At 41.4% G+C, this 230655-nt stretch overlaps 2 protein-coding genes across 4 annotated transcripts; both read left to right on the forward strand.

The window, feature by feature from the left end:
* The first annotated feature begins 203 nt into the window (after positions 1–203).
* RPGR (retinitis pigmentosa GTPase regulator) lies at positions 204–69215 on the forward strand. 3 transcript variants are annotated; one of them, XM_022565597.2, is made up of 18 exons: positions 204–467; positions 2236–2361; positions 3016–3108; positions 4559–4621; positions 7076–7234; positions 8192–8341; positions 11661–11819; positions 14171–14326; positions 19092–19216; positions 21634–21819; positions 22804–22975; positions 30930–31027; positions 31411–31476; positions 33896–34843; positions 44848–44991; positions 47030–47087; positions 48584–48660; positions 61987–69215. In XM_022565597.2, exons 1-18 carry the CDS (start codon positions 440–442, stop codon positions 62194–62196), a joined length of 3018 nt encoding a protein of 1005 aa, XP_022421305.2. In that variant the 5' UTR covers positions 204–439; the 3' UTR covers positions 62197–69215. The 3 variants fall into 3 exon arrangements, with proteins under 3 accessions (XP_022421305.2, XP_089760762.1, XP_089760763.1); XM_089904636.1 differs by having other exon boundaries at positions 306–467; positions 44848–45012; XM_089904637.1 differs by lacking the exon at positions 33896–34843 and having other exon boundaries at positions 306–467; positions 44848–45012.
* Positions 69216–95119: 25904 nt separating this feature from the next.
* SRPX (sushi repeat containing protein X-linked) lies at positions 95120–195113 on the forward strand. The gene is made up of 10 exons (XM_022565608.2): positions 95120–95339; positions 139367–139426; positions 145571–145762; positions 147704–147880; positions 159151–159277; positions 162680–162801; positions 163516–163695; positions 165043–165176; positions 182333–182454; positions 194557–195113. Exons 1-10 carry the CDS (start codon positions 95249–95251, stop codon positions 194738–194740), a joined length of 1389 nt encoding a protein of 462 aa, XP_022421316.1. The 5' UTR covers positions 95120–95248; the 3' UTR covers positions 194741–195113.
* Positions 195114–230655: the final 35542 nt, after the last annotated feature.

The raw sequence follows: 230655 nt of genomic DNA on the forward strand, positions 1-230655 counted from the left end.
GCGTACGCTCCGGGGACATTACCGCGCGGCGTGACTGCCCCTCCTCTCCGGGCCACCAGAGGGCGCGCGGCCTCTACCGCAACCGCCCCCTGCGTCTGCGTCTGCGTCTGCGTCTGCGTCTGCGTCTGCGTCTGCGTCTGCGTCTGCGTCTGCGTCTGCGCCTGCGCCTGCGCTGCGCCGGCTGGCCGCCTCCCCGCCCCCCGCTCCCCTCCCGCAGGCGCCCGCTCCGCCTCGCTGTGGAACGCTCCGCCTCCGTTGCCCCTAGCGGCTGTCTGTTGACTTCCGGGAACGCGGGAGTCGTCGATGCTCAGAGGGTCGCTCTGGGGGTCCAGGGGGATTCCAGGGTTCGCTTCGGGGCTGAGGCGCTGCCTTAGGCCCCACCGAATCTCCCCCAACCCCTTCCCGGCCCAGGCGCAGGCTCCCCTTAGCGTCTTTCGGCATGGGGGAACCCGAGGAGGTGGTGCCCGGTGAGTGACACCCGCGGCGGTGGCGGCGGCCGGGAGGGAACGCCGGCGGGCGGGCGGGCGGCCAGGCCCCGCCTCCGGGCCGGCCCCGTCGGGGGACAGGCCCGGGCCGCGGCGGCCTGACTTTGGTCGGAGCTCTGGCCGCGCCCCCGTGGGCGACTGAGGGGAGAGGAAAGAAGGGGAGGGACGGAAGGGCGGACTACGGGGAAGGGGGTGCTGGTCTTTCGTCTTCTAATTCTTTTAAAATAAGTTTGCGATGAGTTTCTCGAAGGCGGGGGAAGTTTTTACCTCCCTATGAGCTTCCCAGAGTACTTCCTTCGAGGTCCTCAGAACCCGGTTGTGTATTGAACGCAGTAAAGAGTGAGTGACCAGGGGGAGTGGGGTAAAAGAGGATAGGGAAAACGACTTGGAGAAAGGAGGGAGCCGTTAGCGAGTTTTTTTTTAAGACTTTTCCTCTGAGCTCCAGAAATAACCTTTGGCATTGTGGCCCGGTACCGCGTACGTATTGTGTAACAGAAATAGAAGTTTCACGAAACAGTACTTGCTGTAGATGCGCTCAGATCTTTTCTATAATACATTCTCTTAAAAATGGTCACTGTGACCCACTAAGTTGATTTTCTGACCTACCAATGGGTCACGACCAACAGTTTGAAAAAACACTGGATTAGAGCAGAATCATGTATTCACTGAAATATGTATTGCGTTTCTGCCATGCTCTTGGGCTCAAACATGGTTAAATTCCTGCCTCAAATCACAGCTTAGTGAGAGATTCAAGAAACTAAACAAAATGACAGTATCGTTTGACAGTAGTTGCCAGGGGGCCAGAGCAGAGCCACCAAACCCTGGCTTGGGGTGAAGGTAACGAGGAAGGCTTCCTGGGAACCCAGAGCAGGACAAAACAGTTAAAATTATTCATTCTATAAAAACTCAGAGCCTGTTCGAGAACCTGGCCTCCTAAATGTCAGTTATCAGTTTGAACTGACACACCTCACAATTGTTCTCAGAAGGTTTTCCACAGTGGCTAGTCTCTTGAGCATTAATATTTATTATTAATAATTGTGTTTGCTATGTTTTTCTTTCTGGTACCCATTTAGTTTCTTTATGTGTGATCATCCTCCTTGAGATTTCCTCAAAAGCTGGGTCTGGCCTCCTATTTGGAGGTGTGTGTGTGTGTGTGTGTGTGTGTGTGTGTGTGTGTGTTTACATAGTTACTGGGATCTGGTAGGAGTTTTTGGTCTCTCTCCAAAATGGTACTGGACTAAAATAGTTTGTGAATACTCCTCCCATCAGGTAGCATTTAATGACTTAATTTAAGAATGTAAAAATCTCAGCATCCTGCGTCCTCACGATGTTAATGATGCAACTCAATACTGTCCTGTTTCTGTGTGTGGAGAAAAGCCCTCACTCAAGGGCTAGACCATGAGGTGTTTACCAGCGTGAGTGGGGCATTGAGTGTATCAGCTCATTCCAGGGAGTAGATGGTCCACCTCGTGACAGCAGGACTCTTAGTCATTATGACAGTATATTTCTTACTTTACACCAGTAAATGAATAATACATAATTAATTTATTAGATTTCGTAAATAAAACTAGAATGAAGTCTGAGGAATAAAACTGAGTTAAGATGAAAGAAGGAGGGCATAGACAGTGCTGGAGCAGAAGCCAAGCTGTTGGGAGACAAGGGATCTGTATAGATAAATTACTGGAAGAATATTTTAGTTAACAGGCAACATAATAAAAGTTGTGAAATCCAAACTCTCGTATATTTGCAGATTCGGGTGCTGTGTTTACGTTTGGGAAAACTAAATTTGCTGAAAATAATCCCAGCAAATTCTGGTTTAAAAACGATATGCCTATATATCTTTCATGTGGAGATGAACATACTGCTATTATTACAGGTTAGTGTTAAAATCTTAAATGAAGATAGTAATACTTAGAGAATCCTAAGTATTACAGATGTGCTGTGTTTGAAACATGTTGAAGATATACAGAAAGTGGAGGGTTTTTTTACTTTGCCAGATAATTCTTGACAAATTGATTTATCAAGAGTGACTTCTAAGTTCCCTTAGTATATTTAAGTGTGATTTTCTATACATATTACTTTCTTAGAATAAATCTATTTGAATTTATCAATATAATCAAAAAATTATTACTGTATAATCTTAGAAACTTTTTTTTTTTTGTAGTATGCGGGCCTCTCACTGTTGTGGCCTCTCCCGTTGCGGAGCACAGGCTCCGGACGCGCAGGCTCAGAGGCCATGGCTCACGGGCCCAGCCGCTCTGCGGCATGTGGGATCTTCCCGGACCAGGGCACGAACCCGTGTCCCCTGCATTCGCAGGCGGACTCCCAACCACTGGGCCACCAGGGAAGCCCTTAGAAACTCTTTACACCTAACAGAATATGGCTATAGGTAGATGGGCAAGGGAGCCTGTTTCAACACAGAAAAGCAATGACAGTGTTTAAGTACAGCATTTTTATTGCTTTGTGATGACTTCTTCTCACATTATGTTGCAACCGCTTCGATTTATTATTTCTTTTTCCTTCCCACCAGGAAATAATAAGCTTTTCATGTTTGGCAGTAACAACTGGGGTCAGTTAGGATTAGGATCAAAATCGACTGTTAACAAGCCAACGTGTGTCAAAGGTTTGGGGTCTTTTCTTCTTTATCACTTTAAATACTTAAAGTGTATAAAGTACTTTTATATTGATTGTATAATTCTTTAATATATTATAAATAATAAAGTCTTTAGTTCTTTATTTTCTGAGATTTACTTGAATATTATTGGCATTTAACTTTATTTTTCATGTGATATTCAGAACTAGTTTTATATGTTAGGGTCTAAAAATCATATTGATTTTAAACCCAGAGACCACAAAGGAAGTAATGATTCTACAGTATTGCACTTGAACATCCTTTTTTTTTTTTTGGCCTGTTTGTAAACCAACTTAAATATTACTGTTACTGTATATACAGAGAACAAACAATATGATATGTTAGGATTTCGAGCTCTGTCTCATTTGTTCGAGTTGTGGACATTATGGTTCTGTTGGTTTTATAAAACACACTTTACCCCGCTGTGTATAGTTAGCAGCTGTGCTGAAGAAAATATTAGAACTAGGAGTTGATTAGTACTAGTGTTCTTACAAGAACAACAGGACAAAATATTTCAAATCAGGATTGTCCCAGAAAATATGAGACATATTACATCTTTACAAAGCTTTCTCGCCATTATGTGCAAAAGCTTCTGTTTGGTTATAGCCTATGAACATCAGCTATACTTGAATGGTGATGGAGATTCCTTGGGATATGACAAGAGCAGGATTCTTTATCTTTGTAGCCAGATTTTTAATTTCAGCTCAAAATTTCAGTGTAATTTATCATATGCATGCTATTTATAGATATTGCTGTGGAACTGTTGAAGTATTCCACTCGGTCAAAAAGTATTTACTGAGCACAGTCTACTAAACCCTTGGGTTTATTTACAGTGCCTATGATCCTTACTCTCAAATATCTAATCAAGCTAACAGGATTGTCTAGACTATGAGATCCTTGAGACCAGGGACTCTGTCTTAGTGATCTTTGTAGCCCCTGTGCTAAGAGCTTAGGAGATGTTCTGTAAAAGTTTTTAATATGTAAATGAATGAATGAAGAACTTTAACATAGGTGTATGCCTATGAATATTGGACTTAGTGTTTTGTTGCGGCAGGTAGAAAGTAAGCTTGATGATGGTGATGGCAGATTAGGGACTAGATCAGGTTGGTGAAGAGGCAACAAAACAATGCAGTGGATCTCAGCACATGTTAATTACTTGTGGAGTTTTAAATAATATATAGATGCCTAGGCTTTACCTCAAGCCTACTGACTCAGATTCTCCAGGGGTGGGGCTGAGCTATTTGTATTTTTTTCAAAGCACCATTGGTTACTATGATGCACAAGTCCTTGCAAAAACTTTTGATTTATTAGTTATGAACATTGACTTTGGAGTCAGACAAGCCTGGGTTTAAATCTGTGCTACCACTTGGTTATCATTTGACCTGGATTATTTGTCATTTCCATAATCATAAAATATCTTGTCATATTTTTATATTTTTAGCTTTAAAGCTGGAAAAAATGAAATTTGCTGCCTGTGGAAGGAACCACACCCTAGTTTCAACAGGTATAGTATTCAATCTGTATGACTTCCTGCCCAATTTGAGGACTGAGGTCTCACTCCTGTAACATTTGTGACTTTGTAAAATTAATAGAAATGGTAACTTGGCAACAGTAAGATTAGGATTTTTAAAAAATGTAAATGGTTAGTACACTTGTTTGCCTATGAAAATATGCAGATAAATGTTAAGTGACTGAAGAAAAAGCTTGTTCTCTTGGATTATGTCAAGGGACAGCATCTCCTTACCTGTGTGCACACCTCAGGGGCCGCTTGCTCCTGATCTTGCTCTTCCCTCTTCTTTTCTGAGGGTGAGTGGAAGCCCTCCCCAAAAGACTATTGATATGAGTTAGCACAATTCCAATCAAAATCCAAACAGGGTGTGTGTGTGTGTGTGTAGAAATTCACAAGGTGGTTCTAAAGTTTATATGGAAAAGCAAAGGACCTAGAATAGCCAAAAGAATTTTGAAAAGACCAAAATTGGAGGACTAGCACTACCTGATTTCAAGACCTACTGTAAAGCTACAGCGATCAAGACAGTGTGCTAGCAGTGAAAAGACAGACAGAGATGAATGGAACAGAATAGAATCCAGAAATAGACCCACATGTTTATGCCCAAGTAATATTTGACAAAGGTGCCAAGGCAGTTCAGTGGAGAAAAGGTAGTCTTCAGCAATCCTGCTGGAACAATTAGACATCCAGGCCCTGACCACCGAGCAGTCTTTCCTACTTCCTTTCCCACAAACACAGCTTCTTCTGTCTTCAGGCTGTTCTCACTGCTTCGGCCCCTGCCTCGCCTCTCTGCCCTCACTCATACTTTTCCTTTGCTGAAATGTCTTTTCTCTTTCTCTTACTTAGATTCTTGTCTCTTAAGATCCAGTATAAGTCTTACTTCATCCATGGACTCAGATTCTTGTCTCTTAAGATCCAGTATAAGTCTTACTTCATCCATGGAGCTTTTTGTGACTATTCAACTTTTTCCTTATGTCATTCTCTGAACCGCTTCAGCATACCACCAACTCTGGTTTGTTCCATATGTGTTAAATTGTGTGGTTCAATTCCATGTGGCCTTGTAGTATCTTCCATTTGAAACCTAGTCTTATTTCCTCAATTAGGTTTCATTTTTTCTAAAATAATATCTAGTTTTAAATTTTTACTGATTCAGAATGATTTTGTCCTAAGTTTCCCCTGTAATTTAGTGAGGCTTTAATTCCATGTGCATTTTTATGACAGATATAACTAATTTTAATAAGTATATCTTTTTTAAAATAAATTTATTTATTTATTTTTGGCTGGTTGGGTCTTTGTTGATGCGCGTGGGCTTCCTCTAGTTGCGGCAAGCGGGGGCTACTCTTTGTTGCGGTGCGCGGGCTTCTCATTGCGGTGGCTTCTCTTGTTGCGGAGCATGGGCTCTAGGCATGTGGGCTTCAGTAGTTGTGGCACACAGCCTCAGTAATTGTGGCTCTCGGACTCAGCAGTTGTGGCTCGCGGGCTCAGTGTTGTGACACACAGGCTTAGTTGCTCCATAGCATGTGGGATCTTCCTGGACCAGGGCTCGAACCCCTGTCCCCTGCATTGGCAGGCAGATTCTTAACCACTGCACCACCAGGGAAGTCCCAATAAGTATATCTTTATGTGTCATTACTTTAGAGCTTACTGGCAATGTTTATTATCTAGGAATGATATATTTCTTAATGTGATTAAGAAAATTGTTAACATTTATATAGTTCTTACCATGTGCCAAGTGCCATTCTAAGAATTTTATAAATGTTAACTCATTTAATCTTCATAACACCTCTATGGAGTAGGCACTATTATTATCCCATTTTACAGATGAGGAAAATGAGACACTGAGAGGTTAAGCATAGCTTGCCCAAGGTTACACAACTGATAAGTGGCAAGCCAGAATTTGCACCCAGGAAGTCTGATTCTGGTGTCCTCTCTCCTAGACACAATGCTATACTGGCTTTCTATTTAGCTAGAAAATTAAAATAATTACACAACATAGAATTTTCACGTTTCTAATTATATTCTTCTTGTATTTGCCTCATTTTACTTATTTGTTATCTATTATGTCTTAGCTTTAATGGGTATGGAAGGTAAAATTAATGAACCACATCTCTTAAAATAGTTTGATTTGGATTATAATCTAATTTGGAAATTACTTTCCTCTTTTTCACTCTGAGTTAATAGTTCTGCATTAGCAAGAAAATGCATTCCACACATTCTGTGCATTTCAGTTGCTACTTAAACTCTAGAACGATTTATAAAATCTCACAAAAATGTGGAGCCTTGCTTGTTTTGCTGTATTTTTGACGCCTAAATGAAGTTGTTCACCAAATTGTAGGATAATGCCAGCTTTCAGCTTTCTTCACTGGTAATAGAGGAACTGTCTGATATACACTGGTCTGCCTCATAAAGATGGTGACTATGGTATACTGATGTTTTCTTTTCTGTGTGCAGAAGGAGGCAAAGTATACGCCGCTGGAGGAAATACTGAAGGACAGCTGGGACTTGGTGATACTGAAGAGAGAAACACTTTTCATCTAATTAGTTTTTTTACATCCCAGCATAAGATTAAACAACTCTCTGCTGGGTCTAACACTTCAGCTGCGCTGACTGGTAAGACTTTTTTCCACTTCAAACTGGGACACATCCCTTTTTTTTAGACCAGAATATACCAAGTCAGTAAACTGAAGACAGCAATGCTGTTTAGTTTTCTTTCATTGACCATGTGTTTTCAGAAGACATTTAAAATAGAACTTAAAATCATGACATATACTACAACTTTATGCTTACAGACGTTTAGAAGGTAATTGTTAAATAAATTCGAAGCTGTGCTATCCATCTGTTCCTTTAGATATTCTTAAACATTATCTTCATTGTGTGTTCTGAAAGTTATATTTCAGCTTTAATGAAGTTGCTGTCAGAAACATCCTAGAAATCTGTTGGATATATGTTATTAAAATACAGTTTGTAGGGCTTCCCTGGTGGCGCAGTGGTTGAGAGTCCGCCTGCCGATGCAGGGCACATGGGTTTGTGCCCCGGTCCGGGAAGATCCCACGTGCCGCGGAGCGGCTGGGCCCGTGAGCCATGGCCGCTGAGCCTGCGCGTCTGGAGCCTGTGCTCTGCAACGGGAGAGGCCACAACAGTGAGAGGCCTGCATACCGCAAAAAAAAAAAAAAAAAAAAAAAAATAGTTTGTAATGGTCATTGCATCTCTCTGCCCTCCCTATCAAAAGCCCATACGAGAAATTTCTTTAAAATTTGGAGCCGAGATAAACGTGTCTCACTGAAGAAGCTGCTGGTGTGCTGCTTCATTCCAGTCCGGAGAGCTGTGTAACGTGCAGTGTTAGAGAAAGCCTGCGCGCAGCAATGAAGACCAAACGCAGCCAAAAAAAAATTGTTTTTTAAAGAAATTGTAATAAGTAGCTACCTGGTATAAATATCTTAGTAGTACTTTTCTTTCAAGATACATAATTTTTCTAAATTAAAAAATAAATGCTCTGTTGGAAGTATAATAACTTGCCATCCCTGCTACCTCTTAAAACCTTTTTTCCTCTTTGTGTTTTCTTTATAGAGGATGGAGAGCTTTTCATGTGGGGTGACAATTCTGAGGGGCAAATTGGTTTACAAAATATAACTAGTATATGTGTCCCTCATCAAGTGACCATTGGAAAACCTATCTCCTGGATCTCTTGTGGATATTACCATTCAGCTTTTGTAACAAGTAAGACAGAACAGTTTGGATTTCTCATGTTATCTCCCATTTCTAAGTTATTACTAAATAATAAAATGTCATAACATTCTACATTTCTATAGAAATATTGTCATGGTACTACATGTAATGAAATAATTTTGGTCTGTTTTAGGTCACAGTATTTCTTCATTTCAGTAATGAGTATAATTTCAAACTATCTGACGTGTTAACTTTTTTTTAATATCGTTGGTACTATTTTAGTTATTTCTTTAATTAATTTTTTATTTTTGTCTGTGTTGGGTCTTCGTTGATGCACACGGGCTTTCTTTAGTTGTGGTGAGCAGGGGCTACTCTTTGATGTGGTGTGCAGGCTTCTCATTGCAGTGGCTTCTCTTGTTGCGGAGCACGGGCTCTAGGGACGCGGGCTTTGGTAGCTGCGGCACGTGCGCTCAGTAGTTGCGGCTCATGGGCTCAAGAGCGCAGGCTCAGTAGTTGTGGTGCACGGGCTTAGTTGCTCCGCGGTATGTGGGATCTTCCCAGACCAGGGCTCGAACCCGTGTCCCCTGCACTGGCAGGCGGATTCTTAACCACTGTGCAACCAGGGAAGTCCCTTAACTTTTTTTTTAATGAATGTTAGGTCTATTAGGAAAACAAAATTTATGCATAAGAAACCCTTCTAAATTTTGGCTCTCAAACTTCTTAGACTCTTTGGCATTAAAAACAAGACCTGTGAGCCTTTTTTCTCTGGATCCACTTGGCTCTGTACTTTGACCTACTCTATTCTTGTCCTGATAATTCGTTCTTATTGTTTCAGTACATGAGTCATAGATTTTCATTGTAGGAATAGGGATGAAGATTAGATGAAAAAGGAAGGGAGTTCAGTATGGGATATGCTTTCCTTTGTTGGGACTTTTCTCAGGATCCCCCGTTTCTCCTTTTCCTGGGCTCACTGGCAACCTTCTCTATCTTAGTTAAAATATTTTAAATGTTGGACTCTAACTATTATAGCCTACATCTACACTGGTAGTAATACCAGAAGTATGATCATGGTTTTCCATCTTATTTATGGTTTTTCTAACAGTAAAAACACCCAGCAGAAATAGTTCTATGGACTCTCTTAGATATCTCTCTAAATATTTGTTTTATACATTTACTTCCTGTTCTGTGCACCTCAGATTCAGGTTTAGAAAGTGCTTATTGACCTATCCCAGTGCCCCCCAGGTTTACCAATGAATTGGTAGCAACTTGGTACCAAGAAAAGGCAAACTCTGACTTGGCTGGGTTTGTTCACTACTGGGTCAGTTTGTGTCTTGAAGAAACAATATTTATTCAATCAATAAATATTGTTGAATGAGGAGGTGAGTGAATGAATGATAAATTGACTGTGTCCTTGGGACAATACCACATACCAACTTATTTGCAACTCCTAGGGTTGGTATAGTCTGTACTCACTTTGTTTATGAAACAAAAAGCAGGGAAAAAAATACCCGTGCAAGAACAAATAATCAAAAGCATTGTCTTATATTTGGGCCTTAATAAAACTCCCAGAATCAATTTTTATTTACTACTGCTTTAGCCAGTAGGGAAACAAGTGGAATTATTTGTTTTAACCAATAGGCATTACATTGAACTTTTTTGTTTTGTTTTCTGTTTTTATGCCTTTTTTAAAAAGCAGCTTTATTGATGTATAGGTCACCTACCATACAATTCACCCATTTAAGGTGTGAGGAGCAGCAGGAATTTATAGACAGTAGTAGAAAGAGACTTATCTGGACTTAGTAACTCCTTTCGTATGAGAGGCAAGAAGCATGGGAAAAGGGGGAGCGTGCTGACTTACTGAGCACTTCTGTGCCAGTGTTTGCCGAATACTTCAGAGAAAACTGTGGTTCAGAAAGCTTCATTTTTTGTACAGATCAATCTAAAAAATGAGTATAGCTGTGTTTGCAGTATTTGACCAAGTTTTAAGTGGCACATACCATGTGCGTTAGATGTCATACAACTTCCCTAAGTTCTGATTTGCTAGAAGGGCTCTCAAGCTTCAGTAGCTGGTTATACTCGTGGCTTAGATTTATTACAGCAAAGGATACCGAGCAAAAGCAGCAGGAAAGATCTGTATCCTCCAGAGAGGTCCAGTATGCGCTTCCTCGTCCTTCCTATTACAAGGCCGCACAGGACATGTTTTCTCTTTGGCAGTGAACTACAGGGATGTGTGTGTAATGTCTCTGCTCAGGGAAGCCTACTCTATTCTCAGGGTCTGAGGCTTTTGTGTGGGTGGCTGGTGTCGTGTAGGCACATCCTGCTAGCAACTAGTCATGGCAACTGCAACTCGGGTCCCTCAACAGTGAAACCAGGTGCACATCATCAGTGTTGAAGTTTGTGCAAAGCAAGCCTCTCTTAGCTTCTTGCTAAGCTGGCATAATTCATTTCTCCAGGTGTACATAACAAAAACATCAATCACCAACATAAAGAACACTCCCAAGGGCCACATTCCCAGGGGTTGGTCAACAGTCAGTCAGTCATGCTTCTCTTGGAGACATGCAAATAATATGAGGTGCTGTGTTACCTCTTTCCTCATATCAGTGGTGATGCGTTCTGTGTCATAATCTTTGGATTAGATTATGTATTTACAACAGTTTTTAAATTCCTGTTTTATAGAACTCAGTTCAGTTCATAGAAATGAATAAAAAAAGTTCCTGCTTTCAAGAAGCTCATAGTATAGCGTGGGACGTGTGATAACAGAAGAAAATAAATAGTATTGGTATGGACAAGGCAGTGATTAAATGTCATGAGTTCCTTAATAAGAGAATCTTTCTGGAAAAAGTGCCATCTAACTGAGTAAAATCTGCTATCTTTAGTCTCACCATATTTACTTCACACATAAATGGGTTTTCTACAATAAGTTTCATTAAAAGCAATTATTTATTCACCAAGTATTCATTAAATGTTTAATGTACTAGACACACTGCTAAGTTCTTGCAATACCATAGTGAGCAAGACAAAATCCATGTCCTTATGGGGGTTTAATGTCAAGTCATTTTGCTTTATTGAAAGTAGGTAGAAGTAAGATCATCTTTTCTATGTATTGTGAAACAGGTAAAATAATTTTCTAGTTGTTACTAGTAGTGCTGGTCGTGAATTCTTCAGGAAGATTTTGGATTAGAATAATCAAGGGGAAGGGAAAATCTACCTTTATTTCCTTACCATTCAGTAAAAATATCTCAAGAAAGGTCAAATTTATTAAGTTGAGATTTTCTACATTTTTTTTATCAAACGTGAGAACATGTACCAAAAATACTGGTATTTGTTCATGTCTATGTCATCATCGATCACTGTCCTTTTCCTTCAATAGCGGAGGGAGAACTGTACACCTTTGGAGAACCTGAGTATGGGAAGTTAGGTCTTCCCGAAAAGCTGCTGATCAATCACAGAGTGCCCCAGCTGGTGCCTGGAATTCCTCAGAAGGTGATCCAAGTAGCTTGTGGTGGAGGGCACACAGTTGCGCTCACAGGTAAGTGTGCAGCTCCGTTCCCTGCTTTCTTTGGTAGCTAATGAAAAAAGCTTTTTTTACATTCATTTATTTTTATTGTGGTAGGAACACTTAACATCTGATCCGTCCTCTTAACAGATTTTTAAGTTTACAATACAGTATTGTTATCTATAGGCACAATGTTGTATGGCAGGTCTCTAGAACTTTTACCTTTGCATAGCTGAAACCTTATACCCATTCATTAGCAGCTCCCCTCTCCCCCTACCCCAGCCCCTGGCAACCACCATTCAAGTCTCTGCTTCGATGAATTTGACTGTTTTAGATACTTCATGTAAGTTGGCTTTGCATCTTTTTCCATTAAGAACCCCACCTTTTGTTCCTATAGTTAATAAACATTTCTGGCCTGTGGAAGAAATTTTTAAGTAGAAAAAAATGAATCTTGTTGAATTATTTTTGCTAGCATAATTGACATTTTCATGATCTTAACACGTTTAATGGCAGCAAATAACGTTTTTTAGCTCATTTTCAAGAACAAATTGTTTTCCTCATATATATGTATTCCATATTTATTTAAAATTGACATTTTTTCTGAAATACCTTATTTTGGAGAAGCTCCCTGCTAATACTGTTTTCTACTTGTCATTGATAATCCTTTTTGATATTCACAATGTCTAACTTGGTGATTTCTTTGTGATTTTTATGTTCTGTTATAGTAATTCATTGAAGTGTTAAGATTTTAAATTACAGATAATAAAAAAAGTTAGAACTTGAATAGTAATGTCACTTTTGGCTTCTGAACTTTGTATTTGGTATGACATGTGACTTCTCAGGATTCTAGTCAGGATAATTAAAATAGACTTACTACTTGTTAATATGCTTACTAAATTGATGCTCTCAAATTTGTTTAGCATTAGATTTATTTTAGATGAGTAGTATAGAGGTAATGCAGTTAGGTAGTGAATGGTTATGATATATTTTGGTCAAAAAGAAATATACAGTTTCTGAAGTCACCACTTAATCTTCAGTAACCCAAAGCTAGAAGTGTTCTAGACAAATTTTAAGTAATACCCAGTTCCCAGATGATAATGCTTAAATGTTGCAAGGTGATTAAGCAATATTTTATCTTTAGATCTTCCTCTCTTACATCACTTTTCCTTGACTTCCTATTCTAGTCCCAGTCATGTGTATAAAGCTATGGTTTCCCAGAATTACAATTTCCAGATGGAATCTTTTCAAAGTGAGAAATAATTTTTTTCCAGGCCTCAACTCTAAATTTGGAAATAATTCTGAGGTTTAAGTTTTTTTTAAACTTCTTCTGATAAAGTGAATTTTCATATAATTTCTAAAAGACTTATGTTAGGAATTAAACTTCAAAATTAATCTTTATAAATTATCTGAAAATTTATTCTATAGGCAGAAATGCAACTTATTCTTCATGTGTTATGTTATATGCTAAGGCAGGGGCCAGGGAGAGTCGTGTGTCTAAAGGACGCTTTCATCACCACTCGTTTATCCTATTTTTGTGCTTTTCTATTTCTCAAGACTATGTGAGCCAATATTTACTGTTATTGGAGTTCCTTTGGAATCACTTCAAAAATATTAATATAATATAGTATGGATAAACAACAAGGTCCTACTGTATAGCACAGGGAACTATATTCAGTATCCTGTGACAAACCATAATGGAAAAGAATATGACAAAGAATGTATATATATGTATAACTGAGTCACTTTGCTATACAGAGGAAAATAACACAACATTGTCAATCAACTATACTTCAATAAAATTAAAAATTTTAATATAGAGGAAAGGCTTTTCCCCTCCTTTGATTATTATTGCATTTCCTAGTAAATGAGCTTTACCTGTGAATAAATCTAGCATGTCTGATGTAAGTTTTCATTCTCATGCTAATTCTCCTCTGAAATTGTTTTCTAAAATAGGTTATTCCATTAAATTACTGTTAATAAGTAAGGACGTTTTCTGTGGGAAACACTATTCGTTTAGTTAGGGCAGTGAAAGGAATTGGCTTAATGACAATTGATGCTTTTTAACAAACTGAGTGGTAATTATAGGGACTTTTTAGGTAGTAGTTCACGACTTTTGTGTCTTTAGCAATTCCTTTTATGGTTATATGTAAAAGATAAATTCAGGCCCATGCCATTATTGTTACAATTGTGTACCTTGTCATTTTTCCCTTCCTTTATCACTGAGGAATGTATATGTAAGTATTAGGTATTCTTATATGAGTATTTCTTTGAGAGGCCCTTAATCCTCATTATAAAAGGTGGAATAGCACTGTTTTTCTAGATATAATGGTGACAGTGCCTGTACCTCTGAAATCCTTTTCTTGTGTTTGCCCCTCCCCTTTCAGAGAAGGCCGTGTACACCTTTGGGCTGGGACAGTTTGGTCAACTGGGTCTTGGCACTTTTATTTTTGAAACTTCAGAACCCAAAGCCGTTGAGAATATTAAGGATAAGAAAATAAGTTATGTTTGCTGTGGAGAAAACCACACAGCTTTGATAACAGGTACAGATCAGAATTTCTGTTAATATACTTATGGAACTGGGTATATTTTATTACAAAATAAACACTATATGGAATGAATGTATCTAACTTAAGCAAAGGAAATAATAACTGAGAAAATGGAATTCTTTGTTTAATATGCCAACGTGTAAAGTTGTAAACTCCTTTTTCATATTTTAGTTTAATTTAAAATCAGTGTAAATGATCCAAAGGTTTAGAGCCTCAAAATGTGTCAATGCTCTCAGAGGTAAGACCATAGCATTATACTGTGGCAGAAGTATAAAAAGTAAAAAGCTGGAATCTTTTTGAAATTGTATCAATTTGAAGGCTCTGAACTCTGCTCAGGCCAAGGGAAAAGTCTCGTAAGAAAGAACTTATTTTAAAATATTCTCCCTCTTCAGTCTGACAGCTACATTCAGGCTGAGTAAATTCTTATGATGCTTCTGCCACTGGGAGGCGTTTTCAGGAGTAACACTTTCATACTTTCTCCACAGTGGTAGACAGAAAGGTACCCCAAAGACTATTAATTAAATGAATACCTGGGTCCTCTAGCTCTTCTGCTCTGTAGTTTCCCCTTTATCCGGGGAGATGGTGCTATGGGTCTACTTCTCAACCTCAGAAACTAGGTGCTGCCAATGTAGGACTCAATAGAGGTACTTCCCTAAAATGACTAACTCACCTATAGATAATTAATACGGAGCTGGAGGAATCAGGCTCCCTGACTTCAGACTATACTACAAAGCTACAGTAATCAAGACAGTATAGTACTGACACAAAAATAGAAATATAGATCAATGGGACAGTATAGAAAGCCCAGAGATAAACCCACGCACACGTGGTCACCTTTTCTTTGATAAAGGAGGCAAGAATATACAGTGGAGAAAAGACAGCCTCTTCAATAAGTGGTGCTGGGAAAACTGGACAGGTACATGTAAAAGTATGAAATTAGAACACTCCCTAACACCACACACAAAAATAAACTCAAAATGGATTAAAGACCTAAATGTAAGGCCAGAAACTATCAAACTCTTAGAGGAAAACATAGGCAGAACACTCTATGACATAAATCACAGCAAGATCCTTTTTGACCCACCTCCTAGAGAAATGGAAATAAAAACAAAAATAAACAAATGGGACCTAATGAAACTTAAAAGCTTTTGCACAGCAAAGGAAACCATAAACTAGAGCAAAAGACAACCCTCAGAATGGGAGAAAATATTTGCAAATGAAGCAACTGACAAAGGATTAATCTTCAAAATTTACAAGCAGCTCATGCAGCTCAATAACTAAAAAACAAACAACCCAATCCAAAAATCGGCAGACGACCTAAATAGACATTTCTCCAAAGAAGATATCCAGATTGCCAACAAACACATGAAAGAATGCTCAACATCATTAATCATTAGAGAAATGCAAATCAAAACTACAATGAGATACTGTCTCACGCCAGTCAGAATGGCCATCAGCAAAAAATCTAGAAACAATAAATGCTGGAGAGGGTGTGGAGAAAAGGGAACCCTCTTGCACTGTTGGTGGGAATGTAAATTGATGCAGCCACTATGGAGAACAGTATGAAGTTTCCTTAAAAATCTAATAGAATTACCGTACGACCCAGCAATCCCACTACTGGGCATATACCCTGAGAAAACCATAATTCAAAAAGAGTCATGTACCAGAATGTTCATTGCAGCTGTATTTACAATAGCCAGGACATGGAAGCAACCTAAGTGTCCATCAACAGATGAATGGATAAAGATGATGTGGCACATATATACAGTGGAATATTACTCAGCCATAAAAAGAAACGAAATTGAGTTATTTGTAGTGAGGTGGATGGACCTAGAGTGTGTCATACAGAGTGAAATAAGTCAGAAAGAGAAAAACAAATACCGTATGCTAACACATATATATGGAATCTAAGGGGAAAAAAAAGGTCATGAAGAACCTAGGGGTAAGATGGGAATAAAGACACAGACCTACTAGAGAATGGACTTGAGGATATGGGGAGAGGGAAGGGTAAGCTGTGACAAAGTGAGAGAGTGGCATGGACATATATACACTACCAAACGTAAAATAGGTAGCTAGTGGGAAGCAGCCACATAGCACAGGGAGATCAGCTCGGTGGTTTGTGACCCCTTAGAGGGGTGGGATTGGGAGGGTGGGAGGGAGGGAGACACAAGAGGGAAGAGATATGGGAACATATGTATATGTATAACTGATTCACTTTGTTATAAAGCAGAAACTAACACACCATTGTAAAGCAATTATACTCCAATAAAGATGTTAAAAAAGAAATGAGCGTAAAGCTTCACAAATACATCAATAAATTAAAACTATTGACACATTAAATGAAAATATGTAATTTGAGAAGACTAAAAATTAAGTGAAATATATTTCATTTGAATTACAAAAAATATATATTCTCCATAATTTTAATTACTTTGGAATAAAAGGCTCTGTAATTTCTCTATTTGTAGCTCATCATTTCTATCTAAAAAGTAAAGCATTAAAAAGTCATAAATCATATAGTATTTTGAAACAATCCAGATACTGGTATTTCTGCATTTTCCCCTTCTTTTGCAAGTTTATGCTACGATGAACCTCATCTAATGGTATATGCTTAGGGGAACTAGCACTCAGCAAATACAAGGTATTACCAAGTACTGTCCCTTCTTCCCCAAAGAACTTTGCAGAGAGAACTATCTGCCCATTTTCAAGTATCAGTGTCCTTATTAATGTTGCATGAAATTGAACTATATAGAATGTAAAGAATTACTGTTCATTCACAATCCCAGAAGAGTTGTTGATATGTATGCCTTACTGCAAGTCTTAAGCTCAGTTTCTCTGTCTTTACTGCCATTTTCCATCAACTCTAAATTGTCACTGATCGTAAATATACACTGTTTATGGATCATTTAACATACAATTAGGTTATTTGGTTAAACTTTCATAATACCTTTCCTCCTGATGAAAGAAGTTATAGCACAAATAATTGAACATTATTTGACTTTTTTGCTCATGAATCCTCCCCAGGGACAGGTGTTATGAATTTTTTCTTTGTCCAGGACTAATGAGAGATATGTAGTGAGTTTTCTGTAAGTTCTTGCCAGTTCCCCATTATAGCCAGTGGCTCGTGTTTTAAAAAGCTCTCTGAGGTTGGAAGTGTGATCAGGCAGCTTGATCAGAGTTTATTTTTTCTGGCTAAAGATAATCAGGTTTAAAAAAAAAAAACCTTAACATTTTGAATAAGAATATCAGGGTCAAAAAAGGGAGGAAGAAAGCAAAAAGATGATAAGGAGTATATATAAAGAAGGGAAATAAATACCTAATAGTAAGAATTATAACAATCTAAATTTAGAATCTAAACGCTGGTTATTGCTTATTTATAGGGAATCTATTTGTTTTTAATAATTTTTGAACTTTCCACTTTAGTGAATTTTGTTATTATTTCTAATTATTTTTTCAGGCAGTTCTCGTGGCTTTTCTTACTATACAATTACTTTGCCATCTTAAAGTACAAGTCCCCAGATATGATCTTGTCATTTCCCAGCTTAAAACCATTCATTTAGCTTATTATTGTTCTTAATATAGAGTTCAAAAATGCTTAATATGAGCTAATAAGATCCTCTTTCGTGTGATTCCTTCTTCCCTCTTCAGGATCATCTCATACCACTCTCACCTTTGTGCTCCAGACACATTGGTTGCCTTTTGGCTTCTTGACTGGGCTGTGTTTTCTCTTGATTCACAGCCTTTGTATGTACTGCTGGCCTCTGCCTGGAAGATTCTTTGCTCCCTTCTTCTTGTAACTAAACCCTAATCCTTTCAGCTTCAGTTTAAAAGCCTTTCCTAATCTCCAGACTGGAGGGAGAGCCCCTCCTCTGCACCTATACTGGCACCCTTTCCTTTCTTTCTGCTTCCATGGCACTTGCCTCACTTGAGATGGAGAGTATGAAAGAAAGGCTTGAGGAGTGAATGTACAGAATACCTGCTATGGCAGTGGGCAAAAGGATTAACTGGAGAGAAGGGACAAAATTACTCATCATCATCTTGGCCCAGCTATATAGGGGACCCCAGTATTGATATAGGGACCAGCAGCTTGGTTGGTTTATGGCATTTCCTTCGGCAGCTTTCCACAACCCTGAGGCAGAAGTAAAAGAGACAGTTGGATTGATCGAAACTAGTGGTGATTTTGTCTCCACAGGGGACACATGGCAATGTCTGGAGATGTTTTTGATTGTCACAACTGCAGAGGCAGGGTATTCTATGGGCATTTAGTAGGTAGAAGCCAAGGATGCTGCTAAACATCCCATAATGCACAGGACAGACCCATACAACCAAGAATTATCTGGCCTCAAATTTCTGTAGTGCCGAGGTTGAAAAACCCTGACCTAATCAATGACCTGAGGAAAAAAGAAAATAGATTGTATTCGGATGTAGGAGGTCAGAATACAAAAATCTCCTTCTTGAGATGATGGTGTGTATCACAAGATCTTATGCTGGGTTGCTGCTGCTCCACACAGCACCTCACACACCTGGGTCTCAACTTCACAAGCCACCAAGAGCTTAGTGATTTATTCTCGGGGTATCTATTGCCTCATGTTATGTGTGGACAACAGAAACCATAGAGAGTGTGGAAACATCAGTGGAGCAGAGTAAATTTAATGCAGAATATGAGGGGAAAATTGCAATGTAAGTTAATGTATTTGTCTATTTACAAATAGATCCATGAAAGTAACACTTTTATAATTCTCTCTTTTTTTCATTTTAGATTTAGGCCTTATGTATACTTTTGGAGACAGTCGACATGGAAAATTAGGACTTGGACTGGAGAGTTTTGCCAACCTGTTCGTTCCTACTTTGTGTTCTAATTTTTTGAAGTTTATAGTACAGTTGGTAAGGACATCACATTTCCCTGTTTACATGTTCATATTCCTATATTTGAGTCTTTCAGTATTTCATAGAAAATAAGTACTTTTCTGTTTATATGAAATATCATAGCTATATCTAGTAAATATACTTGTGTCCTAAAGGCCAAATGTCAGACATCATGGCACTCTGAAAATCTGCCCGTTTTCTAATGTTCCTCCTCTGACATCTTCCTTTCTGCCCTAATCTTGACTCTTCTACTTCATTTTCATATGTCTCTTGAGAGCCAGGACTGTGCCATGCCTGGAAGCTTTGTGTTTCCTGTAGCTCCCAGCAGAGTGCCTCACTCACAGTGGTCATCTGTAAATATTTGCTGGATTAGATATCACTAGGACTCTCAAATCCTGCACAAGAAAAATATCTGATAATAAATGAAGGGTTTTGAAATTATATTTAATTGGTTAAGTGTTATTTGGATAAGGTGTTGTTTCAGTGATATCTCCATCAGGCACTGTATCTCTGTTGTTTCTAACACTTTTGCCAATTAAGAACTATAGACTTGAAAATTTTGTTTACTCAGTGATGATAATATTACTTGGAATTTGTTCTCCAAAGGCTCAGAGCCTCGTACTGTGGAACACTTGCATTCCTTGATTTGACACCTGTTTAATGAATGCCTGCTTGGTACAAGATACTGGACTGAGGATGAGGAATACAGAGCATGCAGTGATGAACACAGTGACCAGATTTTCATTGACTAAGCTTATCATCTTATGGGGAAGATGGTTTTCTGTTTTGTTTTGTTTTGTTTTTTGTTTTTTGCGGTACGCGGGCCTCTCACTGTTGTGGCCTCTCCCGTTGCGGAGCACAGGCTCCAGACGCGCAGGCTCAGCGGCCATGGCTCACGGGCCCAGGCGCTCCGCGGCATGTGGGATCTTCCCGGACCGGGGCACGAACCCGTGTCCCCTGCATCGGCAGGCGGACTCAACCACTGCACCACCAGGGAAGCCCGGGAAGATGGTTTTTAAAAGGTGCTATACAGAAAACATATCAATTTTAACTTTGAACATACGAAGGGAAAGGTTCAGAGTATGCTCTTCTATGTCATGTAGAACACTATGAAGACACCAGAAGTCTGTGTATTGCAAACACAATGTTTTTTAAAGCATTTTATTGAAAATTAGTTATTTCTCAAAATCGTTTGGATGCTCATTTCCTTTTTCATTGTTCTATCATTGTGCATGCTTGCGTTTTGCTCTCAGGACTTTTAAGCATTAAACTTAAAAAATCTTCATGTATAAAGACATAATTATCCCAAGAGACTGATTTATTCTTGGGTCCCTTCTTTCCAAGTAGAACTTGTCTGAGTAATTTTTTCAAGTTGTTAGTGTTGCTCCAAGATTAAAATAGCATTTTCTAACTTGTAAAGAGAAATATAATGTGCCAAATAGGTTTTTTTCTCTATACTGTATATTCAGTTGAAAGTAAAATGGTATGTTAAACTTGTTCTAGTTTTCAATAATAGTGTTTAAAGAATATATATTGTAAGGGCTTCCCTGGTGGTGCAGTGGTTAAGAATCTGCCTGCCAATGCAGGGGACACAGGTTCGAGCCCTGGTCCAGGAAGATCCCACATGCTGTGGAGCAGCTAAGCCCATACGCCACAACTACTGAGACTGCGCTCTAGAGCCCATGAGCCACAACTACTAAGCCTGCGTGCCAAAACTACTGAAGCCTGTGCACCTAGAGCCCGTGCTCGACAACAAGAGAAGCCACCACAATGGGAAGACCACACACTGCAATGAAGAATAGCCCCCGCTCGCCGCAACTAGAGAAAGCCTGTGTGCAACAATGAAGACCCAATGCAGCCAAAAATAAATAAATAAAATAAATTTTTTTAAAAAAGAATATATTGTAATTCGTGTGTGTGTGTGTGTTTGTGTGTGTGTGTGTGTGTGTGTGTGTGTGGAGAGAGAGAGAGATTTCAGTCAGTCAGTCTAGGAAGTCTACCGCTAAGTTAATGTTTTGTAGCTGAAAACTGTTAAAAACCCATTTGTGGGGCTTCCCTGGTGGTGCTGTGGTTGAGAATCAGCCTGCCAATGCAGGGGACATGGGTTCGAGCCCTGGTCCGGGAAGATCCCACATGCCACGGAGCAGCTAAGCCCGTGCGCCATGACTACTGAGCCTGCGCTCTAGAGCCCACGTGACACAACTACTGAAGCCCGCGCGCCTAGAGCCAGTGCTCTGCAACAAGAGAAGCCACCGCAATGAGAAGCCTGTGCACCGCAACAAAGAGTAGCCCCCGCTCGCCACAACTAGAGAGAAGCCGGCACACAGCAACGAAGACCCAACGCAGCCAAAAATAAAAATAAATTAAAAAACAAAACAAACCCATTTGTGTTTGAAGCCAGTGTCAATTAATTTATCTGTGAATTTATGCTGCAGGTTGCTTGCGGTGGATGTCACATGCTAGTTTTTGCCACTCCACGACTTGATGTGGCAGAAGACGTTGAGTTAGATGAAATAAATGATTGTTGCTTACCTTCAGCTACATCTCTGCCCATCAGTGATCTGACTTCAGGAAACGTACTGCAGAGATCTTTATCAGCACGTGTGCGGCGAAGAGAGAGGGTACAGTTGTGGCCTATTCTATATAATAATGTTGTCTAGCACTGTAAAGAAAACAAATTTTTTTTCTTTTTAAACCAAAGAAGGGTCTTCTTAGGTAAATTTACTAAATAAAATGATTAGAATTGAGGGCTTACAAACTTTTAAAGCAAACTCAGAATTAAACTGGTAAATATACAAACTAGAAAATTGAAATGATCATGGATAACCTTTGCTTGTAGACAGTGGTACTTACCGCTATCTTATCACCTCAGATAGAATGCTAAGTTGTTTTCTCAACCATCTGTGGATTGACTTCTACTTTGCTTTTATCTTGTAAAGCTAATACCTCATGAGCAATGAAAGGTTATATATATATTATAACTAATGAAAGGTAGAAAACAAAGAAATAAGGGCTTTATTTGAGAGAGGGAATGTTCTTTCTCAATTAAATTTAGAGATTCTCATTCTGTGCTTTAAAATTATTCAATGAAAAAAAAATAAAATAAAATAAAATTATTCAATGACACTTACATTTAAAAAAAATAAAATGCCAAATGATTTTTAGAGACATTCCTTTTTTAAAAAAAATGCTTTAAGTTCCAAAATGTATTCCTTTAGTGGTAAAAAAAAAAAGTTAAGTTTCATTTTCCTTATGAAAAAGTATATATGGAAAAATTGAGAAATATCCCATAAGTATTTTGTAGTTGTTGTTGGTTTGTGTCTCCTGAGTAACTTTTTTTTTCCGGGAAGGCAGAGCAAACACACACTTTTCCCCATCTTGTGAAAAACAGACTTCCAAATTGACAATTTAGAGCAACTTAGATACAGAGGCAACAAAACAAAACATTTTTGAGCCCTTGGGGATTATTAAAAAGTGAATGTTGTAGGACGTTGGCCAACTTTGAAGTCTCTCTCTTCAATATTTTTAGCAACCTCAGGGTGGTTTATATCAATATTAAGTATATAACATTATCTAACAGTTTATTTAACCTGTTTGTTTTAAAGGAGAAATCCCCAGACTGTATTCAAACGACAGGAACACTACCTCCAATTGCAGGGACTCTCGTACCACCTGTTTGTTTTTCGCCTCATTCAGTTCCTTTCTGTATGTCTACAACTAATCTGCTAGAGAAAAGGATGCCTGATAAAGAGGGCCCTATGCTGCCAATGGAACCAGGTAACAGTTGATGCTCTGCCTTCTCTCAGAAGAAATGTACCATTTACTCCATTGTTTTCATGTTCATCTTAAGCTGTTTTCTCTAACTAAATTGCTTTCTTCCTAGTTAGAGACTGACATCTCTCATGTGAACTCAAATCCAAGAATACTCTTACTAATAGAAAGCATCTTTGGTGACCTTAAAAATCCCATGTAATGACAGCAGCATATTTTTATAAAGCAGTGTATAACATGCATATCACCTTCTCTTACAATATCTTCTTTAAACCCAGAAGCAACTCCATGAAATAGGTGGGAGTTATATTCTTCATTTTTGTATATGAGAAAAGCAAGGCTTGAAGAGATTGAGTGACTCAGGTCACTCAGTTTTATAAGTGAACAGGATTTGAATGCAGGTCTTGTAGACCTATGTGAAGTTCTGCCCTTAGGCAATATAGCATTGTGGTTAAGAGCATGGGATGTAGAGTCAAATTGATCTGGGATCCGATGCCAGCTTTCACATTTATTAACTATGTGACTGGCTTTGGGAAAGTTACTTAATTTCTCTACACCTCAGTTTCCATATCTTTGAAATAACTTTAATAATACCTACTTTAGAGAGTTCATGACAGTTAAATGAGATAAGGCATATAAAATACTTAGCATTGAGCCTAGCACCCCCAGAAACCTCTTCATAAATATAGGCATAGTTATTATTAACCCCACTGCCTACTAGATACAGATTTCATGTTTTAAATTGTAATTCCAGCTCTTTAGCCATTATACACCTCTTCTAAATAGTTTTGTTTACAGACATTTGTGTATCTTAGGAGTGTGTTTATGTTACTACAGGGCATGTACTCAGATGATAGGGGCAGAACAAGAAACTAGGGTAGGAAATCAGAGTAAGCAGTAGGTTTGGAATTAAGAAGAAAATCTGGGCATCTGGATTAAGAACTGTGGCACAGATAATTTTAGTATCTTTGGGCTCAGGAACCTAGATAAAAGGTTGAGGTAACAAAGGATCAGGAACTCAGTCAAGAATTGTGGGCCATGGGAATGGAATGTTGTCTACATCTAAGACCTTGATAATGAGCTGGGTTTCCTACATCTCACCCACAAATTCTGTATGTTTCCTTTGGAGATAGGAATCACTGGTGCTCTTCATCCCTGTACATGGGAAAAGTAGATTCTGGCAACAGTGTGTGCAAGGAAAAGAGAAGTTTATGGTTTGGGACAAGTTGTTTCCCACTTCAAGAGATTTGAATGTGAAGATAGAACTTTGTAGCTAGAGCAAAAGGAAAAGCCATCCCATATCTTTTTGTGACTGTTTGCTAAAACCAACTTAATAAAAATATTTTGAAAGTTGTATCCAACATATAATGTGACTTTTTATAAATTATTTGCAGGCTTCAGTATTTCTCATGGAGTGAAGGAGGTCAGGTAAGACATGACTGAGGAAGTGACATTTAAGCTAAAACATAAAGGATAAAAAGTAGCCACACAAAGAGAGATGTGTATATTACAGGCAAAGAAAATAATGTAGGTAAAGGTTTGGAAGCAGTTTATAGGAAAAGGAAAGAAGATCACTGGGCTCAGAGTGAGGGAAAAGGCAGGACAAGATGATGTTGGAAAAAGAGACAGCAGAAAAATATCCATGGGTTTATAGGCCATGAGAGGCCTATTTGATTTGAGTGTTTCTCTTAAGTGTAATAGAAAGTCATTAAAGGGTTTTAACTAGTGGAGTGATGTGCTCCAGTGCCATTTATATTTTAAGATGATCACTTTTGCCGGTGTGTGGATGTAGGGGTGCCAGACTAGAGGTAGGAAGAATACTTAAGAGCCTTTTGCAAGAGATGATGGTGTTTGCAGATTTGAAATACATTTTAGTCATAGAAACAACTGAACTTGCTCGTTAATGGGTCACACATAGATGTGTAGGCAGGAGGATGGTCGACCGCTTTGAGAAAAAAAATTAAAAATTGAGCTTGAGATACCTGTGAGACATCCAAGCAGAAATATCAAGCAGGCAGTTGAAAATGAAAGAATAACATTCAGAAGATAGGTGTGGACTAGAGACAGAAATTTGAAAAACGTCAACATAGAGATGGTATTGATAATCCATGGAAGTTGGTGAAATCACCTATTAGAGAGTAGAGTAGCAAGAAAAGAGGGCCCAGGATTTAGCCCTGAGAATGTCTAACACTTAGAGGGGAGGAGAGGAAGAGCCCACAAAACCACCTTCCCCAGCCTCATCAGCCAGTAGGGTAGGAGGAGGGACATGAGGAGGGAGTAGGGTCATGAATTCAAAGTACCGCTCAAAGGTCAAGGAAAAGGAGTTCAAAGAAGCATCCATGGATTAAGCATCATGGAGATTTTTGGTGATCCTGACAAGAGCAGTTCCAGGGAAAGATCAGGACAGAAGGCAGCGTGTTAAAAGTTGAGGCATGAAGGGGAAATGAGGACGTGAAGAGGAGATAGAGTGTGTAGATAGTTCTTTTGCCTATTTTGGTCCTGAAGAGGAGCAGAGAAATGGGCTGGCAGGAGAGGGAGATGTGGAGTCAATGGGAAATACTAGAGCATGCTTGTGTGCTAATGCAGGGGTCCCCAAACCCTGGGCCACGGACTGATTCAGGTCTGCAGCCTGTTAGGAACCAGGCCTCACAGCACAGCAGGAGGTGAGCGGCAGACGGCGGGCAAGCAAACAAGCTAGCAAAGCTTCATCTGCTGCTCCGCATCCCTCGCATTACCACCTGAACCATCCCCCCACCCCCGGCCCGTGGAAAACCTGTCTTCCACAAAACCGGTCCCTGGTGCCAGAAAGGTTGAGGACCTTGGGGACCGCTGTGCCTAATGGACATGAGCCAGTAGTCCCAGAGAGATTGGTAGCACACGAGAGAGAGGATATGACCAAAGGTGCAAAGCTCTTGAGAAGACAGGAGGGGCTGGCATACAGAGCAGTCTTTGTTAAGAGGAAAGACACATCCTACATTTTAACAGGAAAATGTAGGTGAATTTGTACATTTGTTGGTGAGAAGATAAAGCAGATCACCTCTGACGACTTCTATTTTCTCAGTCAAGTATAAGGCCAAGACCATGAGCTTAAATGATATACTATCTATTTTCCAAACCTCCTTTTTCTGCCATCTCCAATCTCTCCTGCTTAGTACTTTTCTATTTTAATCTCCTTCAGGTGCACTTTAGTTCCCATCTGCTCCAGTGTCTTCAGAGGATACCTAATATTTTTTTTAAATAAATGTAAATTTCCCCATGTAACTCCCACCTGCTTTTCTAGCTTCATCTCTCAGCAGCCTTTTTCTTATAACCTTCATTTAGGTCTTGAGTCTGCAGGCTGTGGCCCATGGGTCAAATCTGGCCAGCAACCGGTTTTTTGGGTTTTTTTTAATGTCTTTACTGGAGTATAATTGCTTTACATTGTTTTGTTAGTTTCTGCTATATAACAAAGTGAATCAGCTCTACGTATACTAATATCCCCATATCCCCTCCCTCTTACATCTCCCTCCCACCCTCCCTATCCAACTCCTCTAGGTGGTCACAGAGCACCGAGCTGATCTCCGTATGCTATGCGGCTGCTTCCCACTAGCTATCTATTTTACATCTGGTAGTGTATATATGTCTGTGCCACTCTCTCACTTCGTCCCAGCTAACCCTTCCCCATCCCCGTGTCCTCAAGTCCATTTTCTACGTCTGCATCTTTATTCCTGTCCTGCCCCTAGGTTCTTCAGAAACTTTTTTTTTTTAGATTCCATATATATGTATTAGCATACGATATTTGTTTTTCTCTTTCTGACTTACTTCACTCTGTATGACAGCCTCTAGGTCCATCCACCTCACTACAAATAACTCAATTTCGTTTCTTTATATGACTGAGTAACATTCCATTGTATATATGTGCCACGTCTTCTTTATCCATTCATCTGTCGATGGACACTTAGGTTGTTTCCATGTCCTGGCTATTGTAAATACAGCTGCAATGAGCATTGTGGTACATGACTCTGAATTATGGTTTTCTCAGGGTATATGCCCAGTAGTGGGATTGCTGGGTCGTATGGTAATTCTATTTTTAGTTTTTTAAGGAACCTCCATACTGTTTTCCATAGTGGCTGTATCAGTTTACATTCCCACCAACAGTGCGAGAGGGTTCCCTTTTCTCCACACCCTCTGCAGCATTTATTGTTTGTAGAACATTTGATAATGGCCATTCTGACAGGTGTGAGGTGATACCTCATTGTAGTTTTGATTTGCATTTCTCTAATGATTAATGATGTTGAGCATCCTTTCATGTGTTAGTTGGCAATCTGGGTATCTTCTTTGGAGAAATGTCTATTTAGGTCTTCTGCCCATTTTTGGATTGGGTTGTTTCTTGTTTTGTTATCGAGCTGCATGAGCTGCTTGTAAATTTTGAAGATTAATCCTTTGTCAGTTGCTTCATTTGCAAATATTTTCTCCCATTCTGAGGGTTGTCTTTTGCTCTAGTTTATGGTTTCCTTTGCTGTGCAAAAGCTTTTAGGTTTCATTAGGTCCCATTTGTTTATTTTTGTTTTTATTTCCATTTCTCTAGGAGGTGGGTCAAAAAGGATCTTGCTGTGATGTATCTCATAGAGTGTTGTGCCTATGTTTTCCTCTGAGAGTTTGATAGTGTCTGGCCTTACATTTAGGTCTTTAATTCATTTTGAGTTTATTTTTGTGTATGGTGTTAGGGAGTGTTCTAATTTCATTCTTTTACATGTAGCTGTCCAGTTTTCCCAGCACCACTTACTGAAGAGGCTGTCTTTTCTCCATTGTATATTCTTGCCTCCTTTATTAAAGATAAGGTGACCATATGTGCGTGGGTTTATCTCTGGGCTTTCTATCCTGTTCCATTGATCTATATTTCTGTTTTTGTGCCAGTACCGTACTGTCTTGATTACTGTAGCTTTGTAGTATAGTCTGAAGTCCGGGAGCCTGATTCCTCCAGCTCCGTTTTTCTTTCTCAAGATCCCTTTGGCTCTTTGGGGTCTTTTATGTTTCCATACAAATTGTGAAATTTTTTGTTCTAGTTCTGTGAAAAATGCCAGTGGTAGTTTGATAGGGATTGCATTGAATCTGTAGATTGCTTTGGGTAGTATAGTCATTTTCACAATGTTGATTCTTCCCATCCAAGAACATGGTATATCTCTCCATCTGTTGGTATCATCTTTAATTTCTTTCATCAGTGCCTTATAATTTTCTGCATATAGGTCTTTGGTCTCCCTAGGTAGGTTTATTCCTAGGTATTTTATTCTTTTTGTTGCAGTGGTAAATGGGAGTGTTTCCTTAATTTCTCTTTCAGATTGTTCATCATTAGTGTATAGGAATGCAAGAGATTTCTATGCATTAATTTTGTGTCCTGCTACTTTATGAAATTCTTTGATTAGCTCTAGTAGTTTTCTGGTAGCATCTTTGGGATTTCCTATGTATAGTGTCATGTCATCTGCAGACAGTGACAGCTTTACTTCATCTTTTCTGATTTGGATTCCTTTTATTTCTTTTTCTTCTCTGATTGCTGTGGCTAAAACTTACACAACTATGTTGTGTAATAGTGGTGAGAGTGGACCACCTTGTCTTGTTCCTGATCTTAGAGGAAATGCTTTCAGTTTTTCACCATTGAGAATGAGGTTGGCTGTGGGTTTGTCATATATGGCCTTTATTATGTTGAGGTAAGTTCCCTCTGTGCCTACTTTCTGGAGAGTTTTTATCATAAATGGGTGTTGAATTTTGTCAAAAGCTTTTCCTGCATCTACTGAGATGATCATATGGTTTTTCTCCTTCAATTTGTTAATATGGTGTATCACATTGATTGATTGCAAGAATCCTTGCAATCCTGGGATAAATCCCACTTGATCATGGTGTTTGATCCTTTTAATGTGCTGTTGGATTCTGTGTGCTAGTATTTTGTTGAGCATTTTTTTATCTATGTTTTATCAGTGATATTGGCCTGAAGTTTTCTTTTTTTGTGACATCTTTGTCTGGTTTTGGTATCAGAGTGATGGTGGCCTCGTAGAAGGAGTTTGGGAGTGTTCCTCCCTCTGCTATATTTTGGAAGAGTTTGAGAAGGATAGGTGTTAGCTCTTCTCTAAATGTTTGATAGAATTCACCTGTGAAGCCATCTGGTCCTGGGCTTTTGTTTGTTGGAAGATTTTTAATCACAGTTTCAATTTCAGTGCTTGTCATTGGTCTGTTTATATTTTCTATTTCTTCCTGGTTCAGTCTTGGAAGGTTGTGCTTTTCTAAGAATTTGTCCATTTCTTCCAGGTTGTCAGCCACCGGTTTTTATAAAGTTTATTAGAAGCCAGTCACGCCCATTAATTTATGTATTGTCTGTGGCTACTTTCACATTTCAGTGGCAGAGTTTGCATAATCAGGACAGAGACTGTATGGCCTCAAAGCCTATAACGTTTAACATGTGGCCTTTGACCGAAAAAGGTTGCTGACCCCTGATTTTAATCAAACTGAGCTCTTCGCAGTCAGACTGAGTGGAAAGGCTGTGAAGTCAAGGCAGACTTGAGATTGACACTTGACACCAGAAGAGTCACTGAACCTTAATTTATTCATTTGTGAAATGGGGATATAACACTTAGCTCTCTTATTGTCATGACATTAACCTGACATGTATAAAAGCATATGTTCCAAGTACACGGTAAGCCTTCAACACAAGCCATTCCACAGCTTCTTTTAGCACTAGGCTTATTTTCTTCCCCATCCACCTCCATCTCTGCCTCTCAGAATTCTACTTATCCATCACTCCCTGTAACTCCTTAGTGAAACATTTCCTGATTCCCAACATTTGGATGTGATTTCTCATTCCCCTATGTAATATGTTTTGTATTCCCTTCTAGACTATAAGTTCATTAAGATTTAGTAGTTACTTAAGTTGGTATCTCCTACATAATACCTCACATGGAATAAAGACAGACTATTTGTTCATTTGAATTGAATGAATTTACAAGGGAGAGATCACTGTGGACTGGCATTTTTAGTGAAGACTTCATTAAGGAGCTCCTCTCAAATAAGTATATGTGTGCTACATGGGGGTATGGTAATTGAGAAAAATGTAAGGTCAAATAAAGCTTGTAACTTTTAATTATCTGCTTTATGATGTAATAACCTTGCAGTTTTCTATAAAAGTTTCCAGGTCCTTGTGCTAGTTTTCTGTTGCTACATAAGAAATGATCCTAAAACTTAGGTTAAAACAACAAACATTTACTATCTCACACATTTTCTCAGGGTCGAGAATCCAGGAACAGTCTAGCTGAGTGGTTCTGGCTCAGGGTATTTCATGTAGTTGTAGTCACATTGTCAGATGGGGCTGCAGTCACCTGAAGGCTTGACTGAGTCTGGAGGATCCTCTTTCAAGCTCACTCACGTGGCCATCGGCAGGAGGCTCACTCCCTCAGCACGTGGGCTTCTCCCTGGGGATGCTCACGACATGGCTTCCAAGAAAGTGTGTGTGTGCGCGCGCGTGAGAGGGAGAGTGAGAGAGGGAGAGAGAACTGAGACTTAAGCCACAATAGCATCACAATTATATCTGCTTTTTTTATTGGCCATACAGACCAACCTGGTAAAATGTGGAAGGGAACTCCACAGAGGTATGCATAGCAGAGGATGTGGGTTGTTGGGGATCTTTTTGGGGTCTGGCCATCACAGTGCTTGATACCTGGGTAGTATTTACCCCAAAAGAATAATGTTTGCCTGTTCACATGAATGAAGCAATTGTTATCTCATCAGTGTCAGAGTTTTTAAATTTTCAAAAAGATTTTAAAACCTGTTATCACTGTGAATGAATTCTGTTCAGTTCCCTTAATATGAGGTTTAAGGACCTTTAGTAAAATTATAACTGTACTTTTATATTACAGAATAATTTCTGTTTATTGTCTAGTTGTCTTTCACTTTTCTGTTGAAATCTTGTTTTCTCTTCTCTCTTTTAATCATTCAGATTATTTTCAACGTAAAATAACCAAAGGGAAAGAGACAGACAATTTTTCAGCAGAGGATTCAGAAAGCCTTGGAGAAACTACTGATGTCTTAAATATGGTAATGGTTTTCCTATTTATGTGATATAGATATAAGTTCCTCATGTATTTGTATGTGTATGTCTGTGTATATGTATGTCTACTTCCTAAGCTGTTATATACATAGAAAAGCTTTTGTTTTTGTTTTGGTTTCATTCATTATTTTAAAATCAGCTTTATTGAGTTATAGGTTACATACAGTAAAATTCATTTCAACTCTCACATTATTAGTATGCAACTGAGAGTTGATTATATGACTATATGAACTGTTTTGTGTTAATTTCATTTATATATTTTTAAAAATCAATATATAATATATAAAAATATATAATCATATGTATAAATATATAATCATATATCTAGTCTTTATTCTTTTTAGAACATATTTTTTAAAATTTATTTCAGACACATATGATGAGCCTGAATTCCAATGAAAAATCTTTAAAATTATCACCAGTTCAAAAACAAAAGGTATAATATAGAGAGTTATTTTCACTATGATGGGTAAGAATACTTTAAATTATTTATATTTTTCTTGAAAGGTTTCTGGAAAGAACACAAGAAAGGTAAGCATTCACTTACTTTAGGATTTAAAAGACAGGGATACAATATATAGAGCCTCAATTTGGGCTTGTTCTGTTGGTGTGTATTTTCTGTGATGCAACAAGAGTGGCAGAATGTCACTGCCGAAATTTGCTCTTTGGAGTCACTAACAAGTGACGATAGCCATACTTTGTTACCGTCAAGGCAAAAGATTTTTATCACAGTTCTTAAGTATTGGAAGAGGCTACTGTCTATGAGTGCCTCTCACACTTTGGTTGAGTATGACTTTGGGTGAGTTACCTTGCTGACCTTACAGGATGATATTAACATCTTTTCTAGTTCTAAAATTTTGTGGGTTTAGTTGAGATATTTGGTAATTGCTTTTACAATGTTTGGAATAGGCATTAATTTATCAAGGAATTGGTAGCATAAAAACAAGATTAAACATTTGGAAATTAGTCAGAAACTATGCGTGGGTGATAAAGAGAGACCTTTAATGAATAACAAATGAATAGCAAGAGGAAGGAATATTCTGGTTTTCACAACCCTGGAGAGATAAAGGCCTGTCCTGAAGTCATTTGCTTTTCCTGGCTTTAGGGACCAGTGATGTGAAAGGATGAAGGGTTGAAGATTAGAAAAGTAAATTAGAGAAATGTAAATTGAAGGACGAAGGCTGCAGAAAACATTTAATTTCTATTTCTAGTGCCTTTGCCACATTGTTAAAATAAAAATCCTTAAAATCAAAGTCACTGAAATCCAAGAGAATCTTGCTAAATTATAAAAATTTAGTGCCAATCCTCATTAGTCCTATCTATATTTTACTGAGAGCCATGGTGAATAACAGCATTCTTTTTGAATATGGGAGAGCTTTTCTCCTAACACAGTTATGGAAGCTCAGTGACTGACTGATCTATTGACTTGACTATACTTCCAAGCAGACATCTTTTGTATGTCTTTCCTTCCTCTTAGACTCTGGGCTCTGCCTCTTCTGTGCTGCTTTATTGTGCTAGGCACATACATTTAGAAGTTATTTCTGGCAGCTGGGCCTGTCTCTCTTAGGGCTCTTGAAAGAATCATGACTTTTTAAAGAAGACACCTAGAACAAACAGAAAAGGAAAGCACTTTCTTTTAAACTGACATGTATTTTATACTTCACATAGTCCTTTTAAGTGGAGGCCCTACCAAGCCTAGGTATTTTTAGTGAATAAAAAAAGATTTATTATAGTATTTTTTATATATTAATTTTTAACTTGTGCTGTTTTAATAATTTACTTAGCGAAAAATGACCTCTTCCTAGGCCTAGCACTCGTCACAATTTATAAAACTTGATTTAGTGATGTTTTACTATCTAGAGACCCAAATTCATTGACTATTTCAATACATTAGCTTGTAGAATTTAGGTCAGCAATTTGATTTTTGCCTTATTTTGTCCAGCAGGAAATTAATTTCATATTCTTAATGTATCATCAAAATCTCAATGTTTCATTATATGTTTTTTATAAAAGTTTATAAAGTTTTTATAAAATCTTATATTTTACCTTAAGTATTTTTTTCTCATAGTGTTTTTTATGTATGCAAATTATTATAATTAAAGAATATAGTAGATAAAAGGAAGAGGGTCAAAAATTTGAGAACTCAAAGGATTTTGTTTAGAAAAGAAAAATATTAATTATTATCTAGTGTATTGATAAAAACATTTCATTTGTAGTTGTTATTGTTTTTTGGGGGTTTTTTTGTATTTTGGCCGCGGCATGTGGGATCGAACCTGGGCCTCTGCAGTGAAAGCGCCAAATCCTAACCACTAGGCCACCAAGGAACTTTCTCATTTATAGTTTTCATTTTAGATTTTTTTCTTCTAGAAATAAGTATTCATTATTTCAAATTTTTTAAAATTTCATATTTTCTTTAATTTTGAGAATTTCATGGAATCAAAAGACCAATCAAAATTTGACAAAACGATAGGGAAGGTAGAAAACCATACATTTTTTAGCAACATTTTGCAAAATCAGTCTGGAAATATATTTAAGAATTGATTCAGATTAAGAAAAGGGGCAGAGAATAAATATTGATGGTACTGTGCATAATGGCAAAGTTAAGGCAGGTGGTAAATTTGAAAGTTAAACACAGATATATGTTACTAAATCAAAATTAGATGTTCCACAGACTTAGAGAGTGGCATAAATTATCCCCCCAAAGAACCCAAAATCTGAGCAAAATGTCTGATAAAACTGGGCATTTTTATTCTAGTGAAATTTATAATAATGTAGAATCTTGGCAGTATTTTATAATAGATAAGTTACCTTTGTCAACTAATAGTAGTATGACGATTACTTGAAAAAATTTACAGAAACAAGAAACAATTGAGAAACTGAAGCAGCATACAGCTCATACTGAAAATGGCGGTAGTAATGAATATGAAAGTGAAGAGATGTCCAAAAAGATGAAAGAAGGGAAAGCATATAAACAACTTTTAGCAAAAGGAATGTACATGATGCAAGCAGCTGTGACTATGGAAGCATTTTCAGATGAGGACGTACGTAACAACTCAGGCCAGCAAAGGCCTCAGGCCAACACCAGTGCAGAGAGTTTGCAAAAAGGGATATTTAGACATGAAAATAAGCGTGGTGTCTATCCACTTAAGAGTAAGGAAATAGAAAAGGAAAGTGATGAAGGACAAAGTCAGAAGGATTCAGAAGTGGAAAAAATAGTCTCTGAGAAGGAAACTGGCCTGGTGAAAATGACAGGTCTGAATGATATAAGAAAAAGTGAAGAGAATAGAAAAAATATTGATACATTCCTTGACGACTTACCAAATAGAGACATGAATATTGAGGATGAAGAAAATAAAAACTTTGTTAAGGAAAGTAAAAGTAACAAGCGAGATATGATCTTTGACAGTGAAAGAGAATCTATGGAGGAGCCAGACAGTTACTTGGAAGGTGATAGTGAAAGTCAGCAGGGTACAGCTGATGGATTCAAGCAGCCTGAGTCAATAGAATTTAGCAGTGGAGAGAAAGAGGATGAAGTGGAAACTGACCAAAACTTGCGGTATAGCAGAAAATTTATTGAACAAGGACATGAGGAAGAGATCGAACACAGAATGTCCAGATACATGGCAAAATATGGTTTTAAGGGTGACCACATATCAGACACCCCAGAGGAGCAGGAAGGAGAAGATGATTCAGAAGGAAGTGGAATAGAGGAGCAAGAGATAGAGATAAATGAGGAGGTGCCTGGAGAAAAAGAGGAAGAGGAAGCAAAGTTCCTGTCAGATGACCTTACAGACAGAGCAGAGGTGAGTGAAGGCGAGGGAAAGCCAGGGGGAGAGGCAGAGCACGTGCCTGAAGGTGGAGGCGAGGGAATCGGGAAAGAGGGTAATTCAGGAGTGGAACAGAGGAGTGGAACAGGAAGTGAGGAGGGGGAGGAGGAGAAAGACAAGGGAGGAGGAGAAATGGAGAGCCTGAGTAAGGGAGAGGAAGACCTGAAAGAGGAGGAGGAATGGGAGCAAAAGGAGAGGGAACAGGGCCATCAGGAGGAAAGAAACAAAGGGCTGGAGGAAGGGGAAGGGAGCGAGCAAGCAGGGGGGGAAGGAGAGGAGGAGGAAGGCAAGGAGGAAGAGGGGGGAGAAGACAGAGAAGGAGAGGAGAAGAGAGAAGGGAAAGAGGAAGAAGAGAAAGGAGAGGGGGAGGAAGTAGAAGAAGGGGAGGGGCAGGAAAGAGAAGAGGAAGGGCAGGAAGAAGAGGGGGGAGAGGAGGAGGGAGAGGGAGGAGAGGAGGAGGTAGATGAGCAGGAGGGAGAAGGGGGAGCGGAGGAGGGAGGAGAAGAAGGAGAGGAGGAGGAAGGAGATGGGGACGGAGAGGGGGAAAGAGAGGGGGAGGAGGAAGGAGGAGAGGGAGAAGGAGAGGAGGAGGAGGGAGAGGGAGAAAGAGAAGAAGGAGAGGAGGAGGAAGGAGATGGGGACGGAGAGGGGGAGGAGGAAGGAGGAGAGGGAGAAGGAGAGGAGGAGGAGGGAGAGGGAGAAAGAGAAGAAGGGGAGGAGGAGGAAGGGGAGGGGGAGGGGCAGGAAGCAGACAGGGAGGGAGAAGAGGAGGGGGAAGAAGGAGGAGAAGAGGAAGAAGAAGAGGGGGAGGAGGAAGGAGGAGAGGAGGAGGGAGAGGGGGAAGGAGAAGGGGAGGAGGAGGAAGGAGAGGAGGAGGGGGAGGGAGAAGAGGAGGGGGAAGAAGGAGGAGGAGAGGAAGAAGGAGAGGGGGAAGGAGAGGGGGAGGGGGGGGGGAGGGGGAGGAGGAGGAGGGGGAGGGGCAGGAAGCAGAGGGGGAGGGAGAAGAGGAGGGGGAAGAAGGAGGAGAAGAGGAAGAAGGAGAGGGGGAGGAGGGGGAAGGAGAGGAAGAGGGAGAGGGGGAAGTCAAGGAAAGGGAAAAGAAGGAGGGGGCAGCGAGGGAGAGGAAAGAGGAAGAAAACAGCAAGAAAGAAGGGGAGAAGGAAGAAGAGGAGGATGATGAGGAAGAGGAGGGAAAGTACCAGGAGAGAGGCAATGAGGAAAGTGGAAGGCAGGGAAGACAGGGTGGAGGAAGAGAATCCAGAAAAGGGAGCAAGATGAGAGGATCTGTGAAATATGACAAAGATAAAACATATCCAAAAAAGTTTATTACTAACAGGGAAGGAAAGGGGAAAGAGCATGAAGTACAGAGGTTCAAAATGCCAGTGCAGTCAAAACAACTCTCAGAAAATGGGCCACCAGGTTCCAAAACATTTTGGAATAATGTATTACCACATTATTTGGAATTGAAGTAACAAACTTTAAATTGGACCTGATTATGTCCAGCCAAACAACTTGAACACATTATGAAGAATAGGCACTCATTCTGTTATATTGATTTTATGTCATGGTTACCTTACCTGTGGTACAGTAGAAACTGATAAAGATAACTTGAGGCACTGGTAAATTTTGGTTTCTCTTAAACTAATATTTTGGTGTATTTTCCCCTGAATTATAAATATATAAGTAGAAAATATCAAAAGATCATAGTATATAATTAATATTATTATTCCTCATTAAAGACAGTTTTAGGAAACGAGTATATTGTAAAAGTATTTTGTGTATACAAGTAAGTCCCTTTAAATATGGCACAGATCTTTAAGGGTTATAAAAACGTCTAATTTCTTATAACTATGGTAGCATAGTTTTTTCAGCCTGTGATTACAGTTTCCCTACCGTATAGAATAATTTTATAAGAATGGGTGGTATTCTAAAGCTAAAATGAGGAATTCACATTTTTTAAAAAAATAGTGCTGTCTTTTTACCTTTTATGTGTCCTTTTTGCAGCAATCTACAAAGTGACAGCTGGGTTCAGAGCTTAGACTCTAATGTCTCTTTTAGTTACTGTTTGGTAAATGACAGAATATCTAATGAAATGGGGATGAACGTATATTGTAAAAGTGTGAAAAACTTTAAGTATTTATTGCCAAGCAAAGCTACTCTTTGGGCTTCAGTTTCCTTATCTGTAAAATAGAATGGATTAGATGATATGATAACTGTAGCCCCTTGTAACTCTTAGGTTCTTTCATTCTAACGTGTTTGTTATTTGCATAAGAAAATTTTTTAAGGAAAAAAATTATACTTTACAATTAATCTAGTTTTCCATGAAATGTTCTTTACTCTTAAAAAATTATGACACCTTTAATGTCTTTTGTCTTCCGTAATTCTGTGCTTCTAAACTCCTATCATTTTGAGCTTTCACTGTACTGTCAGACCTTCATTCCCAGTACTGCCATTCCCAGTGTCTATTACTTACCTTCAATGTATTCTTCATTCACTCTTTTGTAATTCTTTGTTTGCTGTTTGTCAGAATGTTTCAAGTAAAATAAAAATTAAATGTATACAGTCAGTAGTTGTCTGTGAAAAGAGAAACTAATATTAGATATTGAATTTTAGAGAGGCTAGATTTCCACTAGAGTAATTCCATTGTATGTAGTGCAGCTAGTTTGTTTCATTATTGTTTATTCATAGCTTTCCTTCCCCAGTCCTTTCTATATCTTAGACATGAGGAATTTCTTATACTTACTTTTATCAAGGAGGATTGTGATGGTAAACATCCTATGAATTTTGTGTAGTTGAATTCTTTGCACATTTGATTTTTCATGAGTGAGAAAGAATATGAGGAAAAAGACTAGGATAGGAAGTGAAGAAATTCCTAGGAGTAGTTATAAATTTTGTCTTAGCTGCAAGGCTCTCTGGTAGCTTCCACTGACTAACCAAATATACGGATTTGGCATTGCAGTGTTCTAGCAAATTCTACCACATTCATTAGTGTTAGTAGAATTGAATTAATACTTTGATTAAAATGTATGTGCTGTGTTGTTAAATCTGGTGCAAAACGTGGTTATCTTAGAAGTAGACTTAAGATTAAATAAGATGGATGACAGAAGTGGAGTTCATAAAGGAAAAACCTCCAAGGAGGTGAGAAACTCTTAAACTCAAGTTAAAGGTATGGGCATTCATCTTCCACTGAAGAGATCATTAGCCAGCAATACTGAAATGATGTTCTTAAAATATGTGCATCTCAGAATTTGAACCAGTCTAGATAACCAATTGTAAACAGCATTTCGTACCCATTTCTTCACATTTCCCTGGCCCCCAAAAATCTTTGTGCTCTTTTAGAAGCAGTAATTCATGCATGCCTGGTACTCTGGTCAAAAGAGCACCGGCCTAGTCATTTTCAGACCTGAATTAATAGTTGGTTAAGTAGATTGGAATAACTAGTTCCTCCTTTATTGTCCCCATCTGCTGGTTGATCATGCTTTTACTGTAGTTTATCAGTCATCATTTTTGAGGCAAGTGTGAGTTGTGTATGTAGAATCCATTGAATTACAGTTTCAAATGAGGACTCTGGCAGAAAAATAAGGTAAGCTACAAAGAAGTACCGCAGAAACATCTGCTGCTGCTGACCAGCAGCACTCCAGGTGAGTGCAATTGAAATGTTTTCTATTATTTCACTATAGAAATAAATTTTCTGTATACATGTAGATTAAAAATAAAATGCTACCTCGGAGAAGGGTGCTGTAATTCCTTCCTTCATTCTTTCCATTGTGAAAGTTAAATGTGATATTATATGCCCAGTACCTGACACATAACTTACGGTTGGTACATATTATTCAGTCAACAAATATGTACCAAGCACCAAAAAGAGAACAGAAGCTACCCCGAATCAGGTGGATCTCAAGCAGTGAGGGCTGCAGGAGCACAACTTCCTGTGCTCCTCTGACCTATGAGGGATGTTAGGTAGGTATAGATTTCGTGAAAGAACACCAGGTAAAAAGAGTTCCTATGACTCTGCCTTAACTGTTGCTTAACAGTGCCCTTATATTTCTTGATACCCCCATGTTATTAGCCAAGACTGCCCAAAGATAAAAGTATGATTTGGAAACAAATCTATGGCTTTCCTCCATTAAATCCCTTAGTTAATAAGAAGAAAGTGCTTTTTATAAGATATGGCTCCTGATCTCAAGGAACTCTTGGCTGTTTCTACAGGCTGACCAGAAAATTTACCAGCACGGTAGAGTGCTTCAGGGGTGGCACTTCAGCTGCCACTGGGAAAAACAAGGAAAGGGCTTCCGGGAGTGCTGGTGAAACTTGAACTGAGTCATGAAAAGTAAAACCTATCCAGGCAAAGAGGGGGCAGGGTGATGAGAGCCAGGCTGACGGAAGCCAGGAGAGTGTTTCCGTGTGACTGCAGCCTAGAGTATCCTTTGACCTGGATAGAGGGGCACAAGAGCTTCCGTGTTTGTAAAAGATGTTAAAAAAGAGTAAGATGATCACACTTGGGCTTTTGTAGCGTCATTCTGGCAGCAATATGGAGGGTGGATTAGAAGGGAACAGGACCAGGGTCAGTCAGAAGGCAGTTACAGTAGACCAGGCAGAGACTGAAGAGGGGCTGGACTAGGACAGTGGGATGGAGAGTTGCAGACCTGTATTAGTGAGAGAGATTTGTGGATAGAATTGGAGAGCTTAGTAAGGATATGGAGCTTGGAGGGAGGTAAAGTCCAAGCTTTTCTTATTTCTGGCTTGGAAAATTGGGAAGAAAGGGTGCCATTCACGGAGACTGAGAACTGAGGAGTAGGGGCAGATTGAGGAGACTGCTTGGGGGCTTGTTGATCCAGGAGATGTTCAGCAGGCAGATACACATCTGGGTTTGGAGCTCAGGGAAGATGCTGAGTATCAGCAGCTTATAAATGTAGTTAAAACTGTGGATTTGAATGAGAGGCAACATTCGTATTGTGAAAAGAGAACTGAAGAGAATTCAGGGAAACATCAGTAGGTAAGGGGAGGTTGAAAAAGGGAAGCCTGAGAAGGAGGAAGGGTAAGAACACTTTCTAAGAAACAGAGGGGCCCCCAAAACCAAGGAAGAAGGAGCAGTGGAGGGCTGCAGAGAGGATCTGGGGCAGGGCCCACGTTGACATCAAAGAGTGAACTCCAGGAAGTCCACTTTTCAGAGACATAGAATCAGAACTAGATTTTGAGAAATAAATATCAAAGAGCTCTACTGGCATATTTCTTAATTTAGGAAGGGAGATGTATGTTCCAGAGACTTTGCTGCTCTGGGGGGAAAAATTCTAAATTTTTATTTGCTGTTATTATGTACAATGGTTACATAAGAATAGGGTATTGCTGAAGTGAGCTTATCAACAAAAAAGAGGAGTATGCAATGCTTTAAATATCAGTGGGTGGGGTGGGGTGGTGAGGAAACAACTCTGAGGGCAGCCATTATGGTCTGCAAATTATTTGGGCAGAGTTGGTTCAGAGCATGGGCTCTGTAGTCCAGTAGGGCTGAGTTCCAAACCCAGCCCTTCACTGATTAACTGAGTGGACACCTGGAACGTTGTTTTTTTTTTAACCTTTCTGAGTCTTATATCCCTCTTTTAGTAAAGGGGGGGGGGTCTTTTGATATTTACATTAGTTAACACATAGAACATGTTAGGGGTACTCAGCAAATGCTAACCTGCATCACTCTAATTATCCTCTCTGATCATACCAAGTCAGGTACAGTGCTCCCCTCATGAATCTCCAAGTCACTGGATGATGTGCATGAGTTTAACTTAGTTTCATGTGCCTGTAAACCTTACTTTCGTTTAAATACAGCGTAGCAACCCCCCAAAAATTAGCTTATGGAGGTAGATCCATGGAAATGAAGTGGATAATGATAACCCTTAAATATGGGGTAGAGTGAAACTATCATTACACACCACACATGGGTCAAATACTGCCCCTCAACATTTGAACCACGACGAAAGGCTGATGGTACTCACATGGTTAGCCTGAATTTAGATATTAGTGCTGTCACCGGACCACAGATTTCCCTCTGTATCCTAATGTTTTTATCACATAGTTAAAAAATAATTCACACATAAAGTGTAATCATGGATCATGCATTTGTTTAAGATAAAGAGGAAGATAAATCATCTAAGGAAAAGGAGGGGGAAAATAATAGAGTAAAACTGAAAACAAGAATAAAACTGTGAACCAGCAAGATGTTCTGTACCCTGAGCACTACATTCATTTTTGCAGGCCACTTATCAGAGTCAAACTGTAATATATTTGGTGATAAAAATACAGGATTAGGAATGAAGTAAGGGACTGGCACACAGAAAGAAGGGAAAGTTTAGAGATTATAAAGTAGTGTCATTAAGAAGTGAAGAATTGGAAGTCACAACTGGCAGCCCATGGGTGCAGTCTGGCCTGCAGACTTATTTTGTTTGGTATACATAGTGATTTTTTAAACATTTGAATGAGATGCCAACATTGAAATACCAGGAGATTTTACATTGAAAAAATATTTTTCCGGGCTTCTCTTGGAAAACGTGAGGGCCTAGGAATACCTTGCCCTGTGGCAACACTGGCCTGTAGCCCAGCTGAGGCCACCCCCCACTTCCCTGCCATCCAGGGGCTGCTCCTGACAGGCGTCCGCCTTCTTCCCTCGCTTGCTCTAGCTACCGGGCACCTGGCAGAGAATAAAGGGATGTGTATGAGAAGGTAGAGCAAAGAAGTGTACATTTTAAGTGAACTATTTTCTATTGATAAGATCTGGGACGTGGCAAAAAGCATCCAAGCTTCTTGTTTTTTGACAGTCCTCAGTGCATACTTGGTATTCTATCTTTTTATAGAATGGCCTTTATAAAATCACTTATATTTATATACAAGTACTTATTGTTTGCTCATATTATTTTCTCTGTAAACAATCTTTTTCATCTTGATACAAACCCTCCTAGGTAGGTGTTGCTCTAATGTCATTTTTCCATTTTACAGATAGACTGAAATACATTAAGTAGGTACCTTGCTCAGGCCAAGAGTAGTAGAGCAAGGCTTTGGAAAACAGTGTTTAGGTCTTTGTATTTAGTGCCCTTCCCACTCTCCACTCCTGCCTCAGTGATGTCTAGTGTAGTTAAAACTTGAACTTACATGTTAGCTCTTCTTGTCCTAAAAACACATATCTTGAGATTTTAAAATATACACTTTCCACCCGATGACTTAGATATGAAGTTTTATGCTCTATTTAACTTGTTTGGAAAACATTTTCTACCCAGTGTGACATTGAGGCATGTCATGAATCCAGAATTGTAGCACAAAATTTTACACTTTATAGTCAACTTGAAAAAAAATTCTTTTGACGTTAATACATAGACAAGTATATATCTCATACATGTATAGCTCAATGTATTTTCCACAAACTGAACACACCCGTATAGTCAACATCCAGATCAAGGAAAAGCACAGTTCAGCTCCCTAGAAGCTCCCCTTCAACCCCCTGCCAGCCATTTCCCATCCGCCACCCCCTCCAGGGTGACCACTAGGCAGACTTCTGATAGCAGCCTCTAGTTTTTAAAGCATACAATGTAATTGTTTCTTAAGCAAACTGAAACCTCATGGGAACATTTGGTTTCTTGGTATTTCCCATAAGAAATGTAAAAAGTGTTGCCCTGGGCCAGACCAAAGACTGCAGCTCCCCATGCTGTGTCTGACCAATGAAATAAGGGTCCTTTGGTGGAAGCCAGGCCCATTCACTTCTTCGCTGGGGTCCTAACACCAGATGCACTTCCACTGACCACTCCAGATTACCTCTTTACATTATATGTGGTTCTGGTGACAAGAATGTATTTAAACTTTATCCTTTCTTTTTATAAAATGACAGTATTCTGCCAGTCTCTCCTAAATTATTTCAGTTTGAAGGTAAGTGCTGTATGTGACTTAAAGTAGTTGTCCAGATATATGTAGATTAATTTTAAATGTGCTTAATTAAGTGCAAAGTGTCATGATTGATGATGTGATTTCTACTGCAGATGCCATTTTCTAAGAGCTTTCTCAAACTTTAGAAAGTGATATAGTTTATTGTTGATATAGATTTACATGAAGTTAATGAGTAAAATTGTAGTTCATTATAAAAGAGATGTTTTGCTTATTTCTAAAATAAGCTAGAACTCCATGTTTCTTTTTATAATAGCATGATATCCTATGGTTACATTAATACCTTAGTAAACTAGCACAACTGGAATTGACCCAGGTCCTAGATTTGCCAAACTGTCCAAGTAATGAGGACTTTGATAGAATACAGCTCACTGACCCTCCCTCTGGGAGATAAGTGGGCAGAGTCTGAAATTCTCTGTCTCGGGAGCTTTGTTCTTTCTAGTTGGCCTTCATATATGTACATTTATGAATACATCTGTTTATCAGGCCTAAGTCTTAAATCTAGTAATCTTGCTTCCCATTCCCTTCCAAAGTAAAATGATCTCTGATCATTTTAGCTACCCATAACGTGCATTTGGCTAGCCATGATATGTCACTTAGAGGGGAAATCATGCAGAAGAAAAAGAAAGCTTTAGAAGTTCTTGGTAAATGGTAGCTACCTTGTTGTTAACCCTACCCAACCTAAACATGTAGCACATCCTTTAATGTAACTCTCTACCCTGGTACCCTGTTCCCTTCTCCCACATTCCCCTCCTGAGTGCACTGCCTCATGACCTTGATTAACCTAAGTTAAGCCCTCCCAGAGTAACTTCTGAAACTCTTTCTTAAATCTCAAGGCTTCACTTGCAGATTGCTTGTCCTCAGTGGGAATGCTATTAGGCCATACCCTTAGTGCTGTTGGCCTGAGGATGCCACTTACATGTTTTACTAAGGTGTGAAATACAAACACGTTCTCTCCCTAGCCTGAACTCTCACAATTTGTATTTTTGCCAGAAAAAAAGGTGAGTTAATTATTAGAGACATTCTTTTCAAACCACCCAGTAAAGATTTTGTTGGGTGTCAGGCTTATCCTTAGCCAAATAGCCACTAGGAAGGTGACCATGAGAAGCTAGTTACAGTGTTGAAGGGATATAAAGGGCATATATGGTCTCAGGCAAATATGGTTACGGTGAACTTTGTAAAAACATTCTTCAAGGGAGTGAATGGCACAGATTGCTTACTGTGTCACCTATTTTAGGGGTCATTATGCCTTTAGTGAAGTACATAAATGAAAAGCATAGGAAAAAATATCCAATAAAGAGTCCAGTCTCTTAATGACAATAAATAAGCAGTTTTCCACCCAAAATATGAAATGGCAAAAAAAAAAATCTCAGTATAGAATAAAGGGTAAAACTAGTATTTTCTGCCTTAATAAGCATTACATGATTTATTACCAGCCTATCAAATCCATAGACAGGCCGTTTTGTAATTTGGATTAGCTTGATAGGAGCCAGATGGACTAAGTTCTCCCTCTGGTTTTCCATCTGCTTTAAATAACCAAGAGCAAACAATTTAAAGTGCCTATGTCCCTTTATCCTTTTCCCAGAATGTAAGTAATTATAGTTACCTCTCTCTTGTGAATATTGGTGAATTGTACTTCTGAAGTGATTTTAAATCCTTATGTTTTTGGAAAATGAACGTAATATATACATATGATTATGTTATAATGCTACAGTAGATAGAAAGCTTTTTAACTTCTCTAATATTTAAAAGCATTCTTTTGAGACAGCCCAGAAAGCATTTTGTTTTTCCATTTTAACCTTACCATAGGTGGTAAAAAGAACTTTGGGAACCCTAGTCATTGGAAATGTTAAAATAGAGTAACATGCATGAAATCCTTGGTAATATAGTAACTTGATATGCAGCATGGATTATTCAGTATTTTATTTCTTTGACTTTAATATTTGAATTCATAGTCTATATGTTCTTTGAGATGGTATAAATTGTTTACGACAGCAATATCAAATCTCTGTTTTTTAAAGAAGAAAATTTTAACTCTTCCCTGATCATCAATTTTGTCACAGGATCACGAATTTTCAGAAGATGATGAGCCAGAAGACGTGCATGAGGAAATTAAGGAATATCTAGAGGGCGAGAAGAAAGCTACAGGAGAAAATAAAAGTGTTCCTGCAGACGACCACAGTGAAACCGACAACTCAGTTAAAAAGGTATTGACAGCCATTGAAAAGGTATGATGATAAGTGCTTAAATCCCAAGACCCTGCCCAAGAGAAAGCATATGGGTCCCCTGGTCTCTGCAGAGGGCAGATTCCAGCTTCCTTGGAGAACAGAAATATTTCCATGAATAACTTTGTTCATGTGCTATAGGACAAGCTTTGACAAATTTATGAATCAGACACCCTTTTTTCTCTAGCATTCTTTCCAGATTTCTTGGTAGCATTCTGTTCTTCAAATGAATGGAAATCGATTGATATGGGCCAGTTTAGTACACTCTTGAGAAATTAATGAAGAAGTTCAGCCCCAGGTCCTTGAAATGATAAAATTACAACGTTAGCAGCCCAGTACTAGTGGCAGAAATGAGATGTGTATGTGCACACATACGTGTGTATATTTACATCTACATGGACAAATAAAAGTTGTTCACAGCAGTGTTTGAGGTTGTGATCAGTTCTGCAGAGATGTGGTATAGAAGAAAGTATTCATAGGAGGAATGGGAGGAGGCCTCACTGAGGAAGAGAAAGTCATCCTGAAAGTGGAGCTAGGGATGCCAAAAACATCTCTTCCATTTGGCAGATAGAAGAGTGACCCTGCTAGGAGACGGTAGGTTTGAAATCATTCGTTTGCTAGCACTACTCTGGATTCATTTCAGAGGTATGGAATTCAGAAACCCAAACTGAATGATACTGTATTGATTCATTTTCATTTCATTTTTTGGACCTCTTGCAAAGAGCTCTGAGTTAATCCTGCCTTCTCATTGATGAAACACTATCATCACTGGTCTGTGCGAGGTGCTTCTCTCTTTATTTAAATTGATTCCCTTTGAGCCTCATTCCCCTTTTCCCTAACATAGCCAACCATTGAAACATGCTCGTCCTTTTATTTGAATGTGTAATTGTAAAACATGTGTTGTTGTTTTGTGTGTATTTTTTTTCAATTTACAAAATGGTATTGTGCTAAAGAGGTCATTCTCTTCCTTGCTTCCTTCTTTTTCCAAGACTCCTTCCTCTCACTGAGGAAAAAATATGTTCTAGCAGTTATTGTTTTCTTTCGGAGGGAGGGAACAATGGAACTTCCCTGGTGGTGCAGTGGTTAAGACTCCACGCTCCCAACGCAGGGGGCCCGGGTCCGATCCCTGGTCAGGGAACTAGATCCAACATGCAAGCCGCAACTAAGGAGCCCACATGCCGCAACTAAGGAGCCTGCCTACCACAACTAAGACCCAGCACAACCAAATAACTAAATATTAAATGTTAAAAAAAAAGAGGGAGGGAAAGATTCTGTTTTATAAAGAACATTTATGAGTTCCAGTTATGGTGGTCCCTGAAATTCTTTAGCATAGGATTCATTAAACTCCAATTTGACATTATAAAATGTTGAGCTAATTCCTATACCAATTAATGTTCCTGAATCTTCTTTGAGTAGAATTCTTAAATATACAATTCTTGTTAATTATACGATGTTTTTTTTAAGGGAACTTTATTTATTTATTTATATATTTTTAAATTTATGGCTGAACTGGGTCTTCGTTGCTGCACAGGCTTTCTTTAGTTGTGGCGAGCGGAGGCTACTCTTCATTGTGGTGCGTGGGTTTCTCATTGCAGTGGATCCTCTTGTTGCGGAGCATAGGCCCTAGGCACATGGGCTTCAGTAGTTGTGGCACGAGGGCTCAGTAGCTGTGGCTCGTGGGCTCTAGAGTGCAGGCTCAATAGTTGTGGCGCACAGGCTTAGTTGCTCCGCGGCATGTGGGATCCTCCCAGACCAGGGCTCAAACCCGTGTACCCTGCATTGGCAGGTGGATTCTTAACCACTGCGCCACCAGGGAAGCCCTAATCATGCAATTTTAAGCTAGGAAAGACATTAGCAATCACCCAGCATCTAAGGCAGGAGTCCTGCAAAGGGAAGTAATTGTCACATGTTTATGTTGTTAGCTAGAGACTGACTCTAGAACCCTGCTTAAAACCAAGACTAGGTTTTCTAGCTCAGCACAAATCTGTTTTTTATTATATTGTTTCTTTATTGTTTATAGGACACAAAAGCCAACCGAGAGGAACGGGCCATTCGTGAATACAGTGAAAATCCAAAAGGTGTGAGCACATTTGACTTCAAAAGCATACTTTTAAAAAGGCTAGATACAGGGCTTCCCTGGTGGCGCAGTGGTTGGGAATCCGCCTGCCGATGCAAGGGACGCGGGTTCATGCCCCGGTCCGCGAGGATCCCACATGCCGCGGAGAGGCTGGGCCCGTGAGCCATGGCCGCTGAGCCTGCGTGTCCGGAGCCTGTGCTCTGCAACGGGAGAGGCCACAACAGTGAGAGGCCCGCGTACTGCTAAAAAAAAAAAAAAGGCTAGATATATAGATTACTACGTTCATATGTACATACAGATATTTATGCATATATGTGCTTTAACTAAAGAATTATGACTTACACGTATGTATTCTGTTTTACACTTTTTATTGTCACATGACCCTCATAATAAGCTATGAAATATGTGACACAGGCTTATGTGTTCTCATTGATCACCACCACAGCTTCTTCATGGCTGCTCATGTGTCAGTGTTAAGTGGTTTAGAACAGCCTTTTTACTACTTTTTTTTTTTCAATCAGTATTATTAAATAGGGCTTTTGTCCCAGACCTTGATATATATGCCTGGTGAGCACTGCCAGACCCCATCGCTGATGTCCAGGCTGGTCTAGAGCCACAGCAGGCCATCCAGTTATTTCCCCCCTGATCCGAGACCTGAGTCTTTGATCTTACCACAGGCGTTTCAGAGGAGTCCTTTCCCAAACCTTGCTGTTGGTGTCAGAGAACAGGTGCCACAGAACAGAGGAGACCATGACTGCCCTTGGGACCTACAGTTTCTACACCCAAATCATTGGTGCTTTTGCTATATGACCCCTATATTATGTTTCCACACCATCACATCACAGTGGGCCTTTTGCTGCGATGTCATTACAAATAACTGTCTGTGGTAGTGGATATCTGATCAGAACTTAAGCAGAAGAAGGAATAGTTCCCTTAATACATTTTTCCTTCTAACTTCTGCAAAAAGAGTAGTAAGTTTTAGAATATTTTAAGCAAAATGTTAAAATATTTGTCATCTCTAAGTATTCTTAGCATATAACCTAAAGTGTTAAAAAGAAATTAAATGTAAGATTTAAGTTGTTGATAATATAAAATTAGAAGAATGCATATGCTTCATGAGTCTACTTTAAAGATCATTATTCAACTATATAACATGTGGATTAATTTGAAATACCAAAAAAATGACATGCCCGTTTCAGTACAAATAATTTCACTACAATGAGGCTAATTTTTTTTAAAGGTAATTTATATTTTACAGAAGTCTTCCCTAACATTTACTGTTACGTTTGCTATACTTAGTACTGGTCATCTAAACATTTACAACATTGGTCAGGTCATTCCGAGATTTTTGCCTTAATTTTTCAGGAAATATGTAGTTGTCCACTACCCTTTAGTATTACCCCATAATTCATGGTTGATAGAGTTTCACTGAAAGCCTCAGGACTTTTCTTTTTCTCATTAGTTAGAAAAAATGTTTCTAAATATATCCTATCATAGGAAATATGCATGATCGTGCAAAGAGCAATTCTTCAGAAATCCTGGAAGATAGTAAATCAACAAAAAAATCAAAGAAGGTAAGTGAAATGAATTTTTCATTTTAGTGTTAAGGCTAAAGTATTGAATTGCTTCTACTACTTTTTATATAGTGATCCACATAATTTAACTCCCTTAATATGAGTTTTGATGACTCAAGCACATGTGACGAATTTCAGGTGATGTTTCACATTTTTAACGTGCATATTTACTTATTGGATTTTAGATTATGATTCAGATTGCTCTGCAAAAAAAAAAATAGCATGTTCCTTTCAATCATCCCACGCATACTGATTCATCATACAATAAAAGATGTAAAAGAACTCTACTGCTTAAATTATAAGAGTATAGTATCCTGAGAGTCTAGAAGAGAGTAAGGCAAAGCCAAGAAATAGGATGAATGAAAAAATAAAGGTGACTGTGCTTAGAAAACATCACAACATGCTACTCCAGTCTCTCCTAGTACCTGTTTTGGAGTTGTTACAAATCTGATGGATACATTTTTTCTTCTTGGAAGTAAATTACTCTTTCCACTTGCAGAAAAACTTTATTTAATCTTGAGAACACATTTCCAGGTAGAAGTGTTAGGAGGTAACATGGAAGACAAGAAAAATGAAAAGCCTTGTTAATTCTTATTCAACCTAGGTGTCAGCTTAAATGTCATTACCACACAGAGGCCTTTTGTAACCAGCAGCACTTATATAAATTATTATGTCCCATTATTATTCTCTCACAGAGCACCCTTTTCTCATACTTCTTAGTATTTGTCACAGTTTGCAATTACATAGTCATTTGTATATTCATTTACTTTATGTCTGTATCTCCCCACTGGCCTTCAGCTCCTTGGGGACATAAACTATTTTCTGTTTCACTTTCTAGTGTATCCTTAGCACTTATCACAGTTCCTGGTAAATGGTAGATGCTCAGTAAATATTTTTGGTTGACAATGAATTGTAAAATGTGAGGGGGTAAGAAAGAGGAAAGGATGAAGGTAAAACCAGGAGCCGCCCTTAGGGTAGTAAACAGCCTGTCTTTTGCCATCTTTGTAGGTATATGCCACTCTGAAATTCCTTTCAGAATTACTTCAGAAATTTCAGAGGTTATTTTAGCCCAAATCTCCATATTGTTATCTTTTACTAAAAATTACTTCATGACCATTTTTATCTTTATAAAATTATAAGTTTGGATTACCGTACCCAAAAGATGTCTGTGACCTGGCTCAAAGGACACTTAGAATTATTATCCTCCTTAGAATTATAACATGCGTCGCTAGAACATTTCATCAAGGTTTAAGAACTTTTTAGATTCTCCATCTAGTAGAACAGAACATTTAACAGATATTCCACCAGTATACTTCATAGTGTTCCTGTGAAAACTTTTTTCAGTTATAAAGAGCTCAGGGAAAGAGTCTGGAAAAGAAAATCAAATCTGAGGGAGAAGGATAAAAAGTAAAGGAGTCAGGAGACCTAAGAACCTAAGGGGAGGAAAAATGAAATGAAGCAGCAGAAAAAAATATTTGAAACACACCTCTGACCAAATGAAAATGCATATTGTAGAATACGTGGTCGAGTTTAGGGAACTTTTCAGGCTCTCCCGTCTTCAGCATTGTCCATAGTTGGTAGGATTTGGATACGCAGGACAGGAGAGGCCGGAGCCAGGGAAGGCATGCTGTGTGGCAGGCACCTACTGTAGCATCAGGGAGCCCCACCAGTCCATGGGACAAAGGTGAGGCCGGAGCCAGGGAAGGCATGCTGTGTGGCAGGCACCTACTGTAGCATCAGGGAGCCCCACCAGTCCATGGGACAAAGGTGAGGCCAGGCCAGGATACAGAGTGCCAGGCTGACAAATTCAGTCTTAAACTTTGATTCTGCTTAAATTCTCATTTATACCTAATGGAAAAATATAATTCAGTAAGTATGCATTTCCTTGGATAAAGAAAAGAAAAAGTATTGAAAATTATATTTTAAAAAGTCAAGCAGTAATAAATGTATTTCCTACTTAAAGAATAGTCTGTTATTCTATATTTTTTAAAAAGGAAATAGATGATTTAGATGAGATTTTTTTCAATCATTCCCACATTATATATTTTAATCTACAATGTCTCTAACCTATTTATACCATCTAAGCCAAACAAATCAAACTGTTTTTAAAACTTGGAAAATAAATGATGCATTGACTCATATCAAGATAAGCATGTGTTTGAAATTTTACATCCCTTCCCTTAATTAGACAGCCACTCTGAAGGTAATTTAAAAAAAAAAAAAAGAAAGAAGTACACTCTTGGTCTCTACAAGACAGAATTCACCATTGAATTTTGTTTTGATGACTTTAAATGTTTCAGATAGCCAGGTTAGGACCCATAATTTTAATTGGTGGCAGAGATCTTTTGATTGTTATATTTGGAAATCACCAAATATTGCTTTTCCAAACTGTAGCAAATTTGAATCCACAGTTAGCTGCTAAGAAAAATGTGTTATTGGCCTAATTTCCACCTAAGTAAGCTACTGAAAAAAGCAGTAAGCTTTTTAGCTATTAATAATAATTTCTTCCCATAATGGAATTAGTTTATTCATGTGTTTATTTAGCATATATTTACTGGGTGCCTCTTATGTGCCAGGCACAAGGCTAAAGGCTGCAGATAGAGAGGTTAAAAATCCAGTGCCACCCCTCAGAAACTAGCTAGAATATGGCAGATTCCTGGATAGTTCCCCATGCCAGTTCACAGTCAATAGATTTCTTATTCATTGTCACTACCATAAATATAAGAGGCTGAGATGAGAATTTCTCCACCAAAAATTATGCCTGTGGATTCTTGCCTTTCCTGATGGCTTCCTTTTCTCTGATGCTAAGCTTTATTCACCATGGCAGCACAATTCAGCACGTTTGCCCCAAGTACACAGTTAGCTTTACTCTATTGTGAGGGAATTCTGAGGTCAATTATACATATGGTATCCTGTTGCTGTCAGTTTTTTCAGGCTTAATACCTGAGACTATCACTTTCGGACCCACCCAATAATTACTCCCCTGCTTTTTAAAAATAGCTTTATTTAGGTATAATTGACCTATAATGAACTACACATATTTGAAGTATATAATCTGATTAGTTTTGACATACATATACAGCTGTGAAAGCATAATCACAATCAAGAGAGTGAACAGTGCCATTATCAGCAGAAGGTTCTTTGTGCCTCTCTGTGATCCCTGTCTACACCCCACATCCCCCTGCTGTACTCAGCAAATAACTGATACTGTTTTGAGATTCATCCATGCATGTATCAATAGTTCATTCCTTTATATTGCTGAGTCGTATTCTATTTTGAGTTAATTTCTTATATGGTAAAGGTATGGATTGAGGTTCTTTTTTTCGCATATGGACATCCCATTGTTCTAGCACCATTTTTTGAAAAAAATTTTTTTAAATCCTGTCCTCTACTGAATTGCCTTCATACCTTTGTCAGAAAGCAATTGAGTTTTTATGTGTGAGCCTATTTCTGGACTCTGTATTCTGTTCCTTTGATCTGTTTATCTTGTGCCAGTACCACACTGTCTTGACTACTGTAGCTTTGATATAAGTCTTGAAATCAGGAACTGTTAGTCCTCCAACTTTGCTCCTTTTCACACTTGTTTTGGCTATTCTAGACTCTTTGCACTTCCATGTGAATTTTTATAATCCGTTTGTCAATTAGTGAAAAAAATGCCTGCTGGGATTTTGATTTGGCATTGTTTTTGAATCTACAGATAAACTTGGGAAGAATTAACATTTTAACAATATTAAGTCTCCTAATTCATGAACATGACATTTCTCTTCATTTATTGATATCTTCTCAAATTTCCTTTAGCAACATTTTGTTGAATGTTTCTTAACATGGAAGTTGAGATCACTGATTTGAGACCTTTCTTATTTCTGTTATAGGCTTTTTGTGTTATAAATTTCCCCTGAAGTACTTGATATGTTGTGTTTTCATTTTCATTCAGTTCAGAATACTTTCTAATTTCCCCTTTGATTTCTTCTTTGACTCATGGGTTATTTAATTTCAATGTTGCTGGAGATTTTTCCAGTGATCTTTATGTTATTACTTTCTAATTTAATTACATTGTAATTGGAGAACATACTTAGTCTGAACTGATTCCTTTTAAATTTATTGAGACACATTTTATGGCCCAGAATCAAGTTTATCTTGGTAAATGTTCATTTGAGAAGAAGGTTGAGAAGAATACTGTGGTTGGGTGGAGTGTTCTATCAGTGACAATTAGGTCAAGTTGGTTGATAGTGTTATTCAAGTCTTCTCCATCCTTCCTGATTTTCTGTCTACGTGTTCTATTATTGAAAGAGAGGTATTAAAATCCCTGACTATAAATTGTGGATTTGTCTAATTTCCCTTGTACTTCTATTAATTTTTGCTTTATGTATCTTAAAGCTATTATTTGGTTCTGTAATGTTTAGAATTGTTACCTGCTCTAATTAATTGACTCCTTCATCATTATGAAATGACCTTCTTTATACCCAATGATAGTCTTTGCTCTAAAATCTACTTGATCTGATATTATATAGCCACTTTAGCTTTCTTTGGATTAGAGTTATCATCTTTTAACATACTTTTACTTTTAACCCATTTGTGATTTTACATTTGAAGTACATTTGATTTAGGCAGCATGCAGATGGATCTTGCTTCTTTTTTTTCCTAACATCTTTACTGGAGTATAATTGCTTTACAATGGTGTGTTTCTGCTGTATAACAAAGTGAGTCAGCTATACATAAACATATATCCCCATATCTCCTCCCTCTTGCGTCTGCCTCCAACCATCCCTATCCCATCCCTCTAGGTGGACACAAAGCACCGAGCTGATCTCCCTGTGCTATGTGGCTGCTTACCACTAGCTATCTATTTTATATTTGGTAGTGTATATGTGTCCATGCCACTCTCTCACTTCGTCCCAGCTTACCCTTCTCCCTCCCCATGTACTCAAGTCTATTCTCTACGTCTGTGTCCATCGACCTCATGACAAATAACTCAATTTCATATCTTTTTATGGTTGAGTAATACTCCATTGTATACATGTGCCACATCTTCTTTATCCCTTCATCTGTTGATGGACACTTAGGTTGCTTCCATGTCCTGGCTATTGTAAATACAGCTGTGATAAACACTGTGGTGCCTGACTCTTTTTAAATTATGGTTTTCTCAAGGTATATGCCCAGTAGTGGGATTGCTGGGTCATATGGTAATTCTATTCTTAGTTTTTTAAGGAACCTCCATACTGTTCTCCATAGTGGCTGTGTGAATTTACATTCCCACCAACAGTGCAAGAGGGTTCCCTTTCCTCCACACCCTCTCCAGCATTTATTGTCTGTAGATTTTTTGATGATGGCCATACTGACTGGTGTGAGGTGATACCTCATTGTAGTTTTGATTTGCATTTCTCTAATGATTAGTGATGTTCAGCATCCTTTCATGTGTTTGTTGGCAATCTGGATATCTTCTTTGGAGAAATGTCTATTTAGGTCTACTGCCCATTTTTGGATTAGGTTGTTTGTTCTTTTGATATTGAGCTGCGTGAGCTGCCTGTATATTTTGGAGATTAATTCTTTGTCAGTTCCTTCATTTGCAAATATTTTCTCCCATTCTGAGGGTTGTCTTTTCATCTTGTTTATGGCTTCCTTTGCTGTGCAAAAGCTTTTAAGTTTCATTAGGTCCCATTTCTTTATTTTTTTTTATTTCCATTTCTCTAGGAGGTGGGTCAAAAAGGACCTTGCTGTGATGTACGTCATAGAGTGTTCTGCCTATGTATTCCTCTAAGAATTTGATAGTGTCTGGCCTTACATTTAGGTCTTTAATCCACTTTGAGTTTATTTTTGTGTATAATGCTAGGGAGTGTTCTAATTTCATTCTTTTACATGTAGCTGTCCAGTTTTCCCAGCACCACTTACTGAAGAGGCTGTCTTTTCTCCATTGTATATTCTTGCCTCCTTTATCAAAGATAAGGTGACCATACGTGTGTGGGTATATCTCTGGGCTTTCTATCCTGTTCCATTGATCTATATTTCTGTTTTTGTGCCAGTACCATACTGTCTTGATGGCTGTAGCTTTGTAGTGTAGTCTGAAGTCAGGGTGCCTGATTCTTCCAGCTCCGTTTTTCTTTCTCAAGATTGCTTTGGCTATTCGGGGTCTTTTGTGTCCATTCAAATTGTGAAATATTTTTTGTTCTACTTCTGTGAAAATAGCTATTGGTAGTTTGATAGGGATTGCATTGAATCTGTAGATTGCTTTGGGTAGTATAGTCATTTTCACAATGTTGATTCTTCCCATCCAAGAATATGGTATATCTCTCCATCTGTTTGTATCATCTTTAGTTTCTTTCATCAGTGTCTTATAGTTTTCTGCATATAGGTCTTTTGTCTCCCTAGGTAGGTTTATTCCTAGGTATTTTATTCTTTTTGTTGCAACGGTAAATGGGAGTGTTTCCTTAATTTCTCTTTCAGATAGTTCATCATTAGTGTATAGGAATGCAAGAGATTTCTGTGCATTAATTTTGTATCCTGCTACTTTACCAAATTCATTGATTAGCTCTAGCAGTTTTCTGGTAGCATCTTTGGGATTCTCTATGTATAGTATCATGTCGTCTGCAAACAGTGACAGCTTTACTTCTTCTTTTCCGTTTTGGATTCCTTTTATTTATTTTTCTTCTCTGACTGCTGTGGCTAAAACTTCGAAAACTATGTTGAATAATAGTGGTGACAGTGGGCAACCTTGTCTTTTTCCTGATCTTAGAGGAAATGGTTTCAGTTTTTCACCATTGAGAACGATGTTGGCTGTGGGTTTGTCATATATGGCCTTTATTATGTTGAGGTAAGTTCCCTCTATGCCTACTTTCTGGAGGGTTTTTATCATAAATGGGTATTGAATTTTGTCAAAAGCTTTTCCTGCATCTGTTGAGATGATCACATGGTTTTTCTCCTTCAGTTTGTTAATATGGTATATCACATTGATTGATTTGCATATATTGAAGAATCCTTGCATTCCTGGGATAAACCCCACTTGATCATGGTGTATGATCCTTTTAATGTACTATTGGATTCTGTTTGCTAGTATTTTGTTGAGGATTTTTGCATTTATGTTCATCAGTGATGTTGGCCTGTAGTTTTCTTTTTTTGTGACATCTTTGTCTGGTTTGTTATCAGGGTGATGGTGGCCTCATAGAATGAGTTTGGGAGTGTTCCTCCCTCTGCTATATTTTGGAAGAGTTTGAGAAGGGTAGGTGTTAGCTCTTCTCTAAATGTTTGATAGAATTCGCCCGTGAAGCCATCTGGTCCTGGGCTTTTGTTTGTTGGAAGATTTTTAATCACAGTCTCAATTTCAGTGCTTGTGATTGGTATGTTTATGCTTTCTATTTCTTCCTGGTTCAGTCTCAGAAGGTTTTGCTTTTCTAAGAATTTGTCCATTTCTTCCAGGTTGTCCATTTGATTGGCATATAGTTGCTTGTAGTAATCTCTCATGATCCTTTGTATTTCTGCAGTGTCAGTTGTTATTCCTCATTTTTCGTTTCTAATTCTGCTGATTTGAGTCTTCTCCCTTTTTTTTCCTGTTGAGTCTGGCTAATGGTTTATCAATTTTGTTTATCTTCTCCAAGAACCAGCTTTTAGTTTTATTGCTCTTAGCTATTGTTTCCTTCATTTATTTTTGATCTGATCTTTATGATTTCTTTCCTTCTGCTACCTTTGGGGTTTTTTTGTTCTTCCTTCTCTAATTGCTTTAGATGTAAGGTTACATTGTTCATTTGAGATGTTTCTTGTTTCTTGAGATAGGATTGTATTGCTATAAACTTCCCTCTTAGAACTCCTTTTGCTGCATCCCATAGGTTTTGGGTCGTCATGTTTTCATTGTAATTTGTTTCTAGGTATTTTTTGATTTCATCTTTGATTTCTTCAGTGATCTCTTGGTTATTTAGTAGTGTATTGTTTATCCTCCATGTGTTTGTATTTTTGACAGATTTTTTCCTGTAATTGATATCTAGTCTCATAGTGTTGTGGTCGGAAAAGATACTTGATACAATTTCAATTTTTTAAAATTTACCAGTGCATGATTTGTGACCCAAGTTATGATCTATCCTGGAGAATGTTCCATGAGCACTTGAGAAGAAAGTGTATTCTGTTGTTTTTGGATGGAATGTCCTATAAATTTCAATTAAGTCCATCTTGTTTAATGTATCATTTAAAGCTTGTGTTTCTTTCTTTATTTTCATTTTGGATGATCTGTCCATTGGTAAAAGTAGGTTTTTAAAGTCCCCTACTAGGATTGTGTTACTGTCAATTTCCCCTTTTATGGCTGTTAACATTTGCCTTATGTATTGAGGTGCTCCTATGTTGGGTACATAAATATTTACAATTGTTATATCTTCTTCTTGGATTGATCCCTTGATCATTATGTAGTGTCCGTCTTTGTCTCTTTGTAGTGTCCGTCTTTGTCTCTTTATTTACTATAATAAAACATATAGTCTTTATTTTAAAGTCTGTTTTGTCTGATATGAGAATTGCTACTCCAGCTTTCTTTTGATTTCCATTTGCATGGAATATCTTTTTCCATCCCCTCACTTTCAGTCTGTATGTGTCTCTAGGTCTGAAGTGGGTCTCTTGTAGACAGCATATATACAGGTCTTGTTTTTGTATCCATTCAGCCAGTCTGTGTCTTTTGTTTCTAGCATTTAAGCCATTTACATTTAAGGTAGTTATCGATAGGTGTGTTCCTATTACCATTTTCTTAATTATTTGGGGTTTGTTATGGTAGGTGTTTTCTTTCTCTTGTGTTTCCTGCCTAGAGAAGTTCCTTTAGCATTTGTTGTAAAGCTGGTTTGGTGTAAAGCTGAATTCTCTTAGCTTTTGCTTGTCTGTAAAGATTTTAATATCTCCACTGAATCTGAATGAGATCCTTGCTGGGTAGAGTAATCTTGGTTTTAGGGTTTTCTCTTTCATCACTTTAACTATGTCCTGCCCTGCCTTCTGGCTTGCAGAGTTTCTGCTGAAAGATCAGCTGTTAACCTTATGGGGATTCCCTTGTATGTTATTTGTTGCTTTTCCCTTGCTGCTTTTAATATTTTCTCTTTGTATTTAATTTTTGATAGTTTGATTAATATGTGTCTTGGCGTGTTTCTCCTTGGATTTATCCTGTATGGGACTCTGCACTTCCTGGACTTGATTGACTATGTCCTTTCCCATATTAGGGAAGTTTTCAACTATAATCTCTTCAAATATTTTCTCAGTCCCTTTCGTTTTCTCTTCTTCTTCTGGGACCCCTATAATTCAAATGTTGGTGTGTTTAATTTTGTCCCAGAGGTCTCTGAGACTGTCTTCAATTCTTTTCATTCTTTTTTCTTTATTCTGCTCTGCGGTAGTTATTTCCACTGTTTTATCTTCCAGGTCACCTATCCATTCTTCTGCCTCAGTTACGTGCTATTGATTCCTTCTAGAGAATTTTTAATTGCATTTATTGTGTTGTTCGTCATTGTTTGTTTGCTCTTTAGTTCTTCTACGTCCTCGTTAAACGTTTCTTGTATTTTCTCTATTTCCAAGATTTTGGATCATCTTTTACTATCATTGCTCTGAATTCTTTTTCAGGTAGACTGCCTATTTCCTCTTCATTTGTTTGGTCTGTTGGGTTTTTACCTTGCTCCTTCATCAGCTGTGTATTTCTCTGCCTTCTCATTTTGCTTAACTTACTGTGTTTGGGGTCTCCTTTTCACAGGCTGCAGGTTCGTAGTTCCCATTGTTTTTGGTGTGTGCCCCCATTGGGGGAGGTTGGTTCAGTGGGTTTTGTAGGCTTCCTGGTGGAGGGGACTGGTGCCTGTGTTCTGGTGAATGAAGCTGGATCTTGTCTTTCTGGTGTGCAGGACCGCATCTTTTGGTGTGTTTTGGGGTGTCTGTGTACTTATGATTTTAGGCAGCCTCTCTGCTAATGGGTGGGGTTGTGTTCCTGTCTTGCTAGTTGTTTGGCACAGGGTGTCCAGCACTGTAGCTTACTGGTCACTGAGTGGAGCTGGGTGTTCGCGTTGAGATGTAGATATCTGAGAGAGCTTTCACCATTTGCTGGAGCACCAGGGTCTTGCTTTTTTATCTAATCTGAAAACCTCTGCCTATTTATTTATTTATTTATTTATGGCTGCATTGGTTCTTCGTTGCTGCGCACAGGCTTTCTCTAGTTGCGACGAGCAGGGGCTACTCTTTGTTGTGGTGCCCGGGCTTCTCATTGCATTGGCTTCTCTTGTTGCGGAGCACAGGTTCTAGGCATGTGGGCTTCAATAGTATTGGCACGTGGACTCAGTAGTTGTGGCTCACAGGCTCTAGAGTGCAGGCTCAGTAGTTGTGGCACACAGGCTTAGTTGCTCCGCGGCATGTGGGATCTTCCCGGACCAGGGCTCGCACCCGTGTCCCCTGCATTGGCAGGTGGATTCTTAACCACTGCGCCACCAGGGAAGGCCCTGCCTTTTTCATTGGAGCATTTGGACCAGTTATATTTAATCTAATTATTGATATCATTAGGTTTAAGTCTATTATCTTACCACTGGTAGCATTCTTCTTTGTTCCTAAAAAAATGCTACTTTATTTTATCGAATATTATCATAGCTATACTAGTTTTCCTATGGTTAGCATTTTCCTAATATATCTTTTTTCATTCTTATACTTCTACTTGTACTTTAGATGTGTCTCTTGTAAATGGCCTATAAGGTGGATTCTGACTTTATACTTTTTAACATGTACCTAAAATCTAAAGCTAATCAATGTTCCTTTTTCCCAAATATTACCAGGATCTTAGAAGAGTTTTCTCTCCTATCACTCGTTTTTTTCCCATTTTACGTTATTTTATCGAGTATTGTATTAATTTTTTTAACCTCATCAATCAAATATCATTATTTGTTATACCACTTTCTTTATTCACCATTCCTTTTCACATCTCAGATGTCCCTTCTAGAGTGTTTTTTATTCTTCCTGAAGAAATCCTTTGGAAGTTACTGCCATAAATTTCGTTCTGAAGTTAACTTTTGCAGTTGCTACTCACTGGAAAATTAATGGTGGTATGGCTGGTTGACAGTTATTTTCTTTTAGTATCTGCTCCCATTGTGGCTCTTAAGAAATTTGCTTTAGTATAATTGCTGGTAACTTCACATATAATCTGTCATTTCTGTCTGGCTGCTTTTTACATTGTTTGTTTGTCTTTGATGTGCTTCATTTCACTATGAGATGCCTAGATGTGAGGTTTTTTTATTTTAACTTTCTTCCAATTCATTATGACTCTTGAATCTGAGAATTCACGTCATTCATCATTTTAAGAAAATTCTCATCCATTATATATTTGAATATTTCCTCTCTCCTCTTTGGAGCTCAAATATAATAAAACTTTTTATTCTGTTATCTGTGTCTTTTAATTTTTACTTTTATATTTTCTGTATCTAAGTGATATTTGGGGAAATTTCAGAGCTTGTCTGTTTCATAGTATCTTTTCATCTGAGACTAATCTGCTATTTAACCTCCTTATTGAGTTTTAATTTCAGTTATGTTTTTCACATTTTGAAGTGAAATTCTATTTTGATTCTTTTTCAAATCAATCTGATCTTTTACCTTGTTTTGTTTACCTAGTACCCTGTTTTTTACTATAGTACTTTAAATAATTTAAGCAAACTTATTTTATATTCTGTATTTAGTTATTCCAATGTCAGACATCCTCCAGAGTCTAAATCTGTTTGTTGCTTTGGCTGGCTTGCTAGTGGTGTCTTGTTTCCTTCTGTGTTTTGAAATTTGGATTGTAAATTCATGTTCAACCAGGACTTTTTGTGGAAATCCTTTAAAGCTTAGATTACTGTAAGTCCATCCATAGAGAATTTATATAAAATTCTGTTAGCTTCCCTGGGTGTTACCATTTCGGGACAGCTTTTAGTCAATGTCTCAGTTAAGGGTTTTCCACCAGTACCATACATGTGAACCCCAAACTCACATTAGGAAAACATCATTAGGCTGAGAGAGACATGTTATTTTGTTCTCTTCCATTGTTTGTAGGTAGACTTATATTAAAGGCCTAGTTCTCAGAGGGTCCCCACTTTACATAGGAGTCTCAGTTCCATTTCTCCATATTTTGTGAGATCAAATCTGTTAAAATCCAAGAGTTGAAGTTATGAGATCAATAAAAGCCGTTTCAGTACTCAACTCACCCCTGAGGCTTCCTGCTCCCTCTTTTTTTGTCCCACAGGGATTTCCCTTCATTTTATGTGAGCTTACCTACACATTATAAAATTATATTTTGTATACTTCTAAAGCATTTCTTGGCATTTTGTAGTGGCAGAATTTTTCAAGATGTGTATATTCCTACACAATAGCAGGAACAGGAGTTCTCCCATTTTAGTTCATGACTCTTTATCTAGGCTAACTTTTTGGGTTACAACTTTTCATTCTAGTTCCTCCATCCTTTAAGGCTAAAGGCAAGCTATTATTATTCGCACCACTTTAATTTCTGAAGGAGCCAGATCTTCAGCTGTTCTTTGGTTTCGGCATCTTGTCAAAACCATTACTTGGGTTGTCATTCTTTAGGAATCCTGTTTTCTCTCTGGCTAAATCCTCAAAGGGCTTAAATCATTTGGAATTTTTCAGTTATCATCTTCCTTGATGTCTCCTGCATGTGCCTTGTTGGCCACTCTCTTCTTGATATTTTCCTCCCCTGACTTCTGAGTTGCCTTTTTTTCCTGATTTTGTTCCTACAAAACTCAGTCCCCAGTGCTGGCTCCTCTTCCTCTGCCTACCTTTCACACTTGGCTTTTCCTCAGTCTCTTTTCTTCTGTGTTCTCTTCTGCCCACCTGGAATCCCTGGGTTATGGGGTCTACTTTCGTCTCTTCAGCTGTTATCTGCATTCTGCCTGTCCGCAGCCCTGGCCTCCCCTGAGCAGCAGGTCTGTATATCCAACTGCCTACTCAGACCCCTGGGGCTCCCACCCCCATCATTTGGCAGCACTAACACTTTGCCAGAAGTTCTGATCTACAGGAATGGGGAGGTATGTCCTCTAGAAGATGCTGGTTTTCATCTTTTTCTCTTATAACAAAACAAAGTGAAATACTAAATTTGTTCTTTGAAGAAAAATGTTAACATATTACCAAAGCACTGATAGTGTTGAAGGGTAAACCCTGAAAGGTCTTGTTTTAGGGAAGAATCATGATTGCAATTGGTAAAAGAAAAAAGGCTGGTGGGTGCTAAGACTGTACCATTGTGGTGCCTCATAAAGATGTGATGAAATAATGTTAAGACTTGTTGAAAATTATACCCCCTAAATACTGTTAAGTGACTGTTTCGCTTACTGAAATGAATTCTCTGCGTGTGTGTTTTTTTTCTAGATTTTCCTCTTTAAAAGGATGTCATTGACGAGCCAGAAAAGTAGAAAGCAGAATAATAATGAGCCACTCCCAGAGATAAAATCAATAGGAGATAAAATAGCTTTTAAAAAGAATAAGAAAGATGCCAACAAGAACCACATGGGGCAAAATCATCAGGATACCTCACCCCCAAATATGGAGAGAAGGTCAAAATCTTGCATAATACTGTGAATATATGTTTATGTTTTCATGGTCACCATGCCCATTGTAATTTATACTTGAAAAACATTTGAGCTCTGACGGAAAGTTTCTAATAACAAACTTTTAAAGATATAACTTAAGAACGTGTTTTATTTGGTTTGAATAGTATGACCAGTTTTGATATTTATTTAAATGCTGATATTTTTGACAAGCAATTTCAGAATATGTGTATCTCAGACTCTCCTTCAAGCGTTGTGGCCTTAACTGTTCAGTGTTGCAATATAAAATATATTTTTATATGTGAAACTTAAGATATTTCATAGTTTTTACTAAATTTTACCTCTTTATAATTTCATAAGGAAATATTTGCAATCTCATGACACTAACAGTTTTTAATGTATTTGCAATGTTCAAAAACTGAGTCAAAATTGTTTTTAATGAACATATTTTAATAAACTATAACTGGTCGGTTCCACTGTTTAAATGGGTGAATATGAATAAAATTTGGAGGTACTTGGAGTTATCAGTTGACAAAACAGGGGCAAAAAAAATCTAATTTTAAAATATTGAAAGATGCAAAATGCATTTCCCTTTGAGTAAAGAAAGTATCAGGGCAACTGTATAAACAGGACATCTTTGTGGAGAAACTGTGTTGAAATTTCTTTGCTTCCCGCTCCTCTCTTTAGGGAGGTGATTTGACATGAAAACATTGCAGATTATCTGCACTGTTTGACCATGCCACAGATCACCAGTCTAGGAGAACCGGACACAGCCAGACTGGCTCATTGCAGCTGTCTCTAGCACTGACAGTGGTAACTAAGGTTGGCTGTGTCACACAGTGCTCTGCCACAAGGGGTAGGAAGGGTAAAGCTGCTAAGTCTGCTCTAATAGAAACATTGCTTTCCTATGCTCACAGATGCTACTTATTTAATTGATCAAACTACCTTCATTTTTCCCATTCTAACTTCTGACTAAAACATTTGCTTATTCAATCACAGTGACCATTGCCCCATTTAAACAAAACAAGACAAAAATACTCCATCTTTGTGTTTCACATACAAGGGCTGTAAGGATGTTAGTCTAGAATAGATGTGATTTTGAAATCTTACAAAATAGTCTCCTATATTACATTTAGTGGAATTCTAATTTTATTCAAGGTAAGTTTAATAAAAAATTTTGCTATTGCCACTATAGTACTAGTACAGTATTGTAAAAATACTTTGCCAAAATATAAACTATAGAAGCCAAGTGGAAGTGAAACTCACAGTAATACTAAGACATGCCAGTTGTGATAGGCAGGATCCTAAAATGGCCCCCAAGGTTCCTGCCTGCTGGTATACTTGCCTTGAATAATCCCTTCCCCTTGAGAGTAGGGGAGACCAGTGAATATGATGAGCTATCACTCCATTGCTTATGTTATATTATGTGGAAAAGATGAAATATTTTGCAGATATAATTAAGATTCCTAATGAGTTAACTTTAAGCAAAAGAGAGATAATCCTAGGTGGGCCTGACCTAATCAGGCGAGCCCTTTCAAAAAAGATCTAGATGTCAGAGTTGGAAGAATTCAGAGCAATTCAAAGCAGTAGAGATGCTCTCCTGTTGGCCTTGAAGAAGCAAACTGCCATATTATGGAGAGGGCCATGTGCCAGGGTGAGAAGCCTCTAGGGTCTGAAGGCTTCTACTCTACAACTGCAAGGCACTGAATTCTGCCAACAACCAGTGAGCTTGGAAGAGGAACCCAGTCCTCAGATTAGACCATAGACCTGGCTGACACCCTGATTGCAGCTTTGTGAGGCCCTGAGCAAAGGACCTAGTTAAGTAGTACCCAGGCTCCTGACCCATGAAAACTATGAGATAATAACTATATGTTGTTCTAATCCACTAACTTTATGGTAATTTGTTATGCAGCAGTAGAAACTAACATCAGTTTTATTCTGGGAAAGGGCCTCTCTCAAATCAGAAAATTGGAGTCTTCATCTCAGGAATGAGGGGATATTTTATTAAATTTAACAAAAACTACATTTAAACCAGGGATCGCATAACTGAAGTATTTTCAGAGGCTAAACAGATAAGTGTAATGGAGCTGCTGCCAATCTGTTCTCCCTGGTAATTGCTGTTTCTCAATACTGGGCCCAGTGTTGCCAGACCCTCAGCCATTTTAAGAGTCTCATGCTCTACCGACTGAGCTAGCCGGGCGGCTTCCCCTCAGCCATTTTAAAAAGAAGGTGGAAATGCGGGTTTTTATATAGACAACTCATTCGTGTACATGTCCATGTGTGCATGCATGTACATAAACAGGGAGAGCCAAACCATAGCTGCAGGCCCAATTTGCCCACAAAGGGCAAATTGTGACCTCTGTTTTAAACAAAATACATTATTTTGGCAAGAGAAGTTTGTTTACAAGGAAAACATGTTGAAATAATTAATTAGGCCCTGGATTTATCTCAATTGTAATCTTCCCTAGTTTGGCCTCAGATTTTAAGCAGGAAATCAGAGTTAAAGAATTAATTAGAAAAGTGATGATTCTACTAAGAAGGTAATTTTTTTATTGCATACAAATGCATACTAAGCCTTCTTGGGAGTGTGGAGAGTTGGGGGAGGATGATCGAGTGTAACTGTATTGAATACAATAAAGTAACGTGTTTCTGCTGGAAGAAGCTACATTGACGTTAAGAGACAACAGACAAACAGGCTTAATAGCAGTCCCTCCAACAATTGTGACGGATGACTACTTTGGCATAATGTTAATACACAGTCCTAATCACTGAAACGTCAGGAAATGTTATCCTAACCCTAAAATTATTTACAAAAACTACAGCAGGAAATTTTATCTGACCAGGCCAAGCTGCATTCCCAACTAGTTCCATTTGCTTTCATTTTCATCTGGTATGTATAATATGTGTATTATGATAAATGAGATATCTTAAAGGTAAGGTTAGCAGTGGACTAGAGAGCTATATCTAACTTTAAATGACATTAATATGTTTTTATTTTAAGAAAAATCTTATCTGATTCGTGGTTAACATCTATCCCAAGATGAAAAAAAATTTTTTTTATATTCTAGAAAAGCTTTTGAAGTTTCTCAGAAGTAATCTTTACAAATACTTTGTTTAGAATTTGTCTAAATAGTAGCACAGTACTTCTAAAAGTTACAGAATTTTCCCTATGAGTGTGTTTATTACAACAGAAGTTTTCTATTATAATATCTCAGTCTATTAATTGCTTAAAATCATTAAAGTTCTGTACATAGGAATATTTGATTTTATATTTTTAGGTAACTTATAATTTCCAACTTAGCATCAGATTTATAGTAACTCCTTAATTGGTATAATTATGTAATTTACTGCAGAGAGTAATTAAGAATTACAAAAATTATATAAAAGTGTAAACTAATTTGGGAAAACTTTTTAATTAAATTGAAACTTTCGTTTTTGAATTGAATGCTGATTTACATAGTGTGTTAGTTTCAGGTTTACAGCAAACTGATTCAGATATGTGTGTGTGTGTGTGTGTGTATTTTAGATTATTTTCCATTAAAGGTTATTACAAGACATTGAATATAGTTCTCTGTGCTTATAGTAAATCCTCGTTGCTTATCTATTTTATGTATAGTAGTTTGTATCTCTTAATCCCATACTCCTAACTTATCCCTCCCCTTCTCTCTTTCCCCTTAGGTAACTAAGTTTGTTTTCTAGGTCTTTGAGTCTGTTTCTCTTTTGTATATAGGTTCATTTGTATTATTTTTTTAGATTCCACATATAAGTGATATATAGTATTTGTCTTTCTCTGTCTGACTTACTTCACTTAGTATGATGTTCTTTAGGTTACTCCATGTTGCTGCAATGCCATTTTTTCATTCTTTTTTATGGCTGAGTAATATTTCATGTGTGTGTGTGTATAAGAAGATATATATATCTTCTTAAACCAGTCATCTGTTCATGGACACTTGGCTTGTTTCCATGTCTTGGCTATTGTAAATAGTGGTGCTATGAACATTGGGATGCATGTATCTTTTCAAATTAGAGTTTTCATCTTTTCTGGATATGTGTCCAGGAATGGGATTGCTGGATCATATGGTAGTTCTGTTTTAACTTTTTAAGGAACCTCCATACTGTTCTCCATAGTGGCTGCACCAATTTATATTCCCACCAACAGTGCAAGTGGGTTCCCTTTTCTCTACAACCTCTCTGCATTTATTTGTAGACTTTTTGTGTGTGATATACTTTTTTTTAATTGAAGTATAGTTGATTTACAATGTTGTGTTAATTTCTTCTGTACAGCAGAGTGATTCAGTTATATATATGTTCTTTTTATGTTCTTTTCCATTATGGTTTATCTCAGGATATTGAATATAATTCCCTGTGCTATACAGTAGGACCTTGTTGTTATTTGTAGACTTTCTGATGATAGCCACTCTGACTGGTGCAAGCTGATACCTCATTGTAGTTTTGATTTGCATTTCTCTCATAATTAGTGATGTTGAGCAGCTTTTCATATGCCTGTTGGCCATATATATGTCTTCTTTGGAGAAATGTCTATTTAGGTCTCCTGCCCATTTCTTTATTGGGTTTGGGTTTTTTTGATACTGAATTGTATGAGCTGTTTGTATATTTTGGATATTAACCTCTTGTCGGTTGCATCGTTTGCAAATATTTTCTTCCATTCCATAGGTTGTCTTTTCGTTTTGTTGATGGTTTCCTTTGCTGTGCAAAAGCTTTTAAGTTTTATTAGGTCCCATTTGCTTATTTTTGCTTTTATTTCTTTTGCCTTGGGAGAGTGATCTAAGAAAATACTGCTATGATTTATGTCCTAGAATGTTTTGCCTATGTTGTCTTCTAGGAGTTTTATGGTGTCATGTCTTATATTTAGGTCTTTAAACCATTTTGAGTTAATGTTTTAATACGGTGTGATGGAGTGTTCTAATTTCATTGATTTACATGTAGCTGTCCAGCTTTCCCAATACCACTTGTTGAAGGGACTGTCTTTTCTCCATTCTTTATTCTTGTCTCCTTTGTGATACATTAATTGGCCATAGGTGCGTGGGTTTATTTCTGGGCTATCTATTCTGTTCCATTGATCTCTGTCTGTTTTTGTGCCAATACCACGTGTTTTGATTGCTGTAGCTTTGTAGTATTGTCTGAAGTCTGGAAGGGTTATGCCTCCAGTTTTGTTCTTTTTCCTCAGGATTGCTTTGGCAATTCTGGGTCTTTTGTGGTTCCATATAAATTTTAGGATTATTTGTTCTAGTTCTGTCAAAAATGTCATGGGTATTTTGACAGAGATTGCATTAAATCTGTGTAGACTGCTTTGGGTAGTATGGCCATTTTAGCAATATTAATTATTCCAGTCCAAGAGCATGGGATATTTTTCCATTTCTCTGAATCATCTTCAATTTCCTTTATCAGAGTTTTGTAACTTTCAGCATATAGGTCTTTTACCTCCTTGATTAAGTTTATTTCTAGGTATTTTTTTGATGCAGTTTTAAAGAGGATTGTTGTTTTTTTTAACTTTCTTTTTCTAGTATTTAATTGTTAGTGTAAAGAAATGCAACAGATTTTTGTATATTAATCTTAGATTCTGCTACCTTGCTGAATTCATTTATTAGTTCTGATAGTTTTTGTTTGTTTGTTTTGGCCATGCCACATGTCTTGCAGCATCTTAGTTCCAACCAGGGATTGAACCTGGACCACTGCAGTGAAAGCACCAAGTCCTAACCACTTGACCACCAGGGAATTCCCTAGTTCTAATAGTTTTTGTGTGGAGTCTTTATGGTTCTCTATATAGAGTATCATGTCATCTGCAAATAGTGATAGTTTTACTTTTCCCTTCCAACTTGGATACCTCTTATTTCTTTTACTTGTCTGATATCTATGGCTAGAACTTCCAATACTATGTTGAATAGAAGTAGTGAGAGTGGGCATCTTTGTCTTATTCCTGAATTTAGTAGGAAGGCTTTCAGCTTTTCACTGTTGAGTATTATGTTGGCTGTGGGTTTGTTGTAAATGCCTTTTATTATACTGAGATATGTTCCTTCTACCACTTTGGTGAGAGTTTTTATCATGAATGGACGTTGAATTTTATCAAATGCTTTTTCTGTGTCTATTGAGATGATCATGTGGTTCTTTTCTTTTGTTAATGTAGTGTATCACATTGATTGATTTGCATATGTTGAACCATCCTTGCGACCTTGAAATGAATCCAACTTGGTCATGGTGTATGATCCTTTTAATGTATTGTTGGATTTGGTTTGCTAATATTTTGTTTAGTATTTTTGCATCTGTATTCATCAAAGGGATTGGCCTGTGATTTTCTTTTTTTGTAGTATCTTTGTCTGGTTTTGGAATCAAGGTGATGGTGGCTTCATAGAATGAATTTGGGAGTGTTCCTTCCTCTTTGATCTTTTGGAATAGTTTGAGAAGCATAGGTATAAGTTCTTCTCTGTATGTTTGGTGGAATTCCCCAGTGTAGCCATCTGGTCCTGGACTTTTGTTTGCAGAAAGTTTTTTATTACAAATTCTATTTCACTTCTAGTGATCAGTCTGTTCAAATCATCTATTTCTTCTTGACTCAGTTTTGGCAGAAACTTGTTCATTTCTTCTAGATTGTTCAATTTGTTGGCATATAACTGTTCATAGTATTCTCTTATGATTCTTTTTATTTCTGCGGTATTGGTTGTTGTTTCTTCTCTTTTTCATTTTTTACTTTATTTGGGTCCTCTCTCTTTTCTTGGTGAGCCTGGCTAGAAGTTTGTCGGTTTTGTTTATCTTTTCAAAGAAAAAAACAGCTCTCGGTTTTATTGATCTTTTCTATTGTTTCTATATCTCTCTTTTATTTATTTCCTCTGATCTGTATTATTTCCTTCCTTCTGCTGACCTTGGGTGATTGCAGTGGGTTGGGGTAGGAGGAGAGTGTGACTATGAAGTGATAGTAGGAGGCAGTGTTTTTGGAGTGATGGAACTGTTCTGTATCTTGATTTTGGTGGTATTGCCTAAAACTATACATTGTAAAAACTGTACACCCAATAAAGGTCAGTTTTATTACATTAATTTTTACAATACCATTGAATATACTTTTTAAAAAACCCAATTCAGTCAAATAAATTATATGGACCTAAGACAATGAGACTTGAAAATCTAACTTTTGATCTAAAGGTAAAATTTGGGTTATCTTAAGAGTAGTAGTTCTTAGCCAAGGGTATATGTAAAACACAGGGAAATTTTTCAAACGTAACTGCCTATGACCTACCTGGTTCTGATTCACTAGGTCAAGGCTAGGGCTGGTCATATCTTTTAAAATAGCTTCCAAGGTAATTGTGATATAACATCAAGTGGAGAATAATTTATTTGAACTGACAAATTACTACAAAACTTCAGAATGTTGTCTCTCACAAGCAAACTACTATAATAATTAGAAGAAATTTCCACATTGTTTTCTCTGAAAGATACTAGTTGTATTAGTCTAGGTAGTTTAACTTCTGTAACAAAGACTCTCCGAATCTGAGTTAACTGAGTATTTATTTCTTGGACATGTCAAAATACACCAGTGGTATCTACGTACCACTTGTGTGACCTTCCTCCACACAGTAATTCAGGAATCTTGTCTCTTATCATTTGGTGGCTTTAGTATTCCCTTGGAGTCTTGCCATCCTCCAGGCCTGGAAGTTGTATATATCACTTATGCCCACATTCCACTGGCATTCAATGGCATGGGCCCAACTTACTGTAAGGAAAATTGAAAAATGTAGGCTAATTGTAAGCCTAGGAAAACAAGGGCTCAACACAATTGAATATACTTACTCTGTGTGCCAATGGAGGGCATATCCATGTACTTTCACAATTAAGAATGAAGGAGTATGGAATACTTTATACCTTTTTTAAAACTCATTTTAAGACATTGCCAACAGCACAAAAAGCCAAGTTTCCAAAGCATAGTTGTGTGTTACTAAGAATACTGGAAAATATATAAAAGTTTAATTTGGGCTTTGGAGGCCTCCCACCCTATTCTTGCTTTTGATCACGAGGACCTGCTGACATCACCCCTGATTGTTTCCCTTGTACCCTAGTGAATGGTCTTGTCCTCTAGGTTTTGTTTATCACCTCTGTTCTTCTCCAGAGTATTCAGTGAAGATCCACACAGGCGTGTTTCCTCCCTTCCTACTTCCCACGCAGATAGTCATATAGACTTGAGAAAAATTCACTCATTACACATTCATTATTACAGCATATAAAAATATTATCCATAGCCACAACATGTGTACCGTATGTCTTAGCACATATTATAAATTGGTTGTGGTCAGTGGGATGAGCATCACAGAGGTACTCCAAGAAGAATGCACATATGGAATATAACCTTATCCCATTCTTCATTCTCCACTTAAGTGCTAGAAAAGTGATTCTTTGACTTGTATGGTAGTGATGGCAGCAGCATTTGTACATGTGGGAAGAGGTAGAAAAAGGAGAAACAGAAAAATAGAAAGTGTCAGTGATCTACTGATACAGGAATTTATCCCCTATTTTCGTAGAAGGGCCTAAACATCAAACAAATGAAATAATCAATACATTTTGTCTGTTTCCTATGTTTGTAACAGACTGCATTTGCATTGATTTAAAAGCAAGTTTTGTTTCCAAGAAGAGATGGCTTACAAGGGATTTTATGCCTCCTCTTTCCTGAAAAGTTGAATAGAGTAACATATTGGATAGTATTTTGGCCATCTTTCACAGTCACTAATAAAGGGATTACTCCAGCCACAAAGGCATCAAAGTAAGTACTTTCAGGGGTCAGAAGAGAAGGTACTCCAAAAGACCACACCTCTGTCTTCAGCATGAGGTCAGTGTCAGAACTCCATTGTAGGGTTATGACTTCTTAGTAGCAGGATTGTTTTATTTAGAAAACCAGCAAATTCTTTACTTCCATCAAGAATTGAAATATAAGACACAGGGCTCAGACAGTGTGTGGGTGAAGCAATAAGAAAAGGAGTAAGAAGTATGTGTAAACTGATAAAATCAATGTCAATTAGGCAATGGGTGTTTAGTTTCCAAGCCTGTATGTCACTTGTTCCCTAAAATTCCCAATCCTGTAGATTTTGAATCCTCAAAAGGAGGCCTAGAAGCACACTTTCCTCAGGATTGGTATCTAATACTAAGGGGAATGATCATAAGAGAGAAAATTGAGAAGTTGGAAGAAATGTGACATTTCATAAACCATAAGAGACAGTAAAAAGAGGCCTTGAAGGGATTGAAGTAGCCAAGGTTGAAAGAGAAATGGAAACCCAAATAACAGAGAGAAACATGGACCCTCCCTCTGAACTATTTGGATTTAAGCATAGCTGAAGAAGCTGAAGGAATTTGGTTTTGTAATACAAGCACAGTACATTTTCCTTTGAGCAACTACCTGCCATGTTCAAGTTTCTGAAAATAATGTAAATGATTTTATCAATGATAAAATAGCCTACCAAAACCCTTTAAATCTTGGGGCAAAAATCTGACCTCCCAAAAACCACTGCCAGAAAATTTCTTCGTATATTTGTGTAAGGCTCATTGGAAGTTGGCAAATTGTTTTCATATTTCAACAATTTGTTACTAACCACCTCAAAAGTTTCCAGAGAAAAAAGGAAGTAGAAACGTAAGCACCATTGGAAAATAATTTTCTCTGCCTTTTAGAAATTGTCTATGTTTTAGTAGGAAAAGACTAATAATTTATCCTCTCTAACTACCAAAAGATAGAACTTAAAGAAATTGACTAAACTGATATTTTAAACAGCTTTGTTAAATTTTTCATTTCAGTTATTGTACTTTTCAACTCTAGAATTTTCATTTGGTCCTTTTTTATGATTTTTATTTCTCTATTGAGATTCTCTATTGACTCATTATTAGCACATTTTCTTTTAATTCATTAAACATAATTTCCTTTAATTACTTGAACAAATTTATAACACCTACCTTGAAGATATTCTCGGCTAAATGCAATATCTGGGTCCACTCACAGTCAGTTTCTATTGACCACATTTTTCCTGAGTCTGGGGTACACTTTTCAGTTTCTTTGTATGTCCAGTACTTTTTGGTTTAAAAGTGGACATTTTAGATAATATTTTATATAATATATTCTAATAATTCAAGATTGTTTTATTTTTCTGGAATTTTTTTAGAATTTTATTTATTTTTTTATATAGCAGGTTCTTACTAGTTATCCATTTTATACATATTAGTATATGTGTGCCAATCCCAGTCTTCCAGTTCTGGAAGTTTTTTGTATAGTTGTTTTATTTGTTTGATGTTTAGTTACTTGTCTGAACTTAAACTGCAGAATCTGTCTTCACCCACCTCCAACCCCCATCATCCCACCTCATTCCCCAGTATCCAGTTGCTGATGTCTCTGTTCAGATTTTTAATTAGTTTTGCATTTTAGCCCAACTTCCTAAAGGTTGCCTCTGTGTCTGAATAGCTCAGTTGGTTAGCCAGTTAATTTGGCTGAAGTTGTATTCAAACAGTTGTGCTCATAAGGCTTCCACCCTCTGCTGATTGAACTGTACATAGTTAAGGAATGCATTCAAACTTGCAGCCAGTTCTTATGTTTCCCTTGGCTTTCACTTTTCCCCAGGATCTTTTGGGTCTCCCTCATGTTTTTAGTTTAGCAGTCCATGAGGTTGGTATGGACTTATCTCAGCACTTCTCTGGTTCAGTGGTTTCAGGATCTCCCCATTAAATATTTGGCTATAATCAACCTCAACCTAGGACCTCAGCCTTGGACTAGCAAAGCTGGGAGGGTTTCCCCCTTCTGTTACAAACCAAATCCATCACTTCTGTCTGGCAAATCTGTGGGTTTTCATCCTCTCCCCTTTATCCCTCACAGGCGTTACCCCCCCCCCAAATATCCTACACATCTAATTCACATTGGCACCTGCTTTCCAGAGGACCTAAACTGACACAATGGGTGGCATAGTGAAATGGGCCATCAACCTTGCAGTTTTCATTGAGGAGGTGTTTAAACTAGAATTGGATGATCCAGAACCATCCTCATTCATAAAACTGAGACTGCTCTGGAGCAAACAACCGGTCTCTCTCCAGGTCTGCTAGCTGAAATCAAAGATATCACTCAATGCTTGAAGGAACCCAGGGGTTAAATTCCTCCTGTATAAAGGAATGAGGCAATCATATAGGAGAGGATTCAACGGCCATTGGAATTTAGTCAGTTGTCACCAACCTGAGGTGAGAAAGCTAGATTAAGAGCTGAAGGAGGATCCACTGGGGGTACCATCCTGGCAAAGACCTGAGCCAGGAAGTAAATAACCTTCTAAGGTTTCCTAACTATATCAATATTTGCATTCAAGTACTAGTAATAGAGACCTGAATATAGTAGCTAAAAACACAACAGTTTATTCTCTTGCATAGAACAAGTTCACAGGTAGACAGTCTTCAATTGTTATGACAACTCCACAAAATCATCAGGGATCCAGAATCATCTTAACTTTTGCTCAGCCATTCTCACCATGTGGCTTCTTCTGTCCTTAAGGTCACCCATGTCCCAAGGTAGATGCTGGAATTCCAGCCATTACATATGTAGTCTAGGAAAGAGAATGGAAGAAAAGCAACCCCAACTGAGTTAGCTCCTTTAAACAACTCTTCCCAAAGTTGCTTACACCACTTCCGCTAAATCCCATTGGCTAAAACTTGATCATATTTCCACGACAAGGGGTTCAGAGGCAGAACATGTAGCTCTTTATTCTGGGAAGCAATGTGCCCAGCTAAAAATCAGGCTTCTGTTATTAAACAAGTCTTTGCCACAGTGATCCCTCAGTTTAAAAAAATCCACAATTGATCTAGGTTCAGTTGAACAGTGTGGACAGAAAGAGACAGGAACTTGGGGAAATATTTTTCCTTACGGGCTCCACTAGAGACAAGAGGACAGAGTCAACCCCTTTCGTGAACCGTGGCACGGAATCATCCATAACCACCAGGTACTAGAGGAGAGCCCTGCTCACTACCCTGGAAAAACCCCAGACATGAGATTCATTAGGATGCAAGTCCATGGTATTTTATATAGCATTAAAGACTTCTTTGGGCTAACAGAAATTGGAAAGGCTCAGCCATATCTAGGTTACAAAAAGGAGAAGGCTTTATATAAACTTTCTTAACCAGTATGGTCTTGCATAATCATGGCTCCCCAGGCCTTCCTCCCAAAAGGTACTGACTGTTTTAAAATAGTACAATAAAATCAACCAAATTGGCTGTGAAAATCTACTAAATATAAACTCTGGTAACAGCCTCACACACACACACACACACACACACACACGTACACACATTCTAGTGAAAATCATCCCAGGTCCAGAACTGAGTCTGGTAAACTCAGTTGTACTTGATTGTTACTTTGACTTTACCTGAGAAGTCTTCACTGAACACACAGGGAAGATTTTAGAAGAGTTTTTTTTTTTTAAAGTAGACAGTTTTTGCCTTCTCTCTGATTATTCATGGAATGAATATATCATTTTCCTATGTCATAACTCCTCTGTTGATGAGATATATAAATATATAGAAGTGATAATAATTCATGTTAATGAGGTATATAATATAACAGACACTTTCTTGAATGGGAAGCATTCAGCAAGAGAGAACTGCAGAGTTGGTTTTCTCCATTCTGGACACCAGAACCTTGCCTTCAGCCATCAGGCAGACACTCCCATTCCAAGTATCTACCTTCCATAACACATGGAGGAAGCATTTCATTGAGAACTTCATGAAGACAATGAGAATCATAAATGTATATATTTCATTACAAAGTTAAAGCATGATTATATACAGTAATTATAATAATAACATTTAATAAGCATTTATACACCACACACTGTTCTAAGTGCTTTCTCTTTATTAAGTCATTTAATCTTCACAACAAGCGTATGAGAAGAGTTATTATCCCAATTTTCAAATGTAGAAGTGAGTCACAGAGAAGATAATGAACTTGCATCAGAACACACAGCTTGGGCTTCCCTAGCGGCTCAGTGGTTAGGAATCCGACTGCCAATGCAGGGGACACGGGTTCGAGCCCTGGTCCGGGAAGATCCCACATGCCGTGGAGCAACGAAGCCCGTGTGCCACAACTACTGAGCCCTTGTGCCACAACTACTGAAGCCCATGTGCCTAGAGCCCGTGCTCTGCAACAAGAGAAGCCACCACAATGAGAAGCCCGTGCACCGCAACAAAGAGTAGCCCCCCTCGCCACAACTAGGGAAAGCCCGCACACAGCAATGAAGACCCAACGCAGCCAAAAATAAATAAATAAAATAATAAAATTTTTTTAAATAATAAAAATAAAAGAGATGATATTTTTAAAAAAAAACCACACAGCTTGTAAATGGATTTCTAACTTTACAAAACCCGTGTTCTTAATCACGACACTTTAAATTGTGTATAGTAATTATTTCACCTCCACATTAATTTCCTTTTTTTCTCTCTGAAGAAATGAATATCCTTAGCCAGCTGTAGCTAATAAAATGCTCTTCATTTTGATCCTGTCTTGTTTTACTTTGTTGTGTTACTCAAGTTCTGTTGATAAGTCCTCTTCTCGGTGTCACGTTGCCATATCCGCTGGGGTCTGTGCAGGCTACGTTTATTGGCTTTGTACTGTGTCAGCTTAGCTAACCCCGGAACTGTGTTTCTCAGAATTGCCTTCCTTGTGTGGTTCTGATTTCTGGTTGGCCACAAGAGATTGTAGAAGGTAAAGATTCAGTAGTAATTATTCTCTGAAAGTCAGTGAAAGGTACCAGGCAATACTGCAGAGTGCACACGTTGCCACTGGTATGCTGGCTTACCTTGTTAGCACCGGATAGCAGCTGGGCCCGCAGGTTCTTCAGCTCCTGCCTGACCTTCAACTTCAAGTTCTGGGCCACTTGCATATGCAGCTGCATAACAAAAGATGCCAATTTCTGCAGGTCACCCACATCACTGAAGCTGGAGATGGTAACGACAGATGGTTTCCACTTTGTGAGTTCCAGTTTGTCCTTGCTCTCTCCCACTTCACATTCAGCTTTTCTTGCTGACAGCTAGCCCTGCTACTTGCAGTGACTTCAGGCTCATCACCATAAGCAGAGACAAGTTTTTCATACAGTTCCTCACCAATTCCCACAATTGCCTAAGGTCTAATCCTTATGATAAATTTCAAATTCCATGTGGCTTACAGTGGTTCTGCTTCCCTAATTGAACCCTGATGGACAAACCAATTTATCCTATGATGATGAACTAACTTCAAAGCCAATGACTTAACAAAGGTTTATTCTGAGCTCAGGTTACAAATCCAGTGTGAATCAACAAAGTGGGTTAGCCAACACTTGGTACATACGGTAAGCTGTTTCAACTGTAGCCGTTCTAAAAGGTATATAGTGTTCTCATTATGGTTTTAATTTGAGTTTCCCTAATGATGTTGAGCATCTTTTCTGTGCTTATTTGCCATCCATATATCTACTTTGGATTATCTTTTCCAAATTGGTGAGGTTGTTTATTTTCTTATTATGGAGTTTTGAGAGTTCTTTATGGGTATGTGATTTGCAAATATTTTCTCTCCATCTGTGGCTTGCCTTTTAATTTTCCTAACACTACCTTTTAAAAAGCAGATGTTTTTAATTTTGAAGAAGTCCATTTAACATTATTTTTTTATGGATTGTGCTTTTGATGTCATATCTAAGAAATCTTTGCCTACCCCAAGGTCACTAAGATTTTCTCCTATGTTTTCTTCTAGATATTTTACAGTTTTGTTTTACATTCAGGACTGTTATCCTTTTTGAATTAATGTTTGTCTTTAGTGTGAGGTATGGATCAAAGTTTTTTATTTATTGAGATATGAATGTGTAATTGTTAACAGCACTAAAGGAAAAGACTATCCTTTCTGTGCTGCATTGCTTTTGCACCTTTATCGGAAATCAATTGTCCTTATATGTGTGGACCTATTTCTGGACTTTCTATTCTGTTTCATTGATCTATTTGTCTACCTTTATGCCAACACCACTGTCTTCATTAATGTAGCTTTTTAATAAATCTTCAAGTCAAGGAGTGTTATTCCTCCAAATTTTTCTTTTCTTCTAGGCCCTTTCATTTTTATATTCATTTTAAAATCAGTCTGTTAATTTCTGTTTAAGAAGCCTACTGAGATTGTGATTTGAATTGAACTGAGTTTAATGTATAGGACAGTTTGGGGAGAATTGACATTTTAACAATATTGAGTCTTCTGATCCATGAACTTTAATTTCACTTAATATTGTTTTGGGTATTCAGATCTTACAAGCTTTTGTCAGATTTATACCTAAATATTTCATATTTTAATGCTATTACAAATGGTACTATATTTAAATTTCAACTTCCAATTGTTTATATAATTTACAGTATAGGGAACTCACTTATCAGTTCTAATTGTTTTTTTGAAGATTCCGATGGATTTTCTACATAGACAATCATTTCATCTTTGAATAGACGGTTTTACTTTTTCTTCCCAATCTGAATACCTTTGTTTTCTTTTTCTTGCCTGATTGCACTGGCTAGAACTTCCAGTACAATAATGAATAGGAGTGGCAAGAGTGGACGTCATGATCTTAAGGGAAAAACATTCAGTCATTCACCATAAAGTGTGATATCAGCTGCAGTTCTTTTGTAAATGAATGCTCTTTATTGGGTTGAAGAAGTTTCCTTCTAGTTTCAGTTTGCTGAAAATTTTTACCAGGAATGGATGTTGAATTTTGTCAAATACTTTTTCTGCATGTATTGAGATTATCATCTAGTTTTTTTATGGTCTGTTAATGTGGTGAAACATATTGATTGAATTTTGAATGTTAAAACATTTGTATTCTTATGCTAAACTCTTTTCATGATGCATTATACTTTTTATGTTATATATTGTTTGATTCAATTCGCTAAAGAATTTTTACATCTGTGTTCATGAGGGAAATTGATCTGTAGTTTTTTTGGTGTTTTTTGGTAATATCTTTGGTTTTGCTATCAGTGTAATGTTGGCCTCATAGAATGAGTTGGGACGTATTCCTCCTCTTCAATTTTCTCTAAGAGTTTATGAGAATTGGTATTATTTCTTCCTTAAATGTAGGTAGAGTTCACCAGTGAAGTCAACAGGGCCTGGAATTTTCTTTGTAGGGAGGTTTTTGACTACACATATTGACTCTTAAATGCTAAAGCCTAGGAATGATGCATCACACTTACAGCCAGAACCAGCGGCATGGTTCTGCCTAAGTGCAAGAAGGCTGGGAAATGTAGGGGAGCACATGAATATTTAGTGGTCAGTGAATATCTGTGCCATAGGGTCTTTGGAAATGTTATAGAAAATTAAGTCTACTTTGAGTAATTGTTCAAAGTTTACTTTAAGGTTGTGAGATGTAGCAACTATATTACTAGGCAGGTTTGTCCCCTTCAACACTGCAAAAAAAAAACACATTGCTTTTATCATACGACTCTGGAAATAAGATCACATTCTCTGTGCTGTGGCTCTGTTCTCTTCAGTGGAAATTCAGTTTTCTGCTCCTATGGCTTCTGGTCCACATTGGTGAGGAGAGGATTTTATCCAAGTTAGGCTTTGGCAGGAAAAATAATTTCTAGATTGGATCCAAGATGAAAATGGTTCCTTGGCCTTATGGAAACACAAATACCATGACTCGTCCTGTCTTACACTATAAATATTCCAGTGTCTGCAGAAGCTTCTCTTGGCTGCCGAACTGTTTAAATATTTCATGTGCACCAATATTTAGGATACAAAACCCCACAAAAGCTTGAATTTTATTAAAACTTTCATATTCTTAACACTAGTTTCTTTGGTGTGTCAGATAAATATATTTGATCATAAATTAAGAATTTATTGGAAGTTATATCACGCAGGGCACATGTCAAGATGCTGCAACAGAGAACTACTATTCAGTGGTTTATTCAGGGTATACGTTTCTCTCTCAGATCACAGTCCAGAAATGTGCAGTCCAAGGCTAGTAAAGCTGCTCTACCATCGTCAATATAGGGCTTCCATTTGTTTCATGGTTCAAGATAGCTTGGGTCCAGTTCGCATCATCTCCCAGCCAAGATTAAAGGGAAAGGCTCAGGAGAGCACGTGAACCTTCCATTGTAGGGGAACAAGTTGAAATAGCATACGTTACTCCTGCTTCGCTCCAATGACCAGTACTTAGCCTCGTGACCACACCAAATTGCAAACAAGGATGAAATGTCATCCTGAGCTGGGAATCCAAGTGCCTAGGTAAAGCTTGGGAATTCTGGGGGGTTTTTTCAGCTTTTTTTTTTAATTGAAGTATAGTCAATTTACAGTGTTTTATTAATTTCTGCTGTATATATATATATATATATATATATATCCATTCTTTTTTTAAAATATTCTTTTCCATTATGGTTGATCACAGGATATTGAATATAATTCCTTGTGCTATACAGTAGGACCTTGTTATGGGAGTTCTGTTGTTAAAGGGAGAGACTGGATATTGGTGGGAAGTGAGTAAGCTTTCAGGAGTGCACAATATGGGCCGGAAGGCAGAAGAAAACAATTTGGAAACAAGCAAAAGGACGCCAGCTTTGAGTGGGGGCAGGGTGCACAGGAAACAGGCACTATAGGAACAGTCAGGGCCCTGCTATTGGGTTAAAGAAAAAAAAAACTCCAACCGTTTTGTCATTTTTCTGTCACTTGTTCTAGATTCAAGGTCCAAATGACCAAGAAAAGATACATACCTTACTCTGTATTGGGGAAATAAGGAAGAATCAGATGAACGTGACCTCCTGAAACTCCATGGGTTTCCACAATTGGAGGGGGAGCTATTTGGATTTCTCATAGTACCAAATTTTTTATAATAGGGAGTGGTAGGTCCCCAGAAAGAAATTGGGGTACCATTTGGAAAGGGTGTTGGGCTATCACAAAATGCATATCTACCATATTAATCACTTTAAATATTTGCCCGAATATTGGTACCATCTAATTTATTTGACCATCCCCAAAACAAAGTTGTGATAACTATAAAAAAAGAAGTCACCATCATATCCCATATGCTGCCAGGACCTCGGTTTTACTGGTGCTTTCTTTGTCATGTTTCTTCTACCTATCCCTTCTTTCCCATTCTTTCTGTGTTTTTCCAAACCTTATTATCTGTTGCCTGAACCTGCCACTCCTTGGCTAGGCTGCTTGGGATGCAAGTAAGAGAAAACCCTAACTCAGCTGTTACAAACAGTAAGGACATGTCTTACCACTGATATCAAGCAGTCCAGAAATCCAGGTAGGCTACAGGTACCAGAGGTCTGGTCTCTGGTCCTGTTTCTCTTGTAGTTTTCTTCATTTCCAACCCTTCTCCGTGTGTGTTTGCTCCAGTCTCAAGCTGGTTGTGAAATGGGTGATGCATTCGAGGCATCACATCCATACATAACATGAGTAGAAAAGAGGGACTTCTCTTGTCTGTATAATTGTTTTAGGAGTAGAGTGGATGCTGTGATGTACTGCCTATATCCCTCTTCAGGCTTTTTTTTTTTGGCCGCACCGCGCTACATGTGGGATCTTAGTTCCCCGAGCAGGGATCGAACCCATGCCCCCTGCAGTGGAAACACAGAGTCTTAACCACTGGATCGCCAGGGAATTCCCCCTCTTCAGGCTTAAAGGGACTTATTTTCCCAGCTGCTGAGGGTGTTTCCTTCAGAGAACCTGCAGCTGTCAGCCCGTTTGGAAATGCTCTTTGCTGACTATAACTGTCTTCCCGAGTTCATGTTCCGTTCCTGGGAGCAGCCCATATCCAATGACTGTTTGTCACAAACATATAAGGGCCCAGCCTCCTCAATCCGACTCAGAACAACTCTGCAAGACCATCTTCAAAGTTCCTTGTTGGGTTGACTGAGACCTTCACTGTGGTTACATCATAGCCCAACTTCTCCCTCTGCCACATCTTGCTGCCTTCTCTTTCATCTCACAGGTGTTGATCCCAGGTATACCTCATGACCCTTCTGTATGTTCATTGCCATCTCAGAGTCTGCTTTTTAGGGAATTTGATCTGCAACAAGAAGTGAATAAATCTTTCTCAGGTATCCCCTCAAATCTCACTGTGCTGCTGTGTCTTCCGCACTCCCTTAAAACAGATTCCCGGTAGGGAGAACAGGACTGTCATGATTGGCTTAAACCAAATAGGATTTGCCTCTCGAGCAGGGGAAGGGATCAAACTCCCCTAATTCTTGTGGAGCGTGGATGAGAAATGAACAAAGCTGGGGCTCTACCAGCAGTGAAGATGCAAAGGGTGGATGTTGGGTTGGCAGCCAACAGTGTCTGAGGCATCTACTTCTGCCTCTAGATTTTCCTTCTTACTCATGGTGCCCTCTGCCATAGTCCTCTTCCTCAGAGACTGCTTTATTTCTCTCACTTTCATGCTTTTAAAAAACCCTAAATGTGTATCTACAGATCATATTATAGATACTTTCAATCTTTTCATTTTATTTTTTCTTGCTTCAACCTACCCAGAGAAACAACACATGCCCATCAGCCACAGGGGCTTGTTACTTACTGTTTTACTACAGAAGGGATTCTGGAAAAGAAGGAAAGGAAAAGAAGGGCAACCCTGGCAGGGTGGTGCAAATCAGGCTCTCCAGAAGCAGGTGCTTTTGACAACCCTAAGAGGCCATATTGCATATTCCTTGAGAATCACTTACCTGTAGGTTCTAGAATCAAGTGCGTAGCTTTTAGCTGCCCTTCAAGAACCTGCATAACTTGGCTTCAGTTTTCCTTTCCAGCTGCCTCTCCCACTGGCTCCCTACATCAGCCGTCCCCAACTTTTTTGGCACCAGAGACCAGTTTCATGGAAGACAATTTTTCCACAGACCAGGGGTGGGGGGGATGGTTTGGGGATGATTCAAGTGCATTACACTCATTGTGCACTTTATTTCTATTATTATTACACTGTAATATATACTGAAATAATTATACGACTCACCATAATGCACAATCAGTGGGAGCCCTGAGCTTGTTTTTACTTGTCACTCACTGATAGGGTTTTCTTTCTTTCTTTCTTTCTTTTTTTTTTTGCGGTACGCGGGCCCCTCACTGTTGTGGCCTCTCCCGTTGCGGAGCACAGGACACAGTCATTTCATTCACAGGACGTATCATTTCATTTTTTTAAATTAAATTCCACATACGAGTGATATCATATGATATTGCTGACTTCACTTAGTATGATAAACTCTAGGTCCATCCATGTTGCTGCAAATGGCATTATTTCATTCTTTTTTATGGCTGAGTAATATTCCATTGTATATATGTACCACATCTTCTTTATCCATTCTTTGGTCGATGGACACTTAGGTTGCTTCCATGTCCTGGCTACTGTAAATAGAGCTGCAATGAACACTGGGGTGCAAGTATCTTTTCGAATTATAGTTTTCTCCAGATATTTGCCCAGGAGTGGGATTGCTGGGTCGTATGGTAGCTCTGTTTTTAGTTTTTTAAAGAACCTTCATACTGTTCTCCATAGTGGTTGTACCAATTTACATTCCCACCAACAATATAGGAGGGTTCCCTTTTCTCTGCACCTGTCCAGCATTTATTATTTGCAGACTTTTTGATGATGGCCATTCTGACTGGTGTGACATGATATCTCATTGTGATTTGCATTTCTTTGATAATTAGTGATGTTGAGCATCTTTTCATGTGCTTTTTGGCCATCTATATGTCTTCTTTGGAGAAATGTCTTTTAATTTTCTATTAATTTAAAAGAAAACACTTTTAATAAATGAATGACTTCCTATTGTTTGTACAAGGTTTAATACCTTTCCCACATGAGAGCTTAAATGAACGATTCAATACATCTAATTGTGTAATCTCTTAATGCTTATTTGAGGCGACATTTCTCACTATAGAATTAATTGCTCAAAGTATGATGAATGATGATTCAACACCCATTCATCAAATATTTGACTATGTGCAAAGGCACTTTAGAAATACCAAGAGTTAACACCACGGGGTTTCTGCACTGCAGTTGCTCATACATGAAATGCTTCAAGAATTTACCAGAGACTATTGGCATTCAAGGATTCCACATTCTTTATTTTTGTGAGAAATTACTGAGGCATTTATTTGAATCTCAAAAGTTCTGATGCTCTGCTGGTAAGTAATGGGTCTTGACTCTCCAGCATCAAGATCTTGATAGAATTTTGTTTTCTATCTGGTAATGTTCTTGAAGTGATTGAACCTCTGTGTCTCTGTGGCAGTAAATTAGTGTGTGGTCACATCTAGGAATCACTCGACTCTACTGAAATGTGATCAGAAATAAAGCTAGGAATGCATGTAGAAATATGTGCCTTTGACATTTTAGTGGTTTAGAAAGCCTTTGTGAATTCTGAGTGTCTGCTGAGTGACCCTATGGGTGGTGTGGTCAATGAGAGGTCACAGTAGACTGGAGGGGTCAGGAAAGCCGTTATAGAGGTGAGGCTTAAGGTAGATTTTGAAGAAGAGAGATCAATGTAACCAGAAACACAGAAGTGGGCCTGTGCATTGCAACAAGCCAGGAGCAGAACGGTCATGTAGGACAGGGGTCCCCAACCCCCAGGCCATGGACTGGTAGTGATCCGTGGCCTGTTAGGAACTGGGCTGCACAGTAGGAGGTGAGCAGCGGGCAAGTGAGCGAAGCTTCACCTGTATTTACAGCCGCTCCCCATGGCTCGCATTACCACCTGAGCTCCGCCTCCTGTCAGATCAGTGGCGGCATTAGATTCTCACAGGGGCGTGAACCCTACTGGGAATTGTGCACGCAAGGGATCTAGGTTGCGTGCTCCTTATGAGACTCTGATGCCTGATGATCTCAGGTGGAGCTGAGGCAGTGATGCCAGTGCTGTGGGGAGCGACTGCAAACACAGATTATCATTAGCAGAGAGGTTTGACTGCACAGAGACCATAATATATCAATTGCTTGCAGACTCATATCAAAACCCTATCAGTGGGCTTCCCTGGTGGCGCAGTGGTTGAGAGTCCGCCTGCCGATGCAGGGGACACGGGTTCGTGCCCCGGTCCGGGAAGATCCCGCATGCAGCGGAGCAGCTAGGCCCGTGAGCCATGGCCGCTGAGCCTGCGTGTCCAGAGCCTGTGCTCCGCAACGGGAGAGGCCGCAACAGTGAGAGGCCCGCATACCGCAAAAAAAAAAAAAAAAGATAAGATCTGAAAATAAGGAGATGTTACCTAGAATAAGCAGTAGAAAAAATAAGCAGAAGAAAGAGTATGTGCAAAGACCCTGAGACAGAAAGGAACACAGCACAGACTGAAAGAAAATCAGAGTGACGGCAGTACTAAGAGTGAGGTAAGGGTCTTGAGAGTTGAGGCTGGATGAGCATAGACAGGGTCCAGATGAAACAGCTTTGTATGTTACACTCAGAATCTTGCTCTCTCGTGTACATGTACCGGTAATCCAGCAAAGGGTTTTAAGCCTGTGAGTGATGGTTTGGTCTGACTGCAGCAAATGGAGAGGATATTGAGGTTGCAGGAGATACAGGAGTGGATGCAAGGGACCACTTAGGAAGTCATTGATAGGGGTCCAGTTGAGAAGTGATGGGATGGAGCATGGGCCAAGTGGGTGGCAATGAAGACAGAGCAACATGGCTGGATTCAAGCATCATAAGGAAGAAAATACAGGACTTAGGGATGGGTTGGCTGGAGGGGAAGGAAGGAGTCAAGGACGAATAGTGGTGTCAGTCACAGACACAAAGAATGCTGGAGAACAACGAGATTTGCAGGTTAGAGGTTCTGAATCTATTCAGTATGTGTGGAGTTGGAGGTGCATTAGAACAATGAAAAGAAGTTATATAGTAAGGTCAGGCACCCATAGGAGAGTCTAAAGGTACATATTTGTGAGTTCTTAATGTTTAGCTGGTAAAGCTCTGAGTGTGGATGAGATCACCTAGGGATTGAGTATAGAGATTCCATGCAATTCAACATTTAATGGTTGCCCCGAGACTGGTGGGTGGCCAGAAACACTAAGAAGCATCCAGAGATGCTGGAGGTATGATAGTGTGGAATCCTGGAAGCTAAAGATGGTTCAAGTTACTTGAAGCGATGAGTGGCCATTAGTATTGAATGCTTCTGAGAAGTGTATAGAAATGAGGACTAAAACATATCCATTGATGCAAACAACATGCAGGTCATGACAGCAAGAGTTATTTCAGAGGACCAATGTGCGCAGACCCAGATTGGAGTAGGTTGATGGAAGCAGAGAGTTCAGGCAACTTTCTTGAATGGGGAAAGAAAGAGTTGGAGGAAACTATATAATATGACCATCATGCAATAGCATCCATTTGAGAATAAGATATACCAACATTGCGTTTCATTGTACCAGATCATACATCCTCCTTTTAAAAAGAACGGAGCAGAGCTTCCCTGGTGGCGCAGTGGTTGGGAGTCCGCCTGCCGATGCAGGGGACACGGGTTCGTGCCCCGGTCCGGGAGGATCCCATGTGCCGTGGAGCGGCTGGGCCCTTGAGCCATGGCCGCTGAGCCTGTGCTCCGCAACGGGAGGGGCCAAGGCAGTGAGAGGCCCGTGGACCGCAAAAAGAAAAAAAAAGAACGGACCATGAGGCAAGTGGGGAAAGTACCTATATCTTATATGTTCCAGACAAACAGAAATTGGATCCACTCTGGCAGAGGGAGAGAAGGACCAGAGCAATGCAGGAAGGCTTCAAGCAGCCACTTGAAAAATATTACTGTAGAATCCCAATGCTGATAGCTCAGAATCTTTATTTGGTTTGGGTGTGTTAAACTCTTGTGGACCTTTGTGCAACTCTTGTAACTTTTCCTTGCGGCAACTTTTCTTTGGCTATTTACCAGGGTCAGAGAAAGGCTGATCCTTGAAAGGCAGATGGAACAAAAAAGTCCAACAGGATTTGACTAAATGAAGCCTTTGATTAGTTATCACTAACAGCACGATGCAACCCACGAAGGACTATTAACTCATTGTTTCTAAACTTGACTTGTTTTTGTACTTGGCTGGAGCCCTCATACCTCTGGCCAACAGCAGGGTTTCTGCATGTGCTCCAGCCTCCCTGAAGACCTCACAATGAGCCAGAAACTCTCGAGATCCAAGAAAGGTCTTTAGGAACAGGAGAAAGGGCATGGGTACAGCCAAAGGGAGAGGCAGCCTACACTGTGCACACACATACAGGGGATGTGTGTTAGCTGTTCCTCTTGCAGCTGGAAGCCCTTCTTTAGCCTCCGGGACTAATTTTCCAGCCCCAATCCTTGCTGTGATGCTGACGTCTGGGTTGATTACAAGAGAGTAAATGAAAGCTTTTCCTCTCCTCCAACACATCCTTCTGTGACTTGAAACATGTGACAAGGCTGTTACCTCCAGCAGATGCTTTCTGGATGAATCAGCATTCTAAAAGGCAGAGGCCCCGGGGATGTGCCAACATCAACAGAATCAGCAAGGATTAAGGGGAGAGTGGGGAGATGGTATGATGGATGCAACCTTCTGCAGGGGGTCAGTTGCACAATCTCCAAAGTTGGCAGCCCTAGAATCTTGTTCGGAATAAAGGGTGAAAGGGCCCGAACTATCTCCACAGGGCCTTGAGCAGACCCCACTGGGCCAAGGACTGGGGTCTTCTTTGGGCAATCAATATCATCACAGTTGGATGCAGGTACGTATCTGGGGATAGTCTTTTGGCAAAAACATCCCAGTCTCACACGAGTTACACTCCTTTTCAAATGCATAGCCTCTGGAATACCAATCGATTGTTTCCTGTTGCCACATTAAAGTATTCCTGCTTCAGAAGTGCTCTGGCCCGCTCCTCTGCTCCTCTCTTAGGCTGCCACAAACAGAGTTATGACCCAAGGTGAGGGCTTTGAAGTTATGAGACTCAGTCCTAACAGGATTGAGATTTAACTACAGGATCTAACTGATGTTTCCTTACTGGGTTCCATTTTCTGTCAGCCTCTAGAACTGGGTCATGTTCCCTTGTACAAGTTCTATCCTTCCTTTCTACAAGTTTTATCTGGCAAAAAAAAAAAAAAAGGCCTTTTCCCCCTTGGGACTCAGATGTCCCTTGTCAAGATATGGAAGCTGATGTTTGCTATGTCTTCCTTCACTCTTCCCTGTTTGACTTGTATTCTCCAAGCCTCTTTTTCCTTTTCTTCCTTTTTCTCCAGTGTCCTCAAGGATCTCATCCACTGCAGTGACTTCCGCTTTCACCTCCATGCAGGCGTTTCAAATCTATACCCCTCTCCTTCTCTCTCCTACTGAATTTCAAATTATCTTAGCACTAGACAGTCCCCACGTTGTTGGTTCCCCCCATACTGCAATCTTCACATGTTCTAAACTAAACTTATTTTCACCCCACACTCGCTCCTCACCTGTATCAGTCTGAGTTCAACCAGAGAAGCAGATATAAATTGCGTAAGTCCAATATGAATTTGTTACAGGGAATCGCTCTTCTGCGGTTGTGGGCGCTTACTAAGCAGTCTCTCTATGTCTGTTGTCTCTGAGTCTAATGCTGGAGCTTGAAGTTCATGGAGCAGGCAGTAGGGAAGGAGGATGTAACGTGGAGTGGGGGAGATCAAAGGTAGGTTAGAACCAACAAGCACAAGCTAGAGCCCCATGAGGAAGAACTGGAACTCATGTTCTTATTGCCTCTGACCTTGGCCGTGAGCATCTCCAGCGGGGGCTCTTCATCACACAGCAAAACACATACACCTGGCCTCGGAGTTGAAGAAGCCGAAGGAGGATCAGGGGAGGGTGGAGCAGTTGCAAGCCCAGCTGCTGCTTCACACCAACGAGGTAAGTCAGCAAATCGGCAACATGTGTGAGCTACAAAATGGCCACTGCTTCTCTTCCAGCCTCCAAATCTCCCGAGAATCTCCCCTAACTGGAAACAAGAGAGTGAATTCTGGGAAATGTAGCTCAGCCTAACCACGTTGACGCATCACGAAGCCATTAAAATCCACCCCTAGTCAACTTGGCATCCATACAAATCTCCTTAAAGTATACTTAATATCTGAATCAAGACAATGCCAAAGCTCTCCTTCTGCCTAGTGTTATACAACTATTCCACATACAACCAAAAAATGCTAACCCTTTCCCCAGAAGAGAATACAAAGGTCCTTTTATTGTCCTTGGTGATGTTCATTCTTTTCCTTTGATATCTTTGAGATATAAAACATTATTAATATATGTCACATTAGATGATAAGGAGATGAGAAAAGAAAGAAAACATCTAGTTAATATATATATACAAACATATCTGTATTAAAATTAGGAAGAAATATAACTATTGCAGTCTGTCTCTGCAAGGGCCAAATGGTCACATCTGATATTTATAACTACCTTCCCATAGTCTACCATTTTGTATTCGTTTTTGCTGTCAACAAGCACCTCAGCTGCTGGTCGTGGTTCTTTGTTTGGTGAAGTGTCGCAAACTTTCATTCTTGAGGGTTCTGGGATATTAGCAGCCCTGCCTGAATTGGGTTGTCGTAATTTTCTGTTGACGTCTATCATAGGACATGGGAGTATTAAGAGGGACTCTTAAGGATTTCCTGCTTTCCAGAAAAGCAGGAAATGGGGGTACCCATTGTGTGGCAGTAGCAACACAATTTCTTCCTGATAATCACCTCTCAGGATTCATCACCCTAGTCAGACAGGAACCCCCTTCTCTGCCTGTTCATTCAGTGGCACAAGGCACCCAGAGTGTCTGGGCAGCAATCCTAACTCCCATTTCAGTAGAATCATTGTTGGGTGCCTTGGTGGAAGCATTCCTCTCTTTGGAACTCAGACCTCTAGACAAGCAGAGCCTATGTATCACAGGGATGGGAAATAACATTTTGCTAATAAATCACTAGAGGTAATAGCGAACGGTGCCGCTCCCATTTCCACGGCTATGCTCAGGGATCTATGAATATTGGCTATGGGATCAACAGCATCATGTATTGGATGGCAACTCAAAGCATATACAGCATCCAGGACCACCTTGCCCAGCCCTGCAAGGTGTTGCCACTTAGCTGTGCATTAACCCTGTCTTCAAAAGGCCTCTCCACTTCAATCAAGCTGCTTCAAGATGATAGGGAACGTGGTAAGACCAGTGAATTCCATGAGTCTGAGCCCATTGCCTCACTTCATTTGCTGTGAAGTGAGTTCCTTGATTGGAAGCAGTGCTGTGTGAAATACCACGATGGTGGGTAAGGTATTCCATAAGACCACAGATGACAATTTGGGCAGAAGCATGTGGACAGAGAAGGAAAATCCATATCCAATATGTCTATTCAAGTAACCAGGTAGACTACTCATAATCCTGCCTACTGGGAGGATTCCCCCTCACTGCTGTTCTTTAGGGCTGTGAGAGAGTAGGGTGGTAGTGCTGCCACACTCCACTTTAAGGCAGTACCTACATGCCAGGCAGAACTATCTGAGGTTTTTCTTCCTCGGTCAACAGGCCATTGGGAACGCTCCATCAGGCCAGAGATGGGGGCTGGAACACAGAAGGTAATGTAGCAGAAGTAGGGGCCATAAGTATATGGGCCACTTCCTAATGCAACTTATGCCTTCCAGGCCTGCACGAGCCTGATTACATATGTATCACTTCCATTTGATGGTGGAGTGCTGCTATGAATACCCAGCTGTATGGCTTGGCTAGTTGGACAACACTAGTTCAAGATGAGTGGCTCAGGCTACATGGTAACTTGGTGGTCCACAGTTAAGCATTTCATCTCTAGGAAGGCCCAGTAACAAAAAGCCAAAAGTTGATTCTGAAAAGGGTCGTAGTTATCCACCAAGGATGGCAGGGATTTGCTGCAAAGTTTTAAGGCTCGGATCTTGCTTCACCTAGAGGGGCTTGCCAAAGACTTCAAACTGCGCACCAGTAGATCTCCTGGGTCACATGGCCCAAGTGACAGAGCAGCTTACAAAGTGGCCCAGACATATGACAGGGTCTTCTCTTGTTCTGAGCCCCACTCAAAACTAGCATTTCTTAGGTCACATTCATACAATGTCTAACCAAAGAGGAAAATAAGAGGAATTCTTTCAACCGGGCTTTGTTTTAAAAGCCTCTGAGCGAACCTGCTGTATTTAAAAAAAAAAAAATTGTCGCTGAGCGAGCCCCTGATTGGCCAGCCTGAGACCTGTACTTACCCCTCTAATTACAGTGGCCTGGGGCTCAAGTTCTACTGACTCAGCCTGATTGATGGAACCACACCTATGACGGAGATTTGGAGTATCTGTGGTCGGCAGATCCCTCCAAAACCATATGAGCAGTTCCTCAAATGATGTTTTTCTGGAAATTCGTCACCAAGCCCTTCTCAGAGGTGAGATAAGGCTCTGGTGAAGTCGAGTAACCCTTTTCTCTGGAGAAGTCTCTGAGCATTTTTCAGGAGGATTCCTCTTCCCCTCTCCCTGCCAGAGCAGGAGGGGGCTTTCTTGGACCTTCACCATGAAAACCTGGTAGGGTTCTTGGAGTTAAAGCCTACAGCAGTGTGGGAGTCTCTGCTATGACTTCAGCCCCCAGGAGTTTCTCACTCTCCCTATTAGTCCGCACTCAGTCCTCAGCAATCTTTCTAAATTGCCATTTCAGTGTTCCTACCAATGCATGGCTCCCGCACGTCTTCTGCTCCAGGCAAGCAGATCTCAGCTGTGGCTGTCTGGATATGCCTGTCTTTCCAGATAGTGATGGGTGGTGATTTGCCCTGAAAACAACTCAGTTCCTTGTTGAGTCTGAGAAAAGTCATGGATTTTTCTGTTTGCCCAGCTTTATCTTGTTGTCAGGACAGGAATGATCACTTCCAAGCCTGGCCACTGAAACTGAAAGGCATTAATTTCATTTTTGAATCTCTGCATTCTTACATTTCTCAATTCTCTGTATGACCCCCTATTGCTACTTTATAAAAGCATTCTTCTTGAATCTTTTACTGAATACACCAAAGAGATATTTTCTAAAACTGCTTTCCCTTTTCTGTAGCTGATCATTTTCACAAACAAGGTGTTTTTCCTTTGAATCTTTAGAGTCAAAGCATTCCCTTTCCCTTAATGCTGCAGAATTTTTTCATCCCTTAGAGCTTGTGTTGTTTCATTCTGAATATTTATTCTAGAAAGGGAAGAAATCTCTTTAAGCCAGGGGATTGTAAACAGATACCATTCTTGGACTGCCATTAGCTTTTTTTCATCTTGATCTTGAGCACTCTTACCTTAACCCTCTCGGATCTAGATTTTTAACAGATACCAGAGCAAAAGTACCAGCCCAATTCACCCTACCCTTCTGGCATTCATTTAGCATGATTCCAGTAGACTGAGATCAGATCTCCTTGTCCTTTGAGTCTTGAGTTCTCGGAAACCTGGAGAGTTTAGTGTGGTCTGTAGTTTGTATAAGTACAGGATGGAAAAGACTAAATCCAATCTAACTGTGCTCCTCAAAGTGCAGTCCCTAGACCCGTGCTCCTCTCTTATTCCCATTTTATTTTTCTAATGAGTCATGTTTATTGATTTTAGAAAAGCCTTGATCAAAAATGGATTGGGAATTTTAAAAAAATTTATTTTATTGAAGTATAGCTGATTTACAACTTTCAGTTGTACAGCAAAGTGATTCAGTTATACATATATATAATATATATATATATATATATATATATACATTCTTTTTCATATTCTTTTCCATCATGGTTTATCACTGGATATTGAATATAGTTCCCTGTGCTATACAGTAGGACCTTGTTGTTTATCCATCCTATATATAATAGTTTGCATCTGCTAATCCCAGGCTCGGACTGGGAAATTTTGAAAAACAGTCCTTCGCCACAGATAGCTTGAGAAGCACTGTCTTAGGTCGCATCACTCCTGAGTGTCTCCTCAACTTTTATTCTACTGCCAACCATTTCCCAAGGTACAGTGAGCCACCAATGTTCCCCTTAAACTTCCGGTCCTTTACTCTGGAGGGATGTGGGAAGAGAAGAACTGGTTTGCGAGGGTGGGGGGATGAAGAGGTGTGGGAAGATGGTAGAGGCACATGGAGGGAAGGGCCTTGACTGACGTGCTCAGGAAATCTCTCGCCTGCAGTAGGTAGGGGGCTGCCAGGTTCTCCTTCAATGGCTTCTCGGAGTCTACAAGTTCAAGGAAGAAAGTGGAGGGGCGGGGAATCCTGGGACTCCTTTTCCTTCCTTCTCCACTGTGGGTCATTCTGCTCTGAGTCAGGGGCAAAGGCTGTGCTGTTTAATCCAGCCTCCTCCACACTGTACACGGTGGAAAGACACATGCCCCCCACACACCCGTGCCAGACCTTGAGGGCTGTGTTCCCTTCTCACCTTCGGCGCTTTGCCCAGCGCTTGGAATGCTTCAGAGGACAGAACAGGCACTGTCAGCAGCGCCCTGAGGTGCCTGGGAAGTCTGTCGTAGCCTGTAGGCAACTAAGTATGGTAGGTACTACTGAGAAGCCACGTTTCCCATACTCTGCATCTGTGTGGTTGGATTTTGAGATCTAATGTAGGGCATCATATTTATCCTTATTACCTTTTAATGTTCAGAGTCAATACAGCATTCCTGCCTATAGAGATGCTTGGAACCTATTTCTTGCCTATCTTTGTGTCTCATGCCAACAGCATCTTTTCCCAATTCATTAGTAGTTAGGACCAGCAGGACAGGAAGAGATCAGAGCTCTGTGGCCCTCCCTGAGTGGCTTCTCTTCCTGTTTCCATCCGCTCATTACCCCATCTTCTGGGTTCAGTTGTTTGGTAGATTACGAATCTGCTTAACCATCCTATTGTCTACCAAGATATTGTGGGATGGATGGATAATCTCTTCTAAGCTTCCCTCTGCCCTCATCCCTTCTACCAGAGAGGCCTGGTAATAATAATTATTATAATAAATAAAAATAATAGTTATTATAACTATTATTATAATTATTATTATAAATCTGATTGGAATTTGCTCTAAAGTAGCAAAGAAAGCAACTCCTAACATCGAATGTGGTGTTGCTTGTAATTCAGCCAGATTCAGGGGCTAGGAGAGAGCCAGGTGTTCCTTGTCAGCCCAATAATAGAATGTGTGCCGCGTTTTGTGAGCAAAGCTTGCTTCAGAGGTGATATAGGAAAGGAAGGCCACTGGACAGACCAACCCGGACCTAGAATTTGGGGTGCGCATTAACTTTTACTCATGGGCCTACAGCAGTGGTCCTCGACTGGGGCCAATTTTTCTGCCAGAGGACATCCGGCAACTTCTGGAGACATGTTTTGGTTGTTACAACTGAGTAAAACGAGGGCTTGCTACTTGCTCTCTGGGGCATAGAGGCCAGGAATGCAGCTAAACATCCTTCAGCACACAGAGCAGCCACCCTCCCCAACCACGAATCCAGCCCCAAATGTCAACAGTGCCTGGGTTGAGGAACACTGGCCTAGAATTTATCCCGTCGTAAAACCTGCACCACTGAGCATGGGGGCACAACACTAATCCATCTGTTCAAACGCCAGGCCACATCCCTAAAGATTCTAGTTTCATTGGTCTGGGGTCGAGTCCAGATAGGGTATTTCTCTAAGGCTCCCCCAGGTTACTCTTGTGTGTGCACAGGATTGAGAACCACTCCCTGGAGAGTCTGGTGTGATGGAGGCCACAGAAGAGCCTGACCTCCCTCATTGTCCTGTGATTAGAGGGTTTTTGAGGGGTTGTTGGATCCTTGAAGAGGTAGCAGTAATGGAGAAACCCGCAGGAGATGGAGAGAAGCTCCCCAGGCACTGGAGGGGATAAGATGGAAGTTCAAGGCAGAGGTTTTTGTGAGAATTGGGGAAAGAGCACACCATCTAGATTTTTAAAAAAATCGAAAACCTCTGGATGGATGTTCCCAGGGCCCTTAGCCTAGCTAACAGACCAGACTGCTGAGGCGAGGAGAAAGCTGCCCTTCCACAACGAACATGGCCTCTGCCAAGGCACAGGCTTCTTGTGACCCCAGAGGCAGCTGGATTTTGGCACCCACTTGCCCCTTCCTCCGGGGCCATCGTGCAGTGCCCATTCTACACGACCAAATGCAGCAGCTCTAGTTGGAATCTGCCTTAGCTAAGATCTCCTTCGGTCAGGAAAGGGGCGAGGTCCTGCCTTAGGGGTTTACCAAAAAAAAAAAAAAAAAAAAATTGAGAAAGCCTCGAAGAAGAAACCTGATCCGTCCTGCAGGCACCTAGAAACCCTATCCTGACGCCAGGCCACAGGGTGGAGGCTCCAGGCTGATCGTGATGTCCTAGGAGTGATTGCGAACAATCCAGGAAATGGGGAAATCTGGTTGCAGTAAACTACAACAGCTGGATTCCCGAGGCTGTGGGTGAGACGGGGAACTTTCTGGGCCTTGTGCTCGCCCATCAGCCGACCCTGGAAAGAGTACTTCAAGCCCCATCCCAAACTGCAGTGCAGCCGGCACGAACTCTTGATTCATTCCCTTGCAAAAGAGAAACCAAAAAGCCGTAGCAAGGACGTTGGCGCCGGCAGAGCCACACACCTAAGTTCAAATCCCCGCTCTGCCCGTAACCATGAACCTGGGCAAGTTTCTAAGCGTCGTTCCTTCTTGGATAGGATGGGCATAACGACGCCGAACTTGGGGCGTGGTCCGAAGGGTCAAACCCGCGAACTTGGAGATAATAACCTGCCGCGGTGGGCCATTCTTGGACCCCCTCGGTTATCCCTTCTCTTTCCGTGTGACTCACGTAGCTTTCTGCACAGATGACCTTGTGGTAGGGGCCCCGGATCTGGGAGGTGTTTGGGCCACCAGTGTGTGTATTCGTGGTGAAAGGGCGCGCAATTGGGGAACAGAAAGATATTTTAGGATAATCTGGTTTGCTAGGGCACGCCCCTGGCGCGCTCAGGCCCCCAGAGCGGGTGCGGGACTGTCAGCCCCGCTTCCAGAAGAAGAGCTGGCACAAAAGGAGGGGGGTGGGTCGGAGCCCCAGCCGCGCCAGCGCTCCGGGGAGGCGGAGGAAGGAGGGCAGGCCCCGGACGGGCGGGAGGGAGGGAGACAGGCGAGAGGAGGAGTTTTCCGGCTTGGCCTCCGCGAGCCGCGCGCAGCCCCTCGGTCGGGCTGGTCTCCTCCCGCCCCCGGGAAGCGCGCCGCGCAGCCGAGCCGAGCGCAGCGCCGGGCGCGCCATGGGGAGCCCCGCACTCCGGCCCGCGCTCCTGCCGCTGCTGCCGCTGCTGCCGCTGCTGCTTCGAGTCCCGCCGAGCCGCGGCTTCCCAGGTAGGGTCGGCGGGCCAGCCTCCCCAGCTGGGCGCCGGGACCCTCGGCTCGGTCCGGAGGGTGGTGCGGGGGCGCCCTTTGTTTGCGCGGACTTCGTCTTTCGCCGCCCGGGGGAGCGGGGGACGCGGAGCGGGGCTCGCGTCCGGGCACCAGGAGGGGAGAGCCGACTGTCATCCCGTCGCCGGGCGCCGTGAGCTGGAGGACCCTCTGCGCCTGGGGTTCCAGGGGGACCAGTCAAACCCCCGTTGGCGCTGGAGGCGACCAGGAGAAGTTTGGCCGCGGGTTACTTTCTCACCCCGCCGGAGTTTTGCCTCTCACACAGTTGCCTGCGGCCAGGGACCAGGTGGCTGGCAGCTCATCCTGGAAGGAGCCCCTACCCCCTCCCACTCGAGGCCCCAGGCCACCCCTTGGGGCTGCAGGGCACGAGCCACAGTAAAAGACTCTCGTGGAAGGCCCGGGCGGAGCCTCTCCCGCATCCCCCAACCCCCCCTGCTGGGGATTCCGAGAAAGTCTGCACCTCCGGGAGAGAGGTGCCAGCTGAGAGCGGTGACATGTGGCAGGCGCTTGGTTAGCCCCAGGGAAAGAGGACTACACACGCGGGCTCTGCTAGACAGGGGGTGTGGCTTCTTGTTGCTGGGGGGCGTGGTCTGTAGCATCTAAGGGGACCCTGGTACTTATTAGGACTCTTCTGGTGTGGACAAAACCTTCTTTGGAGATGCCCTTTAAAAAGCTCCAGCTGACTCCCTCATCCGAGAGTCTTAAGATAGCAAAGAGCTTCGGGGGAGCTGGGGAACATGGATGCACCCCTGTCGCCCCGGAGAGGAAATCCATGGACACATTTTAGTGTAGTGTTAATGGGAAAGTGGGTGACGTGGCGGGCAAATATCTGGCTTTACTTTCAACACTCTGGGTGGTTTAAGTCTGGGGTCTGAGAAACGAACCTACCGAGTTCTGGGTGAAGGATGGAGGGGGGAGGGTTCCCAGATAGCATGCTTGGGAGATGTAGGGATGGCTGCTGGAAATTCCTTGCACATCCCCTTATGAATGAATGACTCAAACGTGTAAAGTGATACACAGGAACATTTGCGTTTTGAACCGTTGTAAGTGTTAAGCTTTTTGGTAGGAACTGATTCAGGGCAAAGTGGAAAGGAGACTTTATCCTCTGTGCCAGGCAAGTGCCAGCCCCCTGTTTCCCGGGCAGGTTAGTGCCCCCACCCCCCAAGCAGGAGTCGGGTTAATATGAAGGTAGAGGGGAGGGGGAAGCCAGTACTGGACAGGGTGCAGGGGGAGAAGTTGAGAAGCTAGAAGCAGCCTTTCCTGCTGAACTGGGAGGCGTCTCTAAGCCACCTGTACATCTGTCTGGCAGAGCCTTCCTCAGTCAAGGGGCCTCTTCTCTCTTTCCATTTGACCTTCCTCCCCTCCCTCACCCTGCCCTCTGCTCTCGTTCCCTCAGCTTCTACCCTTATACAGCATAGCTTGCTGCCAGGACCCAGCCACCCACAGAATCGTGGGTTTCCAGCTTGGGCGCTCACTACTTTTGGGAACTGGCCCTGGCTGGCCCAGCTCCCTCTGGCACCAGCCTGCAGGCTTTCCCCAAGTTGGCACATCCCAATGGGGTCTTTCAGGAAATGTGCTCTGCTGGGGCTGTTGATTCCAACGGAGGATATTTCAGTCCAAGCCAGAGGTTTCGGAAGGCTGGGGAGGGGAGACTCTCTAGGCCTGTGGGTCCTGAGGCGAATCATGTCAGCTGAGTTCACCCAAAGTGCTGGGTGACAGAGAGATTTTGAAGATCATTTCAGAGGCAGTCTCTCAGCAAGTGGACATTGTGTCTCTGGTAAGAGGCCTGGAAGCAGGAACCTCTGAAAGAGGGAGATGGGAATCTAGGGCCCCATCGGCATCTCCCCTCCCCCACTTATATAAACATCTGAGATTTAATAGCAAATCTGTCAGAGAGAGAGAGTAAATCATTCCCATTCCCACTTCTAGAAGGTCTCTGGAGTTCTTCCATCTTTGAATCTGATGCAGCTTTTCTGGCTCTCTGATTTATTCTTTGCGGCCTAGCAAAGACGCAGTGTCTATAAAAAGCCACATGAAATGTATGGAAAATTCATAGCAAAGTTGTCTGTGTTGGATTGCGTTTGTATGCCTATAAGATAGTATTCTTACTCTGTTCTTTGGTTTTGCTTTTATTGAGGTATAATTGACATATAACACATTAGTTTCCCGTGTATAACATAGTGATTCGATATTTGTATGCACTGCACAATGGTGACCACAATAAGTCTAGTTACTATCGATCACTGTACATAGTTACAAAATTCTTTTTTCTTGGGATGACTTTTAAGATCTACTCTCAATACAGTATTATTAACGATAGTTACTATGCTGTACATTACATCCCATGACTTATTTATTTTAAAGCTGGAAGTTTGTACATTTTGATCCCCTTCACCCATTTCGCCCACTCCCCACTCCGCCTCCCCTCTGGCAACCACCAGTCTGTTCTCTGTATCTTTGAGCTTAGGTTTTGCTTGTTTGTTTCATTTTTTAGGTTCCACAATATATTAAGTGAGATCATACGGTATTTGTCTTTCTCTGACTTATTTCACTTAGCATAATGCCCTCTAGGTGCATCCATGTTGTCACAAATGGCAACGTTCCATTCTTTTTTTTATGGCTGGATAATATTCCGTTGTATGTGTATACCACATCTTCTTTATCCATTCATCGGTTCATGGACACTTAGACTGTTTCCATAACTGGGCTCTCGTGAATAATGTTGCAATAAACATGGGGATGCAGATACCTCTTTGAGATCCTGTTTTCATTTCTTTTGGATAAATACCTAGAGGAGGGATTGATGGATCATATGGTAGCTGTATTTTTAGTTTTTTGAGGAACCTCCATACTGTTTTCCATAGTGGCTGCACCAATTTACATTCCCACCGACAGTGCACAAGGGTTGCCTTTTTTCCGCATTCTTGCCAACACTTGCTGTTTCTTGTCTTTCGGATAATAGCCATTCTGACAGGTGTGAGGCGCTGTCTCATTGTGGTTTTGCTTTGCATTTCCGTTTTGTTATGTTCTTAAATGAACTCTTTTTATTTATTTATTTATTTTTGGCTGCCTTGGGTCTTCGTTGCTGCGCGAGGGCTTTCTCTAGTTGCGGCGAGCGGGGGCTACTCTTCGTTGCGGTGTGCGGATTTCTCATTGCAGTGGCTTCTCTTGTTGTGGAGCACAGGCTCTAGGCGTGCAGGCTTCAGTACTTGTGGCACGTGGGCTCAGTAGTTGTGGCTCGCGGGCTGTAGAGTGCAGGCTCAGTAGTTGTGGCACACGGGCTTAGTTGCTCCGCGGCATGTAGGATCTTCCCGGACCAGGACTTGAACCTGTGTCCCCTGCATTGGCAGGCGGATTCTTAACCACTGCACCACCAGGGAAGCCCTGAACTCTTGAAGCCTCATTTACATCTGAGATTTTGGAGGTTCACTGCACCTCCTTCTGCAAGCAAGGCTGAAGATGGAGAATGAACGCCATGACCAACTAAGAAAGGCTCCATGAACCTGATGCCTGGAGAAAACTGGTAAAGTAGTGTGGTTTCACCAGCCAGGAAAACCGAGTGGGGCTGGCTAAAAGCCAAACCAGAGCACACCAGCCAAAGCAGTCTTTTAAAATGCCACATTTGGAGATAAGTGTTAGGAACTGAACACCTGGCTCAGGATACACAATTAAAGTTACATTAGGAGCAGGTTAGGCTAGACATTTGTATTTGGGTTTAAAACATGTAATCAGCTGACAAAATTCCTCTGCATTAAAAAGGAAAGTGCTGCGGAGAGCAGGGCATTTTCAGCTGGCATTTTCTTATTGATAGCGCTTTCATACAGTATCCTGCTGTTACTGTTTCTCATTTCCCAGATTTGTGAGCTGAAAGAGACACCAGAAACCATCGCTAAAGCACCGTCTTCAGACCTTCCTCACACCATAATTGAAATATTGCCCTTTGCTTTTCGGTGATTTCTATGACATTCTCACTTTTAGTCTCTCTTATAGCAACTCATTCTACTTTTTATGGCCAGATACTGCTCTTTTAAGTACAGTTTTACTTCAGTACTGGTTTCTTTAAACATTTTATTTCTAATTTTTAAAATTGAGGCAACGTTAGTACTGTTTTGATCGCATTGCTCTCCTACGGAAAAACATAGAGCAGGACTTACCTGGTGGTGCGGTGGTTAAGAATCCGCCTGCCAATGCAGGGGACACGGGGTTCGAGCCCCGGTCCGGGAAGATCCCACATGCCGCGGAGCAACTAAGCCCGTGCACCACAACTACTGAGCCTGCGCTCTAGAACCCACGAGCCACAACTACTGAGCCTGCGTGCCGCAACTACTGAAGCCCGCGCGCCTAGAGCCTGTGCTCCGCAACAAGAGTAGCCACGGCAATGAGAAGCCCGCACACCACAACGAAGAGTAGCCCCCGCTCGCCGCAACTAGAGAAAGCCCGTGCGCAGCAACGAAGACCCAACACAGCCAAAAATAAAATAAATAAATATAAATTTATTAAAAAAAAACAGGCCAGCTGCCCACAGCCTAATTTTCCAGTCCTTCTCTCCTGGCTTCCTAAAATCTGGCTAAAGTAGACTACCTGTTTTTATAGACCTGGAGTCCCATTTTCCCTCTTTTTGCTGATTACTGCTTTCTGCACCTGGAATGCTTCCCCGCAGCCACATGTGTGTCTAAATTCTGCCCATTGTCCAGCGACACCCCCCAGTTCGATGAAACTTTTACTTGATCCTTTGATTGGGAAGCTTCTGCCTTCCTTTAAACACCCACGGTGTTTCATATCTCTCTTGTGATATTTATCATACATGCCATACCTTACAATGAGCTATGCATTCCTTTACACTTGTAGATCCTGAGCTCATGAAGGAAGGGCACTGCTCTGTCTTACCGCTCTGTATTTCCCACGGTGCCTAGCCAAGACCCTGGAGCCAAGTGGATATTTGTACTTATCGAGTTAATAGTTCCCTGCAACTCGGGTGACAGACCATTGGCCAGAGGAGCTGAGAGAAACACGCATGCAGGTAAACAGGGCTTGTGCCACCATGAACCTACATACACAGGGACGATGCCTTGCTGGCTGTAGAGGTTTGCTTTTAAATCCGTGAACACCTTCCCTTTGAGCAATAACCTTCTCCGCTGGGGGTTGTAAGATGAGAGACACTGCAGCCACAAGCCGGAGTTTGCATTTATTATTTTTGTTGGCCGCTTTGCTAGAGCCCCTTCCAAAGGGGTTGAATGGTTTCCTTAGTCAACGCAAATATGTGTGCTACATCAATTCCCCTTTCAGAGAATGCAACTCAAATGGGTAATTGAAAGTGAAGATTGAGTTTCACGAGAAGAAGGTTGACTTGCCAGGTTGTAACGTAGTCTGAAATTCTAGCAGCCAAATTATGATCAATACCCAGGTTAAGGATTCATTTCCAAATAGCAGTGTGAATAATCGCCTTGCCTGGGTTCCAGTTCATAGGGAATTTCTCAAGCCAGCCCTTCAGTTCTTTTTTTTTTTTTTTAACTTTTATCGGAGTATGGTTGATTTACAATGTTGTATTAGTCCTCAGTTCTTGCTTGTGTGATTTCTTGACTGTCGGCTTTTATTGGCCATTGTTTATGGCGTCTTTTAAGCCTGGATCTTTCTCTTGGATATATGAATTCTGCCTTCTCTCTTGGAACCTTGGCTCTATCCAGAGACTTTCTTTTTAAAGTGGACATGGAAGGATGGAGTGCATGGGATACTAGGATGAAAAAGGTGGGGAATTCCTTCTGTCAATAGCTTTCTGTCTTGTGGGGAAATAGACACCAGGTTATCCATGGGGGTAAATATTATAACACAGATGGGTCGACAAGCCCTGTGAAGCACAGAGAGGAGCCACGCAGGAACCCTGGGCCCGGAGATTGCAGAGTGATGTTGAGCGATGCTGATGCCAGTGGTAGTGACAACTACAGGCCCAAGGAAGGTTAATGCAGGGTGTCTCTGGGCTTCCTTCTCTAAAAACATTTTGAAATTGGAAACAAAAATCTGTGTGGGTGTTCTTTTTCTGGGGAGAAGGCCCTATCCCAATTCAACATCACTCCTCACCAGATACTTTTGTGAATTCTATGAGAGAATGTGCACTTAATGGGCACAAAAGTCAACATAGAAAGTACGATAAAGTTGCCAGAGTAGGGGAGCTTTGAACCAATGATCAGGTGGCCTCCTGAATTATAACCAGCGGTACAATTTCCCATTCTCCTCATTTAAAAATCAACACCAAACAAAACAGTCATAATCATAGGATCTTTAGTGGATATTTGTGGGTTGATTGAATGATTGAGGTAATTGTGACAGGGAATCAACACATTCTATTTCAATATCCCTGCAGGATTTAACCAGAATTTCCAAGCTGCTAATCCCCAAAGAGAAAGAAATGCGAGGTATCAGAGGCAATTTGCAGGACTCTGAACGAAAGATCCATCTGGACAGGCAACAAGTTGGGGCATAGTTAATTGCTGAGGCTCTTGAATTTCAAATCACCCTAGGACAATCTTCTAGGAGACTTAGAAACACCAGGGACTTTGGGGGGAGGGGGCAGGATTTTTCAGATAAAAGATTTAAGGATAAAGCTTCTTTGAGAGAAAAGTCACTGGTAGCTTTGCTAAGCTCCCAAGTTGCCCAGATGATAATTGGTTGCACCTGGGTCTTACGGGCACACTCTAGCCTCAGAAACTTCTGGAGTCATCATTCCCGAGCTGAGTGATTCACTGCCCCGTAATCCTTAGCTCATACTGCATGCCTCTTTGTACGTTGTTCTCCAGGGAGAAGATAAATGGGTTTGGACATAGTGGCTTGGATTATCCCAGAGGTTTGGTGTTGTAAATTGAGTATATTGGTTTTAAAGCTTTTTTTTATGAGTAATAGATCCAAATATAGAATTTGGGGGTGGACTTTGTGCCTTGGCCTTGAAAGATCGTTGCCCTGTTTCTTCTGCCCTGCTCTTACAGTGACCTGTTGTGTGATGGGTTCCATGCTGTTCCCCCTGTTGTCACTGGCTCTTTGCAGCGTCTGCCCAGTTATGGCTGATGAGCATCTATCTCTTCCATACCGAGCGCAGCCCAGGACCCTCTGCTGAATGCCTCTGGCCTGCCGCTAGCTGTGTGGGTGGCTGAGCTGATGACCCTACCAGTCCCAGGGATTCAAGAATGTTCCAGAACACTGGTTAAATGAGGGCCACGGGGCAAGCGAGAATTGAGCCGAGCTTTGGCAGGCCCCTGGTGGAGGGGTGAGGAAGCGGTGGCCTGGCCACGTCCCCGGCCTTCTGAGTCTCTGCCCCCAGTGTGGCCGTTCCCTCTAGGAACTCTGACAGACTTGTTGCCACTGACTCAGCATTTGCCACACAAAGGCTCCGGTTCCTTTAAATATCTGAGGTTGAAATCCTGTTTCCACTTCGATTCGAAGTCCGCTTTTCAAAGAGGAGGGCCATACTGTTTCACCAGGAGCTACTCACGGACCCGACGGCCTCAGCCACGTGGGCAGGCACTGGGGTCTTGTTCATTCTGTGCCCTTGTGGCCGAGCAGGGAGCCTGGCCCCCGGGGGACTCTCGGTGGGTCTCGGTGAAATCTGCAAGGGAGCACACCTCTGACCGGGACCGACCTGCTGATGGGTGTCTCGGGCTCTATCTAGATGCCCACAGGAGCTTCTCATCCACATCCAGGCTCCCCTGCATGGGCCACCTAATTCATGTGGCATCTCAGTCTGGGAGGGCGCCCGAGACGGAACTCCCCACGTCTCAGTGATGAGTCTCTGAGGTTCAGCGAGTGGAAGGGATTTGTCTGGGGTCACACGGGGAGTTAGAAGCAGAGCTGACCTTAGAACTCAGCCCCCCGACTCCAGGATTCCCTTTCCTCCACAGGCAGGGACAGAGTTCAGTTTCTGAGCGGCCACTACACATTAGGCATCGGGCCGGGCACCGGGGATAGGCAGGCAAGGATCAGTGGCACCTCGGGCACTCACAGAGCCGCGCCCTGGTGTATTTCCGCGTGGTTGTTCATACCAACACTTGGCTGCAATCTCAGAGTCTCACGCCCGGGGCTGCTTGGGTGTTCCTCAGGGTTCTGAGAAGTTGCTGCCCCAGAGCTAGCCCTTGCCCCGTCTTGTCGAGGTCCCAAAGGATCCCTCTCTATGCCACTTGCTTTGAGCACCCCAGCTGATATGTCATGCTGTTTCCCCATTTAAACCACTTCAGTGAATTGTAGTATATTCAGCGTTGTGTATCCATCACAGTTTTAGAACATTTTCATTACCCGCCAAAGAAACTCCACACCCTTTAGCCATTGCTCCCCACCCCCTCTCCGTAGCCCTAGGCAACTGCTGAAGTACTTTCTGGCTCTATAGATTTTCCGGTTTTTAACATTCCATATAAATGGAATCACACAGTATCCTTTCGTGTCTGGCTTCTTTCGCTTAGCATAATGTTTTTAAGATTGATCCATACTGTAGCAGGTATCAGTACTTGACTCCTTTTTTATGGCTGGATTATATTCCATTGTATGGACAGACCACATTTTATCTGTTCATCAGTTGATGGACATTTGAGTTGCTTCCACTTTGGGGTTATCACGAGTAATGCTGCAGTGAATATTCATATACAAGTTTCTGTGTGGACATATGTTTTCATTTCTCTTGGGTAGATCCTTAGGAGTGGAATGGCTGGGTCATATGGTAACTCTGTGTTTAGCCATTTGAGGACCGGCCAGTCTGTTTTCCAATGTACCCTTTTACATTCCCACCAGCAGTGTGTGATGGTTTTGATTTCTCTACATTTTTATCAGCTCTTGAGATTATCTGTCTTTTTGGTTAAGTGATGTCACGAAAGCTCAGTTCATTAACAGCATCCACTCAAGGGTTGAGTGACAAAGCAGTGTCTGTGCTGCCACCCTCTCACTGCTGGCTGCAGGGCACGGCTAGTCCATAAGGTGCCTTTGGGTGGATTAGAAAAAGATGCCTTGTCTAGGCACGTGTAATGCGTGGGCACAGGGCTTGGTCAGGGGACAGACTTTGTGCTGAGTAGGAAAAGGATAGAGAGGCAGGCCCAGAACTCAAGACTTAAAGTGTGAGACCCCGCCTGCTCTTTGGACGGGTGTGATGGTGGGTGCTGTGGTGTAGACAACTCCCTGGACACCCATCTATGCTGCAGTCCTGGGTGTCCGTAGCTCAGCCCCAGGTGGGAAAGAGCTATGGGCGCCATGTGCTTTGACAGCTTGCTTCTATTAAAAAGAAAAACAAAACAAAAAGCTGTGCTTGTGTGTCAGCGGCATCCTCGCGAGCTTGAATCCTTGGGTCACCTGGGAGCCTAGCAAGCAAGTCAGAAGCTCAGGCCCCACCCGAGACCTAGTGAATGAGCGTATGCATTTCAACAGGGTCCCACAGATGATTCTTATACACAGTGAAATCTGAGAACGACTGGTCCGCTGGGTGAGTTCAGCCCTTTGCCAAGACGGAGTGGCTGGCCTGTTTATAAGGGCCGCCCAATAGCTGTCCTCCCTCCTCTCTCCCTTCTTCCCTTGGCTTTGCCGTCATCATGGCATCTTCTAGACTTCCTTTCCTAAGTCCCCGACATTCCTGAGATAAGCGTGTACAGACTTTCGTTTTCTGCTCCCTCTTCTAACTCAAAAACAAAGCCAACTCTTCGGGGTGCACTCGACTTCATCTCCTTTGAAGTCCTCCTGCCTGGAGTGCGGCCAGCAGTAGCAAAGCACATCTTCGGTGATGGGTAACAGGGTCCTCACATGCCTTTGCCCAGCAGCTCAGCTGCAGCTTAGAAATAACTGCAGCCCTTTAAGAAAGGCCACACAGGGCTTCCCAGGTGGCGCAGTGGTTGAGAGTCCACCTGCCGATGCAGGGGACACGGGTTCGTGCCCCGGTCCGGGAAGATCCCACCATGCCACGGAGTGCCTGCGCCCGTGAGCCATGGCCGCTGAACCTGCGCGTCCGGAGCCTGTGCTCCGCAACGGGAGAGGCCACAGCAGTGACAGGCCCGCGTACCGCAAAAAAAAAAAAAAAAAAGGCCACACGAGTGTGATTAGGGCGGTCCCTGCCTCTCTAGCAAAACCCTGTCCTGGGATTGAGAATTTCTGCAACTGACCAACCCTTAAAGACACAGGGGCTACACATCTTTGTGCCAGAGACCGACGCCGCCGGGCTTAGGGAGAAGGCAGCCCCTTGGAGAATGGGTGAGATTGACACCAATGGGGAAGTCAGGACAGCACACCCCACCCTTCATGTGAAGCCCCCCGACCCCCCCCCCCCCCCGAACTGGGCAAGTCAGGAAGGCTGAACTGTTAGCACTAAAAGGGGGGGGCCCTCCCACCGTTTCAGGGCTTTGAGTGAATAAGTAGTTCCCAGCCCAGCAGTGGTATTGGCTTGGCCCAAAAGTTTGTTCGGGTTTTTCCATAAGATGGTATGGAATAACCCAAACGAACTTTTGGGCCAACCCAATATCTGGACAGGCTTCATCGGGATTACCCAGGGAGTCTGGTGAGATGAGGTTTCCCTGATCCCCCCTCCTCCGTGTGTCTTGCTTTGGCAGACCTGGGGTGGGGAGAGCAGCAATCTGTGGTAGGGGTCTGCAAACTAAGTCTTGCCAAGCCACAGAGCACCCCAACTCCTGGTTTTGTATGACCAGTGAGCTAAGAATGGTGTTAAAATTTTCAAATGGTTGGAAAAAATCAAAAGGAGACTACTTCGTAACACGTGACAGTTATCTGAAATTTAGATATCAGTGCCACTGGAACCCAGCCACACTCATTTGTTTGGGTGTTGTCTGTGGCTACTTGGTGATAAGTGGCCGAGTTGAGCAGTTGTGACAGAGAACATATGGCCTGCAAAGCTGAAAGTATCTACTCTCTGGCTCTTGACAGAAATAGTTTGCCAACCCCTTAATTAGGGCCTTGCTACTCAGAGTATAGACTGAGACCTGCTTGGCCTGGGAGCTCTACAGTCACGTAGAAACCAGACCTATGAAATCAGAGCCTCCCTTTAACAAGATCCCTAAGTGTTTGTGGCTCCTGCGCCTTCACCATGATGCTCAGCTCAGGACTCGTCTTGGCCTTAGTCAGGGAGTCTTTTAAGATGCCTAGGCCCGCATGCTATAACTAGCCCTGTACACATTTATCTGACAGATAACTGGGTGTTTCATTCTCTCTGTTTGAGGCTTGGTAACCTCCTGATAGCCTCTAGAAACTGGGACCCTGTTTATTCTCACCAATTCTTGGCCAAGGCCTAGGGTTCTGATCCAAAGCTGTAGGCAGACTGGCCTTGGCTACCTCCTGAGACGTCCTGGATGCTGCATGGGTTTCTGGACCGCAGGCTCGGGGCTCTCCAGACCTGCTGCCCTGCCACAGTCCTGCTATATGGTGTGGCCTGAAGCCCTTCACTGCCCCTTACCCCGATCACTGCTGAGGCTTTGACTTGGCTATCTGTCTCTTGCTGGTGGCTGTTCCTTCAGGAGCCTGTGATCTTTCTGCTGGTCAGGACCATCCCTAGTAGAACATTTTCCCAAAGTGGCTTCCTTGAAGCGCTGCTTCCCAGAGAGATTCATAGATGTTCTATGGGCAGCAGAATGCATGGTAAATAAGTTCCGTAGGTTTCTTTACTGCAGGATGGCTCAGGGTCATCGATATGCTAACGTAATTGTTCCCCTCTGGGAGAGAACAAATAACAAGGACCACAGAATCTGAAAGTGTGGTCCTCAGACCACCGGCAACAGCAGTACCTACAAACTTAATAGATGCATAAATTCTCATGCCCCACCCCAGAGCTGTTGAATCAGAAGCTGGGCCTGGGGGAAGGTAGGCCAGCAACCGTGTTGTAACAAACTCTCTAGGTGCTTTTGATGCCCGCTCGAGTGTGAGAACCACTGGTGTGGACATTTCCAAGTTATTTTCTCACAGCATCTTAATAGACTAGTGTTTCTTATTTGTTGTTTTTAAAGGGAACTGTGTTTTGGGTTTCAGCACAGGTCCTTTGGGAAGATGGCATTGAATTGCCTGAAGCATTTACTGGTGGCAGTGAGCACTGCAGGCTATAAAGAGGGGAAAGAATGAAAAAAAAAATCTTTGGGTAACACCATCTGTCCCACTTCTGGCCTGCTAGGCAGCTCTGTGCCTACTTGGTTAAAAGAAGTTTCCTCCAGTTGAAAGCTACCAACGTTTGGTTGTTGTAAACGTGTTCTTTGCAACGTTTTTGTGTATTAAAATGTGAAGAAAGCTGGGAGCAGCCATTGGGATGTATTTCTCTCCTCCTCTAAACATTGTCTCCTTTCAGAATACTCTTCTTTCCTCTTCTGCAGAATTTCCTCGTGCAAATCCCAAAGCCATCTTTCCAGGTCAGTGAAGTCCAAGTGGCTTTTGCTGGTGCCCTTGCCCACAGTGAGTGGCCCTCTTTCTGTCCATGGAAAGTCTCAGGAAGCTTTCAGATCTGAGGAGGTGGTTTGTCCCCAGACAGAGCCTCTTAGCCCAGGGTAGCTGTGCGTTCCATCTCAGAGCTCAACTCCCTCCCTTTCATTCTAGAACTTTCTCCGTTGCTATCAGGGCCAGTGGTGTCACAGCCTTGGACCTGCAGGTGAACGCTTTTCATTTCTTTGCCGTCAGAGAGTTTGTCAATGGTGTGCTGTCACTTAGTTTGAAAATCCCAGTGGCAGTGAGGCTCGAGCTTGAAGGTGAGAGGAATCCCCCGAGTTCTGCTGCCCAGATCTTTTCTGTGTCTTTGTTTAAATGGAGGTGAGGCAGCTTCTCGATGTGGTTTCGCCTTCTGAGCAGAATTGTAAAGAAGCAGAAGCACCACGTTTGCCAGGAAACAGAGGTGATGTGATGGCCTCCCAGTGTGAATATGGAGCAAGAGAGCTCGAATCCAGCCTCAGAGTCTCCCTCAGCCAGTGCCTCGATCAGGAACCTTCTGCTGAAGGCCTTGCTGCAGCCTCGCTCCCTTCTTGGATTTTGACTGTGTCTCAGTTGACCTCTGTGGAGGACAGTTGAGCCTTTGGAAGACCGTATACGCTGTTGCTTTTGTTCCGCTTTCTGGTTTTACTTTAAAGGCTAGACCTTTTTTGGTTCTGACTGTGTTGAATGCCAACAGTCAGCCTCCAGGGCTTCGGGAATGCCCTTGGTGGGAACCGGAGTTGGCATTTGCTGAGGACCTTTGCTTTGTGCTGATCTCCACAGAGTTAGGTGCCTTTTTCCTGTTTTGCCTCTTTTCCAGCTTTAGACAATGAGCCGAAAATTAAATAACAGAAGGAGACTAAACTGGGAAAAAAAAAATTTCCCTTGGACAAGGGTAATGCCTTCATTTATAAAAGTTATCCTTTTAACTTTCTTTTTGTTAGCCATGTAAAATATGACCAAAATTAAAATGGCACAAGCCACATGCTGTCTTAATTGTCTCTGCTAATTCAAGGCGGAGGGCCTGGGGACGGTGGGTACCATCAACTCTGCCTAAAGTTGTCCCTATGGGGTCTTGTGCAAAAGAGCTTGAATGGAGGATGGAGCATCCTCTCAGGTGAAGCAGCTGTAGAAGCAAGGACATCTCTGAGACCTCATGCCTGGCGGGGGTCACTCTCTTACCAGTCCCCCACCTTACCACTATTATTTTCTTTTCCTGGATGAAATAAAGTTAAAAGTGGAGGAGTAGCCTTAATGGGGAAAGAAATTACATAAAGCTGAGGTTTGGATGCAAAAGAGGGAGGAAGAGTCCCCAGTAGGATGGAGCCACGGTTGCCCAGCCAGCGGTATGTTTATTGAGTTTCCTCCCTTCCCTGCCTCTCTTCCCCAGTCTATCATTGTGATTGTGCCTCCCGGGATGCCTCCCAAATGAACCACCTGCACCTTATCTTAGAGTCTTCTGGGGGCATTCACACAAATAATGGCTCAGCTGGAACTTAACCCAAGATTCAAAGTTCTTTCTACTGCTGAATTGATGCCTGCTGAATAGAGCTGTCTAGATAAGGAAGCGAACTGTAAGGCAGACTTCTACGAGGAAGCTTGAGGAGTGTTTCAGTTAGCTATTGCCGTGTAAGAAACCATCCTAAAACTTAGTGGCTTAAAACAGCAACCACCATTTATTTGTCCATGGTTCTGCAGTTTGGGCAGGGCTCAGTGGGGATGGTTCATCTCTGCTTAATGTGATGTTGGCCGGGCCAGCTCATATGGGGCTGGCAAATCCAAGATGGCTCTCCTCCCATGTCTGGCACTTCATCTGGGATGACCGGAATGGCTGGGACGGCTGGGCCTCTCTCTCTACCTCTTTACAGTCTCCTATTCTCTATGTTCTCTCTCTCTCTCTCTCTTCCCACCCCCCCCCCCACAGTTGCCTTTCCCCCCAGCAGAGTAAATGGACTTTTTAACATGCAGATGGATTCCCAGGGGATGAAAGCCAAAGCTGCCAGGACACTTAAGGCCTAGGCACGTCACTCCTGTCACATTCTATTCATCAAAGCAAATTGCTAAGCACACCTGCTTTCAGGGTGGTGGTGGTAGTGGATAGATTCCACCTCTTAAGATGGGAAGAGTGGTATACATGTGCAGGATGGGAGGAATTGTTGGTGGCCAACTTTCCAAGCAATCCACTACAGAGCTGGTTTGGAAGAGTGTATTGGAAATGTGAGCTTAATTTCCCAGGATGTTTCCTGGGAGCATTCTGATTAATTGCTGGACCCCAGGTTAGCTATCCAAATGTATTAGGCTGTTTAGCTACAGAATGTGGCATGCCCAGCTTCATTGCAGGTCCATAGAACGGAATAAATGCATAGTCCTGGGAATATCCAAGGTTCATTTCCCAATGCTGACTGGTACTGGCATCACCTTTGTTCTTTACTCCCTAGTACTTCTCTCTCTTATTTTCATCAAAGGCACACTTTATTAAAGAAGAGGTAACTCAAAATAGATCATAGATTTAAATATAACACTACAGCTATAAAACTTCTTGATGATAATGTGGGAGAAAATCCTTACAAACTTGAGTTAGACAAGGCTTTCTTAGTTATGACACCAAAAACATGAGCTATAAAAAGTAAAAAAAAAAAAAAAGAAAAAGGGGGGCTTCCCTGGTGGCGCAGTGGTTGAGGGTCCGCCTGCCGATGCAGGGGATGCAGGTTCGTGCCCCGGTCCGGGAAGATCCCACATGCCGCGGAGCAGCTGGGCCCGTGAGCCATGGCCGCTGAGCCTGCGCGTCCGGAGCCTGTGCTCCGCAACGGGAGAGGCCACAGCAGTGAGAGGCCCGTGTACTGCAAAAAAAAAAAAAAAAAAAAAAGTACTTCATCCAAATTTAAAACTTCTGTTCTTTGATAGACAAAGTTAAGAGAATGAAAAGACAAGCCACAGACTGGAGAAAATATTTGCAAAGACATATCTGGTAAAGAATTTTTATCCAGAATATATAAAGAGCTCTCTAAACTCAATAAGAAAACAGGTAACCCAGTTTAAAGAGTGGGGGAAATATTTTAACAGACACTTCACCAAAGAAGATATATGAAAAGATGCTCAACATCATTATTCACCTACTAGCTGGATAAACTTGACCAACCCCGTTCCTGCTTTTATCTGCCAAATGTGAACAATGCCACCTGCTCTCCTAGGGGAGTGATCTATAATGCACTGTGCAAATATAAGTTATGGTTAGAACTCCCAAAAAACAACTTGCACACATTTCTGTTCCTTGTAGAGGGCTGACTAGCCATTTTCTCTCTCTCCCTCACTGGACTTTATGTGATAGACACCCACAAATTGCTGACCATGACTGTTAGGTAACCACTGGCCACTAGCAATTTGAGGCAGGTCATTTACTGTAAGCTCAAGTGGACGTGGGTGTCTCCCACCATGCTTTTCCAAGCCAGCCTGGTTTTTAGGTCTCCCTAAAAAGTCTCCCACTACCTACTTTTTTCTGCCCTCAAGTGTTCTTATGTCCTTTCATTTCAAGGAACTTGCATCATTTGTGCCCCTTAACAAAGAGCTTTAGTTGTTCCTTGGCACTATCAATATCTAGGAGATTTACTTTGACCTTAATTTTTTCTTTGAATTCATTTGTAATCTGAAATGGATTATTTCACATTTTCATATATTATTTTTTCTCCAGGACCTAATGTTAAATTCAATGCTGAATGCTTAATAAGGACACTGATTACATAAGGAGTAAGTAACAGAATATTTTTCACCTAGTTTCTAAATTTGGATAAAGAAGCTTGGATGAACAGCTGCAGTATCAAAAATAATTTTCCATTTCTATGAATCCCAAAGGCCCCCTTCATGCATTTAACATTCCTGAAATTCCTAAAATGAAAAAAAAAAAACAGTGAGAGGAATACACAGGTTTTGTTTTGTTTAAATTTATTTATTTATTTATTTGGCTGCGCCGGGTCTCAGTTGCGGCACGCGGGATCTTCGTTGCCGTGTACAGGATCTTTGTGGCGTACGGGATCTTTAGTTGCAGCATGCAGGATCTTTAGTTGCGGCATGCAGGACTGGATCTAGTTGCGAGACCAGGGATCAAACCCGGGGTCCCTGCATTGGGAGTGCGGAGTCTTAGCCACTGAACCACCAGGGAAGTCCCTACACAGGTTTTTTGTTTTTTTTAAAGCAGCTTTATTGAGGTATACTTGACATATAATAAATTCCATTGAATTCACTTTGCACATTTTTCAAAAATTAATTGGCAGGTTTTTTGCTGATTGTTTGTTCTTTATTCTAGTCCATTGATCTGTGTGCCTATTGCTTCAGCAATACCACGTTATTTTGATTACTGTAGCTTCGTAAATAGTCTTAAAATTGGGTAGTGTGCTTCTTCCAGCTTTATTCTTCTTTTTCAAAATTGTTTTGGTTAAAAATTCCATATAAACTTTAGAATAAGCTCGTCTACATCTACCCAAAAAGCCCACTGGGATTCTGATTGGAATTATGTTAAATCTATTAATCAGTTTGGGGAGATATAACATCCTTACTATTTTGAATCTTCTAATCCACCAACACGGTTATCTCTCCATTTATATAGATCATTTTTTATTTCTTTCATCAGCATTTTGAGGTTTTTTGTATACAGGTCTGGTATATGCTTTTTTAGATTTGTATAGTCATCCTTTGGTATCTGCGAGGGATTAGTTTCTAGGACCTGCCGCTGATACCAAAATCTGTGGATGCTCAGGTCCCATAGTAGGCCCTCCATATGCGCAGAATCCGTATCCATGGATTCAACCAACCACAGTTCAGAAACATAGTACATGATATGGAGTTGGTTGAATCAGCCAATGCGGAACCTACAGATATGGAGGGCTGACCATATATTTATTGAAAACAATCTGCATAAGTGGACCCACACAGTTCAAACCCGTGTTGTTTAAGAGTCAACTATACTTAAGTATTTTGTTTTCTGGAGCTATTGGAAATGATATTTTTTAAAAATTCATTTTCTAACTATTCTTTGTTAGTATATAGAAATACAAGTGATTTTTGTGTTTTGACTTTGTATACTGCAACCTTGCTAACCTCAGGAATTATTTCATAGATTCTTTAGGATTTTCTTTATAAATAATCATGCCACCTGTGGATAGGGACACGTTTACTTCTTCCTTTCCAATCTATGTGCCTTTCTTCCTTCCTCCCTTCCTTCCTTCCTTCCTTCCTCTTGTTGCACTGGCTAGGACAACCAATATAACGTTAAATAAGAGTGGTGAGAGTGGATTATTATTTGCATTTATTTTTGCATTATTCCCAGTCACAGGGGGAAAGCACTCAATCTTTCACCATGAAGTATAATGTTAATTGTAGGCTTTTTGTAGATTTTCTTCATCAGGTTGAGGAAGTTCTCATCTCTTCCTGGTTTGCTGGGAGTTTTTGTCATGATGTTAAAATTTGACAGATGTTTCTTCTGTGTCAATTATATGATCATGTGAATTTTCTTCTTTAGTCTGTTAATGTGGTAGATTACATTGATTGATTTCTTTTATTGTTTGATTTTTTTTTAATTTTTATTTTGCGGTACGCGGGCCTCTCACTGCTGTGGCCTCTCCCGTTGCGGAGCACAGGCTCCGGATGCGCAGGCTCAGCGGCCATGGCTCACGGGCCCAGCCGCTCCGCGGCATGTGGGATCTTCCCGGGCCAGGGCACGAACCCGTGTCCCCTGCATCGGCAGGCGGACTCTCAACCACTGCGCCACCAGGGAAGCCCATGATTGATTTTTTTAAACTATTAAGCCAGCCTTACGTTCACAGTGTATGTGACACTTGATGTTGGTATATTATTCTTTTTATGTACTGCTGAGTTTTATCTGGTAATATTATATTGGGGACTTTTGTATCTATGTTGATGACAGATATTGTCCTGTTGTTTTATTTTCTTGTAATTTCTTTATCTGGTTTTGGCATCAGAGTAATGCTGGCCTTGTAAAATGAATTTGGACATGTTTTCTCCTCTTCTACTTTCTGGAAGAGATTCTGCAGAATTGGTGTTATTTCTTCTATACGTGTTTGGTAGAATTCACCAGTGAAATCACCTGGACCTGGAGACTTTAACTACAAATTTAATTTCTTTAATATTTGGAGACTATTCAGATTATTGATTTCATCCTGGGTGATTCGTGGTAGTTGGTGATTTCCGAGGAATTGGTCCACTTCATCTAAGTTGTCAAAGTTATGTGTAGAGTTGTACATAGTATCTGAAGTGATATCCCCTGCTTTATTCCTGATATTGGTAATTTCTTTCTTTCTTTTTCTTTGTCAGTCTTGCTAGAGTTGTATCAATTATATGAATATTTTCAAAGGACTGACTTTTGGTTTGATTGATTTTTCTCTATTGTGTTCATTGATTTCTGCTTTTACCTTTATTATTTCCTTCTTCCTTTGTATTTATTTTGTTCTTCTTTATCTAATTTGTTAAGGTGGAAGCTGCGATTATTGTTTTGAGACCTTTCCTTTTTTCTAATATGAGTGTCTAGTGCTCTAAATTTCCCTTGAAGTACCGCTTTAGCTGCATCCTGCTGCACTCTTTCTTCTCTCCTTCTTGAACTCTGATGCCTTGAATGTTAGACCTTTTGATCTTGTCCTACAGTCCCCTGAACAATAGAGAAAAAAGCTTGAGAAAAATAAACCAAGCAAGGGGAAGACAGAGAAGGGCAAAAAGCCATGGGTGATCTCCCCACCCTCTTGAGACCACAGCTTCTCCAATAAGAAAAGTTCCCCTTACCCAGAGTCTTAGGTGCCTGCAGGCCTATGTTGCTATTGCTATAGCTGCCCATTGCCACCACAAGATTACCTGGGGACTGGGACACAAGAAAACAAAGACAGCAAACAAGCAAAAACTGGAGAATTTTCCCCACTTTCTCTGAGCATTAGGAATCCTCTTTCCCACTCTTTGAACCAGAGCTAGAGAGATTCTTCTGGAACCCTCTCAGCATCCAGTGTCTACTTCTGTATTTGGGCTGACTTGAGTTCTTCCCAGGGGAACGTCACCACCAATTCAGTGGTACTTCAAATTCTGCCTTCTTCTCCATGTTTACTTTTCAGAGTCCTCAGATAGCTGTTCAATGCACTTTGTTCAGGTTTTTTAGTTGCATTTGGTAGGAAGGACGAGTTGGACTGTGATTACTCCATCTTACCCGAAATTGGAATCTTGTGACCTGTTTTTCTGAAGTTACATGATCATTTTCATGGTGGTCAAATAGATGATTTCCTTCCTTCTTTCTCTCTCTCTTTTGTTTCTTCTTTTCTTTCTTTCCTACATTTTCTTGACTGTGGTACCGAGTAGATTATTAGACCGTGATAAATAACTTTTGATTTGACTTTGTTGCAGGTGGTGAAAATTCTTTTGCATGAGGTTTTATAAATATTACGATTTAGAGAAATGATTGGAATGCTTATCACTGGAAAACACTTTCTGCTTTCCAAAGATATATCTACCAGGATGAGAGAATAAAAGAATCATAATTTAAAAAGTGGAGAATACTGCTCTTATGGAGTCACACTGAAAGTGCAAAAGGATCATGTATCTGTATCTGACACAGGTATAAGTTACTTTTGTTCCTTTAAGCAAACCCAGTTCCATCCAAAGCTTTTTTCTCATGAGGTAATGCCAACAAATATATGTTAATAATTAAGGGAACATAACCATGCAGAATGATTATGCATCAAATGCTATGTGTCCAACAGTAGCGATTGAACAATCCTGCCTTCAGTCTGAGAAATGGAAATTGTGGAATTGGGAGAGAGTCAGTAAAACATAATCTTTCATGCAGATGAGGCTTTTGGTAAACTTTTCAATTAATTGCTTTTCTTTGGGCACTAGTATTGGTAAGCAGCTTTAAAACACAACTGAAAGTATAGACACTTATCTATAAGAGTGAAGTATGAGGAAGTGTGTGGCTTCTCTGCGCAGGTCATGTACGAGGTGGCCCTAGCACAGTAATTAGCTCAGCTTCCTACACCACCCAAGCTATTTCTAATCACAGATGAACCAGTCACACATCCTTATTTTGAGCAGATGTCTGAAAATGACCGTAGCATAATTCCTCAGTGATAGCTGAGGTTCAGAAAACAACATTAGTGTTAACATCCAAGTTCTGTTGAAAACATCCACAAAGCCAAATCCCCCAATTTAATAGGCTCTTTTGAAGTCTTGTCTTGTGAACCAACAATGTTGACATGTAATTCATCATTAGCTTAGAAAAACACTTTCGGAATATAAATCAGGCTTGAAGTCTAAGATGGAACGATGCTCCTTTCAACTAGAGCATCCAACCCTGTTATCTGAGACCCTCTCTCCTTTTCTCCAGCAACTGTCATTTATCAGTCCCATCTCCCTCTTCATCTGTATCCTTTTGCCCACACTCTTTTTTTGTTTTCTTTTTAAAAATTTATTTATTTTTGGCTGCATTGGGTCTTTGTTGCTGCGCACGGGCTTTCTCTAGTTGCGGCAAGCGGGGGCTCCTCTTTGTTGCAGTGCGTGGCCTTCTCACTGTGGTGGCTTCTCTTGTTGCAGAGCACGGGCTCTAGGCGTGCAGGCTTCAGTAGTTGTGGCACGCGGGCTCATTAGCTGTGGCACATGGGCTCAGTAGTTGTGGCTCACGGGCTCTAGAGCGCAGGCTCCGTAGCTGTGGCGCACGGGCTTAGTGGCTCCGTGGCATGTGGGATCTTCCCGGACCAGGGCTCAAACCCATGTCCCCTGCGTTGGCAGGCGGATTCTTAACCACTGTGCCACCAGGGAAGTCATGCCCACACTCTTGAAATCAAGTCTTTCCCTCTGATACAATGCCTGTGTCTTACTTTGAAAATCTTCAATAGAACGCACTGACCCCACGTTTAAACAGGAAGAACCCAAAGCTCTGAGGGGTGGTGGGGCTGGCCACAGGCACACAACTGGGTGGTCGCAGAGGTGGATGAGGCTTCCTAACATCCCACTCCATTGTTTTACTCCAAGTCTTCTAGAAAGGCACTGTGCTGTTTGCAGAACCTCACCTCTCAGGACACCACATTGGATTTTTAATCCACTCACAACCAAAGATACCACACTGAGTTTTTCGTCTGCTCTCAACTTTCTTTCCACACTTTTCTTTTTTTTCTTTTTTCTTTGTTGGCCGCGCCACATGGCTTGCAGGATCTTTTTTTAAAAATTAATTAATTTATTTATTTTTGGCTGCGTTGGGTCTTTGTTGCTGCACGTGGGCTTTCTCTAGTTGTGGTGAGTGGGGGCTACTCTTCGTTGCGGTGCGTGGGCTTCTCATTGCGGTGGCTTCTCTTGTTGTGGAGCACGGGCTCTAGGGGTGCGGGCTTCAGTAGTTGTGGCTCGCGGGCTCTAGAGCGCAGGCTCAGTAGTTGTGGCGCACGGGCATAGTTGCTCCGCGGCCTGTGGGATCTTCCCGGACCAGGGCTCAAACCTGTGTCCCCTGCATTGGCGGGCGGATTCTTAACCACTGCGCCACCAGGGAAGTCAGGCTTGCAGAATCTTAGTTCCCCAACCAGGGATCGAGCCCATGCCCTCTGCAGTGGAAGTGCGGAGTCCTAACCACTGGACCACCAAGGAAGTCCCTCTTTTATGCACTTTTTAAGCATATGAAAGGAAGTCACCTTGTAATGGTGTCAGAAGTTAGGACAGTGGCGTGATCCTGGTCGTGATCCATTCCTTGATCTGAGCGCTTTGACCTGGGTGTGTTCAGTTTGGGACAAGTCACTGAACTATGCACTTTTCTTTAAATAAAACATTTATAAAAAGTCTACAGAATAGGGATGACTGGTGGTGGACAGGTTGGGAAAAGCATAAGAGGAGACCAGTAGCATAGGGCATGAGCCCTGATTTCGTGCCTGGGCTTCCAAACTTAATATTCTACTAATACCCTTTATTGTGCAACAAGTCACCTCTCTCATCCATCTTAAAAATTCATTTCCCTGGGCTTCCCTGGTGGCGCAGTGGTTGAGAGTCCGCCTGCCGATGCAGGGGACATGGGTTCGTGCCCCGGTCCGGGAAGATCCCACGTGCCGCGGAGCGGCTGGGCCCGTGAGCCATGGCCGCTGAGCCTGTGCGTCCGGAGCCTGTGCTCCGCAGCGGGAGAGGCCACAACAGTGAGAGGCCCGCGCACCGCAAAAAAAAACAAAAAAAAAAAATTCATTTCCCTCTTAAAGCCCTTTTATCCTGTTCTCCAGGGTACTTTTGCTTCCTGGCACCTGCATAATCTTTGTACCATCAGCGCTGCTGAATCCTACTTAAAAAGAGGCATTTGCTGTAGCCAAAAATCAGACCGATAATCATGCAGGGATCTTAGCCCCACCCTGGGGTTCTTGGTTGTTTAATATTTGCTGTGCACGCTTCTAACAAGCCAGGGCACATCTGGATTTATAGTTTTCCTGCACATCCATGCTCTGAGGCTCCAACAATATAATATGTGTGAGAGGCTGTAGCTTATTTTTTAAATGGCAGCGCTGAGACCTCTTGTTTCTCTGCTTTTACTTTGAATCTGAGGTATAGGAAATGCTTACTTGTTGAGGCTTCTGTCTCCCCCGCTTCCCCACCTTTCTTTTACAGGAGCAGGAGCCCAAGTGTGTAACCAACGGTGGATTGAAAGCCATAGATCTATCCCTCCTCCCCAGAGCTGATGGAATGATCTTTTGTAGGTGTTCAGCACTCTGCCTTTTAGTATTCCTCTCTCTTATGTTTAGAGTCTTTTTTTGTCCCTTCCTCCATCTTTCTGCCCATCCCTCCCTTCCCAAAGGTTGTTCTTCAATGACATAGGTTGATCCGGGGATCTGTGTGGGAGACATCATTGCTGCGCGTGGGCTTTCTCTAGTTGCGGCGAGCGGGGGCTACTCTTCATTGCGGTGCTCGGGCTTCTCAATGCGGTGGCTTCTCTTGTTGCAGAGCACAGGCTCTAGGCGCGCGGGCTTCAGTAGTTGTGGCACGTGGGCTCAGTAGTTGTGGCACGTGGGCTCAGTAGTTGTGGCTCGCGGGCTCTAGAGCGCAGGCTCAGTAGTTGTGGCGCATGGGCTTAGTTGCTCCGCGGCATGTGCGATCCTCCCGGACCGGGGCTCGAACTCGTGTCTCCTGCATTGGCAGGCGGATTCTTAACCACTGCGCCACCCGGGAAGCCCACAGAACCATAGACTTTAACCTTGGAAAGGGCCTTAGACCTCCAGCCTAATCCCCAGAGTAGGAACCCCCATCTCACTTGCCCTGCCAGCATCCTCCAGCCTTGTGGGAACATGTCCAGGCTCAGTGAGCTTTGACGGTGTCCCAAGATGGTCTCGAAGCCTTAGAAAGTCCTGCCTCAAATGGAGGTGAAACCAGCCTCTGGATAACTTCCAGACACTGTCCCTGGTTTTCACTTTTGGAATTATACAGAGTGAGTCTCCTTGTCTCTATTTTTATCCAGGAGAAATCAAATCAAAACACAAGGATTCTATTTCCCTTAAGTTTAATTTTCTTCAGGCTATAAATCTAAAGTTTCCTCACCATTCAACAAACTTTATTCCTTTTTTTTTCTTCTTTTTTTACTTATTTACTTGCTATGAAAGGTAGCCCACCTTGGTCATTTTTTCGGTTCTTCTTTCTAGCATCTTCCAGCACATCTGTGTCATTCTCAAGTGGCCCCAAGAGTGAACCTAATTGGTATTCCCAGTGCAGTTGGTTCAGTGTAGGATAAACCAGTCTTCTGTGGTTTAGTGTCTGTCTTCTTCCTGGTCACTGTTGCTTTCTCTTTTGTTTTAGAAGTGGCTTCACCTGCTAGCTCACAATCTGGGTAACTAGCTGACCATTCTCTCCCAAGTCTGCCAGTTCCCCCCATACTGGGTATGTAGAGCTTAAAGTGGGAAGAGGAATACAAGACTTCATGTTTATAATCTCCTTGTAGGTGTCCAACCGGCTACTGCCTCTGATGATGTCTTCATCTGTCCTTTTTGCCCACCCGTATCCAATGCACCCCCTCCCCCCGCCCCGCTCAGCCCACCTGTCTGTCTTCCTGCAGCCCAGGTGGACGGTTCCCACTCTTGGGGACAGCTCTTCGCCTCAGAGGTCCTTGTGTCTGAGAGGCTCTGCCTGCAGGCTTTCTCCAGTGTTGTGGGAACTGGCTCAGCAGGAGGTTCTGGAAGAGTAGGAGGTTTAACAGCCCTGGGGCCAGCCCTCAGTCAAGGCAGGGCAGGAGTCAGTGGATAAGTGCACGAGCTGCCAAGTCCCATTGGTTGCAGTTCCCCAGAGGGTCCCCCATGGGAGTGCATCCCGGTTGTCCCCGGAAACAGCCTGCTCTGTAACGCATCATCATGGACTTTTCTCTTTTTTTCTCCTTTGTCACTTTCCCTGCTTCCGCATCAGGCTTCCTGGAATCACCTCCCCAGTGACCTACCCACGTCCTTGTCTCAGGGCCTGCTTTGGGGGGAACACAACTAAGATCCTGTCCTCTGCAGCTTTGTATCTTCTCCAAACTGTTGACTGAAAAAAAATGCACAACCTAAAAGTTGAGAATTATGTTTTATTTGGCCGATTTTTTTGAGGAGTTAAGCCCCGAAGACAGCCTATTAGATCGCTCTGAGGGACTGTTCCCAAGAGGTAAGGGAGCAACAAGGATATACAGGAGTTTTGCAACAAAAACCAGGTAGTTTGAACATCAACATTAACATTACTGTTAATGAAGGAAAACAAGACATCTCAAGTTACTGAATTTAGCGCTTTTCTATGTATGGGAAGATGCAAGGGTCTGGGCTCATGGAAATCATTCCTTAGATATGCACCTTAACTATCTAGGGCCAGCATCCTGCTTTTCTCCATCCTGAGTCCCCTCAGGGTGCACCATTGGGGGCGGCTGCAGTGGCTGAGGGCTTGATGGCTGCACCATCCTTTGTTTACTGATATGGCAGGTGACATTTTTCATCCACAAAATCTATTCTTCTTAATTCTTCTTTCCCTCGTAGCCTACACAGAGCCCTACAGCACATCTCCTGAGTGTTACGCATTTGTGGCTTATGAACTCCATTTAGTGGGTCACGCCAGCACTTTTGCAAAACTTAAATGGAATAGAGTAGAAAATACAAGAGGGCATCACACCTTAAGCATTGCTCTGCAGAACTTATTTTTCAGTCATATGAATGTATGTGTGTACTGACTTATAACATTTATTTCTTACTGTGGGTTGTGGTCAAAAAAGCTGAAAAGTCCCTGCTTTTACAAACACAGTTATAAATCAATATTTCTTTAGGGTATTTACAACCACTGAACATATTACCATCCAGTCACAGGGATGTCAAATGAGGGTGTATGTGTCTTGATGCAAATGAGATGCCTTGTATCAGAGGAGACATTCTCTTGAGTAAACGAAGGAAATGAGGCTAACCAAACCTGATTCCAAAGTATCACCATTTAAAAGAATTTAAGAAGATACATGCACCCCAGTGTTCATAGCAGCACTATTTACAGTAGCCAAGACATGGAAGCAACCTAAGTGTCCATCAACAGAGGAGTGGTTAAAGAAGATGTGGTACATATATACAGTGGAATATTACTCAGCCATAAAAAAGAAGGAAATAATGCCATTTGCAGCAAGATGGATGGACCTAGAGATTATCATACTAAGTGAAGTAAGACAGAGAAAGACAAATATCATATGATATCATTTATATGTGGAATCTAAAAAAAAAGATACAAATGTACTTACTTACAAAACAGAAATAGACCCACAGGCATAGAAAACAAGCATATGGTTACCAAAGAGGAAAGGGGAGGGGAGGGGTGAATTAGGAGTTTGGGATTAGCAGATACAAACTATTGTATATAAAATAGATAAACAACAAGGACCTACTGTATAGCACTCAATCTTTTGTAATAACCTATAAGGGAAAAGAATCTGAAAAAGAAAAATAATATGTATGTGTGTGTGTGTATATATATATATATATATACACACACACACACATATATATATTATATAACTGAACCACTGTGCTGTACACCTGAAACTAACACAACGTTGTAAATCAGCTATACTTCAATACAAAAACAAAAACAAAACCCCCAAAAAATTCTTCCTATTTTTCTGTTTAGTAATATGTTCTAAAATAAAGCCTAGGGTGTAATTGAAATTTTTCATGCCTATAGTTTCCACACTCCATATTTTTACCTGTTTGAAAATTGCCCATCCTTAGTCTTTGATACTTCTTTGGTTTTCTTTAGTATTTCCGTGATTGTGAGGGATAATTCCAGTCTGTCCACTACATTCTGTCAGGCCCTGAGATGTAATTTCCCTGGATCGGGACATTTGAGTTCAGGTAAAGCACCAGTTGGGGTCTCACTGCTCTTGTTTCAAGGCCCTCGTCCTAATGTGTGGCTTTTCCTAGTCTGGTGATGGTTTGTCTGCGTAGAGGTGACATGCGCAGCAGGAGTTGAGAATATCTGGTTTTAGTCTGATAATCAGTTCATGTTTCCACCGCTTCTCAAGTAGTGTCAAATTCATCTTGATATTCTCATCACTTTAAAACTCCTCATTTGCACGAAAATATATGGAATCTGGGCAGTTTGTGTCCTAACAGGATGAACAAGATATTGCCCTGGTCTCGTGACTCATTCAGCAATTCTGTCACATGGCTGTGGGAATCACAGGAGAGGTGGGAAGCTGCCAGATTCCTTGGAGGCGTGACTGCGTTTAGGACTGGGGTCCTGAGAGCGCCTCAGCATTAGCAGAGGGTCCGGACCACCCACTTGGGCTCTGGGCTTGCTTGCACTCTGCCTCACTCCCAAACTAATCCCCTTCCTGCCTTCCATTCTTGATACTCTCTAGTTCTTTCCTCTATTGTTTTTTTTTGGAAATAACTTTATGAAATAATTGTAAAAGTAATACTGGGCCATAGAAAAACATCTGAAAAGACTGAAAAGCATAAAATACAAAAAGAAAAGCTGATCGCCTTTAATCTACCACGTGAAGATAACCACTTTTGTTTGTTTGTTTTGTTTTTGTTTGTTTTTTTGGCCGCCTGGCCTGTGGGATCTTAGCTCCCTGACCAGGGATTGAACCCACACCCCCTGCAGTGGAGGTGGGGAGTCTTAACCCCTGGACCACCAGGGAAGTCCCAGAAGATAAGCACTTTGAATATAGTTGTTTATAGGCTCTTCCACATACGCGTTCACACAATTAAAGTGATGTTATTTATCCATCTATTTTGGAGTCTTTTTGTAAACTTAAAATGCATGGTGGACATCTTTTCATTCCAATTAATAGTGTCAACAAAATTTATTGACAGAAATTTCAAACACACTGAGAAGTTGAAAGCATTTTTATGGTGAACCATCATATGGTACCAACTAGATTCTACAAAGAACATTTTACTGTACATGCTGCATTGCATATGTATCTATCCCTCCACCCATCTAGTCTTTTTCTTTTTGCTTTTCTTTTTTTTTTTTTTTGGCCACACCTCATGGCTTGCAGGATCTTAGTTCCCTGACCAGGGATCGAACCTGTACCCCCGGCAGTGAAAGCACCGAGTCCTAACCACTGGACCGCCAGGGAATTCCCTCAATACATCTAGTTTTTAAATACACTTCAAACTTATAGACATTAGCACCCCCATGCTTTAGTCTGCAGACCAGTATCATCTCAATTACTATTTGTGTCATTGCTTTTAATAGCTATATCACAATTTATTTAACTAGTCCCCTTTTAATGGACTAGTACAGTATTTTCAACATTTTGTTAGTATTAAACACCATCACAACAAGCATCCTTGTTTATGCACACTCACCTGATTGTTTCCTTAGGATGAATTCTGGAAGTGGCTGCCTTAAGGTACATGTGTATTTTTAAGGATTTTCACGTGTATTGCCAGTTTGCTTTCCGGAAAGACCGTTCCCAATTGTCTATCTGTAAGCAATATATAAGACTATGTCCCCATACTCTAACTGACACTAGATATTACCAGTCTTTTAAAGTTTTCCTAATCTGTTTGGGAAAATATAGTTTCTGGATTTAATTTGTTCTTTCCCAGACTTCAAATCCCTTCTCATCTGGCTGTGGCGGTCAGTGCTTGTTGGTCCTCCTCCCTTGGTCAGTCTAGACTCAGAGGCCCGTCTTCCCATTGCAGAGATGGGAAGTTCCATTGTCTGCTTGGGTGACTTTATGGATTAGGCCCTGCCTCCATCTGACCCAGTTTTGTTGCCTGAGCCCCAAGAGAGCCGTTCTTTCCACTCTGATATAGTGTCATCCCCCCTTTCCCAGGTTTATCTGACCCACACAGAAAGCTTCTCCTGAGCTCTGATCGTGGCAATGGTAGGATATTGGCATACGTAGCAAAGCAAGAAAAATTTTAAGTGGACTTTAAGGAAGAACTTTAGACCATCATAGAGATAAAAGTTGAGAGCTTCTTGATGCTAGGCTGGGATGTCTACGTCTCTGAACTTTGAGTTTTCATTGGGACGTTATCAGTCCTTGAGGTTGCTCTCTGCATCAGATTGTCTTCCGAGGGCATTTCCAGATCTAAGGTTCTCTAATTTTATTGGCAAAGCATGCCTTTTAGTTGAGGCCGAAACAGTCATTCTTAACTTCAAGGACAAACAAGTTCTTATCATTGCAAACAAATGAGAAGCCAATGTAATAGAACAAACTTTTTACATCATAGACATTATAATTGCTCTGGTTTAAAAAATGTTTTAAAAATTAAACATTGAGTAGAACAAAAGAATATTTATATAATATAGATAAAGTAATAAAAACCCAAATACTTCTGTGCTTACCAGCCAGTTAAATAAGAAGAACATTACCAAAAAAGAATATAAGGGGACTTCCCTGGTGGCCCAGTGGTTAAGACTCTAGGCTCCCAATGCAGGGGGGGGCCCGGGTTCCATCCCTGGTCAGGGAACTAGATCCTGTATGCCGCAACTAAGAGTCCACATGCTGCAACTAAAAGATCCCACATGCGGCAACGAAGATCCCATGTGTTGCAACTAAGACCTGGCACAGCCAAACAAACAAATTAATTAATTTTAAAAAACCAAAAAACATAAGTGTTACCTTGAAGTCCTTGTTCTGCTACTCCTGGATTCTAACCCTCCTATCTCTTCAAAGTAACCAATATCCTAACTTTGGGTTTATCATTCCTCTGGCGTTCTTTATAGTATTACTGGAATATGTTTATATCTATAAAATATATTATTTACATTTGCACGGTTTTGACCTTTGTACAAATGGACTCATACTGAATGTATTCTTCTGTAACTTGCTTTTTTCACTCAATATTAGATTCTTGAGATTTGTTCATGTAGTTATAGTTTGTTTAGTCGCATTACTATATGAAATCCCATTATATAAATATGCCATAGTTTATTGATGCTACTTTTTTTTGTGTGTGTGTGTGGTACGCGGGCCTCTCACTGTTGTGGCGTCTCCCGCCGCGGAGCACAGGCTCTGGACGCGCAGGCCCAGCGGCCATGGCCCACGGGCCCAGCCGCTCCGCGGCACGTGGGATCCCCCTGGACCGGGGCACGAACCCGCGTCCCCTGCATCGGCAGGCGGACTCTCAACCACTGCGCCACCAGGGAAGCCCTGATGCTACTCTTGATGTACATTTGGGTTATTGCTAGTTTTATGTTATAAGAAACAGCGCTGTTGGGACGATCCTTGTTCATTTCTCTGGAGCGATGTGCAGGAATTTCTCTAGGATAAATACTTAGGAGTGGAATTGCTGGATCATAGTACATATATAACTTTGACTTTCTTCAGTAATACCAAATGATTTACTAAAGAGATTGTACCCGTTTAAAGCACCAATGTGTGTTTCTACTGCTCAACACCCTTATCAGCACTTGATCTTGTCAGATTTTCAAATGTTTGCCAACTTGGTTTGGTGTGAAATGGTTATCACTGTGGTTTTCACCATTATTATTGAGATTTTAGTAATAATGTAATAGTCATAATAATGTGGCTATGAATTCTCATGGGAAAGTTTTTTCTTCCTCCACTCAGTGCCCATGTACAAGAACTTATCTTTGTAGCCCTGATACACAGGATGGATTTATTTCTAGTTCATTCTTCACACTGAGTGTGTAGACATTTGGAATATCAGCTTTGTGGAGGGAGATGGTGAGGGGAGCTGGGACATCTCCTTTTTTTTTTTTTTTTTTTTTTAAGAAGACAATCATAGCCGCCATTTATTGAGAACTCTTTAAGAGGAGGTCTTGGCAGTCTCTCTATATAAGTAAGTTTAGTTTTCATAGTTTTTATTTTTTTCTTTTATTTATTTCTTTTATACAGCAGGTTCTTATTAGTTATCTATTTCATACATATTAGTGTATACATGTCAATCCCAATCTCCCAATTCATCACACCACCACCACCCCCCAACCCCTGCTTTCCCTCCTTGGTGTCCATACGTTTGTTCTCTACATCTGTGTCTCTACTTCTGCCCTGAAAACTGGTTCATCTGTACCATTTGTCTAGGTTCCACATATATGCGTTAATATACGATATTTGTCTCTTTCTGACTTACTTCACTCTGTATGACAGTCTCTAGGTCTATCCACGTCTTTACAAATGACCCAATTTCGTTCCTTTTTATGGCTGAGTAATATTCCATTGTATATATGTACCACATCTTCTTTACCCATTCATCTGTCGATGGGCATTTAGGTTGCTTCCATGACCTGGCTATTGTAAATAGTGCTGCAATGAACATTGGGGTGCATGTGTCTTTTTGAATTATGGTTTTCTCTGGGAACATACCCAGGAGTGGGATTGCTGGATCATATGGTAGTTCTATTTTTAGTTTTTTAAGGAACCTCCATACTGTTCTCCATAGTGGCTGTATCTATTTACATTCCCACCAACAGTGCAAGAGGGTTCCCTTTTCTCCACACCCTCTCCAGCATTTATTGTTTGTAGATTTTTTGATGATGGCCATTCTGACCAGTGTGAGGTGATACCTTATTGTAGTTTTGATTTGCATTTCTCTAATTATTAGTGATGTTGAGCTAACGACTGTCTGCGGCCTGGGGGTTGGGGACTCCTGTGTTAAGGCATTATGTAAGTATGAGAGTGGATAAATGCCTTAGTTGATATGTATTACTTTAGCAAAGATTACTTTATCAATTTTTTAAAAAATTCCTTTATTAAATCAAAGTTGATTATCAATTTGGAATCCCTAGGTAAGTCATGTAATGCACTTATTTTCAAAATCTTTCTATTGCTACCAGCAGTAAGAAATATATTTTACACCACAGTCCAGAGCACACAGATGCACGCGCACACACACTAACACACACACACAGTATGTCATCACATCTAAGACTCCAGTGGTTGTCAAAGGCATTGTTATTTTAAATACCACTAAGAAAGAAAGAAGTGATGCCAATTAAATTACGCCATTCCATCGATTATAAAGGTCATCGTGAGTTCAGAGAAATTAAAATGTAAAAAAATGCTTTTTTAGAATCAATGAAATATTATATATATAATATACATAATTATATTACTGAGCCAGAAGTTTCATAAACCTTTACTATATACAGTGACTGTTTTTTCTCATTCTGATCTAATGTATTTTATTAAAAATAAAGCTGATCCCCCATAAAAAGGAATGAAATAATGTCATTTGCAGCAACATGGTTGGACCTAGAGATTGTCATACTGAGTGAAGTAAGTCAGAAAGAGAAAAACCAATACCGTATGCTAACACATATATATGGAGTCTAAAGAAAAAAAGGATACAGGGACTTCCCTGGTGGTCCAGTGGTTAAGAATCCTCCTTCCAATGCAGGGGACATGGGTTTGATCCCTGGTCGGGGAACTAAGATCCCACATGCCGCGGGGCAACTAAGCCTGCGCGCCACAGCTACTAAGCCCGTGTGCTGCAAACTACAGAGCCCGTGTGCCACAAAACACAGAGCCCATAGGCTCTGGAGCCCACCCGCAGCAACTAGAGAGAAGCCTGCACGCCGCAACGAAAGAGCCCACATGCTGCAACGAAGATCCCGCAGCTAAGACGTGATGCAGCCAAAAATGAAATGAAAAAAATTTTTTAAAAAAGGATACAAATGAACTTATCTACAAAAGAGAAATGAGAGTTGCAGATGTAGAAAACAAACTTATGGTTACCAGGGCGTAAGGGGCGGGGAGGGATAAATTGGGAGATTGGGATTGACACATACACACTACTATATATAAAATAGATAATTAGTAAGGACCTACTGTTATAGCACAGGGAACTTTACTCAATACTCTGTAATGGCCTATGTGGGAAAAGAACCTAAAAAAGAGTGGATATATGTATATGTGTAACTGATTCACTTTGCTGTACACCTGAAACTAACACAACATTATAAATCAACTATACTCCAATGAAAATTTAAAAAATAAGCTGATCCCACTAAATTTGTTGAACAGCACACGAAGCTGTTTTAAATCTGAGCTACACTATTGTTTTGAAATAAGGAATTGGAGGTTATGTTCTGAGATTGATTTCGTATCCCAAATCAGAGGTCGTACCATATCCTTTGGTCATTCATTTCATTCAAATGTGAACCGATGGCCTGCTATTTAAGTCAGACCTCTTGATGGTAAGTGACAGAAACTCATCTTGAACCAGCTTTGGCCAAAGGGAGGTTTTGTTTTCTGTAGGGGCAGGGGTATGCTGGTGGGCCCAAGGCATAATGGAACCAAGGGCTCAAATACTGTGAGATCGCGCTTTCTCTCCCTCTATCTCTGTTTTGTCCCTGCTTTTCTGTGATGATTTCATTCTCTCGGATTCGCATTCTCTATGAGACTTAACCTTTGTCATTGGCATATACAGGGATCATAGCTTCTTTTTACCACTGTATTTTCCTTTTACCATATTTTACGACCAGAGAAAAATCCTCTGAGGGATCTGATCGTTCCAGCTTGATTCCCGTGATTGTCCCTGTGGTCAGGGGTTAGGAAAAAGCCATCTCCGCTAGAAGCATGTGGGTAGCATGGGGGAATGGTACAGTTCTCGAAAAGGAGGGGTCCTGTTTCCCTCAGAAGAACACAGTGGATGCATTGTGTATTGGAGTGTAGCCACTCCCAAGAGGTAGTACACAAGGCTTGCCAATTAGCATGTTGAAACCCAGAATTGCCATCAGTTCAGTTCCACCTTCTTTTTTCCCCAGAGCTTGAGCCTCCCAGTGAAGATAATAATAACTGGCAGTAGCCAGTGTGTGACTGTCAGTTCAAGGACACTGGGTGGAAAATCATGCTTTCAAAATCCAAGAGAGAAACTACCCGGAAAAGAAACCATTCTACTTCTCATCACAGCAGAGCACGAAAGGCTTCAAGTGAAGTCCAGGTTTTCATCCTTGGGTGATGGTGTTCCATCCTCTGTCAGGGAGCCAGAGAATGTTCCAGAAGGATGAAGCCTCAGGCTTCAGCTGAACAGGCTGCAGCCTGTCACAGACAATCCTATGATGTTTATTTAAGGGATGTTTTCTGGCAGTGTCTTTCCTCACTTCTCTCTTTCTTTCTCTCTCTCTCCCTACCCCCGTCCAGTCTGTCTGCCTGTCTCTCTCCCTTTAATCTACATTTTATCATTCTACAGCTATGCAGTTAGACGCTTGCCCTACTATCCTCAGTGCACACTGCTGCAATTTTATTTTATTTTCTTAGTATCTCTCTTTCCTGAATCCTGTTCTTCTCAGTTTTGCTACAATGTGCCAGAATTTTGTAAATTATACCACTGGTTTACTGCCAAGAACGATGTGCCAATTGCAGCTTTATTTGGGCAGCTTTTTTGAATCTTAAATACAGTATCTGTTTCTGTAAGTATAGCCTTCACTCAGGGAGATGGTGTCTCGCTTTGATGCTGGTGGAACAGCTCCAGCAGATCAGGGGTATGTAGACGAAAGCCTCGAGGGGAAGAAGCCTTTTGAGGAACTCTGGGTGGAGCGGTGCTTTGTTCACTGAAGCTCTAAGAGAGCAAGGATGTGTCTCCCAGATCCTCTCAATCAAACAACAGACAAGAGTTTATGAGATTTGTGGATGTGGCTTTTGTCTAATGGAGTGAACTCCAAGAGATTCACAGGAGACCCACAAAGTTCTTAATGAGTTATATATTCAGAAATATTATCAACATAACTTCCCTGAGAAGTTTTCTGTCTACCTGGGAAGACAGAACCTACACACATCTGAAACAACTTCTGAAAAATCCAAACCCATATAAGATCAGTGCTAATTCAAAAATAGGACAGAGCATGTGAATGTGAATAGACTTTAAAGTGAAGATTAGAAAAGACCAACTTAGAGGAGCTAGGCTTTGAAATAGCTTTTAAATCAGGAAAGGGGCTGAGAGGAGGGGAAGGGCTTTTCAGGTGGGTTGTGTAAAGGCAGAGAGACAGAAACAAGAAGTTGTGAAATAGCACAGGATTTATGATCAGAAGAGTTCAATCCTTGTTTGCCTTGTACTTGATATTCATTTCATTCTCTGAGCTGACATCAGAGCATGAACAAGGTTGCAAAGAGTTGCTGCCCTCCCCACCTATACATGCTAGTCCCTGAATGATACCTCCCTCATGGGATTGCCCTAGGACTTACTTAAAGGGGCAATGAAAATGAAGGAATCTGGTAAAGGTGTCATGCACCATGCTCATGGTTTATTACCAGTTGGAGGAGAACTACCATGATCCCAACTAGAGGTTGACTATAGGAATGTTCAGAGGGGACATAATTTGAAAACATGTACTGCACTCTTCTCCCCGTTACTGTCACTCCCTTTTACAGGTGAGCAAACTGAGGCTCAGGAAAGGAAAGTGGCTTCCTCAGTCAATACCATAGAATTAGTGGAGGAGCTGGAACTTAATCCCAGGGCTCTTTCAATTGCATCCTACCAGAGAGGATGGCCATGCGCCATTGAGGAAGCTCAGTCCCTGCTTGGCGTCTCATGGGCTAGAACATCCAGGTCCTGAACAAATCAGGGCGAAGCAAAGGCTTCCCTTACTGCCTGCAGAAGCCTTTCTCAGATAGTCAGGTATCTTCCTTTGGAGGGAAGAAACAAAGAATTAACTAGACAAGGCTCTTATTACCTATGGGTGTTTCAAAATATTCTAAATCACTGTTTTTCCAATTATTTTGACTAAGAACCATAGGAAGAAATATATACTGTGACCTGTTATTTGGGTTAATATAGTATTTATTGTCCAATCAGAACACTTTTGAGTGTGAGGGAGTGCTAGTGATAATAATGCCGGGACAACAGACACAAAATCAGACTGTCTCATGCAAACTGGGGACGCCCTACAGCACGTACACCTATATAATTAAAACATAAGTTGCACAAAGTAGTATTTATCTTTAATATGTGCAATGAGCCCTGACATTTTCAATTCTGTTCTATTTCACTCTGAAAATACTAGTTATGACATTAAATTGGGTCAAAAGTTTGAAACGCTACTCTAGTTGATTGTTGGTACATGTGAGGGCTTTGGGATGGTGATGGGGAGGGGAAAAGAGGAGGGTGTATAGTGAAGTGAATGTCTGAGATGTACTGTAAACTTGTCCCATCTGAATATTTTCGTGGATGTTCTCCTCCAAGAAAAATACTGGTAATAAACATTGCCTTCAGTCTACTCCCCATGATTAGCAAAAGGTTTATTTAGATCCATCTTTCTGGATCCCCTTGTTCCACTTGGGACGGGCATCGTCTCTGTGTACTTCCGCCACCCCCTTTTCTTACCCTTGGGCTTTTATCTGTTAGTCTGCCCCTGATTTAGAGGTGTAAAGCTTCCAAGGAAGAGGGTCTCATTTACAGTATCTGGCCCTCTGTGTACTCGCTCCTATATCTTGGAGTTGAAGCGGATGCTCTTGAAAAGCTAAATTGTCTTCTCTGCTCCACTCCTTCAAACACAGACATTTATACACAACTCCTGGACATCTCTCCTCTGTCTCAAAACTTTGCCAAGACATAACAGAGCAAGTCTTGCCTGCCAGTCGGGCATGTGAGACTCACACCTGGGCTTCTTCAATCAATGGTCCCCCGTATATTAGGACTAGCTAAGAAGCCCTTGCAAATTTACCCACGGAGGAGAGAAGGGTTACCACTCTACCCTCTGTCCACCCTTCCTCAGGCTCTCCCAAAATGTTGGAACACTTGTAAGTGTTAGCAAAAGCCACAGAATGCGAGAGACTCAGGAGTAATGCTTCACAGCAGTAAAATAAGGCTCCCATTTTGTAAAGATCTTTAGGACGTGAAGACATATAGAGAAACACAGGGGTTTTCGTGCCTCAAAGGATAAACTATGTAATATCTTGAGACTGAAAGTCACTTATTCCTAAAGCAGATTTTATCACCCAGTCATACGAATTCACGGACTAAACTTGACAACAGTTTATTTTACTAGAGAGGATTGAGTATGTGGCTTTTCCTGGTGGTTATTAAATTGAATGTATATATATATATTTTTTCCTAAATCATAACTCATACAAGATGGTTTAGACAGAGGAATTTAAAAACACACAGAGAAAAATTTGGTGGCACTAAGATTCCTGACTATGCTTAATGGTTTAAAAGATTCTTGAAAAACATATTAGCCCAGATATAAGTTTGTCTTATTTTAATATTTTTACCAGAAGCTCATTTACATGCATAGCAGGTCAAGGTAGTAGAAGCCTAAAATATATACATACTAAATTAAATAGAAAATGTGATTAGGAACTATCAAATGAGAAGTTTGTAAAACAAACCAAGAATAATAGTAATTATTTTAATATAGTATTTTAGAAACATATACCTATGCCATTTAACCTTTATTTTTTATTTTTATTTTATTTTATTTTATTTTATTTTATTTTATTTTATTTTATTTTATTTTTGCGGTATGCAGGCCCCCCACCGCTGTGGCCTCTCCAGTTGCGGAGCACAGGCTCTGGACGCGCAGGCCCAGCGGCCATGGCTCACGGGCCCAGCTGCTCCACGGCACGCGGGATCCTCCCGGACCGGGGCATGAACCCGTGTCCCCTGCATCGGCAGGCGGGCTCCCAACCACTGCGCCACCAGGGAAGCCCTAACCTTTATTTTAATATAGTATTTTAGAAACATATACCTATGCCATTTAACCTGTGAGGCATGGCCAATTGGGGTATTTGAGATTTAGGGAGATTCAGTTGCTGTCTTACCTTGGTTCCCTAGAAGCAGAGTCTGTGACTTGCAGGGGGACTGCTCTCAGGGAAAAGATGTCAGTGAAGAGGGGAAGGGAAAAAGACCCAAGGAAGGATACAGTCTCAGGTAAAATCTAGCACCGTAAGGTCCTCAGCCACATAAATCCTGCAGGGTTGTACTTCCACCCACACCCCCTTTTTTGTTTTTAAAACAAATACTGCTTCTTATATCAGAATTTGTGTACATTACAATCTGGTCATGGCTTAGCTGGCTCAGGGTTTCTCATGAGGTTGCAATCAAGTTGTTGCCTTGGCCTGAGGTTTAATCTGAAGGCTCGACGTGTGTGTATGTGTGTGTGTGTAGATCTTCTTCCAACCTTATTCACATGATTATTTGCAGGCTTTTGTTCCTCACCACATGTGCTTCTCCATATGGGACTCCATCAAGACTTGGCAGTTGGCATGCCCCAGGATGCGTGATCCAAGAAAGACAGTGAGAGAATGTCCAAGATGGAAACCACAGTCCTTTTATATCTCAAAGAGATATAACATCCCTTCTGCTATATTCTTTTCATTAGAAGCAAAGTCAATAAGTCCATCCCAATACGGGAGAGTTATACAAAGGTATGAATTCTGGGAGAAAGGGATCACGGGGGGCTGCATATCACAGTCTACCCTCTGGCACCCAGTGATCCCTGTCCTTCCCACATGCAAAATACACTCATGCCCTCCCAAGGTCCCTAAAAGTCTTATCCCATTGTAGCATCAGCTTGAAGTCCAGAATCTCATCATCTCAATCAGGGCCAGGTGGGGATGAGGCGCCTTCTATGTACTTCTTTAACTGTAACTGCTTGAATACAGTTCTCCTCTATCTGTAGACCTGTAAAACCAAAGAGGTATCTTCTCCCCACATACCCAACCTACAATGGTTGAATAGCCATAATATAACTGCTATAGAGATTCCTGTTAAAAATGGGGTTAAATGGGAGGCATAAAGGAGTCACTGTTCCATAGAAGTCCTGAAATCTAGCTGGCCAAGTTTTGGTAGTTCTTTCTTCAGGCCTCACAGTCTGGAAGGAATTCTTTATGGTTCTCTGCTCTATTCTCTACGCTCTTGATTCCACCCTCTAAGCAATCTTTCCTTTTCCAGGAAGGGTAACACCTATTTACAGCTAAGCAGCTCTATGAGCCTGTTTCCTGACAGTAGAATTCTGGGATTTCAAAGGGCTCTCCTCACTCTATAATGTCTCTGTCCCCCTCAGTCATGTTGGTAATATTTCTGAATATATACCTCATTAAGCACTTTGTGGGTCTCCTGTCCATTAGACATTCTGTCCATTAGACAGAAGCCACATCCACAAATCTCACAGACATAAACTCTTCTCTGTTGTTTCTTTGAGAGGATCTGGGAGACACACCTTTACTCTCTAAAGGGACTCTTGTATGACTGAAAGTACTCTGAAGCACCACCTTGACTTAACAAAGGATTTGACAGTCATATCCTTGGCTGTGTTTTCCTGGCAGTGCCCTGGATTTGATCTTTGTTCAGAAGCCATTCAAATGTCCTTTTGACTTTACTACAGCTGCAGTGTAGCCCCTTTGGCAAATCATTTGCTAGCACTAAATCATCTGGTTCCCGTAAATGAATACCCTGTGTCTTCCAACAGTGCAAAATACCTTTTCCTTTTTCTTAAAATTTATTTATTTTAATTTATTTATTTTTGGCTGTGTTGGGTCTTCATTGCTGCGTGCAGGCTTTCTCTAGTTGCGGCCAGCTGAGCTGGGGCTACTCTTCATTGCAGTGCGTGGCCTTCTCATTGCGGTGGTTTCTCTTGTTGCGGAGCACAGGTTCTAGGCACGTGGACTTCAGTAGTTGTGGCACGCAGGCTCAGTAGTTGTGGCTTGCGGGCTTAGTTGCTCCGCAGCATGTGGGATCTTCCCGGACCAGGGATCGAACCCGTGTCCCCTGCATTGGCAGGCGGATTCTTAACCACTGTGCCGCCAGGGAAGTGCCCAAAATACCTTTTCCTAAACGTCCAAATCTCCAGTATTGTCACCGTTCAAATTTATATCCTGAAGCTATACTGAGTGGGATAAAACCATTCCAGACATACGAGCATAATGACACATGATTTATGTGTCATAAGAAACATGAGGCAGATTTTTCTCTTTTCTTCCAACATTTGTCAGCTACCAATTCTGAATCATATGCTAGGTATACAAGGCAAATTAGACATGGTTCTCACCATTGAGCAATTTAGAGACATGATTTATCTCCACAAAATATATATTTTTAAATTAAGTCTAGACCTATGCTGTCTAGTATGGTAACCACTAGCCACATGGCTGTAAAAATTTAAATTAATTAAAGTTCAATGAAATAAAAAATGTATCCCCCCAGTTGTACTAGCCATATTTCAAGTGCTTAATGATCACATGTGGCTAGTGGCTATCCTATTGTACGGCATAGATATAGAGCATGTCCATCATTGCAGAAAGTTCCATTGGATAACAATAATCTAGAGAAGAAAGCAGTAAGATCTAATAAAGATAAGCACTTATCCTTGTTTTAAATATATTTGTCTCTCCTCTCCCATACTAAAAAGTTTCAAATATCAAGGAGATACTGCATACTTCTTTAGTAGATACTCTAACATGCTTCATAATAAAGAACGCTGTAAAACCATGATTCTTAATAATTTTTTGGATCACAGACCCTTATTAAAATCTACTAAAAGTTAGCAAGTTTTTCCCCAGGAAAGTATATTCATGTACCAAAAAGCATGTCCAATTGCAAGGGGTTCATGGACTCCCCCAAAGTGCTTCCATTGTTCCTCTAGGAGGCCAGGGACTCAAGTTAAGAATCTTTACTGCGAAATGAGTTTGATTTTCCCATTGACTTTCAGTATAAAATTGATGATGCAGTTTACTATTAAATATGATGACTCCTGATAGTAATAAAATTATTATTAGAATAAGGATGATGAGGGGGAAAAACAAAAATTTCTGACAAAAGTTAAGAATGTATAGCTATCTTCAAAATAATTAAAAAATAAACCCAACCCTTTGAGCTAAAACTTTAACACAGAACCAGCAAATCTGTCAACTTGCATCATGTATCACAGTCAATACAGGAATGTAGTTTAGCAAATTGGCTACATCTTCCATTAGTTTCAAATGCTCCCTCTACCCACCACCGTCACAATGAAAAAACTTTTAGGGTGATGAAAAGAGCAGTCTAGCCTTCTAAATCTAAATTCCTGGTGTAATTCTAATACATTTAATAGATATTTCTTAAGAGTGTGTTGGTTGCCTCAATGGTGTTAACTACCTGGACATAATGGATGAAAGGGTGGGATTCAATGGACCAGAAAGACCCTTCTTTGAACTTTGGAAAAAAAGGAGTGACTATTTCTTTGCAAATCTGTTGATTTAGATGAAGTTTCTGCAAGGAGAGCGGAATTATAAATGGAATTGGCTCCAGGTATGGCTGAGGGACAGAATCCTACATGGCACTGAGTTTCTGATTTCTGAGCCAATGTAGAATTTGTATTTGTGTAGAAGAAGCACTGAAGCATTCTTTCCAAAGAGTGGTAATCTGAACCACATGAGGACTGATTAATGGTTTTCATGATAAAACCTCAATTAACCAGAATTCTAAAGGGACGGCCTTTTGTAAATAAAGAAGAGTTTGTTAGGAAACCTCCCTCTCTCCTTCCCTGCCAACTTCTCTCTCTCTTTTTATTCCTTTCTTTCTATTTTAACCCTGTGGAAAATCTTTCTCTAATATGTGTGAATTTCCTTTGCTGCTTTAGTGAGCTTTAATACGTACAGTCTGCTGAACATAAGTTAGTCAGTGGTCTTTGATCTTATTGTATCCTTCATGATGTCCATTTTGTAGACTAGTCATCATTTTTTATAGAAGTTGATATATGAGTTTAGGCTGAATATAAACTGGGATCCTGGGGGAAGGGGTAGCTAATATCCGTTTATTTTGTATTCTCTTATCTCCTATCAATAATAGGCAGTAAATTTCCTGTTCATTTGTGAATCAGTTTGAATGCATTAAGCTGCAAGTGACAATGCTATTCACAATGGCTTAAATTGAAAGGACATTTATTATTGACCTAGCAAGAAGTATGGAGGTAGGATGTCTAGGGTTGATTTAGTAGCCCAATAAAGTCATCACAGACCCCAGGTTCTTTTAATAGTTCCACTCTACCATCCTCAGCCAAAAACCTTTTGTCCTGAGACATCTTACCTCATGGTTGCAAAATGGCTGCTGTAGCTTCAGGCATTTATCCTTACACCATATCTTCCAAAGCAGGAAGGGAGAAAAGAGGGCAAAAGAGTTTTCTTGTGCACTTTTCTCTTTTATCAGGGGGAAAGTCTTTTCCATAAGCCCTGTTTCCCCAAAGCAGACATATTTTTCCTTGTCACTGGCCAATACTGGGTTTCATGCCTACCCCTGGAGCAATCATTGGCAAAGGGGAATTTCTGACTTAGAGTCATCACAGTTCAAGATAGGCAGAGAGAGATAATGAGTGGTTGTGATCTAAGTGGAGGTGGATGGACCAATATAAGTGTGCTACTAATCAAGTTGCTAATCAAGGTAAACTCTTGAGATCATCTGAACTGTCTGCCTTGCAGGCTCTAATTTAAGTAAAGGCAGTAGTGAGAATGCCTGGTTTGGGGTTTCAGTGGGCTTTCCAAAGAAGCAACTGAGGGCTTCCCTGGTGGCACAGTGGTTGAGAATCCGCCTGCCAATGCAGGGGACACGGGTTCGAGCCCTGGTCCGGGAAGGTCCCACCTGCCGCAGAGCAACTAAGCCCGTGCTCCACAACTACTGAGCCTGTGCTCTAGAGCCCGTGAGCCACAACTACTGAGCCCATGTGCCACAGCTACTGAAGCCCGCACGCCTAGAGCCCATGCTCCGCAACAAGAGAAGCCACCGCAGTGAGAAGCCCACGCACCACAACAAAGAGTAGCTCCCGCTCGCCTCAAGTAGAGAAACCCACGTGCAGCAACAAAGACCCAACACAGCCAAAAATAAAAAAAACAAAGAACTGAGCAAGCCAAAACAAGATGGAGCAATAGTTAAAAAAAAAAAGAAAAAGAAACAAATGAACACAAGAGCTGCTTTACTCTGCCAGGGACGCTGCTACCTTGGGGGTGGTGATGCGAACCATCTTTATATCTCCTTTTGACTCATTATAAAGACTTGTCTCATGGTGTAACCAGGAGGGTTCCTCTCTTTAGGCAAACATTTACCACTCTTCAAATGACACCAGAGTTGAGCTTGTGGTCTTGAATCTGTGGTTTAACAATGCATGTAGTTTATTCCTGACGTGCCTGGTGAAGGCAAATGGAGAAAACTCAGAACTCAGAGTATAGAAATCCAGTTTCTGACAGTCAGCCCTGAACTTGTTTGTGTAGCAATCCTCTTAGATGTGTAACAAGGCTTTGGCATGTGAGGACTTGCAATAACCTCATAAAAGAGAATGTTCTTATCTGTGATGGTTGCGGTCCCTGCTGGTAAATGTGTGATCAAGATGGTGTTAACTCAACAGTCAGTGATCAGACTAGGAAGGCTAGGAGGAAAGATCTCTAAATGTAAGATTATCGCTTTGAAGTTTGGGGCCTGGTACTGCTTTAAAGATTAAGTATCTACCATTTACTGGAATTCAATATTTAACAGGTTAAAAATGAGTCAGTTCCAACTCCCAAATGAGTTTAAATTTTGAAATTAAGCACAGACTTTCTCTATGAGGCTGGTGTTTTCAAGGGTAGCAAGACTCATCACGAAATTTGACTTTAGCCATGCCTCAGTGAGAGGTTTTGAATAAACATCCATATCGTCAGTTTCAACACTCATTTCCTACAGACATACCAAGACAGCTTTATATTTCTTTGTCATTAAGATAAGACATTTGATTTTCCTCCTTAACCTCCACCCAAGTTCATTTCATACAATGGACTGATTCTCAGGTAACATAAACACCCGCTTCTACCAGGTTTTCTTTGATTGCTGGAGAAAGTCTGGGCCGTATCTGAGTTAAACACATTTTACTGCGTCTCCTCTGGCATGAGATTCATATCCATCGGCCTCTTCTCAGAGTGAAGTTGACTTTCTTTCAATTCCGAGTCGAGAATTTCAGTTGGCGTGTGGTAATTCCAAAACCATTTGAGGCTCATCTTGATTGGCTCTGGTAATCCCAGCCCAGCCAGGTTCACTCTGAGAGGTCCCCTGTCCCTTCATGAATGGCCACAAAAGCTTTTACTCTTGGCTGTGCGTTCTAATAGCCCCTCTTGCATGGACTGTGCCAAAGCAGTGCTTCAAAAATATTCGTCCGTATCATGTGGCTTTTCTTGCTGCAGTTTCTGTTCTTTTTTATTGTAGGATCTGGAGACTCACCACTAGAAGACGATGAAGTCGCGTATTCACACGCTAGATATAAAGGTGAATGCTTTGCTTATGTGCTAACGAAGACCTGCTGATGCCAGGAGGACTTTCCTTTTTGCCCTGCAGAGCAGACTATGATAAAGTGACCAGACAACACATTTTAAGTTCTAATTACCTGTCGAGAAAACAAAATGTTTTAAAATTAATATGCATACGCTCCCACTTGAAAGAAAATACAGAAAAACAAATGAAAGAAAACAAAAAGCATTTGGAAATCTCTGAAGTGCTGTCCTTCAGCACCCCAGTGGTCATTTTATTCTCATCAGTTTCTTTACTGTCCTTACTTCTGCAAAGCCAAGCTCTAGCTGATGAAAGTGAAAATCAAGCCATGAGTTCTGCCTGATTCATACATTACAGCCAGAATCGTCCAGAGTAAACCATGCAAGGTCAGATCTGGACCCAGTGCTGATAATGTACTGAGATGAATGAGGAACGAGAAAACTTGATTTTCATAAGCTCATTTCATTGTGCTCTTTCTGAGTCTGGCTTGGCTCCTGAAATGATGAGTAAAGTGTGTTGCCCAATGAAACTTTAATGATAAAGAACTCCATCTCTACACATTTCCAGCAATCCACCCCCTCCAGCAGGTATAAAAAGCCTAAACAAGAACCTTCTATGCAGGCTCAGGTAAGTATGTCCATAAATATTTTCTAATGGTGAGTCGTTTCTCTGAAGCTTTGGGAGCCCTGAGAAAAGTGAGGGTAAATTTAGATTATTTCTCTCTGAATTCAGTTCCTTTTACAGTTGAGAAATAATTTGAAGACAATTGATTAATAAAGTTCTATTGTGGCATTTTGCCCAGGAAATGTATCTGCGTTCTGGCAGGAGGACACTCCCCTGCTCTGTTGTGGTATGTCTGAGTTATAAGAGAATCAGGGTAGTACTGGTCAGCCTTTGGTTGGAGAGAGTCCTTCAGTTGTTTTCCACACAAGTGAACAACCTTGCTAATATAATGACTGGTGTCTATGTCCAGGTGTTTCCCACCATGTTCCACGTTTGCTTATGACCTGTGAATACAGATACTCATTCCTATCCACAGCTCCTACATTACTGCCTCAGGAATTAACCAATCCAGCAAAGCACAAACTTGTTAATTAGATGTTTGGGGTAAGGTGGTATTCTGATTCCTAACACTTTTTTTTTTTAACATCTTTCTTGGAGTATAATTGCTTTACAACGGCATGTTAGTTTCTGCTTTATAACAAAGTGAATCAGCTATACGTATACATACCTAACACTTCTTAATTGAGAGTTCTGAAAAATCTTTTTTTTTCGAGTCCCTTATTGAAAAATCTTCCTAAAACACACGCGTGCACGTGTGACCCTTCACATGTCCAAGGGGGGTTATATAGCGCCCTCAGATTACTGTTCTCAATGTTCATCCTCGCTTCGCAGCACTGCAAGTGTGGAAGGTAAACCAGATGTAGGAAAATATGTGCCTGGCCTAGAGTTTACCTGGAATGTTTAAGGATAAATACTTCTTAGGAAATTGTTTTCATTGTCATTTTTTTTTAGTTTTAAAACTTAGAGGCAAACCATTGTCCATTGGGAGATTAGTTCTAGATCCTTAGGCCCCTATACAGTGTCTGGCACATACTCAGTAAATGTTTTTTTTGAATTAAATTGATAATTTATAAAATTTATCAAAGAAAAAAGAAAGTGAAGTGTAACCGACATTTAATGTGGCAAGCACTGCTTTTGATTCTTTTACTTGGAATGCCATCCTGTCTTCACACTAATTGAGGGAAGGAGGAAGGAGCGTAGAGATATGTTGTTATTATTTACAGATGAAGGAACCGCAGATTAGAGAGGGGAGGTGACTTGCGCAAACTCACACAGCTAGCAAACGGTATGTTTGAGTCTGAAATCCAGATGTTTTAGCTCAACATTCAGAGTTCACTAGTAGCTCCTTGGTCTGCTACATGACACTGCTTACCCCAGGAGCTCCACAATGGCCCAGGGAGATGAAAAAGTTTTCCTGAATAATCGATTTAGATGTCTCCCTAAATAAACCCTGTCTTAATTGAAGCAGCATAAGCGCTTCCTTTCTCGAAACCTCTATGTTAAATGTTTCGCTAATTCACTTTTAACTCATGCTATTTGCATGCACTTCAAATTCAAGTCACTCACTGAATTTTTAATTATTATCACTGCAGGGCTGTTAAAATGTCAAAATATCTTCCAAAGGTTTGTCTTGGAAAGTAATCCAAAAGAAATTCCTTTTGCGAATAAATAAAAACAAGATTTTTTCCCCCCATATGTTGACAACAGCACAGCTCTTGGATGCGTAGGCAGCTCTGCTGGAAGGATTTGAAGACTCAAAATAGCTGAGTAAAAAAAATCTGCTAATTGCATGGTTGTACTGAAATAATGCGAATTTGTAATATATGTATATGCAGGTCATTCTCTAATGGACCTGCTGCCTTAAATATTTGTCCTGGGCACATTTGTGGAAAAGACAACCATAATGTGTGTGTGCTAAGAATTGCAGGTCTGCCGCCTCATATTAGTTTACTCTAAAATCGTGCCCCTCGGGCTTCCCTGGTGGCACAGTGGTTAAGAATCCGCCTGCCAATGCTGGGGACACAGGTTCGAGCCCTGGTCCAGGAAGATCCCACATGCCACAGAACAGCTAAGCCCGTGCACCACAACTACTGAGCCTGTGCTCTAGAGCCCGCAAGCCACAACTGCTGATCCCGTGTGCCACAACTACTGAAGCCCGCGCACCTAGAGCCCATGCTCCGCAACAAGAGAAGCCACCACACTGAGAAGCCTGCACACCCCAACGAAGACCCAACGCAGCCAAAAATAAATAAATAAATTTAAAAATGAAAAAATAAAATCGTGCCCCTCCTAAACTCACGCCAAAGTCCAGAAGCTGGAGGATGTGAGTGTTTTCAACATTTGAGCGAAAAACAAGTAGAGAATTGGACGCTCTTCCAGTTTGTACCTCTGTGGAATTGTGATCAGGACCCAGAATGTAAAGAGGATTTGCCTTTAGCTGAAAGGTTTACAAGAGACTACCCAAAGTTATCAGTCAGAAGGATTAAGGAAGTAGGAGGCATGGGTGTGAGAGGGGTAGGAGATCAGAGAGGAATAAGAATTTGAATCATACAACTTCAAAGCTAGATGGGACCTTTTTTATTTTGACATTTTAGCACCGATATAAATATAAAATTTAATCAGAATAAAAATAACCATTGTAGATGGGACTTTGAAAATAATCTCATCCATTCCTCTCTTGTATAGACTATGAATGTGGGTCCCTGAAAATTTTTTTGAATTGTCCAGGTTACTAGGAGATGATAGATAATATCTGCCCAGGCCTCTTGACTCTGCCCAGTACCCACCATACTCCACTAGCTCACTGTTTTCATTGTCTCCCTCTGGGTCTCCCGTATTCATTCTCACCTCATCACCCTTCTGCCCTCTCCAATGGGGATTTCATTTTCTCTCTCTGGAGCCCAGTTCTCAATCAAGGATTTCACAGTTTGGCCTGTGAGATGGTGACAAAAGGGTAGTGAAGGGGACCAGTTGGCAAGAGAAGAAGAGGCTAGAGCTGGGGAAGCACAGAAGCCTTGCAGTCCAGCAGGGGAATAGGGCAGACAGGGAAACTAAGAGGAAGTGAGGCAGTGGAGAAGTTAGGAGGAAGGGGTGGGGGAAAGGACAAAGACAAAGAGGTCAGGCGACAGATGACTTTTAAGATTTAACACCGTGAGGGCTTCCCTGGTGGCGCAGTGGTTGAGAGTCCGCCTGCCGATGCAGGGGACGCGGGTTCGTGCCCCAGTCCGGGAAGATCCCACATGCCGAGGAGCGGCTGGGCCCGTGAGCCATGGCCGCTGAGCCTGTGCGTCCGGGGCCTGTGCTCCACAGCGGGGGAGGCCCCAGTGGTGAGAGGCCCTCGTACCGCAAAAAAAAAAAAAAAAAAAAAAAAAAAAGTGCTTCTTTGAGCTTGAAAACACCAAGTGCATTTTGGAGTTTCCTTGTGGGTGGTCTTTCCTACTACAGTTGGAAAAGACAGGCAGAAAGAGAGAGGGGGAGAGAAATATACCTCACTTCTAGTAGTCATAGAAGCCAGTAGGTTCCAAATGTTAGTTTAATTTGAATGGTAGGCATGTATGGATTTTTCCAGAATTTATCTTAAGGACTTTTGATTATAGAAGAAATATCCACAACTTGGCAGTGCTAAGCAAACATACCCCAAACTGTGATCTTGAAATCTCTTAGCTTCATGGCTTACCTGGAGCCATCACCAAAGAAAGAACTGAAACATTTAAAATTAGTTCAATAATTCTTTTATAGGACTTCCCTGGTGGCGCAGTGGTTAAGAATCCACCTGCCAATGCAGGGGACACAGGTTCGAGCCCTGGTCCGGGAAGATCCCACATGCCCGGAGCAACTAAACCCGTGCGCCACAACTACTGAGCCTGTGCTCTAGAGCCCGTGAGCCACAACTACTGAAGCCCGTGCGCCTAGAGCCCATGCTCCGCAACAAGAGAAACCACCGCAATGAGAAGCCCGCGCACCGCAACGAAGAGTAGCCCCCGCTTGCCACAACTAGAGAAAGCCCGCGTATAGCAACGAAGACCCAACGCAGCCAAAAATAAATAAATTTTAAAAATTCTTTTATACTTAGAGGAAAATAATGGAGATATGTATACTGTTTTGTACTTTACTTCAGGGTCCAGATTTTTTCTCATTTAAAAATGTTAGCATATACAGACTAGATGTATAAACCCAAGAGGAAGGAAACTTTGTTCAAGGAAGGCCTGGAGGCCTAGAGTAAGCTCTTGCAAGACTGCATCCAAGAGATCAAACTTAATCAGCTGTAGGCTAAGCGTGGGGCATCACTTCCCCCCAGAAAGTCCAGGAAATACTGCTTGAGTCCCGACGGTAGCACCCACTTGAAGCTGTCTGCAAAACATTATATGATGAAAATATTAGGCAAAGGAGATGTCAAAGCACATAAGTAAAAAACAAACAAACAAACAAAAAAACCAGTCCATGCACGAGACCTGGACAGAACTGTTGGTTTTCATGGCTGAGAAGCAGCCAGAAACACATCATCAGAAGAGAATCCCTGGCAAAGTCAAACAGGGGATTTCCTCCTTCTTGGCCACATGATGGCGCACGAGCTTCACTCACCGTCAGCTCAGGTGCTGGGGTGGAGGGAGAAGCTGGCAGCCCTAGGGAGGGGGTTCCTGTTCAAGGCGTGGAGAGCCTGACAGGCTTGAGGGAGCCAGTCTCTGGTCCTCATTGACTGCACGGTGGCCACTGTGGGAGCTTTCGAGGAGCTAGTCTTGCCCTACTAATTTTATGGCCCTCAGCGACACCTTCCAAAGGCCCAGGGGAGAGGTTCTGCTTTGATAGTGTCACCCTAAGCTGTGCTCTGGGCAACCACGAGACCAAAATCAAAACCCCCTGGAACTTTGCCACTGGAGAAGGGTGTCATCTCTTACCTAAATGGGGCTTAACTGGGGGCATCTGAAAAAGGAGGTAGCTTCCCAATGGGGAGAAATTGTTCTGTGACGTTAAGCCCAAATTATATCCTGTGGCGAAACCCCGCAAATTGTTGCTTCGTTCACATCGATTAGGATCGTATTAAATGCTTTTACAGTGAATATGATACAGACTTGGAAAAAAATCTAAATTAACCAATTATTGACTCCCCCGCCACTCTGTATGGATGGCTGGGGTTAAGGTTCACAATGGTAACAGTTGCTCTCAAGGGAATTATGTATCTAGTTAAGGGAAATATTCAAAAGAACAAGCATTCATTGAACGTTCACTGTGTGCTAGGCACTGTGCTAGACGCTTGATATGCGTTGTTTTTTCAGTCCTTGTAAGAGGACTTGTAAGAGTCCTATGACATAGGTAGAGGTATTGACTCAGAGAGGTTAAGTAACTTGTCCAAGATCACACAGCTACTAATGGAGGAACCTGGACCCATATTCGTATATGTCTGACGCCTACTCCCATGATCATAACCTCCCCACCCAGAGACAACTTAAAAGACATGGGGCACAATTTGGAGGTCCAAAATCTGGAATGCAGCCAGCCAGGGACTTCGAGAGTGAAGAGACACATTTTCTGAAGATGTCACTTGCTATTTCTCCTCTCCTTTGTTTCTGCTACCTGTAGATACCCCGTGGTGCTCCCCCATCAAGGTGAAGTACGGGGATGTGTACTGCAGGGCCCCTCAGGGAGGATACTACAAAACAGCCCTGGGAACCAGGTGTGACATTCGCTGCCAGAAGGGCTACGAGCTGCATGGCTCTTCCCAGCTGATCTGCCAGTCAAACAGACGGTGGTCGGACAAGGTCATCTGCAAGCGTGAGTAGCCCGGCCCCATGTTGTGGCCTCGGGGCCATTCGGGGCCAAAGTTCTTTTGCTCTGAGATCAGGGATTTTTACTGAATGCTTTGTGGTCTTTGATGAGAAAAACTCCCCTTGTGAGCAGAAGCCATGCGTTAGTTCCTAAGATATGGTGGAAGTAAGATGACACATTTCAGACAGAGGGGTGCGATCAGCTGTTTGGAAAGGGGGAGAGAACAGAGGTCTGTTTAGCAAAGTGCTGGCCCCAGCAAAGGGTTTGGGGACTGAAAAACAAACAAGACACACAGGTAAAGACACACTCTGCCATCAAGGGTCATCTGCCATCAGGGGTCCCACAGAATAGCATTAGAGACAGACGTGTAAAACCGACCATAAGAATGGTGCTCTGCCATGGAGTCCTGGTAGTAGACACAAGCGTCTTCCCAAGGAGTGGAACTTAGGGAGGCGAGGAGAGAATTACCGCGGAAGGATGCTGATTCCATGAAAGGCGCTGTGCCTCAGGGGAGGAGGTTGGAAGCACATTTCAGGGGCTGACTTTTAGCTTCCTGGAAAGTCGTCTCATTTGGGAAACTGCAAGTGACACAGCATCGTTGAAGTGCATTTTAGATGCCATTGCTGTTCAAAAAAGCTATCATGATGGAGCGCCTGCTGTGTGCCAAGCATTTCACATATATGCAATTTTTGCAACAATGCTATTGATATGGGTGCCATTACTTTATTGTTGGGAAACTGAGGTTGGGGTCTGCAGCCGCGTGATCCAGTCTAGGCAGACTACGCCTCTGGGTGACTATAGTGAACACTTTCAGTGCTTCCCCCATATGTCCCTGGATGCCCTGCTACCAGTTCTGTGTGTCCATCCCCCAGCTTCTGGGCGCTTTGCTCTTAATGACTTGCACCTTCGGTTGATCTCCTACCAAGGAAGAAGAGGCTCTGCGCCTTCAGAGGACTGCTTTCTTTGTTCTGACAGGGAGAGCATTCCCCATGGGCAGCCTGTAGCTGCCCAGTACTGACTGGTAAAGGATTAGGAAAGCCCAGCTGCCCTGCCTGGAGGCAGGGCAGACTCAGGCATCACTCACGCTCCAGATCTTCCCTGCGGAATCAGGCTGAGGCTGACTTTGCCTGAGTTGCTACCTTGCCGGCTACCTCCCCTCCCCCGTCCTGCTTCCCCCACCCTTCACTGGTCTCCCCTGGGAGCACTTTCTTAATCACTTGCACACAAATCCTGGTCTCAGCGTCTCTTTCTGAGGAGCCCAGCATAAGACCGTGGTTTAGCTGGGATGCCAACCCAAGCCAGTCTGGTGTAAAACTTTGTGTCCCTTCTGTGCGACATGCAACCATTGTTACCAAATGCAAGTTCATGTGCCTGATGCGCAGTGAGGCCAAACAAATCGAAACATCGGAGTTTGGAGCAGAGAAAGGTTATTGCAGGACCAAGCAAGGAGAACGAGTGGCTCGAGCCCAAACCCACCGCCCCACCAACTCCTTGAAAGGGTTCAGCACAGCATTTTTAAAGGCCAGGTGAGGGAGGGGTGTTGCAGGGTACACAATTCAGCTTGTACACAATTCTCTGATTGGCTGATGGTGAGGAAACGGAGGTTAACATTCTAGGCGCCGGAAGGTCTGGGGGCTACGTGCTCATGATCATCAAGTAGTTAATTCCTTCCATTTGGCGGTGGTTTGAGCATCTGACAAACTCAGGGAATATGCATCCGATGCTATTATCTGGGTCTTCAGAGCGGAGCTACAGCAGAGGGTATGGGGGAGGGGTCTGCCCCGGGAAGGGCCCATAGGGTCCTGCTCGGTTACACTATCTATCATTTCTCTACTTTTATCAGTTATATGTCAATTAACTTCACCCTATGCTTTCAGAGTTTCTGGACTCTGAAACTCCATGAACAAAATCTAAGTAATACTGAATCTCTGGTTTTCTCTTTCTCAGAAAAGCGATGTCCTACCCTTGCCATGCCAGCAAATGGAGGGTTTAAGTGCGTCGACGGTGCCTACTTTAACTCCCGGTGTGAGTACTATTGCTCGCCAGGATACACATTGAAAGGGGAGCAGACAGTCACGTGTATGGACAACAAGGCGTGGAGTGGCCGACCAGCCTCCTGTGTTGGTAAGAGAATATCACCAGCCCTCAGGAGGCGCCTGCTTTGGGAGGAGCAGGGGGTGTCCGTACAGTGGATTTTTAAGGAAGCATCCATGTCCCGAATGTAAAGCATAAGCAGCCAGTTTTGCTTTCAGGGGTTCTCTTCATCCCTATTTCTCTGGCTCAGCGCAGACCTAGCCTCAGTCTCTACGCTAGAGTTGACTTCACAGCTCATGGCTTTCCTCAGACTTTTGTCTCTCTCTTGGATTGCCATTGAGGCAGCTGGAGGCTGGCAGAGGTACGGGGTAATCCCGCTGCTTTAGTTCAGGGATCTGCCCTGTAGCACTGAGCAGAGTTTTTGACATTGGCCGGACATTCCTGCAGAGAGCATCTCTGTGTCTTTCAGCTGGCAGACGTAGTTCCATTGTCATCGACTCCGGTAGTCGGCAAACACTCAGTTTGTAAACTGGAAGGGATTTGGCTATTTTACCTTAGTCTGGATTTGTTGGGCAAATAGTAGTTCTTAGTTCTTTGTTTTTTAACATCTTTATTGGGGTACAATTGCTTTACAACGGTGTGTCAGTTTCTGCTCTACAACAAAGTGAATCAGTTATACATATACATATGTTCCCATATCTCTTCCCTCTTGCGTCTCCCTCCCTCCCATCCTCCCTATCCCACCCCTCCAGGCGGTCCCAAAGCACCGAGCTGATCTCCCTGTGCTATGCGGCTGCTTCCCACTAGCTATCTACCTTACTTTTGGTAGTGTATATATGTTCTTAGTTCTTAGTTGTGGTTCGGGGAGCTGGAAATCTTTACAAATGCAAATTCATGGCTCCACCCCAGACCTGCTGAATCAGAAACTCTGGGGATGGGCCCCAGCACTTGGTGCTTTCATGAGCCTCTCAGGGCATTTCAAAGTGCTTAAAGAGAGAGCCTCTGATCTGAGGCAGTGCTTCTCCAACTTGGGAATCACCTGGGAAACTTGGTAAAAATGCAGCTTCTGATTCAGTAGATCTGGGGTGTAGCCTGGGATTCTCTAGGGCAAGGTTTCTGAATCTTGGAACAATGGACATTTGGGGTCAGATAATTATTCGTCCTGGGGTCCCATCTTTTGTACTCTAGGATGCTTAGCAGAGCCTTGGCTTTTACCCACTAGATGCCAGTAACATCTCCCCCCAACTCCCACTTGTGACAACCAAAAATGTCTTCAGATGTTGTCAAATGTCCCCTGGAGAGAGGAGAGGAAGGAGAAAAATCACTCCCCCCAACTCCTTGAGAATCACCCATCTAGGGGCAGTGGGTCCCTTCTCCCCACCCACGCCCCTGCTACTTATTAGAATCACCTGAGTATCTTTTAGAACCTAGCCATGCCTTGGTCCAACCCTAGAGATTCTGATTCAATTAGTTTGATGTGGGACAGCTGGAGGAGGTGAGTGGCATTATAAAAGCTTCCCAGGTGGTTTTCATATGCAGCCAGGATCCAGGACCATTGTCTCAGAGCAGTGGATCTCAGAGTATGGTCCCCTGATCAGAAACATCAACATCAGAAATGCAGATTTCCGGACCTGCAGGACTGCTGGATTCTGATGCTCTAAAGGTTGAGAACCTGCCTTAGAAGATCAAATTTGGGAAGAACTTTAGTACCTTTTTACTCAAAATAGTGCCCAGCAGTTTCAGCACCAGCAGGAAGCCTGTTGGAAATGGAGAATCTTGGGACCCATCCGAAGCTGGCAGATCAAAATCCATATTTTAAGAAGATCCCCAGGGGATTCCTATGTCCTTTAAACATTGGGGCAGACTGCTCTGGGACAGTGGTTTTCAACTTTGGCTGCCATTTAAATCTGAATATCTGGGGCCTTGGTATTTTTCCAAAACTCCCCCAAGTAGTTGAAAACCACTGTCCCAGGAGACTGTTTACTCATAAAGCGTTAGAGCTGCCAGGACCCACCCCAGCAGAACATTCTAGTCCAATCCCCCATCTACGGATGAGGCCTGAGAGGTCACCTGACTTGCTTGATGTTGTGTAGAGCCAAGCCTATGTCTCCAGGCTTTCAGGCTCAAAGTCCCTGAATCCAGAGACAGCTCTGGCACTGAGGTGCCGAGGCAGCTGGCCACAGGAGCCTGGCTCCTACCCTGCTTGGGTCTGCCCATCCTCCAGAGAGTCCTTCAGCTCAGTCTGCCCGTGTGCTTTACCCCAAGGACTCCTTCCTGACTGCTCAGAGCCTGGAGCAGATACTTCAGGAATGAGACTGAAACTGGATGCTACCCTCTGGGGGCAGTTGTACAACAACTCCTCTGGCCTTGGTCCCCAGGGTGTGTTCATGATGGTACCACTGTCCACTGTATCCCTTGGCAGCATCAGCCGTTCCTACTCTGCAGTTATGTGGTTAATGAGCTATAGCCAGGGGACCTGGCCAAGATATTGTTGCAGGAAGGGGGACCCCTTCCAGGGCCCGAGCGTGGGCTCTTGTCTAACACCCGGAAATGAGTTGTCCGAGGAGACACACGTGCTGACAAAGCAAAAGACTTTATTGGGAAGGGGCGCCTGGGAGGAGAGCAGGAGGGTAAAGGAACCCAGGAGAATGGCTCTGCCACGTGGCTCGCAGTCTCAGGTTTTATGGTGGTGATGTTAGCTTTCTGGGTTGTCTCTGGCCAATCATCTTGCTCGTGCCCATATATTTGGTCTGACTCAGGGTCCTGCCTGGTGGCGCACGCATCTCTCAGCCAAGATGGATTCCAGCGTGAGGGTTTCTGGGAGGTTAGGGCAGGACATATCGTCTCCTCCCTCCTCCTTTCAGCCCCTCCCGAATTCTTCCAGGTTAGTTTTTTTTTTTTTTTTTTTTGGCTGCGTTTGGGTCTTTGTTGCTGTGCGTGGGCTTTCTCTAGTTGTGGCAAGCGGGGCTACTCTTCGTTGTGGTGTGCAGGCTTCTCATTGTGGTGGCTTCTCTTGTTGTGGAGCACGGGCTCTAGGCTCGAGGGCTTCAGTAGTTGTGGCACGTGGGCTCAGTAGTTGTGGCTCCTGAGCTCTAGAGCACAGGCTCAGTAGTTGTGGTGCACGGGCTTCATTGCTCGGCGGCATGCGGGATCTTCCCGGACCAGGGCTCGAACCCACGTCCCCTACATTGGCAGATGGATTCCTAACCACTGTGCCGCCAGGGAAGTCCCCAGTTTAGTTTTACAAACATACTATGGGCTGGCATGTCTTGTCCTCCCTCCTTTTGGCCCCTCCCGAATTCTCCCTGTTAGTTTTCAGCAGCAGCAGCAGTGCTGCGTTCTTTGTCGGGACCTCCTGCTGTGAGACAACCCAGGCAAGCGGTTGTCATCGTGCCTGGCCAAGGCAGGCAGTTTTGGTCAATGGTTCCCCACCAATGCGAGCAAAAACCTTCTACATCAGAGTCACAGCCTGGACCTTACCTTGTATCCATCTGACAAGAGCACCAGGTCCAAATAATTACTCAGATAACCGACTCAGATTTATTCCGAGCTTCTCTTTTTCTAGGATTTAGGTAGGAGTTTGAATTGATCAGTAACTAGGAAGACAGAAACCATTCTAGGTATTTCCAGCAGAGGAGAATTTAATAAGGGGCATTGGTTACAAAAACATAGGAAGAGCTGGAGGAGCAAAAGAGGAAAAACATTGTTACGAGGGATTAGTTACAGCAGAAACCCATAGCAACCAAGGGCTGGGGGAGCACAAGTGGCCTGGTAGTGTTACCCCAAATCCAGAAGCTCACGCTGATGTTGACATGTCTGTACCTGACACCATCATGGATGAGAATGAAGCCAGGAGCCCAGGAAGCCCTCACTGAAGCCCCTACCAGAAGCGTAATGGCTTCCATCTTTTTCCTGCCTTCTATTCTCATGAGTGCCTCCCATTGGCAAACCTAGCTGGTACCCAGCTGGCAGAAGGAGTCCAAGAAATGTCATTTCGTGACTTTTAGCACAGGCAGTAAAAGGGAGATGATAGAAAAACTGAGCACCAACAGAATCTTTGGCACAGCAACCATTTTCTGAGGTCTTAGACATCTCCCCGTGAATCGCTGTACTTCTCGGCGAGGAGAAGAACGCAGAGCAGCCCCGCTCAGCCAGTGCAGGTAGGATAGCGCCCAGGCTGTGAGCTCTGGACACGCTCCTTTGGAAGGACATGACTTCAGGCCAGATGTTCAGGTCAGAAGAGCCCGTCACAGATGTTGCTTTCACTTTCTCCCCTATGACTTGGTATGTGCAAGCTAGCTCTTCAAAACAAGCCCTCCCCCCCATTTTGGACTCTCTCTTTCCTCACATTGGAAGGGCCAGAGGTGATGGGATGGGAGGAGATACACATCTTCATGCTGAGCAAGCTTTGGCAGAATCTTCTAGGGATCACACTGTTCAGATGTCCAGATTGTGTGCAACAGTGGAAAGAAAATGCTGATTATTCGCAAAAAGCAACAAGCATGTCTTAAGCCAGACCAGATGGGCCTGGCACCTTCCCAGAGAGAGAGAGAAAGAACTAAGAAATGAACCCCAGTTTCAGGGCATTTATCTTAGAGCGGGCCAGGGCAAGGTTCAGGCATCTTTGGGGGAAGGGGAATTTGTGCGCGCAGTGAGGGGGGGTGGGTAATGGTGAAAAGGGGACCTGTGAGCCACAAGAGAGCAATGAGCTCCCAGGAAGAGGAAAGAAATGGACAAAGCAATCAGGCAATTCTTTCTTAGACTTTGTGACAGATAAGCTGGAGCTTGTCCCCGGTGAATTTTACTGCAGGGCTGTCATGGATACTTTTGGCTTTAAATGTATTATTAAATTCGTTTAATGACTTTGTTTGTGTGTTGGCAAGGCTCAGGGGTCCTTGAGCACAACTCAGAGCCTCAGCCTAGTTTAGGAGCTGACACATGGTGGCCGAGCATTTCCCAGATTTCCACACAGCCTTGAACAGTGCCTCCGGGCCAGAGCTGTACTGAGTGCTGAGGAAATCGTCTCAGTTCTCCTCCAGATCTGGAGGGAAGAGAGAACACTGGGCTTACTTTTCACTCTGAGGTGGTGGTCTTTTCACTTTTCACTCTGTGGTCTGGCTAATTTGAAAGGACCGCAAGTTAAAACTCATTCTCTTAGGCAGCCCACACTCTGGCAGTGGGCTCAAATCCATGGTTATTTCAGAAACAGATATAGATAGAAATCAGTCAGTGTGGGAGAAACAACACACTGCAAATTGCAGGAGGGTAAAATATTTAGAGAGCCGCAACTTCCATTGATATAAAAAAAAGTAAACCATAGAATGTAATAACTATTGTTTGGGGGGATTATTTTTTCTTTTTTCCATTTTTAGTTCATTTCGGTTACATTGGCATTTAGATAGAACAATGGACAGTTAGAATTACAAGGCCCCATCTAGAGACCAGATTTTGAGTAGACACACGATTTCTCCTTTAGACCAACAGTTTTTCCTAGGCCAAAAGAGAAAGAGACCAAAATTCAAGTAAGTTTAAAATCCATGGGCAATGAAAACCGAGCAGGTATCTTTGGACATGCAGGGAGCCCCATTTCGTTTTTTTAACAAAGGTCCACATACAAACCAACTTGGTTTTTGGAATTACTCTTTGCTTGTTTTATATTTCCTACAGAATGGAATAGTTGGAGAGTTAACACAAATGGAAGTCCGGAATAAAAAAAATCTGTGATTTTAGATTTGAAAATTGATGGAATACGTTTCTGCTCCCAATCATCTGACAGCTGGGTTGACCCAGTGACCCACAAGGAAGTTTGCTGGGCTGAATGGTATTATTTCCCGAGATTCAGTTGAGGATACAGATATCATGGGGCTAAGAATAAATGTGTCAGTGCATTGTTGTAGATGCTCTTAAATCATACTGAATTTTTCCTGGGTTGACAAATACACATTTTCTTGCAAACTTTCAGGAAGCTAGTTTCAGCTTTGCAACAAGTTGCAATTTTTAGTTTGGTATCTTGCTTCTGGTGATAGTGACTTCTAATTGTGGAGTTCTTTGCTTCTCTTCTAGACTCTTCTGTCCACTGGGGAAAGTTTTCTAATACCTCATGGTGCCAAAGAAATGGAACCACATTCCAGAGACATCCGCAAGGATTACACTCTAGCTGGGGGAGGCAAGCAATGGGGCAAGTTTTCCGTGTCCGGGTTTGTTCTGCCTCTGCCCTTTCTTCCTGTGCCCCAGGAAATGACCGCCACCTTCCTCCATCACCAACCTGCCAAAATTCCCCATCCAAACAACCGTGAAGAATACCATGGTCGTTTGAAACCACTAAGTTTTGTGTGGTCAGTTGTTTGGATGGGGAATTTCGGCAGGGCTCAGTGGCTCACCTCTGTTCCACATAGTAATGGCTGAAGTGCCTGATTGGGGCTGGAGGATCCAAGTTGGCTTCACTCCCATGTCTGGCATCTCACTCAGAGGCGGCTGTACTGGCTGGCATTTGACTGAGCCTCTTTCTCCACATGGCCTCTCCAGTCAGATAATTGGACTTCCTTAGATGGCAGCTGGCTTCTGAGATAGTGAACAGCCGAAGGTGCCAGACTCTTTAAGGGCCTACACCTGGGACTGGCGTAGGGTCACTTTCCCTGCATTCTATTAGTCAAAGCAAGTCACAAGCCTGGCACAGATTCAGAGGGAGGGGAAACAGACTCCACCTCTTGCTAGGAGGAGCTGCATGTATATAAGGGGATTATGGGTGGCCATCTTTGCAGGAAATTCACCAGAGTATCCTTTGTTAGAAATCAGAGCTTAGAAATCATTAGTGATATACATCTTGGAAGATGCCATACCAAATTTGGAAAAAAAAAAAAAAGGTGTGATTGCTTATATCCCAGTTCACATACTGTTAACGAGGCCAAAGTCATAATGCCTTAAACAAGATGGAAGTTCTGTTCTCGTATAAATGTCTGTCCGGGGCAGTGTCCTAGACCCAAACTCCTTCTCATTTGTCCTTCCATCCTCAACTTGCCGCTTTCATCCCACAGTCGAAGATGCTGTTCCGGCTCCCCACCCCATGGACATTCAAACCAGGGTGGAAGCGGGGGTAGCCACACATACTTTTTGAAAAGCACATCACTTCTTCTGACAACCCACTGGTGGAAGCCATCCCATGGCCACACCTAACTTCAGACAAGCCTGGGAAATATAGTCTTTATTCTGGAGGGCCACAGGCCCGGGGAAACTTCTTTTGTGCTAAAAAAAGAAGGGGGATGGGAGAGCAGGTGAACACATCGACTGTACAGATTGAGAGGAAGTTGGTGTAAAAGATCAAGGGAGAAAAGAAGGGAGAAAAGGATTAGTTAAAAAGCCAGTTGGTGTAAATCAACTATACTTCAATAAAATAAAATTTTAAATTCAACAAAAAATCATATACCATATAGGTAAAACTATTTATAGAAAGAATTTGCTTAAAAATTGAGGTTCTCATTGCAATAATCAGTTGTATTTAATAAAGAAAATGTATAAGATAGTTCCCAAACGTAAATCCAGTTGGAATGAGTTATGGAGGACATCAGAGAGGAAAGGAGCATTAAATGGAGTCTGCTTGCTGTGAGCAGCTGTGATGATCCTTTACATTCTTGAGATAAGAATATCACTTTGGGCTTCCCTGGTGGTGCAGTGGTTGAGAGTCCGCCTGCCGATGCAGGGGACACGGGTTTGTGCCCCGGTCTGGGAAGATCCCATGTGCCGCGGAGCGGCTGGGCCCGTGAGCCATGGCCGCTGAGCCTGCGCGTCCGGAGCCTGTGCTCCGCAGCGGGAGAGGCCACAACAGTGAAAAAAGAAAAAAAAAAAAAAAAAAAAAAAAAAAAGAATATCACCTTGCCTTAGAATGAGGTGGAGGGAGTGAAGAACGCGCATCCCCACTCCAGGTCAGGCAGTCCCAGACACAAGTTACTGTTATGTTCTGAAGCACCTATTCTTCATACCTCTAACAGTCATGTTCAAACACAGGTCTCCACTGGAAAACATTATTTAAGCAAACATTTTAGGATGCAGTTAATTTATAACCTTAGTTTAAAGGGTTTTTTTTCCCTTGTTATCTGTTGGCCAGAACATTGCCCTTTTCACCCTCTTTCTTATTTCCACTACCTACCACCTACCACCTACCTGGTTAGACGTGTTCAATATTCCCAGGTATATAGTTTAGCTTCTCAGATAAACAGTAGTTGATAGAGTGCAGTATATTTGTTTCTGGTATTTTTATATGCAGAGAAGAAACTAGAGCACAGAGGAGGGAGACAGTTTGTCAAATGTCTCCAGTGAGTGGGGCAGAGGCCAGGCTTTTCTGTGCAGATTTGCACAGTTGCCACACAATAACTGGCTCTGTGGGCATCCTGACTCAACAAGGAATCATGATTATGTTTCTATAGTAACTTCGTTTATTTCATTCATGGAAATTTATAATAACTTAGAAAAAGCAATGATAGCCATGGCTGTATAATACTAGGCTTCAGTTCTGGAGCATCTGGGGAAGGGCAGGCCAGCTGGTCTCTCGAGCTGAAAGAGAGGCCATGACGCTGGAGGATGCAACAGAATTCAGTCCTGCTGCCGCTCTTAAAGGATGTAAGGGGAAGCTGGAGCCGGCGACCATGGAAGAATGTGTGTGCAGAGGATGGAGGAAAACGCTAGGTCAGTAGCAGGCGGACATACAGAAGTGTTCGGCTGATTAAAATAATTGAAAAAGATGCAATCATGGCTTAGAATCTCAGACCACAAAGAAATTCCAAAAGAGAGGAAATGCTTCCCAGTCTATAAATGGGGATGATAATAACGGTACTTAGTCTAGTAGGTGGTGGCGAGAATTCAATGAAATAATGCAGGGATAGTACTTCGCCTGGGGTGGACAGGTAGGAGGGTTCAGTAAATATTAGCTATTATTTTTAGCGCTTTATTTCTTCTTGTTTCTGGCTTGGAGGAACACCACTTCTGAAAAATTAGGCCAGTTTCAGCAGATCATTGTTAGCTGTCAGAAGCTGGCTTTCAGAAGCTCTGAGACTCTTCACCCAGATAACCTAATTTGGAGTGCTGTTTGCTCAGTGACAATGTCAAGCTTATAGGGAAAACAACCCAGCCTATCATCCAGCTGTTTAGTTTACATGACACAGAGGGTAAGAGTATCTCTTCACTCTGACAATGTCACTCCAAGAAAATCTGGTAACACTAAGTAATTTTACAGTGAAATCTATCCCCTCTCCTCAGCCCCTCCCTTTTGGCTTTAAATTTTTAAAAAATAAATATGCTTTCTATTATGAGGTTGCCAACTGTATTTGGCCAGCAGGGGGCAGGTATTGTACACTTGTCTTCCTGATTCACCCAAAGCTGTGAAATGTTCATCTGAATTGTAAAGTATGTCTTCTATTACCTATCATAGTAAAACCAGAAAAAGGGGGATTATTTTTAAAAACGTATCAACTGAAAATAGACACCTCTAATGTATTTAAAGCAGCTTCCATTGCACCATCACATTTATAAACTTTATCAATTCTAAGAAGCATATTTTTTTTCACATTTTACTATCCCTGAAATTAGGATGCATCTCACAATCGATAGTGACTTAGATTCAATAAAATATGGTAGTTATTCAATTTAGGATTAGTGTATTAGGGCTGTAAATTCACACTCCATTGAAGCATGCCATAGAATGAAAATGAATTTGGATAGCTGAAGACAAAATTGTTTAACAAATTATTCATAATTTCTTACCCTAAATTAAATGAGAAGTTATTGGACAAGACACAGGAGAAAGTATATGAAGACTTTACTTGGTGCATTTAGTCTCTCAAAGATGTTTGTAATTCAGAATCGAATGACATTTCATTTTCATTCAGGCTGTAGTAGCATGGAAATAATTACCAGCTGACATGTAAAGCAATGCAAATCTACATGTTGTTAATTTACTCTGCCCTCTTTAAATACATTCTCTACCTATTCAGAATCATCCAGTAGAATTTGCCAAAGTTTGAATTCCCCCTTCTTCTGATTTCACTTTAGCTATAATAAGATGAAATCTAAGAAACTGACATTTCTAGCCCTCATTATCAACCCATCCTTGATAGTGAGGGGGCAGAACTTCTATTACCAGGTAGGGAAACTATTTGGGGAACTTTGGGAGGTCTTTGGAGGGTCAGAACCAAGGTAAAACTGCTGTCCCGAGATACAAAACCATAGGTGTGGTCCAGTGGCAGTTGGAGGGGAGAGTGGACCCAGACAGATCATTGTTTAAGATATTGAGGAGTATGTTGGGGATAGACACAGCCAGGAGAGAGAGAGCTGGTTCCAGGGGTAAGTGCTCTAATTTGGGTTATAATTCACATTATCAGTTTCCATATCTGTAAAATGCGAGCATTGGGTAATTCTTTTAAGCCTCCATAGCATTTACTTTTCTTTAAATAAGTAAATAAATAAATTTATTTATTTTTTGGCTGCGTTGGGTCTTCGTTTTTGTGCGCAGGCTTTCTCTAGTTGCGGTGAGCGGGGGCTACTTTTCATTGTGGTGGGCGGGCTTCTCATTGCGGTGGCTTCTCTTGTTGCGGAGCAGGGGCTCTAGGCGCGTGGGCTTCAGTAGTTGTGGCGCATGGGCTTAGTTGCTCCGCGGCATGTGGGATCTTCCCCGACCAGGGCTCGAACCCGTGTCTCCTGCATTGGCAGGCGGATTCTTAACCACTGCGCCACCAGGGAAGTCCCTATAGCATTTACTTCTATGTAGCCTGGGGCAGTGTCATTTTACACCTCGTGTCATATTTCACATATGGTAACATGATCCCCCAACAGACTGTAGACTCTCTGAGAAGTACATGGTTCTCTTGCCTTTGTGCCTGCCCAAACCCAGCAGTTAGAATGATGCCTTGGGGAAGGCAGGTACTCACTAAAGATTTGTTGCCTTGAATTGAATGGAACTAGATGATACCTAAGGCACCTTTCTCTAGTCTCCTACGACGCTGTCTTTAAAGCGGGAGGGACTCAGAATGGCTGAATGACTTCTAGTTGAGTAACTGCCATATTGCCAAGTCAGCAGGCAGAGTTTGGAAGTCTGGGGAAGAAGTTGCTGTAGCTAATAAATTACCCCACGAGACACCTAGCAAGGCCAGCTGATTGCAGGTTTAGCAATGCACAGGTGAGCACTCAATCTTTAAAACTCAGCAGGCAAGAAGGGGCAAGATGAAGGGAGGGAAGAGAAATACAGAGGGGTGAAGAAACCCTTCAAAAGTGGGGAGCACCTAGACTTTGGGCATGTCAAATGCTGGGTGTTGAACCCCAGGTTGATGAGATATTTCCTGCTGATGGCGAGAATATTCTGGTTCTGTTTGCAGATATAGAACCTCCTAGAATCAAGTGCCCAAGTGTGAAGGAACGCATTGCGGAACCCAATAAATTGACAGTCCGGGTGTCCTGGGAGACCCCTGAGGGAAGAGACACAGCAGATGGCATTCTCACTGAGTAAGTGCAACTTGGCAGCTGGAATGATGCTGCCTCTTTTATGTGAGACATTCACTACCCAGAGTCAGGAAGTGTATCTATGCTGGTCAATTAATGCTTTCAGACTCAGTACAGCACTCTTTCAACCATTCCTCATTCATTTCTTTATTTTTCTTCACCGTCCGACATACTATATTTTTCACTTTCGTATTTGTTTATTGCCTGTCTCCACTACAGTGTGTTCGCTGCCATATCCCTAATGCCCATAGTTGGTACTCAGTAAATATCTGTTAAAGGAAAGAAAGGAAGTAAGACGACGGGGTGGTGGGAAGAAGGGAGGAGAAGAGACGGAAGGAGGAAGAGGAAGCCAACTGGTAAATTCAGGGATAGACTCACCCCCATTGCCTGCCAGGGGCCCCTCCCCAGACCTTCCTAAGCCACCACCTCGCTGGGAACCTCTGTGTCTCCCAGGTGGAGCCCGATGTTGCCGCCCTTGTGCTCTGTGAGTCTATCCCTTGTGTTTTGGCACCTGCTTCTTTCAAAACATTTGATTTTTATTTTTTAAAACTTGCAACCACATTAAACACTTAAAGAAGCAGCTTTAAAAAAAAAAAAAAGAGATGGGGGCTTCCCTGGTGGCGCAGTGGTTGAGAGTCCACCTGCCGATGCAGGGGACGCGGGTTCGTGTCCCGGTCCGGGAGGATCCCACATGCCGCGGAGCGGCTGGGTCCGTGAGCCATGGCCGCTGAGCCTGCGCGTCCGGAGCGTGTGCTCTGCAACGGGAGAGGCCACAACAGTGAGAGGCCCGCGTACCGCAAAAAAAAAAAAAGAAAGAAAGTAAAAAGAGACGGGGTCTTCTGCCTTCTTCCTTTCCCCCATTCTCCAGGACCAACTGCATGAGTAGTTTGAAATACATCCCAAATGTTTTTAAAAATGGGTGGTTCCCTTCGGTGAAGTTCAGCCACATGTTGTTCTAATCTAGCATATGGGCCTGTGCCCCTGCGGCTATTTGCTGGGCCCCCACCTTCCCTGAAGGCCACTACTTCATGTCAGCACGTTCACATCCATGCCTTCAAGTTCACCGTCCTGCTAGACCTCCTTACCGAGTTTCCATCTGTGGGCAAAGAATACCTCTGACTTACCCCCTGGTGAGCCATACAGCAGGGAAAGACTTTCTAGAATCCTGTCAACCCAGGCTGGGCAAGAGGAAATGTTTTAAAGCAGTTATTAGTCATAATAGAACATCTTCTACTAGCAAGAGCCTGAGTCTCTCACCCGTAGCAGGACATTTTGTTCCTGCAGCCTGATAATGATCTCCCTGTGCACCATCTAGCTTAGATCATAATTGTTATGTTTCCCCTTGTAACTCCTCAAAGATAAACTTTGAGTATTAAGAAAAGTATTTATTTGTTGTTGTATACACATGTCACAAACCCCTAAGGAGAAACTTTAGGCAATTGGGATGAAAAAATAAATCACAGTTGATAAAATCAGGGATTGGGTTTTAACTATCGTTGAATCTTTTGGGACCCAGCACAATGCCTGGCTAACCCCTAGTCCATAATAGGTTCTTACATTTTTTTCACAACTGTGATTGCTATTGAAATCTGGTATAATAAACACACAATATCAGGTCATCAGATGACTCTATCAAACAAGGATATTCACCTTGGCATGTCTGTGGGTAACCTGTGTGTTATGGTTAGAAATGTGACTTTTTTTTTTTTTTTGCGGTACGCGGGCCTCTCACTGTTGTGGCCTCTCCCGTCGTGGAGCACAGGTCCGGCTGCGCAGGCTCAGCGGCCATGGCTCACGGGCCCAGCCGCTCCGCGGCATGTGGGATCTTCCTGGACCGGGGCACGAACCCGTGTCTCCTGCATCAGCAGGCGGACTCTCAACCACTGCACCACCAGGGAAGCCCAGAAATGTGACATTTTGAAGGCGCGTCTTAGTAGCCCCGACGCCTCTGTTCAGAGCAGCTGTCGGCTTCCTGAGCTCTACAGCTCAGAGCCGGCGGAGGCGTGGAGCAGGACGCTTCCTTGGGCAGAACGAGGGGTTCAGAGAAGGCCGTCTTGTCCCCTTTTCAGCTCTTGCTTGGCCTCCTTGCTTCTCTGACATTTCTCTTCCCCATGTGTTTTGGAAGCTCCTGTTATATAGTCCCCTTCTAGGAGGGAAGGTTCTAGTGTCAGGCACTGAGACAAGTGCTTCCTATGAGCTCCCTTAGTTACTCCTTATGACTGTTATTTGCATGTCAGATGAAAGAGTGTCTCCAAGAGGTGAGCAGCCACTCACATTGGAAGTCTGATTCCTTTCAGGTTTATCTGCTTTTAAATTGTGCTTCTTGAGGACCTTAAAGCATCTAAGGTTCAAAGTGACACGTCTCTAATGGTGGGATTTCTGGAACTTTCCTAACACCCCTCACTTCACCCTTTTACAAGTAAACAGCTACCTTGTCCACCTATGTGGAAGGTTCTCCTCAATGGTGACAGTGATAATTTCACATGCCTGTTATTAGCCAATATTCTCATTATTTCTAAGAAGTATAGAGAGAAGGGAAATTATCTATTGAAAAACAAACAAAACCTGGCATTTGATCATGTTGTACCTACTGCTGTTCTTATCAGACAACCAAGAAGAAAGATGCAGGAGTCACCCATGCTGTGTGACCTTGGGCAAGTTCCTTGATCTTTTGGTGCCTCAATTTCCTCATCTGTGAAATGGGGATAATAATGCCTACCTCATGGGGTTCTTGTGAGGATTAAATAAACTAATATATGTAAAATGCCTAGAACCATGCCTGACATGTATAAGGTTTATGTACGTGCAAAGAACAATAATAACTTATTATTAATAATAATAAGTTATTATTATTATTAGGATCACCAAGGAATCACAGTGAACTTGCCTTTTGCTCAGGAAAGGTCTCCACCCAGATAGAAAAAGCAGAGAAAGTTCTAGCGCCCCCTGCAGGCCCAAATTGCCAATGAGTGCTCGGACTTCCCTCTCAAATGATTTTCCTCACAGAAAATTCCTTCATTCTCCCAACAGGGAGGCAATGCAGGTCCCCCTTGGAACAAAGGAAGGAAGAGTTGGGCCCTGGGTTCTGAGCATCCCCCATCCTCTGTTCTACATTCCAACGAGAAAAATAAATCTGAACTTCCCAGGAGTTGGGGACTTCCATTTTTCTGGTCTCAAACCGCTCTTCCAAAACAGAGTAAAGCTCAGGAAATTCTATTCTTTGAGAATTCAAGTAGTAAAACTGGTCCAATGGCTGTCCCTTGGAGTCTCTGTATCTTGGGCAGAATGGGTACTCAACAAATGCCCGTGATGCCCCTCTTTGATCATTACGCCCATCATGGCCCAGTTGTTGTTAGGCCTACAATGATCATCTTTGGTGTTTCTGATTTTTTTTCCCCCTTTAAGTGTTATTCTAAAAGGCCTACCCCCAGGCTCACATTTTCCAGAAGGAGACCACAAGATCCAATACACAGTGTATGACAGAGCTGAGAACAAGGGCATTTGCAAATTTCGAGTTAAAGTAAGAGGTAAGATGACTGGTTCTTGGCTTTTTTCTCTCTTTATAAGAACAAAGGGAAACAGAGCCTTAAGCAAGAACCCTCTGTGAGTGGCCACTGCCAGAGGGAGACTTGCCAGGTCTGGATTAGCCTCTGATCATGAGGCTAGGGGAAGGGTGCCATCTTAATGCCTGAATTTCACAATTCCGATCCGGATGAGGTCCAGTGCTGGCAGATTGAAGGAGTCCGAGAGAGCAGTAAGTTTGTCTCACGTAAGCCCACAGCTGGCTGTCCCAGAAGAGTATTATTCAATAACTTTTCCACCCCTGGGCTTCGGTGGCCAGCTAAAGCCTGTAAGTCCTTCTACTGATATGAAGGAGGTTAGGAGAACCCCCCGCCCCAGCTGGGGTCACCAGGAGACCATGTTCTTGGTGCTCTAGAACTCTTGGTCTACCTGAAAAAAAAGGTTTATTTTATGCCTCAGTGGGCAGTTACTTAACTAACCATCCTTCCTCCTTATTCTTCTGAGTTCAACCTCCTCATCTAGAACACAGGGGGCTAAATCAGTGCATCTCAGTGGTCTTGTTAGTATGAGCAATGACCATCCCAAGGCCCACCCACTGGCCAGAGAGCTATGCCTGCCCCCTCACTCGTTTTCTGGTGCTTCTGAACCCTCCCCTTCCCTGGTTACTTTGTGGCGGGGAGCTCAGCACTGAGCCCCCTCTGGGCTTGTGTCCCACACAGTCAGACGCTGCGGCAAACTCAACGCCCCGGAGAATGGCTACATGAAGTGCTCCAGCGACGGCGATAATTACGGGGCCACCTGTGAATTCTCCTGCATCGGAGGCTACGAGCTCCAGGGGAGCCCTGCCCGAGTGTGTCAGTCCAACCTGGCCTGGTCTGGCACAGAGCCCACCTGTGCAGGTACGAGGGCAGCCCTCTCTCCAGCCAGCAGCAGACCCTGAAGACCCTTTGGCCCAGATTTCCAGTACAGGGAGGAGGGAGGGCTTCGTTCTGTATACCGTGAAAGGTTCGGTGCCAGCCCTCTTCATCGGATGGGTGAAAACAGTCCTCGAATCCCCGGGCAGCCCACCTCACCTGCCCTCCTCCTGTGCCTCTGCCTATCTTCTGATTTCTCTCTCATGTCTGCTGCACACAGACAATAGAATGCCTGCTTTGCAGCACTGGCTGGAAGGTCCCGCAGACCTTGGGCATTTGGAATCTTTCCTCCTAATGTCAAATGAGGAGGATAATACTTTGCCCACTCCTGGAGTGGTTGTAAGTATTAAATGAGGTCATCTGTTCAACAGTGGAATTGAGCGGGGCCTGGCACAGGGTAAACTCTCAATACCTGTCAGCTGAGAAACACAGCTGAGGAACACAAATTGGGCTGGGTAGTGATTATAGTGTGAAATTTGGGCTGGCCAGAAAATTCCAGACATGTCTTTTATTTCTATACTTCACTGTTTTCTCGTTTCCTGGTACTTTCTCATCTTTGTGCTTTCCCTTTAATCCCAGCCATTCAGAGTTAGCTGAGAGACAGAGACAGAGAGACACAGACACATACGTTGTCAGCTAAATGCCTGAGGCTCTTCAATTTCATACATCAAAGTACAAAGAACATCCCTCTTTCCTTCCCTGTCTCATTTCCTGAGGCAGGAGAGGAATGCCCACCCCCCAGGCCTAGCAAAAATACCCACATCCTCATCCCCAGAACCTGTGAATATATTACGTTAGGTAGCAGAAGGCACTTTGAAGATGTAATTAAGTTAAGGATTTTGAGATGGGGAGAAGAGCGTGGATTATCCAGGTGGGCTCAATGGAATCACAAGCGTCCTTATAAGAGGGAGGCAGGCGTGCTCTCAGCGTCAGAGAAAACGATGAGGGAAGCAGAGGTCAGAGAGGAGAGAGGCTGGAAGATGCTATGCTGCTGGCTTTGAAGGTGGGGGAAAGGCTACGAGCCAACAACCTTGCCTTTACCCCAGTGAAACCCGTCCCAAACTTCGGACCGCCAGGATTGTAAGAGAATGTGTGTTTGTTAAGCCACGGGGTTTGTGGTGGCCAGTGATAGCAGCGAGAGGAAACTAACACACTTCCCCCCTCCCCAACCCAGTGCTCCTTGGGACCACCTCCCGAATAAACTAATATTTCTAGTTGAATCTTTATCTCAGGGTTTACTTCTTACACATATGGTTCTGTGTCTCATCACAGGCTGTGTTGAGCCAGAACCAGTAGAGAGTTTCTGACCTGTCTGGCCATTTCTGATTACAGCCATGAACGTCAATGTCGGCGTCAGAACAGCCGCTGCGCTTCTGGATCAGTTTTATGAGAAAAGAAGACTGCTCATTGTGTCCACGCCCACAGCCCGAAACCTCCTCTACCGGCTGCAGCTGGGGGTGCTGCAGGTGAGTCCTTGCAGCAGGGCCAAGGCGGGAGGGAGACCTCTGAACAGGAAGGGCCCAGTCATTTCATTAAAAGCGAAGGCCAGATTCAGTGCCTAATCCATTTCCCGTGAGCTTCAGGAACCAGCACTTCAGAACTCCCCCCATTCATTTCTGGCTCTGGGGCATAACCTAATTAACATTGACTCCCCAGAGCTAACCCAATCGTTTTCCAACTAATGAGGTTTGGTCCTCTTCACTAATAAGCCTAATTGACATGCTGTCCAGGTTCAGCCAAAGAACAAATTGTCTTTGCTGAACCCGTCCAGGATATGCCTGCGAGGGAGGCGATCAAGCAGTTGTTGGCCCTAAAGGCTGGCTCAAGGGATGAGAGGGGTCTAGGAGCCCTCAGGCCCCACATCCTGCTGCAGGGAGCTTCCCCAGCTCTCACAGAGCTCCTCAGAGAGGGATAACCATCCTTTAGAGAAGCGGTTCTCCAAGTGTGCTCTGTGGACCAGCAGCGTCAGTATGACCTGGGAGCTTGTTAGAAATGCAAATTCTCGATCCCCATCCCAGACGTGCTGGATCAGAAACTACATTTTAACAAGACCTTCAGGTGATTCCTAAGAACTTCAAAGTTTGATGGGGGGCGCTTTGCTAGGGAATGTGCCCTTTTTAGCTGTGTAAGTTTTGTAGCTACAGAATGAGGCAACCAGTGTCTTTTAGGGAAAAAACCAAACAAGCTAGAAACTGAAAGGATTGAATTAGAACTTGTTTGATTTCTGTCCTGAAGCGTGTTGTCAATAAGAGTGGCCAGTCTGATTGAATGCTAAAGAGGTAGGATGTTATGCTGGGTCATGGACACGGTGCTGCACATTTTGGGAGGAATGTTTCATTCATGTATTACAGTGAATAGAACTAGGTTTTTAGAACAATCTTCGTTTAATCAAAGGCTACAATTTAACTTCTCATTTCAGCATGAAGACAATGAATAATGATAAAACTTTGTTTATTCTCCCCATGTACTTGGACTTCCCATGAACTCTGAAGAGCCATATAAAACATTTTGGGCTCCTTTGATAGGAACCCAATTCATCTCGTCTTTAGCCCCAATCCCTGCCACCTGACCTCCACCTTGTGTCGCCTCATCCCAGCTAGGGAGTTGCTCTTTGGTTAGCACAAGCCCGCACCACTCCGTTGTGTGGGAAATTGGCCTTGCAGGCTCTATTTCACAACCATACGTTTCCTGACCTTTTCTTTGCCTCTCTTTTTTTTTTCTTTTGGCTGCATTGGAAATTCGTTGCTGCATGCGGGCTTTTCTCTAGTTGTGGTGAGCAGGGGCTACTCTTTGTTGCAGTGCGCGGGCTTCTCATTGTGGTAGCTTCTCTTCTTGCGGAACACAGGCTTTAGGCACGCAGGCTTCAGTAGTTGCAGCATGCAGGCTCAGTAGTTGCGGCACGCGGGCCCTAGAGCATGTGGGCTTCAGTAGTTGCAGTGCGTGGGCTCAGTAGTTGTGGTGCGTGGGCTCTAGGGCACACGGGCTTCAGCAGTTGTGGCTCGAGGGCTCTAGAGCGCAGGCTTACTAGTTGTGGTGCACAGGCTTAGTTGCTCTGCGGCATGTGGGATCTTCCTGGCCCAGGGATCTAACCTGTGTCCCCTGCACTGGCAGGCGGATTCCCAACCACTCTGCCACCAGGGAAGTCCCCTGACCTCTTCTTAGTTCCATGGAAAAATGAAAAAGCCAGACAACTTGCTTTTCCTCTGTTTGGCAAACTATGGCTTTTGTAAGTAAAATTTTATTGAAGCACAGCCAAGGCTCATGCGTTTGTGCATTCTCTATGGCTGCTTTAGCACCACAAAGGCACCGCTGAGTAGTTAGGCCAGAGACCATCCAGCCCCATGAAACCTAAAACCTTTACTCTCTGGCCCTTGACAGAAAATGTTGGCTGACCCCTGCCCTAGTCTATCCTATTCCTTCAGGTACTTGCTAAATTACTAATCAACTAGTTGGATAAGATATTTGCTATCAAGGTGTTTATATGTGACCCCCCCAACATACTTACATTGGCATTTTAAGCAGAGCCTTCAAGGAAAGGTTTGATTGGCTTCTGTGATTCAGTTAGAATAATAAAAATGTATATTTCTACCTTTTCTAACTTGTCTACCAATTCTGTCACCCCAGAGAGATTTCAGTGGAACTGTAATAAAAACTTGGTGTTCTAATAATTCAGCAGTTTAAATTTTCTTTTCCCGTTTAGTCATATTCATCTTAAATTACTTTTTTGTTCCCTTACTGCCATTGGCATTCCCGATGAGATTTTCTGGCACATGGTTGAGTGGGTCGCGTTCCCGAGGCTCTTGCCAAGGGCCAGCTCTGGGGGCTGGAACATTTTTTTTTTTTGCGGTACGCGGGCCTCTCACTGCTGTGGCCTCTCCCGTTGCGGAGCACAGGCTCCGGACGCGCAGGTTCAGCGGCCATGGCTCACGGGCGCAGGCACTCCGCGGCGTGGTGGGATCTTCCCGGACCGGGGCACGAACCCGTGTCCCCTGCATCGGCAGGCGGACTCTCAACCACTGCACCACCAGGGAAGCCCCATTTTCTTTTTTTTAAAATTGAGGTATGATGGACATATAACATTAGTTTCAGGTGTACAACATAACGATTCAATACTTGTATATATTGCAAAACGATCACCACAGTAGTCCATTTAACACCCATCACCATACCTAGTGGTGAAAATTTTTTTTCTCATGATGAGAACTTTCAGGATCCACTCCCCTAGCTACTTTCAAATATACAGTACAGTATTATTAACTGTATCACCAAGTATCACCAAGCTGTATATTGCGTCCCCATAATTTTTTCATTTTATCACTGTAAATTGTACCTTTTGACCCTCTTCACCCATTTTTGCCCAACCCCCAGCCCCCACCTCAGGAAAACACCAATCTGTTTTCTATATCCATGAGCTCAGTGTTTTTCTTTTTTTATTTTAAGATTCTACACATAGGAGAGATCATATGATATTTACCTTTTCCTCTTTTACTTCACTTAACATAATGCCCTCAAGGTCCATCCATGTTGCAGATGGCAAGATTTCACTCTTCTGTGGCTAAATAATGTTCCATTCTACCTATCACATGTTCCTCATCCATTCATCCATCAGTGGACATTGAGGTTGTTTGCATAGCTTGGCTATTGTAAATAATGCTGCAGAGAACATGGGGATGCTTATATCTTTTCAAGTTAGTGTTTTTCTTTGGATAAATACCCAGCAGTGGAATTGCTGGATCATATGGTAGTTGTATTTTTAATTTTCTGAGCACCCTCCATACTGTTCTCCATAGTGTCTGCACCAATTTACATTCCCACCAACAGCACACGAGCTCCATCCATGTAGAGCAGCAGTGCTGACTGTTATGTGTCTTTTTGACGATGGCCATCCTAATAGCCATGAGGTGATACCTCATGATTTTCATTTGCATTTTTCTAATGACTAGTGATATTGAGCATCTTTTCATGTATCTGTTGGCCTTTCATATATCTTCTTTGGAGAAATGTCTATTAAGGTCTTTTGCCCATTTTTAAATTAGAGTATGTATTTATTTGCTATTGAGTTGTATGAGTTCTTTAGATACTTTGGATATTAACCCCTTATCAGATACATGGTTTGCAGTTTTTTTCCCCCATTTTGTAGGTTGTCTTTTCACGTGTTGATAGTTTCTTTTACTGTGCAGAAGCTTCTTAGTTTGATGTAATCCCACTTGTTTGTTTACTTCATTTTGTTGCTAGTGCTTAAGGTGTCATATCCAAAAATCATTGCCAAGACCTATATCAAGGAGCTCGTTTTCCTGTTTTGTCATCTAGGAATTTCATGGTTTCACATCTTACATTTAAGTCTCTAATCCACTTCAAGTTCCTTTTTATAAGTAGTATAAGATAGGGGCTTTTTTTCATTTTTTTTACATGTGAATATCCAGTTTTTTCAGCACCAATTATTAAAGAGACTGTCTTTTCTCCATTGAATATTCCTGGCTCTTTTGTCAAATATTAGTTGACTGTGTATGCTTGGGTTTATTTCTTGGCTCTCAATTCTGTTCCATTTGATTTTTTTTGTTGTTTTTAGGCCAGTACCATACTGTTTGAATTACCATAGCTTTATAGTATAGCTTGAAATTAGGAAGTGTGAGGCCTTCTGCTTTGTTCTATTCTCTAAGGATGGCTAGGTTATTTAGGGGTCTTTTGTGGTTCTCTACAAACTTTAGGATTGTTCTTTTTTTCCCTACTTATGTAAAAATGCCATTAGAATCTTTTGGCTTTTCACCACTGAGTATGATGTAAACTGTGGGAGATACCTTCTTTCTCTACCAGAGTTTTTCTTAGTCATGAACAGAAGTTGTATTTTGTCAAATGCTTTTTCTCCATATATTGAGATGATTTTTTTCATTCTGTTAATCTGATGTATCACATTGATTTGTGTATGTTGAGCCGTCGTTGCATCCTAAGTATAATTCCACTTGGTCATGCTGAATTATCCTTTTAATATGCTGTTGAATTCAGTTTGCTAGTATTTTGAGAGTTTTTGCTTCTATATTAATCAGGGTTATGGATCTGTATTTTTCTGATAGTGTCCTTTTCTGACATTGGTGTCAAGGTAATGCTGACCTCATAAAATGAGTTTGGAAGTGTTTCCTCCTTTTCTATTTTTTTGGCAGAATTTGAGGATTAGTGTTAATTCTTCTTTAAATGTTTGGCAAATTTCACTAGTGAAGCTATCTGGTCCTGGGCTTTTCTTCACTGGGAGATTTTTGATTACTTATTTAATCACCTTACTAGTAACTGGTCTATTTAGACTTTCTATTCCTTCATGACTCACTCTTGATAGTTTGTATGTTTCTAAGAATTTTTCCACTTCTTCTAGGTTGTCCAGTTTACTGGTGTAGAGCTCTTCACAACAGCTTCTTACAAACTTTGTATTTCTGTTGTATCAGTTGTAATGTCTTCTTTGTCATGTATAATTTTGTTGATTTGAGTTCTTTTTTCCTTGGTTAGTCTAGCTAAAGGATTGTCAAATTTGTTTATCTTTTCAAAGAACCAACTCTTAGTTTGGTTAATGTTTTCTATTGTTTTTCTGTTCTCAATTTCATTTATTTCTTCTCTAATCATTATTTCCTTCCTCTTGCTAATAACTTTGGGCTCAGTTTCTTTTTCTAGCTCCTTAAGGCATAGTTAGGTTGCTTATTTGGGAAATTTCTTGCTTTTTAATGTTTTTATTGTTGTGCACTTCCCTCTTATAATTACTTTTGCTGCATCCCATAAGTTTTGGTATGTTGTTTCTCCACTTTTTGTCTCAAGATACTTTATTGCCCCTTTAATTTCTTTGATCCATATGTTATTCAGGAGAATGTTGTTTAATTTCCATGTATTCGTGAATTTCCAATTTCCTCTTGTTACTGATTTCTAGTTTCATACCAATGTGGTCAGAGAAGATACTTGGTATGATTTCAGTCTTCTTGAATTTTCTAAGACTTATTTTGTGACCTATGGTCTATCCTAGAAAATGTTTTGTGTGCACTTGAGAAGAATGTGTTTTCTGCTGATGTTGGATAGGATATTCTGTGATTATATTTGGTCTATAGTGTTGTTCAAATTTGCTCTTACCTTATTGATTTCTCTGTCTGGATGATCTATCCATCGTTGAAAGTAGGGTGTTAAAGTCCCCAACTATTACTGTATTGCTGTTTACTTCTCCTTTTATTTAGCTCTATTAGTTTTTGCTTCATGTATTGATATTTCAGTTTTCCAATGTTGGGCACATCAATAATTATAATCTTTATAACTTCATGATATATTGATCCCTTTATCATTATAAAATCACCTTCTTTGTCTCCTTTTACCGTTTTAAAAATTAAAGCCTATTTTGTCTGATTTAACTACTCCTGACTTTTTAGTTATTTGCTTAAAATATTTTTCCATCCATTTACTCTGCCTATGTGTGTCTTGAAGGCTAAAGTCATTCCTGTAGGCAGCATATCGTTGAATCTTTTTTAAAAAAATCCATTTAGCTATTCTGTTTCTCGTTTGGAGAACTGAATCTGTTTACATTTAAAGTAATTATTGGTAAGTAAGGACTTAGGCCATTTTGTTAATTGTTTTCTGGTTGTTTTCTAGATCCATTTTTCCTTCTTACCCTGCTTTCTTTTATTGTGTTTTGATGTTATGAGGTACTAGTATGCTTTGACTTTATCATATTCTTTGTAATTCAGATGTATCACTTGTTACCATGAGGCTTACATTCTAAAAAATCTTAAAATTAAAACACACTATTTTAAACTAATACCACCTTAACTTCAATAAAGTCTTAAGCTTTATACTTTAACTTCTCCTCCCTTCACATTTTAGGTTATTGATGTTACAATTTTTAATATTGTGTACCTAATAAATTACTGTAGTTTTAGTTATTTTTACCATTTTTTTTTACTAAGTTACCTTTTAAAAAATTTCTATTTTATATTGGAATAAAGTTGATTAAAAATGTTGTCCTAGTTTCAGGTGTACAGCAAAGTAATTCAGTTATACATGTTTCTATTCATTTTCAAATTCTTTTCCCATTTATGTTATTATGGAATATTGAGCAGAGTTTCCTGTGCTATACAGTAGGTCCTTGTTGGTTATCTACTTTAAATATATCAGTGTGTACCCGTCAATCCCAAACTTCTACTCTATCCCTCCCCCCTACTGTTCCTCCCTGGTAACCAAAAGTTCATTCTCTAAGTCTGTGAGTCTATATCTCTTTAGTAAATAAGTTCATTTGTATCATTTTTTTTAGATCCCGTATGTTAGCAATATCATATGATATGTCTTTCTCTGACTTACTTTACTTAGTATGATAATCTCCAGGTCCCTCCATGTTAGTGCAAATGGCATTCTTTCTTTCTTTTTAATGGCTGAGTAATATTCCATTGTATATATGTACCTCATCTTCTTAATCCATTCATCTGTCAATGGACATTTAGGTTCCTTCCATGTCTTGGCTATTGTAAACAGAGCTGCAATGAACATTGGGGTGCATGTATCCTTTTGAACCATGTTTTTCTCCAGTTATATGCCCAGGAGTGGGATTGCGGGATCATATGGTAGCTCTGTTTTTAGGGGTTTTTTGCCTTATAAATTTATTTATTTATTTATTTATTTATTTATTTATTTATTTATGGCTGTGTTGGGTCTTCGTTGCTGTGTGCAGGCTTTCTCTAGTTGTGGTGAGTGGGGGCTATTCTTTGTTGCGGTGCACGGGCTTCTCATTGTTGTGGCTTCTCTTGTTGCAGAGCACAGGCTCTGGGCATGAGGGCTTCAGCAGTTGTGGCACGTAGGCTCACTATTTGTGGCTCGCGGGCTCTAGAGTGCAGGCTCAGTAGTTGTGGTGCACAGGCTTAGTTGCTCCGCAGCATGTGGGATCTTCCTGGGCCAGGGCTCGAACCCATGTCCCCTGCATTGACAGGCAGATTCTTAACCACTGTGCCACCGGGGAAGCCCCTACTTTTAGTTTTCTAAGGAACCTCCATACTTTAAGTTCTCCATAGTGGCTGTACCAATTTTACATTCCCACCAACAGTGTAGGAGGGTTCCCTTTTCTCCACACCCTTTCCAGCATTTATTGTTTGTAAACTTTTTGATAATGGCTATTCTGACTGGTGTGAGGTGATATCTCATTGTAGTTTTGATTTGCATTTCTCTAATAGTTAGTGATGTTGAGCATCTTTTCATATGCTTCTTGGCCATCTGTATGTCTTCTTTGGGGAAATGTCTATTTAGGTCTGTCTTCTGCCCGTTTTTTGATTGGGTTGTTTGTTTGATATTGAGCCGCACGAACTGTTCATAAATTTTGGAGATTAATCCCTTGCAGGTTGCATTGCTTGCAAATGTTTTCTCCAGTTCTGTCGGTTGTCTTTTTGTTTATTGTTTCCTTTGCTGTGCAAAAGCTTTTGAATTTAATTAGGTTCCATTTGTTTATTTTTATTTCTATTACTGTGGGAGACAGATAGAAAAAAATATTGCTGCAATTTATGTCAAAGAGTGTTCTTCCTGTTTTCCTGTAAGAGTTTTATGGTATCTGGTCTTACATTTAGGTCTTTAGTCCTTTTTAATTTTATTTTTGTGTATGGTATTAGATAATGTTCTAATTTCATTTATTTTTACATGTACCTGTCCAGTTTTCCCAGCACCATTTATTGAACAGACTATCTTTTCTCCATTGTATACTCTTGCCTCCTTTGTCATAGACTAATTGACCATAGGTGCATGGGTTTATTTCTGGGCTTTCTATACTGTTCGATTTATCTGTATGTCTGTTTTTGTGCCAGTACCATACTATTTTGATGACTGTAGCCTTGTAGTATATAGTCTGAAATTAGGGAGCCTGATTCCTCCAGCTCCATTTTTCTTTCTCAAGATTGCTTTGGCCATTCAGGGTCTTTTGTGTCTCCACACAAATTTTAAGGTTTTTTTGGTTCTAATTCTGTGAAAAATGCCATTGGTAATTTGATAGGGATTGCACTGAATCTGTAGATTGCTTTCGTTAGTATAGTAAAAATTTTTTGAATTATTGCTTTCTTTCTTTATTTTTGGCTGCATTGGGCTTTCATTGCTGCCCGCGGGCTTTCTCTAGTTGCGGTGAGCTGAGGCTACTCTTCATTGCGGTGCACGGGCTTCTCATTGCGGTGGCTTCTCTTGTTGCAGAGCACAGGCTCTAGGCACGCGGGCTTCAGTAGTTGTGGCACACAAATCGAACCCGTTGTGGTTAGTTGCTCTGTGGCATGTGGGATCTTCCTGGACCAGGGCTCGAACCCATGTCCGCTGCACTGGCAGGTGGATTCTTAACCAGTGCGCCACCAGGGAAGCCCTAGTATAGTAATTTTGACAATATTATTTTTTCCAATCCAAGTACATGGTACCTCTTTCCAACTGTTTGTGTCATCTTTAATTTCTTCCATCAGCATCTTATAGTTTCCAGAGTACAGGTCTTCTGCCTCCTTAGGTAGGTTTATTCCTAGGTATTTTATCCTTCTTGATGTAATGATAAGTGGGATTGTTGCTTTAATTTCTCTTTCTGATATTTCATTGTTAGTGTATAGAAATGCAACAGACTTCTGTGCATTAATTTTGTATCCTGCAACTTTACTGAATTCATTGATGAGCTCTAGTAGTTTTCTGGTAGAATCTTTAGGATTCTCTCTCTCTATATATCATGTCATCTGCAAACAGTGACAGTCTTCTTTTCCAGTTTGGATTGTTTTTATTTTTCTTATTGCTGTGACTAGGACTTCCAAGTCTATTTTGGATAAAAGTGGCAAGAGTGTGGGCATCCTTGTCTTGTTCCTGATCTTAGAGGAAATGCTTTCAGCTTTTCATCGTTGAGTATGATGTTAGCTATAGGTTTGTCATATATGGCCTTTATTATGTTGAGGTAGGTTCCCTCTATGCCCACTTTCTGGAGAGTTTTTATCATAAATGGTGTTGAATTTTGTCAGAAGCTTTTCCTGCATTTATTGAGATGATCTTATGATTTTTAATTCTTCAAATTGTTGATGTGGTGTATCACACTGATTGATTTGCGGATATTGAAAAATCCTTGCATACCTGGGATAAATCCCACTTGATCATTGTGCATGATCCTTTTAATGTATTGTTGGATTTGGTTTGCTAGTATTTTATTGAGGATTTTTGTGTCTATGTTCATCAGTGATATTGGCCTGTTATTTTGTGTGTGTGTGTGTGTTATCTTTGTCTATTTTTGTCTAGTTTTGGTATCAGTGTGATGGTGGCCTCATAGAATGAGTTTGGGAGTGTTCCTACTTCTGCAGTTTTTGGGGAATAGTTTCAGAAGGATAGGTGTTAACTCTTCTCTAAATGTTTGATAAATTCATCTGTGAAACCAGCTGGTCCTACACTTTGGTTGTTGGGAGTTTTTAAATCACAGTTACAATTTCATTACTTGTGGTTGGTCTCTTCATATTTTCTGTTTCTTCCTGATTCAGTCTTGGGAGGTTGTACCTTTCTAAAAATTTGTCCATTTCTTCCAGGTTGTCCATTTTATTGGCATATAGTTGTTTGTAGTAGTCTCTTATGATCCTTTGTATTTCTGTGGGGTCCATTGTAACTTCTTTTTCATTTCTGATTGTATTGATTTGGGCCCTCTCCCTTTTTTACATGATGAGTCTGGCTAAAGGCTTATCAATTTTGTTTGTCTTTTCAAAGAACCAGTTTTTAGTTTCATTGAACTTTTCTTCATCTCTGTTTCATTTATTTCTGCTCTGATTTTTTCTTTCCTTCTGCTAACTTTGGGTTTTGTTTGTTCTTCTTTCTCTGTAGTGGCTTTAGGTGTAAGGTTAGGTTGTTTATTTGAGATGTTTCTTCTTTCCTGAGGTAAGATTGTATTGCTATAAACTTCCCTCTTAGAACTGCTTTTGCTGAGTCCTATAGGTTTTGGATCATTGTGCTTTCATGTGTTTCTAGGTGTTTTTTCATTTCCTCTTTGATTTCTTCAGCGATCCATTGGTTGTTTAGTAGCATATTGTTTAGCCTCCATGTGTTTGTTTTTTTATAGTATTTCCTCACATTGTGGTTAGAAAATATGCTTGTTGTCAGTTGTTGTCAGTACGTTGTCAATTTTCTTTAAATTTACCGAGGCTTGCTTTGTGGCCCAGCATGCGATCAATCCTGGAGATTGTTCCATGTGCACTTGAGAAGAACATGGATTCTGCTGCTTTTGTATGGAATGCTCTATAAATATCAATAAAGTCCATCTGGTCTAATATGTCATTTAAGGCCTGTGTACCTTATTGATTTTCTGTCTGGATGATCTGTCCATTGGTGAAAATGGTATGTTAAAGTCCCCCATGATTATTGTTACTGTCAATTTCTCCTTTTATGACTGTTAGTATTTGCCTTATATATGAGGTGCTCCTATGTTGGGTGCATATATATTTATAATTCTTGTATCTTTTTCTTGGATTGATCCCTTGATCATTATGTAGTGTCCTTCTTTGTCTCTTGTAACAGTCTTTATTTTAAAGTGTATTTTGTCTGATATGAGTATTGCTACTCCAGCTTTCTTTTGATTTGCATTTGCATGGAATACCTTTTTCCATCCTCTCACTTTCAGTCTGTATGTGTCCCTAGATCTGAAGGGGGTCTCTTGTAGACAGCATATATGCGGGTCTTGGTTTTGGATCCATTCAACTAGTCTGTCTTTTGGTTGGAGCATTTAATATCTTTATGTGTAAGGTAATTATTGATATGTATGTTCCTTATTGCCATTTTCTTAATTGTTTTGGATTTGTTTTTGTGGGTCTTTTTTCTTCTCTTCTTTTGTTCTATTCTCTTGTGATCTGTAGATTTTCAGTTTGTGGTTCCCATGAAGTTTTGATACAGCAGTCTATATATAAACAAGGTTGTTTTAAGTTGCTCCTCTTAATTTCAAATGCATTTCCAGTATCCTGCATTTGTGCTCTCCTCTTCTCACAATTGCTGGTTTTGATATATTTGTGTGTATGATTTCCTACCTTTACTGTATGCTTGCCTTTACCAGTGAGCTTTTCCATTTGTAATTTTCTTGTTTCTAATTGTGGCCTTTTCTTTTCTGCCTAGAGAAGTTCCTTTAGCATTTGTTGCAAACCTGGTCTGGTGGTGCTGAATTCTCGTAGCTTTTGCTTGTTTGTAAAGCTTTTGATTTCTCCAAATCTGAATGAGATCCATGCTGGGTAGAGTAATCTTGGTTGTAGGTTCTTCCCTTTCAGCACTTTAAATATATCATGCCACTCCCTTCTGGCCTGCAGAGTTTCTGTTGAAAAATCAGCTGATAACCTTATGGGGATTCCCTTGTATGTTATTTGTTGCTCTTCCCTTGTTGCTTTTAATGTTCTTTCTTTGTCTTTACTTTTTGTCAATTTGATTACTGTGTGTCTTGGCGTGTTCCTCCTTGCGTTTATCCTGCCTGGGACTCTCTTCACTTCCTGGACTTGGGTGACTGTTTCCTTTCCCATGTTAGGGAAGTTTTCAGCTATTATCTCCTTTCTTTCTTTTTTTTAAGAAGATGTTGGGGGTAGGAGTTTATTAATTAATTAATTTATTTTTGCTGTGTTGGGTCTTCGTTTCTGTGTGAGGGCTTTCTCTAGTTGTGGCAAGCGGGGGCCGCTCTTCATCGTGGTGCACAGGCCTCACTATCACGGCCTCTCGTTGCGGAGCACAGGCTCCAGACGCACAGGCTCAGTAGTTGTGGCTCACGGGTCTAGTTGCTCCGCGGCATGTGGGATCCTCCCAGACCAGGGCTTGAACCTGTGTCCCCTGCATTAGCAGGCAGATTCTCAACCACTGCACCACCAGGGAAGCCCCAGCTGTTATCTCTTTAAATATTTTTCTCAGGTCCTTTCTCTCTCTCTTCTCCTTCTGGGACTTCAATAATGCGAATGTTGGAGCGTTTAATGTTTGGCCTGAGGTGTCCCAGCACTGGAGCCTACAGCCTGTTGTGTGGGGCCAGGTCTTGATGAGAAAATGGCGTCCTCCATGAGGGCTCACGCCAATGAGTACATCCCAGAACTACTGCTACCAGTGTCTTTGTCCTCGCAGTGAGCCACAGCCGCCCCCTCCCGCCCCCACCTCTGCAGGAGACCCTGCAATACTAGCAGGTACATCTGGCCCAGTCTTTTATGAGGTCACTGCTTTTTCCCCTGTGTCCTGGTGAGCACGAGACCTCATGTGTGCCCTCCAAGAGTGGAGTTTCTGTTTCCCCCAGTCCTGTGGAATCCCTGTGATCAAACCCCACTGGCCTTCAAATCTAGATTCTCTGGGGGCTCCTCCTCCCATTGTCAGACCCCCCAGCTGGGGAGCCTGATGTGGGACTCAGAACTTTCACTCCTGTGGGAGAACTTCTGTTGTATAATTATTTTCCAGTTTGTGGTTCACCCATCCAGTGGGTATAGGATTTCATTGTGCCCCTCCTACCATCTTGTGGCTTTTTCTTTGTCTTTGGATGTAGGGTATCTTTTTGGGTAGGTTCCAGTGTTTTGTTTTTTTTTTAATTTATTTTTGCTGCGTTTGGTCTTCGTTGCTGCGTGTGGGCTTTCTCTAGTTGCAGGCAGGGGTTACTCTTCCCTGCGGTGCCCAGGCTTCTCATTGCAGTGGCTTCTCGTTGTGGAGCACAGGCTTTAGTAGTTGCGGCATGTGGGCTCAGTAGTTGTAGCTCATGCGCTCTAGAGCACAGGCTCAGTAGTTGTGGCACACGGTCTTAGTTGCTCTGTGGCATGTGGGATCTTCCCAGACCAGGGCTTGAACCCGTCCCCTGCATTGGCAGGCAGATTCTTAACCACTGCGCCACCAGCGAAGTCCCTCCAGCATATTTTTTGTTGATGGTTGCTCAGTAGTTAGTTGAGATTTTGGTGTTTTTGTAAGAAGGGGTGAGCTCATGTTCCCCTACTCTGCCATCTTGTCTCCATTGACCATGTTTGCTTTGTAACTTTTAAACTAGAGCTGTAAGTGAATTACATACCACTATTACCATATTACAGAATCCAAGTTTGACTATATTTTCCACAGCAGTGAGTTTTACACTGCCTTACGTTTTTATGATGTTAATTGTCATCCTTTTATATTTAGCCCTCAGTATCTGCAGGGAACTGGTTGCAAGGCTTGCTGGGGACACCAAAATCTGTGGATGCTCAGGTCCCATTGTCAGCCCTCTGTATCTGTGGGTTCCACATCCAAGGATCCTGCAGTTGTACACATAGTATGTGGTCCACGGTTGGTTGAATTTGTGGATGCAGAGCCCGTGGATATGGAGGGCTGACTGTACTTCCACTCCAAGAACTTCCTATAACGTTTCTCTTAAAGCATGTCTAGTGATGATGAATTTTCTCAGCTTTTGTTATTTAGAGAAAGTATTTATCCCTCCTTTATTTCTGAAGGGGAGCTTCACTGGGTGTAGAATTTCTTGGTTGACAGTTTTCCCCCCAATATTTTTTTTTAAGATTTTTTTTCATGTGCACCATTTTTAAAGTCTTTATTGAATTTGTTACAATATTGCTTCTGTTTTATGTTTTGGTTTTATGGCTGTGAGGTATGCGGAATCTTAGCTCCCCAACCAGGGATCGAACCCACACCCCCTGCATTGGAAGGCAAAGTCTTAACCACTGGACTGCCAGGGAAGTCCCCCTCCCCACCCCCCGAGTATTCTGAATATGTCCTACCATTCTCCTCTAGTCTGAAAAATTTCCATTACGAAATCCTCTCATAGTCTTATGGTGGTTTCCTTGTATGTAACTTCTCTCTTTTCTCTTGCTGCTTTTAAAATTCTTTGACTTTGACTTTTGAAAATTTAATTACAATACGTCCTGGTGTAGCCCTATTTGGGTTCAACCTATTTGGGATCCTTTGGGCCTTTTAGATCTGGATATCTAGTTCTCTCCCCAGTTTTGGGAAGTTTTCAGCCATTATTGACTTGAATACACTTTTTGTCCCTTTTCTCCTTCTGGAATTCCAAAAATTCGAATATTTTTCTTTGTGTACCATAAGTCCCTTAGGCTCCCTTCCATCTTTTTTCATTATTTTTCCTTTTTGTTCCTCTGACTGGATAATTTCAAATGGCCTGTTTTCCAGGATTTGATTCTTCTGCATGGTTGAGTCTGCTTTTGAAGCTCTCTCTCTTTTTCTTCTTAATTTATTTCAGGCTGCATTGGGTCTTTGTTGCTGTGCGCAGACTTTCTCTAGCTGTGGCGAGTGGGGGCTACTCTTCGATGTGGTGCGAGGGCTTCTCATCGCAGTGGCTTCTCTTTGTTGGGGAGCACGGGCTGTAGGTGCGCGGGCTTCAATAGTTGTGGCACACGGGCTTCAGTAGTTGTGGCTCGCGGGCTCTAGGGCACAGGCTCAGTAGTTGTGGCTCATGGGCTTAGTTGCTCCACGGCATGTGGGATCTTCCTGGACCAGGGCTCGAACCTATGTCCCCTGCATTGGCAGGCAGATTCTCAACCACTGCACCACCAGGGAAGTCTGAAGCTCTCTATTGAATTCTTTGGTTCAGTTATTCTATTCTTCAGCTCTATGATTTTTTTCATGGTTTATATTTCTTTGTTGAACTCATTTTGTTTACTTCTCTAATTTCATTTAGTTGTCTGTTCTTGTAGCTCACGAAACCTCTTGAAGACGATTATTCTGAATTCTTTGAAACTTCATAGCTCTCCATTTCCTTAGGGTCAATTATTGGCCCTTTATTACTTACCTTTGGTGGTATCATACATACCTGCTTTTTCATGATCCTTGATTCTTTATACCAGAGTCTGTTCATTTGAATAAGTGATCTCTTTTTCCAGACTTTCAGGTTTACTTTGGCAGAGACAATTCTTCACCAGTCAGCTCTGTTTAGGTTTCTGGACATGTCTGCTGGTAACATCCTTGGGCAGGTGGAGCCCACTATTAGGGTCAGTTTGGTCAAGGCATCTGTTTGAGCTCTGAGGTTAGCGGTGGGGGCGTGCCACTGGCTGAGAGCAGCTGGATAGGACTGCTATCTTGGTTCCCTGCCCAAATGCAGCTGTAGGATGGGATTCATGACTGTCTGGATTCTGGTCAGGCTTACTAAATGCTTTGTACTGGGTACTACTATACCCAGCAGTAGGTGGGGCTATGAATTAGCTTCCCTGCCCTGGCAAAGCAGCAGGATGGGACCCAGGGCCTGCGTGGCTCATTGTCCGGGGACTCAAATCAGGCAAGAGTGTGCACTGAATATTTTGGTTAGGTGAGACCACCAGTTTTCCTTTGCAAGCAGAGAAAGCCATGGGCTGTACTCTATTCAAGCGCCACCGTAAGCATGGCTGTTAGATGGGCGATGCAGCTTCCCGTGTGTTAGGGTTAGGTTCCTTGGTCAGGTGGTCTGAAGGTATAGTATTCAGTAATAAGTGAGGTTGTGACTCAGTTTCCCTTCCTGGGCACAGCAGGAAAAATACCTCAAATGCCACTAATGCTCTTTGTTGGTGGCCTTGAGTCAAGCCAACTCATGCTGCAAGTTCCCTGGCTGAACAGGGCCAGTTTGTTTGCCCTGGCAGCCATCAGCTCTGCCCACCCTCCTCTCAGCTTAAGAGTTGCTGCGTTACACAGCTTCCAGGTGTTCTCACAAACCCTTCCTATCAGATGCGGGCCACACTCCACAGTGCCTAGGGCTATAACTTGGGCTCCTGCCTGGGTGGCACTGGGAGGGCCCACTTCAGGTAGCTCTCAAATTTTCCCAAACAGGCTTTCTGGTCTGGAAGGGCCAGGAGCCTCAGTCTGTAGTGGGTGGGACCATGTATCACCTCCCCTGCCTGGGTGTAACAGGGAAAATCTCTAGAGGGAGAACACAAAGATGGCATCCCTGGCCTATGTTCCCCGAGGGCCTCTCTATAGGCCTCTAGATGTATGCCAAGCCTGAAGCCTGCCCTTAAGGTTGATGATCCAGGACAAAAAATGAGGCCTCTTCCACAGAAACTGGGGGTGTGTTTCAGTCTGCTGTCTGTGCAATGCCCCAGGGGTGGTAGCCCACCAAGAACTGTTAGAGTCGCATGGGACCCAGGAATTCCAGCCCCTCTGGTCACCAGAGCCAGGCCATCAAGGGCTCTCCCTGGGTGGCAACTGCCAAGGCCAGGTCACCAGATGTAAAAATCCAGGGCATCAGATGAGGGTTGGAATCGCTTATCCTTATTTCTTCACCTGGCTCATGTTGCGGGGGGGGTTCGCAAAGGCGGGTGTGAGGGGTGAAAACAAGGGCAGATACTGGGACACTGGAAATATTCTTTTGTCCTTGCAAAGACAAATTAGAATCCTCTGGGGGTGGTCTTGGACACTTTTTAGGAAATTTGGCTCATGCAAAGTCTCAGCCCATCTGGAAATACATACATTGCCATTTTGCTTAGGTTTTCAAAATCTCATTGCCAAGCCATTTCTGAATGATTCCTCTAGGAAGGTATTTAGGTTTTATAGCCACTAGTTGAACTCGAATTTCTCAGCTACCTTCAGGACAGTTTGGAGTGGGCAAATAAACTTCCCCAAACAGAACAATGCTGCTCCTGTGGGTCTGTAGTTTGACATGGAATTTTCTTTAGCCATGCTCACACCTCCCCGCTTGGGGTTTTTTTGTTTGTTTATTTTGCTTTTTTTCCAGCAAGCACAATGTGGCCTGGATCTTCGACACATCACCGTAGTGGAGCTGGTAGGTGTGTTCCCGACCCTCATCGGCAGGATAGGAGCAAAGATTATGCCTCCAGCCCTAGCTCTGCAGCTCAGGTAGGGGGAAGTTCTGTTCTTAAGTGTTATTACCTATAAAAGTGCTTTTCTCTGATCAGGTTCCCTGATTTCTCTCTATTCATTCTTGATTCCAGGCAACCTTCAACCTTTAATTACTTTTATTCTGGGAGTATTATAACAATATTAATTGGCATGTGGCTCCTTGTCCAAATACATGATGCAGTGGGTAATTACCAGGGTTCCTTCCCCTTCCAGGTGTTTTTGCTTTGTCTTTGTTTTTTTTCCCCTTAGTGGGAGTGGGACGGGAAGGGGACAGAATGCAAAAAGGACTTAAGCAATCCTTGGTCTTCTTAAGAGGGCAGGCCTCCAATTTAGCCTTTCCAGGCTTGGCCTGTTTTTCCCCCATGCTTCCAGGGCACTTGTCCATAGTCCCATTTTAACAACTTTTGGTAACACTTAAAAAGCCAGAATCATGGTGTTCAGACTCTGAGTAATGGTGCATTAAAAAAGCAGAATTCAACAGCCAAAAGGTAATTTCAGAGCAACCCCAAATTTTTTTTTTTTTTTTTTTTTGCGCGGTATGCGGGCCTCTCACTGTTGTGGCCTCTCCCGTTGCGGAGCACAGGCTCCGGACGCGCAGGCTAAGCGGCCATGGCTCACGGGCGCAGCCGCTCCGCAGCATGTGGGATCTTCCCGGACTGGGGCATGAACCCGTGTCCCCTGCATCAGCAGGCGGACTCTCAACCACTGCGCCACCAGGGAAGCCCATAGTCTTTGTTTTAAAGTCTATTTTGTCTGATATAAGAACAGTGATCCAGCTTACTTCTGGTTTCCATTTGCATAGAATATATTTTTCCATTCCTTCACTTTGTGTGTATCTTTACATCTGACGTGAGTCCCTTGTAGGCAGCATATAGATAGGTGTTTGTTTTTTCCTTATCCATTCAGCTACTCTTTCTTTTGATTAGAGGATTTAGTCCACTTAAATTATTGATAGGTAGATACTTACAGCCATCTTGTTAATTGTTTTTTGGCTGTTTTATAGGTCCTCTGTTACATTATTCTCTATTCTCTTCCTGTGTGATTTGATGAATTTAGTGGTATGCTTAGATTCCTTTCTCATTATCTTTTGTGTATCTATTATAGGTTTCTGGTTTGTGGTCACCATGAAGCTTACATTTAACTTATCAACTTAAAATGGACCATTATAAATATAACAACTTAAGTTTGAAGGCATTCTAAAGCTCCACACACGTTTTGTTTTTGATGTCACATTTTATATCTTTTAATCCTGTGTATCCATCCCTTAAGCAGTTATTGTAGTTATTTTACCACTTTTGTCTTTTAACCTTTATATTAGCTTTATAAATCCACTACTTTTACTCATATATCTACCTTTAAAATTAAAAATCTTTTTATTTTAACCATTTTTAAATTGAAGTAGTTAATTGACAATTTTGTTAGTTTGAGGTGTACAACAAAGTCATACAGTTATACACATATATATGTATTTTTCAGATTCTTTTCCATTATAGGTTATTATGAGATATTGAATATGGTACCCTGTGCTGTACAGTAGGTCCTTGTTGTTTCTATCTATTTTATATATAGTAGTGTGTATGTGTTGATCCAAAACTCCTAATTTCTTCGCCTCCTTCCCACCCCCTACTATCCCCTTTGGTAACCATAAGCTTGTTTTCTATGTCTGTGAGTCTATTTCTGTTTTGTAAAAATAAGTTCATTTATATCATTTTTTAAGATTCTACATATAAGTGATGTCATATATTTGTCCACCTTTGTCTTTCTTCACTTAATATGATAATTTCTAAGTCCATCCATGTTGCTGCAAATGGCATTATTTCATTCTTCTTTATGGCCGAGTAATATTCCATTGTATACGTGTACCACATCTTCTTTATCCGTTTATCTGTCAATGGACACTTAGGTTGCTTCCATGTCTTGGCTGTTGTAAATAGTGCTGCTTTTTACACTGGGGTGCATGCATGTTTTTTTTTTTGTTTTATTGGAATAGAGTTGATTTACAATGTCATGTTAGTTTCAGGTGTACAGTAAACTGATTCACTTATACATATCCATATATTCATTCTTTTTAAGATTCTTTTGTCATAGAGGTTATCTCAGAATATTGAGTAGAGTTCCCTGCATTATACAGTAGGTCCTTGTTGATTATATACCTTATATATAGGAGTGTGTATATATTGATCCCAAGCTCCTGATTTATCCCTCCCCCCCCACACTTCGCCTTTGGTAACAGTAAGTTTGTTTCCAATATCTGTAAGTCTGTTTCACTTGTAAATAAGTTCATTTGTATCATTTTTTTAAAAATTAGATTCCACATGAGTGATATCATATGATATTTGTCTTTCTGTCTGACTTCACTTAGTATAATAATCTGTAGGTCCATCCATGTTGCTGCAAATGGCATTATTTCATTCTTTTTTATGGCCGAGTAATATTCCATTGTATATATGTACCACATCTTCTTTATCCATTCCTCTGTTCATGGACACTTAGGTTGCTTCCATGTCTTGGCTATTGTAAATAGTGCTGCAGTGAACATTGGGGCGCATGTATCTTTTTGAATTATGGTTTCCTCTGGGTATATGCCCAGGAGTGGGATTGCTGGGTCATATGGTAGTTCTGTTTTTAGCTTTTTAAGGAACTTCCATATTGTTCTCCATAGTGGCTGTACCAGTTTACATTCCCACCAACAGTGCAAGAGAGTTCCCTTTTCTCTACACCCTCTCCAGCATTTATTGTTCGTAGATTTTTGATGATGGCCTTTTTGACTGGTGTGAGGTGGTATCTCAATGTAGTTTTGATTTGCATTTCTCTGATAATTAGTGATGGTGATTATCTTTTCAGGTACTTTTTGGCCATTTGTATGTTTCTTTGGAGAAATGTCTATTTAGATCTTCTGCCCATTTTTTGATTGAGCTGTTTGGGTTTTTTTGATATAGAGCTTCATGAGATATTTGTGTATTTTGGAAGTTAAGCCCCTGTTGGTCACTTCTTTTGCAAATATTTTCTCCCATTCTGTGGGTTGTCTTTTCATTTTGTTTATGGTTTCCTTTGCTGTGCAGAAACTTTTAGGTTTAATTAGGTCCCATTCGTTTTTGTTTTTATTCTCATTACTCTAGGAGGTGGATCATAAAAGATATTGCTGTGATTTATGTCAAAGAGTGAGTGTTCTACCTATATGTTAGTCTAAGAGTTTTAAAGTGTCTGGCCTTACATTTAGGTCTTTGATCCATTTTGAGTTTATTTCTGTGTATGGTGTTACAGAATGTTCTAATTTCATTCTCTTGCATGTGGCTGACCAGTTTTCCCACCACCACTGTTGAAGAGACTGTATTTTCTCTATTGTATATTCTTGCCTCCTTTGTCATATATTAACTGACCACAGGTGCATGGGTTTATCTCTGGGCTCTCTATCCTGTTCCATTGATCTATATTTCTGTTTTTGTGCCAGTACCATACTGTTTTGATGACCGTAGCTTTATATTGTAGTCTGAAGTCAGGGAGCCTGACTCCTCCAGCTCTGTTTTTCTTTCTCAAGATTGCTTTGGCTATTCGAGGTCTTTTATGTCTCCATACAAATTTTAAGATTTTTTTTGGTTCTAATTCTGTGAAAAATGCCACTGGTAATTTGATAGGGATTGCATTGAATCTGTAGATTGCCTTGGGTAGTACAGTCATTTTGACAATATCGATTCTTCTAATCCAAGAACATGGTATATCCTTCCATCCATTTGTGTCATCTTCGGTTTCTTTCATCAGCGTCTTAAGTTTTCGGAGTACAGGTCTATTTATTCCTAGATATTTTATTCTTCTTGATGTGATGGTAAATGGGATTGTTATCTTAATTTGTCTTTCTGATCCTTCGTTGTTAGTGTATAGGGATGTAAGAGATTTCTGTGTATTCAGTATCCTGCAACTTTACTGAATTCATTGATGAGCTCTAGTAGTTTTCTGGTAGAATCTTTAGGATTCTCTGTGTATATATCATGTCATCTGCAAATAGTGACAGTTTTACTTCTTCTTTTCCAGTTTGGACACCTTGTATTTCTTCTCTGATTGCTGTGGCTAGGACTTCCAAAACTGTTGAATAAAAGTGGTGACAGTACACATCCTTGTCTTGTTCCTGACCTTAGAGGAAATGTTTTCAGCTTTCCACTGTTGAGAATGATGTTAAGTGTACGTTTGTCGTATATGGCCTTTTATAATGTTGAAGTGTGTTTCCTCTGTGCCCCCTGTCTGGAGAGATTTTATCATAAATGGGTGTTGAATTTTGTCAAAAGCTTTTTCTGCATCTATTGAGGCGATCATATGGTTTTTATTTTTGAGTTTGTCAGTGTGGTGTATCACACTGATTTGCAGATGTGAAAGAATCCTTGCATCCCTGAGATAAACCCCACTTGATCATGGTGTATGACTATTTTAATGTATTGTTGGATTCAGCTTGCTAGTATTTTGTTGATAATTTTTCCGTCCATGTTCATCAGTGATACTGGCTTGTAACTTTCTTTTTTTGTGGTATCTTTGTCTAGTTTTAGTATCAGGGTGATGGTGGCCTCATAGAATGGGCTTGGGAGTGTTCCTTCCTCTGCAATTTTTGGAATAGTTTCAGAAGAATAGGTGACAGAATTCGCCTGTGAAGCCATCTGGTCCTGGACTTTTGTTTGGAAGTTTTTAAATCACTGTTTCGATTTCAGCACTTGTGATTGCTCTATTCGTATTCTCTATTTCTTCTTGGTTCAGTCTTGGAAGGTTGTACCTTTCTAAGAAATTGTCCATTTCTTCTAGGTTGTCCATTTTATTGGCATATAGTTGCTTGTAGTAGTCTCCTATGATCCTCTGTATTTCTGTGGTGTCCATTGTAACTTCTCCATTTTCATTTCTAATTTTATTGATTCCAGTCCTCTCGCTTTTGTCCTTCATGAGTTTTGCTAAAGGTTTATCAATTTTGTTTATGTTTTCGAAGAGTCAGCTTTTTAGTTTTATCTTTTCTATTGTTTTCTTCATCTCTATTTCATTGATTTCTGCTCTGATCTTTCTTTCCTTCTACTAATTTTGGGTTTTGTTTGTTCTTCTTCTTCTAGTTGCTTTAGTCTCTTAGACTGTCCTTATTTCTTTTCATTTTTTATTCTGTTCCATGACAGTGATTTCCACCATTCTGTCTTCCAGCTCACTTATTCGTTCTTCTGCCTCAATTATTCTGCTATTGATTTCTTCTAGTGTATTTTTCATTCCAGTTATTGTATTGTTCATCGGTTTGTTCTTTAAATCTTCTAGCTCTTTGTTAAACATCTCTTGTATCTTCTTGATCTGTGCCTCCATTCTTTTTCCGAGATCTTGGATCATCTTTACTATCATTTTCTTTTTCAGGTAGGTTGCCAATCTACAGTTATTTACTTGTTCTTGTGGGCTTTTATCTTGTTCCTGCGTCTGGAACATTTCTCTGCCATCTCATTTTTTATAACTTTCTGTGTTTGTGGTCTCCTTTCCACTGGCTGCAGGATCGTAGCTCCGTTTTGCTTCTGGTGCCTGCTCCCTTTGCTTCTGGTGGGTGAGTTTGGTCCTGGGGCTTAGACAGGCTTCCTGCTGTGAGGGACTGGTGCCTGCACACTGCGGGGTGGGGAGCTGGGTCTTGTCCCTCTGTGGGGCAGAGCCATGTCAAGGGGTGTGTTTATTGGTGGCTGTTGGCTGAGGACTTTAGGCAGCCTCTCTGCTGACGGGTAGCACTGTATTCCCCCTCTGCTGGTTTGTTTGGCTTGAGGCGTCCCAGCACTGGAGCCTGAAGGCTGTTGAGAGGGGCCAGGTCCTGATGCCAAAATTGCGGCCTCTAGGAGAGCTCATTCTGACAGTATTCTCTGGAGCCTCTGCCACCAGTATCCTTGGTCCCCCCCCCCCGCCCCCGCAGTGAGCCACAGCCGATTCCTGCCTCCCCAGGAGACCCTCCAAGACTTGTAGGTAGGTACAGCCCAGGCTTATATGGAGTTCCTGCTTTCTGCTGGGTCGCAGTGTACGTGAAACATTGTGTGTGCCCTCCAAGGGTGGAGTCTGTTTTCCCCAGTCCTGTGGAGCTACTGCACTCAAGCCCCACTGGCCTTCAAAGCCAAATGCACTGGGGCTTCCTCCTCCTGATGTCAGACCCTCAAGCTGGGGAGCCTGATGTAGGGCTCGGGACTCACGTTTTTTTGGAGAAACTCTGCAATATAATTATTTTCCAGTTTGTGGGTCACCCACCTGGCGGGTATGGGATTTGATTATGTCGCAAAACCACCCCTGTTACTGTTCAGTTGTCATTTCTTCATTGTCTTTGAATGTAAAATATCTTTTTTGGTAGGTTCCAGTGTTTTTTTGTTGATGGTTGTTCAGCAGTTGTGATTTTGGTGTTTTCATGAGATGAGGTGAGCTTAAAGTTTTCTCCGGAGTTATGCCTAGGAGTGGGATTGTAAGATCATATGGTAACTCTATTTTTAGCTTTTTACGGAACCTCTGTACTGTTTTACATAGCGGCTGCACCGACTTACATTCCCACCAACAGTGTAGCAGGGTTCCTTTTTCTCCATACCCTCTCCAGCATTTATTATTTGTAGACTTTTTTTTGAGAAAATAATATTCATATTTATTTTACTTAGTATAACTGGAGAATACCGGCCATTATCATTTGCATTTCTTCATACTGTTCATCTTCAATACATTTGATATTTTAAGAACTTTGCTAAGTCATGGCCTAAGAGTTTTATAGATTACAAGGTACAATTGACATACAATGAACTGTACATACTTAAAGCATAGTATGATAAGATTTGACATATGTATACACCCATAAAACCACCGCCACAATTAGAGAATGAATGTGTCTACACTTTCCCCCAAATTTGTAGACTTTTCTTTAATATAAATTTATTTATTTATGTATTTATTTTTGGCTGTGTTGGGTCTTCGTTTCTGTGCGAGGGCTTTCTCTAGTTGCGGCGAGCGGGGGCCACTCTTCATCGCGGTGCGCGGGCCTCTCACTATCGCGGCCTCTCCTGTTGCGGAGCACAGGCTCCAGACACACAGGCTCAGTAGTTATGGCTCACGGGCCCAGTTGCTCCGCGGCATGTGGGATCTTTCCAGACCAGGGCTCGAACCTGTGTCCCCTGCATTGGCAGGCAGATTCTCAACCACTGCGCCACCAGGGAAGCCCTGTAGACTTTTTGATGATGGCTATTCTGACTGGTGTGAGAACTCCTTTGTAGATTTGATTTGCATTTCTCTAATAATCAGCGATCCTGATCATCTTTTCATGTGTCTGTTGGCCATCTGTATGTCTTCTTTGGAGAATTGTCTACTTAGGTATCCTGCCCATTGGGTAGGGATATTGGGTTGTCTTTTTTGATAATGTGTTGTATGAGGTGTTTGTATATTTTGGATATTAACCTTTCGTCACATTGTTTGTAAATATTTTCCCCCAGTCCATAAGTTGTCTTTTCATTTTGTTTGCAGTTTTCATTGCTGTGCAAAAGGTTTTAAGTTTAATTAGGTCCTATTTGGTTATGTTTATTTCCATTACTCTAGGAGACAAATCCAAAAACGTACTGCTGTGATTTATGTCACAGTGTTTTCCCTAGGAGTATTCTCCCTAGTGTTCTCCTCTAGGAGTTTTATAGGATTTGTTCTTACCTTTCAGTCTTTAATCCATTTTATTTTTGTATATGGTGTTAGAAAATGTTCTAATTTTCCTGTCTTACGTGTAGCAGTACAGTTTTCCCAGCACCATTTATTGAAGAGCCTGTCTTTACTCCACTGTATATTCTTGCCTCCTTTATCATAGTATACCTACCTTTTAACAGTGAGATTTATACTGTGATATTTTTTCTTATGACTAATGAGTGCCCTTTTCAGCTTAAAGAAGTCCCTTTAACATTTCTTATAAGGCTGGTTTATTGGTGGCCTTCCCCTTAGCTTTTGCTTCTCTAGAAAACTCTTCATCTCTCCAATTCTGAATGATTTTGTTGGGTAGTATAATATATTCTCGGTTATAAGCTTTTATCTTTCAGGAGAATAAATGGTTTCACTCCCTCTGGCCTGCTGCGTTTCTGCTGAAAAATCTGATATTTTTATGGGATTCTCTTGTATGTAACATGCTGTTTTTTCTCATTAGATTCTCTCCATGACTTTAAGCTTTTTATATTCTAATTATAATGTGTCTTGGTATGGGTTTGTTTAGGTTCCTCTTTTTTGGAACTCTCTTGGCTTCCTGGATCTGTGTTTTTCTCCCCAGGTTAGGGAAGGTTTCAGCTGTTCCTTATTAAAATAAGTTTTCTGCTGCTTTGTCTGTTCTCCTGCTAGGATCCCTATACTGTGAATGTCAGTGTGCTTGATAGTGTCCCATAAATCTCTCGAGTTATCTTAATGAAAAAACAAATTCTTTTTTCTTTTAGTCCTCTGGGTGAGTTCCACTGCCTTGTCTTTGAGTTTGCCAGTACTTTCCACTGCTTCACCTGCCCTTGAACCCCTCTAGTGTATTTTTCACTATAGTTGCTGTATTCTTCAGCTCTGTGACTTCTCTTTGGTACTTATTAATATTTTCTATCTCTTTGAAGTTCACCATGTTCACCCATTCTTCTGAGTTTGGTGAGCATCTTTATAACCATTACTTTTAACTCTTTATCAGGTAAATTACCTATCTTTGTTTCATTAAGTTTTTTTCCTGAGGTTTTTCTGTTCTTTCATCTCCTTTTCCATTATAGGTCACTACAAGATATTCAGTATAGTTCCTTGCGCTATACAGTAGGTCCCTTTTTATCTATTTTACTTGCTATGCATTTATTTTGCTGCGAGTGAATTGGTAATAGAAAGACACCTCATTGCATTAGGAATTGTAATTAACTATTCCTTGACTGTCATATCCTGGAGCTTGAGGTTGGCTTAGCATGGTTGCATTGTTTGGAAAGAGTTGGTGGACTTGTAGACCCAGGGCCAGTTTCATGGGTGTGTGACCTGTGCAAGCACACAGGTCCCACACTGAAAAGGGTCTTGTGTTTGGTTTAGTGGTGTGCTGTCACCATCTTGACCTTTTTTTTGGGGGGGGGGGGCTTGAATTTTGGCCTGAGTTTTTATTTAGCTTAAGTTTTTTTTGACAATCGCCTTATCTTTTTACATTTTAATTTTATTGGAGTATAGTTGATTTACAATGTTATGTTTCAGGTGTACAGCAAAGTGATTCAGTTATATATATATATATGTGTGTGTATGTGTGTGTGTGTGTGTGTGTATATATATATATATATATACATTCTTTTTTAGATTCTTCTCTCATAGAGGTTATCAGAGAATATTGAGTAGAGTTCCCTGTGCTATACAGTAGGTCCATGTTGGTTATCTTACATGTTTATCTATTTTATATATAGAAGAACGCATTCATGTGTTTCTTCATTTTACTTGGCTCTCTGTTGGTTTCTATGCATTAGAATATGCAACAGCCACTTCTGGTCTTGAAGGAGTGGCCTCAGGTAGGAGATGAAACTTATTATTCAACACTGCCCTAACTCTTGTCTCTCAGACCTTTGTGATTGTCAATATAGCTTATTTTATTTTTAATAGCTCCCAGAGTTTCAGGGTGCGCCAAGACCTGTTAGTGCTCCAATGGAGAGGATTAGTCAGCACCTAGATTCAGGCTGATTGGAAGGCAGACCCTCAGGCAGCAGCTTAGCAAGTAGATGCAGTCCTGAGGGTCTGCAAGCATAAGGCCTGTTGGCCACTGGAGCCAGGCAAGAGAGAGAGAGAGATGTATAAGGTGCTGCTGGATTTAGCAAGGCAGGAGGAATGCAAGAAGATGTCTCTGCTAGATGGAACGTAAAGGTGGCAACCTGCTGGAAAAGAAGAGATAAGAGATGGTTTCTGCTGGCTTTAGCAAGGTGGAGGGAGAGTTTGAAAAATTGCTTCCACTGGCACATCCCTGCCCCACTCTGATGCTTTAAGGTTATTAAATGAGCCTATTCACATAAAGTGTGGGTACTTTTCAAACGGATGCTTCTGCACTGTGTCTTGGGGTGTTTCTGAGTTTGCGACAGCCCAGCAGATCTTGTGGGTGTGAGCCCCGTTGGTTTTCAAAGTGAGATATTTTGGGGTTTGTCTCTCAGGCGTGGGTCTTAAAAGCTGGAGTGCCTGATGTGGGATTGGAACCCTTTGCTCCTCAGGGAGAAACTCCAGGTTTCCAGTTCCCTCCACATGGGTGGGGGCAGTGACTGGGGCTGGATGTATTGCTAGGTTTTTGGACAGGGTTGTGTCTCAGCCTCTTCTACCCACTTCGGTGTGATTTCCTTCTCACTTGCCTGATATGCAAGAGTCCTAGTTTTTTGCTTTCTGGCAGAGAACATTGTTCCATATGTAGTTGTAGATTTGGTGTGTCCATGGGAGGAGGAGGGTTGTATTTTTTTTGTCTAGTTCTCTAGAAGATTCTCCAGGAGTTCATTTCAGTCTGACATTTGTGTAACTCTGAACTGTGGCTGGTACCACTCCTCATCCATCGGGTGTCTATCCATCCCCCGAATTTCTGTGGTCTCTTAGCCATGGTGGATGCATTTCTGTACCTGTTGGTAGCCTGCTGCCCTGACCACTCATCTCCTCTCATGGCAGTTTTCCCTCATTAATATTTTGTTAGGGCACAAGGCTCACAGGAGGAATGCGTGTGGTAGATGGTGGCACCAATGGGGGGGGGGGTTTCTATCCTGACTTAAGTACTGGACCACCCCATGCTCCAGGTCCTTTCCCACAGGTTCCAGCCACCACAAGGTTGCATAGCCTTTTTTCCCCTCCAGACTTTCCTATTTCTCTGTTTTCCTGGGTCACCCCTGCCCTAGGACTTCCCCCTCCTCCCCCTGCCTCCAAACTCTAAATATTCCTCTTCTTAAAGAGGCAGAGAAGATTAGTTCTCCATTCTCACCTCACTTTCATGCTTTACGTTTACATGTTCAAAAACTCATTAATGCACTTCTTGAGGTCCCCCTCTTCTTACCACAAGAAACCAGTGCAGACACTGTAACGCTTTTATCTCTACTCACTAGAAGTGGATTAGCAATTTAGTTTCCCACTGGGATGAGATAGAAAGTATTCCCGTCTTCCTTGAAAGTCCCTCATAAAAGGCATAAGAATAGAAAGTATTCCCATCTTCCTTGAAAGTCCCTCATAAAAGGCATAAGAAAGTGTCTTCTCCAGATTTTGTTGCTCAGTTTAGCTGAGTGTGCTCTTTTTTCCCTTGGGCTCATCTCATCTGTTTGCTTTCTCTGGCTTTTTTCATCTAAACGTGGTACTGAAATACATTCTTTTTTACAGTTTTTTAATTCTAATGGGGGTAGAATAGAAAAAAAACAGGCCATTGAAATCACTTCAAATGCTTTTTGCAATTGAGGTATAAAAAAAATTCTAATTAACCAAGTCCTTCAGCCCAGGGTGAAGAGCCAGTTCGATTCCCTCTACGCAGTTGTGAGCTCGATGGGCCAGAGCTACAGTGTTTGTTTGGAACGTCATTTCAATCAGCTTCACCTAGGCCAGGGTTTCTCAACCTTGGCACTATTGACATTTGGGGCCTGATCATTCTTTCTTTGGTGGGGAGAGGGCTGGTCTGTGCATTGTAGGATGTTAGGCAGCAGCCCTGGCCTCCAACCACTAGAGGCCAGTAGCACACCCCCCTGCCATTGTGAACACCAAAACTTGTGTTGATAACCAGTGATAACCAATGACTCTAGTGGGTATGTGGTTGTGCAAACCTAGTCTGCGAATGGGGGTTGACTCCAGTTTAATACAGAAAAATTCTGTTAGCATTGTCATACATGCCTTGGAGCGCCTATTGGTACATAGCACCACTGCAGGTCTAAAGTCTTCCTGGCCACTAGACTCTAAAGCCATGCTACTCAACCTGTCACGTGCACACCAGTCTTTGGTGGCTCTTACTCATCATATAGATTCTAATCCAGTAGGTTTGAGTAGCAAGGGTCTAAAGGGTAATTCAGTCCTTTGTGGTATTAAGCCTTTCTCTGCACACAGTGTCATCCTAGGACTCTAGTGGGTCCACCAGAGCCCTCGGGGAGCCAATTTTGACCTAGGCTTCTCTTTTCTTTGCCCTAGGCTGTTGCTGAGAATCCCACTCTACTCCTTCAGTATGGTGCTAGTGGATAAGCACGGCATGGACAGGGAGCGCTATGTCTCCCTGGTGACGCCTGTGGCCCTCTTCACCTTGATCGACACTTTCCCCTTGAGAAAAGAGGAGATGGTCCTGCAAGCTGAAATGGGCCAGACCTGCAACACCTGATGTGACGGGTCCTCTCTCGGCAGTTCCCCTTCTCTTTTTCTATATCCGTGCTATGCACACAGGAAGGCCTGGAAAATATCCTTGATGTACAGATTTTTATTTGTAATTTTTAAAGTCTATTTTATTATAAGCTTTCTTTGCACTTAAGATATTAACACTGCTTTTTGTACTTTGAAGTATTCCAAAAAATATGAATGATACTCTCTTAACTCCATCATGGCTGGTTAATTTGGTAGAGAAAATAGAACCTACAACCATACACATGCTTTCAATGCCTTTTCTACAGTGTGACACATCTCTATCTTGTTTTTTATATAAAACTTACTTATTAATAAAATATTTGGGAGCAAATTTACTAAAACGCATTTTCTTTTTCAAGCACTAGCCATACTTGCTCACTGTGGTCATGGGTTTTAGGACTGTGATTCTTGGCGTTTGTTTTAGGAATGGAAAAATGAGTCTTGTCAGGAGGAGCTCAGTTGAGCTGGGAGAGCTGAACGTGGAAGGGTCAGAGGAGCCAATTAAAGCAACAAGCCGAAACTGAAAGAGGTAAGAATTTAATCACTTACTGTGATGGTGTAACCAAGAAGCTAAAACTGGAAATTCCGTTGTATATTTCTCCGTCTTCTGTTTTCTCCAGTGGACCAGTGCACCAGTTGAAGGTCACGTGGCTCACCAAAGACATGGGGTTGTTACACTGTTGAGGGACACCCAGCTGTGGCAGTTTGATGCACCCTGGGGTCATGGAAGGGCGAGGGTCTAGGAGTGGAAGAGTACTGGATACTGAATCAGTGGGGAAAAGTGTCTTCAGATTCCCCTCTTCCTCCTATAAGGTCCCAGCACAGGAACGTGAAGACCTCTGCCCAAGGCCTCAGAGACCTAAGAATAAACATCACGTGGGCTAGGAATGCAAATATGTGAAAGGACATGAACAGTCCTTGGCTACAGTTGCAGCCAGTGACTGTGATTCATTGACTGCATACCAGTCTGTTGGGAGAGCAGCTTTTCCTTATGAGACCTTCCAGGCGAAGCCTTTGTAACTGCCTAAGGTTGGGCCTGAAAAATCATAGTTTTACAACCAGGAGTTGGACTCTTTCAGCTTTGCCAGCCAAACACTGAGGGGAAATTTCCATCTATTCCTGAACAAATAACAAAATCAATGATGGACAGTCCAAATTCCAACAGGAAGGTTTAAAACTAGAAGCAGATTTGATACTTCTGAACATTAGGCAGTGAATGCTCTCCTGTGAATAGGGTTATATTTCATTTACAAATACGTTTTTTCCCCACAAAGCACGCTAGTAGGTGCTTTGACCTCTGTCTCCCTCAGATGTATCAGATAAAAGGTCACTGACATGGTTGGGAGAGGAATGTTAACCAATGACTAGTTTGTTTCAAAAGATCATTTGTCACACAATTAAGTAAACAATGACTAGTTTGTTTCAAAAGATCATTTGTCACACAATTAAGTAAACATATCAGCCCACATTAAAGCCTCCTGTCTGTGAAAAGCCAGCTTGTGCCCTTCGGCCCATAACCTGAAAGCTTCAAGCCTTGAGGACGAGCTTATGTTTAAGGACCTGCCCTGATTTCTTCAAACAAGTCTTCCTGATGAGCTTAGAATATTACAGACACTTTGCCTAATGAGGTACAGACTATCTGAAGAATAAGTGTACTGTGGTATTTAAAAAAAAAAAACATATCCAGAGTCACGTCAGCATCATGGTAACATGAGCCTTTCCTTTTTTTCCTCCCCTCTAACATGTAAACAAAAGCGCCCCTGCACAGCACACCCGAGAACTCCATCTATCTGTGCATACGAAAGTGGGTGGATAGGACCTCAGAAGAGGCTACAGAGCTAAGGGAATTGCAGAAGCAGTAGTGGCAGCACGAGCGGTGACCTCTCTGGCAAACGAGCTGAAAAGTAAAAGGGGGTGAGTGAAAGGCTGTCAGTCCCTGTGGGCTGCAGCTGGAGGGTCCCGTTGCTCTTGAGCAACACCCTGCATACCTGAAGAGAGATATCAATGACTGTGGTGAGGGAAAGGGAACTGAAGGAATATATCTCCTGCTATCTGCCCTGAGATGCCAGCAAGAGGTCTGCCCATGGACCTCTGGGATCCACCCCCCCCCTCGAAGAACCCCCTACCAGGCCATGGGCACACCCAAAGCCCCAAATTTTAAGCACACATCCCCTCACTCTGCTGCCACCTTTTCAAAAAAATCCCCCCCCGTTTTTTTCCCCCCATATGTACATTCCCAACCTTAGTAGGGAGTCGGCGCCCATTAAGAGAAACCAAAACGTTTGCTATAGTGCCACCTTCTGGAAAACAAAAGGAAGGCTCTTAACTACCAACCTCCTGAATTGAAGTAAACAAAACCCTACCTAAATAAGACAGGTGCTCCCTATTTCAAACGCAGCAGCAGAGGCACATTTTATCAAAAACTATGAAAAAAACCATAGTTAACAGGGTATCACAAAAAGAAAATGACAATTCTCCAAGAACTGAATCCAAAGATACAGAATACTGCAATCGAACTGATAAAGAATTCAAAATAGCTGTTAAGAACAAATTCAATGAGCTGCAAGAAAACTCAGAAAGGCAAATTCAGTGAACTCAGGAGTAAAATTAATGAACAGAAGTAGTATTTCACCACAGAGAACTGGTTATTTTTTAAAGAATTTCAAACAAAGATTCTGGAGCTGAAGAACTCAATAAATGAGAAAAAGAATGCATTAGAAAGCATTGGAAACAGAGCAGATCAGATGGAAGGGAGAATAAGTGAGCTTGAGGATAGGAATTTAGAAATGATTCAGGTATAAGAGGAGAGAGAATTAACATGAATGGGTATACCAGAGGGAGAAGAGAGAGAGAAGGGGGCAGAGATCTTATTTAAAGTAATAATAGGTGAGAACTACCCAAATCTGGGGAAGGAACTGGATTTACAAGTCCACGAACCTAACAGAACACCTTATCTCAATGCAAAAACACCTTCTCCAAGACATATTATATAATAAAACTGTCAAAAGTCAATGATAAGAATTTTAAAGGCAGCCAGAGGAAACCCCCCATTAGGCTATCAGGAGAAACAATGGAGAGACAAAATAACCAGAAGTCAAAAGATAAAATTGGCAGTAGTAAATCCTTACATATCAATCATCACCTTAAATGTAAATGGATTGAACTCACCAATCAAAAGGCAGAGAGAGGCTGGATAAATTTTAAAAAAATAAGACCTAACTATATGCTGCCTATAGGAGACTCTTTTTAGCTCTCAAGACACACACAGGCTCAAAGTGAAGGGATGGAAGATGATACTCCAAGCAAGTGGAACCCAAAGGAAAGCAGGCTCAGCCATACTTAGACAAAATAGACTTCAAGCAAAACAAAATGGTAATAAGGGACAAATAAGGCCGTTATATGATAACGAGGTCAATACATCAAGAAGATAAAAGAATTGTAAATATATATACTCCCAACACCTAAGTTCTGAACTATATTAAGCAAATACTATTATGTCTTAAGGGATAAATGAGAGTAAAGTAATAGTGGAGGGCTTCAATACCCTGCAATCAGTAAAGAACAGATCTTCCAGACAGAAAATCAATAAGAAAACATTGGAAATGAACCATAGTTTATAGAACAAACGGACTGAAGCGACATATACAGGATATTCCATCCAAAAAGAGCAGAGTACTGATTCTTCTCAAGTGCACATGGAACATTCTCCAGAATACATATATGACAGGACACAAATCTCAGCAAATTTAAGAAGACTGAAGTCATACTAAATATCTTTCCTAACCACAATGGTATGAAACTAGAAATCAACAAGAGGAAAGTGAAGAGCTCTACAGATACGTGGAAACGTTTTTAAACAACACCCCTGTACATAACCAATGGGTCAAAGAAATCAAAAGAGGAATAAAATTATCTCAAAACAAATGAAAATGGAAATACAACATATCAAATCCTGTGAGATGCAGCAAGAGCACTTCTGAGAGGAAATTTTATAGCAACAAATGCATAATGCACTCAATCCCTTGGTATCTGCAGGGGATTGGTTCCAGGACCCCACTTGGATACCAAAATCCATGGATGCTCAAGTCCGTTACATAAACTGTCATACTATTTGCATATAACCTCTGCATATCCTCCCATATGCTCTGTCATATCTACATTACCTATGATACCTAATATGATGTAAATGGTATGTAAATAGTTGTAAATGCAATGTAAATGCTATATAAATAGTTGCTGGCATGTAGAAAATTCAAGTTTTGCTTTTTAGAACTTTCTGGAATTTTTCAAATAGTTTTGATTTATGGTTGGTTAAATCCCCAGATACAGAACCCATGGATACAGAGAGCTGACTATATTAAGAAATTAGAAAGATCTCAACCTAACTTTACACCTCAAGGAACTAGAAGAAGAACAAATTAAACCCAAAGTTAGCAGAAGGGAGGAAATAATAAATATCAGAGTGGAAATAAATGAAATAGAGACCAGAAAAACAATAGAAAGGATCAACAAAGCTAATAGCTAGCTGTTCTATAAAAAGATAAACAAAATTAACAAAACTTTAGCTAGACTTAACTATGAAAAAAGAGAGTAGACTCAAATAAACTAGAAAGAGGAGATATTACTGCAAAGGATACCACAGAAGTACATACAATCATAAGAGATTACTGTGAACAATTATATGCCAATAAATTACATAAACTAGAAGAAATACATTTTTAGAAATACACAACCTACCAACACTAAATCAGGAAGAAACAGAAAAACTGCGCAGACCAATAACAAGAGATTGACTCAGTAATCAAAAAACTCCCCAAACAGAAGACTCCAGGACAAGATAGCGTACCAGTGAATTCAACCAAACATTTAAAGAAGAATTAACACCTTTCCTCCTCAGACTCTTAAATACCGAGGAGAAGTGAACACTAACAAAGTTATTCTACAAAGCCAGCATTACCTTGATACCAAAACTAGATAAGGATACCACAAGAAAACTGTAGACCAACATCCCTGATGAATAGAGATGTAAAAATTCTCAACAAAATATCAAACTGAATTCCAGAACACATTAAAAACATGATATACCATGATCAAGTGGGATTTATCCCTAGGATTCAAGGATGGTTCAACATATGCAAATCAAAAAATGTAATATATCACATCAATAAAATGAAAGATAGGGGACTTCCCTGGTGGTGCAGTGGTTAAGAATCCACCTGCCAATGCAGGGCACATGGGTTCGAGCCCTGGCCCAGGAAGCAACTAAGCCTGTGCACCACCAGGGAAGCGGCGCAGAGCAACTAAGCCCGTGTGCCACAACTACTGAAGCCCACGTGCCTAGAGCCCATGCTCCGCAGCAAGAGAAGCCATTGCAACGAGAAGCCCGCGCACCGCAATGAAGAGTAGCCCCCACTCACTGCAACTAGAGAAAGCCCACACACAGCAGTGGAGACCCAACACAGCCATAAAGAAATAAATAATAAGTAAAAAGAATAAATAAAATGAAAGATAAAAATCACACGATCACTTCAATAGATGCAGGAAACGCATGTGACAAAATATAACATCCTTTCATGATAAAAAAAACCTTTAACAGACCGGGTATAGAAGGAACATACCTCAACATAATAAAGGCCACATATAACAAACTCACTGTGTGGAAGAGTGAATCTGAAGTGGTTCAGTAAAAACATAAAAAAGATGTTTTTGCTGAAGAAGAAGAAAGGAAAAAGGCCACTCCAAAAGAAAGCTAGTAAAGAGAAAAGAAATCCTGTCCTGATAATGTAGTTTCCCTGGCTTGCTCGTAGTGGACTGTGGAGCAGGAATGGCTCTGGAGATGTATCAATTAAAAAATATTCATAGCCCCAAAAAAATTATACTCAATGGAGAAAAACTGAAAGCTTTTCCTCTAAGATCGGGAATAAGACAAAGATGTCAACTCTGAACACTTCTATTCAACATAGTAGTGGAAGTCCTAGCTAGAGCAATTAAGCAAGACAAAGAAATAAAATTCATCCAAATCAGAAAGGAAGAGGTAAGTATCACTATTTGCTGTTGATATGATCTTATATATAGAAAATCCCAAGGAGTCAGTTTAAACTGTTGGAACTAATCAACGATTTTAGTACAGTTGCAGGATACAAAATCAACATACAGAAATCAATCACATTCCTTTACACTAATGAAGCAGCATCTAACAAAGAAATAAAACTATCCCATTCACAATAGCATCAAAAGCAATAAAATACTTAGGAATAAATTTAACCAAGGAAGGGAAAGTTCTGTATAATGAAAACTACAAGACTTTGCTGAAAGAAACCGATGAAGACGCCAACAAATGGAAAGACATCCTGTGTTCACGGATTGGAGGAATTAATATTGTTAAAATCCCCACACTACCCTGAGCCATCTACAGATTCAGTACAATCCTCATCAAAATACCAAAGACATTCTTCACAGAAATAGAATAAACAACCCGAAAATTGGTGTGGAACCATGAAGACACCAAATAACCAAAGCAATCCTGGAAAAAAGAACAAAGCTGGAGGTATCAGACGTCCTGATTTCAAACTATACTACAAAGCCATATTAGTAAAAACAGTACAGCATTGGCACAAAAATGGACACATAGACCAACGGAACAGAGAGCCCAGAAATAAATTCCAGCGTATACGGTCAACTAATATTCAATAAGGGAGCCAAGAAGACCCAATGGGGAAAGTATAGTCTCTTAAAAAAATGGTGCTGGGAAAATTGGAGAAACACAAGCACAAAAATGAAATTGGACCCCTGTCTTACACCACTTGCAAAAATTAACTTGAAAAGGATCAAAGACTTAAATATAAGCCCTGATAACATGAAACTCCTAGAAGAAGATGTAGGGAAGAAGCTTCTTGATATTGGACTTGGCAATGATTTTTTTTCAACATGGTGCCAAAAGGACAAACAATGAAAGCAAAAATCATCAAACTCAGAAACCTTTTCACAGCAAACGAAATCATCAGCACATTGAAAAGGCAACCTACTGAGTGGGAGAAAATGATTGCAAATCATATAGTTGATACGGGGTTAACATCCAAAATATATAAAGAAGTGACTCAATAGCAAACAAACAATCCAATTAAAAAATGGGCAGAAAATTGGAACAGTTTTCCAAAGAGGACATCAAGATGGCCAAAAGGCACACAAAAAGATGCCCAATGTCACTATTCAGCAGGGAAATGCAGGTCAAAACCACAAACAGATATCTCACACCTGTTAGAATGCTGATCCTCAAGAAGACAGAGACAACAGGTGCTGGTGAGGAGGTGGAGAAAAAGGAACCCTTGTACACGGCTGGTCCGAATGTAAATTGGTCCAACCCTATGGAAAACAATATGGAGGTTCCTCAAAAAATTAAAAATAGATCTATCATACAATCCAGTAATTCCCCTTCTAGGTATATACCCAAAGGAAATGAAAATGGGATTTTGAAGAGATAATAGGCACTCCTGTGTTTACTGCAGCATTATTAACCACAGCCAAGATATGAAAATAACCCAAATGCCCATCAACAGATGAATGGAAATAAAGATATGGCACATATACATAATGGAACATTATTCAGCCGAGAGAAAGGAAGATACCCTGCTATTTGTGGCAACATGGACAGACCTTGAGCACATTATGCCAAGGAAGATAAGTCAGAGAAAGACAAGTACTGCATGATATCACTTACATGTGGAAACTTAAAAAGTCAAACCTGTAAAAAAACAGAGTGAAATGGTGGTTACCAGCGGGTAGGGGATAAGACTGATGTTGTTTAAGGGTACAAACTTGCAATGAGTAGTAAATAAGCCACAGACATCTAATTCACAGTATAATGAATATAGACAAAAATATATACTAAAATTATGTAAAGTCATAAATACTGCTACAATTGCAATCATGTTGCAATATATAAATATATCATAGTAGCACATTATACATCTTAAATCCACAAAATGTTACATGTCCAATTTATTCAATAAAAAATACATATATATACATGCATGCATACATACATAACCTACACCAAAATTGGGGGCCATTTCAAAGATTAATAGGCTCTCTTCTAGAGGACTGGTTTTTCACTGCAAATCTTACAGGACTTTTCTATGTGCCTTTTGGACCCCATAAAAACAAACAATCCTCAGTTCTGCTTGGTCATACTGTTTGGTACCGCAGCACTTTTACATGTGCATGCGTGTGTGTGTGTGTGTGTGTAATGAAGCAGCAGGCAATTAAATTGGCAGAACTCAAGCTCTGTTTTGGTAGACAGCAGCTGGAATCTCAGTTCAGTTCTTTTAAACTTCACTGGGCTACTTGGAACCTGCCCCTTACTCCCGGCCTGCACATGAGTGTCACAGTGACCAGTGAGCAATTTAGGTAGTTTATATACAGAATCTGGAGCTCCCCTTCTCTGCTGCCCACTTCTGGTTATCTCCTTTCTGGGATTTCCCTTCTGACTTTTCAGTTGCTATGGTTGCTCCTACCCTTTCCTCTCGTTCTTCAAACCACTAAGACTATCTTCATTTAAGCCTCCTCCCCATCCCCAGCGTGGTGCATACAGCAACCTGCCCTTACACAAAACCCAGCAAACCCTGATGATTCACCTGGCATACGTACCCCCTTCCAAGTGATGACCGCCCTCTGGTATCTGCCTGTTTTTTGGTCGCTCTTCAGTACCTTCAGGTAGTTGTTTTCTTTTATATTTTGTCCACATACAGTTGTCTGTGGGAGGTTGGTCTAAGAGGAACTGCTTGACAATTATCAGAAGGCTTAGTGAAGGCTAAGCCAGAAGGTGGACGAGTCCAGGCCATTCCCAGAGAACTGCAGATTTCACCTCTACAAGCCTTCAGCTCTTGGGCTTGAACTTAGATGAATGGGGTGGGGAATAAAAAAAGGCAATGAGATCATCCAAAGCACACTGAAGAAAAGATTAATGTCCAACATGCTGGTAACTATATTATGCATCTACTTATGCATTAAAAATTACCCCAAAGCTTAGTAACAACATAACAATAAACATTTATTATCTCTCACAATGTCTCTGGGTCATGGATTTGGGAGCAGCTTAGCCAAATAATCCTGGCTTGTAGTCTCTCATGGGGTTGCAGTCAGATGTTGTCCAGGGCTACAGTCATCTGAAGGTTTGATTGGGGCTGGAGGATCCACTTCCATGGCATCTCACTCACATGACTGGCAAGTTGGCAGTGGTTGTTGGAGGAGATCTCTGTTATTCCCCAAGTGGGCCTCTTCACAGAGTTGCATGAGCGTTCTCATAACGAGGTGGTTGGCTTCTTCCAATGGAAGTGATCCAAGGGAGAACAAAGTAGAAATGACAATATCTTTTATGACCTAGCCTCAAAAGAAGGTGGTTACTTCCATAGAATCCTACTCATCACATAGGTCAGCCCTATTCAGTGAGGGAGGGGAGTATACCTCCCTCCATAAGGGTATGGATACCAAGAGGTGAGGATCACTGTGGTGGTGGGGGGGGCAGTTTGAAGACTACCTTCTACAGCATCTAAAATCTTTTATATTAGAGACTCATTCAGTGATCTTTAGGACAGGGGCAGTATGGTTGATAATGTATATAGGTTTGCTTAATATGTATTCAACCCTTTTTAGCATGTAGATGATGAAAGACATACAAACTATTATATTCCCCAGAGTCCTTTGCAGCTACAGTCTGAGAAGTGATTAAGATTCCATCAGTCACGGGGAGGTTGGGGGAGGGATGGATTGGGAGTTTGGGGTTAGCAGACGAAAGCTATTATATACAGGATGGATAAACAAGGCCCTATTGTATAGTACAGAGAACTATATTCAATATACTGTGATAAACCATAATGGAAAAGGATATGAAAAAGAATGTCTATATATATGTATAACTGAATCACTTTGCTGTATAGCAGAAATTAACACAACACTGTAAATCAACTATACTTCAATAAAAAATTTAAAAAGAAACAAAAAAAGATTCCATCAGTCAGATGCACTCAAGTGTGACTTGGCTTTGAAACTAAATCAATGCGTGGAAAGAGAAGATAAATGCAGAGCATGCACATTATTGGAGGTTGTGGCTGAGGCAGTGTGGGGTTTTTTTGCCAATAATTGATGGCAGCTTCTTAATTGGGACCATAGCTACTGGTCTTTTTTTTACATCTTTATTGGAGTATAATTGCTTTACAATGGTGTGTTAGTTTCTGCTGTATAACAAAGTGAGTCAGCTATACGTATACATGTATCCCCATATCCCCTCCCTCTTGCGTCTCCCTCCCACCCTCCCTATCCCACCCCTCTAGCTGGTCACAAAGCACCGAGCTGATCTCCCTGTGCTATGCGGCTGCTTCCCACTAGCTAGCTATTTTACATTTGGTAGTGTATATATTGTCAATGCTACTTTCACTTCCTCCCAGCTTACCCTCTCCCCTCCCCTTGGTACCATGGCTTCTTGATGGTAGCAATAATGGAGTAGTTCTACAACAAGCAAATCAAATGGTAGCTTCCCAATTTGGTAGGCAAATTCCTGATCTTATAGCTTCTTGGCAGCTCCCTTGGCAGTCCCAAGTGGTTTAGGGAGGTGTTCTCCAAGTTCAGCATGAAGTATATTTCTTCAGTCTTTCACCTCTAGATAAGGAGGAAATCCTTTCTGTTTAACTCTAGCTGTAGTAGATTCTATTTTCTGAAATTAGATCTTGAGTGATACAGCAAAATAAAAAGTGTAGTTTCCAGGGACTTCCCTGGCAGGCCAGTGGTTAAGACTCCACACTTCCAATGCAGGGGGTGCAGGTGTGATCCCTGGTCAGTGAACTAATATCCCGCGTGCTGCTGTGCAGTGTGGCAAATAAAAAAAAAAAAACCTGTAGTCTTCAAACACTAGATTTGTTGGACTTTTCTTCCTTGAAATTCTATAGTTAATGGAGATATTCAAGTACCTCTTGGAGAAATATCACACAAGCCATCATGAAACCAATCAGCACAGATGACCATTTTTCTTCAGCAATGCTAATCATCCAGGTGGAGGAAGAGAGAAGGCATGTTGGAGAACTGATCTAGGGATACAAGGTCGTGCTAAAGGTGGCAGGACAAGGTTGAGGGAGTTGACTGTAGGACTGAGAAAATGTGATGACCCAATGAGGTCCAGGATCAGTCTAAAAAGAAATAAGGACAGTAATGGGACTAACATATTGAAAGAATACAGGGAAGGGCTAGTGATCCCCAGGTGGTGGAACATTGAGTGTAATGGGTATAAAGATAGGAAGCATTTAGAAAATAGGTGGTGACAGCCAAAGAATGGAGGAAAACATCCTTGGGATTGGGATGTTAGAGACTTGGATGGGTTGTCCACATGGATGATAAGACCTCTTGACAAGAGTTAAGGCAGAGAAGATAAATGAGATTCAAGTTCCAAAGGCTTATATAAGTGTGGAGGAGAGAACAGAATGTAGTTTGGAGGCTGTAAGGGGAGGTTGATGGAAAGTCATATGCTGGGGGCAGGAATCTCAGACAAAGTCTCTTGCTTAGGTTAGGTTAAAAATGGACAATAATTGGAAAGGGCAGTGGAGAACTGGGAAGATATCGGCAGTACCCTTCAACCAAGGAATATTGGAGTATGAAAGAAAGAACAAAGGAAACCATAAACAAGACCAAAAGACAACCCTCAGAATGGGAGAAAATATTTGCAAATGAAGCAACTGACAAAAGATTAATCTCCAAAATCTACAAGCAGCTCATGCAGCTCAATATCAAAAAAACAAACAAGCCAATCCAAAAATGGGCAGAAGACCTAAATAGACATTTCTCCAAAGAAGATATCCAGATTGCCAACAAACACATGAAACAATGCTCAATATCACTAATCATTAGAGAAATGCAAATCAAAACTACAATGAGACGTCATCTCACACTGGTCAGAATGGCCATCATCAAAAAATCTAGAAACAATAAATGCTGGAGAGGGTGTGGAGAAAAGGGAACCCTCTTGCACTGCTGGTGGGAATGTGAATTGGTACAGCCACTGTGGAAAACAGTATGGAGGTTCCTTAAAAAACTACAAATAGAACTACCATAAGACCCAGAAATCCCACTACTGGGCATACACCCTGAGAAAACCATAATTCAAAAAGAGTCATGTACCAAAATGTTCACTGCAGCTCCATTTACAATAGCCAGGAGATTGAAGCAACCTAAGTGTCCATCATCGGATGAATGGATAAAGAAGATGTGGCACATATATACAATGGAATATTACTCAGCTATAAAAAGAAACAAAATTGAGTTATTTGCAGTGAGGTGGATGGACCTAGAGTCTGTCATACAGAGTGAAGGAAGTCAGAAAGAGAAAGACAAATACCGTATGCTAACACACATATATGGAATCTAAGAAAAAAATGTCATGAAGAACCTAGGGGTAAGACAGAAATAAAGACACAGACCTACTAGATAATGCACTTGAGGATATGGGGAGGGGGAAGGGTAAGCTGTGACAAAGCGAGAGAGAGGCATGGACATATATACACTACCAAACGTAAACTAGATAGCTAGTGGGAAGCAGCCGCATAGCACAGGGAGATCAGCTCGGTGCTTTGTGACCGCCTGGAGGGGTGGGATAGGGAGGGTGGGAGGGAGATGCAAGAGGGAAGAGATATGGGAACATATGTATAACTGATTCACTTTGTTATAAAGCAGAAACTAACACACCATTGTAAAGCAATTATACCCCAATAAAGGTGTAAAAAAAAAAGAAAGAACAATATTCTCTTTGAAAAGTGATGCAGGAGAAAGTCAGCATTTACTTAGGATTGTTCTGAAAAGATACCAAAGATATAGGAAGGTTAGCTTACTATGAAATGTGTGTGTGTGTGTGGCAGTGGTGCAGAAGGCATCAATCACAGAAAGGTCCGGGAGAGAGTTCAGCTGGGGCCTACTCAGAACAGTGTGAGAATGACAGGACAACAGAAGACTAGTGAGAGGACCGGCAAGACGCCTCATGCTTATAACTGAAGGATTATAGAAATCAGCATGGATGAACTTGACAGGCTTTGAGGTTCCCATGCTAGGGTACAATGTTTTGGGGCCAGAACTGACTCCCTTGGTGATTTCTAAGTATCCTGTCCTAGACTTCAAGGCAGGAAGATCTAGGTCCAGCCCCCCACCCTGGTCAGAACTGGCTCTATGGTGAGGGCTGGGCCCAGCTCTTCTTGTTTCAGGGTCTAAGAGAGGTTACACAGATTATCATCATGAGTTCCACGAGAAGGTGACAGGATTCCCTAGAGAGTACAGCTGACTCTTGAACAATGTGGGAGTAAGGGGTGCTGAGCCCCCCTCCACAGTGGAAAATCTGCATATAACTTTAAAGTGGGCCCTCTGTATCTGTGGTTCTGCATCCATGGATTCAACCAACCTCAGATCATGTAGTTCTGTAGTATTTACTATTGAAAAAAAATCCACATATAAGTGGACCCACACAGTTCAAATCTGTGTTGGTCAAGGGTCAACTGTAGTTGGTTCCATGTGTGGGGCAGGAAAACTCAAAAGGGAGCCTGAGACATCTTGTTGTTTTCAGAAGGTCAAAATACTTTCAGAGGTAACTGAGGTAGTATTTTTTTTAAGTGAAGATAAGGAGCCCCTGCAAGTGAATAATAAAATACAAGTTAAAAAGTTAGCAAAAGAGGGCTTCCCTGGTGGCGCAGTGGTTGAGAGTCCGCCTGCCGATGCAGGGGACGCGGGTTCGTGCCCTGGTCCGGGAAGATCCCACATGCCATGGAGTGGCTGGGGGGGTGAGCCATGGCCACTGAACCTGCACGTCCGGAGCCTGTGCCCCACAATGGGAGAGGCCACAACAGTGAGAGGCCCGCGTACATCAAAAAAAAAAAAAAATTAGCAAAAGATTTAATCAGACAGTTCAAAAAGAAGACATATGAATGCCCGAAAGCTCATGAAAAGATGTTCAACATCTTTAGTCATCAGGGAAATAAAAAATGAAAACCACAATAAAATACCTTTGGAAAAACCGGTAATTTCTTATAAAGTTAAACATACTTCCCTAAGACCCAACAATTCCACTCCTTGGTATTTACTTAAGAGAACAGAAAATAAAGCTTCAAAAAGGCTTGAAGCTTTATTCATCATAATCCCCACTGGAAACGGCCCAAGAGAATATATAAACTGGCAAGATGGAACACTGCTCAGCCATAAAAATGAACAAACTACTGATATGTGCAACACAGAGATGAAATTCAAAATCATCTTGAGTGAAAGAAGCTTGACCCAAATGAGTACATATTGTATGATTCCCTTTATATGAAATTTGCAAACAGACAAAAGTAGTCTGTAGTGACAGAAATCAGCACAACGGTGGTTTCATCTACCAAGGGAGAAACTGATTGCAATGAAGCATAAGAGAAACATCACGGGGTGTTCGAACTGTTCTATCTTGATAGGGATGTGGGTTGCACGGCTGTATACATTTTTCAAAACACATCCAACTGTACACTTTAAATAGGTACATTTCATTGTAGGTAAATTATACTTCAACAAAAAAGGAAAAAATGAAGGAATAAATAAGTTAGTCTGAAGAAAGAGCTAATAAAGGCCAACTGCTTACAGTATGAATACCAAAAATATGACAACGATCAATGTCAACTGGAACTATAAGTCCACAATGATGTAAAATGGTCAAAAACCAGAAAGCATGTTTTAAAAAGACATATATAATGATGTGAATCAATAACAAAACGCAAGTACAAGCAAAGGATGTTAGACAGATGACCATCCACCAAGGATGAAGGGGTAGTCTGTGAGAAAATGATGTTGGCCCAACATCAGAAGCACATAGATAAGACAATCTAAAATTAGAGTCAGTATGTGGATTGTGGGAAAATAGAGTTTCTAGAACACGGCACAGCTGGAGGAGGACATATTTTTCAAGGACATGGTATTGACTGCTGTCTCCCCACAGATGAGGACATGGCCTTGCTGATCTTGGTTCAAATATGAGAAAAGACAGTAATTCCATTTCATTTAACAGCAGTGTAGCTCATACCACATGAACTCTCCTGCTGATAATTATAAATCTGGAAAAACAACAACAACAACAAAAGAAGTCGCCTGAGTTCACTGGAATTCAACCAAAAGTAGGCAAAGACTACAGAAGATACGACCCTCAAAGAATGGAAGCACACTGGATGAGATCCACATTTAGTGGGCTTTTCCTCAGAAGCCTCCTCCATTTGCTTGGTGAATTGGACATAGCGCTCAAGCAGAAGGATGCAGTCTTACTGAGCTAAGGATTCGCAAGACAGAGGTAGAGTGGCTAGAGAGGCTAGAAATTGAGGAGGAGACATGAGAGAGGAGAAAGCCACAGGGAGGGAGGCTCCACATATGCCTATAAGTTCAGCTCAAATCCTTAACTGACCCCTGAAGTGTACATGTGCAGAGCAAAGCTCCAAGGAGTCCAGGGGCAAAACAACAGCTGAAAGAACAGCTGAACAGACATCTCAGTAGCTGGTCGGTGCTGGAGATTGAATCAAGCAAGGTAAAGGGGCTCTTTGAACAAGTTGGGCTTCCACTGAAAACCCAGAAGTAAAGACTAAGCCTCTGGCCTAAGGTAAACTGAAATAGATCTGCTCAACAAAGCCTAAAACCAAACCTCCACAAGATCAAACTGATGAATTAGTAATTTAACTGTGCAATAACGAAAATTAGGCTAGCCTATGTGTGTAAACATTTCCTTAAACCAGTAGCTCTCAAACCTTTGGAGGACTCCAAAGCACTTTCATTTATGTTAGTTACATCTACCAATATTTACTGTGCTAGAAATTAAAACTGAGAAGAAATCAATCCCATTCGCAATTGCACCAAAAAGAATAAAATACCTAGGAATAAATTTTTTTTTCATTCATGTGTCATATTTATTGAGCATGGCACCTTTTTTTTTTTACTTGTTTAAAATTAATTTTTATTGGAGTATAGTTGCTTTACAATGTTGTGTTAGTTTCTACTGTACAGCAAGCAGACGAAGGGGCAAGGTAAAATCCCCCAAGACCAAATAAATGAAGAGGAAATAGGCAATCTACCTGAAAAAGAATTCAGAGTAATGATAGTGAAGATGATCCAAGATTTTGGAAAGAGAATGGAGGCACGGATCGAGAAGATACAAGAAATACTTAACAAGGACCTAGAAGAACTAAAGAACAAACAATCAGTGATGAACAACACAATAACTGAAATGAAGAATACACTAGAACAAAAAGATCCTAGGAATAAATTTATCCAAGGAGGTGAAAGACCTGTACACTGAAAACTATAAGATATTGATAAAAGAAACTGAAGGCACAAGTAAACAAAAAGATATTCCATGCCCATCGACTGTAAGAATACTGTTAAAATTTCCATATTACCCAATGAAATATACAGATTCAATGCAATCTCTATCAAAATTTCAATGTAATTTTTCACAGAAACAGAATAAACAATTCTGAAATTCATATGGAACTACAAAAGACCCTGAATAGCTAGAGCAATCTTGAGAAAAAGGAACAAAGCTGGAGGCATCACACTCCACTCCCTGATTTCAACCTACATTACAAAGCTATAGTAATTGAAACAGTATGGTATTGGCCTAAAAACAGACACACAGACCAATGGAACAGAAAAGGGAGTCCAGAAATAAATCGATGCATGTATGGTCAATTAATTTACTATAAAGGAGCCACAAATATACAATGGGGAAGGGACAGTCTCTTCAATAAATGGTGTTGGAAAAAAATAAAAAATAAAAAAAAACAAATGGTGTTGGGAAAACCGAACAGCCACATGCAAAAGTATGAAACTAGATCACTATCTTACACTGTACACAAAAATCAACTCAAAATGGATTAAAGATTTGAATGTGAGACCTGAAACCATGAAACTCCTAGAAGAAAACATAGGCAGTAAGCTTCTTCATATCATCTTGGCAATGTTTTTTTGGATCTGACTTCAAAAGTGAAATCAACAAAAGCAAAAAGAGTCAAACTAAAAAGCTTCTGCACAGCAAAGGATATCATCAACAAAATGAACAGGCAACCCATCAAATGGGAGAATATATTTGCAAATCATATATCTGATAAAGGGTTAATATCTAAAATATATTAAATCATACAACTCAATAGCAAAACAACAAGCAATCCAATTAAAAACAGAGAGAAGATCTGAATAGACATTTTTCCAAGGAAGACATACAGACGGCCAATGGTACATGAAAAGATGCTCAACATTACTAATCATCAGGGAAATGCAAATCAAAAGCACAGAAATATCACCTCACACCTGTTAGAATGGCTATTATCAAAAAGACGAGACAGATAACAAGTGTTAGTGAGGATGTGGAGAAAAGGGAACTCTGTGCACTATTGGTGGGAATGTAAATTGGTGCAGTCACTATGAAAAACAGTATAAAGGTTCCTCAAAAACTTAAAAATAGAACCACCATATGATCCAGCAATTCCAGTTCTGGTTATTTATCTGAAGAAAATGAAAACACTAATTCAAAAAAATATATATTCACCCCCATGTTCATTGCTGCATTATTTACAATAGCCAAGCTATGGAAACAACCTAAGTGTCCACTGCTGGGTGAATAGATAAAGAAGCTGTGGTATATATAATACAATGGAATATTATTCAACCATAAAAAAGAATAAAATAATGCCATCTGCAGCGACACGGATGGACCTAGAGATTATCATACTAAGGGAAGTAAGAAAGCCCGAGAAAGACAAATATTATATGATACCTCTTATACTTGAAGTCTAAAAAACAAACCCCAAGCTCAAGAACAGATGGGTGGTCACCAGAGAGATGGAGGTAGTTGGTAAAATGCATAAAGGGGGTCAAAAGGCGCAAACTTCCAGCTGTAAAATAAGTCATGGAAATGTAATAACAGCAAGGTGACTATTGTTAATAATATTGTATTTCACATTTGAAAGTTGCTAAGAGAGTGGATCTTAAAAGTCCTCATTGCAAGAAAAAAAATTTTTGGTAAATATGTATGGTGACAGATGTTAACTACACATATGGTGATCACTTCACAATATATACAAATATTGAATCATTATGTTTTACACCTGAAACTAATATGTCAGTTGTACCTCAATTAAGACTCAAAAAGTTTTAAATAATTTATATTTCAATTCATTTACAAAAAAATAAACTCATGTTAATGTAGATAGCACATTTTTTAGAAAAACTACATATGCTTCTCAAACTTTTTAAAAAAGCGAGATGTGTGGCATTATTCTGCATGATTGCAAGTCTCCTCAAAGTGTGCCATAAAAGCAGACTTCTAGATTTTCATATATGCTTTTCCATTCAGTCTGTTGCAATATCAATGTTGTTTTGATTGAAGTATATGAAGAAAATCTGATTTCACAGAATCATACATTTGGAAAAGAGAAATAGTTTAATAGCCTTATTTAGATAACTATGGATGGTTTTCTTTTACATTTCGCCAGAACTCAGCAAGTGGTAGTTCCTTAAAGATTAATGTCACTATGGAAAACTTCGTATACTGTGTTGCATTCAAATCCATTGGTCTACCTTGCACTTTGAATGGAACTTTTACCCATGCACGATTTTGTATTCGATAACTGATGCATTGGTCATTTAGAACATATTGGTTCACTGAGTCAGGCAGATCTTCCAAAGGCCGATAAAATTTGTTATACAGTATCAAAAATTCACCTTGATTAATGTCATCACCGATCCCCCTACCAGAAATGTTTCTTAAGTATTGGGAAGCTGTTTTGCTTCAAAGCTGAAATTTTATCATTGGCAGCACATACTGTTCCTTGAAGTGACAGGCTCACTTTGTTCATTTTTGAGAAAATGTGTGCCCAGTCCTCAAGCCTGAATAACTATAGTTTATCTGTCATTCATTCTTTAAAATAAAAATAGTTGCAAAATGCAGCCGGTTCAATATGCAACTCCAATGCACTAGTGCTTTTCCTTGAGACAACCCTCAAACTTGGGCACGCAAAAAAAATCTTAAAAATCACATGTACTTAAAGGTCAAGATTTAAAGACATTAATAATTTTTACTGCTTCATCAGGACTTTTAAAAATAAAAGTGGAGTTTTATTTTCTTACTGTGTGTGTATTTAGGCGAAGAATCTGAAGTGCTTGCAGTTTTACTCACGATTGCTTCTGGACCATCGAAGCAAATGTCAACCCAGCGGGAAAAAGTAAATAAGGAAAATATTCTTGCCGACCCCTCGAAAAGATTTTAGGATGCCCAGGGGTCTGCAGACCACACTGTGAACTGCTGCCTTCAACTAAAGTGCACTGATTGTGAATATAATTCTGGAATGGTGACAGAGGCTTGAGTAGGAAGGCGTGTAGAATAACAAAAATTGGGCTTTTTTCTCAACTCTGGCAGGAGTCATGGACAGTGTGCCTTGTAGAGACCCAGAGCGCAAGGGAAAATCCCTTCAAATTTGCTGCATCTGTTCCTGTGGTCTGTAGCTGTCTTTCTTTCTTTCCTTTTTTTTTTTTGGCCGCGCCATGTGGCTTGTGGGATCTCAGTTCCCCGACCAGGGATTGAATTTGCACCCTCGGCAGTGAAAGCACGGAGTCCTAACCACTGGACCGCCAGGAAATTCCCTGCAGCTATCTTTCTATCAATAAATTCTATAATCCTTCACTAATTTAATCAGAAATGAATAGCAGGGATGAATGGACTCTTTTGGCCCATGGAGAATCCAAACACTGCATACACATTATCTCATTTAATCTTCACAAGAAATCATGAATATTTCCTCTCCTTCCTGCTTTACTTGCTTTTTAACAATATTAAATTTGGAACCTGGAGTCAAAGAAGAGATACTGGAAGGTTCCCCTTACCTTAGTGCCCTAAGGGGTGTGCCTTTTTCAGCAAACATCATACTCAGCCTACCAGTCCTCTCAACACCGTTTGTGTCAGTCTTTCTTAACCTCGGATGCACAATGGAATTACTTGGGGAGTTTTAAAAAAGACTGATGCCTTGGTGCCATCCCCAGAGATTACGATGGAAGTTCCCTGGGTGCAGACAGGACCTGGAGAGACTTTACAAGGGGATTCTCATGTGCAGCCAAAAGTGTAAATCACTATTCTGGATGAGGCGTGAAGGATGCCGGTATAACCACTGACATAAACACTTACCAAAGTCATTGCTTCTCTGCCTATGGCCAATGTTTAGAGTTTGCATTACAAAGTTAGAGGCATGCTTATCTCATCTAAAATATAGCACTTGTTTCTCCTTAGGAGAAAGACAGAAATGATGCAAGGCAACTATCTTTGTTAATCAGAATCAATTTTACTGGTGAATGTGCAGCGTGAAGATGGATTTCTCGTATTTAAAAAAAATTTTTATTGAAGTATATTTGATTTACAATGTTGTATTAGCTTCTGGTGTACAACAAGGTGATCAGATACACACACACACACACACACACACACACATTCTTTTTCATGTTCTTTTCCATTATAGTTTATTACCGGTTATTGAATATAGTTCCCTGTGCCATACAGTAGGACCTTGTTGTTTATCTACTTATATATAATAGTTCATATCTGCTAACCCCAAACTCCTAATTTATCCCTCCCCCACCCCCTCTCCCCTTTGGTAATCATAAATTTATTTTCTATGTCTGTGAGTCTTTCTATTTTGTAAATAAGTTCAACTGTATCATATTTTAGGTTCCACACGTAAGTGATATCATATGGTATTTGTCTTTCTCTTTCTTAGTACACTTAGTATGATAATCTCTAGGTCCATCCATGTTGCTGTAAATGGCAATGTTTCATTCTTTTTTATGGCTGAGTAGTATTCCATTCCATTCCACAGCAAAGGAAACCACAAACAAAATGAAAAGACAACCCAAGGGCTAGGAGAGAATATTTGCAAATGATGCAACCAACAAGGGCTTAACTTTCAAAATATACAAATAGCTCATACAACTGAATATCAAAAAAAACAAACAACCCAATCAAAATATGGGCAAGAGATCTAAATAGGCATTTCTCCAAAGAAGACATACAGATGGTCAATAGGCACATGAAAAGATGCTCAACATCACTAATGGTCAGAGAAATGCAAACCAAAACTATAATGAGGTACCACCTCACACCAGTCAGGATAGCCATCATTAAAAAGTCTACAAATAACAAATGTTGGAGATGGTGTGGAGAAAGGGAACCCTCCTACACTGCTGGTGGGAATGTAAACTGGTGCAGTCCCTATGGAAAACAGTATGGAGGTTCCTTAGAAAACTAAAAATAGAGTTGCCATATGATCCTGCAATCCCACTCTTGGGCATATATCCAGAGAAAACTCTAATTCGAAAAGATACATGCACCCCAATGTTCACAGCAACCCTATTTACAACAGCCAAGACATGGAAGCAACCTAAATGTCCACTGACCGATGAACAGATAAAGAAGATGTGGCATACATACATCGACACACACGCGCGCGTGCACACACAATGGAATACACTTCTATTATTATCATGTCGTTTCTGAAGATGCTCAGCCTAAGGCTTTGTTTTCCTGTTTGTTCTATGGCTGTGTCGAAGCTTGGGGGAAATTTAATTTCTGTGCACAGAGCTTGGAATTTTGTTTTGTTTGTCTGTCTCTCTCTCCATCAGAAGTGACAAGTTTCCCTGTAGGATGATGTTGTACTTAGGTAGCAGTACCCTGGGACTAACAAACTGATTTCAAATGGAACTGAAACACTGTCATCTGTCTGACCACAGATCAAATCTGAATCCTTCCCTCTGAGTATCTTTCGATGCGTCCGTGAGTCTCATGGAATTCCATCTGACTCCTGGGCAGGCTATTAAGTGGGTTTCTGATGCCCTCTGAGAGTAAGCATGGATTCAAAGGCTTGGAGAAGAGTCACCTCTTTCTTGGAAAATTGGAATGGGAAGAAATACTCTCATTTCTCAGTAAGTGGCAGCAGTTCAGAAGACCATCCTGTGAAGGGACTGATTTCCAAGGCCCTCTAGAGGAATGCTTCTTGGAGTATAGTAATGTCAATAAATGCATTATTCAGTTTGATGTTTTTTGATAGCAAAACTTTCTCAGCAAAGGAAGCAGTGCATTGATTTACATTCTGATGTAAGCTCCTTATTTTATCATGGACCAGTGCTCTGAGTTGCTTTGCTCCAGAGGAGGGGCCAGAGGAGACACACTTGTTTCTTTTTCTCTATGGGAACAATGAGGAACTTAAGAATTAGAAAAAGGAAACACAGCAGACTTTTCCAAAGGCACAATAGCTCTTGTACTAGTCTGAGTAGCCTCAATTATTGCTAGATTTCTGTAATCAGATAGCCTATGGAGATCGGGTCACTAGTTTTGCTCAAGAGTTGGTAAGTTCTAGACAGGCAGCCTAGACTAAGTAATGTCTTAGGCCATAAAGAAGGCCCATGGCTGTTAAAATAGGCTTGGCCAGAACATATGTCAGTTGTCACGTAGGGCAGTGAATGTGAGTTAACTGCAACTTGTGAGGACTCTGATGTGTTCCCGGACCATTCTCTTCTTGTAGAAAGCTCTGAACTCAGTGCATGAAGAGTCACAAGCAACAGTCAGTTGGCCTGCTTCACCAAAAACGAAATTGTACCCAGGTCGGTAGCTGTTTCTTTGGAGTCATCTCATTTCAAGAGAAATGGAATGACTCAAGAGCATTCTAACGTTTTAGCTCTGGTGTAACAGTTAGAAGCCCCGGGCAAGGACATGACCTTGCCATTGATTACCCGTCTCAAGACTAAGAAAGAGCATCTAAGTACTTAAGAAGAATCAATGTTGATTCTGATTTTTGAAGTTCATTCTGAATAACACGCAATCTGTCACAGCACTCCACTGTATCTGTCCTTTGAGGTGAGCTGCACTGTGAATATTAATCATTCATTGATTCATTCATTCACCAGGAGTGTATTGCAATTAGCATACTTCATTGATCCTGAGATGCACTTTTTTCCCCCACATTTTAACATCTCTGAAGTGGAGAGTATCTTACAATCAATGACATTTTTTGAGTCTAAGTCCTGGTGGGAAATGGATGGCACATTCTGGTGGGAATTGAAGATGACATAATGAGAGGATTACTTATAATGGGTGAGCATGGTAAAAGGAACCATTAAGGGATACTGAAGCACTCCAAAGCTAGTAGCATCCAGGGACATTTACCACCCTAGGCCAGAAGGGCAAGCGGAGGGAGCGATTACTGGAACTCAGAGAGAGCTCTACGTGTAGTTTTAGGACAGGCCACCTAAGCAGAGCTGTGATAGAGGAACACAGCCTTTAACAATCCTCAGCTCAGCAGGGAAGGAGCATGGGGAACAAATAACCTGAACTTCCTCTCCTCCTGTTCTCTGATCTCCCGCTATTGGCTCCAGTTGGCCACACCCACCTGAAAACCAGAGGGTGAAGGAGCAAAGCACAGTTTCGAAAATTGCAGGGAGGGACCCTGCAGAGAGGGAAAATTGCAGAGAGGGACTCTGGTCGGGCAGACAGAGATCACCCAGCACAGTTCATCCCTTCTACCCTCAGCATCTACTCTTTTGTCTGAATAAAAATCTCATGTCCCCCATCACCTACTGGAGTCAGCAAACTAGAGCCAACAGCCTGGCCGTTTGTTTTTGTCAGTAGCCTTATTGGAACACAGGCACACACATTCTTTTTTTTTTTGAAAAGGAATTTTGCCTTTTTTTAAAAAAATTATTTATTTACTTATGGCTGTGTTGGCTCTTCGTTTCCGTGCGAGGGCTTTCTCTAGTTGCGGCAAGTGGGGGCCACTCCTCAACGCGGTGCGTGGGCCTCTCACTATCGCGGCCTCTCTTGTTGCGGAGCACAGGCTCCAGATGCGCAGGCTCAGTAATTGTGGCTCACGGGGCTAGTTGCTCCGCGGCATGTGGGATCTTCCCAGACCGGGGCACGAGCCCGTGTCCCCTGCGTTGGCAGGCAGATTCTCAACCACTGCGCCACCAGGGAAGCCCAGGCACACACATTTTTAACATATTGTTTATGGCTGTTTTTGCTCCACAATGGCAGAGATGAGTAGTCGCAACAAAGACTGGACGGCCCAGAAAGCCTGAACTATTTACTATCTGTCAGATACTATCAGAACACTTCCTGACTGTCCACGACTGGATCAGTTCTCCCATACGCCCACCTGAAACTTAAAACTCTTAGCTACCACCAGTGCTCTTCCCAGAGGCTAGTTGGAGAAAAAGGGTGGAAGAAACAGTTAATCAAGACCAAACAAAGATGCTTCAATCCCACTTACGTAGCTGGTCATGAGATCTGCGTTAATGATCATTTCAAATTCTCCTGACTCTCTGCCAGCCCTTCAGCTGAATTGCTTTACCTGGAGGATTGACCCAAACCTTCATTCGGGAAGGATCTGATTCCTCAGTGGCCGTTTTTATTGGGTTGCTGCAGTTTTCCCCTGGCCAGGATGACTGAGCAATGGAGTACTGAGAGATGCCTCAATAAATCCCGAGCTCTGGCCATAGTTCTCCTTGTAACCATTGTGAATGAGCAATGCAATTTCCTCTTGATAATCACCTGAGCTAGTACAGGTAACCTCTTCTCTACCTGTAGGTTTACTAGTGTGAGGAGTGCCATATATTTAAGAGGCATTCTCAGCTTCCAATATAATAGAACCATGACAGCCTCCTATGTAAAAATGCTAGTGCCTTCCTTGGACACCACAGCCCTTAGGCTCACTGAACCCGAGTTCATGCAGACATATAGGAAAAACTACTTAAGTAGGCTATTAGGTATAACAACGAGAAGGGCCATCCCCATTTGCACATCTTTGTCCCTTAACCCGTGGGTTTTGGCTACAAGAGCTACAGCACCATATTTCGGCTGCTGACTTAAAGCATATACTCTATCACGTAAGATTCTCTCCAGCCTCAGTAAGCATTGTATATCAGCTCATTCTATAACTGAGCTTTGAGTAAACCATTCCATTCTTCTATCAAACCAGCTATTTTCAGGTGCTCAGACACATGGTAAGACCAATGAATTCCATAGCATGAACTCCCAGATGCACTTTATTCGCTGTAAATTGAGTTTCTAGGTCAGAGGAGAGGCCATGTAACGTCTTCTTTGAGTCTAAGTATAATGGTGCATTCACATGACAGAGAACAGTTTATCTTCACTCTCTTATCTAAGATCACCATCTCTCTGGCTCTCTGTTATAATGGGCTCCAGAGGAATCCTGATTGTCTTTACATATGGAATAGCAGACTCATCCACCGTATTGATGACATTCTTGCTATCCCAGATGTGCTGTCTTTACCAGAGCAAAGCAATAAAGTCTCTAGTACCTGGTACCCAAATACCGACTGGGAAAATTGTTTTGCATTCCTATCAGCAAAGATAATCAGAAGCAGGGGTGTCTACTGTAGAGACCAAAGGGAACCTTTTTAAGGGAACATACTTATTTCAATGACCATCTTTGTACATTCTGAGAAACCTAAAAGAGAAATCCCTCTTAATTTCTGGCTACCTGGTTTTTTTCTGGGTATTAGAGGCACAAAGATCGGAAGAGCATTTTTTTTCCCATTCATTCCAACAGACTGACTAAGCATCTATTACTTTGCCACATGCCTGTAATGCTCCTCAAACACAGAGCTAAAATTCTATTTTGAGAGCCTACTTCTTAAGAACACCCCAATACCAATTACTATATCAGTTAGGGTCCCAGCCAGAAACAAATGGAACACTGAAACTGGGACTGTGACACTGAGGAAAAATTAATAGAAAACTATTGATAAAGGTGTGGTCAAGGTTAAGGGAAAGTAATGAGGGATGGTGAAACTGGCCACAGTCGAGGACTTCACCGCTCATAGGCCTGAAGGGGTGAAGGGAGGGAGTGGTGACCGTAGGTCCAGCTGGAGGAGAAGGCCACCTGCCAGGAGCTATAATCCTGAGCAGAGGAATGTAACCCCCAGCACTTTGTGACCCAGCAGGAAAGAGCCAAGGGAAGAACTGTACCAATCTCACTTTCTTCCCACCATTCAATCTCCTACTGGTTCCTTCCTTTGGCCAATCCCAACCCAAATCCACAGGGCAAGACAGCCCCAATGAAGCAGTTCATTAAGGTTGGCCTCTTGGGGCATAGAGCAGTGTGAAGAAGGGCAAACAGAAAAAAAGAAAAAAAAGCAGAGACAGAGATAAAACGTCCAGAACAACATCTTACTGTTATAATTGGCTGCATTTCCCCCGTTTTAGTGGTATCTGAAGCCCTGCTGCACCTTACAATCAATGGCTTCTTAAAGTCAATGAATTTCAGCACGTACAAGGTATCAGAGAACTTTAGAACTCAAGGGAATGTTGGATTGCGCTTAGTCCAAGCCCCTCAGTTTATAGATGAGAAAACTGAGGCTCAGGGAGTGGCAACGTCTTGCTCAAAATCCACAAGAAGTAGCAGAGCTATTACCCTCTTTCATCCTTCTGCAGGATGAACAAAAATGTATTCCTGACTCAGGCCTCACGTTTTTCACTGGCCTAAGCCAAGCTGGTCTCCAAATGCTTTTCTCCATACCTGATTATCATCAACCACACAAGTGCTAAATATTGACTGACAGTAGAAGAGACATCATCTAGAAGATGTCTGTCTGACTGGTATTATGGAATAGAGATTTTAGGGGCTCTACTTCCTCAGGCTTAGAGGAGACTGTATCTAGGTTCAGTCGGTCCTCATTGGATTCAGCAGGTTGGAAGACTCATCCATAATTTAAAAAGTAGCCAGGTCTTCACCGCACGTACTCTGAAATGAGGTCAGCTACACACTGGGGAATGCCTTCAGGATAGTAACAGGAGAACACAGGAAAAAAAAGGATGCTAGTAAGCATCCATGTGTTTATGGGGAGAAATCAAAATTGAGGAAGAGAAAGGACTCAAAGAAAAGACTGATTGCAAATCAAAACTACAATGAGGTATCACCTCACACCTGTCAGAATGGCCAACATCAATAAGTCTACAAATGATAAATGCTGGAGAGGGTGTGGAGAAAAGGGAACCCTCCTACACTGTTGGTGGGAATGTAAGTTGGTACAACCACTATGGAAAACAGTATGGAGTTTCCTTAAAAAACTACAAATAGAACTGCCATAGGACCCAGCAATCTCACTACTGAGCATACACCCCGAGAAAACCATAATTCAAAAAGAGTCATGTACCACAATGCTCACTGCGGCTTTATTTACAATAGCCAGGACATGGAAGCAACCTAAGTGTCCATCAACAGATGAATGGATAAAGAAGATGTGGTGTACACACACACACACACACACACACACACACACACACACACACACACACACACACACTGGAATATTACTCAGCCATAAAAAAGAATGAAATAATGCCGTTTGCAGCAACATGGATGGACCTAGAGATTATCATACTAAGGGATGTAAGTCAGGCAAAGATGAATATCATATGATATCATATGTGGCATCTAAAAAAATGATACAAATGAACTTATTTACAAAACAGAAATAGACTCACAGACATAGACAACAAGCTTATGGTTACCAAAGGGGAAAGCTGGGGGAGGGATGTTAGGAGCTCGAGATTAAAATATACACATTACTATATAAAAATAGATAACCAACAAGGACCTACTGTACAGCACAGGGAACTATGCTCAATATCTTATAATAACCTATAATGGAAGAGAATCTGAAAAAGAATACACACACACACACAACTGAATCACTTTGCTGTACACCTGAAACTAACACAACATTGTAAATCAATCGTATTTCAATAAAAATTTTAAAAAAAGACTGATAAATGGGGTGTGTCTTAGGCCAATGTTCACATCAACTACAACTAACACTCTTTTAAGTATCAAGTACCTTAAATATCAAGGTCCCGTCTGCCATATTCTCTACACCAGTGCTTCTTAAAGTTTATTGTGCTTGCAGATCAACTAAGGACCTTGTTCTAATGAATACTGTGATTCATTCTGCCTTGGGACCCAACGTTCTTCATTTCCAACAAGCTCCGAGGTAAAGCTAATGCTGCTGGTTCATGAATCACACTTTGAGAAGCAAGTCTCCAGCTCATAACAAGCGCAGAATTTCTATCTGGGGTACATTTTGGTGAAGAACAAAGAGCATGGGCTTTGGGATCTGAAATGGGGAGCTAGACGTAGGGTGAGGCTCTATTATACACTAGTTGGGTTATTTAACCTCTCTGAGACTCATGTCTCTTTTTTTGGTCCTTTGTCTTTTTAAAACACAGATAATAAATTAGATAACAATTTGTAAAGCCCCTGAAGTACACTAGGTGCTCAGTAAATGTCACTTCTGATCCCTTCCCGTGTCACTCACTACCCATGATTTACTGAGGGGAGGGCAAAGGGAGTGATGGTGTCAGGGTTCAGCTTTACAGGAAAATAAGGGAGCAAGAACCAAAATGAGGGTTAGATTCAACAGCTAAGCACCATGAAGAGTTGTTCGACGTCATCTAGCCTTAGAAACAGACACCAGATAGTCATCCAACCTGTGTGCCTCAATTCAGCAAATGAGTTTCGCTCCAAAGACAAATAAGTATAAAATCTAGAAACAATAAATGCTGGAGAGGGTGTGGAGAAAAGGGAACCCTCTTGCACTGCTAGTGGGAATGTAAATTGATACAGCCACTGTGGAAAACAGTATGGAGGTTCCTTAAAAAACTACAAATAGAACTACCATATGACCCAGCAATGCCACTACGGGGCATATACCCTGAGAAAGCCGTAATTCAAAAAGAGTCATGTACCAAAATGTTCATTGCAGCTCTATTTACAATAGCCCAGAGATGGAAACAACCTAAGTGTCCATCATCGGATGAATGGATAAAGAAGATGTGGCACATATATACAATGGAATATTACTCAGCCGTAAAAAGGAACGAAATTGAGCTATTTGTAATGAGGTGGATAGACCTAGAGTCTGTCATACAGAGTGAAGTAAGTCAGAAAGAGAAAGACAAATACCGTAGGCTAACACATATATATGGAATTTAAGAAAAAAAATGTCACGAAGAACCTAGGGGTAAGACAGGAATAAAGACACAGACCTACTAGAGAATGGACTTGAGGATATGGGGAGGGGGAAGGGTAAGCTGTGACAAAGCAAGAGAGAGGCATGGACATATATACACTACCAAACGTAAGGTAGATAGATAGCTAGTGGGAAGCAGCCGCATAGCACAGGGAGATCAGCTCGGTGCTTTGTGACCGCCTGGACGGGTGGGATAGGGAGGGTGGGAGGGAGGGAGACGCAAGAGGGAAGAGATATGGGAACATACGTATGTGTATAACTGATTCACTTTGTTATAAAGCAGAAACTAACACACCATTGTAAAGCAATTATACTCCAATAAAGATGTAAAAAAAAAAAAAAAAAAGAAAGTACTAGACATAAAAAAAAAAAAAGCAGGAGGAATAGGTGACACACAACGCATCTTCAAGGATATGCGTCTTCAAGTACCCAGGAATAACTTGTAATAGAACACAGGAGAGATCTTAGGAAAGTGAATTTAATGAAAAAGACATTACACTTTGCACTAAGTACAGAGTGGCACAAAGCTTTGGTCTGGGGTGCATATTCCATACAGAAGCTTAGAAGTAGGCATGTTAAGTGTTTAAGCATTGCTACTAATTTTGTACTAAATGTGGCAAAACAAGTAAATAGGAACAGTCATTTGTAGCCAACAACAGAACCAAGAAAACTAGCAAAATGAATGTAGACCTCCCATCATCTCCAGGGAATTTTCTCTTTTTTTTTATTTTGGCCGTGAGGCTTGTGGGATCTTAGTTCCCTGACCAGGGATCGAACCCGGGCCCTTGACAGTGAGAGCACGGAGTCCTAACCACTGGACCGCCAGGGAATTCCCAAGGGAATTTTAAAAATATTACTGTTTCTTAGATCTTTCAACCTTCTCTCCCTCTCCCTCCCTCCCTCTCTCCCTCTCTCTCTCCCTCTCTCTCCCTCTCCCCCACTAAAAACAGTGATACTGTATCGTGCACTTAAAAATTTGTTAAGTGGGTAGATCTCACATTAAGTGCTCTTACCACAATGAAAAAAAGACATAAATGAGTTACCAAGCCACAAAAAGGCATGGAGGAACCTTAAATGCATATCGATAAGTGAAAGAAGCAAGTCGGAAGAGACTATATCCTGTGTGATTCCAACTACATGACATCCTGAAAAATATACAGACACAGTAAAAAAAAAAAGAGACAGTAAAAAAGACCAGTGGTTGCAAGAGGTTGGAGCACAGGGGATTTTTAGGGCAGCAAAATGATTCTGTATGATAATGTAATTGTGGATACATGATATTAGGCACTTGCTAAAACCCATACAACTGTAAAACACCAAGAATGAACCCTAATATAAACTATGGACTTTAATTAATAATGTACCAATATTGGTTAATCAATTATAATAAACATACCGCACCAACGAAAGATGTTAATTACAGGAGACACTTGGCAGGCGGAGGGGAGTGGTAGTATATGGGAACTCTTACTTTCTGCTGAATTTTTCTGTAAACCTAATACGGCTCTAACTTCTCAGTCTAAAGTCGATTAATTTAAAAACAAAGAGATCAACTTCGTATCAGAGCAGGAGCTTAGGAGAGTAAACTGGCAGACAAAGCAGGCGGGTGCCAGTGACAAGGCAGATATAGGTGACCTGGTCACTGGCAGAGTTTGGAAAATTACCGCTCATACTTCTTCCCAAGGAGAGCTGCCATTCCAATGTCCCAGGAACCCAGTGATCCTCAGCTGTTCTTAGGGTATTGAAAGTGTGTCTTCCCTCTCCAGTCCACTAAACCCTTGGACTCATCTTCAGGCCCAGAACAAAACAGCCTGCCTGTGACAGCTACACTCAATCCAGGAACGGGGACCAAGGGCATTCAGAGTTGGGCCAGTTCTTGCCCCGATGATGTGGTGCCCGTCTCAGAGGTTTATTTACACTGTTTATTTTGAGGAATCCTGCCTGGTGGAAGGGATAAAGGCTATCTCCAATGGAGGGGAATCTCCAGTGGAGGCAAACCCCCTTTTCCCTATGTCCTTAGCAATTCATGCCTGGCCCAAGTTATATCCCCCATTCAGCAAAACAGAAACCCTGTCTCTAATCAGACCTGTCTTTCAACAACCATGAATTGCTCTTCAGCTATGGGGTCCCCTCCTCACTTATCTACTCAAGCAGACATTATTTCTTCCTGCTAATACCATACTTTTCTTGAGAGGAGTTTCCCACCTCATTACCTTTTCAGGGATGTTTAGTACCCCTTAAAATTTGACACCCTGGGAAGCAGCCAGGGCAACCCCCCTCACCCCAACCCGGCTTTGTGCATTCAGATGCTTTGCAAAAAAATGACTCTAACAGAGCTGGGTTTGGAGGTGATAGGAAAGAGCTGAAAATTAATAATAACATTTCCATTAATCCAAGTGGCATAAAGCACTGAGGGCATCTCCTAAGGTTCTGGGCTGCACCCCATCAGTCAGAGGCACAATGTAAGACGATATTTAGGAATCAAGAAGGACTAATTAATTGTGGGTAGTGAAGAAGGTCAAAAGCAAGAAGATTCAGGAAAGTCTAGACATTTCTTTCTTCATATCCGCTGAAAGCCAATGATCTCTCTTCAAAAATGTCAATTTATGAATAATGAATATTGGAAAGGATGGAAAAGAAAATATATTCCCAACACTCAATCACTCTAACTACAGTTCAAACATAAATGATTGACATAAACTGTTTTGTGGTGGAATGGCTCCCTTCCTTCCTTGTTTCCAAATGTGAAAGATTTAAAAAATTTTACTGTTAGGACTCATCAATTCCCATGGATCTGCACAAACAAGTTTCAACTTTCTGAAGACAAAATGAACCTCTGGCTAAGTAGAAAAACATGCTTAGAAAGAACAATCAGATTCCTTTCCCAAAGTAAGCAGATCTAACAATAAAGGGATAAAAAGAAAATATTTTGATTCAAATCCATATCTAGTTCTCTGCCCCTCTATGGACTTTTTTTCCTCAGCAAACACCCATGATTTAAACTTTTGCCATAACTATTATAATAAAATATTTTACTTGTTTTATTAGTGTCTGCCTCAATCAGAGAAAAAGGAAAACGATTAGAGACAATTATCCTCTTGTGCTGAAATACTGGAAAGAAAAATATGATCTACTCCCCATGTGCATTTTGTCACTTATAGGCAATACTAACTATACATTCTACCTCCCTTCTCCAAGTATGAAAGGAGCCCTCTGCCAGAATAGTTTAATAAATTCTAATGTGGTAAATGAGGTACAATTGCTGATCTCTGAAACACTACGCATTCCTCATGATGACAACAGCAGTTTGTATTTCTATGGAATTTCTTTTGAGAGGATGGTAAATTTCCTTCTGTAGATAAAAAGTGTGATTCTGAACAACATCCCTGTGAAGAAGGTAGGTGTGATCTCCCTGACATAGGGGATAAGCAATGGGCCATAGAAAGAGATGGTCATTACACTGAAAGAAAGTTAAGGAAAAGGGTGGAAAGATAGTTGGCTTATGCGTTCCACAACATCTTAACAAAAAACTGACCAGTTTTTCTCCCCCTCAAATTAAACACTTTTGCAAGACTTACTGTCTAATCAGATGCAGTAGGAAGTTCCACAATGCGTGACATAGCAAAGTAAGGGTTTTTTTTTGTATTGTTGCTGTACACTGGAGACCACTTCATTGTACATAGAATGATTAAGACCTAGCCAAGCACCCAGGAAAAGAAGGGCCTAAGAGATTATGAACTACAGATTGCTATCTCTAGATCACTAATAATGACCTTTTTTGTTTTTCACGGTGGGTTAAAATTTACAAAGCATATTCACATATGTTACCTCATTTGATACCTTCAATTACTACAAGGCAGCCCAATTATCCCTATTTTACAGGCAACTAGATCAAGGCCTAGATTGGATAATTAACTCGACGGAGGTCACATGGCTGGTAAGTAGTCAAGACTTGAGTTTATGTCAATCTGAGTTCAAGTTTAGGCTCCTTCCACCTCACCATGGTTGCCTTGCAATTAATAATGTCCAAGTTAGCCAAAGCCAATCTGTCATCATGATGTAGAGTGGGTCCAAATAATATAGTCAAGATAATTTGTCCTCTAATGCAGTCTTTCTCAAACTGTGATCCACTTTATTAGAATCACCTAAGAAGCTTGATGAAAATGATGAAGTTTTCTGGAGATTTTGTTCAGTAGGTTTGGAGCAATGCTCTGGAATCAATGTATTAAATTCACACCCCAGATGATTCAGATAATCTTTTGGAATCCTTGATGTGGCCCAATTTCCACGGCTCTTTGCTCAAACCTTGCAAGATCTGATTTTTGTTATAGTTTTGCCTATATAAACTTCCTCGTCCTATTTATTTTCTTTAATTTCAGAGGCCATAAATATACCATTGTGGGAGGAAAGCCCTTCTGCCAACTTCTAAAGGCAATGCTCAGTTTAGGGTGAAATATCTACGTGGAAGCAAAAACAAACACTGACCACAGCCCAAAATGCCACAGTATTTCTTTCTGTGATGCTTCTGGGACTTGATATCTTCATCCACTTTGCTTCTAAAAGTGGGTTTGCCCTTATTTTTTTCCACAGGTTTCTCCTCCCCTGCACGATAGAAACGTTGGGGTAGCAGGTGATGCTGCTGCTATTACTGTGAATCAGGGGGGCTCAATTCACACATTAGTTATGTATCAATACTTAATGATGACTGGTCATATACTTCTTTAAATTTCTTAAGGAAAAGGACGCCAAAATAAAAAGTCCCATCAAAATATCTTTGCTGTTGGTGCTTTTGTGACCTGGAAAATCTACATCCTGATAATTCCAATGACAGTAACAACATAAGCAAAATGAGAGCCGATTCACTGGACCTTCCACATACCCTGCGGGTGCTATTTACAAACTGAATGGATCAGGTCAGGCTTGTAAGGTTGCCCATGTCCCTTTACAACTTGTCTGATTCAACTGAGGGAAAATTGAGGGCGCTCCAAATAAGGAGTAGGATCCTCCAGGCAAGGCCATGGTCTCTTCTTCTGAGAAGCTGAGATGCTGGGCTGGAGAGCACACTCTGTGCTTTTATCTATGCCAAGAGAAGCTGGAATGAGCTGTTTAGGGTTGTAACTAAAGTACTTATAGAAACGTTGCTTTTAAAAGATCAATCGGCAATCACAGTCGGAGATTTTTCTTGATCTATGTGGGTCCCAGTTTCCTTATCTGGTCTCACATTCTCTGATGTTACTTTTTTTTTTTTCATTTTCACTTAATCCACAAATATTTTCAAATTACCTACTCTGAACTAAGCACAGGGGATATAGCTGTGAAACAATTTAAATATAAATATTGTCTCTGCCCTTCTGAATCTTACATTCTAGGGATGTGGTGGGGAGTGAACTGACACAGGCATTAAAGGACTCATTACGTGAATCATTTATGAAAATGGCGATGTATGTAATGAAGGGGAAAGAGAGGCAGGCTGTTGTGACCTAGTCAGGCAGAAGGGGGTCAGGAGAGGTTTCCCTGAGCAGGTAACTTACGTTCAAGACCTGGACGATGAATGGAAATCAGACCGATGAGGAGAACAAGCAAGCAGATTCCTTTGCAAAGGCCATGAGATGGAGTAAAGGCTGGCACGATTGAGAAGCAGAAAAATGCATTGCGTGGCTGAAGAGCAGGGGAGATGAAAGAGGCATGGCCCGGGGTGAGCTGGAGAGGAGGAAGCAACCATCTCAGACAGGGCTTGGCAGGCCCCGAGCAAGAATTTGGATTTTATTCTCAGGGCAATGGAAAGCCACGGAGGGTTCTAAAGCATGATCAGGTGTGCATTTTTTAAAAGAGCACTTTGAGGATGTACAGATAGACAATGATGAGAAAGTATAGCTAGCGGTAGAAGTCAAATTTAGGTGGTAGGTATAAGTGCTCACTGTAAAATCATTTCAACTTTTCTGCATGTTTGAACATTTAAAAATAACATGTTGGGAAAATCTGGCCACCGTATGGAGAGTGGATTGAGGGAGGGCAAGAGTGGTTGCAAAGATAGCAGCTAGGAGACCTGTAATAATCGTAGAGAGGCATAACGGTGGCTTGTACTCGGGTGGTGGCATGGAGATGGTGAGAACTGGACAGGCTTTTGAGATATTTAGGAGGTAGAATCAATGTGATGCCCTGATTGATTTTGCCTCGGGGTAAGGAAGAGGCATAAATCAAAGATCACTAATTTGAAAAGATATATGCACCCAATGTTCACAGCAGCACTATTCACAATAGCCAAGGTGTGAAAGCAACTTAAGTGCCCATCAACAGAAGAATGGATAAAGAAGCTGTGGTAGATATATACAATGGAAAAAGAACAAAATTTTGCCATTTGCAGCAACATGGATGGACTTGGAGGGCATTATGCTTAGTGAAATAAGTCAGAGAAAGACAAATACTGTGTTTTCACTTATATGTAGGATCTGAAAAATAAAACGAATGAACAAATATAACAAAACAGAAACAGGGGACTTTCCTGGTGGTGCAGTGGTTAAGAATCTGAATGCAGGGGACACGGGTTCGAGCCCTGGTCCGGGAAGATCCCACATGCCATGGAGCAACTAAGCCTGTGTGCCACAACTACTGAGCCTGCACTCTAGAGCCCACAAGCCACAACTACTGAGCCCACATGCCACAACTACTGAAGCCCACGTGCCTAGAGCCCATGCTCTGCAACAAGAGAAGCCACCGCAATGAGAAGCCCACGCACTGCAATGAAGGGTGGCCCCCGCTCGCCACAAGTAGAGAAAGCCT

The sequence above is a fragment of the Delphinapterus leucas genome, chromosome X (assembly GCF_059928025.1).
Source record: "Delphinapterus leucas isolate spDelLeu-1000000601 "Yukka" chromosome X, BTC_Dleu_Yukka2, whole genome shotgun sequence".
In the NCBI taxonomy this organism is placed as follows: Eukaryota; Metazoa; Chordata; class Mammalia; order Artiodactyla; family Monodontidae; genus Delphinapterus; species Delphinapterus leucas.

Excerpts from the sequence above, each read along its gene's own strand:
- SRPX (XM_022565608.2), top strand. The coding sequence starts at position 95,249 with ATGGGGAGCCCCGCACTCCGGCCCGCGCTCCTGCCGCTGCTGCCGCTG. Across the intron at positions 95,340-139,366 it reads GCCGAGCCGCGGCTTCCCAG|GATCTGGAGACTCACCACTA; the intron begins GTAGGGTCGGCG and ends TTTTTATTGTAG. Across the intron at positions 139,427-145,570 it reads TTCACACGCTAGATATAAAG|ATACCCCGTGGTGCTCCCCC; the intron begins GTGAATGCTTTG and ends TGCTACCTGTAG.
- RPGR (XM_089904636.1), top strand. The coding sequence starts at position 440 with ATGGGGGAACCCGAGGAGGTGGTGCCCG. Across the intron at positions 21,820-22,803 it reads GTGTGCGGCGAAGAGAGAGG|GAGAAATCCCCAGACTGTAT; the intron begins GTACAGTTGTGG and ends TTTGTTTTAAAG. Across the intron at positions 31,477-33,895 it reads CACCAGTTCAAAAACAAAAG|AAACAAGAAACAATTGAGAA; the intron begins GTATAATATAGA and ends AAAAATTTACAG.